General features: G+C 34.0%; 1 long non-coding RNA gene and 1 pseudogene across 1 annotated transcript; both read right to left on the bottom strand.

The window, feature by feature from the left end:
- Positions 1-23,374: 23,374 nt before the first annotated feature.
- Positions 23,375-23,590, bottom strand: LOC126004093 (protein cornichon homolog 4-like; annotated as a pseudogene).
- Positions 23,591-67,527: 43,937 nt separating this feature from the next.
- LOC126004110 (uncharacterized) lies at positions 67,528-284,100 on the bottom strand. Its single transcript, XR_007493840.1, has 2 exons — positions 284,048-284,100; positions 67,528-67,618 (listed from the first exon to the last, which is right to left on the bottom strand). It is a non-coding gene; the product is annotated as an uncharacterized LOC126004110 (long non-coding RNA).
- Between the last annotated feature and the right edge of the window lie 4,258 nt (positions 284,101-288,358).

Raw genomic sequence — 288,358 nt, 5'->3', positions numbered from 1 at the left:
GGGAATTCCCATCACCAAATTTGCCCTTCCTCCACCCCCGCTCCCATCCTGCATCCCATATCCCCCACCCTCACCCTCCGGGCTGCTAGAATAAGTGGTCCCCTCTGCGTCTAGCTTACTACTTAGTGATCATATTTCTGGTTGGTCCTGGTACCCTCCCTTATTTCCCCCTCTGTTTGAGAGGCAGAAATAGATAGTTCAAGTGATGTGGTTTTGTTTGAAGAAAAAAAAAAAGCAATAAAGTGGGGTAAAAATCAAATAAGCCAAAAATGGGTGTAGTTCTAGAGGCTCTCAACCTCAGTTTGAAAGAGGACAGGAAATAAGGAATTGAAATACTACAACAATACAAAAAGAAATATCAAATAAAATATCCAGTGAGCACTACAGCACTAAAGGCAAGCACCACTTAATAGTCTTGGTCCTGGAATAAAACCATGCCAGAGCGCAAAAAGAAAGAAAGATGAAATAACATAAAATAAGATTGGGGACATCAACTTCAATATCTTCACCAAAACACAGAAGTCAAAAAAGATAAAAATAAAAAATAAATGGGGGCCGGAGAGATAGCATGGAGGCAAGGCGTTTGCCTTGCATGCAGAAGGACGGTGGCTGGAATCCCGGCATCCCACATGATCCCTTCTGAGCCTGCCAGGAGCGATTTCTGAATGTATAGCCAGAAGTAACCCCCAAGCGCTGCCGGGTGTGACCCAAAAACTAAAAAATCCAAAATAAATAAATAAATAAATAAAAGTTGATAAATAGATAAAAACAACTATTTTGTGCCTGCCCCCCTGTTTTTTTTTCCTGCATAGGCATAGTAAAAATTGGGGGCATTAGAGAGGAAATTCCCTTGACCTACAGGGTCTCTCTATATGCCAGTAAGTTTTATGTGTACTTACTGATTAAGAGAATTTTATTTATTATGTTTTAAAATTATTTATTTAAGAAATATTAAGAAAAACACCATAGTTACAAAAATATTTGTAGTTGGTTTTAATTATTGAATGTACACTACTCTTCACCAATGCAACTTTCCCATCACCAATTCACTCATTTTTCTCTTCTCCACCTGCTGACTATCTCAGGACAGGTATTCTCACTATCATTGTCATGGTAGTTGTCAGAGTAGTTATTCCTCTAACTGTGCTCATTATCTTGGAAGTAAGCTTTCTATTATTATTATTATATTCATTATTATTTTAATTTTATTATTAGCCAATCTGGCCTTCATATATATTATATATTCATATATATTATATAATATATTATTAATATACTGTATTTTAGTTTTCTTATAGCCCACAAATGAGTGAAACTATTCTGTGTCTACTTCTCTCCCTCTGACTCATTTCACTCAGCATACTAGTCTCCATGTCTATTGATTTATAGGCAAATTTCATGACTTTATTTTTCCTAACAGCTGCATAATATTCAATGAGTAGATGTATCACAGTTTCTTTAGCTACTCATCTCTTTTTCAGGCATCTGGGTTGTTTCCTGATGCCGGCTATTGTAAATAGAGGTGCAAAGAACATAGAAGTGAAAAGGGCATTTTTGTATTGGCTTTTTGTGTTTCTAGGTTATAGACTAAGTAGTTTTATTACTGGATCATATGAAAGCTCAATTTCCAGTTGCTTTGAGGAATACCCATAATGTTTTCCAGAAAGGCTGGACTAGACAGCTTTCTCACAGCAGTGACTGTTAGTTTCTTTCTCATCACATCCATGCCAGCACTTGTTGTTCTTGTTCTTTGTAATGTCTGGTGTGACATGATAATTTATTGTTGTTTTGATTTACATCTCTCCAATGATTAGTGATGTGGAGCATTCATCATGTTCCTTTTGTCTATCTGTATTTTTCTTTATGTAAATGTTCATTTCTGCTTCCCATTTTTTGATGGGGTTAGATTTATTTTCTTTTTTGGAAGGGGGCCACACCTTGTAATGCTCAGGGGATACTCCTGGCTATTACCTCAGAAATTGCTCCTGGCTTGCGGTTCCATAGTGACAATAAGGATCAAATCCCGGTCATTCTGGGTCACCCACATGCAAGGCTAATGCCTTACTGCTGCATTATTGCCCCCCCCCCCGATGTATTTTTCCTATTAAGGTTTTTAGTACCTTATATATCTTAGATAGTAGGCCCTTATCAGATGGGTATGGAGTAGTTTCTCTCATTCTATGGGTGGCCTTTGTATCTTCATCAATATTTCCTTTGAAGTGCAGAAGCTTTTCAGTTTAATATTGTCCCATTTGTTTATCTCTGTTTTCACTTGCTTGGACAGTGATCATTTCTCCTTGAAAATGCCTTTAGTCTCAATGTCAAGAAGTGTTTTTTTTTTCTATGTTTTCTTCTATATAACTTATAGTTTAAGGTCTTATATAAAGGTCTTTAATCCATTTTGATTTGACATTTGTGCATTGTGTTACATAGAAGTCTTAGTTCAACTTTTTTCATGTGGCTGACAAATTTTCCCAACACTTAACTTGTTGAGATTTTACTTGCTCCATTTTGAGTTTATTGTCTCTTTATCAAAGATTAATTTAAAGTATGTCTAGGGGTCATTCTATGAATACTCAATGCTATTCTATTGAACTGAGGGTCTGTCTTTATTCCAATACCATGTTGTTTTAATGACTATTGCTTTGTAGTATAATTTAAAGTTTGGGAAAGAGATGCTTTCCTTCTTCTTTTTCCTAAGGTTTGCTTTAGCTATTCATGGGCATTTATTGTTCTAAATAAATTTCAGGAATGTTTAATTGACTTCTGTAAAGAATGCCATTCCTTTGAGGAATTGCATTTAATCTTTACAATGCTTTGAGATTGTTGCCATTTTAATTATATTATTCCTCCCAATTCATGAACAGCCTATATGTCTCCATTTCTTTTTCCCCCTTTTACTTCTTGAAGAATGGTTTTGTAATTTTATTTGTATAGATTCTTCACGTCTTTAGTTAAGTTGACTCCAAGGCATTTGGTTTTCTGTGGTTCTATTATAAACAGAATTTTTAAATATCTATTTCTTCTCTATTTTTATTTGTGTATAAGAAGACCATTGATGTTTGAATAATTATTTTGTAGCCTAATACTTTGCTATATGTATCTCTTGTTTCTATAAGCTTTTTGGTAGCGTCCTTAGGATTTCATATAGTATCATGTTATCAGCAAACCAAGCTTGACTCTTTCCTATATGGATGCCTTTTATAACTTTTTATTGGCTAATTGCTATGGCAAGTACTTTCGGTAATATGTTCAATACCCTATAGAGGTTAAATTACCCTATAGAGGGCAGCTTTGTCTTGTGCAAGATTTTAGAAGAAAAGCTTTTAGTTTGTCTACATTGAGTATAATATTTGGCACTGGTTTGTGGTAAACAGCCTTGAATATAATGAGAAAAGTTACTTACATTCCCATCTTATTAAGAGTTTTTAATCTGAATTGATATTAGGCTTTATTAAGTTCTTTCTCTGCATCTATTGAAAATACCATTTTTATTTTCCTTTATTTAATATTGTGAATTATGTTGATAGACTTGTGTATGTCAAACCATCCTTGCATCTCTGGAAAGAATCCTACTTGGACATGCTGTATGACCTTCTTGATGAGACTAAGGGATTTTCAATAATATTTCTTAAGGATATTTGCATCTGTGTTCATCAGGGTTTAACTACAGTTCTCTTTTTCATGACAGCTCTCTTCTTTTGGTGTCGGAATGATGTTAGCTTCGTAAAAACTATTTGGGTTTGTTTCTTTTTCTTAATTTTAGAAGAGCCTGAAAAAGATTGGCAATAGGCCCTCTTAAAAGTTTTGAAAGAATACATTAGTGAGTACATCTTGTCCTGGACTTTTATTTTGGGAAGACTTTTGATTATCATTTTAATTTACTCAATAGTGATATGTCTGTTTACATAAGACATACCACCTTGATTCAGCCTTAGGTAGTTAGAAGAGTCCAAGAATTTATCCATTTCTTTCAAGATAGAATTTTAAATGTGAAATCTAAATAGGTATTTGATTGCAAACACATTTTTAAATAATCCCTAAGTAATTCTCAAATGGGGATGGCTAAGTGTTATTGTTTGCAAGCTTGAGGAAACAGATTCAGAAGGCAATTAGTGTTTCAGAGATGGATTAGTAATGCATTACAACTTAGATAGGCACTATCTTCTACCCATTCTTTTTTTTTCTTTTTTATTCTACCCATTCTTTTACATCATTTTACAGTAACTCATGCTAGTAGATTACAAAAGACAAGGTATTCTTTACCAACTTTATTTATAATGGTCTCTCTAGTGATTTCTTTTTTGTTGCTGTTTTTTTTCTTTTGGCTACACCCAGGAATGCTAAGGGGTTACTCCTGGTTATGCACTCATAACCTGACTTGGGGGACCATATGGGACACTAGGGAATCGAACCATAGTCTGTCCTAGGCTAGTACAAGCAAGGCAGACACCTTACGGCTCGTGTCACTGCTCTGGTCCCTCTAGTAATTTCTTAAGAGTTACTTTTATACAAATAAAAACATGCATAGGTATATATATGTATATATACATATATATATACCTCTAATATAAATATAATACCTATATAAAATATAATACCTATATTAAAAATGTGGAAAGCAGATGATATGATTCAGATCAATGGAGAGTTTTAGGATGTACTTACACAGGGAACTTGATTTTACATATTAATTTGTGAATGGATAAAATAGCAAGTATACATAGTCTGAAATATGACAAAGATACAGTCTTATTTGGTACGTTTTTTTTTATCTTCTTTGGAGAATCAGTGTTTACAGTTAATTCACAACCCTTTCCTTGTATCTCAGGAACTAGTACTATTATCCAGCTTGAGTTGGACAGATATTAATGCACATATAATATGTTGGGTACTAGTAATGCTATTAATGAATTAACAAAGAAATTGACAGGGTTGAGAGAAAATTATGGCATTTGATACCACTTCTGTCTTCCTTACATTATACCCCACATTCGGTGGGGTGCTTACAGAGAAAAGCAAAAATTAAGTGAAACTAAAATAAATATTTGATCTTATCTCAGTTTCTGGTGATTCTTTAAACTAATTCTGATTGTACAACTTTGGCTTGTTGGTATGAGAAAAAAAAAACACTTCCTTTATAATCACGGTCCAATGGATGGCTTAACAAAACACAGTCTTAATAGTATTCTCAGATGCCAAACAGTACACTCATTGCATCCATTTTCCTGCCATTTGGCAATGATTATGGCATTAAAAAAGCATATATTATTTAAATGATTAAACAATATTAGCAATTTGATTTATTTTCTTAGAGAAACATTGCAACAAATTCTGTAATTGAATGAAAAGTTACTATATAACTACTTTTAAATAAAAATTCATTCATGAAGAGATGTTTCTGCTATAATTCAAATGCTTCATTTATAATGAAAATTACAAAAATGCATCTAAAGTTAGAATATATTAATTATAGTTAGTGAAATTTTTATAGTATCTATGTATCAAATATGTGAAGTTAAGTTTTGTAATTTAAGTAGTATACTCAAAGGTTGCACACTGTCACCTTGAAATTCATATTTGGGCCCTGAGATATAGCACAGTGGTGTTTGCCTTGCAAGCAGCTGATCCAGGACCATAGGTGGTTGGTTCGAATCCCGGTGTCCCATATGGTCCCCTGTGCCTGCCAGGAGCTATTTCTGAGCAGATAGCCAGGAGTAACCCCTGAGCAACGCTGGGTGTGCCCCCCCCAAAAAAAGAAATTCATATTTGGTTATATACAAAAGAATCAAATAAATATATTTTAAGGATTTGGAAAGCTAGCTCAATGGATTAGAGCATATGACTTACATTTAGAAGATGCACATTTAATACACAGGTTTTATATCTAGCACCTCCTGAAAATACTCTCTTAAGCATTTCTTTTTTTTTTTTTTTTTTTTTGGTTTTTGGGCCACACCGGTGACGCTCAGGGGTTATTCCTGGCTAAGCGCTCAGAAATCGCCCCTGCTTGGGGGTACCCTATGGGATGCCAGGGGGATCAAACCAGGGTCCTTCCTTGGCTAGCGCTTGCAAGGCAGACACCTTACCTCTAGCGCCACCTCACAGGCCCCTAAAGTTGTTTTTTTTTTGGTTTGGTTTTGTTTTGGTTTTTGGCTTTTGGGTCACACCCGGCAGCGCTCAGGGGATACTCCTGGCTCCATGCTCAGAAAATCGCCCCTGTTAGGCTTGGGGACCATATGGGATGCCGAGATTCGAACCACAGTCCTTCTGCATGAAAGGCAAACACCTTACCTCCATGCTATCTCTCCGGCCCCTCTCCTGAGCATTTCTAAGAATGAATCCTAGTAATCAGTTGGGATTAGTACTTGGGCACCATCAAATATGGTCCCCCTCAAACACACACAAAATACTTCATTCTTCTGTACTTTTAAATATTATTGTATAAACTCTATACCATAAAAAACAGTGGTGTTATATTTTAATTCATGTAGAACTGGGCATCAGACATAAGAGATAAGTATTCTACCACAGTCTAGATTCTAAGAACCACAAAAATAAATTTCACACAAAATCTATTTTAAGTTGGAACCAGGGAAACAATATAAAGATTAGGTATTTGTTTGCCTTGTATTCAACTACCTGTTCTGGATTCCAGGTAATGTGAAAAGTCCCTGTGCCCTTCCAGAAGTGTTCCTTGAGAACAGAGCACAGATTTATAAGCTCTGACCATTGCCATGTGTTACCCAAAAGTTCAAACCAAAATCAAACAGACTAACAAATAAAACTAGATATTTTATCAGAAAAATAAAAATATTCAGTAGAACTGAGTTCACTTTCTAAGATGATCCATCTGTAGCTAATATTGCTTTAAACATTCCTCAATTTTTGCTTCTGAAATTGATATGCTTGTTGTTTCATGTATTCCAGGTCTGGACAGACATTCAGTGCTACAAACTCTTTGCCAAATGAAATTTTTACTTAAATGTGTAATTGTTGATTTGGCTTACAAAAAATAAAATTGGAATAGTTTTATAGTATAATCTACAAGGTTGCACATTATCATTAAACAGTAGAAGCTGATTTAAATTTAACTTCAAATGACAGCATAAAAATCTAATTAACTGGCTAAATTACAAAGATAACATTGGCAAAAATAGTTCCCCTGGATTTTGTTGTTGTTGTTATTTTCTGCCTCTATTTTAAAAAGTGCTATATATTGCCTAGCTGTTTGCACAGGCATTTCTGCACAGCTCAAAATGTGAAGTTCTGTAACCAATCTCACCAGGGAAATAAGCCCATTGTGTGTGGAATTACATTTCCAAACTATGCATTAGCAAACTAATAGGGATCTCTGTACAGAAAATAGAATGTGTTTACTTAGTAAGCATGGTCATATGTTGCTGCTTTGCTGTTTTGTTTTGTTTTTATTTTTATTTTTAAGATAGTACTGTTTAAAAAACCCTTGGGATTAGGTGTAAGATCTTTAATTAAAACACTCAATATACAAGGTAAGTTTCACCTGGGAAATTACTTTCCTGCTGTTGAATCTGTACTTTGCCAAAATTAAAGTGTTTCAACAATAGAGCAAAGACCTACTTTAGATAGATGATAGATAGATATAGATAGATAGATGATAGATAGATAGATAGATAGATAGATAGATAGATAGATAGATAGATAGATAGATAGATAGATAGATAGATAGATAGATAGATAGATAGATAGGTAGATAGATAGGTAGAAAGATAGGAAGGAGGTAGATAGGTAGATTATACATAAATAAGTGTGTTGCTCAAAATTTTGATAAGTATTATTATTATTGTTTTATTATGAAAGCATAAATATATTATAAAGATGTATTAAAATACATTTAACGCGTTAAATTTTAACATTTTCAAGAATGCACTGCTTTTAGAGAATATATGTATATATACACATGATTAATAAGTAAGTATTGAATATAATATTATTTCATCAGGGGCCAGAGTGGTGGTGCAGCCATAGTTTGTTTTCCTAGCAGGCAGATGACCTAGGAAGGACCTCAGTTTGATTCCCCAGTGTCCTATCAGGTCCACCAAGCCAGGAGTGTTTTCTGAGTGCATAGACAGGAGTAACCCCAGAGCATCACCAGTGTGGCCCCCATAACAAATATATATTTATATATAATTTAATAAAAAATATTATCATATATTCAAGAAAAATAATTATAAAACCTTTTACATTAGGAAAAAGGTTATATGGACCAAAAATTAGTTTTCAATTCTCATCAAATTTATAGCCAAATATATATACAATTAACTCATATATTTGTCCTTTATTTCTATGTAATATATTTGACCAACTTAAATAATTCTATAGTATCATGAAAAACTCAAATGCAAACAGACTTGTTGGCTAAACAATTAGAATATTATTCTATTGTCATTACTACCAATATATATTGCCTTCTTTTAGTAAGACAAGGAAATACCTCTCCCACCACCCCTTTCCTCTCCTCTCTGCTCTACCCTCCCATCCCCTCCCCTTCTCTTCTCTCCCCTTTCTTCTCTTTTTCTTTTCTACCCTTTCCTCCGTTCCCCTCGCCTTTTTTTGCCTCTTTTTCGTTTCTCCCGCACCCTTTATTCTTATCCTCATCCTCTCTTTCTCATTCATATTTTTGGAACAGGAAGAGTTGGTTCTAACTTATGAAAATAGATGCTAATGAGATATTTTGGGATGGTTTGTATTAAAATTGAGATCGTTAAAACAATTATTTTAGCATTGTAACTATATAACACCATAGACTGGGTACAAGATCTTGACTTAATTACTGGCACTACCTGTTCTTCTGCATTACCTCATGAGGACAGATGTAGCTCTAGATTTTCTTAAAAGTAATCGGTAGATTTAGTCATACAGGGCACTACAGGCAGGGACCAGTCAATAATCTAACCTGGGGTCTAGCATTGAGTGTTTTAGCTCTGTGGCCCAGTAATGCAGAAAGAGTTTATGGTTCCTGAATTCTTAGGAAGCAAGCCCTCTCACCCACACACCAAAGTGAATCATAAAACTCAAAATCGTGGCCAGAGTGGTGGCACAAGCAGAAGAGCATTTGCTTTTCACTCACTAACCTAGGATGTACCGAGGTTCAATCTCCTGGAGTCCCATATGGTCCCCCAAACCAGGAGTGATTTCTGAGTGCATAGCCAGGAGTAAACCCTGAGTGTCACCGAGTGTGACCCCAACAACAACAACAACAACAACAACAAAAAACCTCAAGAAAATCTGAAAATCTAGCAAAGATATGAAATAGATGCTGTACTATTATCCTGAATAGAAATCAGGACTGTAAATATACCTTTATAAGTAGCGTATGACCTAATACTAGCTGAGCTAGTCTTAATAGATCAAACCAGCTTGAATATGAACTTGCAAGAAAATACAGAATAAAAGTAATTTACTCATAGATCCAATGAGCTTCTTTAGCGTCATTTAGGATTCTAAGAACCAGTGTAATAGGGTATGTCTTCTTTTACACACTAAATCGATTGGCTTTGCCTAAAGGGAAGTTTAAAGAGAAATTTTATGTGAAATAAATATGAAAATATGGTCAATATGCTCTAAAAAGTATTGAATTAAAATTCAAATTATTAAAGTTATAGTAATTTGAATTTGGATTAATGCTACATTATAAATTAAAAAATGCTTAATGTTAATAATCTAATTATTTAATTTTACCTGATTTAATCTGAAGCTACATGTGCTTCATGTATCATTCATTTATCTTGATTTCAGAATCATTGTGCTTGTAAATGTAATGAAGTCAGATTAGTTTTGATATTAGGTACTGAATTTTGATAAATTAATTGTTTTCTGTTCGGTGTATAGGTTGTGTCACACATAATACATATAAGCAAACTATAATTAGAATTCTCAAATCATAGAAACTATTATTGGCCTATTTAAAAACAAACACTTTGGGGGTGACTTTGAATATTTTATTAATTAACACAATTAACACAAAAATAATCAAGGCATTCATTCTGTATGTCTCATATAAAATGCATCATAATTATGATTCTTACTACTCAAATGAACAACACATGCATATATTTTAACGTCAACTTGCTATCAGTTTTTATGCTTTATTTATTTGCAAATCAAATCTATCTCTGACCATTTTAAAGTGCATTTAAATGGCAAGCAAAAATTAGATTATACAACTTTACTTAATCGCAGAACACAGAAAATACTTATGACCAAAACCTCAAAATACCAGAAGTCATAAAATTCCATAAAGGTTGATGCTTATAAAACAATTTGTTATTATTATAAGAATTTTAATTTGAAATTAGAAACATTATAAGTCTGTAATAAAAATTTACTTAAAATAGTCTACCAAAAATGAATGGTATTCTTGAGAGTACATAGTTTTTATCATAGTTCGTAGTTGAGTAATGCAAATTCTGTCTTGATTGTTTCTGTTACTCTTTTGGTTCCTCGTTCTCATTCTTTCTTTCTCTCTGATTATTTTTCTCACCTATCAATATGTTGTACTTTTCTAGTTTCAGTTTTCCTTCCTCTTTGTTTTTCAAATATCTTCTAGCTACAGTTCACATATAGTAATAGTTCAAAAAGATACAATGTAGAAAAATTTTATGATGTGTGTAAAATTGTATGAGTTAATGGTTTATATTGCTAATGATGGAAATTCTGCTCCTTATTAATTCGTTGTCAGAGGCATCTTTTTAAGTCCTGGCCCATACTGAATCTAGAATAGAGGGGCTGATGAGTTATTATGGAGGTTGATGTGTGATTTGCATGTGGCCTGTGTGTTAGTTCAATTTCTGTCAGAGCACATGGCACCTCAAACTCTGCCTAGAATGTACCTTGAGCCCAGGAGTGCTTCCAGAGCACTGCAGAGTATGACCCCCCTCCATTCTACAACACATTTTCTCTCTCTCTCTCTCTCTCTCTCTCTCTCTCTCTCTCTCTCTCTCTCTTTCTCTCTCTCTCTCTCTCTCTCTCTCTCTTTCTCTCTCTCTCTCTCTTTTTCTCACCTCTCTCTCACACACATGCACACCACAATAGGTTATATTATTCCTAGCTACATAGACTTAGTTGAGGCTGTAAAAATTAAAAGGGCAAATATCTGTAATTCCATGTAGTCACAGGACTGTCTTCAGTATTCATATGTCAGGTTTACTGACAAACTAAAAGTGAATCAGTCCTTTCAGCAAATATTTTTGTACTTCTCAAGAATTTTTTTACAAAATCAGTGTAAGTGATGAAAAAGTTATATTTAATAAAATTATGCAAATTTGCTTATACCATAGCAAAAAATCTAAAATTTCATTTTCTGAGGTCAGATGCATGGCATTGTTAGTCTATTTTCTTAGTAACTTTCTACTTTAATTTAATATTTTTGTTCATTATTATTTGAAAATTATTTATAACTTTATTTAAATATTTATAATTTACATATTTAAACAAGCTATGTCAAGATATTTTAGTATAAAGATATACACAAGAGTTATATAAACATAAAACATAAGGATAATATCAATTTTCTATTTCTATATCTAAGAAACATATCCATGTGACATTTTCCCTAAAAAATTAGTTTCAGAACCTTAAAACTCCAATATAAAATCAATATTAAATGCTTTGTTAGAGTTTCTTATTTGAGGAATCTATATCCAATACAACAAAATTAGAAGGCAGCTATGTATTCTATATTATATTAGTCATAATCAATACCTCCATGTTCCTAAAATACTAAAATCCTACTTTAATTGCTTACTTATTAGGAACAAAATCAATATTCTCAGAAATCAATGTTCTTTACAAAAACAGCCTCAAATGGATTAGAAAGAATGAAGGCCTTAAATATGAATGTGGGGGAAAATTACTATACTTTTAATATCAATGTTAGCACAGGAGTATGTAATGAAAAATCAATTATAACATAAAAATATCATAATAGGCATTCATGTAACCTCTCCTTAAATTAAATAAAAATAATATTAATGTGTATATTCCATATACCTAAGCTCAAAGTAAAAAATTTTTCTTTATATATTAGTAGTTTTCATAAGTATTGATAACATTAATGTAGGGACGGAGAAATAATATAGACATTAAGGGATGAGCCTTATACAACACATGTTTGATCCCAGAACCTCTTATATTTTTTTTTTATTTAAACACCTTGATTACATACATGATTGTGTTTGGGTTTCAGTCATAAAAGGAACACCACCCATCACCAGTGCAACATTCCCATCACCCAAGTCCCAAATATCCCTCCTCCCCACCCAACCCCCGCCTGTACTCTAAACAGGCTCTACATTTCCCTCATACATTCTCAATATTAGGACAGTTCAAAATGTAGTTATTTCTCTAACTAAACTCATCACTCTTTGTGGTAAGCTTCCTGAGGTGAGCTGGAACTTCCAGCTCTTTTCTCTTTTGTGTCTGAAATTTATTATTGCAAGAATGTTTTCATTTTTCTTAAAACCCATAGATGAGTGAGACCATTCTGCGTTTTTCTCTCTCTCTCTCTGACTTATTTCACTCAGCATAATAGATTCTGTGTACATCCATGTATAGGAAAATTTCATGACTTCATCCCTCCTGACAGCTGCATAATATTCCATTGTGTATATGTACCACAGTTTCTTTAGCCATTCGTCTGTTGAAGGGCATCTTGGTTGTTTCCAGAGTCTTGCTATGGTAAATAGTGCTGCAATGAATATAGGTGTAAGGAAGGGATTTTTGTATTGTATTTTTGTGTTCTTAGGGTATATTCCTAGGAGTGGTATAGCTGGATCATATGGGAGCTCGATTTCCAGTTTTTGGAGGAATCTCCATATTGCTTTCCATAAAGGTTGAACTAGACGGCATTCCCACCAGCAGTGGATAAGGGTTCCTTTCTCTCCACATCCCCGCCAGCACTGTTTGTTCTCATTCTTTGTGATGTGTGCCATTCTCTGTGGTGTGAGGTGGTATCTCATTGTTGTTTTGATTTGCATCTCCCTGATGATTAGTGATGTGGAGCATTTCTTCATGTGTCTTTTGGCCATTTGTATTTCTTCAAAGTGTCTGTTCATTTCTTCTCCCCATTTTTTGATGGGATTAGATGTTTTTTTCTTGTAAATTTCTGTCAGTGCCTTGTATATTTTGGAGATTAGCCCCTTGTCTGATGGGTATTGGGTGAATAGATTCTCCCACTCAGTGGGTGGCTCTTGTATCCTGGGCACTATTTCCTTTGAGGTGCAGAAGCTTCTCAACTTAATATATTCCCATCTGTTAATCTCTGTTTTTACTTGCTTGGAGAGTGCAGTTTCCTCCTTGAAGATGCCTGAAGTCTCAATGTCCTGGAGAGTTTTGCCTATGTGTTGTTCTATATATCTTATGGTTTGGGGTCGGATATCGAGGTCTTTAATCCATTTGGATTTTACCTTCGTACATGATGTTAGCTGGGGGTCTAAGTTCAATTTTTTGCAAGTGGCTAGCCAGTTGTGCCAACACCACTTGTTGAAGAGGCTTTCCTTGCTCCATTTAGGATTTCCTGCTCCTTTATCAAAAATTAGGTGATTGTATGTCTGGGGAACATTTTCTGAGTATTCAAGCCTATTCCACTGATCTGAGGGTCTGTCATTATTCCAATACCATGCTGTTTTGATAACTATTGCTTTGTAGTAAAGTTTAAAGTTGGGGAAAGTAATTCCTCCCATATTCTTTTTCCCAATGATTGCTTTAGCTATTCTAGGGTGTTTATTGTTCCAAACAAATTTCAAAAGTGCCTGATCTACCTCTTTGAAGAATGTCATAGGTATCTTTAGAGGGATAGCGTTGAATCTGTATAACGCCTTGGGGAGTATTGCCATTTTGATGATGTTAATCCTGCCAATCCATGAGCAGGGTATGTGTTTCCATTTCCGCGTGTCCTCTCTTATTTCTTGGAGCAGAGTTTTATAGTTTTCTTTGTATAGGTCTTTCACATTTTTAATCAAGTTGATTCCAAGATATTTGAGTTTGTGTGGCACTATTGTGAATGGGGTTGTTTTCTTAATGTCCATTTCTTCCTTATTACTATTGGTGTATAGAAAGGCCATTGATTTTTGTGTGTTAATTTTGTAGCCTGCCACCTTGCTATATGAGTCTATTGTTTCTAGAAGCTTTTTGGTAGAGTCTTTAGGGTTTTCTAAGTAGAGCATCATGTCATCTGCAAACAGTGAGAGCTTGACTTCTTCCTTTCCTATCTGGATTCCCTTGATATTTTTTTCTTGCCTAATCGCTATAGCAAGTACTTCCAGTGCTATGTTGAATAGGAGTGGTGAGAGAGGACAGCCTTGTCTTGTGCCAGAATTTAGAGGGAAGGCTTTTAGTTTTTCTCCATTTAGGATAATATTTGCCACTGGCTTGTGGTAGATGGCCTTAACTATATTGAGAAAGGTTCCTTCCATTCCCATCTTGCTGAGAGTTTTGATCAAGAATGGGTGTTGGACCTTGTCAAATGCTTTCTCTGCATCTATTGATATAATCATGTGGTTTTTATTTTTCGTGTTGTTGATGTTGTGTATTATGTTGATAGACTTACAGATGTTAAACCATCCTTGCATTCCTGGGATGAAACCTACTTGATCGTAGTGGATGATCTTCTTAATGAGGTATTGAATCCTATTTGCCAGGATTTTGTTGAGGATCTTTGCATCTGCATTCATCAGCGATATTGGTCTGTAATTTTCTTTTTTCGTAGCATCTCTGTCTGGTTTAGGTATCAAGGTGATGTTGGTTTCATAAAAGCTATTTGGGAGTGTTTCCACTTGTTCAATTTCATGAAAGAGTCTTGCCATGATTGGTAGTAGTTCCTCTTGGAAAGTTTGAAAGAATTCATTAGTGAATCCATCTGGGCCTGGGCTTTTGTTTTTGGGCAGACTTTTGATTACCATTTTTATTTCATCAATGGTGATGGGGGTGTTTAGATATGCTACATCCTCTTCTTTCAACCATGGAAGATTATAAGAGTCCAAGAATTTATCCATTTCTTCCAGGTTCTCATTTTTAGTGGCATAGAGTTTTTCAAAGTAGTTTCTGATTACCCTTGAATCTCTGTCATATCAGTAGTGATCTCTCCTTTTTCATTCCTAATACGAGTTATCAAGTTTCTCTCTCTCTCTCTCTTTCTTTGTTAGGTTTGCCAGTGGTCTATCAATCTTGTTTATTTTTTCGAAGAACCAACTTCTGCTTTCGTTGATCTTTCGGATTCTTTTTTGGGTTTCCACTTCGTTGATTTCTGCTCTCAGCTTTGTCATTTCCTTCTGTCTTCCTATTTTTGGGTCCTTTTGTTGAGTACTTTCTAGTTCTATTAGCTGTGTCATTAAGCTACTCAGGTAAGCTCCTTCTTCCTTCCTGATGTGGGCTTGCAAAGCTATAAATTTTCCTCTCAGTACTGCTTTTGCTGTGTCCCATAAGTTCTGATAGTTTGTGTCTTATTGTCATTTATTTCCAGGAACCTTTTTATTTCCTTCTTGATTTCATCTCGGACCCACTGGTTATTGAGTATGAGGCTGTTTAACTTCCAGGTGTTAAAGTGTTTCTTCTGAGTCCCTTTGGAATTCACAAATAATTTCAGAGCCTTGTGGTCAGCGAAGGTAGTCTGCAAAATTTCTATCCTCTTGATCTTATGGAGGTATGTTTTATGTGCCAGCATGTAGTCTATCCTGGAGAATGTCCCATGTACATTGGAGAAGAATGTGTATCCAGGTTTCTGGGGATGGAGTGTCCTATATATATCCACTAGGATTCTTTCTTCCATTTCTCTCCTCAGGTCTAGTATATTCTTGTTGAGTTTCAGTCCAGTGTTGACAAAGCAGTGTTGAGGTCCCCCACAATTATTGTGTTGTTATTGATATTGTTTTTCAGATTTGTCAACAGTTGTTTTAAATATTTTGCTGGCCCCTCATTTGGTGCATATATGTTTAGGAGAGTTATTTCTTCCTGCTCTACATACCCCTTGATTAATATAAAATGTCCATCTTTGTCCCTTACAACCTTCCTGAGTATAAAGTTTGCATTATCTGATATTAGGATGGCCACTCCAGCCTTTTTATGGGTGTTGTTTGCTTGGATAACTTTTCTCCAGCCTTTTATTTTGAGTCTATGTTTGTTCTGACTATTCAGGTGCGTTTCTTGTAGGCAGCAGAAGGTTGGATTGAGTTTTTTGATCCATTTAGCCACTCTGTGTCTCTTAACTGGTGCATTTAGTCCATTGACGTTGAGAGAAAGAATTGTCCTGGGATTTAATGCCATCTTTATATCGAAATTTGGTGTGTCTTTTGGTCAGTCTTGTCTTAGATTAGGTCTTTCAGTTTTTCTCTTAAGACTGGTTTTGAGTCTGTAAAGTTTCTGAGCTGTTTTTTGTCTGTGAAACCATGTATTCTTCCGTCAAACCGGAAAGTGAGTTTTGCTGGGTACAGTATTCTAGGTGAAGCATTCATTTCATTCAGTCTTGTCACAATATCCCACCACTGCTTTCTGGCATTTAGTGTTTCTGGTGACAGGTCTGCTGTAAATCTCAAGGATGCTTGCTTGAATGTAATTTCCCCTTTTGATCTTGCTGTTTTCAGAATTCTGTCTCTATCTGTGGGATTTGTCATTGTGACTAGGAGGTGTCTTGGGGTGGTTTTTCTTGGGACTCTTTTGGTTGGTACTCTTCGAGCATGCAGGATTTGATCACATATATTCTTTAGCTCTGGGAGTTTCTCTTTAATGATGTTCTTGACCTTTGATTCTTCCTGGAAATTTTCTTCCTGGGTCTCTGGGACTCCAATGATTCTTAAGTTGTTTCTGTTGATCTTATCATAGACCTCTATTTTCATCTGTTCCCATTCTTTGACTAATTTTTCCATTGTCTGTTCATTTGCTTTAAGTTTTTTTTTCAATCTCTCCTGTTGTATGGAATTGTTATGTATCTCATCTTCCACAGCACCAAGTCTATTCTCAGCTTCTGATACCCTGTCCCAGAGCTTATCCATTTTGTCATTCACTTCGTTTACTGATTTTTTCAGGCCTGTTAGTTGACATGTTATTTCAGTTTGGAGTTTTGTGATTTGTCTTCATATTTTCTTGATTCTTATTAGTGTTCTGTTCTATTCTATTCATGGTTTCTTTGAGTTCTTTGAGTATATTCCATATTGCTACTCTAAAGTCCTTATCTGAGAGATTGATTAGTTGGTTGGTCGTTAACTGGTCATCAGAATTGTCATCTTCATTCTCTATGTCTGATGCTGGCCTGCGTTGTTTCCCCATTGTCACACTTGTATTGTGGGTTTTTCTACGTGTTGTGGTGGTATTCATTGGTTATATGATGCAGGCAACACACTTCTCTGGCTCCGCCCTTTCTGGATGGGCCGACTTGCCTCCAAGGTAGGGGAGTCCTCCGTGGATGAAGCCTCACACAGGATCAAATCGTAGGCCCAAGCACGCAGCAGAGAAGACAGTCTGGAGAGAAATTCTTGCTTCTGTGATCCAGCACAGTTCTTAGTGTGGTTTTTTTCTTCTTGTGATGGTGTTCTTTTTTTAGAAAGAGCGCACGGCTGCGTAGCGAAGTGGAGCTAAGTGCCTTCTGGAGCCTCTTTTCAGCCCACTCTCAGGAGGTTCAGGCAACAGGATAGCAGAGAGACACACACAGGCATCACTCACAGTTTTTCACAGTTGGGCCCCACTGGTCAGGCGTAGTTTTCACTCGCTCGCTGGGCAGCTTCAGAATGCTGTATTTTTGGGGTTCACTTCCCAGGACTCTGAGGAGAGTCACTGGCTCGCTGGGTAGCTTCCGAATGTAGTTTTTTTGGGGTTCGCTTCCCAGGGCTCTGAGGAGAGCTTCCAGAGTTCAGGAAAGACAGAGAAGGGTAGGACAGGGCTCCCTTCCAGTGCTCAGTTTCTCAGCCAGAACCTCTTATATTAATTAAACTGAGTTCTACCAGAAGTTACCATTGAACACAGAGCCCAGTTCCATGTCCTGAGCACAAATGGGTGGGAACACAAAACAGAAAATAAAACCAACTATTATAGATAAGACCGTTAGTTGGAGACTATGTGAATAAGCATATTTGCACATGCAGAAGATTGGAAGAAAGAGTAATTAAATAAAACTGTGACATCTGTCCCAGTTTCTATTCAGGACAAAAACATTTTATTATGTCAGCATTAATGTAAACATTAGGATAGAGAGTTCTATTAAAATTAGCATATAATCCCTTATACAGCAAGTTGATTATCTTTATTGAAAGTAGTCTAATCTAATTTTATTACAAATGAAACAAAGTAATAATATAAGTAGCAGAAACCATAGAAATGTAAATATACATATAGATAAATACAAAATATGTATATTTTAAACCCAATGATTAATGAAACTCAACTTTGACATGTATACAATGCATATTTTCAATATTGATAACTATAGTTGTAATTACAGTAAAGAAATTGGAGCTCCAGAAATATAAATATAAATATAAATAACTACAGAGCATCTGTCTATATAACTCATTACAATTTTAACATATTTTTATATTTTATGCAATATCTACAATAGGTCAGTGACCACTACACAGTCGAATTTTTCTCATTCTTTCTTTATTGTGTTGTTTTTTGGGTTTTGAGTCACACCCGGCTACACTCAGGGGTTACTCTGGACTCTAAGCTCAGAAATCTATCCTGGCAGTCTCACAGTACCATATGGGATGCCGGGAATTGAACCTGAGTTTCTTTTTGGTCGGCTGTGTGCAAGGCAAATGCCCTACCACTGTGCTATTGCTCTGGCCAAACAGTAGAATCTTAATATATACATGATATATTAAGGACTATATAACATATATATTTAAAATATAGTTTCTAAAAAGCTTTTATCCTTGACTTTATAAAAGGAAGGTTGTTGTTAGAGCAATATAAAAACTTGGGGTTTATTTTCATATTTTTATTAGGTTTTTTTTCCCCTCTCTTCTCTTCAATTAACATTTATAACCTCAAAATGGACTCCTCTGGGTATTTTGTTTTTGTTTGTTGGAATTTTGACCCCCCACTATTTTTTCTTATGTTCAGCAGAACAATATAGCTTGAATCATCTTGTTCTGCCTCATAAATTGAAGGGAAAAATAATGGATGGTACCAAGACCAAACAGGCATATGAACATTGAGTACAAATTTAAAAAATAATCAGACTTAAATACCGAATCCACAGCTAACTACAACAGAATCAATACCCAATCTACAAAATGCTAGACACAGAGGGGACCACTTATTCTAGCAGCTCGGGGGACAAAGGAAAGGAGGAAGATATGGGATGCATGCTGGGAACAGGGACGGAGGGAGGACAACTCTGGTGGTGGAAATGTGCCTGTTTTAATGTCACTATGTACCTAAAATATTACTGTGAAAAATTTGTACTTCACTTTGGTCAAAATAAAAATTATTTAAAAAATAAATTACCAGGCCCGGAGAGATAGCACAGCGGCGTCTGCCTTGCAAGCAGCCGATCCAGGACCAAAGGTGGTTGGTTCGAATCCCGGTGTCCCATATGGTCCCCCGTGCCTGCCAGGAGCTATTTCTGAGCAGATAGCCAGGAGTCACCCCTGAGCACCGCCGGGTGTGGCCCAAAAACCAAAAAATAAATAAATAAATAAATATATAAATTACCAATAATAATAAGGAAGAAATAGACATTAAGAAAAAAAAAACCCAGGCCCGGAGAGATAGCACAGCGGCGTTTGCCTTGCAAGCAGCCAATCCAGGACCAAAGGTGGTTGGTTCGAATCCCGATGTCCCATATGGTCCCCCGTACCTAACAGGAGCTATTTCTGAGCAGACAGCCAGGAGTAACCCCTGAGCAACACTGGGTGTGGCCCAAAAACCAAAAAAAAAACAAAAACAAAAACAAAAATATTAACCCCATTCACAATAGTGCCACATAAACTCAAATATCTTGGAATCAACTTGACTAAAAATGTGAAGGACCTATACAAAGAAAACTATAAAACTCTGCTCCAAGAAATAAGAGAGGACACGCAGAAATGAAAACACACACCCTGCTCATGGATTGGCAGAATTAACATCATCAAAGTGGCAATACTCCCCAAAGCATTGTACAGATTTAACGCGATCCCTCTAAAGATACCCATGATATTCTTCAAAGAAGTGGATCAGGCACTTTTGAAATTCATTTGAAATAATAAACACCCTAGAATAGCTAAAGCAATCATTGGGAAAAACAATATGGGAGGAATTACTTTCCCCAACTTTAAACTTTACTACAAAGCAATAGTTATCAAAACAGCATGGTATTGGAATAAAGACAGGCCCTCAGATCAGTGGATTAGACTTGAATACTCAGAGAATGTTCCCCAGACATACAATCACCTAATTTTTTATAAAGGAACAGAAATCCTAAATGGAGCAAAGGAATCCTCTTCAACAAGTGGTGTTGGCACACTGGCTAGCCACTTGCAAAAAATTGAACTTAGACCCCCAGTTAACATCATGTACAAAGGTAAAATCTAAATGGATTAAAGACCTCGATATTAGACCTGAAACCATAAGATATATAACAACACGTAGGCAAAATACTCCAGGATATTGAGACTACAGGCATATTCAAGGAAGAAACTGCACTCTCCAAGCAAGTGAAAGCAGAGAATAACAGATGGGAATATATTAAACTGAGAAGCTTCTGCACCTCAAAGGAATTAGCGCCCAGGATACAAGAGCCCCACCGATGAGTGGGATAAACTATTCACCCAATACCCATCAGATAAGGGGTTAATCTCCAAAATATACAGGCACTGACAGAAGTTGACAAAATAAAAACATCTAATCCCATCCAAAAAATGGGGAGAAGAAATGGACAGACACTTTGACAAAGAAGAAATACAAATGGCCAAAAGACACATGAAAAAATGCTCCACATCACTAATCATCAGGGAGATGCAAATCAAAACAACTATGAGGTACTACCTCACACCACAGAGATTGGCACACATCACAAAGAATGAGAACAAACAGTGCTGGCGGGGATGTGGAGAGAAAGATACTTTTATCCACTGCTGGTGGGAATGTCGTCTAGTTCAACCATTATGGAAAGCGATATGGAGATTCCTCCAAAAACTGGAAATTGAGCTCCCATATTGTTGCAAGTCACCCCTTGAAGAGGTTGACTGATGGAGGGATGGAGAATGAGGTCTTTCCCCTCCAGCTCGGAGCTCGCATCTGCCAACACATCCAGCTGGCGGTTCTGAGGTGAAAAGGCGAGTAAACAGCTCGCAGACAGTCAGGCTTGTGAAATTTTCAGCTTTATTCAGTGGACAAGACTGAAGTCCAAAGCCTCAGCATCAGTTCCAGCCAAAAAGCCCCTCGCCTTCCACAGACCCTTGTTTTTATCCCCCAGAATCAGGTACCACCCAATGGTGGGATCAGATACCACCCAGTGGTAGAAGCAGAATCAGGTACCACCCTAGGGGGGGCAGAATGCCCCAGGGTATCAGGGTAGGGTCAGTAACATAATAATCCCATAAAATGTTTACATACACAACACCATATGATCCAGCTATACCACTCCTAGGAATATACCCTAGGAATACAAAAATACAATACAAAAATCCCTTCCTTACACCTATATTCATTGCAGCACTATTTACCATAAAAGACTCTGGAAACAACCAAGATGCCCTTCAACAGACGAATGGCTAAAGAAACTGTGGTACATATAAGCAATGGAATATTATGCAGCTGTAAGGAGAGATGAAGTCATAAAATTTTCCTATACATGGATGTACATGGAATCTATTATGCTGAGTGAAATAAGTCAGAGAGAGAGAGAGAAAACACAGAATGGTCTCAAATCATCTATGGGTTTTAAGAAAAATGAATGACATTCCTGCAATAATAATTTTCAGACACAAAGGAGAGAAGGGCTGGAAGTTACAGCTCACCTCATAAAGCTCACCACAAACAGGGATGAGTTTAGTTAGAGAAATAACTACATTTTGAACTATCCTAATAATGAGAATGTATGAGGGAAATAGAGAGCCTGTGTAGAGTACAGGCGGGGGTTGGGTGGGGGAGGAGGGAGATTTGGGACTTGGTGATGGGAATGTTGCACTAGTGATGAGTGATGTTCTTTACAAGACTGAAACTCAAGCACAATCATGAATGTAATCAAGGTGTTTAAATAAAAAAATAAAATGCCTATCAAAAAAAAGAATGATTAGAATGCTAGGAAATATTTGCAAATTATGTACGTAATAAATGGTTCATATTCTGAGCTTATTTTTAAAACAAGTTCATGTTAAAAAATAAATTAAGAAAAAATTTATGGAGGTTACTTGGTAAAATGAATAGCAAGGCCAAAAGTATCATTAAGTTGTTAGAGCATATATTGCATTTATATTTATATTTTCACAATTTTCAAATGTGTCATTTCTCAGTCAGGTAAATGTAATTGTGAAAGTCTTAGTTATTTTTTAATCACTACAAAGATCAACCTTGAGTTTGACATAAAATTTATGAAAGCTAACTATTTTGTCTTCAAGTTTAGGTATTAAGAGCAGAAAGTCAGAAAATAATGAAAAAGTCAGAAAGTATAAAGAAGAAGTCAAGGATTTCATACCAAATGCAAGCAAAATCATTACAGAAAGCATAAGCAAAACTTTTTAAAAAGCAGTATAAATACACTGAATTTGAATATCCCAAATTGGATTTTGCACCCACTTTTAAAGGAAAGGAGCCAAATGGAATTTTCAGTCAAAATTGGTTCCCATTTGCCACACATATATTTCCTCTGTGGCAAAATGAGTTCTGAAGTGTGGCTCTAGCTGGTTTTTGGATTAAGCAGCAGCCTGTTCACAAGTATATTTTAGTCATCTGCCCTTTACCCAGGACAAAAGTATATTAATGTAAAAGCCATCTATGTAGTATTTTATGTTTAAAAAACATTTATACTTGTCAAAACTCAGTATTATAAGGATGTCAGGTTAGGAATACATAAGCATCTAAAAATCATATTGGCAAGGGAAGATAGCTTCAGATAAAATGTTAGAATTCATTGATGTGGAAACATTTTCTTTAAAGATCTGGTAATGTTTCAAATGGTACCCATTTTACTCCCTTTAAAGAGTCATATATTTTATTCCTTATTTTATAAATGTTCCTTTTTAAATACTTTATATGGTAAAAAATACAGCAAAATAGGTTTTTGTTTGTTTGTTTGTTTAAAGAGGAAAAAATATACTTCTATGGTCATGGTTCTAATGGTGATGTTCTAACCATTCTGTCTTCTGGCTCCTCGAACTGTGCAGTGTAGTGTAGAATGATGTCAACCATGGCTTCTGCAGTTTCAGTCATTTATCAAAGCTAAAATCATACTATAAAGATACATGAAAAACATAGCAAGTGGAATACAAACTTGACAATGGCTTCTTTCATGTGTATCTTCAACTGCCCTGGATTGTGTTTCTGTTGGATCAAATACTCCTATATTACCACTTGGCACCATAATAAACCCATATATATTCCAAGTGGCAACAGGAATATTGAAAAGGAAAATGAACTAGTGCAAAATAAATGTTCTTCTAATACCATTTTCCTTTATTTATCTTAGAGGTATGACTTTTCTTATTATTTTATTTCTTAAACCTGAATGTTTTTCCTGGAACTTTGTTAGAATTGGATTGACTTGAGGGATAGTATATGAACATATTTTTCTATAATTACACCCTTGTACAACCAAAATAGCATGTGCAATTTTTAAAAATGTGTGTAACTATTAGATTATAAGATTTATTTATATTTTGACTTTTTGAATATTCATTATGTATATTACCTTATGTATCTACAATAAATAGTATATATCATTTTATTTTGTTAAATGCTACTTAAATATCTTATATGAATTTTAGATTACTGAATTATCTGTAACCAGTTTTAAGAATCTAGAAAATTTAAATTTTAAAAGATTGTTTGTCTTGATTTACAGGACTGTTTAGTTTGTTTGCTTATGGGGTCGCACCTGGTATGGTAAGGTCTTACTCTTGGCTTGTGATCAAGGATCACTCCTGCCAAAGTCAGGGAACATACTATTTTTCAGGAACTAAACTTGGATTAGTCTCATGCAAAGCAAGCACTCCACATGCAGTATGAACTGAATGAATTTTCCCCTAATAACTTTTTCCCCTACTATTCCATATCCAAGTTAACATGGAGATGTTGATCTTGTACCTACATGCATAGAACTTCATATAGTCTCAATAGTAAGCACTTGGTATTATTGTAGATTTTCTTAATTGCAACTCCATGTTCTTTGCAACTTTGCTTAGTCAACATATTTAAAACCCTGAAGTATCTGTTAAAAGAATAACTGTGAATAAAGATCATATGGGATGTGTAAAAAAAATAAAAAGATATATTCTTGGAACAGCTCCAAGAAATCGGAAAATAAACTATAAATGTATATTCCAAGTGTTGTGTATGTAAATATTTTATGGGATTATTATGTTACTGACCCTACCCTGATCGGTGATTGTGCCCTACCCTAGACCTGACATTCTGCTCCCACTCTAGGGTGGTACCTGATTCTGCTTCCACCATTGAGTGGTATCTGATCCCACCATTGGGTGGTACCTGATTCTGGGGGATAAAAACAAGGGTCTGTGGAAGGCGAGGGGCTTTTTGCTGGAACTAAGGCTGAGACTTTGAACTTCAGTCTTGTCCACCGAATAAAGCTAATATTTCCACAAGCCTGACTGTCTGCGAGCTATTTACCCGCCTTTTCACCTCAGAACCGTTGGTCGGAGTGGCAGACGCGTGCTCCGAGCTGGAGGGGAAAGACCTCATCTTCAATCCCTCCATTAGTCAACCTCTTCAGGGGCTGACTTGCAACACCAAGTTTATAAGTGAGAATGTTCTGATTGCTTTGGTCCAATTACGGATTAAACAATTGATCATGTTCTTGATTTTCTTCTTTCCTAGGCCTATTTTGAGGACCTTCTATTTGTCCCTATAGGTATCAGACTCTCAGTATAATATTTAATTAAAATTTTACATCATGCTGCCATTTTTAGAGAACAAAGCAGGATAAATCAGTGATACCCAGTAATAAATTGTTGTCAACACAATTTCTAAAAATATCTTATAAAACTGTTAGTCTACTAGTCTATAAAATTTTAATTTTCTTATTTTTATTTTCTTTTTAAATTTTATTTAATCACTATGAATTACAAAGATATTCATGGTTGAATTTAAAGCTTGCCTTGCCCTGGCAACAATCCCAACATCAGTATTCTTTTTCTTTCACCAATGTCTTTAGTTTCTCTCCTGCCCACAGCATGCTTCTATAACATGTATTTTTCCTTTGTTCTTCTTTTTTTTAGGGAATGTGTTCCTTAAAGTTTTCCATATTTTATAAATAAATTGTTGACTGTTTTTATATGTATTTATGTATGATTTGTATGCATTTATATCATGCATGTATATATGCATATATAACATATTGTAGAATTATTATACTATTGTATTAATAATGTAATAATATTGTATTAATAATGTATTATATATAACATATCAGAATATAATATTTATGAATTTGGAGAATATATAAAGAAAAATATATAACATGAAGATGAAATTTTTAAGTTCATATTTTTTTTGCAATGTTTCATTCAAGTATTCACAGGTAGAAGGATTCAAATATAAATTGAATTTATTGTTTTTGGGGTACATTTGAAAAGAATATTAAGGGGGCATTGATGTAGCACAGGGGTCATTTTTAATCCCCAGTATTTCTTACATCCAATGTTACTAGATTTTTCCCAAGTGAGCCTGAACACAGTGTGGAAGTTTCTGGTGGTACGCTGGACCACAAGACCCAAGCAGAAGCTCATCATCTGACTCTTGCTTTGGTCTATGTACCATCAGGGGTCAGAAGACCAAAGGACTACTTGGATTAAAAAAATCAAAGGTGTTAAAGAAGTTAGGATTTGAAAAGAATGATACAGAGAAAGTACAGGGTGTGCCTTTCTTGCATACAGGCCATTCAGTTTCAATCCCAAGCATTTCATAGGTTCACTAAGATGGTAAAATTTGATCCCTTGCCACAGAGCCAGCAGTGAGCCTTGCCATGTCTAGCCCCAAATTCAAAAAAACCAACAACAGATTTATAGCTATATTATTGATATGTCAAAGCTAGAAGATATTTTATAATTAGCAATTATATTTTTGAAAACTTTATCCCCATAAGAAATGATAATATAACCACAAAATATACTATCATTCAGAAATTATACAGACATATAAGGATATATATTCCAGCATTATTTCTCATAGCAAAAAAGACATTCGTTAAAAGAAGATAAGTTAAAACAATGCTTTTATTTCTGTGTAGATAATTTTAATGACGTGGTTATAAAACATTCTAGAGATAAATTACTTGCCTTTTAAAATATTTTATTATTTTATAATAAAAACTAGTTAATAAAATAAAAACCTGATAAAATATTGTACAATTAGAATCATTGTAAATTATTGTACAATTAGAATGCTAAAAAGGGCAATGTACAAAGTATCAAATTGCAAACATACCAGGTTTTCTGGAGCAAATAAGAATAAAAGCTAGGCATTCTTATCTTACATTTCTTGATTTTATTAATAAATTTATTGAAAACGGTGTCAATTGGGTAGTGATAAATTTCTGCATTACAAGCAAGAGAAATGTGTAGAATTAGAATCTGCAAATATTTAGACTGCTTGAAGGAATTCTCATTTTTGATATCTCTTTTTGTAAAACTAACTGATTGTATCTGTAATTTATGTAACAAGCAGTCTTTTGTTAACCTAAACCAAGGGTTTATGGTTTGTGTTATGAAAGTAGCGAATGTTTATTAGTGGATAATCAACACTGGTTGATCACTGGGATTAGCCCTGAATTGTTATATGTCTGAAATCCAACTATGAAGAATTTTTAAAATCACAATGGTTTCAATAAAATTTTTTAAATCTACTTTTTCTCAAGAACCCCATGACCTCCATTTTTCTCTGTCCTGTTTAAGTCTATAGTGAAAGCAGAAATTAAATGGCATAAAAATATGTTTTTAAAAAACAATAATATGAAACATTAATCTTTTTTCAGTAAAATGTTTTAATAGGTTAATTGAGTGTTCTTTAGAAAGGATTTTCATGGGAAATGAGTATTCCTTAAATCTTATCTAGAAATTTAATTTTACTTATTGTGTGATATTAAAATCTAAATATTGTGAGGCAAGTCTGATAGTACAGCAGGCACAGCACTTGCCTTGCACACAGTTACACCAGGTTTGATCCCTTGAAAGACATATGTTGCCCCCAAACCAATAGAAGTGATCCTGAGTGTACAGTCAGGAGTAAGCTCTAAGCACAGCTGGGTATAGTACCCTCCCAACATAACAAAAAATAAAACTTTGTCTAGAAATAATGGTAACTGAATAAATGTATAAAATAAATCTGCACATAGAAGAATGCAAATTATACTTAAAATATAGACTTACATTTAAACTCTGAAATAAATTTTAGCATATCCCTTTATCATTATTGAAAACTGAATGCAAAGCTTGGCAAGGAGGATATCTGAACTGTAATTGGAACCACTGAAACCCTAATTGGGCAAATAGGCTTTCTTATTGAGTAATGGCTCTTTCAGCATATATATATTGGTATCAAAAATTGTTATGTATTCCAATATTTAACTTACCAGAAGTAACAATTTCTTTAATAGGAAACAAGCAGTTTTTTTACCATAATAAAAATCTATTAAGAATTGTCATTTCCCCAAAATAATTAAGAGCTTGCTGTTTTGTTTAATTGGTATAAAAATTTTTATGAGACATTTTTCTTATTTTAGTACATTTTAATTCATGGTGTTTAAAATGAAAGAACAATTTCATATTGCTATTTACTGTTCTTTGCATACATTTTGTTACTTTTAAAAACCATCTTTTTTCCCTGATGTTTTGGATCATTACATTCATTCATGCATGCATTCTTTGGTCTGTTAACTTTGAAACTGTGCCATAGGAAATGGCAACTATAGCAACTTTTGAATATGAAGGATGCCTTGAAAATGTCATATTTCCATGTCTGAAATGATTCCAAATCATTGGAGTAAAGCCCACCTAACCAGAAGTAAATATTCAAGCAGATATTTACCATCTTAGCATCCCTATGTTACTTCCCCCTAGCTCTGATTAAATAATCAAAGTTGAAAGTCTTTGTTTAATCCTCAACACAAAGCCATTCATTAGCTATAGAGATTCATATAAACAGATTTTTCTCATTGACTTATATTCATTTATTTATATCTGAATATTACACTGGATCTTATACCAGAAATCTGTATGATTTTTAAGAAAACATATCAATGGAGGTAGGCTATTTCCAGACTTTTAGCATTTGTACTAGTCTATGCCACCCTACTCACTTTACTGATTGGAATAAAATGCTTTTCAGAAGGAAAATTCAGTTTAGAGAGGGTATATTCTTCTGTCCTAGTTTATTATTTTTAATTTTGGATTCTATGGTAATTTAAAAATTATATAATTCTAAGTCTATACTTTACACTCTGGATAGTTAATGGAGTATAAATCTGTTAAAAAATATATAAAACCGGATATGGTCGCAGATCAAAGATGCTGCTTAGCCCCTGAAAAACTCTTGGCACTATACCACACTATTTAACATTAATAAAAAATAAAATTGTTTTTAGTGTTTATTTTCACATGTAGACTTTCAAGTTGGTTATAAGACATTGGTGGGGGCTCAAAATCACTGTTATTTTTTTAATCATTATTACTCACGATATATTAGTCAAATCTTCAAAAAATACTACTGGTCCATATATATGGGCTTTATTAACATATTTTAGTGAAAATGGGAAATAATCTATAATTAAATATAACACATAAAATTGATAAAATTCATTGACTTCAAGAAAGTCTCAAGAGCTTAGCAATATGATAATAAAACACCGGAATATGCTTTTGGAATTTTATTGCATTAAACTGTGAATTTAAGGAATTGTGCTAGTTATATCTCTCACAGATGCTAATGAGTGACACCCTTCCTGTATTAGCAATATTATTCAGAAACAAGAAATTTAAATATGCTTGAACATGTTTTTTTTATCTGAAAAGAGCCCAGTTTTGGAAAATAGTTTGAATTTGTCTATCAATGACATAGTTGAATATATATACATTCCATTGTCTTTGTGAGGCACAGATCTGTTTGTTTTCCTTCTATAATTCAAATTCAGTGAAAGTAATCAGCTGCATAGTTAAGTGTATTATTGTGAGGTTCTTAAGATTTTTTGGTATATAGAGACTTAAACTGAGACTATGCAATTTATTCTATTAGTATGGACCTGGAAACCTGCTAATGCCATTTCCTGCTCAAGGACTCAACATTAAATGGCAGTCTCAATATATATGCTAGTGTAACTAAGGATTACTTAAGTAGTATGTTATTAACTGTTGCAATTTAAACATTGCAATATAAGATCTATTATTCTAAGTTTTTCTTAAAAAATAATATATCTACCTAAAGGAACTACGGGATAATACAGAGGGTAGGATGTTTGGCATCACTTGATTGACCCATGTTTGATTTTTGGTACTCCTTATGGTTCCAAGAGCACTGCTACGCATAAGCCAGAGTTCAGAATGAATAATAAGCCCTGAGTATAGCTGGTTGTAGACCCAAAATCAAAATAAAATAATACGTCTAGTTAATGCTCAGAATTTTTTTATTGAAGCTGAAGTATATGTCATCCTTTGCCTTTGCAAAAGGTAACTTTTATTAGGATATTCAATGATGTTTATATACAGGGTGAGTATATAATTAAGAAATTTTTCAGGAACAATTTGGTTTGTTTCACACTTCTAGATGATGGGAACTAAAAAAACAAATTTTGTTTGGCTACATTTCACCTGACAGGATATTCTACTAATTATTATATCCAATACTGTAACTTATTTTGTTAGTTGGAGGTACCATATTTTTATTATATATTATTGTGTTTGTTTGGCTTACTTCTTCTGGAGTTCTTTTATTTTTGGCTTTATTGTAAATAATCTAATATTTTGAAATATATTATACATAAAGCAATTTACAAATGTTTTCAAGGATGTAAGATGATAAATCTTTACATTTAATCAATAAAATTTATGATTATTCATTATGTGAAAGGCATTATAAGAAAACCAGGGTATCAGTCTGGAAAAACATTATAGAAAATAAGGCAAAAGTAAGCCATATGTAATTCGGCCTGTGGCCCCACCCCCTATCACAACTTTCAAAAGGAAAAAGGGGAATAAATCAATTCTACTGTCATTTAAGACCAATAAAATGAGAAGCACAATACAGTTATAGATCAAGAAAGGGTTTTGCTGGCAACAAACTGACAGATAGAAAGATGACTTACCTATGTCCTCAAAAAAGCATTCTTTACTTTATGGTCACAAGAATGGGTTTATAAAGAGAAAGAGAAGGGAAGTATGTTGTTCAGGAAAGATTTATAACAGCCCAGTGGACTCCAGCTGAAATAATAAAATACTCTGAATAGCTGGTTCCCTGAGGAATCCCCTCAATTTATCTATAAACCTGGAAAAGGATAAATTGTGGGTAAACTATACTTATCTTTAAGCTTTTTGGCAAGGATATTTGTCCTTATAAAGAACTGGCCTACTTAAAAAAAAAAAAGTAAAAAGTTTTCTTTGACCAAGAAGAACTAAATATAATGGTATTGTAAAACCTAAAATCTAGTTTTTCTTGATTTTCTAACAAGTTACTACTAATTTATTCCCACGTTTTAGAATGTTGGTTGAGTGGATTAACTCAATTTATTCTTTTCTTTTACATTTCACAAAGTTAAAGTAGGCAATGGATACCTGATTTTTTAATATCAAAACTGTTGGAGAAAAATCCTATTTCAACCTAAGATGGTTGCTCAATGAAGTTTATGGAGACTCTAATCTTCAGTTCCCCATTTTCTACTTGTCAGCAAGAAATCTCAGCTCCATTGCTAATCTGGTATATGCTTCTCTGAAAAATACAAAGAAATGTGCATAATACCTTTTTTTTTTCCTTTTTCCTTTTTTTGGTGGTGAAAGGATGTGCTATAGCCATAGATTCTATAGACTAATTTTACCAATAATGCTAAAGCTTTCATGCCAGGGATGAAACAAGTAAAAAGGATCCTCTTTTAGTCTTCTAATTTTTTATTGTGGGGTGTGGTGGGGAAGCTGCACCAGGTGATACTTATTGAATTTTCTCAGCATATTGCTCAGAAATATATAGCAGGAATAATTAGCAGTGTATGAGGTGCTAAGATCTGAAGAAACCTGGGACTTTTATATATTTAATGCTCACTAGGATTTTTATTTATATCCAAAGAAGCTTTACATACCTTTGTCCTCTCTGTTAGTTTAATTCTTTCAGTGTAAGTTCTTGACTTTGATTCATGTGTTTAAATTGTGCCCATGCTAATAGAAATAATACAAAATGATCTCCAGGTCATAAATACATAGCTCTAATTACATCTTAAAATATCCCTTCTTTCTTTCTTTTTCTTTTTTTGTAGAGCATACAAATATATTTATGTGTATAGAACATCCTCCCCTCTCTGGCTTTAATTTTTTTTTTTATTTAAACACCTTGATTACATACATGACTGTGTTTGGGTTTCAGTCATGTAAAGAACACCACCCATCACCAGTGCAACATTCCCATCACCAATGTCTCAAGTCTCCCTCCACCCCACCCGACCCCCGCCTGTACTCTAAACAGGCTCTCCATTTCCCTCATACATTTTCATTATTAGAACAGTTCAAAATGTAGTTATTTCTCTAACTAAACTCATCACTCTTTGTGGTGAGCTAATATGGCATGTTTCTGGTATTAAAATATTAGATAACAAATACACTGAATAGTCTTTCTGCAATAATGAAATGGACAGTAAAACAGATAAAAATAATAAAGGTATATGATGGTAAATTAGTAAAGGTATAAAATTTAAAAGGTAAGTTTAAACAGAGTGATATAATTAAAATAGTTCTATAAAAAGCAAAACAGAACTGTACTCAGGAAATAAAATCAAATATTCAAAATGGACTATAGTTTTAAATAACAATAATTGTTATACATTTACACTATTAATCATCATAAAAGATGAAATTGCACTTTCTAAATAACAAACATTAGTAAAGGCAAGGTATCACAAACAGCTTATGACATATAATAGTCTCAATCATTTATGGGTTTACAAAAATAAAAGACATATTGTAATAATACCCAGAGAGTAAGACTATTCTGTGCTTATCTCCCTCCCTCTGAGTTATTTCACTCAATATAATAGTCTCCAATACATCATGTATAAGCAAAGTCCATGACTTTATTTTTTCTAACAGCTACATAGTATTCCATTGTGTGTATGTACCACACTTTCTTTAGCCACTCATCTGTTGTTGGGCATCTGGGTTGTTTCCAGATTCTGGCTATTGTAAACAGTTCTGATATGAATAAAGGAGTGTGAAGGACATTATTGCACTGTCCTAGGTTATATCCCTAAAAGTGATTTTGCTGGATCATATGAGAACCCAATATCAGTTTTTTAAGGAATATCCATTTTGTTTTCCAAAAAGGCTGGACTAGATGTCATTCCCACCAGCAGCAAATGAGAGTTTCTTTCTTTTCACACCTATACCAGCAGTGGTTGTTCTTGATTTTTGTGATGGGTGCTAGTCTTTGTGGCATGAAATGATATCTCATTGTTATTGTAATTTGCATCTCCCTGATGATAAATTATGTAGAACATTTTTTCATGTGCATTTTCCACCTGTACTTCTTTGAGAAAATGTCTGTTCATTTCTTCTCTCCATTGTTTTGTTGGGTTTCTTGATAAAAATTCTCAACAAGATGTGAATGGGAGGATATTTTTCTCAATATAGTCAAGGCCGTTTATCACAAGCCAATAGCAAACATTATACTCAATGGAAAAAAACTGAAAGCATTTTCCTTAAGATGTGGCATAAGGTAAGGTTGCACCCTCTCCCCACTCTTATACAATATAATACTGAAAGTACTTGCAATAGCTATTAGGTAAGAGAAAGATATCAAGGACATATAGATAGGAATGGAAGAATTTAAGCTCTCACTGTTTGCAAATGATATGATTTGGAAATCCTAAAGACTATGCCAAAAAGCTCTGAGAAACAACATATTCATATAACAAAGTGTCAGGCTACAAAATAAATGCACCAAAATTTTATACACATATAATGATAGAGAAGAAACAGACGTTAAAAAACAGGAGCTGGAGCAATGCCACAGCGGTAGGATATTTGCTTTGCACACAGCTGACTCAGGACTAACCGCACTTTGATCCTCAGCATCCATTTGGTCCCCCAAGCCAGGAGCGATTTCTGAGTGCAAAGCCAGGAGTAACGCTGTGCGTCACTGGGTGTCCCCCCAAAAAAGGAAACAATCACATTCACAGTAATGCCAAAGAAATGCAAATGTCTTGTAGGCAACCTAACTAAAAAGTTCAGGGTCTACACAAATAAAACTATAAAACGTTGCTTCAAGAAATAAAAGAGGACACACAGAAAGGAAAATATATATCCTGCTTATGGATTAGGAGGATTAATGTAATTAAAATAGCAATAATCCTCAAATCATTATAAAGATTCAATGCAATCTCTCTAAGTATACCCGTGACATCTGAGAAGTGGATCAAGTACTCTTGAAATTGATCTGAAAACACATCCAAGAATAATAAACAACCCAGAGTAAAAAGAACATGGGAGGCACCACTTTCCCCAACTTTAAATTGTACTACAAAACAATCATTATGAAAACAGCATGTTATTGGAATAAAGACAAACCCTCAGATCAGTGGAATAGCCTTGAATATTCAGAGAATGACCCTCAGACATACAATAAATAAATTCTTGATAAAGTGACAAGAGAATCAAAATGGAGCAAGGAAAGCCTCTTCAATGAGTAGTATTGAGACAACTGGTCAGCCACATTAAAAAAAAATCCATGCCTGTATCTAATATCATGCACCATGATCAAATCCAAATGGATTAAAGACCTTGCTATCAGATCAGAAACTATATGGTATATATATATAAAAAATAGGCAAAACAGTCTATGTCATTGAAACTAAAGGCATCTTCAAGGAGGAAACACCACTGTCCAAAAGAGTGGAAGCATAAATAAACAAATGAAATTACATTAAACTAAGGTATAAAAGGTACTGACAGATTTAACATGATTTTATTATTTTTAAATGAAAAATTTAATTAGTCAACCAGGAATGTCAAATGTATTCATGTTTGATATTCAGGCATACAGTTTCAATATTTTCCACCAGCGCCTACAGCTCTTCATCAATAATGACCATTTCAATCACATATTTCTGTCTTTCTCTGTGGCAAGCATCTTTATTTTTTCTTCTTTAATATTTTAACATGACATTTCTGCTATATTGGAGCCCATTTCTGGAATTTTGCATATCAGAGATTTTTCTTTTTTCCTTCTTTTTTTTGTTTTTGTTTTTGTTTTCGGGTCACACCTGTCAGAACTGAGGGGTTACTCCAGGCTCTGTGCTCAGAAATATATGTTAAAGACAAAAACTCTTGACAATGAAACTTTCCTCTTTTTTAAGATATTAAAAGAGAGTTATTCATCTAAGTAGAACGTCCCATTTTATTGACATTATTTTTGAATTAAGATAGAAAATATCTCAAGTGGTGTTTCATAAAACAGGATATATTCCACTGCTGAATATTAATTTCAGTGTAATATATACACATGCTTTATGTTGTTTACAATGCACAGCTATTTAATAGTTGGTAGGACTGAGTTTAAATCAGAAGACAGAAAGAAAAAAAATATCTCTTATCAATACTTTATAGCTTAATAATTTAGCTCTTAAACAATCTGAATATATTTATTTTCAATAAAAGGTAAATTTATATTAATTAATCTCTCCCTTTCATTCTTTTAGAATTTAGAATTTTATGTTAGTAAAATATACAATAAAATGTATGAATAAAATAAAAACAATTGATATACAGAGCCATTTTTAGGAGTCCAAGTATTTTCTAGTTAAAAAATGCAAATGTATTTCAGAAAGAATTTCTTTTATATTGACATGATTTACAGTCATTTTCTAAAGTGGGGAAATACCACATAAAGTAATTATTTTTAATTTTTATTATACTTTGGTTTGGAAGCACCCTATCATGTCACATTTTCTCTCTTTCTTTCTGCCTATTTCAAATTAGATTCTTTATCTTAATGGAATATTTTTTATCTTGGGTTTTCAGTAGATGAACTTCTTTCTGTGTTTATAAGAACTGAACATTATCAAATTTATATGAGGTTTAGCCAGCTTTAGATCTTTGTGTTCTCTTAATATAAACTTGGAAAACATTTTAAAATGTTTGTACATTATTATCTAAATTACTTAGCATAAAAATAAAGAGTGACTAATTTTACTATTAAGACAATCTTACTATTAAGATTTTTATTAAGTATTTTATAGATCTTGTCATTTGGTTGATCTCATGTATTCCTGGATACTTATATTCAATAATTATTACAGAATATACCTAAAGTAATGGAAAAATCATTGAGAATTCATCAATTTTAAAAATGTGGGTTTACAGAATGTAGATAATTGAACAACCACAATAAGAATGACAGAAAAAAAACTTTACCACATTATTGATTCCATGTTTTCCTAATGTAGAATATTCTGACTGTATTAGCACTAACATCTATCTGACTTGATATTTTACTTTGGTGTTCTTAAAAAGTAAAATGCAATCACCCTGGAGAATTCTGTGGTTCTTATTTTTACCAAAGACAGTCAACTAGAATATCTCAAATCATGCTGAAGTAATACAATATTTTTGTGATGTTTGCCCTTAAACTTTAGAAAATTACTGCATTCTTTCAACATCTGTTCATTTTGAGGAAATGAGATTTGCGAAGTTACTGTCTATCCTCTGATGAAATACTTTCATGTTAATGTTAGTCTTGTAAATATTCAATATACCTACAATTTAAAAATGGTTTAAGTATAAATAAAGGAGATTTTCTTTTTTTGTTTTTTGTTTTTTTTCGGGCCACACCCATTTGATGCTCAGGGGTTACTCCTGGCTAAGTTCTCAGAAATTGCCCCTGGCTTGAGGGGACCATATGGGACGCCGGGGGATCGAACCACGGTCCTTCCTTGGCTAGCACTTGCAAGGCAGACACCTTACCTCTAGCGCCACCTTGCCAGCCCCAAATAAAGGAGATTTTAGTAGTCCTAAACTTCCATTCCTTTAAGCCTTTTTACTTGCACATAAAAAGCTTAAATCTCTTATCTTTTCTTCTTATAAAATATTTTAGTATTTCTTAACTTTTATTAACTTTATTAATTAAATTCTATTAATTATTCATTGTAAACACTATCAGCAATGCTTTGGGGCCACGATGCTATACTTGTTAGTGATGGGTGCTGGAGATTAAACATGACAATTGAAGGTATGTAATTTGTTTCTGGTCCTTAAAATTCCTTGCTTGGGTCTAATAGAATGATGGACTAAGAGAAGATACTGACTAGCACAAAGCATATAGTTTGGGATAACCTGGAGCTATAGATATTAAAAATAAAAATAATTAGTCCCAGGCTCAGTTATAAGTGTTGGTGCTGAGGAACTAATTCATTTCCAGAAACAAATGGACTACTCATAGTGAAACATGCAGTATTATAGACAATGTGTTTTTAAATATATCATCCAAATCTAGAATTTAAATTCTTTGTTGATATATAGACATGCATATTCCTACATCTCAAATCTTAACAATGTAAAAACCATTAAAAATCTATATGGGGCTGTTTTGCTTGTGTATAGATCACATAGTTTCAATACCTGGAATCCCATATGATGCCACATGTCCCCACATGTACACCAGGAATAACTAAGAATTATCTATCTAGAAATATCCCTGATAACAGCAGCAAGAGTAAGCCCTGAACACCTCAAATGTGACGAAAAAAATCTGTAGAGGAATTACATTTCACTTTAAAGAACATCTCAGAATCAGAAGTCAGAAGAAATGCTTTAACAAGGGCAAGAACCATGTTAAATAGGGAGCCACCTGATATCTGATGGAGTCTGTTCTCTACTGGAGAGCCTTTGTGTTTATCTTTTTTGATTTTAAAAAATGTTTATACTTAGGGGAGAGATAATACAGGGATTAAAGCTCTTCTCTCATAGGCAGGCAACCCTGTTTTACTCCCTGGAAGTGTGCATGGATCACTGCATAAGGTACACTATGAATGTTCTCTGACTCAGGAGTAATTCCTTAAAAATAAAATAATAAAAATAAATATAAGATATATACTAAATATATAATAAATATAAAACATAATAAAAATAAAATAAAACAATCCCTGAAAATAAATAAACTCAAGTAATCCTTGAAAAATCCACCCGTCAGACACACTCAACACACACACACACACACACACACACACACACACACACACACGTTTCTGTACCTTGCACCCATTGAACTTTATTTGATCCTTGTCATTATGTTTCCCAAGTACAACAAAGGGTGATTCTGAGCATAGAACCACTTGGAAGCATGTATTGACTACTACCAAGTATGGCTCAAAAGCCATTCCCCACAAAAATAAGTGCTTATTTGGAAATTATTCCAAAATTCACTGTACCTTCCTATTATTTCTAGATCAAGGTATTGTCTTGCAAAATATAATTCAGATATCACCTGAAGTTTGGCTCTCAAGATCTAGACACTTGTCTTAAATCTCATCTCCATGATTCCTTTATTTTCATGAAGGTAATCATGTCCTTCCCAAAAAAAGTCTCTCAAATTTTCAGATAGCTTATGAATCCAAACTTTATCAGCTTCTTTAAATCTATAATTATTGGGGCTGGAGCGATAGCACAGTGATAAGGCGTTTGCCTTTCACTCAGACAACACTGTACAAACCCTAGTTTGAATCCTGGCATCCCATATAGTCCCCAGAGCCTGCTGGAGTGACTTCTGAGCCAGAGCCAGGAGTAACCCCTGAGCACCACCAGGTGTGGCCAAAAGAACCTCTATAATTATTAAATATGGAATCAAAATAGAAATCAAGCCTCTGCCAATTAACAAAAGACAATAATAAAAGAAATGCAGCTAACTGCACACACTGCATTAGAAAAGAGGTCTGACAACACTTCTCAAATCAAAATAGGATGTCATAGGAACCTCAGATTTATAGTCTCTTGGTCAGAACAGAAGCAATAGTATCTTCAAAGTATCTTTATTGTTAAATAAGGTTTAACATTCAAGGAAAGAGGAGCTTGATACTATTTGCAGGGGTCTCCAATTCAATTTACCTGGGGGCCACAGGAGGCAAAGTCGGGGTGATCCTTGAGTGCAAAGTCAGTAGTAAGCCTTGAACATTGGGGGGTGTAACCCAAACAACTAAAGCAAAACAAAACAAAAAAAGATTCCTCTAGGGCAGGGCCACAAATTTTGTACGGAGGGCTGCAAACCACAGGCCGAGAGTTTGACACTCTAAATTTTAGAGCCATGTGATATGTTATCAGAAAATCAGTTTATTCCTTAGTTCATTACAATTTCTCCTATGCATATCTTATATACCTTCCTCTATTTTAAACCTACTGTGTACACATATATAGTTTCTTAGAGATAATGACTACTTTAAAGTACATATTTAAAATTATTTTCATATGGAGAGTTACTTGCCTAATCTCATTTTTATAATGTTCTAATTAACATTTATTTTAATAAAAATATTAACAATATCTAAACTGGAGTCTTAACTTGGTAAATATTTATTTTATTGCAACAGATTAGATATGAAAGTTTCATTATTCTCTTTAAAATTTGAGGAAAATACCACACAGAATATTAATAAATAAGTAACTAACAAATATATAAATGAATAAATTATGTGTGGCTTGCATATTTTAAGAAATTTTATATCTTATGGCATAAACTTTGATAAAATATATTAAAGCATAATAAAAATTTTAGCCGTTTATAGGCCGGAAAGATAGCATGGAGGTAAGGCGTTTGCCTTTTATGCAGGAGGTCATCAGTTAGAATACCGGCGTCCCATATGGTCCCCCGTGACTGCCAGGAGCAATTTCTGAGCCTGGAGCCAGGAATAACCCATGAGCACTGTCAGGTGTGACCCAAAAATCACACACACAAAACAAATTTAGCCGTTTTGGGGTCAGGTAGATAGCTTTGTGTGCCAAACATAGTTTGGTCTCTGGCACTATACATGACCCCTTGAATAGAGCAGAATGGTCAATTCCTAAACCCAAAGTACTGCCAGATGCGAGGAACATATTTATTATTTTAGCAAATATAATCTCAACTGGTAATGTTACTTTAAATGTTTAGGAGCACTAGATCTATAGAAGTTTGCTGAAAGATATGTATAATGAAACAATGGAAACAAAATAAGGTGGATATTTTTTCTACTGCTGAAAGCCAACTTCACTTTGTGATTGGTTTGTCCTGGCATTTTAATTTTGTAAACTTGAGATATTTTGGATTTTAAATTTTTATGGATTTGCATAGTCTTCCATGGTAACAGAACCATGTTACTCAGTCTAATATGTTAGACTCCGCTGTCAACATTTTCAAATTTAAAATTAGAATTTGGTTGTCCAGAGACTAAAAACAAATACATATATGTGTGTTTAATGAAATCTTGATTCAGAGTAAATGAGCAATGTATTGGGTAATGTATATGATATATATTATATTTTATATATTGTTGATATATATAAATAATTTGAGGGAATTGTTTATTCCCTCAAAAAATTAAGAATTGAGAATAAGCCTTCTCTTTCTACAACTCAATTTTTGTTACACACACACACACACACACACACACACACACACACACACACACACACACACACACACCGTATTTTCTGGCGTATAAGACGACCCCCTAATTTTGCAGTTAAAACATAGGTTTAGGCCTATATTTGCTGTATCAGACAGAACATTCCTGTGCTGCAACTGTATGTGCCACAGTGAGCCAATCACAACAAGCAAAGGTTCAAAGGTTATACTGTAATAGACGTCCTCTCTGACTCTGGCCAATCTGAGCAGGCTTTCTACAGTGTAAATTCGGGTCCAAAACATTGTCTAATTTGTATGCATACAAAGCCTGCTTGGATTGGCTGAGTTAGAGAGGCTGTCCGAGCAGCCTTGCAGTGATTGGCCCCTTATCATAGGCACCTTTTCTGGCAATTCCCTGGTGGTATCAAGTTAATCTCCCCCACTACATGAACCAAACAACACCCCATCCTCGGACCCTAGCACTGAACCACCAACAAGGTTAGCTGGGTTTTGCCAGATGTGGCCCCCAGATCTCCTGAGTACTGTTTGGGAGCCCCAAGAAAGAGATTTGGAAACTCTGCAGCCCCATTTTTTTTGTTTCCTTTAGCAGCATATTGAAACATTTCTTGGTATATACTTTGCGTATAAGATGACCCCCGATTTTTGGTTGACTTTTTTTTGTTTCAAAAGTCATCTTATACGCTGGAAAATACGGTAACATGGGTAATATAAATTCTTTAAGACAAAAACCAATATTTGAAATTTTCAACTGAAATCTGGGCTGTTGCCATATCTATATCTTAGAAATTTTAAAGTAAATGAGGCAATGATGAAGTTTTCATGCCAGAGACACATTTAAATACCAAAAGCATGTCATTACTGCCGACATCACATTTCTTCTAATTTTTTAGAGAGTATAAGAATTAAATATCCAAAAAAAAAATTGGGTTATTCTTTCTTTTCCTAGAGTTTCATATATTTGTACACATCTTATTTTGTTACTAATGTGCTATTTCTTTATTTTTCTATTTTATGTCTAATATATTTTCTATTATTTTTCCAAGGATAGTAGATAATATTATTTTTAGAAACAGACAATCTTTCTTTATTCTCTTCAACAAAGAACACGTTCTAGTTACATGTTTCTTTTTGTTTTTGTTTTTGTTTTTCAGCCACACCCATTTGATGCTCAGGGGTTACTCCTTTCTAAGCGCTCAGAAATTGCCCCTGGCTCGGGGGGACCATATGGGACGCCAGGGGATCGAACCACGGTCCTGATCCTTGGCTAGCGCTTGCAAGGCAGACACCTTACCTCTAGCGCCACCTTGTCTGCCCCTCTAGTTACATGTTTTCACAAGCTAAATTATGTCTCACCTTTACTGGATCAGTAAATGGTATTTTAAATTCTGCATATACACACAAACAAAAATAAAAGGAAAACACTTATAATGACTATTTGAGCAATCGTACAATTTTTATTTTGTTTGCTTTGGTTTGGCGAGCTACCCTCAGGGCTCACTCCTGGCCTCTGCTCAGGTATTATTTTTGGAGTACTACATAGCAGTAGTACACACCCAGTGACATTCAGGGGTTACTCCTGGCTATGCGCTCAGAAATTGCTCCTGGCTTGGGGACCATATGGGACACCGGACCGGGAATCGAAATGAGGTCTGTTTTGGATCAGCCACGTGAAAGACAAACACTCTACCGCTGCGTTATCACTCAGGCACCTATTTATTGATTAATTTTAATTTTTTAGTTGTTGTGTTTTTTGTCATTGCTTGATTAGGTCTTTCTATTTTCTTTCTTCTTTTAAATCTATATTTATAACTTCCAGTTGGGATCCTCCCAGTTTTTTTTTTTTATTTCATTTCTTTTTCCAAATGAACCACAGAACTTGAATCATTTTGTTCTTGTTCTGTCTCAAAAACTGAGGGGGGAAAATGTGGATGGTACCAGGAGCAAACATTCACATGAAAATTGAGTGAAAATAAAAATAATCATACCTAAACACCAAAGCCAAAGTCAATGACAACAAAATCAATATAAGCAAGCTACAACAAGCTATATCCAAGATGACCTATTACACTGGCAGTGTAGGGGGCAAGAGAAGTGGTATATGATGCATGCTGGGAACAGTGGTGTAGGGAAAACAATACTGGTGGTGTGAATGGCCCTATTTCATTGTCACTATGTATCTTAAATATAACTGGGAAAGACTTGTAATTCACATTGGTCACAATAAAAATTGTTAGGGAAATAAAAGAGAATAAATCACATAGTTGACATAGTTAATCATAAAACATTTATTTCCATATAAGTGAATGATGAATTGTTGAAAATAAAAGATATAAAAAGAAAAATATTTAAAAAGCACAATAGGAAGGACATTTGTGAAAATTATCTCCAATAAAGTATTTATACAATGACAGAAAGTTTAGTAATATTTTTTTAAATTTCTTTTAAAGCATCATTATTTACAAAATTGATCATAATACAGTTGTTTCAGATTTCCAACATTTCAATTCCAATTCCAGTTCTAACACAAAGTAGCCCACTCTACCAAAGTCTCCAATTTCCCCTTCAATCCCTAAGCCTGCCTCTAAAAGGCACAAAATAATTTACTTTCTTGCGCTTGTACAACACATAAATTTAATGTTGCAAGACACAAAATGATAAAATACTTCTCTTAAAGTAAATGAGACTGATAATGTATTCAATGCTATTTAAAATACTGTGAAATGGTCATTTGCTTATAGTATTGTAACATTTCAGGTTCATATGGTAGCTCCAATAGATGAGAAAAATTCACTGCTTTAACACTCAGGTTTTATTACCTTTCTACCATCAAAAGGTACCCTCTATAATGTAGCTGGAGAAGTATTTCAATGACTGAGTGCATATTTTACATGCAGGTTGCCTGGTCTCAGTCTCCAGGACTGCATAGTACCTAGAGAACACAGAACCAAAAAAAAGAAATCCAAGAGAAAATATAGTGGCTAAATTACTTAGTATTATGAAGCTACCATTGGTTCAGTAGTAGGTACTATGTATGGTACCTTCAGGACAGTCAGGAAAGGCCTTGAACACCGCACGTTATGGTTCAAAAATTTCTCACAAATAATAAAATAAAATAAAATTTTTGTTTCTATATTCTATACCCCACTTTAAGCTATTGACATTGATAATAGTCATAGATTTCAGAGTCTAGGACTTAATTGTTTTAATTTCTTCTCAATTTTATTATTTATATTAATAATACATGTTTAACCATCTGGCAATTGTCTATAATTCCTTGCTAACTTAACATGCTATAATTGTATCATATACTATTTTGTCTCAAGAGATATAATTTAACCTTCTTTAGATGTCAAAATTGTACTTCATTGATTATATACAAGTTTTTAAAAGTCATTTGCTAATGAACATTTCAGTTGATTTATGTTTGACTGACATGAGTAATGGTACTATAAACATATGGATGTGAATAACTTCTTTAATTTGTGCTTTTATAACTTTGTATAAAGTCCTTCAATGGTATTATTGAATAATACATCATTTCCATTTTTATATTTATAAGGACAATAAAATCTAAAAGATCGCCACACCATTCCCACAAAAAATTATACGAGGTTTCCATATTCTCCTCATCAATATTTGTTGGTTATAATCCCATTTATAGTCTTGATGCATATTTTTCTAATTAGAAATGGTGATGAAGAGTTTTCTCATGTGGCTGTGAGATATTGTAATCATTTTTTAGAGAAAGAAGTCTTTGCCCATTTTTAATTGTATTTCTTGCTTTTGTTATACCATAGTTTGAATTCCTTATATATTTTGGATAGTGAGCCCTTGACAGATGCTTGATGTGCAAACATATCTCTTCAATTGGCAGGTTCAAGTTTCTGTATTTTTTGTGTAGTTTTTTTTTCTGTATAAAAACTTTTAAATTTGATATAATCCACACGTTTAATCTTATTTTAATAAGCTTATTCTCATGTACTTTTTAACTAGCATGAAAATATTTGTAAATATTTATATTTTAGGATATATCACCTATGTTTTATACCAGATATTATATCTATTGATATATATATATAAAGTTTTTGTCCATTATCATTTTGACAAAATTTTTGTGTTTGGTGTTTAAATAATGACCTACATTTATTTAATGCATGTTTCTGCTCAGTTTTCCCTGTACAATTTGCTGAAGAGGCATCTCTTTAAATTGAATGGATGTGATTCTCTATTATTGATTAGAATTCTAAGTACACTTTGATTTATTTTTGAACATTTTACCTAGTACATTTGTCTTTTATTTTTTTCAAATCATACTATTTTAAAGAATATTACAAGTAACATCGATTAAAGTTATAGACTGTAGTACTTGCATTTTTATTTTTTTCACTCAGATTTTCTTTAGCTCATTTGGGTTTTTATAATTCTATACAAATTTTATTAATTTTTATTAATTAAGAGTGTCCAGGTAATTTAACAGGAATTAAACTGAATTTTTATTTAAATTTTTGATAATGATATTATTGACTTATATTATTTTATTATTTTTTTTATTATATTAAATTTTGATAGTGATATTATTGATTTATTTACAGTTATTAAATTATAAGTTAAAATAAAATTTGTTTTCAAGAGCAAAGGAAAAAGTGAAGGAAGCTATCATTTAGCTAAGAAAAATTATTATTTGTGGCAAAGAGAAAGTAGCAAAGGTAGTAGTGGTAGTGATTTTTTTTAAATTTGTGGACATGAGATGTATGTCCATTTTTTGGTATCGTCTATCATGGTGTCTATAGTTTTTAGTATATTTGTCTTTCATATCTTTTGTTAGATTTATACTCACAAATGTATCGTTTTCTTAAATTGCCTTTCTTATAACTCATATACAGAGCACATTAGAAAAAAGAACAGTGGATTTAAATTTTCTTGCCATGCTAAAAATATAATTTCCTATATTTATTAAGGTGGATTTTTAATATTTTGTATATCATATCATCTGAAAATAATTCTATTCTTACTTATTTTCCAATTTGGATTAATTTTATTTTATTATCAAATTTTTTCTGAAAAAAGTTTTGAAACCAATGTTGAAAATTCACGGTGAAAAGAAAAAACTAAAAATCCTAGAGGAAAAAATTCTTTCCCCTTCCAAATAATTATGTTATTGTGGATTTATAATTTATGACCTTTACTATGTTCAAGGATGTTCATTATAAGTGTATTTGATCATAAAATGATGCTTGGTTTTATAAAATGTTTCTATATTAAAATCTATAGTTTAAAATTTATTTTTGTTAATGTGATGCAATATATCAATTATAGAAGCCAAAATGATAGCCATACACACAGCCTACCCAAGTTTGATCTCTGGCAACCATATATATAGTCTGAACCTGTCAGGAGTACTTTCTGAAGACTGACTCAGGAGTAACCCCTGAGTACTGCCAGGTGTGGACGAGAAACCAAACCAAAAAAAAAATTTTTTTAATGTATTCCCATCTGTTGATCTCTGCTTCCACTTGTTTGGAAAGTGCAGTTTCCTCCTTGAAGATGCCTTTAGTCTCAATGTCATGGAGTGTTCTACCGACGTGTTGTTCTATATACCTTATGGTATCAGGTCTGATATCAAGGTCTTTAATCCATTTGGATTTTACCTTCATACATTATGTTAACTTAGGGGTCTATGTTCGCTTTTTTTGCTAACCAATTCTGCCAGCACCACTTGTTGAAGAGGTTTTCCCTGCTCCACTTGGGATTTCTTGCTCCTTTGTCAAAAATTAGGTGCTTGTATGTCTGGGGAACATACTCTGAGAACTCAAGCCTATTCCACTGATCTGAGGATCTGTCTTTATTCCAATACCAGGCTGTTTTGATAATTATTGCTTTGTAATATAGATTAAAGTTGGGGAAAGTAATGCCTCCCATATTCCTTTTCCCTATGTGTGCTTTAGCTATTCGAGGGTGTTTAGTGTTCCAGATGAACTTCATAAGTGTTTGATCCACTTCTTTGAAGAATGTCATGGATGTCTTTAGAGGGATCGCATTAAATCTGTATAATGCTTTGGGGAGTATTGTTATTTTAATGATGTTAATACTGCCAATCCATGAGATGGGTATGTGTTTCCATTTCCGTGTGTCCTCTCTTATTTCTTGGAGCAGGGCTTTATAGTTTTCTTTGAAAAATCAATTTATGTGTATAAATCATGCATCAATCCCTCAATTAATCAGACCCTTGATGGAAATTTTCTTGATACCATACTTACAAGCTTTTGTAGATAATTTTGCAACTATATATTTTTTAATCAAATATGGGTTCATAGTATTCTTTTGTGTGTGTATTTTCATTAGTAGGCTTTGAAGTGATAATTATCTTGAAGAATGTTTGAAAGTTTTCATTCTATTTAAATTTTTGGAAAGTTTGGGCTGGGGTAGCTCAGTGGTAGGGAGTTTGCCTTGCACACTGTTGACCAAAGACTGACTCAGGTGCGAAACTTAGCATCCCATGTGGTCCCCAAAATCAGAAGTGATTTCTGATCACTGAGCCAGGAGTAACTCCTGAGCACCACTGGGTGTGGCACAGAAAAAAAACCTAGTAATAATAATTATGAATAAACTCTTGGGAAGTATGAGTAGGAAAGGTACTATTTGTTGCAAGTATAATAAAATTCAAGTATCACATGATACTTGGCTTTTTGTCTTTGGGAAAATTTTAATTTTTATTTCCACTTACGTTCTTTGGTTTGTTCAATCTTTATTTTTGACATTAATTTCACTTTTTAATAATTACATTATTTAAGCACCGTGACCATTTTTAATGATTGAGTTTCAGTTATACAATGTATAGTATCCTTAACCAGTGCACATTTCCCACCACGAGTGTCTCCAGTTTCCTTCCCAACATCTACCATCCTGACCCCTGTCTGTCTTTGGGACAGGTACTTTACTTCTCCCTCTCTTTTCTTTTTGGACACTGTGGTTTGTACTATTATTAATGATGGTGTAGCATGAAATTCGAACTATAATTCTCCCAGTGGACTTTTCATTACCCTACCTACATTCACCACTCTTCGTGGCAAGCTTGGTCCTAATATTTATGTCTCTGGATATTATTACTCTACTATATTTTATTTTTCTTTTATCAACAAATAAGAATATTTATGTCTATTACTCTCCCTGTGATTCATATTACTTAACATAATCTCCTTATCCACTCATGAAAAAACAAATTTCATGACTTTATATTTGCTAGTAGTTGGACAGTATTTCATTCAGTAGACATACCAGTGTCTTTAATAACTCATATGTTTTCAGACACTTAAGTTGTTTTTATATTCTGCTATTGTAAATAGTGCTGTGACAAACATAGGAATGCAGAGAGCTTGTCTGCATGATAATTCTGAGGTCCTAGGGTATAACTTTAGGAGTGGTGTGGCAAGATCATTGGAAGTACAATTTCTAGTTATTTGAGGAATACCTATATTGTTTTCTAAAAAGTCTTGACCAGTTTACAGTCTCACAAGCAGTAAATGGAAGTCACTATCTCCCCACATTCAGGCCAGCATTATTTGTTCTTGTTCTTTGTTATGTCTGCCAGTCTCTGTGATGTGAGATGATATCCCCTTCTTGTTTTGATTTGCATCTTCCTGATGATTAATAATGTGGAATATTTTTCATGTGTTTTTTGAAATCTGTATTTCTTCTTTGAGGAAATGTCTGTTCATTTCTTCTCCCCATTTTTAAATGGGGCTATATATTTTTTTCTTGCTAAATTCTATCAGTGCTTTAAAAATCTTAGATATTAACCCATTATATGATGAAAATGGAGGGAATACTTTGTTCATTCAGTGAGTAGTTCTGTATCCTCCTCACCATTTCATTTGAGGTACATAATCTCAGATTAATGTAATCCAGTTTGTTTATCTGTGCTTCCACTTGCTTTACCAGTGGTGTTTTATCCTTGAAGATGCCTTTAGCTTCAATGTCATGGAACATTCAGCCTATGCTTGCAGCTATTTACCTTATGGCCTTAAGCTCTTTTATAAAGGTCTTTAATCTATTTTGATTTGACCTTTGTGCATGACGTTAAAAGCTTTCTATCCATTGTTTTCTCTATCTTGAAGGTTAATAATGATTTTTTTTATTTCACTGTTTATCACATTTAGCAATGCTCTGGGGATATTCCTGGCTAGCATTCAGGGGTAATTATTGGCGGTGCTCGGCACCATATGAGATACTGGAGTTTGAACCTGGATCAGCTTCATTCAAGGCAAAAGCCCTTCCAACTGAAATATCTCTCCAGCCCCTATTACTTGTAATTAAATTGGTTAAGGGTGCATATTAGGTGAATATCAGGATTTTTATATTGTGTTCAGAAATTACTTCTAGGAGGCAGAAGGACCATAGGGAATGCTGAGGTAAAACCTGGTTTGACCACCTGCAAGGCAGATGCCCTATCCACTGCACTAATACTTTTGCCCTACATTTTATACTGTTTAATTCTTTATTGAGACCATTATGAACTACATGTCCTTCTTAGTTGTATTTCAGGCATATAGAGATGGTGAATTAGGACCATTCTCACCACCACTATTGACCTACATCCACCAGACTTCCCAACATGCATCCCCTGGTCTACCAATATAACAGGTCCATTTTAAGTATAGATTGTTATAGTTTGGATTTCTTGATTCTATTGTTGTTGACTTTGACTTGACTATTTAGTTTTGTGCTTATTTATCTTCACCAATACATCTGAGACCACTTAGCCCTGCCCCCAATCCTCTTCTTATTTCTTTTCTCAATTTGTAAAAAGATGTAGAAATATGAAGTAAAACAAATTGATTCATGTCCCAAGATTCTATAAAAAAAAGACAGGAGCCCCTATCTCAAAGATATAATTTATGTTTTATAAAAGGGGGAATTAGTGTGGCTTATATTGTGTGTGTGTGTGTGTGTGTGTGTGTGTGTGTGTGTGTGTGTGTGTGTGTGTGTGTGTGTGTGTAGGCACAGCAAACGTTGGGTAAATTAGAAAGGAAATACTTTTGGTCTAAAATAAAAGGGTGTCTCTAGGCATGACACATACTATCATAAGACTGACTACAGGTTCTAGGCATACTAATTGTCCAACCCCATTGTTTTTCTCCATGGTCCCAGGAAAGTTCTACTCAGTCGTTGTTGTCAGTCAAACTTCAGTAATTAAAGATCTTGGTTCTTGTACATATCCTAGATCGAACACAGAGTGTCATAGAGTGTCTTCTGGTTTCATCTCACTGTGATATGGTAAGGTAGGGAAACTTGCTCCTAGAGCAAGTTGTTGCTATTTTCTCATCATCAGGTTGTCACATGAACCTACTCTGAAGCAAGTTGGTGCCAGTGTGGCATTAAAGCCTCTCCTGGGGGAAGTTTGATTCCTGGTATTGGTGTAGAAAACTGTGCTATATCCAAGGATGAGATCCAAAGTTCAAGATTGGATAGTAAATACCTTGCTAAACTGAAGCTTGTCAAGTCCCCATGACAGATGTTAAGGGTGAAAGGTGCCCCTGCACTGTAAAAATTTATGAGCTTTTATCCCTATTAGATAAGAACTCCTTTCTATGTGAGATTTTCTCATTTTAGTGTGTCTGTGAAAAAAGGAACAATGTTATATGATATTAAGACTACTTTTATGCTCCAAAATTATATCTGTCCTAAAAAAATTCTATATACATTAAAGAAGTGTATATATTTTACTTGAGGCTCATCTAAATTCTGTCTATATCAACTTCTCTTTCCATCAATTGTTTTATTTAATTAAATTTTTCTTGTTAATTATTTGCATGGATTATTTGTTGATTGATACAAATTTGTAAATTGTGTATTAATGTACTCTAAAGTAAATCAGTATATCATTGTAATTATATATTATATGTTAGTAGTTATTCTGTACATATGCTGTTTTATGAATTAGTATTGATGACTTATAAATTATTGATCAATTTACGCTTAGGTCAATATGTAATCTTCATCTTTGTCTCTTATTACTCATTGTAATACTCTCTTATTATTTCTTGTCTATTACTCCAACTTTTTGGTTGTTATTGAAAGTGAGTGTTGAAAAGGGAGAGCTCAGAGGGAGATCTGGGGAAGTTAATCATTCATTGCCTATTCCAGAAAAAAGCCAGATTCATATTTGTACTCACATTAAGGTTCAATGGTCTATGTTCATAAAGCAGTATTGTTCTGTTATCTGGTCCTCAAAGAAGGGTATCAGGGACCCAGAGTATCTTAATTTGAAGTACTAGGATTCAGAGTTGGGTTTTTTTTTAGTATTTGTTTTTGCTAAAGCTCAGACTCTACAAGCAACACTGTTTTTTTCACCTGAGTCTAAAAGTTTACTAATTTTATGGATTATTATTTCCCTACCTCAGCAGTGTTAGGTCTGCCAGCAGTAATGTTAGCTGGCACCTGCTGTGCTGTGGTGAGAACTGTGACTGATCAAACATCTCTGCCCCATGAACTTCAAGCTGTGATTACCCACCTTCAGAAATATGGATGTACATATCTCTCATTAAAACTAGCTTGGCAACATTTGTTCTGTAACATGTTGTTTATTTATGATTGTATTTTAGAAGGAAGCTTTGCTTGTCTGCTTCTAATCTGACATTTCTAACAATGTCATTTTCTTTTTTTTCTGTTATCTTTACTTTTTGGAGGGAGGGGCTTCTTATTTCTCAAAGTTTCTGACATTGCTTTTTTTTTTTTTTTTTTTTTTTTTGTTTTTTGGGCCACACCCGTTTGATGCTCAGGGGTTACTCCTGGCTATGCGCTCAGAAATCGCCCCTGGAGGGAGGGACTTCAGAGCATAAAAACCGGCTAAGCTTTGCAAAAGCCGGCTCCCTGTGTGTGACACCAGGCGGGGAAAATCCGCGAAAGTACACCGGCCCAGTGGGGCTCAACTGTGAAAGACTGTGAGTGTGACCTGTCTATGTCTGTCTACTGTCCTCTTGCGTGAAACTCTTGCGAGTGGGGCAAGGAGAGGCTCCAGAAACCTCGCTCGCCCAGACGCCATTTTCAGGGAGGGACTTCAGAGCATAAAAGTCGGCTAAGCTTTGCAAAAGCCGGCTCCCTGTGTGTGACACCAGGCGGGGAAAATCCGCGAAAGTACACCGGCCCAGTGGGGCTCAACTTGTGAAAGACTGTGAGTGTGACCTGTCTATGTCTGTCTACTGTCCTCTTGCGTGAAACTCTTGCGAGTGGGGCAAAAAGAGGCTCAGAGGAGCACTCTTTCTAAGGAAAGAACTCCATTGCAACAAGAAGGAAAAATCACACTAAGAACGGCGCTATATCACAGAAGCAAACATTTCTCTCTGGACTGTCTTCTCTGTTGCATGCTCGGGCCTAAGATTTGACCCAGTGTGAGGCCTCATCCACGGAGGATTCCCCTCCCTTAGAGGCAAGTCAGCCCATCCAGAAAGGGAGGAGCCAGAGGAGTGTGCTGCCTACATCATATAGACAATGAATACCACCACAACACGTAGAAAAACCCACAATACAAGTGTGACAATGGGGAAACAACGCAGGCCAGCATCAGACATAGAGAATGAAGATGACAATTCTGAGGACCAGATAATGACTGACCAACTAATCAACCTCTCAGATAAGGACTTTAGACTAGCAATATGGAAGATGCTCAAAAGACTCCAAGAAACCATGGATCGAGTTGAACAGAACACTAATAAGAACCAAGAAAATATGAAGGCAGAAATCACAAAACTCCAAACTGAAATAACATGTCAACTAACAGGACTGAAAAAGTCAGTAAACGAAGTGAATGACAAAATGGATAAGCTCTGGGACAGGGTATCAGAAGCTGAGAATAGACTTGGTGCTGTGGAAGATGAGATACATAACAATTCCATACAGCAGGAGAGATTGGACAAAAAACTTAAAGCAAATGAGAAGACAGTGGAAAAATTAGTCAAAGAATGGGAACAGACGAAAATAGAAGTCTATGATAAGATCAAAAGAAATAACTTAAGAATCATTGGAGTCCCAGAGACCCAGGAAGAAAATTTCCAGGAAGAATCAATGGTCAAGAACATCATTAAAGAGAAACTTCCAGAGCTAAAGAATATATGTGATCAAATCCTGCATGCCCGAAGAGTACCAACCAAAAGAGACCCCAGAAAAACCACCCCAAGACACATCCTAGTCACAATGACAAATCCCACAGATAGAGACAGAATTCTGAAAACAGCAAGATCAAAAGGGGAAATCACATTCAAGCAAGCTTCCCTGAGATTTACAGCAGACCTGTCACCAGAAACACTCAATGCCAGAAAGCAGTGGTGGGATATTGTGACAAGACTGAATGAAATGAATGCTTCACCCAGAATACTATACCCAGCAAAACTCACTTTCCGGTTTGATGGAAGAATACATGGTTTCACAGACAAAAAACAGCTCAGAAACTTCACAGACACAAAACCAGTCTTAAGAAAAAAACTGAAAGACCTAATCTAAGACAAGACTACCCAAAAGACACCAAATTTTGAAATAAAGATGGCGTTAAATCCCAGGACAATTCTTTCTCTCAACGTCAATGAACTAAATGCACCAGTTAAGAGACACAGAGTGGCTAAATGGATCAAAAAACTCAATCCAACCTTCTGCTGCCTACAAGAAACGCACCTGAATAGTCAGAACAAACATAGACTCAAAATAAAAGGCTGGAGAAAAATTATCCAAGCAAACAACACCCATAAAAAAGCTGGAGTGGCCATACTAATATCAGATAATGCAAACTTTATACTCAGGAAGGTTGTAAGGGACAAAGACGGACATTTTATATTAATCAAGGGGTACGTAGAGCAGGAAGAATTCACTCTCCTAAACATATATGCACCAAATGAGGGGCCAGCAAAATATTTAATACAACTGTTGACAAATCTGAAAAATAATATCAACAACAACACAATAATTGTGGGGGACCTTAACACGGCTTTGTCAACACTGGACAGGTCAACCAGACTGAAACCCAACAAGAATATACTAGACCTGAGGAGAGAAATGGAAGAAAGAGGCCTAGTGGATATATATAGGACACTCCATCCCCAGAAACCTGGATACACATTCTTCTCCAATGTACATGGGACATTCTCCAGGATAGACTACATGCTGGCACATAAAACATACCTCCATAAGATCAAGAGGATAGAAATTTTGCAGACTACCTTCGCTGACCACAAGGCTCTGAAATTATTTGTGAACTCCAAAGGGACTCAGAAGAAACACTTTAACACCTGGAAATTAAACAGCCTCATGCTCAATAACCAGTGGGTCCGAGATGAAATCAAGGAGGAAATAAAAAGGTTCCTGGAAACAAATGACAATCAAGACACAAACTCTCAGAACTTATGGGACACAGCAAAAGCAGTACTGAGAGGAAAATTTATAGCTTTGCAAGCACACATCAGGAAGAAAGAAGGAGCTTACCTGAGTAGCTTAATGACACAGCTAATAGAACTAGAAAATGCTCAACAAAAGGACCCAAGAATAGGAAGACAGAAGGAAATAACAAAGCTGAGAGCAGAAATCAACGAAGTGGAAACTCAAAAAACAATCCGAAAGATCAACGAAAGCAGAAGTTGGTTCTTTGAAAAAATAAACAAGATTGATAGACCACTGGCAAACCTAACAAAGAAAGAGACAGAGAGAAACTTGATAACTCGTACCAGGAATGAAAAAGGAGAGATCACTACTGATATGACAGAGATTCAAAGGGTAATCAGAAACTACTTTGAAAAACTCTACGCCACTAAAAATGAGAACCTGGAAGAAATGGATAAATTCTTGGACTCTTATAATCTTCCACGGTTGAAGGAAGAGGATGTAGCATATCTAAACACCCCCATCACCATTGATGAAATTAAAACAGTAATCAAATGTCTGCCGAAAAACAAAAGCCCAGGTCCAGATGGATTCACTAATGAATTCTATCAAACTTTCCAAGAGGAACTACTGCCAATCTTGGCAAGACTCTTTCATAAAATTGAACAAACAGAAACACTTCCAAATAGCTTTTATGAAGCCAACATCACCTTGATACCTAAACCAGACAGAGACGCTACCAAAAAAGAAAATTACAGACCAATATCACTGATGAATGCAGATGCAAAGATCCTCAACAAAATCCTGGCAAATAGGATTCAATGCCTCGTTAAGAAGATCATCCACTACGATCAAGTAGGTTTCGTCCCAGGAATGCAAGGCTGGTTTAACATCCATAAATCAATCAACATAATACACAACATCAATAACAAGAAAAATAAAAACCACATGATCATATCAATAGATGCAGAGAAAGCATTTGATAAGGTCCAACACCCATTCTTGATCAAAACTCTCAGCAAGATGGGAATGGAGGGAACCTTTCTCAATATAGTGAAGGCCATCTACCACAAGCCAATGGCAAATATTATCCTCAATGGAGAAAAACTGAAAGCCTTCCCTCTAAATTCTGGCACAAGACAAGGCTGTCCTCTCTCACCACTCCTATTCGACATAGCACTGGAAGTACTTGCTATAGCGATTAGGCAAGAAAGGATATCAAGGGAATCCAGATAGGAAATGAAGAAGTCAAGCTCTCACTGTTTGCAGATGACATGATGCTCTACTTAGAAAACCCTAAAGACTCTACCAAAAAGCTTCTAGAAACAATAGACTCATATAGCAAGGTGGCAGGCTACAAAATTAACACACAAAAATCAATGGCCTTTCTATATACCAATAGTAATAAGGATGAAATGGACATTAAGAAAACAACCCCATTCACAATAGTGCCACACAAACTGAAGAATCTTGGAATCAACTTGACTAAATATGTGAAGGACCTATACAAAGAAAACTATAAAACTCTGCTCCAAGAAATAAGAGAGGACACACGGAAATGGAAACGCATACCCTGCTCATGGATTGGCAGGATTAACATCATCAAAATGTCAATACTCCCCAAGGCATTATACAGATTTAATGCCATCCCTCTAAAGATACCCATGACATTCTTCAAAGAAGTGGATCAGACACTTTTGAAATTCATTTGGAACAATAAACACCCTCGAATAGCTAAAGCAATCATTGGGAAAAAGAATATGGGAGGAATTACTTTCCCCAACTTTAAACTGTACTACAAAGCAACAGTTATCAAAACAGCATGGTATTGGAATAAGGATAGGTCCTCAGATCAGTGGAATAGGCTTGAATACTCAGAAAATGTTCCCCAGAGATACAACCACCTAATTTTTGATAAAGGAGCAGGAAATCCTAAATGGAGCAGGGAAAGCCTCTTCAACAAGTGGTGTTGGCACAATTGGATAGCCACTTGCAAAAAATTAAACTTAGACCCCCAGCTAACATCATGTACAAAGGTAAAATCCAAATGGATTAAAGACCTCGATATCAGCCCCAAAACCATAAGATATATAGAACAGCACATAGGCAAAACACTCCAGGACATTACAGGCATCTTCAAGGAGGAAACTGCACTCTCCAAGCAAGTGAAAGCAGAGATTAACAGATGGGAATATATTAAGCTGAGAAGCTTCTGCACCTCAAAGGAAATAGTGCCCAGGATACAAGAGCCACCCACTGAGTGGGAGAAACTATTCACCCAATACCCATCAGATAAGGGGCTAATCTCCAAAATATACAAGGCACTGACAGAACTTTACAAGAAAAAAACATCTAACCCCATCAAAAAATGGGGAGAAGAAATGAACAGACACTTTGACAAAGAAGAAATACACATGGCCAAAAGACACATGAAAAAATGTTCCACATCACTAATCATCAGGGAGATGCAAATCAAAACAACGATGAGATACCACCTCACACCCCAGAGAATGGCACACATCACAAAGAATGAGAATAAACAGTGTTGGCGGGGATGTGGAGAGAAAGGAACTCTTATCCACTGCTGGTGGGAATGCTGTCTAGTTCAACCTTTATGGAAAGCGATATGGAGATTCCTCCAAAAACTGGAAATCGAGCTCCCATACGATCCAGCTATACCACTCCTAGGAATATACCCTAGGAACACAAAAATACAATACAAAAACCCCTTCCTTACACCTATATTCATTGCAGCTCTATTTACCATAGCAAGACTCTGGAAACAACCAAGATGCCCTTCAACAGACGAATGGCTAAAGAAACTGTGGTACATATACACAATGGAATATTATGCAGCTGTCAGGAGAGATGAAGTCATGAAATTTTCCTATACATGGATGTACATGGAATCTATTATGCTGAGTGAAATAAGTCAGAGAGAGAGAGAAAAACGCAGAATGGTCTCACTCATCTATGGGTTTTAAGAAAATTGAAAGACACCCTTGTAATAATAATTTTCAGACCCAAAAGAGAAAAGAGCTGGAAGTTCCAGCTCACCTCAGGAAGCTCACCACAAAGAGTGATGAGTTTAGTTAGGGAAATAACTACATTTTGAACTGTCCCAATAATGAGAATGTATGAGGAAAATGGAGAGCCTGTCTAGAGTACAGGCGGGGGTCGGGTGGGGCGAAGGGAGACTTGGGACATTGGTGATGGGAATGTTGCACTGGTGATGGGTGGTGTTCTTTACATGACTGAAACCCAAACACAATCATGTATGTAATTAAGGTGTTTAAATAAATTAAAAAAAAAATAAGGTTGAAAAAAAAAGAAAAAGAAATCGCCCCTGGCTTGGGGGGACCATATGGGACGCCGGGAGATCGAACCGCTGTTCGTCCTATGCTAGCGCTTGCAAGGCAGACACCTTACCTCTAGCGCCACCTTCCCGGCCCCTCTGACATTGCTTTTACATTTTAAACTTTAATACTATATAAAGTTTTCCATCATTATGAATCAGCAATATTTTTAAGCATAGTCTAAATTTAATCATTAATCCAAAACTCATGTATTATAATTATATAAATAGTAAATTACAGTAGCATTTAGGATTAAGCATATTTTGTGTACTTTCATGGCTATATATCTTTCAATAATCTTTCACATCAGAATTTCTAGAAAAAATGCTGCCATTAATTTTTTTCTGTAAATATTTTTAGTTATTAGATTTTTTTTTGATTTATTTAAACATCTGATTACATACATGATTGTGTTTGGGTTTCAGTCATGTAAAGAACACCACCCATCACCAGTGCAACATTCCCATCACCAATGTCCCAAGTCTCCCTCCTCCCCACCCAACCCCCGCCTGTACTCTAGACAGGCTCTCCATTTTCCTCATACATTCTCGTTATTAGGACAGTTCAAAATGTAGTTATTTCTCTAACTAAACTCATCACTCTTTATGGTGAGCTTCCTGAGGTGAGCTGGAACTTCCAGCTCTTTTCTCTTTTGTGTCTGAAAATTATTATTACAAGGGTGTCTTTCATTTTTCTTAAAACCCATAGATGAGTGAGACCATTCTGCGTTTTTCTCTCTCTCTCTCTCTGACTTATTTCACTCAGCATAATAGATTCCATGTACATCCATGTATAGGAAAATTTCATGACTTCATCTCTCCTGACAGCTGCATAATATTCCATTGTGTATATGTACCACAGTTTCTTTAGCCATTCGTCTGTTGAAGGGCATCTTGGTTGTTTCCAGAGTCTTGCTATGGTAAATAGTGCTACAATGAATATAGGTGTAAGGAAGGGGTTTTTGTATTGTATTTTTGTGTTCCTAGGGTATATTCCTAGGAGTGGTATAGCTGGATCGTATGGGAGCTCGATTTCCAGTTTTTGGAGGAATCTCCATATCGCTTTCCATAAAGGTTGAACTAGATGGCATTCCCACCAGCAGTGGATAAGAGTTCCTTTCTCTCCACATCCCCGCCAACACTGTTTATTCTCATTCTTTGTGATGTGTGCCATTCTCTGTGGTGTGAGGTGGTATCTCATCGTTGTTTTGATTTGCATCTCCCTGATGATTAGTATGTGGAGCATTTTTTCATGTGTCTTTTGGCCATGTGTATTTCTTCTTTGTCAAAGTGTCTGTTCATTTCTTCTCCCCATTTTTTGATGGGGTTAGATGTTTTTTTCTTGTAAAGTTCTGTCAGTGCCTTGTATATTTTGGAGATTAGCCCCTTGGGGCCACACCCAACAGCGCTCAGGAGTTACTCCTGAAAATTACTCAGAAAATGCTCATGGCAGGCTCAGGAAACCTTATGGGATGCCGGGGATCAAACTTGGGCCCATCCTCGTTAAGTCACGTGCAAAGAAAATGCCCACCACTGTGCTATCACTCCAGTCCCATGGTTATTACATGATAGTCATTCACATAAAGCAAAATTTTAAACTTTATGCTTTTTTGTGACAGGCTAGAAGTAACAATGTTATTGCAGAAAGATATTTTGCAATTGGATATGGTATGAAAACTGTGTACATCAAAATCAAGGAATAACACCACTGTAAATATGTTACTTAAACTATAATAATCCAAATTTAAAATAGAAGTTTATAGTCTGTGATCAGGCTATGTTAAATATTTTATTTTCAGTCTATACTCAGAGTTAATAACAGATAAAGAATCTTTATTAGAAGTTATTGGCCCAATTAAAAGTAAAAGCAGTTCCAGTAAGTAGTGAAAATTAAACATTAATAGCTTATAAAATGTTCAGAATGATTATTAAAATTAAACATTCATATTCCTTGAGATATGTTCAAAATTGAGCACTTACATAGAAAACTCATATTCAGATTATATTGTATACCATATGTGGTTTGCATAATTCCAAGAAAATATCAATTGCAACAATACTGCATTAATTTTCCAGTCCATGAGAGTAAGCTAAGACTGTACTTTCTTTAAATCCTATAAAATGACAACAGGGAAATATTTATCAGTGTAATTATAGTCTCTATCCAAATGGGTTGAGTTAAACAAAAGGAAGGTTATTATGGATGGGGCATTTTGATCAGGAAGTATTTTTAAAAGTTGTTGAGAAGTGAGACAATAGAGAGATGTTCTTACTCTACATCTGTCTTTGTAGAGGAAAGTTTTTATAAGTTGTCTAGCTTTAGATTATAGCTTTAGGGAAATGAATTCTAACATCTACATGAAGCTGGAAGTACTAGCACATAGAACTAGAACCTCAGATGAGACTGTACTTCCAAAGAGCTCTTTGTTGCAGAAGACTTTGAGACACTGAAAAATGGACATTGTTAAGACCCAGAAAAACTATTATATAATAGTAGTAATTACTTAAACTGCAAGAAAATATTTATAAATTAAACTATATCTAACAGAAAAAATAAATTATTTATCATATGGTCCCTCAAGCCAGTAGTGATTTCTGAGTACATAGCCTGGAGTAACCCCTGAGTGTCACCGAATATGCCTCCCCAAAATAAAACCAAAAAAGAATAATTTTTCAGTTTTTAGTAATGTTTTATTATATGCACTTAGACACCTAAATACATGATCATATATATGACAATCTGGGAAAATACTACTTAAATATTTATAGACAACAATCTATGCTCAATAATTGTGTAAATATTTTAATAATCTTATTAGGTGTCAAAGGTAACTAAATATTTTCAGTTAAGAAAATATCAACATAGATATCTCACCTTGTCATCTTTGGCAAGTATATTAAATCATTAATAAATAATAAACTTATATACATCAATATTCATTTTAGAGCTATTGATGATAGCCAAATTCTGTACACAAGTACCCAGAAACTCATAATTTGATAAAAAAAATTGTGAGATTTATACACATGAAAGGGGTTGTAGAAATAGTACATTGGATAAATCACTTATCTTGCATATGGCCTTGCATATGACCAGCAGATAGCCTTTATGTTTCATACCATATATGATTCCTGAGCCTCACAAAGAGTGGATATTAAATTCAGAGGCAGAAGTAAGCTCTGAGAACAGAGTAGTCCAACTCTAATCAGAAAAACACACACAAACAAAAGAAAATTCAATGCTACAAAAGTATAAGGATAAAAGAGGATAGATAGAACTTGGATAAAACTGGAGAGTATCATGCTAGGTAAAAAATAGAAGGGGGTATAAATATGGATGATATAATTCATATAGAATAGACTGATCAAAATAAGTAAATACTGCTATTCTAGTTACATAACTGATTTTATTTAGCTGAAAAATTGGGGGAAGAAGTGGAAGGAAGCTAAAAGTAGTAGTAGAGGGTGGTTGGCACTCTGATGAGGACTGAAATTCTGTAAAAGTTCTTAAAGTAACTTTGGGATAAGATTTTTGGCCAGGGATAGGTACCCTCATGTGGTATTGCTGACCACTATCGAAGCTCAATTTTGAGTTTACTGTTAACCTTCCATACTGTTTTCCATAGGGGTTGACCAAAGAACATTTCCACCAACAGTAGATGACAATTCCTTTGACCACATCCTCACCAACACAAATTTCTAGCAGTATTTTATATGTACCATCATCACCTAATTTGATATCTCATTGCCATCTTAATTTGGATTTCTTTAATAAAAGTGATATTGAACCTTTTTTTCATGTGTCTTTGTTCATTTGTTGATTTCTGATAATTGTCTATCTCCATTTTCTAATGAGTTTTTTAGGTTTTGCAGTTTTAACCTTTGTAATTTGTATATTCTAGATATAAAAACTTCATCTGATTCATTGAGTGTAACTATATTCTCCCACTCAGTCAGTAGTCTTTTAGTTTTAGCTTGTGTTTCTTTTGCTGTACAGAAACTTTGTAGTTTGATGCAGTCCCATTTTTTTTTTGGCCACACCCAGTGACATTCAGTGGTTACTTCTGGCTATGTGCTCAGAAATCTCTCCTGGCTTGAGGGACCATATGGGACGCCAGGGGATCAAACCACGGTCTGTCTTAGGCTAGTGCCGGCAAGACAGATGACTTACCGTTCCACATCACCACTCCGACCCCGATGTAATCCCATCTATTCTGTTTTAAATCTGTAATCTTTGCTACTAGCATCATATCATTGAAGACTCATTTGAGGTCTAGGTCTTGGTGTTTGCCTATATTTTCTTCAATGTACTTTGTGCATTCAGGTTGGATCTCAAGGTCTTTGACTTACTTTGAGTTGACTTTTGTGTAAAATATGAGATAGGGATCCAGCTTTAATTTCTTACACATGGTTATCTAATTTAACCAATGCCAGTTGTTGAAGAGGCTGTCTTTATTCCTTTTCATATTTTTGGCACCTTTGTCAAAAGTTAGTTGACCATATATTTGGGGTTTGTAACTGGATATTCTATTCTGACCCAGTGGTCTGAACATCTGTCTCAGTTCAACTACTATGCTGTTCTTATGATCGTTATGTATTTGTAGTACAGCTTAAGGTAATGTAATGCAATGTAATGTAATGTGATATGATGACTCCTAGTTTCCTATTTTTCAGTATGGTTTTGGCTGTCATGGATCTTTTCTGGTTTCAAGCAAATTTATAATTGACTTTTCTAAGGCCATGAAGAATTCTGTTAAATTTGGATAGAAATTTCATTTCAGTACAATATTTCAGGTTGGAATAAATAGATGTCCAATTATCAGATGAATGGATCATGAAGATGTGGTACATATAAACAATTAAATATTACATAGCTGTAAGAAATGATATAATCATGCAATTTGAAGCAACATGAATGGAATTAGAAGATATTATGTTAATTGAAGTTACATAGAAAGGTAAATAAAGGATGATATCACTTATAGTGGTATTTATAGTGAAATTATGAATAATGCAGTGGTTTAAATGTGAATTATTTAAAACACTCTTAACTCCAGAGTATAGTGAAGAAAAACAAATACATTGAGTGGAGGAAGAGAAAGACAAATTGAAATAATAGGGAACTTGTTTGCATTGGTGCGGTTAAGCCACAGAGTCAACAAACTTTAACAGTCAAACTTCTGTCATGATGGTATTCTGGTACTGGGTTGTATCAAAATTTTAGAAAATGTTTTAATGATAATCATTTTAATTTTGAAAATTATAAAAGATACAACAATTTTAGTATAAAATACCAGAACTTGTTACATATGTATGGTCCATGACTAGTCAAGACAATGTTTTTACAACTATGGAGTCTAAAATTCAATTTGGATTATATCCAATTTTATTTAAGCATCACTAGCAAAAAATATATATAGTTTTAAAGTAAGCCATGGTATGTAATGACTTTCCCTTCTCAACCACTGTGTAATTAAGTGATCTAAAAAGTGGATCTCTGGGCCCGGAGAGATAGCACAGTGGCGGCGTTTGCCTTGCAAGCAGCCGATTCAGGACCAAAGGTGGTTGGTTCGAATCCCGGTGTCCCATATGGTCCCCCGTGCCTGCCAGGAGCTATTTCTGAGCAGACAGCCAGAAGTAACCCCCCCCCAAAAAAAAAGTGGATCTGTACTATATATTAGGTAATTAATATTTTGAAATTATGATTAAAGCATATATAGACTCATAGCTCCCTCTGAAATTATTAAGTGTAGAAAAGATAACTAATTTTTATTGGCTTTTGAGCAATAAAATATATATTCTATAAGGTAGAACTACTCAAAGCTCTTTACATTACATGTAATTGATTTATTCTAGCTTAGATTGTTATGCATATAACCATGCCCAGTTATCTTATGCCTTCCAATTTTATTATTATAATATATTTCATCAAATGGTAAATTAATTCAGTTTAAATAATTTTGTTTTCAATAATGTAGTAATTAATTTGACATATCACAACCATTTACCACAAAATATTTATTTATTTGTCGAGTAAATTTAAGCAATTTTATGATTGACTTTATTTTAATCATTTCCAGATGTTTCTATATTTTTTGCTTGTTTTTTGGCAACACCTGACCATGCTCAGGAGTTACTCCCGGCTCTGCTCTCAGAAATTACTCCTGGCAGGGGCCAGAGTGATAGAGCAGTGGTAGGGCATTTGCCTTGCACACGGCTGACCCAGGACAGACCTCGGTTCAATCCCCGTGTCCCACATGTTTTCCCCTAGCAGGAGCAATTTGAGTGCATAGCCAGGAGTAAATCCTGAGTGTCACTGGGTGTGGCCAAAAACAAAAAACAAACAAACAAACAAATAAATAAAAGAAATTATTCCTAGCAGACTGGGGGAACCAAATGGTATTCAGGGGATTGAAACGGGGTTGGCCATGTGCAAAGCAAATGAACTACCCACTGCCTTATTGCTCGGGCCCATACTTCTAACATTTCTACCCATGAATAAGATTATTCAATAAGATTATTCATTAGTTCATGTTTTGTTGTTGTTATTGATGATGTTTCTTTTTATTATTTTGGCTCACACAGTGACATTGAAGAGCTACTTCTGTCTCTGTACACTGGGATCACGCCTGGCAGTGCTGAGACACATTTTGTGATTCCAGAAAGTATACTAGGTCAGCTGCATCATGGCCAATGCCCTATCTTCTTTGCTACTACGCTAGCACCATCATTTGTTCACATCTCTCTTAAGGTGCCCAAAAGCATATGCCTTTATATATTAAACTTAACATATGTGTATATTTATAGTCATAGCCTCCTATAGTATGCATGTACTATATATGATATACATACATATATATGCAATTAACTGCATATGTATATATGATTAACTGCACATTTTAACACCATGAAGTTTAAATTCACCCTATGTCAATTGACACCTTAATCTACATAGTTAGATGTATAATTTGCAGTGCACAATTCAGAATAACTATCTCATCTGGAAAATAATTCACATCAAGAAATGGGCACAACATAGTAGAGAAGGAAGAATGTTCAGTTTTATATGAGAGCTTAAAATGTAGAACATAATAACCAATTCATTTTTACTTTTAATTATCTAACAAATATTAAAAACTTTTAAACATTATTGGAGTTATTATATTGTTTATGAAAATATATGGCATAAAATATGTGTTCTTGTCTTTGTGGGCTTTACATTCTATTATTAGAGAAATTCTATTATTAGAGATAAATTGAAAAACAGATTACACAAATATTCATAATAGTGAAATCATAGGAAATAATTTGACAATAATGACCAAGAGACTATGAGTACACATATCTTGACATTTTAACTAAAGTAGATGTGGTGGGGAAGCTTTCTTGATTAAATTATTTAAAGATAAAATATGAATCAAATGAGTAAGTAATTATATAGGCTTGTGTAGGGATTATGTGAAAGAAAAAAATTAAATGTCATGCTGACTTGAGCTTGAGAAATAGAGAATGGAATATCATTAATTTCTTTTTTCTTAATATATAAGTCCTGCTTAGAAAATTTTAAAAAATATTTTAAAGGTTTAACTAAACTGCTTCAGAAATGTATTATTTTATTGTATTTTATTTATTATTTAGTTTTTTCTTTGGAGGTGGGCCACATCCGTTGATGTTAAGAGGTTACTCCTGGCTATGCACTCAGAAATTGCTTCTGGCTTGGGGGACCATATGGGACACGGAGGATCGAACCGAGGTCCATTCTGGATATAATATACCCTAGGACGTCCAAAAACACTGTGGAGAAAAGACATCTTGAACTCCTATGTTTATTGCAGCACTATTCACAATAACCAAAAACTTGGAAATAACCCAAGTGCTTGAGAACAGATGAGATGAGTTGATAAAGAAAATGTGGTATATCTAAAATGGCATACTGTGCAGCTCCTAGGAAACTTTGCTTATAGATGGATGGATATGGATATGGATGGATGGATGGATATTATGCTGTGTTTAATGAATCCAAAGAAAAGAATAGACACAGAATGATTACACTCAATACTATGGTAATAATGCCCAAAGACAAAGATATGAGTGCCAGGAGGATGGGCCATATTAGGAAAAATTGCCATTAAAAGGAGAGTAGTGCAGTTAGGCAGGGAAGTCTCATTATGACAATGATAGCTGAACATGATTCTGGAAATGAACTGGTGCTGAAAGGAGGTAAGGTGGTATGTATATTATTCCTTCAATAACAATACTAAAAAGGACTGTCTAAAAGTAAAAAAAGTAGAGTAGAGGAAAAATGTCTGCCATAGAAGCAGGGGGTGGTATGGATAGTGGGAAGGAAACTGGAGACATTGTGGCAGGAAATGTGCACTGCTGAAGAGATGGGTGTTTTGAATGAACTTCCATCATGAATGAATTTGTGACTGTTTATTTCACAGTGATTCATTTAAAATATTTTATTTCCCAAATAATAAAAGTAGAAGAATTTACTTTCTAGACATATGCCAAGAAAAATAGTTGTGTTTTTCTATCTACTCAGTAGGTATATCAAATGCAATAGTTAATTTGATATTCTTGATATTCATATAATTTTTTTACACATCTTTTAATTGGATCATTTAAGTCACTTAGAGTCTAATGTAATGGCTATGTCAAAAGGAGTTTTTGCTCTAATAGATTTATTTCTTTTTGTTTTAATAAATTTAAAGATTTGTCTTGATTTACCAAGATTTTATGCATACTGATAAAGCTGATCATTTCTCAAATGATTATTATTCATTATAATATTCACCCACATTCTCTTTTAATGTGAAAATTAGCTACTCTTTTCTTGCCTTGTCCTTGGGGGTAGAAGGGAGGGGTATCAAAGAAAGGAAGAAAAGTGCAGGGTTGTGTATTTGTATCATGTAGATGGTAATGAACTGAAGCCATGACATTTCCCAAGGAAAATTAAATATGCAAATCAAAGCAATGTTTGAATTAAGGCCTTTCCACATGTTTAATATGAGATCCTCTGTAGAAATTATTTTTTAATTACTGTTTCATAATAATCATTTTTCACAGTGCTCATTCATCCAGATGGCATCACTGCAAATGATTATTCAGAAGCTAGGTATTCCCAGAAAGTCTGTACTAAGTATTGATAAGGGTCACTAGAGTCCAACTGAAAGGGGCAACATAAAAGCTGTAAACAAATGTGCCCTGAGGGACAAACCTACCTACTTATATTAAAATAATCAAAGTTATTCTGACCTCAAACCCTCTATTGTGGTATACTTATTTTGATTTTTTTATCATTATATTGTTCTGAATGATTTCCTCAACTTATATTTACTCAAATTTATAATTTATATTATACTTCTTATTTTATGCTTTTCTACCTACTAATGACATCTTGTTGATTTGTTAAAAGGACACATAACAATTCTGCAAATCATCTCAGTGAAAGATGTTCTTGCAATAATTTTCAGAGACAAAAAGAGAGGAGGGCTGAAAATTCCAGCTCACTTCATGAACCTCACCACAAATAGTGATGAGTACAGTTAGATAAATACTTACACTGAGAACTATCATAACAATGAGAATGAGGGAAGTAGAAAGCCTGTCTAGAGTACAGGCGGGGGTATGGTGGGGAGGAGGGAGATTTGGGACATTGGGGATGGGAATGTTACACTGGGGGATGTTCTTTAAGTGACTGAAACCCAACCTTAATAATGTTTGTAATTAGGTGTTTAAATAAAGATATTAAAAAATCATCTCAGTGATTTGGAGTGGGTGATATTGACTTAAGTGCTGGAAGATACTACTACCTCTGTGTGGCCTTGAAAGAGATAAGAATAGATACCATTCATATTTCTGGTACTCTATTCAATATTGCTATAAATATTTTCTTCATTTATTAAAAATATACTATATATATCTGTCTGGGTATTTTGATTTAAAAGAAACATATAGCATTCAATAAGATGTATTGAATTATATTGGATAGAATTAAACAACAATAAATTTCTATTTAAACTAAGAACAGAAATAAGTTTCAATGACATAAAAACTTATCAAAACACATTTATTAGATATTAGGATAACCCTAAATAATAGGATCAAATATCCATAATTTTCTTTTTTAAGTAAAAGCAGAAATAAGTTTTAGAGACATAAAGAAATCATCAAATATATATTTCTTTGATATTAGATATTTCAAAATCTTGTCCATATTCTATCTTTATACAAATTTTAAAAGAATTATTTAATCATATTTTAATATTTCAAAATTAATATGAAAATATTTTTAAAATTCTTCCAAAATATATTATGCTGCTAAATTTTACTGAAATGTAAATGTAGTTTCTGTTTAAATATATGAATATATAACACCATGGCATAGGTGATGTCCCTTAAATATGCTGTCCTTGTTAAATCAGAAATATGAATGAATGAAAGCAAGTGCACTGAGTTCAGTGCTCTTCTAATTAATAGCAACATAAAGTAAAATATCTAGTAAGATAATTTATATATCATATTGTACATATAAATTATCTAATTAAATATTTTCTTCACCCAGTTACAGATATTCTTTTCCATGCTACACTATATAAAATTATTTATATTTCTAAGTTCCTTAACATTTCAGATCATTGAAAAAGATTTCATAAACAAGAAGAAAACAAATAAATACAATAGAGAAATATTAATCTGACTTCTTGGTTATTTAAAAAGTCTTTCAATTTAACACTTTTTTGGGGGGGGGTCACATCCAGCAGCGCTCAGGGTTTCCTCTCAGCTCTGTGCTCAGAAATCGCACCTGGCAGGCTCGGGGGACCTTATGGGTTGCCAGGATTCGAACCACTGTCCTTCTACATGCAAGGCAAATGCCTTATCTCCATGCTATCTCTCCGGCCCCTCAATTTAACACTTTTATTTTTCAAACTCAGCACAAAATAAAGTTAAAAGTAAACCAATTCAATTTGTTTGAAAAACCCTTCTCAGGAATGTCCATTATTTTGTGTGTTTTATTTCAATTGGCCATTAATGATGCTTCTATAGAATAATATGTGATTATTTCAAAGTTTATTTCCTAAGCAATAATTTGTTTTATGTTTTATTTATGTTTTAAAAACATTTTACACTCAGACATTCTTAAATTTCTTCTTTTTTTAGGCTCTACAGTGTCAGTGATTAAACTGGGATTTACAAAACTGTGTTTTGTGATTAAAATTCCACACTCCAACATGTTATACCACACGGAACCCATATACAATTTTAACAACTTTACATTATAGTCGTTTTTACTCTACCTTTTCCCCAAATTCCCTTCCTTTTTTTATAACTTAACTTTTAAAAATCTGAGTTACTTTATTTATGATTTGTTTATTTACTTGTTTATTTCTAACACACATATGATATGAATCATATAGTAATTATTAATTTTTATTTCACTTATTATAATTACATTGTCCCACCCAAATGTTGCAAAACATCTAACTTATGTAGCATATATAATATGTATCTCACATATGTAACATATAACATATCACACATGAATATATATGTATAACATGTAAATGTAGTGATGCATAATAAATTATATACCACATTAGATCTAACTTATGTAAAACAGTTGTGTAGTTATTCCTTTCTTTCATAAACCACTTCATTTTTCAATTACTTGTAACTGGACATGTCTGTTTTTTCACTCTTTGTTATTATGAATAGCCAGCTATAAATATATTAGTGTATATTTCTTGTGTTTTGTTTTCATATTAATTGAATCAATGCATAGGAATATTATAACTAACTTATATGTACTTCAGTTTTCTGTGTGTGTGTGTGTGTGTGGTTTTTTTGTATGTGTATCTTGGATGCAATTTGTGGTGATTTCAGCCAAGAGCAGTTTAGACCCTGTAATGATTGATATTATCAATACTACATAATGATATCCTGGGGCTGAGGCATGTATGTGAGGTCTTATTTTGCTAGGTCTCCAAAACCCTGTTTTTCAATTTTAAAGAATCTTCATTCAGTTTTCACATAGAATGAAAATTACATTTTCACATATTCCACTACACACTCACATGTATTTGTTAATTGTACTACTTATGCTGTGATATTCTACTGGTTTGAAATGCTTGTCATATGTATATTTGATTTTAATTCCTTAGTAATAAGTCCAGGCACATATAATTTCATGTACATGAGATCATCTATATATCTTCTTTGTAAAAATATTTATTTCAGTATTTTGGTCCAAATTTTTCCCATGTTAATTAAAGCACATGTTTGACAAATTTGTTTATATTTGAGGTTTGGACATATAATGACCCACACTCTATTTCCACCATCAGTCCAATTTTCCTACAACAATCATCGCAGATTTCCTCCCATAATCCAGTTTGAAATCTTGCCCAATTTTATTTTTGTTTATTTATTTGTGTGTATGTTTGTTTGTTTTATGGGCACTCCCCATAGTGCTCAGGGGTTACTCCTGGTTCTGTGCCCAGAGATTTATCCTGGCAGGCTCAGAGGACCATATGGGATCAAACTTGGGTTGGCGGTGTGCAAAGAAAATGCGCTATCTGCTATGTAATATCTCTGGCCTCTCCTGCATAATTTTTAACTTTTTTTGGTGAGGGTGGTGGGCAACTTGGCAGTGCTCAGGCATTATTCCTGCCTCTATGATCAGGAATCATTTTGGGAACCATATGGGATGAAATCAGGTCAGCATCTCCCAAGGCACGCACGCATTTTCCCCACTGTACTAACTCAAGGGCCCCCAATCTGTCATTTCCTTGAAAATGTTGGTTCAACAAACATGATTTTTGTTTGTTTGTTTTGGGATCACACCCGGTGATGCTCAAGGGTTACCCCTGGCTATGCACTCAGAAATCGCTCCTGGCTCGGGTGACCATATGGGAGGCCAGGGGATCAAAACACAATCCGTCCTAGGTCAGTCGTATGCAAGGCAAACAAAATGCCCTACCACTGCAGCACCACTCCGGCCCAACAAATATGTTTTTTTGTATTTTTTTTGTTTGTTTTTGTTTTTTTTACCATTTCACTATATTACCTTTCAATGATCTCTGAAAAGATTTTGAACATTGCATATATTTCATTCTGCAACTGGAATCAACAGCATTTACTTTCAGTCTCGTGACAATATTCTCTTACTGGTTCTCTAGTTAGAGAAAACATTTATATTTTTGATTATATACTAAACCTCTTTGTAAAGTACCAAGAATTGTGGATAGCATATAACTTCGGTGATATCATCACATATTCATACTTAGCATCCCAATGAAGTGCTTTTGACAAAATCAAAGTACTTCGACTGCTTCAGAATAGTTGGTCTGAATGTGGCTTGAACAAACATTCATTGCTTCGTTCTGCTTTTCTTTCAATTAATTTTTGTCTACTGTAAGGTTGTGACATCTAATTATATATGCCTTTTTTACAAAGTCAAATATTCATCATCATATTATTTTCATCTTGTAGGAGTTTATAAATGGTCTCTCAATGATATTGCTTTATTCAATGATGTTTTTATTTAAAGTCTAATAGATATCACTGAGTATGTCAGTTTAGAAACTGGGGTTCATAAACTGATGGTTCAAAGGGGCTCACAGATTTTAAAGCTAGTTTTGGTCTCTAAATTCTCATAAATGTCATGTGACTTTAATGATTATTCCATCATATAACTCTTTATCTTTACATATAGGCACATCGTAATAAAAGGTAAGTTGTCGCCCTGATATCAGAATTGTAAATTAAATGAAAGCATCTTCATACAAAGTATGCAATTCATCTGAGCATGTCTGAGAAATACTTTTTTAAGAACAAGCCTATGGGCTTGCTCATCAAATGTTTCTGAATATATTTGACAGTAACAGCAAGCATTTTTTCATTTTTACTGAATTGTAACTGAATACTGAAAGATAACATTTTAGATACCATATAGAAGAAAAAAATTTATAAGTTAAGTTGAAATACCTCAAAGAGTTTGTGCATGATGTGTGTTATTCTCATTGTTTTGTAAACATATACAAACACTTTATGAACCAAATATTTGGGGCCAGAGCAGTAGCATAGTGGTAGTGCATTTGCATTCCACGTGGCTGATCCAGGACAGATGTAGGTTCGATCCCTGGTATCCTATATGGTCCCTCAAACCAGGAGTGATTTCTGAGTGTAGAGCCAGGAGTAACCCCTGAGCACCAGAAGGTGTGACCCCCCCCACAAAAAGAACCAAATATTTGTTTTTGTACAAATATGGTAGATTGAATAGCAGATTTCTGTTACTGACTTTTTAAAGCAGTGTCTCAAATTGAAAAGCCAGTAAACTACTAACTGAATGAGTTTAAACACAAAAGGATTTATAAAATGAATAGGAAAGGTTGTCATTATAAAATATGGCTTTTAAAATTCACAAGAACAAAGTGCATTGTTTTTTATAAATCACCTCTTTTTTCACAGCTATTAAGAAAATGGAAATTACTTTAAGAAAGTAGGATACAAAAAGTCATGTGTTTCACAGTTCATTATTTTGTTTTCAAAAAACAATTCACTGCACTCCTGGGTATAGACCTAAGAGACTTAAAAATATTTGTCTACAAAAATTTTTGCATATTTTACTATAGAAATAAAAAAATTCAAGAATCTCAACTATTCACCAACTTATTAATGATTAAATGAAATTTATATAGCCTTAAAAGGAGCATAATTTGTAAATAACAAAAATGAAATTATAAAAATGATAATAGTGACGGATAAATCTCGAAAACATTATGCATAGTAGAAAGGATTCAGTCAAATACAAGCAAGCAAACACAAAAAACACATATTCCATCATATCACATGATGAATTTTATATCAAATGTGCAGAATAGATACATATATGTAGAAAATAAAATAGGATATGTCTAAAATTTATTTTGTTTCAGACTCTTGATTATTTATTTTGCAACACCCAGCAGTGTTCAGAGCTTATTTTTGACTTTCTGTTCAAGGGTGACTCCTAGCAGTCTCAGGAGACAAATATGTGTAGTAGGGAACTAGGGTCAGCTGTGGAAAAAAACAAGCACTTTATCATCTTTATTACATATCCAGCCCTTTTTGCCTAGATTTTAAGAGAAAAGAATGATAATAACTCAAGACTATAGGAAATCTTTTGAAGAAAATAATATTCTACAGTGCTATAGAAACAGATTAATTTTATAATTGTAAATACATAATTTAAATTAATTTTAGAATTTAAATAGGAATCATGCTAAATGAATTTTATTAATAATGCTATTATGTGCATAAAGAAAATATTGAATATTTATGCAAATGTATAAAATATACATATAGAATATGTATGCAAATATACATATAAAATAAAGCCAACAAATGTTATATCATAAACATTGGTTTTAATTAGTTTAATTTAGTGATCGCTTATGAATTATAAGCAAATGCTTAGATAAATGGTATAAAATTTAAAATCTTTGTGATATTCAATGCTCTTACAAATTCATATCTCATATATCACCAAAAAATTGAGTAATATTCATTTTTAATCTCAGTTAGTCTAAATCAGAAATAGGGCTGTTACATGGAACATATGTCTACATTTGGTTGGCTTTAGTAAAATTGAGGAGTCATATAACACAATTATGAGTAGTAGTAGATAAAACATGTAAGAGTCTTAATACTAGTACTGAGGGTGTCCTGAGTTTTATCCTGTGCTTGAGATGTACACAACCCCTAAGCACCTTGGGGTATGCCCAAGGTATACCTTTTTCTTTAATGTCTTTCTCTATAATGTCTCACTCATACTGATTTTTAATTTCTTAAATCATAACTGCTTAGGTAATTTTGATCCTGACACATTGTATTATGGTTTCTGAAATACTAAGTATTTATCATTTGTATATTTTTGAAAGATTTTTATTTAATAAGTCCAAAAATGTTTAGATAAATGCATATGTCTGATTTCTGATTACTCACGAATGCAGAATTATCCCCTAGTTGTTTGAAAAATTCTCCTGACAATAGTTTGATAGTATATAGAATATTATTAGTTACCTTAAAATAGAAAATTCTAGCAATTTTATGACTCACATAGGTTGCAGAAATAACTTTTGTAAACTAGAATACAGGTGGTTTGTTTTTGCTAAAATTAGACATTTCCTCTCCAAGCCATTCAAACTGCTCTTACTGTTTTCTCTTGTTTTCTCTTTATACACTAATATCTGCATCTGACTTCAGTTCTTTTCTCCAAGCATATTCTTGATATTATAATTTCACATTTATACTGAAATATTTTGTACAGTTAATAAAGTTAACTAGATTTCTTTTGAAATATATTCTGCATAAATTAAAGTGACATATTTAGGTCAAAATTGTCCTCATTCAGTATTCAAGGACACATGGTTCTTTTAGAACTACCAAGTATCCTTCATCATTCATTCTCTTCACAGCATTCTTTTTACACTCATGTTTTATATTCACATTTACAACCAGCACATCATATAAAGAGACATTTTGATAGTTTATATTAAATAATAAATATGCAGAATAAGATATTTTCAGATTTTGGTGTCCTTGCTTTGATTTCCTTTAGTATTCTATATTTGGGTTTATAGTTTTTTAGCAAATGTGTTTTTTTAAAGCAAATTTAACTAGAGAATTTATTCTCTGTGTCTGTACATGCGTATGTTAAAAAAAGAATGCTGATCTCAGATAGTGAAAAAAAGGTGCTCAGAGAAATTTTATTTATATTGTCAGTTTTATAATTAAAATATTTCTGTAATAATGCAATATTTTTATCAGTTACTTACATCAAGAGTAAAGTTAGTTGGCAAAATACACGTATTACTTACTATATTTATTGTATTCAGTGATGAAAATTTGGTATATAGGGAAGATTTTCATTGTTATATGTAATTTGATTTTACTTATAAATATAAATTGTAGTTAGAGTTGATTTTTCTCAATATTAATTAGCTAAATCTGATCGATTTTTCTGGTTATGCAAATCAAATCAAATATTAAAAGAGCTATTTATTGGCCAAAGTTTAGATCTAGACACTGCATATTTGATTAACTTTTTAACTGATTTTTGTATATAAAAATTTATGGGAACATTTTTATTAACTTCCTAATTCTCTATCTGTCTTTAAGTTGAAGCAACAGAGTTGAGTAACTATCATGGATTCCAAAACTATCATGGACTTCAAGCCTAAACATCGGCTATCTAGATCTAATTTAAAAAACTCTGTAGGGGCAGGAGTGGTGGCACAAACAGTAGAGTGTTTGCCTTGCATGCCTAGGATGGACCAAGGTTCAATCCTGGTGTCCCATATGGTCCCCCAAGCCAGGATTGATTTTTGAGCTCATGGCTAGTTGTAACCCCAGAGCATCACCAGGTGCCCCCCCCCCCCACAAAAAAAAAAAAACCCAAAACTCTTTGTAAATCCCTGGTTGACAAGTGTTTGGATTTTTTTTTTTTTTGGTTTTTGGGTCACACCCGGCAGTGCCCAGGGGTTATTCCTGGCTCCAGGCTCAGAAATGCTCCTGGCAGGCACGGGGGACCATATGGGGCACCAGGATTTGAACCGATGACCTCCTGCATGAAAGGCAAACGCCTTACCTCCATGCTATCTCTCCGGCCCCGAGTGTTTGGATTCTTGAGATAGTACAGGGTTTAAGTCACTTGCCTTAAACTTAGCAGACCCACATTCACATTAAATCACCAGTACCACATAACTTCCTTCAAACACCTCCATGTGTAATCTCTGAGTGTAGAGCCAGGAGTAACTGGAGAAGTTCAGAGTACACCTGGGTTTGTCTCCAAAATAAATTGCTCAGCTGAATAGTCCTAACTAACTTCTCTGGAATCTGGTATTATTACTAACATATATGATGTTTGGTACTTGTCAACTAGCATAGTTTGTTAAATAGGTCATTGTTTCCAAAGCACTAGATGGATTTTTATATGCATTGTAATAGAACTCCCAGAAGTAATGAATGAAGGTGGTCCCCAGTGAAGAAGGCATTTTCATTAGTCTGTTTATATCAGAAGTAATGTTTCATTTTTTAAAATCAGCACAAAGTAGGCCAAGACTTGCATGTACAGGATTCATAGACAATAGTATATTGCTGAGAGTCATGAAGAAATCCTGAAAACTAACCTTAACTGCCTATATATTTAAATTATTCACTTTAACTATAATAAATAAATCTATGGAAAGTGAGTGAATTACTCATTCTAATGTAGTTATCTTCTTATATACAGCTCTTTGCCCTACATCATCCAATCACCAGTAGCAATATATCTGTTTCTTTTACAGTTTTTTTTACTAACTTTTAATTTATCAGTAATCATTAAATATACAGATATTGGGGCCGGAGAGATAGCATGGAGGTAAGGCGTTTGCTTTTCATGCAGGAGGTCATCGGTTAGAATCCCGGCGCCCCATATGGTCCCCTGTGCCTGCCAGGAGCAATTTCTGAGCATGGAGCCAGGAAAAAACCCTGAGCACTGCCGGGTGTGACCCAAAAACCAAAAAAAAAAAAAATATATATATATATATATATATACAGATATTGCCTATTACAGCAGTTATCAACATGGACACGAACTTGAATTTCAGACTTCAGATTTTATTTTGTTTTCATTAATCTGTATTTGGTTTTGTAACTCAATTTTTGTGATCATATTTCTGCTTGATACATGAAAATTATAAAGTCAACTCCACAAACCTTTTAAAAATATTCTTGAGATAAACTGTTTTTCATTATTAGTATAGTCACAACCAGTGTAAATACTCAAAAATGTTACTTTAGTTTGAATATTCTGTGTTTTATTTAATTAGGCCTTTTAATTTCAAATATATTCTTTGTTCTTCATATCAGATATTGTTAATGTCCAGTGTCAAAAGATGAGACTACATAATCAAAATAGAGCCAAACTTCAGCTAATAAGCTTGATTGTTCAATCAGCCAACAAGCTAAAACTGGCTAGCCAAGGCTACCTCCCATAGGAGTGACACCCCAGAGTTCACAAGCCCAGGGCTCACATGCCTGGTTATATAGAACTAGAAGCTGGAAATGTTGAACTTTAAGTTGATTGGCAGTTGTCTTGGTGTTTCTGGGGTGTTTCAATATGTCTTTTTATGGTTATATATCTAGGAAGTTAACTTGTGATTTATAGAAGCCTCTGGTCTTAGTAACTATTTTTGGAATAGAAACTTAGCCCTTGTTAGTCTTAAATGAAATCTTAACATTGGTTCAACAAAATGGAGTCCATTCTGCTCAATGCTTCACACTATGTTATTTGTTCTTTAAAATTTATTTTTTAAGTAAATACAGTCTTAATAGTACTAAGAAAGGAGAGAGAGCGAGGATAAAAACAAGAAAGTAATGTGAGAGTAATGGCTTCTCCAAAGTTGGAAAGAACCTCCAGTTCACAATTCAGCATGGAAGTAGGAAAGTTCACAACTTAAAGGTTTCTGGTGACATGTTCCAATACATGTGCTGAGGCAAAAATTGTGCAAAGTCGGGCTGGAGAGATAGCATGGAGGTAGGGCATTTGCCTTGCATGCAGAAGGTCATTGGTTCTAATCCCAGCATCCCATATGGTCCCCACAGCCTGCCAGGAGCGATTTCTGAGCATGGAGCCGGGAGTAACCCCTGAGCGCTGCCATGTGTGACTCCCCCCCCCCAAAAAATTGTGCAAAATATATACTTTACTTTGGAAACTCAAAAATTATTTTCTTTGTTTATTCACTATGATTTAGCACACTTTTTCAAATAGCCCGTCTGAATCTTAAGAGCAGGCTTTGGAAGTTAAGTAATTTAATATGTGAATAATATGTGAACTTAGCTTAATAAGTAGTGTTGTTGACCTAAAATACCTTCACTATTTGATCCAGTAGTTTTTTATATGGCAAACAGTATTTGTGAGATTTATTTCTAAAGCTGCATATTTTACCTAAATGTATTCTAAAAACAGATGTTACAGCTTGCTTCTTTATCCTCAGTTGGCCAGTATATATCAAGATGCTATATCTACTTTGTTTTTATGTTTTCCACTTGGAGCGGGGGCTGGGTCACTTACTTACTTACTCAGGGGTTACTTCTGGCCTCTCTCTACAGGGCCACACTTTGTAATGCTCAGGAGTTATTCCTAGATCTGTGCTGTGGATTCACTCCAGGTAGGCTGGGGAACCAAATGAGATTCAAAAGATTGGACTCAGGTCAGCAGCATGCAAGACAAGTACCCCACACACTGTACTATTGCTCCAGCCTTTGTTTGGGGGTTTGGGACAAATCTGATGTTAGCTTACTACTGGTTCTATGGTTACTAATAAACCAGCTTACTACTGGTTCTATGCTCAGAGATCACTTGTAGTGTTCAGGGGCCTCATAAGGTGCTGGAAATTAAACCCAGATTCGTACCATTCAAGGCAAGTGGTCCCATTCAAGACAAGTACTCACAGTACTATTGTTCTGACCCTGCTATATTTACTTTGATACTTTAGAGACAGCTCGTGGTTACTCTGCATCATTATTGTCCTTATCAGATTTTTTTGTTTCTTTTTTTGTTTGTTTGGTTTTTGGGGGTCACTTCCAGCTGTTTTCAGGGGTTACTCATGGCTCTATGCTCAGAAATCACTCCTGGCAGTCTCAGGGGACCATATAGAATGCAGGAATTTGAGCCAATGTCCTTCTGCATTTAAGACAAACGCCCCACCTCCATGCTATCTCGTTGGCCTCCTTACCGTTTTGTTTGTTTGTTTGTTTGTTTGTTTGATTTTGGTTTTTGGTTCACACCTGGCAGCGCTCAGGGATTACTCCTGGCTCTATGCTCAGAAATCGCTCCTGGCAGGTTCAGGGGACCATATGGGATGCTGGGATTCGAACCATAATCCTTCTGCATGCAAGGCAAATGCCCTACCTCCATGCTATCACTCCAGCCCCCCTACCAGTTTTTAAAAGTGACTTATTTTAAAGGAGTAACATATTAAACCATGATCATAATATTATATAATAATTTAAATGTCAGATCTGATGTTCAAGTGTTTGAAAATATACCTTTTATTATTTCATGTAGGTATAAACTAAATAAATATAATGGAAATATTCATAATAGCTTGTTCTGAATCCAGAATATGACAAATATCTACACATAATATTCTTTTAATCTTTTTCTCATTGATTTACTAAATATTTATGTTGTTTTATTTTTAAAAAATATGCTATAATTTTGTTTCTCCAGATCTGAATCTATATCTTATTTCAAAGCCTTAATCTCAGTACACTACCAAGAAAATTAAAATTCAAGTGTTCTTGAAGTTAACAAGACTGGTCATTGAGATAATTGACATATTATCTCAAATAACAACTTTTTGTTCTTATTTTTGAACACATATGCACATGAGCTCAAGATTAATTTCCACATTTATTTTCTATGATTCTACATTCCAACTCATTTTTGCCATCTGAGCACTAATCTATGGAAATTGTTTTTATATTTATAACAAACACCATGACTTGCTTTTTCAAATGGTCATATGTGTGTTATAAATAATATAATCCCCTTGACTACCTAGGAATTAAAAAGAGCAGCCAGGAAATCACACTTATGATTTTAGACTATTGGAAACTGTAGTCAAGGGATAAACAAGGCTATTAGTACAGATTTGTAATCATGAGCAAGATAATTTCCTTAAAGGAAAAGCTCAAAAACATATACAATTTTTTGGTTATCTATCTTAATTGAATTTAAATACTCTTTCTTTGTTATGAAAAACTAAAGGGCTGTAAAATATTATGTTCTCAGGGCATTTTCACTTTCTTAATGACATTCATGAGCATTCTTAGCCTGATTCCAGACAATGACAGTTTTCAAAAGATCAAACCTTTTGTTGTGAGTAAGAGATCCAAGGGTTTAGACAAACAAAATAAAACCTGTATTTATCTTTTAAAAGCCTAGGATTTGATAGAAAATGCATTTTAGTTTGAGAGAAGAGCTTTTAGGCTTGTCAGATACCTTTAAAATAACCAAGTTGAAATTCATTGTTGACAAAACAAAATTGAACCATGTGTAGGAAAAATTTTTCACAAAATGCCTATGATACTTACTGTTCAGGACCCAAGATGGAACTGTGAGTTCTGAATTATGCAATCCTTTTTGACTAACCAAATTATTCAATTTTTATACTGGTTCACATTCTGTACCTTAATGCTCTCTGCCATGAAAACTCATAATTTTAAATTAATTTTATTGTCATTGTTTTATAGATTTTTTTTTTGCATTTGGGGCATACCCATTGATAATGGGGGCTATCCCAGTCTTAGTGTTTAGAAATTGTTTTGGCAGAAATCAGAGGACTATGTAGTGTCTGTTAATGGAACCAACAAGGTCAGCCACTTGCAAGGCTAACTCTTAAACCAGGGGTCTCAAACACAATTTACCTGGGGGCCGCAGGAGGCAAAGTCAGGGTGAGCCAGGGCCGCATAAGGTATTTCACACAAAAATGTCCTTAAACATCATTATTAACAGTTTTAATTATTTCTTCTGAACATGAATAGAACATTGAGTGAAGATCATGAACAGTTCTTCTGAACATGGCATATTTTGCCTATTCCTTGCTGCCAGAGACTTGACAGCGCTTCTTCTCACAAATCTGAACCACACTTGGCTTTAGAGAGGAAGCAGTTGAGACCCTCAGTATGGCTTGAAGATGATCATCTTTAAGTCTAGACCTGTACTTTGACTTATTGAAGTTCAATGTGAAGAATAACTTTTCACACAAATATGTGCTCCCAAAAAGGCACATGGTGTGCTTGAACATTCGGGAAAGCTCAGAGAAGCTGGGGGGCAATTCTCTCAAAAATTGTCCATGTATGTCTCTTTTCCACTAATCTCCCTGAACTTGGTTTTGAGATCAAAGTTGCATTGCAGGTCAATGAGTTCCATTTGAAGCACAGGAGGGGCATCTTGCACATCAAAGAAAAAGGGGTCCACAAAAAATTGGAAAGTGGCTCTGTGCTTTTTGAAGTCTGCAAATCTGTGATCAAATTTCTTCTCTAGCTTAAAAATAGCATCAACATATTTCTCACCACTGAATCCACAAGTTCCTTGCATGCTGGGAAATGGCAAAGGTTTGTCTGAGAGAGCTGGGATTTTTCATAACACAAGTTTTGTGGAGAATGCTCTCACCTTGTCATAGGCAGCACTGATAAGCTGCCCTGAGCCTTGTAGCATCTTGTTAAGTACATTCAGGTTATGTGTGATGTCAACAAGATAAGCTAAGTCCATGAGCCATTTGTGATCATTCAACTCTGAAACAGTATTCCCATCCTTCTCCATGAAGGCTTTCACTTCTTCTCTCAACTCAAAAAATCTTTTCAACACATTTTCCCTGCTGAGCCAATGTACCTCAGTAAAATAGAGCACATATCCATATTCTGACTCCATTTCCTCCTAAAAAAGCACAAAACCTCCTGTGCTTTAAGCCCCTGGATCTGATTTGGTTGATGCATTTTACAACAACAGACATTACATTGTCACACGGCAGGCATTTACTGCAAAGGGCCTGCTGATGGATAATGCAGTGAAGAGCAATGGCCTTCTCTACACCCTCCTCTTCAAGTTTTTTTGAACAAGTGCCATCAGTCCATTTTTCCTCCCTGTCATCGATGGCACTCCATCGGTTATTATTCCAACAAACCTCTCCCATGGCAAATCTGCATTCTCAAAGGCATCACACAGATGCTGAAATATCTCATTAGCGGTGGTCTGGCCTTGCATTGGAATTATTCTGAGCAGCTCCTCTGTCAATTCAAATTTGCAATCAACACCACGGAGCTGTGTAGTGTCTGTTATATCTGTGCCCTCATCAAGAGCAACTGAGTATGCATCAAAACATTTGGTTTTCTCACACAGTTGATGATAAATGTCACTTGACATGTCAGAAATGCGCTCTGCCACAGTGTTGGCAGAAAGGCTGATTTTGCTAAACTGACCTTTCTTTTCCAGACAGATAATACTTGCAGCCTGTAACATGCATTTTTCACAAACTCTCCTTCTGTGAATGGTTTCCCTGCCTTAGCAATCATCTCACTAACCATGTAACTAGCTTCTACTGATGTAACATTCTTTTTGGTTGCTTTCTTGAAGAAATCTTGTTGCCTCATTAGACATGCTTTAAGACAGGCAACCTGCTTGGCTCTCTCATTTCCTTGATATTTTGCACATTCCTCAGCATGTTTAGTTGAATAATGGTGTTTCAAGTTGTATTCCTTGTGCACTGCAACTTTCTCTGAGCAAATAAAACATGTGGGGATGCCCATGTGCTCAACAAAGAAATACTGCATCTCCCACTTTTCCTGAAATTGTCTGTGCTCGTCATCAATCTTTCTCTTCACTGCCAGCTTTGATGAAGTCATGATGAAGGTATAACAAAATATCATTTTGTAATAAACTTCTCTCCCTTAGGCTTCCGATAATGCAAGGGACAGCGGGCAGAAGCAGAGGAAATGATGTCTGTGCTAGGCGCAAAGTATTCACAATTATTCGCTTACCAAATTTTGCAATAAAAAATCACATTAGTAAGAAAAAAAATCGCAAAAAATCGCATTAAACATTTGCATACCCCGAACGAAATTGCTCAGGGTAAGTGAATGTTTAATGTGATTTTTTTCTTACTAATGCGATTTTTATTGTTATTATTCGGTAAGCAAATAAACGCGAATACTGGGATATTTGATGGCTGGCCGTGGGCCACAAAATGTTGTATTGAGGGCCTCAAACCGCCCTCAGGCCATGAGTTTGAGATTCTGTCTTAAATCCTTATAGTATTTCTCCAATCCCCACCATTTGCATTTTACATAGACTTTAATAAAAATATGAATCACCATGTATCACATGTTATAAAACTCAATGACCAGAAATGATGATAAACAGAATCTAAACAGATTATCAGAACCCAGGGCACCGAGTTGTGTTTCTAGACATATGTATATGAGAAATAACAGAAGTAGTAGATTTAAACTTCCTTTTTCAAGTAATTATTTTGCAAATTATGGCATCTTACGGAAGAATTATAGAAAAGAACTAAATTAATTTGTTAAAGTTAAAACCATCATTAAACTAAATTGTGAACTTTTGTCACATACCCTACTTGGTTTAAGTGGCTCAAAACTGAATAGGACTATTTCAAGATGTTGAAAGTATCCAAGGCTCCCACATGTAGCATCTGCAAAGTCCAGGGAGTCAAAAGTGAAGCATAGGTCTTTGAGGTCTTTGTGTAGGAACAAAGGTCTTATCTCTTTTTTGCCATAGGGCTTTTATAAACAGGAATCTAATAATTACCACACACTAGTAATTTATTGGTGAAAGGAAGTAAAAATGATATTGTACCATAACTACAGATAAGAAACATTATAAGAAAAGAAACATTTTAAGAAACATTATTTTCCACAATCAAAACAAATAAGCATACAATACCATTTTAAGTAGAATTATCTTATATCAATAGTTATTTACTTTATTTATACAGTAAATGTTACACACAAGTGAAGTATAAAACATAAAATGCCGTGTACTCAAATCAGTTACTTCTCTTAATCCTTCACCACAAATAATGTATACTAAGTAAAAAAGAAAGATATATTGAGCAATCAAAACATTATGAAATTCAAAACACAATTACTAATATATATATACTTTATACAAAATTTGTCTATTTTTAAAAATTATTAAGGTCCATGTACATATCGTAGTATATATACAGATGAATGCTTGTTGACTTGCCTCATCTTAGCATACAGACTATTTGCTTTTTTTCTGATTTTTTAAGCATTACCAAATGAAGTGTGAACAAAATTATAAATCCTGTATAGATAATTGCAGTTTTTAATATTTCAAAAATAGTTGGAGACATTTCAGCAAAACAGATTCTTATATTCCTCTTTGCTTTTATATTGCTATAGTTTACCTTCAAGCTTTCTCATACTTCAACCTGGTTAAATCAGGTAATTGCAACCTTCATGATATACTATGCTTGTATATACTGAATCCAAGTGCCAAAGCAGAAATATAATAAAATCTGAGTTCTAGATCATGAGTCTATTTGTATTAAACCTGTTATTCCTATTTTCTCCAAGTGCCAAAGCAGAAATATAATAAAATCTGAGTTCTAGATCATGAGTCTATTTGTATTAAACCTGTTATTCCTATTTTCTCCTTTCCCAGGTACAACCTGTTTATGCAGAAAAGGAATTGAAAGTGTTGCATTATATTCACATTTCCATTGCTCAGAATAAAACTGGTTAAGTCAGGTCTAATATTAAAGGGACTGAAAGCTGCCTTTTCTTTTATTGTTGTTGTTTGTTTTTTGTTTGCTGTTTTGGGTCCACACCATGAAGTGCTCAAGGGTTGCTCTGGGCTCTGAGCTCAGGATTTACTCCTGGCTGTCACATTGGGTGTTTGGGCTAGAACCTGGGTCAGCCACTTGAAAAGCAAATGCCCTACCTGTTGTATTATGACTTTGGCCCCTGAGTGCTGTCATTTATCTCTCTCTCTCTTTCTCTCTCATTTTGTCTTTCATTCTGTTTCTCACAAGCAGACTCTCTTTAGTTTTCTTTGTCTTTCATTTCTGTTTTCAGTATACCCCTGCTCTTCCACCTTTACATGTCTTTGCTTTAAAATCTATAAATCAACAAACACTTGCATGCATGTATGCAGTCTTTTCCTCTATTTTGCAATTCCTGTTCATTATTTTTATTTAAGAAGAATTTTTATTATGCCTTCACACTATTTTGCCTATAATATTTTACGTAGTTATCTCATCATGAGTTTTCAGAATCCTCAGGGAGGATTCAGATATTCCTGGCTTTAGTTACCTGCTCAGACACTGGGAAGTCAATGATGATAAAGATCTTGAATAATATTAAGTGATATAGGTGAAGTTCCTCTTAGAATTTTTCAGCAAAGAGTGTGGGATGAAGAAATTATTATAACACTATGGAAATCGCTTTGAACTAGGCAGTCATCCCAAACTGTACTACCAGTAACTCCCAGAAATATTTGTATCATTTCTCTTTCTCAGATTTCTGTGCTTGCCTAACCAATTTTATGTCATGCATGCTGTTTTCCTCCTGGCTATAAATTCCTCTCTATGTTGGTGATACTGACTCTTTGCTTTAGCAATTTTGCCCTGAAGGATATTCTGGCTTTCTGTAGCTTCCTGGGAACAACTTATCCAATACTAATTCTTATCCAAATGGAAGCTTAGCATTTATTTACTAAATTTGCTAAAATGAGCAAATTCACAATGTTCTTCTTCCTGTGTAATACGGATAAGTAATTAGAGATATTTCATCATTTTCCTTATATCTCAGTAAATTAATAAATTAAAATTGTTGGGCCTGAAGCAGTGTTACAGCAGATAGGGAGTTTGCAGTGCACATAGATAATCCATGTTCTTTCCCAGCAACACATATGTTTGCTGGGCCCACTAGTGGTGACCCCTGAGCATAAATCGAGAAATAATTCATAAGTACCACCATGTATAGTCCCAAAACAACAACAAAAAGAATTAAAAACTTACCAAAAAACAGTTAATGTTAACTCCATCAGTCAAATTTATTTTTTTCTTGATAATAGCCCAAGCACTGAGAAGTGATCATATACTTTCAATTTAATATTTGTTAGGCAATATACTATCCACTCTATTAACAAGAAAAACAGCATTTTTCTTGGTTCTTATTTTGAGATTTTATTCTGGAAGAGAAGTATACTTACAAAATTCACTTTAATATGGAAACAAGTTTATTATTTTATTAATATGCAAATGGATAATGGTATATGTGTTGTAGATTTATCAATATGTGGATATCAAAAGAAAAAAAGTGTTTGATGGAGTTAATATGCCCAAAAATTAAAGATGAGTCTTGGTTAAGTAAAGCAAACGTCTCGTAAGGAAGGTTTGGTTACAGATGGAAATTATCGGACAAGAAACTATATAGTGCAGTGATCCAATGTCAAAAAGCAAATTCATTTTCAAGGACAATACTGTGTTAGATTAGAGATATTAGTGAAAAGTGTAAAGTATTTGTCCTATATAGAGCCAATGATGTATCAGAAGTGTTTTTAGTGAGAAGGTTTAATCTAATAATCAGGTAAACTGTTTACTATCTAAAATTTTAGATGAATTTTCTTTACTACTGACACAAATGAAAGACAAAATCAGCCCAAGAGAAGTAATAGAAAATGATCACCAAAAATGTTATTTCAAGTTTTAAAACTTTGAGGTAAGCATATCCAGAAAGTAATTTGTACTGTCACTGGAGATTGAACATTCTTACTAAATGTTGAGGTTGTTATTTTCCTCTTTAGTTTTGAGTCATATTTACTACAAGGTCATGTTTATATAATACTTATATCTTCTAATATTTTAATAAATATTTTACTAAGCATGTCAAGGACATATTTATCTGTATATCTATATATATCTATATAAACAAACATAAAGAAAACAAATGAAAAGTGTCACGGTTCATATGTTCATATGATCACCAGGAATGACATTTGTTGATGCTTGTCAAAATTCCTGGGATAATAGTACTAACCAATGTAAAAATATATGAACTACACTTTACAAAAAATTCTATTTTTTAAGTTCTTTTGTGCTAGTCTCACCCCTGGGCAGAATAGCAAACTAAATCAATGTATGTTCAGAATAGCTCTGGCTCCCTTCTATTCTTACAACTGTCTTTCTTCATTCTATTTTTCTACATTTGACAGACAAATGATCTTATTCTTCAGAGATTTCTTTAGCCATTTAGTAATGAAAGGACAAAAAAGATAATTATTTATTCTGAATGCCAAAAGTAAAAATTCCTGAACATAGTCAGTAGCTAGGACTGAAAAAACATTTATGCTTTCTTCATTTCCTATCCAATTATTATTATCCAAGACCATTAGCCTTGCAGTGGTGAAAAATAGTCTTGGTTATTTGGCAAACTGAAATATTCACCCCTGAATAATAAAAAATTGGTCCAAATACTAAGCAAATGCATTTTATTATGTAGCTCATATTGTTTATTACCAAGGGAAAAATATAAAGCACTATTAAACATATTTTGGTATATTAAATTTTGACAGTTGTATCTTAATTTCAAATGACTGATTTATGTATATTTATTTATATTATATAAGTGATTCACCAATGTATACAATGGTATACATTTATAAATGACATATACTAGTAAATAATAAAGTAGACTGAAGAGGAAGAATATCTGTGAAACATATTCCTAATGGACAACATGATGATTAGTTAGAGCATTTTTTTCTTAATTTGCTGAGACTAGATGTTTTCTTTAACATTAAGCTCAAATGGAAACATTTTATGATCTTCAATATAATTATATTCCTATCACTATATAATTAGGGTTAATTTATCTTCTTTAAAGTTTTGTTTTATTTCCTTTGATATTTTTCTTTTAAACAGCTGAATTGCTGGCAAGGGTGATGTTCTTTTATATAGTTATGAAAATACTTTACTGACTGAACAAAGTTTTTCAAAGCAAAAAAAAATTTCCTGTGAAAATTATTGTGATTTATTTATTCATGTTTTGACCATCTTTTAAAACTTAGAGCTAATGCATAAGTAAATATATCAATATATGATTTATATGGTTCTCTGACTTGAAATGAGATGAATATAGGCCATTTTTTCTACTTTAGATTTTTGCCCATTCCTCTGTAACTTTGATGTTGTATATCCAGTAAGTGTTGTTGGTAGATTAAAAGATTTTATATCTGAGTATTAGTTTAAAAATAAGTTATTCCAGGGCCAGAGCAATAGCACAGCGGTAGGGCGTTTACCTTGCATGAGGTTATGCAAGATTCAATTCCTGGCACCCCATATGGTCCTCTGAGCCTGCCAGGAGTGATTTCTGAGCACTGAGTTAGGAGAAAGCCCTGAGCACCACCAGGTGTGGCCCAAAAACCATCTATAGGTCTTACATTTGACAGTTTAAATATTTTTAATTTTCATGAAGTCCCTAAAATAGATACATTTATAGCATTTCCATGAGGATATTTTTTATTTACAGAAACAAAATCATATATATAATCATATATATATATTTCTTGGTTGTGATTTGCTAAATAATATTTTGGGAATGCTTCAAAGTAACAAAACTTTATTAAAAATCAAATTTTGAACAATTTATAATAAAAAATTATAAAGTTTTTCTGGGATGCTTTATATAATAAGATGTGATATCAGTCCAAAAAATATAAACACTTTTAAGATTGCACTTAAAATTAATTTATGTCAAATTTAAATATGGCTACATAAATGAATTAAGGACAAGGTATACCCATTGAATTTATTTATCCCAAAACTGTGTATTGAATAAAACTTACTTTTTAATAATTTAAATGATCTCTGGTCTGAATCTTCAAATATTAACTCCATTTAAATACTATAAAGTAAATGTTCACTCTTACTATGCTAAAGTTATTTTTCAGTGCAACATACTAAGTACTTCCATTATAATAGAATATAGGTACATCAGAACTAGAAAACCTGATGATTAATTTTCACAATGATACTCTATTTAGAGAAATTTATGAAATATTTAGATATGGATATGAACATTTTTTACATTATATATCAATAAAATATGACAAGTTTCCTATGAATTGGCAAAAGCAAACCGGGCATTTCTGACCCTTTAGAAGGAAATATTTAGGTTTTTATTTTGCAATTATGGTATCTATTTTCACAGCTCACTATAAGCCTTGTCATCTATAGGTCTTATATTTGACACTTAAAATATTTTTAATTTTCATGGAGTCCCTAAAATAGATACACATACATTTATAGCATTTCCATGAGGATATTTTTTATTTACAGAAACAAAATCATAATATTTTATTTCTCAGGAAACAAGTGAAAATTAGGTTAGAAAAATTTGATGAAAATTTGAAAAGTAAACATTGGCATTAGAAGGATAATACAGCAAGTAAGGTGCTTGAAGGTGTTTTTCAGAAGACTGAAAACCTACCTGGTCTATCTCTAGTCCCTCAACATATATATTACCCCAACCCCACCATAAGTTACTTCATGGGTGTGGCCAAATACTAAAAATGAAAAAGTAAGAATTTGTTTCTAAAACATGGTCATATATTAGATTTCAGGTAAGTTTATTAGATTTAGATATGTGTCTATACCTACATTATAGTTAGCCAAATACCAAGCTTTCAAGAAACCATCTTTTTTTTTTCTGTCAGCTTGCTTTTGCCTAATGGTATCAAGACAACCATATAAGGAGTCCAATTTTGACTATTATGAGGACAAAATTGAAACTCTTTCTCATAGTTTTCTGCAGAACTTGAATCAAGAGAGAGCTAACATAACTTTCAGTTACAGAAAAAAAATCAAGTGCAATACTGAATTTTTTTTTCTATTGTTATGGAGAGCATGGTGAGCCCAACAGGAAAGGACTACTAAATTTACTTTTCACAAGAAGAGCAATCACTTGATCTTTACTTTAGTGTCTAATAGCTGTAAATTATTCTTTTGTTACACTCAGTGTAAGCATAGCCAGATAGATAAAAGCAGAGAGACTTTGAAATCAATCTTAATCATTTACATATGATGGTGAAGATATGAAATTGTAGGCTGAATTTGCTGACTCCACATTTATATGATCTGCAGAATACCTTAACTTGATAAAGAAGGAGCACAAAAACAACAGAGATATGGATCATAAAAACAGTTTTTTAGGCTACTACTACTAGTTTTTTTGTAAATTTTATACTGTTTATTAACTTTTCTTTCAAAAATATTATTCACTGGGTATTTTGACTGCTCATAGTGGCTAGAAATTCATTTGTCTCCTTCCTTCCTTCCTTCCTTCCTTCCTCCCTTCCTTCCTTCCTTCCTTCCTTCCTTTCTTCCTTCCTTCCCTTATTTAGTACCTTGATTTCTTCAATTCTATTTCTTGAAATCATGTAAACGTATTGCTTTTCTTTCATCCTGTCCCATTTCACCTTATCTTTTCCTTTCATATGCTAGCTGATTTAATTACACTACTATCTAAAATGTAATTCACTCTTGCCTTTTTTATCCCACCTCCTTGCAGTAAATTGAAATAAAAAGTACAAAAATATTTTATATATATACATATATGTATATATTTATAACACAGTTACATATATTATAAGTGGGTAGTTGTTTTATATTGTTTTATTTGAATAATAGTCAATAAACAGGTAATACAAATAATCTTAGGTAATTTACAGTTAACAATCTGTGACAATGGCATAAATATAAAAGCAACTATCTAGGAATCAGGCTAAATCCATAAATTGTCTCATAAAATGTTTGCAGAATATGGAAATAGGAATATAACTAATAAAAATTAAATACCACATACAATTTCAAAAGTTGTACACAACATATTTTGTACTCAAATTATTTGGGGATATTAACATTTAAAAATCTGGACAGAGGTTTTATTTTTCTTTTATATAGTTCTATGAATAGATTTTAATAGCTATTATATTAATTTAATTATTTATATGTATAAAACATGAAGTTCTTTTACTTTGATTTTCAAAACCATGGCTATTAATAATTTCTAATTAAGTTGTAGTTTTAACTTTAATGTCTAAGAAAATATTTACTTACAGGAATTTAAGGTGCCATTGATCCCCTATTTATATAAAATTCTTATTTATAAGTTTATACACACAATTAACAATAATGACTAATGATGCTAACTTTAATTTTTGGCAGTTTAATCCAATATTGAAAATGTTTAATTTTCTAGTAAACTTTAATTTTATTTATCACTTGCAAAGAGAAAACTTCCGCTTAGAACTCTGAGTCCCATAAAGATACATGCAGTTAATGAGTATCTATTTTGCTCACAGTACATCTACCAACATTAACTACCTAAAGATATAATTTTAATAAATAATTCCATTTTCTGCAGAGTACAAATATTTGAATAATAAGAATAGAAAGAATATTTCGTGATGATAGCAGTAGTAGAATTAGTAGTTGTGGTAGTAGTGATAGTAGTCATTGTTGTAGCAGTAGAATGAGAAGAAAAAAAGGGTAGAAAAGAAGAAAGCAATCATTTCTTAAAATCACACTTTGTGTTTGTATCTGGTATTGTTTATATTTTCAGATATCTTTTAGACAATACAGTGAATTAAAAATAATCTCCCACTGTTTAAAATAAACATGCTTATTTTATAGATAGAATTGAACAACCTAAAACTTACATACTTAATAATTCTGTGTCAAAAATGTAGTTTATTCTTCATAATAAATTTTGAACAATATAGTGTACAAACTAAATAGACTATTAGAAAGTTAAAAATAAGAGCTTATCAGGACCAGAGCAGTGGTACACCTGATAGGGAGCTTACCTTGAAGGCTGCCAACCCATATTGGACCCCATCAACCATACTCTGCCCATCAGGTGTATTTCCTGTTCTCAGAGCCAGGATAAACCCCAAAGTACTACAGGAAATGGCAAAAAATAAAATAAAAAGTAAGGTAAATAAAAAAGCACATGTAGAATATTTTTCATTGTGATTTATATTTATTTATTGGATATTCAGTGCCTGATATATAAACACACATATAACATAGATTATATACTCAATACTATATATATATATTACTATATCTAGTGATGCGCAGATAATTCCTGGTTCTGTGCTCAGTAATCACTCCTAGCTTTTGCTCAGGGACCCCACGTGGTATTATTGATCAAACCAGTGTAGGCTTTATGTAAGGCCAGCTCCTTATTCACTAAATGTTCTGGCATAATCCAGCTTTTAGACAAAAAGTGTTTTATTACTAAAAAGACTTATATAATCTATCAAGACTTTGGTTTTCAAAATCATACGATCTTCCATTATAATTCTTAAAGTCTTTAAGGAAATCCCTGATTTGGTGTTCTCTCTCTTTAGCACCTTAATTAACTTAATTTAATTATAATTTAATATAATTTAATTATAATTAACTTAATTTATTCAATCTCATGTACATAATCAATTCACTTATTCATTTCAATCCTCTCACCTTAAAAATTCACCATATTAGGGACTTGAGAGAGAGCGCACCTGTACAGCATTTGCCTTGCACACAGCTGATCCAAGATGGACGATGGTTCAAATCCCGGCAACCCATTTAGTTCCCCCTCACACACACAGCGGTGCCTGACAGGAATGATTGCTGAGCTCAGAGCCAGGAGTAACTCCTGAGCGTTGCCAGGTTTGACCCAAAATCTAAAAACTAAACAAACAAAAAATAGCACCAGATTAAATATCTTTCAAAGATGCACTATTGTTTAGTCTATTAATTTTTTTATATTAATACTGGTCAATTTAGACATATTTAATATGTTGTACTAACCATATGACCTTTATAATTCACTCCTTTCACAGTGTTTACTTTTCACTGAGAAAAAGGGACTAGGCTATATATTTATAATGCATGTTTCTAGGGTTATATGCCATATCATACATGTAATATATCATCAATTAATATTTGATTTAATATTAGTAATATCCTTCATACTCAATCACATAATAAAGTTGCTATTATACTTAGTAAACAGGTAAAAAGACATTTAGATATAAAATATTCATTGTTATTATAATAATATATCTGTACAGCTGAATACATCAATGACTGTCTAATGATATCCAACTATAACTATATTATTGATATACATAGAATTCTTATATTAATAATATATTCTAGAATAACATTTGTCACATATTATCTTGAAATTGATATTTCTCATTTGAAGTTTAATAGAATTGTATTTTATATTTTTTCGGGTATTTTCTCAACAAATAAAAAATAGCAAACCTTAATTTATGTCATAAATAAAGTAATATTTCTCTTTGGACACTCAGATGCCCAGATTACTGTCTAATATGTTTCATTAATAAATTGTTTCTTTTTTTAAATTAATAGTTCAGAAAAAGGTGGATAAAAGTTTTCCCAATAAATGGATAATCAAAACAAATTTTCTACTGATTTGTTAATATAAACTAAAGCAATTCTGCAATCTAAAATTTTATGCTGAGGGCTTAGATAATTTATTATATATGTAGCTAAAATGCAGAATGCTTATAAAATTTGAGCTTTGATTAAAAAATGAAAAGCTTTTTTTAGTCAGTATTCAATTATATGAGCAAAATAACAGTTTTGTTGCATTTTAAATATTGTTCCATAATAAATAATATAAATATTATTTATATGAATAACACAAAAATTAGAGTTTTAGTGCAATTTAAATATGTATGAAGTTTTTTTTTGTAGTTTAAATTTGGGGCAAATAGACACTATGGCCCTACCTGGCCATGCTTAGGAATTACTCCAATCTCAAGGATCACTCCTGATTTGCCCCTGAATATCAAAATCAGGATTGCCCAACATAGCTGCAAGTTAGCTGTACTAATTCTAAGGCTATCTGTTTCTTTCTCTTTTGTTGAAATTATTGCTATTTTTATTTAGAATTACAGACAGAATTTTGTATTGTTCAATATCAGAACACACTGTGCTACAAAAAAAATAGTAAATTTTCACTGGACTTGTATATTGATTTTGTTGTCTTTGTTTCTTTAAAGTTCATAGAGAGTTCTTCAACCATATTCTTATGCTAGCAATGTGTACCTTGTAAGGATAGGTTAAGAATATTGAATCTGGGGCCAGAGCAGTGGCACAAGTAGTAAGGTTTTTGCCTTGCATGTGTTAACCTAGGACGGACCACAATTTGATCCCCCAGCATGTCCCCTAAGCCAGGAGTGATTTCTGAGTGCATAGCCAGGAGTAAACCCTGAGGATCACAGGGTTGGCCCAAAAAACAAACAAACAAAAAAGAATATTGTATCTAATAGATTTAATAAACATCTGCCAGGTATAGTTCTTTGGCACAAATGATGTAGAAGAGCATCATTAACTATTTCTGGTTAGAGGGAATCTGAAGATTAAAAATATGGTTTGAAAAATACTAAAATTCATTGAAGGAATACTGAGGATAGGGGTTTAAAGTACCTAGGAATGTAAGAATAAATAGACTAAGATTTGTTAGTCAGTAGTTTACAGGGAAGACTTTTTGATCTAATGTTCAAAGTATAAATGGAGTTGATTAAATTATATTAAGTCTCTACTTGTAAGTAATGATTGATGAGCTTAATATGTCAGTCAGTCTCACTCAATGAACTTTACATATATCACCTCCTGTAATCTTCATCAAATGATGACACAACATGCATTTTATTCAAACTTAATGAGTAGCAAATTATAGAAATTAATAATATGTGACCAATATTATACGACATATAATGGAACATAAATGTAGATCTAAATTTATTTTCTTGGTTTTGGGGCACATGGTGGCCCTCATGGTTTATTTATAGTTCTGCACTCAGATATTACTCCTGTCAGGCTTGGGGAACTACATGGGATGCTGGGGATTGAACCTGGGTCAGCCACATGCAAGGCAAATGCCCTACACTCTGTGCTGTCACTCTGGTCTCTACATTTAGAATTTTAAGAACTGAATTGCTACAGGACTAGTAATAATGCAGGTAAATAAAAAGGCAGAAAATAGAGGCTGGGACCTGATTGTGAGGTTACTTATGCCAAATTATTTTTAAATGTATTATAATGACTATGTGTATATGTGTTAATAAACAAAATATGTGTATCTTGTTGGTAATGATCATGTGACCAATGGAGCAAAAGGACAGAATTTCAACAGCTGTATCTAACAGAAAAGCAAGTAGAATGTGATTGAAAATTTGTTAAGTAGATGGATTGCAATAGTATTGGTGGGGCAAATCAATGAGGACACTAATTAATACAGTGTATGCAACAAAGGATACAAGATGTGTCTGGTAAATTATTTAATATCAACTCTCCATAGCCAAAAGAACATTTTGTTATACTCAATTAATCAAATTAATAACATAAAGCAAGTAACACTTAAGATGAAAAGAAAACTGACTCAAAATCACTAGTCATGTAAGCTGTGGTCAAAAGATCATACAATGCAGAATGAATATGGGGATGCTATTCAATGTTCATAGTGAAAAAATATTACTCTTAAAGCAGAAGTTTTAGGAGGAGATAAGCACATTAAAATGCTCCTCTTTTAATAATCACCTCCTCACAGGTAAGTACACATGGATTTTTGACTGGTATCAAGAGAAAGTGTTCACAAAGAGTAAAGGAGATCTAGAGACTAAGTGAATACAGGGTGTGAAAAACAGAAATCAGTGTTTAAGGACAAAAAATTTGAACTTGAGTATTTTAGAAATTAAGATATTCAATTTCAATATCTCTGGTTCTGTCTCCTTCTTTATCTCTCTCTCCTACTCCTCCCAGTGAGGGATAGCATCTGTGCTCCCCTGAAAGGGAGACGAGAGAGAGAGAGAGAGAGAGAGAGAGAGAGAGAGAGAGAGAGAGAGAGAGAGAGAGAGAGAGAGAGAGAGAGAGAGAGAGACCCAGAGAAGGAGTAGAGAACTGTCCATTTGAAAAAGGCTTCGCATAGAAGCCATATGAGGAAATGTACATGGCGGTTAGGATGTAGAAATAAAGCTGGGTGACTCCTGGAACTTCATATGACTGCTTGGGGAATTTCTCTACCTTCACTCTGCCGCCTTCAAACCTGCCGGACTGTATGGGCTGCAGGAGCCGGCCCTGGTCCCAGCCAAGAAAGTCCTCACCATCCCTCGTCCAATGCACCTGAACTGCCTCATTATATTAAAATAGCACTCCCCACATGTTTCGAGGTTTAGAGCTACAATGTCGCCACCACATCATGCCACCTTCAAAGTGTCACTATCCAGTTCTACCACATTCTATTCAACACTTTTAACCCATTTTCTCATAGAGAAATGTTAACTTTAATCAGTTTTCTGATTTTATTCAGGGAAATAGCAATTTTTAAGATATATATTCTTCAGTTCATACGACTTGTGGTAAATTGTATTGAATTTGATATGTCAAAGTCACAGAATTGTAATATTTACTGGTAAATGATTAATTATGTGTATATGTGTTTATAGTTATTTTTGCTTATTTTGACATTTAATAGGCACAGAATATTCAAATTGTTTTTATTTTGATCTAAAATTATTTTCCAGTTTTAGTGGGAACATGGCATTATATATGAAAGTTAAAAAATAGAATAGGTTAAAAGCAATATCTCTGTTACTGAATAAAGCTTCAAAAACTAAAATGGAGGCATTAAGTAAAAAAAATCCTAAAATGGAGTAATTTTCTTCAACAATTCCAAATTAGGATCTATAAAAAGGCAATTTAAAAACAAATTATAGAACATTATTCTATTTTATCATTTTACTTTTAATACGTTAGTCAAGTTTACCAAATGTCATAAGTTTAAATTCAAAGTCTCTCTTCATATTTCTCTGTAGTTGTTTTAGCCTTACTTTTAGTATATACATGACAACTCTTTTTTTTTTTTTTTGTGGTTTTTGGGTCACACCCGGCAGTGCTCAGGGGTTACTCCTGGCTCCATGCTCAGAAATTGCTCCTGGCAGGCACGGGGGACCATATGGGACGCCGGGATTCGAACTGATGACCTTCTGCATGAAAGGCAAACGCCTTACCTCCATGCTATCTCTCCGGCCCCCATGACAACTCTTTTAACTAGACTTTAAGCAAGGTGATTGTATTAGTAAATGAAAAATATAGCGCTGGTTTAATTTACTATTTGGAGACTTCTTCCAATTTAGCTTCATAAATAATAAATTTTATTTCTTTATTGCTGTAAACTATATACATAATAAAATACCTGTACTAAATTGCAAAGTTTAACTTTTCCATATATATATTCATCTCCGAAACATGTATACATTAAGATAATGAATTTCTTTCCAACAAATTCTTGTTTCATTTCCTTTATCTCAACTGTGAGCTTATCGCAAATACTGACATGTTTATATAAATTGTATTGTGCAGCCTCTGATTTTGGAGAATATTTGATTAAAATCATGATCATTTTTAGCTGACTTAGATATATTGTTGTGTGTATAGTATGTTACTTTTTAGGGTTAAGTTATATTTTCATGGATGTAATATAATGTGTATATTTTTATATTTTCCCCATAACATTTAATTTTTCATTCTTTTTAATGTCATTATACTGCATTTTTAATCATTGAAATTGAAATTTAAAATGTTAGTATGTAGACACAATGTTAATTTTTATTAAGATATTTTATTAAGATATTAAAATATCAAGGGTCACTCCTGAGCACAAAGCCAGGAAAAGTCCATGAGCAATGCCCGGTGGGGCCCTATCCCTATTCCAAACTAACAATGTTTGATATGTAACACCCACTGCATTTATTTATTTTATTTTTAATTTTGTTCTATATGCAGTTAGGCTTAGGGCTTACTGTATTCAGGACATGCTAGTTCTTAGGGGACTGTATCAGGTTCCATGATCAAATCCAGCTCAACTGCATTTAGGAAAAAATATCTACTGTGTTATAGTTCTGGCTGACCTACATAATTTTAATATTTTTTGTAGGCTTTGAACAATGTTAATATTCAATTTTAGTGTGAGATATATATGCTCTATTATATGATATTCTAGAAATATGTATATTTTAACCAAATATTTTAGATAAAATATGACAGCTTATTACAAAATAGAACAATTAAATTCATTTGGGAAATGTAGTAGAGCTTAAAATGTGGTAATAGGTATTCAATGTACCCTAAATTTCTAAAGCTTCAATTGAGAGTCTACTCTGAGGAAACATAATAATATATATTATGTAGGATTTTTCACATTGGAATTCTGAGAGAAGCCAAGTAGACTACAAATATAATAGAGTATGTTGAGAAATGCAATTAGGAAAATAGTAGTAGTTGGGCCGGCGAGGTGGCGCTAAAGGTAAGGTGTCTGTCTTGCAAGCCCTAGCAAAGAAAGGACCGCGGTTCGATCCCCTGGCATCCCACATGGCCCCCCCAAGCCAGGGGCAATTTCTGAGCGCTTAGCCAGGAGCAACCCCTGACCATCAAACGGTGTGGCCAAACCCCCCCAAAATAAATAAATAAATAAATAAATAAATAAATAAATAAATAAATAAATAAGAAAATAGTAGTAGCCAGGTATGCAAAACAAGTCTATCTGTTGAATAAAACCTTGGGATAATTTATGTATGCAATAACATTAATTAATAAGTCAACAATATCATTAACTAATTATACCAATGACATATTAATTAGTATAGATAAATTAAAATTACTAAATTAAATAAATTGTTAATTAAAATAATTGTTTTTAATTTTTATCACTTGTTTTACTACTTTATATTTTAATATTGAACTCAAATATTAAATCTCTAATAGCTAGATAAAAAATAAATAAAAAATCTCTAATAGCTATGTTGATTATTTAATTGTGAATTCTTAGTGAAGCATAGTACTTATTTGTAATTTTATTAGTGAAAATTCACAATTTTACTTGTTAATAAATTTTCAATAATACAAAATAAATATAGTATATACTATTCTATATATATTTACATAGCAATATAAAATAAATAACATTTTAATTATAAAATCCATTTTATAATTTAAAAAGCATTCAAAGTTAAAATAACAGATACTTTTAGTAGTGAGTTAATTTATATCCATCCCAAAATATATTTTATTTTTTCTGATAACTAAATGGCATATCAATTTCATATTTTACTGTTAATAGAGAAAAATTAGTATTCATACCATTTTTCACTGAACTGTATCGTAATCTAAAAGAAAAATATGTTAATCACTGATTTTATTGAAATAACAGTTAAATACATTTAGAAATATTAACCAAAATATCTCCAAAGCTATTATCTAACAATAATTACAGATTTGGAGTTCAATGGTACTTTTCCAGTAAAAAAATGTCTTCTTTTAAAATGTATAAATGATCATATAAAATGAGCCAGAGAGAGAAAGATATAGAATAATCTCACTCATTGGCGAGGTATAAAAAAAAAGATAGCATGATAATAATATCCAGAGACAATAAAGATGAGGGTCATGAGAATCAGTTCATGGTAGCAAGTTTGGAACAACGAATGGTGAATGCAATTAGAGTATAGAAGGGTCCACTTCGAACATAATAATTGGAACTTATCACTCTGGCCAAGAATTGAGTGCTGAAAGTGATATACATGGTACCCCTTCATTAGTAATAGTGCATTTCAAAGTGTCAAAAAGAGAGTGAGAGACAGAGAGTGAGATACAGACAGAGAGAGAGGAGAGAGAGAAGAGAGAGAGAGAGAGAGAGAGAGAGAGAGAGAGAGAGTCACGTGTGCCAACTTTTTTACTTTGTCTAGGTACATTTTACACAAATGTCTGCAGCATCAAAATCAAACTCAGTATTTCCTAAAAATTTAAGATTAGCTATTCTACCTACAGATTCTGTCTAACTACAGAATCAGAAAGTCTGGTTTTGTGGCCTAGTTATATCTGTTTTAATAAATTGTGTGTCTTCTAGTGCATACGAACTAGTTCATATTAGAATTTGAGAATAAGTCTTCCACACTAAACACCAATATTCTTCACCACAGACTATAATGAACCCAATATCATAATAGCAATCAACCAAATCTTAAGACTCTAGGAAACCTTCATTCCTATAAAGAAATTATATAGCTGTCCTGTGTTGGTACTATTAAATAAATATTGTACTGATAAATCATATATTAATCAGTATTTACTTATTGACACAAAAAGGTGTTATCTCTCTAAATAATTTTATATTAAATAATACAAAGTTTTTAAATACATTGATGTTTAGATTTAATCACTTGAGTCAATATTAAAATAGTTTTTATAGTTTTGGTTTTAGTGTGTAGAAGATAAAATTTATTTATTATTTTATTTTAATTATTTTATTGTTTTATTATTTTATTTTATTTGTCATACCAGGCTGCACTCAGTAGTTCTTCTGGCTTTGGCTTAGTAATCCCTCTTGGCAGGCACGGGGTTTGGGGACAGATTTAGGGGGCCACAGAGGATGCCGGGAATCCAACCAGGGTCTGTCCTATGTTGTCCACGTGCAAGGCAAACAAAAGCCCTACCACTGTGCTGTTGCTCAGGCCCCAGAAGATTAAATTTAGATTGATTTATAAATTCAGTAATTTTACTCCTAAAATTAGAATGTATTTCTGTAAAGGACTTCATAGTTAGGCAAAATGGCACTATCAATGTCTTGAGAATTCAGGGGTAGATATGAAACAAATCCATTATCTCTATAGTTTGTAACAAATGTGATACATTTCATATACACACAACTCACATATCCACTTTGTGAATTCAAAGGCCTTAGGTACTTATAAACAAAACCTTATGATAGTTTTATGTATTAGTTTAAAAGTCTAATGTCATTCAGCCTAAAAATGAATTCTATTCTATAATAAAGAGGTATTAAAATGAGGTGGAGAGGATATAAGTGGTATAAAATAAAAGAAAGGGTGGGCAGAAAGCCTACCACCTTTGGAATATATTGAAAGAATCTTTTAGAAATTGAAATATAGGCCTAAAATTATAAAAGACATTTAGTGTAGTGTAGTAGAAATTTGAAATATTGAGAGTAATCCAAGGTAAATTTGTAGATAAAAATGAATATGAAGAAACTCTGAGATAGCTCCATGAGATACGTGTGTGCTTTGCATGCAGGGGACCTGAATCTTTAGCACCATCTGTTCTCTTGAGCATCAGCAGGAGTAAACCCTGAGTACAGAGCTGGGAGTATTTCTTTTGGCATTAATAAATATGCCCTAAGAGAAACAAAAACCCAGACAAAAAAATGTGTACATAAGACACCCAAATGTCATTGTTTTAACATTTATTTCTTTACATACTAATTAATTTAGGATTTTTAGCAATGCCTGATAGTACTTAGAGCTCATTTCTGGCTCTGCCTTCAATGATCACACTCAGCAGTGCTCAGGGTACCATACTGGATGCCAGGGATGGAAACCCCAATGACCGCATGCAAGGCAAGTGTCCTACCCATTGTAACTATTGACATGTTTGGATCCAAGGTAGATTTTTTTATAAAAAGAATTAAGAAATAAAGAAGTTTTGAAACAGATTGAATAGTTATAAATTATATTTACTCTGGTTTAAGTATCAAAAATGGATATACTTAATATGAAAGGAAAAAAGTGGACAACATATGAGAGGAACTAATTCTAACATCAGCTGGAATCATTGAGGTAACCTCAATATGTTAATAAATATTTTGGATCAAATTTAATTAAGGAGGGTAAGGGAGAGATAGTATAGCTGGCAGTGCATTTATTTTGCATGCCATTGACCATATTTCAGTTACTGGCGCATTCTATTGTCCTTTGAGAGTTCTGGCAAGAGAGGACTCTAATCTTAGAGCATGTATTAATGCCTGAGCACTGCTAAGTATGGTCTCAAAATAAAAACTAAAAAAAAAAAAGCTGACAAGTTTTTATTAACTTTTATATTTAACTAAGAAAAATGAGGGGTTATTTGGGTTTGTACTATGTTGACTTGGTAGAAAAACTTTACTTTCACATCAAGCACATTAAACATAATTGACATAAATAACACAGAGTAGTTGTTGAAACTTTTTATTTAAAAGTAAAAATTGATGGTAACAGAGGAATATTTTTTTTATTTTGATCATAGTGGTTTACATATTGTTGACAATAATATTTTAGGTACATATTTACAAAAAATCAGGGGGGATTTCCATCACCAATTTGTCCTTCCTACACCTCCGTTTTTGTCCTACCTCCCATATGCTCTTCCCTCACCCTTAGGGCTGCCAGAATATGTTGTTCCCTCTGTATCTAGCCTAACACTTAGTAGTCTTGCACCTGTTTGGTCCTGGTGCCCCCCTTATTTCCCCCTCTAACTGGTGGGCAGGAGTAGCTAGTTCAATTTACGTGGTTTTGTTTGAAGAAGGGAATAGTAGTAAACTGGAGTAAAGGTCTAATATGCAGAAAATAAGCGGAATTCTTCTAGAGGGTCTCCTCCTCAGAGAGACGAAGGAGAAAAAGGTGAAACACTCCACCAGTACAAAAAGAAGTGTCAAATATCCAGTGAGGACTCCAACAATAACGCTAAGCACCACAAAAAAAAAAAAAAAAAAACAAACAAACAAAAAAAACCGCCACGGTTGTAAATGGGGGCAACAGCTTCAATAACCACACCGAAGCAAAGAAGTCAACCAAAAATAGGTAGGTAAATATAATAATAATGATAATAAATGAAGATAAAAATAATATATATAAAGAGATAAATAATATTTTGTGTTTTGTTTCTTTCCCTCCTGCCTTGGCACAGTAAGTATTGGGGTCATTCCAAAAGGAATTCACTTGGCCTAAGAGATATGGGGTTTCTCCGCCCTTGGAGTATATTGTCACGGGATCAACTATAGCCTCTGTTCAGGATCCTTTACTCTCCTGGTGGTGTTTTTGTGTTGTTTGGAAGACTTCTGTTCCATCCTAGGTGATACATTCAGACCTCTGTATCTATCTATCTCAGTATCTGCATAGTTCCAGGGATGGGACATATGATGAAGTCAGTCTTTGTGGTTCTAGAAGTTTCGTTCCCTCAGTGTCATTTTAATCCATCTTCTGTGGTTGGTGGTCTTGGTCTTGGCACCTAGGATAATGCCTTTCCTTGTGTTTCCAGAAGCCCCATTCCGTTACAGTTGTCTCTGCCAAACCTTTGGAACTGGGGATCATGATTGTTGTGCAGGTCGTAGTTCAAACCCTAGACTAGGGCTTTTTTATTGGTCCCAAGATATATACAGTCTGGTCATGGTTCTAGTAGCCAGTCATCTGTAAATCGCGATCTTGGTTTTTGGACCTACCAACGGGTGACAAGATTTCTAATTTTGACTTATCGATGGCTGGAAAGGTAGGATAACCTGTTCTTAGGTCATGTTCCCATTTTCCTCGTTGTCAGGATATCAGAGGAATATTTGATAGCACTTTTTGGTGTCCATTAATAACATGCTTATAAAATTGACTCATTCCAGATAAGATTGTTGTAAGTAATGTATTCCTTTTTTCAAAAAAAAAACTATTTTTAGGTTTTTGGGCCATACCCGATGACACTCAGGGGTTACCTCTGGCTTTGCGCTCAGAAATTGCACCTGACTCAGGAGACAATATGGAATGTAAGGATTCAAGTGTGGAAAGCAAATGTCCTACCACTGTGCTATCTTTTCAGTCCCTCCATGACTATTTTTTTAACTCCCATTATATGCCAAGCACTAGTCTAAGTTTGACAGTACTAAAGTGTGGAAACTTTATATCTTACTTTCATGTTGCTTACACTTAGTTAAGAATCAGGGAAAGTTAAAAGAATACATATGTCATTACTTAGTTTTTTACATAACATTAAATAAATATCTTTAATCCTGATATTTAATTTTAGTCACCTATTTTTAGGATAAAATAATGATTCAAAATATTCTTTTCATTTATTTTCCATAATTTTTGTTAGATTTGCTATGAAACTAATTACCAGACTAGAATTTGAGCATCATATGAAAAATTATCTTAAGACTTCCTAATTTTATTTGATATTTGTGACAAAGATAGGATGTCTGTATACTGAACTCTCTAGATTATAGAGATAGCAAATTTTACTTTACAATAAAGTAATGAGAAAAATATCTGACTAATTCTAGGTAAACTATTGCTCATAACTTGGCTTCTAGAACAAAAATGTTCATATTTTATTTAATTTGATTTAAAAAGAAAGAAATAAGACTCAAAATGAAAAGAGACAAAAATCTCAAGCTGTTGGGCTTTGAAATTTTGGCAGTGATTTGCTTTCTCTGAAAAAAAGAAAAATGTCGGATGAAAATTCAAAATGTCCGCCTCTCTGGACCTTATCTGGCATCCACAAAGCTGTCTCCAAGGACATAAAGCAATGAAAGCTTTAGCTTACCTACAGGGAACTTATTTGAAATGTTGGCATGCAGGCAGAATTTTGGTGACCAATGTGTACATCTTACCACTCACTTCCATTCTTATCCCTCAATCACTATCATTTGTATGAAACCAACAGAATTATCAGCATTGATATGCAAATGTATGCACCAACTGTATCCACACTATTCATTTTCTGTGTGCTTTGCAAGCCAGATTTCTTAAAGGCTTCCAGCAATGTAATGTACAACACCTTCAGTGAATTAAAAACAGTCTAACAGTGGTCTATAATTTGATAAATTCCTGAGTAACATTTTATTTTGTTATTAAATACTACTGAAGACTTTTTAAAAAATGAATAAAATTATTCTGAGGAAGGATGGAATGGTTAAAATTTTTGTTTCCATTTATGTTCTTTCAGATCACATAAAACTATGTGATAGTTGACATTTGAGTTTTCAGATAGAATGGAAAAGGTTGGCCTGTTTCCGTGAGCAGAATTTCTTTTTTAGCATAGCAATTAAACTGTCTTTCTAATACAGACTACTCATTGCCTATCAACCCATTTTACTCTTCTGAGAGTAATGAAAATTGAAATGGGATACAGATGATGATAATGAAACTAAGGAGGGGAAGCAGAAGAAATTTACTCCTCTTCTTTTCTATTTCCTTCTCATTCTTAAGGTAATTACAAGACTCTGGAGATGTGAACATCTTTATTATCTATACAAGACGCCATCTGCTGGAAGCATACTTTGCAACCCTGCAGGGCCTAACTATGAGAGAATCCTATTAAGCTAAAGTGATGTTTTCTGTATTATTCCTTTACGGGAGTGCTAGACTCTTTCGGAGTTAGAAACATCAAGAAACATCATCAAACATCAAGAAAGAGATTTTCTTATTTTTATTTTTATTTACCTGATCATAGGAAAATATTTATTTTATCCATTCCTCTTTTTTTTTTTTTTGACTAACGCTATAGATCCAGAGCATATGTAGACAATCCATTTACCGCATTTGACAACAGATCTCCGATAGGTTTGAAAATCAGAACAAATGAAATAATCACTAACTGCAAATCAAAGTCCCATTACTGAAAAATTATTAAACAACCATTAAGCAATAGTTATTTGTACTATTTATTTGAGTAGTTTCTCTAAATGTTTCATAGAAGAGAGAAAAATATAGTCATATGTATGCATTTACACATTTACACACACATAACACACACAAAGAACGAATTTGACTCTCCGTAATTTATTATATAGTTTTGCAGAAATTATATCATTTTATGAAACATACAACCTGATAAAAATTTTATATGTAACAAGATATTTTAATTATTTATTTATTTATTTTTGATTTGGGGACCACACTCAGTGACACCCAAGGGTTACTCCTGGCTATGCGCTCAGAAATCGCTCCTGACTTGGGGACCATATAGGACTCCGGGGATCAAAATGAGGACCATATCTGGGTCAGCTGTGTGCAAGGAAAGTGTCCTACTGCTGTGCTACTGCTCTGGCCCCAACAATGTATTTTATTAATAAAAAAATTTTGTTTTGTTTTTGGCTCAAAATCGGTCGCACTCAGAGGATACTCCTGGTTTTGCATTCAGGAATAACTCCTGGAGGGTTTGGCGTGACTATATGGGATGCTGGGGATCAAACCCCATTTGTCTCATGAAAGACAAATTTTCTACTAGAGGTATTCTCTCTCTTTTTTTTTTAAATTAATCTCTCGTGAATCCCTTTTCTACTACCTTCTCATAATTTACATCCCACTTAAGGCTCCCTTTATTTACTTGTTTAATTTTACTTTCCTTTCTCGTATTCAGTATTTCAGTTTATCCCAAATCCCTCCCCGTTTCATCTCATATGCATTACTGCAAAAGTAGGTTAATTTCTGAATTTGTTGTTTCTTGAGTAGTGTACGAAATATTGCATACAAAAACCATTGTTTCACAAGTTTATTATGCAGTTTAAGTACTTGGTTCTCCGTCTCTCTCCAATGCCCAGTTTGTCTTGTTAACAGCGTATATGTCACATTTCCTGTCCCTGTTCAGTCTAAATTATGCTTTCTTAGTCTCTTCTACACTGTTTGCCCACTTTCAGTATATGATGACCTGGTATCTTCCCTATGCTATTTTCATTCCATGGCACTTATTCCAGCCTAAAATCTGTCAGAAACCTTTCTGTTCTGGATTTGTCACTGTGCTTCTGTTACCCAGCAGTTCCCTATACCTTCATGCTTTTTCAGTTCTCAGGTCATGGCCATGGCACATGACTGAGATACTTGCTCTCATGTGGTCTGGTCAACTACAAGTTGGGTCAAAGGAGGTGCCTATCCAGGAACTTTTTCTTTTTTTCATTTTGTTCTTGGGAGGGGATATCTCCCCACTCATCCTATTATCTATTTTGATAGGATACCTTTTAAGTATGCTATTAAATAGTCAATTAATTGATGCCACGTTCATTAACTCTCACAGAATTATAAAAAAATCATTTTTAAATCACAACCGTTTTATAACATCTAAGTTAAAGTCAGAGTTAACTATTTCTTTCTGTTTGTAATTCTTCCTGAAGGACCCTTAAACTTACTAAAAGTAATCTGAAGCTTTTCCATCTCAGGGAGCATTTCTATCTTTACAGGTAAAGTAGAGAAGTATCAATGTTTCCTCATAATCCTCTAAAAGAATTAAAGGACCCTAAGACAGGTGTTCTCTGATCACTTACAAAGACACTTTAGGACAGCCTAGAGTTATTAGCAGATATGCACAATAAACTTAAAATATTAAAATCATTCTAGGATAAAGGGTGCCTTTTACAAATAATTCAAATAAGTAACTGTTAGAAAATGGGTCTATTTCATTGTCATTTATTTCCAAGAAAGTTTTGTTTTTTCTCTTTTATTTCACCTCAGACCCACAGATTGTTCAGTAGTAGGCTGGGTAATTTCCAGGTGTTAAAGTTTTTCTTGTGTGTCCCTTTGTAGTTCACATCTAATTTCAGAGCCTGTGATCAGCAAAAGATAGACTACAGAATTTGTATTCTCTTTATTTTATGGAGGTTTATTTTATGTGCCAGCATGTAGACTATCCTGGAGAATGACCAATGTACATTAAAGAAGAATGTGTATCCAGGTTTCTGGGGATGAGAGCTATACACTCACATGTACACACACTTTTTTCTTTTAAGGGCTAGAACATTTTTGTTAAGTTTCAATATGGTTGACCTATCAAGTATTGACAGGGCCATGTTGAGATTTCCCACAATTATTGTGTCATTTTTAATATCCTCTTTCAAAATTTTTAATAATTGTATTAGATATTTTTGCTGGTCTCTCATTGGGTGCATATATATTAGGTAGTGTGATTTACTCCTGTTGCACTTATCCATTGATTGGTAGGAAGTGTCCATCTTTGTCCCTTACAAATTTTCTGAGTCTAAAGTTTGTGTCATCTGATAATAATATGGCACTGTAGCCTTTTTAAAGGTGTTTGCTTGGACGATTTTCTTCCAGCCTTTGATTTTGAGTCTATTTTTGTTCTGACTATTCAGGTGTGTTTCTTGTAGGCAGCAAAAAGTTGGGTTCATCGTTGTGATTCATTTTGCCACTCAGTGTCTCTAAACTGGTGCATTTAGTCCATTGACATTGAGGGAGATGATTGTCATGGGATTTAATGTCATCTTTTTGTATAAGTTTGGTTTGTCTGTTGGTCTGTCTTGTCTAAATTAGAACTTTCATCTTTTTTGTTTTGTTTTGTTTTTTTGTTTTTTTGGACCACACCTGTTTGATGCTCAGTGGCTACTCCTGGCTAAGCACTCAGAAATTACCCCTAGCTTGGGGGGACCACATGGGACACCAGGGGATCGAACCATGGTCCTTCCTTGGCTAGTGCTTGCAAGGCAGACACCTTACCTCTAGTGCCACCTGGCCGGCCCCTCTTTTCTTTTAAGACTGTTTTTGCAACGTAAAGTTTCTGAGCTCTGGCTTATCCATGAAGCTATATATCCTTCCTTCAAACATGAACGTGAGTAAAGCTGGGTGCAGTATTCTAAGGTGACACATATATTTTATTGTCTTGTCACAATATCCCACCACTGTCTTCTGGCCTTCAGGGTTTTTTTGTAATATGTCTGCTGTAAATATTAAGGATGCTCCTTTGAATGAAATTTCACTTTTTGATCTTGCTGCTTTCAGTATTTTATCTCTATCATTGGAATTCTTCATTGCGTCTAGAATCTGTCTTAGGATGCTTTTATTTGGTTCTCTTTTAGCTGGTATTCTTTGGGCATGCAGGATTTGGTTGCATGTAGTCTTTAGCTCTGAGAGTTTCTCTGTGATGATGTATTTGGCTGTTGATTCTTCTGGTGCATCTTCTTCCTGGTCCTCTTGTACTCCAATTATTCTTAAGTTGTTTCTATTGAGTTTATAAAAAAAAAAAAAACTTCTATTTTCATCTGTTCACATTCTTTTTTCTTTTTTTTTGTTTTTTGTTTTTTGTTTTTTGTTTTTTTTTTTTTTTTGGGACCACACCCGGTGACGCTCATGGGTTACTCCTGGCTATGCGCTCAGAAGTCACTCCTGGCTTGGGGGACCATATGGGATACCGGGGGATCGAACAGCGGTCAGTCCTAGGCTAGCGCAGGCAAGACAGGCACCTTGCTTCTAGCGCCACCGCGCCGACCCCTGTTCACATTCTTTGAGTACTTTTTCCATTATCTGATCATTTACTTTAAGATTCTTTTCCAATCTCTTCTACTCTATGGCATTTTTCTTATCTTCCAGCTCACTGATTCTGTTGGCAAAGCTTTCCATTGAGGTTTTCAGTTCAGCTAATGTGTTTTTCAGACCTATTATTTCTGTTTGAAGTTTTCTGATTTCTATCTTTCTAATCTGTTCAGCTTGATGTATGCTTTCTTTGATTTCTATGAGGATTCTCCATATTTTATTCTATACTCCTTATATGAGAGATTAATCAGGTGGTTGGTATTTTTTACATCATCAGTGCTATCACCTTCATTTTCTGTCCACGGTGTTTGCCTATGAGGTTTCCCCATTGTCACGCTTGTAGTGTAATTTTTTCCTACATGTTATGGAGTGTTCATTAGTTAGAAAGAGTACACAGCCACGAAGTGAAGTGAAGTGTGCTCTTTTGGAGCCTCTAGGAGATATAGGAGATCGTTTTCACTGGTTTTTTCTTGGCTTTCTGAGTGTTTCAGGAGACAGAAGAGGAGAAATAGGTGAAGACACCAGAGATCTTTTCAGTGCTGCTTGCTATGTACACAGCGGGGCCAGACACCTCCCGCCTTCACAGACAAAGGAAGAGTGAAGCTTTCTTCTTATTCCTTCTAACATGTCAGCCACTGAGAAATTCTATAAGAAGCAACGCCTCTATTAGTGTGTTCAGTAACTAATAGTAGTAATAAATATTTTGTAATCACAGTTTGAACTAACATACATGGCTGTATAACTTTTTTTAATTTGGAGATTTATTTGGAAAAATTATTTCTAGAGATAAATTTGGCACATATTTATGTAAATATTCTAAGATCATGTTATATATGCATATAATGAATATGTAAATTGATTATAGGTCATGCATTATTTCCATAAAGTATATATTTATGAATAATATATGGAATTTATTGCTAGGATATTTAACATTACATATATGTAATATTAATTCATGGAGATCTTAATTATTCACTTGAGATTTTATTTACTTTTATTTAAAAAATTAGTATAAAGTTCACTCTTTCCCTTTGTTGCTTATTGGAATTATCAGGGGTCACAGATATTTTGGTTTATTTTCACTGGAGCTTGCACCTTTGGTTACCATGATCACATACTTTGCAACATTTACCAGATATTTATTCTTCATTGATAGAACCCATATACAATGAAGATCACACACTTTTCTGTGGTGCTAGGGACTCAAACATAGTTACATCTTTTAGAGGAATCTGAGATCAAGCCACAAACCATGCAGGCAAAACAAATGTTCTACTTCTGAGTTTTCATCTGCCATTACCTTTGTTATTTTTAATGATCCTTTTTCAAAATAGAAAGAGTCTATTATAATGCAGATAAAAGTTCTGACTTAATAAATGTATGATGAATAGGTAAATGATAACAAATCTGTTTTTAGGAGTTGATATATATATATGAATATATACATATATGCATATATATGTATATATACATATATACATATATATGTATATAAATAATTATATAATTATATATATAATTCTTCATTCAGGGATCACCTCTGGAGAGCTTAGGTGACCATATCTGATGCCAGCAATCAAACTCTTACTCAATCAAACTCAGCTGCAAACAAGACAAATGCCCTACTGCTACATGCAAACAAGCACCCTGTCCAGCCCCAGATTTTTTTGTACTTCAAAAATTAATTTGTAACTAAACATATTAATTTAATGGTCAGAGATAAATATAGTTGTTAAAGGTCTATGGCAAGTTATAGACTATTAAAATGGAATGTTTACTAGAAACAATATCATGAAGATGTGAGAACCAACTTTGCAATTTTAATAGTGCTTTGCATATTCAACTTTAGTCTATATATACACATATAATTCAACATATACATTTTTTACAATTAATGGTAAAATTGACACTACCTAAAATATTGATTTTATTCTTGACATTTTACTGATTTAAAGTGATTCTAATAGGTTTGTATGATACTTGTATTTTGTCAGTATTCAAAAAATTTTATGTTCATTATAGATATCTTTTTTATTTTGTTAAAATAGAAAATATATGAGAAATATATTATATAATCTGTTCCATTTGTGCTGAACTTTATAAGATATTGTAGAAAATTTTATAGGATGCAGTATTTAGGTGTTGTGGGAAAATAAATTAGATCTTTAAAAGAACCATCCCACCCTTTTACTCCTGTGTACACATTCATAAACATACATCAATACATGTATTTTATCTCATACTGATGGTGTAATGTTGGGTAATTTTCGGTTGTAAAGTGGAAATAAGACTTATATCATGACCATGTAAATGATATATTCATATTAACACCTTGTGCTAATTGTATGAAATTTACTGCACGGTGAGGCTATTTTTAAGTTCAATTTTTATTTTATTTTTTTTTACAGATTGAGGATTGTGCTAAATCCAACAAGGCTCAGGAATTTTTGCTTTATCAGTGCTCAGTGTTAAAAAGTAGGTATTGCTCAGGAAACCATATGTTGTATTAGAGATTGAACCTGTCAGGTTCCAAGCAAGAAAATTCTTAAATAATTTGTCTGATAGATACAGTAATTTACTTAAAAGACAAGTGTTTGGGTTTTTTACTATACGATGTGTATTAAAGAGTATAATCTGTCTCTGAGCTTAAGTGTTACTCCTAGTGGTGCTAAGAGAACTTTGCATGATGCAAGGTCATTGAGATGCAAGGCAAATGCCTTATTAGCTAGACAATCCCTCCAGACCCTAGAAAGTATAATCTTAAGTAGAATGCTACATACCTTGGGCATGTACTGTTCTGCCTTCAGAAGCCTTCTTGCCATTTTAGGTTATAGGATAGTTTTTCAGATGCTAGATTTCTAGACATCCTTTTCTATTTTGTGTTCCCAATTTCTAGATGATTGCTAGACCATCACCTGGGATGACACTTAAAGAAAGATCTATATATTTGTCCCTTTTTCCTTTTTTTTCTCATTGTAATGTAAGCACATGCTTATGGAAAGGCTTATATATAGTCATAGAATGTAGTGCAAATCAGTTTTAATTACCTGACAAAAATGGCAGCAATATAAGTGATTTGACAATCATTCTTACCCATTTACTGAGTGCTTTTCAGTGCAAATATTGTAATCACTTTGTAGCTACTAATCTGTCTTCATTTGAGATTACAACTCAAAGGGATAAGGACAATGACTTCCCCATTCAAGCAGGGACCCCTGTATATATTATTTTTCCATAGAACCCAACATTAATATGGTAAAGCCTATATTGGAATGATGTTTGTGTTAGGATATCTGTAAAGTGCACACATAGTTTTTGTCATAATGCTTGTGATAAAAAGATTTTAGTAGTATTATCAATGTTCTTATTTTTTCTTTATTTTTAACTTACTTCTGAGTTATTCATTACCAAAATGCATAAAATTAAAATTACTGCTGTATTCCAATCTATCAGAATTCATTTTAATTTATCCAAACTTAAAACCATTGGTATTAACTCTTTAAAAAGAGATTATATTTAGAACTAGTTAGTACTTAAGTATCCATTTCACCATTTGAGACATTTATCTTTATTTAGTAAAAATATCTATAAGGATAGAATGGAATTATTTTAAACGCAGGTTTCACTGAATATATTAACATATTAGTGCTATTTTTCAATATCAATGTACAAAGAATCAAATTATGTCTCAGTGCAAACTCAAAGGTTGATTAATCTTCTCAGGTTTCAATCTTCTCATGTTTCAACCATTAACTGTTTCTAAAATATCAAACCTGTGATGCTCCTCCCTGCTCTAACAGAATCACAATATCATTAGTTATTAATTTTCTCTATTTGATGACAGTCTTAGAAGTGGTCTCTTATAGAGAACATTTTTATTTTTTGTGTTGTTATTTATTTTTATAAAGGAAATGTTAGTTTGTAAACTATACATATTTTAGGCATATAATTTCACATTTCTGCTACGTTTGTTACTACATCACAGTAATTACTTAAGTACCAATATTACTCCACCATAATTTATTAGAGGGTTTTTTTCTCCTCACTATACTTTTCCTCAGAGCTCTTCATCTCTAATCTTCATGCCTCCAGAGTCCTGAAAGTTTGTCTTTAATGGGTGTGATCCAGTCTTTTATTTTGCTACTCTAGATACCTTATAGGGGTGATACTCTCTCGTATTAGTTATTTTCTTTCTTACTTATTTTGCTTATTATAAACACGTTCCGTATTACTCATGGTGTCATAATGGTCATACTTTCATTGTGGAGAGAAGAAGTATTATACACATAAAAGAGTTTTCCTCACTCGTCTCTCATGGGGCAGTTTTGATTTTCTATATTGACTACTGTATATGAAAATAGGTACATACATAAACTTACGAGTGTTTTTGCGATCTTCAGAGAGATACCTAGGATTGGAATTGCTGGAAATACAGTAAATTTATTTTAAATATTATGAAACAGTCCATACTGTTTTTCATTGAGGCTTAGACAATTTTCATTTTCATCAGTACTATAAGAGTGTATTTTTCAGGGCCAGAGAGATAGCATGCAGGTAAGGCGTTTGAATTTCATGCAGAAGGTCAGTGGTTCGAATCCTGGTGTCCCATATGGTCCCTTGAGCCTGCCAGGAGAGATTTCTGAGCACAGAGCCAGGAATACCCCTGAGCGCTACAAGGTGTGAACAAAAAATCAAAAAAAAAAAAAAGAAAGAAAAAAAAGAGGGTATTTTTCAACACATATCATTGTAAGCTCTTTTTGCATCTAATCATTTGATAAATGGGTAGACTGATATTTCAGTGTAGTTTTAATTTGTATTTAATTGGTAGTGTAAGTGAGAAAAAACATTTTATATACCTTTACTATATCACTATGTCTTCTTTGGTGAAGTAACTAATTTTTACATATTTTATAGGTTATTGTTTTCTACTTTATTGAGTGTTTTGTTTACATATCTTGAACAGTAGGCTTTTATTGAATATAGTGAGAAAATATCATGTGTTCAGTTGAATATCTTTCATTTTAGTGATAATGTCTGTACTTATACATACTTTTTCAGTTTCAGATAGTCACAAATGTCACACAAATGAATTGGTTTTTAATTGACTTTGGTTTTGATTATCTTTGGAATTAAATCCCCAAACTGATCACAGAACACAACATTATGAAATTTTTAACCTAAGTTTTATTTCATATATTTTGGTCTATAAATGACATCATTTTGATTGTATTTAATTATGGTTTAAGATACCTTTTCAATTTTACCTTGCATATAGATAGCGGATTAGGGAGGCTGCATACATTAAGATTAAGAGAAATTAAAAATAAAATGGTCAGAAAACAAATCACAGAAGTTAGCACTTCACACCCTACTATGCTTTGTTAATGTACTTCAACTTTGCACTTATAAAAACTGTAAATATATATTTTTCTTCACAATAAAAATTTACCCTGACTTTGACATAAGATCTGTGCAATAACCAAGATTACTGAAGTGACAGGAAAAATTCTGAGAAAAATTGAGGAATAATTTTCCTTGGAATATGAAGAAAGACTTTGGGATCAGACAACTTAGTATAACCAGAGTTTGTAGTTGGTTCCATGACAAGATGCTTCATTCTGCTTTGTTGGCCACAGTTTTATTTTTCTTTCTGTTATCCCTAACTTTTACTGCACCTATGTAAAAAAAAAAAAAACTACCACCCCTTTTTATTTTTTAGATAAGGATTCTCACCTTTTTCATAGAACCTTGGGCATGAATTGCTTTGTTTTATCACATATTTCTGCATTTTTTTGATAAAATTAAGGAGAAAAATAATATAAAGGATGGGGCCAGGGCTCAAATGTTCTCAGGTAGATTGGTGGAGATTAAAAAACTGGACAGAACTAAATACTCAAGCTAAAGTCAACAACAATGGAATCAAGAGACCCAATCTCTAACAATCTATTATGCTGGCAGGATGGGGGCAAAATTGAATTGGGTTACATTCTGGGAACACTATAGTTAAGGTTGACATGGTGGTGGGATCAGCCCTGATTCATTGTATGTCTAAAACCCAACTATGAAGTGCTTTGTATATCACAATGGTTTCAAAAAAATAAAATAAAATAAAACAAAGGAAGTTTTAAAATATTCATTCATTATACATCATTTTTAACTCTATGGTTCAATTTATATGTTTTGAAAATTAAACTGTAATATTTGTGTAGCTAGTCATTATAGATTTATACTTCCAATTAGAGCTGCATTATTTATTCTAAAGGAAAACATAAAAATTATAACAGAAAACAGATAAATGGCTTCAGATATTAAAAATCACACATAAAGCATCATTGAAAGTATTTAATTATTTTATAAGTATTCGAGAATGTTCTATGAAAATCCAAAATACTGATGACTAAAAGAGTTTAAAAGTTTGTCTTTGTTGCCTATGTATCAATGGTAAATTTAAGAATTAATAATATTTGGTATTAATTCTCCATCAACCTTGATAATTTATATACCTATGTGTGCATTATATAAAATATTTGTATATTTGTTTTAACTCCTAATATAATTGTTGCACATTTTACAGTGTTTTAGAGTATTTGTTATAGTATAAGCATTTCAACAACAAAAATAGTCTTAACATTATTTTCCAATATTTTTATTGATATTATTTTTCCTAGAGAAAATTGAAAATAGCTTATTATAGCCTTAGCATTATGTGAAATTTTTTTCTATTTCTCTTTATTATGTTTCATAAGATATGACTTGACCTATAACATTCAAGTCAATTTAATTATATTAACAATTTCTAATAGGGTTTCACAGTAAGAAGTGTGCTAACCTATACAAAGTTATTGAAATGTCTAAGTACATATTTACTGTAATTGAAATGTGCGAGTAGATAAGCTTATTTTTGATTCATTATAGCTTTGCACAAGATTAATAATAACATGTTTCTGTACAAAAGGGTTAGATTACAAGTAAATTCCAATTTGCTTTTGCTCAAGTATTTGTTTTGTATTATTTGTTTTAATGGAATAAAGTGGGTTAAGTACAATAATAATTAAGACTTATACTATTAGAGCACCAGGTGGTTAGTATCAGCTTTGTTACAAGATATAAACCTCTGAATTACAAGGGAATGCAATGTTAGAAAACAAAAAAGGATAAAAATGAAGAAGTAATAAGGAGGCTCGGATTAAGAAGCTACATTAGGAAAATGCTTAAAGAAAAGAACAGAATGAAAATATAACAATTTAAAAATGTAATTGAATAACACATAATGAAAAAGAAGAAACAAAAGGTTTTCCATGTTATTTTGATCTTTGGTTTATTTTTGAAACACATCCAGCAGTTGAGCTATCTGTGTTTCTGAAACTTTTATTTCCCAGTAATCCTCTTTTCTCATGTGTTACACTGTCGTTGTCCTCCCCGCCGTGTTTATATGCAGGCTTTTACTTCATTTCTCTTGACTAAAACACAATCTTAATACTTCTGTTTTGATATATTTTGTTTTCCACTCCACCACCTTATCATCTTGATCAGACATTAAAATATATGTATATATTGTGTCACCTTTCTTTGTGATATGACTTTGATAGGTAGGAATCTAATATAACTTAATCCTTTATTTTTATTTCCTAAATTCTTAGAATATCATCTCAGTGTAGTTTACCAATATTCAGTATACTGTGAAATCCTTTTATAAACTAGATAGACATTTACCTTTGTTATTTTGAACTCACATGACTGCCTAAATGAATTTTTAAGCAAACAACTTATGATTTCATGTGCCTATGATTACTGTAAAAATAAGTATAAAAGTGATTTTTAAGGATAACTTTATATTGAATAAAAATATATGTTATATATTTTAAAATATGTTTAATGTTCATTAGTGGTATCTTACTACATTATTTTTGCTAGGTTCACTCTTGTTCTCCCTTTATATGTATAACATGTTTCTTTGTATATTTTTTGCTCACTGATTTTTCACTCTGGAAAACCCTATATTCGCTCGTGAACACATTTCTATTTTTTCTCTAAATTTTTCTAAATAAGTATCCTTCAAAAATTACCTTGCTTCATCCCTCCCACAAAAAAATCTAGAGGCTGGCTTTCTTAAAACTGAAAATCTAAAACAAATATGTAGCAGTTAGGAAACTTTGGCTAAAGAGATAGTACAGCCAGTAAGACACTTGCTTTGTAAACCGCTGGCACCAGTTATATCTCTTTCATCGAGTATGATCTCCCAAGTGTCTCTAAGTGTGACCTCTGATAACAGAGGCAGGAGTAAACCATGAGCACTAAACTCTACCCCGTTTCTGCCCAAAAAGAAAAAAGAAAAAGAAAATTCGGAACATTGATCAAAATATTTTTATTTGTTTTGGTTTAAAACAAAATGTTTTGTTATGAAAGAGAAATTTTATTATTGTTCTGTTTTACACATTAATGGTTATTTAATTTCCATTAAAATCCAAATACAAACAAGTGTTTTTCTATACTAAAGTTTATGTGTGATATAGAAATGTCTCATAACAGAAACTGTTGTCAGTGATTGCGACCAAAGACTTAAAATAAGGTTAGAGCTCTAAGAGATAATACAGGGGTTTAGTCCATACTTTTCATATGGCTCACTCCCTGTTTGACCCGTTACCGCATGATCTCCTGAGTACTTCTGGTTACTATCTTGGGTGCTGCAGCACTATAGGACCTGAGAAACAGCTTTTTTGTAAGCTCTGATGTTATATTACTTATTCAGCTGGCTGAGAACCATAGAAGAGCTCCCTAAATGTCTAGAAAACTACTTGGAACTCCCAGAAAAATAATTTTACAGAAATGTTTTCTTCTCTATTAAACTCTTAAAAATTTCAATTCTTGTAATAAAAGAAAAGGAGATCATTTTGAAAAATATGGTTTTTACATTGTGCTATTGGATAATTTACACTTCTGTAACCCTAAAATTTAACACATAATTTTTGTACACCAGTTTTCTCTCTACCATTAGTTACTAATTTAGTGGGTCAGAGAATAATGTTAACCTCTTTACTTATGTTTATTGTGTTTCTAAGCTTATTAATGATGAAACACGCTTAAAATTAAAGGAGCTGTAGCAGCTATAGTCCTGCTGCTAAATATTTATTTATAAAACCATTTATTTAATTCCAACATGACAGTGGAAAATAAGATAAAATAGCGTTGATGGACCTAATCATTGGTCTAATAATTTAGTTGCTACATATGCTTTAAAGAGACTAAAACAGTTTAAAGGATTATAGATGTATTTAATCATTCTCTAGAAAAACACATCTCTATACTATGAAGAATGGGACAAATCTCTTAACTCTAACATAAGGAATTTTATAAAATATGACCTAAAGTACTCATGAATATATATGTGAAACTATGAACTCAGAGACTTTAAAGATAATGGAGAAATAATAAATTTTGTGCTATTATTTATGTAGACAACCTTAACATTTTTGTTTTTAATATATTCATTTTGATAATAAAATGAAAGCCTGGCCCTTAAAAATATACCTGAGTTAAGGAAAGTACTATATCTATTTTTCATGGATTTGTACACATAATATTTCTACAATATGTGATATTGTACATATATATATCTATATTTCTTCTTTTAAAGCTATGCATGTACATTCAGGAGTCATGTATATAGTATAGTTACTTACATATCTAACTCAATTCACTGAGTACAACTAATAACTCAATTTACTGAGTACAGTATAGAAGTAATGGAAATAAAAAAATCAAAGAAAAGATATTCACAATAATATTCAAAATAAAATATTTATGTTGCTATATATGATATTTATTTTAGGGTCATATCTGGTGGTGCTTATGGGTTATTCATTGCTGTGAATTCAGGAGTCACATTGGTTAGCTTAAGGAGCCATACGGGATGTTGGGGATTGAATACAAACTGACTACATACAAGGCAAATTCCCTACTTCCTACACTATCAGGTCCTTTATTTTTAAAGCAATATGTTTAGAACTTTCATGTCTTACTATTAAATCTTGAAAGAAGAAATTTTTATAATATCTTATTTTTATAATATCTTACTTTGGTGAAATTTTTACTAGCTTTATTGTAAAGATCTAAAATTTCAAACTCAATTTAAATGAATTGAAATATTAATAGGAACAATTTGACTATATATTAAAAATAATCTTTAAATAGTTAAGTGTATAAAGTTCCCTGGATTAGTCATAAACAAGTCTTTTTTATTTAAATATAAATCAAGTTACATATATTAGAGGACCAGTTATCTTTAGCATATTTTTACATTTATTCATTTTATTTAAGTAAAACTTTCAGTATAAAATATAAGCAAGAATTATCAAAGTTGTAGGAGTTAGTTGTTAATATATAGACTATGTAAGGAATGTATCTTATATATCTATATACTTGAGGACATTATATCTATATACTTGAGGAATATTATGCAGCTGTCAGGAGAGATGAAGTCATGAAATTTTCCTATACATGGATGTACACGGAATCTATTTGCTGAGTGAAATAAGTCAGAGAGAGAGAGAAAAACGCAGAATGGTCTCACTCATCTATGGGTTTTAAGAAAAATGAAAGACACCCTTGTAATAATAATTTTCAGACACAAAAGAGAAAAGAGCTGGAAGTTCCAGCTCACCTCAGGAAGCTCACCACAAAGAGTGATGAGTTTAGTTAGGGAAATAACTACATTTTGAACTGTCCTAATAATGAGAATGTATGAGGAAAATGGAGAGCCTGTCTAGAGTACAGGCGGGGGTCGGGTGGGGAGGAGGGAGACTTGGGACATTGGTGATGGGAATGTTGCACTGGTGATGGGTGGTGTTCTTTACATGACTGAAATCCAAACACAATCATGTATGTAATTAAAGTGTTGAAATAAATTAAAAAAAAAAAAAAGAAAATATTTTCTATTTTTTTTTTTTACTTTACTTGGTGGGTTTGAACCATGTAGGTACAATGATTTACACATCAGAGTTACACATTAATAAGAAAAAATAGCAGTCTCTTACTGATATTTTACTCCACATTGCCCACCTATAAACACTTTTGTTTTTAATATGATTTAAGGGAAATATATTTGTTTACTTGATTATTTTCTATACTGCTTCCTTGGTGCTCAGACCTTCATTCTTGTAGGGTATGGAGAGTAGGTATGAAGTTTGGGAGTTTGAAGATTGAAGAGAGTAAACTTAAACTTTTGCTCAGGGTTTATTCCTGACTCTATGCTCAGGAAATCACCTGAGGCTCCAATGCCATGTTGGAGATTTTACCAGTGTTATGTGCATGCCAGGCAATGGTCTTAGTTCCTGTGCTTATTCCTCTAGCCCTCTACTTTCATTTATCTGAGTGCCTAGGAATGTCTAGGTGCATGCTTCTAATTTAAATAAATGAAATGCTCTTTATAAATATAAGATAAAATATAATATAAATAACAGCATATATACATATATAAACAATATATATGAATATAAAATATACATAATACATGGAAATATATGCAAGTATACAGGTAATACCTGTATACTCATATATACAGACATATATATACAGCTTAATGGAAACTATATATCAAATAATAAAAATTGCTATGGCATATGACACAAATATTTTGTATGTGTAATACTGTGTATAACATAAATTATAATAATATGTGTGTATTTTATAACCATATGAGATATATTATATGTTGCTTTCCATGATGTTCTAAAACAGGTTATATATCTTCTGCAGGTCCAATATATAACTCTGCATAACTTTGATTAGTATTATTTTGTGGGAAGAGAAGGACTCTCAAATAGTGCTCCAGATACCTGGGGGCCTCTGCTAAGGCTACTTGGTGTTGCTTGAGCATTTCCTACACTGTTGGTGATTACCTTGACCATTGTGGTAGTGCTAAGGGCCTTCTGGTTCATACCTACATGTACTTGGGGTCTGCAATGTTGCACCCAATGATATTCAGGGACTATGTAGAACATGAGTTGGGACTAAGTTCAGAGGCATCCAAAACAGGCACCCAAATGCCCGATCACCTCTTCTTTCCTAAAAATAATTTCAGAATAATTACCTGTTAACATATATAATTAAAAAATAACTTGATATTAATTTTATTCAAAATTCCATTTGTAGTGTTTATCTTTTAACTGCAAACTAAAGTAGAAAAGAATAAAGAGGGGTAGAGTGCTATCACAGCAGATAGGAGGTTTGCCTTTCATGTGGTTCATTGCGTTTAATCTCTGGTATCCTATATAATCCCTAGAGCAGGGGTCTCAAACTCACAGCCCGCGGGCTGTTTGAGGTCCTCCGTACAACATTTTGTGGCCCGCAGCTGGCCTTCAAATATCGCAGTACTTGCGATTATTCGCTTACCGAATAATTGCAATAAAATCGCATTAGTAAGAAAAGAATCGCATTAAACATTCGCATACCCTGAGCAGTTCCGTTCGGGGTATGCAAATATTTAATGCGTTTTTTGCGATTTTTTTTCTTACTAATGTGATTTTTTATTGCGACTATTCTGTAAGCGAATAATAGCGAATACTTTGCGCTTAGCGCAGACGTCATTTCCACTGCTCCTGTCCAGTGTCCCTTGCATTATCGGAGGCCTAAGGGAGAGAAGTTTATTACAGAATTAGATTTTGTTATACCATCATCATGACTTCATCAAAGCCTGCAGTGAAGAGAAAGATTGATGACGAGCCAGACAATTTCAGGAAAAGTGGGAGATGCAGTATTTCTTTGTTGAGCACAGGTGTATCCCCACATGTCTTATTTGCTCAGAGAAAGTTGCAGTGCACAAGGAATACAACTGAAACGCCATTATTCAACTACACATGCTGAGGAATATGCAAAATATTAAGGAAATGAGAGAGTCAAGCAGGTTGCCAGTCTTAAAGCATGTCTAATGAGGCAACAAGATTTCTTCAAGAAAGCAACCAAAGAGAATGTTACATCAGTAGAAGCTAGTTACATGGTTAGTGAGATGATTGCTAAGGCAGGGAAACCATTCACAAAAGAGAGTTTGTTTAAAAAAAATGCATGTTACAGGCTGCAAGTATTATCTGTTCGGAAAAGATAGGTCAGTTTAGCAAAATTAGCCTTTCTGTCAACATTATGGCAGAGTGCATTTCTGATATGTCAAGTGACATTTATCATCAACTGTGTGAGAAAGCCAAATGTTTTGATGCATACTCAGTTGCTCTTGATGAGGGCACAGATATAACAGACACTGCGCAGCTCACAATTTATGTCCGTGGTGTTGATTGCAATTATGAATTGACAGAGGAGGTGCTCACAATAATTCTAATGCACTGCTAATGAGATATTTCGGCATCTGTGTGCTGCCATTGGGAATGAAGGTTTGCCATGGAAGAGGTTTGTTGAAATAATAACCGATGGAGCGCCATCGATGACAGGAAGGAAAAATGGACTGGTGGCACTTGTTCAAAAAAAAAAAGAACTTGAAGAGGAGGGTGTAGAGAAGGCCATTGCTCTTCACTGCATTATCCATCAGCAGGCCCTTTGCAGTAAATGCCTGCCGTATGACAATGTGATGTCTGTTGTTGTGAAATGCATCAACCAAATCAGATCCAGGGGCTTAAAGCACAGGAAGTTCTGTACTTTTTTTTTAGAGGAAATGGAATCAGAATATGGAGATGTGCTCTATTTCACCGAGGTACATTGGCTCAGCAGGGGAAATGTCCTGAAAAGATTTTTTGAGTTGAGAGAAGCGAAAGCCTCCATGGAGAAGGATGGGAATGCTGTTTCTGAGTTGAGTGATCACAAATGGCTCATGGACTTAGCTTTTCTTGTTGACATCACACATAACCTGAATGTACTAAACAAGATGTTACAAAGTCCGGGGCAGCTTATCAGTGCTGCCTATGACAATGTGAGAGCAATCTCCACAAAACTTGTGTTATGGAAATCCCAGCTCTCTGAGACAAACCTTTGCCATTTCCCAGCATGCGAGGAACTTGTGAATGCAGGTATACTATTCAGTGGTGAGAAATATGTTGATGCTATGTTTAAGCTAGAGAAGGAATTTGATCACAGATTTGCAGACTTCACAAAGCACAGAGCCGGGCCCAGAGAGATAGCACAGTGGTGTTTGCCTTGTAAGCAGCCGATCCAGGACCTAAGGGTGGTTGCTTGAATCCCGGTGTCCCATATGCCCTCCCCCCCCACCCCCCACCCCCCACCCCCGGGCCTGCCAGGAGCTATTTCTGAGCAGACAGCCAGGAGTAACCCCTGAGCACCTCCGGGTGTGGCCCAAAAAACAAAAACAAAAAAAAAAAAGCACAGAGCCACTTTCCAAATTTTTGTGGACCCCTTTTCCTTTGATGTGCAAGATGCCCCTCCTGTGCTTCATGATCTTCACTCAATGTTCTATTCATGTTCAGAAGAAAAATTAAAACTGTTAATAATGACATTTGAGAACTTTATTTTTTTCAGTGAAATCCCTTATGCAGCCCTGGCTCACCCCGACTTTGCCTCCTGTGGCCCCCAGGTAAATTGAGTTTGAGACCCCTGCCCTAGAGTCTTCAGGGTCATGAAGTAAGCCCTGAGAAATTCTGGGTGTGCCTCCCTCCCTCTTAAAAAAGGCAGGATGAGAGAAAGAAAGATTAAGGGAAAAAAGATTTCTCAGGCCTGGAGAAAGAACAAATCATTTTTCTGCTTGTAAAAACTTGAATAAAATTTAATGGCATAATTTTAAGTGAAAATGTTAGAGTAAGGATAAAATGATAGATATTATATGATATCATATATATGGTGACCAACCAAGAGAAACTGAAATTAGAATGCTGGCTATGAACTCAGAGGGTTGAGGTATAAACAGAATTGGACAAAGGAGACAGCCTTACAGTTTTAAGATTATCTAGTTCTAGACACCCATGATTGGTGTACAGTGTGATAACTATAGTCATTTTTAATAATATGTTAATAGAAACTTAAATGTTGCTGTATATACTGTATTATAAAATTATATTAAGAAAAATAGTAATTCTATGATTGATAAGGGTACTAGCTATAGCTATGGCCATAATGTTTTGACAATATACAGAAATGTATAAAATTAACATGGTGTTGCACTTACTCATTTCCAATGTAAATATATATCTTTCTGAGCAATTATTTTTCAGCATTGCTGGAAGAAATAAAATGAACTCTACAGTCTCATGGTTTAAGTATTCTTTTATTTCTGCCATTTATTACTATTGTAAGTTTAGAAGGGTGGCAATATATTTTGCTTCAAGGTTCTAAAAATACAAAGGAGGCTAATTTCAGAAAATAGATTCTAGAGTTACAGTGAGAGATTCATTATTAATATGTAAGATTAATTTGTGTTTATTATGTAGTAACCATTCAATACATGTAAGAATGCTATCATTTTTTATTTTTACTTAGACTTAAAGAATGATATAACATTGTATTGCAATATGTTATTTAGCACATTTAAATGGAAAATATTTTGTTTAGATTTAAATGAATAATTTCAATGATACAGCATATTTTTCTTTAAATTAAGATGTGATTAAGATATATAGCCAATTATCTTTTCAAGATAATAGTGATAAATGTAGGCTATGTAAATTAAGATTCAATGAATATTCAGGATAAACAACCTCCTTATTCCATTTCTCTCTTCCTAATTTTGGATTATTAATGTAATATAAGATAGAAAGGTATTTTACAGTAAATAATAAGAAAAGTACTAAATTCAGTAATTTTTATGAACTTTGTGAATTATTGTATTCACTTGATCAGTGATTTTAAATTACATGCCTTTTAAAACATGCATACATTATTCAGCTTTAGGGATTTGTGTACATTTATTCAAAAAATGGGAAAGCAAAGTATTAAAAATCTGGAACAAGAACTTTCTTTTTTTTTTGGAACAAGAATTTTCTAATGAAAATGTCTTTAGACATATGGGGTAAATTAAAAATAATAGAATTTAAAAAATTAGGGATTGGCAGTAAGGTTTCTTGTCTTGCATGGAAATAAATTTATGTCATGTTGTAGATACCAACAAGTGTGAGAGCCAATAATTTGCATTTCTATTTGAATAATACATCAAATTACAATGTTATCTCTTCTGCTGTTAAATATTTTAGTGGCTCATATTTTTTCACTAATATACTTTAATATGTGTGATATCAGAATTAATATCTTATATATAAATAAACTAGATTTACTATTAACAGAAACTAAAAATATAAAGGTAAAATAAATTTTAAATGATCTGCCTGATATCTATTCATATATTTATTAGTTTTCACTCAAAACTGTTGGAAATCTTTCTATTTAAATTAAGAATATAAATATTTAATAATTATTATACAATTGTTAAACTTCATAATAAATATAAAGGCATGTTTTATAAGTCTATCTTATATAATTTATATTCATAAATGTTTCCTTTCTCTTAAGTATTCAATTCCTTTAGAAGTCATTCATAATTTTCAGTGAAAGGCCACTATTATTTTTATGAGATCCTAGTGGAGAACTGGAATGAAGGAATTTGTATTTATTCCATGTATTTTAATTTTAGTGCTTAAATTCAACACACAGTTTTATTGAAGCTAAAAATAAATATTACTAGAAGATTCAAGCTAATATTTTAAATAACTATATATATACTTATTTTATATATGTACCATTCTAAAGTGGAATTGAGTTTTAATGATTTTCTAAAAGCTAATTTTTCCAAGTAAAGCAAAAAAGAAAATATTAAGCTCTAAAGACAAAATATTAATTGTTTCATTTTAAAGTTGAGTGAATTAAATTTCCTTATTTAGAAAAAATAGTTCTGGCAAAATTTTATTTCCAATACAAAAAAATTGTAGGACTCCTAAAATGAAAATCCAATTTTACTTTAGCAAATTAAATAGTTGAGTATTTATGTAAATAATGTCTGCATATTTCTCTTATTCTGAAATTGAAAATGCTTACTTAGATAATTTTATCTATTTTTGGACTCTGTTTTCTTAAGATTTGTTGGAATATTTAATGACAGATATTTTTTCACTGCTGTGATTTTACAGAAAACATTAAGTTGTACTTTAAGTTCCATGTAATAATAGTGTCAAAATTCTTATGTATATTGTGGGAGTCTCCATCTTAAATTATTATATTTGTAGTAGTGCACATCTCACCTAATTTAGAACAGGAACAATGTTGAGAAAATGGGAAGATGAAACTAAATCATTAAAATCTGATCCTCATGACTTTAAGAAAAATGGTATGAGAAGATATAAGACTAAAAAAAGTAGGCCACTGTCAAGTATTGCCTTACTACTAGTAAAATTTTCATTTTAAATAATAAAAATTTAGCTGGTAAGCAAGAAATTATTAAATTATTTCTGGTATTCTCAGTCTAAGGAGTGAACAAGTATAATATGTAGATTAAATAGTTACAATTTTAATTTATTTTTTTATTTATATATTGAGTTATTATGACATTTATGGCTCATATTGTGGTTAGCTACATGCAAACCACAAGAATTTAGAGTTATAAACTGTTTAAGGATGTAAAGTTTTAGACAGAGTTCTCAAAGACCTTAGAATCATTTGCAGAATGTTAAGAAATTTCTTCCAAAGCTCTGTGAAATCACAGTGAAAGACAAATCCAATTTTGTGGGCATGTGATGGGAAAGATGGTAGGAAATAGATAAACTGGATAATATTTGTTAAGATTTCTGAATGAGTTTATATCTCGTAGAAACTAGCAGTAACTTAGCAGGGAGAAGTTGCAAGATATTATTCAGATTTGCCATTGTAATTTTTTGCCACATAATTTTTGCATTTTCATGTATATTTGAATAATTTCCATGCATACACAATCAACTATTACTATGCCAATCCCTATGTAGCAATGTGTACTTAGCACATAAGATATATTTCTTACCTAGGTCAGATACTATAATAGAGCTATCTAAGTACATACAAAGACTCATGTTTATTTTTTCCTAATTTTTTTATTTGTCAAACCTTTTTGATAAAAATGACTAGTGACATAAAGGAAGAACAAAGTAAGTAAAGCATAGTTTTACCAAATATTTATTAGGGGCAAGAGAGATAGAACAGCAAGTATTATGCATGCCTGCATATAGACAACCTGCATTCAATTCCCAGCACACATATGGTCCCCTGAGCCTTACCAGCAGTGAAATCTGAGAGCAGATTCAGAAGTAAACTCTGAGAACACCTGGGTGTGACACAAAATGAAAATAAAGAACAAATATTTATCAATTTACCAAGGACTGGTGAATTAGCTCAGTGTTAGTAAGCTTGCCTATGTGAGATTCTTGAGCTTGGTAACTCCTCTCCCCCTCAGCCGCCACAAAATATACAGAAAATAATCACAAATGGTCTTCAAAGCATTATATAGTAAGTAAATTAAATTTCTACTTAGCTGGATATTTTAAATTAGTTATTTAGGGCATGAAACCACTAGAATTTTTTATTTATATCAATAATTTTATAGGTCTATCTGTTTAAGATGAATTCCAGAACTGATTTTGTGAAACAGGTACTAAGAGTCTATTATAGAATTTATAGATGATTTTCTCTCAACTTATTCATCCTAACGGAGTTATTTCTAAAGAAATGCTCCTCTCATTCCTTTTAAAATTTAATTATATTTCTTTGCTGAAGTCAGAAGGGGGTAAACTCAATTAATGCCAGTGATTTCAGCATAAATACAAATTAGTTCCCAAATCAGAGGTTAGAAAAACATCTTCAAACACTCATGCCTAAGAACATTTCCATAAGAGCAGGCATTTGAATATCTACATACAAGAACTAGTAATAGAAAATATGTTACCAAACCAGAGCTATATTATTTGAAATAATTCTTCTTAATCTGTATTAACCATAGATCTTCATACCATATTAAAAGTTTTGTTTATTGGATAATTTAGTTGGGCAACATATATCAAGTTTTCTTATACCTTGTTCATTTATTTATATCTGAAAAATAAATGAAGATGCTTATTGAACCTTCCTTTACCCTTTTCTAATGTATTATTTGGAAACACCTTTGATTAAGTAGTTTAGATCCTGGTACAGATTTTAATTTAAGTTTTAATCTTTCATGTTTCCTGCCTGTTTGTTATTCAGCACAAGGTTAGTAAAAAGAATAAAAAGCCACATTGAATTTGTTTTGTTTTATAATAATGGTCTCTGTAGATAGTTAACTGTATAATTGCTGATATAGTCTTGTTTAATTCCAATGCTTTTTTTTAATTATATTTTGTTTGGATTTATAAAAAAGCAATTTTTTAAGAATATCTGACACTGGCAACTAATTTAAGCTATATAAAAACAATAAAAATCTTATATATGTCTATATTGTTTGATTTCTCATTTTTCTGGTTGCTTGCTTGGTTCAGGTATCAGTTACTTGTTTGAACTCATTAATTATTATTAAATACTTCATTCCTTTCTCCTTATTTTGTTACTCAGTTTACTAGGGCATGATGCATGCAGCATTTATTTATGGTGTTCACACAGATCTGCTTGTGATACACTGGGTAATCACCATTTTGTTATGGCTCTGAGGACCCCAAACATGATTGCTCCTGTATATGTTGAGCAATTTCAGTGATCAAATTCAACTTCTTCTTTGTAAAAAAAAAAAAGCTGTTCTACTAAGCTGAAACCTAACACTAACATTGCAAGTCTTTTTCAAAGTGTGCTTTTGAAAATACTTTGTCCAGAGGTATGCAAAATGTACTTTGCATCAAAACATTAGCTTTATATTTTTCTTCCTGTATATGAAAAAAATTATCCCATGCCCTGTTAGAAATACTTGAGAAATAGAACAACTAAGTAACAATTACCAGTGTTTTTTAACAAAAAAGAAACATTGGACACAAAATATACAAGGTTATATTGTTCTCCATGACTTATAATTGATATCTAATAAATCTTACATGAAGGTTTATTCTTGTAAATTGTTGGCTTTTTCTAATCCTGTAAACCATTTGTCCTGATAAAATAAAAAAGACTTTTAGAACTAAATAATTATATTGAAAGCTTTTAAGCTCCTTTATTTTTTTAGATATAGCACATTTTGTTGTCAACAATTCTCTTGAGTCTTCCACATGGAGAACTCCCAATGGAGCCTAACTCTCACTGGCCTAAACATATGACAGTTAATGATTCTATGTATGTATGTGGCTTGATTTCTTAAATTATTATTACTGTAATAATTAACTGATTGAAGTGATAGGAAGGCTCTGAATACTTGGTTTAACGTGGTGGCCATTTTTATGTTAGGCTCTTACTGAGCATCAACGTAGTTGAATTTGATGCTGGCTCTTGTGCTTCTTAGGAAGTGTTTTGTATCAGTCTTGTGACCAATTGTAAACTATTGTGATTATGTACAGTGTCCTATATGTTTGTAAAAAAAATAATGTTTCCTACACAAGGTTTTGTGTCTTAGGGGAGTGGCATAAGTTTCAGACAGATACAAACTTGCCTTAAGGTTTAGAGTATTAAATTGGGTTGAGTTTTTCATTTACATAGAATTTAGAAGCTAATCTTTGTGTGTGCAAGCTGAGTCTGTGTGTTCATGAATACATGCATGAGCATATGTATATGTTGTCCTAAAAGGAACATTAAAATACACTGCTGATATCAAATATGCCACCAGAGGAATATAACTAAAATCATCTCACTTAATTTCTTTTCCTGAAACCAATCCAATTTATTTTGAAATTTGTTACAAAGCAAAGAAAAAATCTGGTAGAAAACCAGTTTCAATAATGAAAACTATTTCAATTCTACTTGAGTACTTAATAGAGACATTCAACAAGATAGTTAAGTAAATGAGAAAAATGTCTACAGCATGTCATAATAATTATTCAGCCGATTGTATCATTGGACAATATAGGGAAATAATGTTAGAAAATATTTCTTATTTATAAATCAAGAAAATAATGATATAGAGAGTATTTTCATAATATATAGATATTTGTATAATATACTCAATTTGCACTTTTTTAGTTTGTTTCTGTGTTAAACCCGGTGACGTTCAGGGGTTACTCCTTGCTATGCGCTCAGAAATTGCTACTGGCTTGAGGGACCATATGGGACACTGAGGGCTAGAACCGAGGTCCTTCCTGGGTCAGCTACATGCAAGGCAAATGCCCTATGCTGTACTATAGCTCCTGTCCCTTGATTTACACTTTTTACTTAATGGGAGAATAAGAAAACTATTTCCATAGGTGAAATCTCAGAAAATCAGAAATTAAATAAGTAAAAATAACCGTTCATATCTCTAAAAAAAACTAGGTTGGGAAATTTTGGAAACATAAGGATTTAAGTTTAGGGTTTAAGGCACTTGCTTTGGATGTGGTCAGTCCTAGTTCAATCCCTATAATACGGTCTCTAAGAACCACAAGAACCGACTAAAAACAAACTCAGGAGTAATAGCAACTGAGCACTGATGTGTGTGACCTGGCCTTTTCCTGCGCCATTCCTATTCCCATCCCACTAAAAATGTCTTTCAAAGCAGGAGGAAAATCTGTTTTAAAAGTACTTTACGCAGGGGCCAGGAGTGGATTTGGTGTAGAGCATTTTCATTGGATATCTGAGGCCCTGAATTGAATTATATGTACCTTATATTCTAGCAATCATTTCTGGAAGCTATCCCCAATCACCAAATTGGGAGTAGTCCCTCAACAACATAGCCAGGTGAGACCCATATACGAAAAAAAAGGAAAACAAACAAACACACACACACACACACAGAGAGAAATCATGCTCAATTTCTAGGTATTTTCAGATCCAGAAATGAATTTGAGACATTGGTATTTCAATTACATATTAAAATATAATTTAAAGATACAGATTCAGTGTAACATATTTCTGAAATATTTAGAAACCTAAATGCTATTTCTAATGTTAGCATATATCATCGAAATCTTATTGATTTAGAAGCACTTTGATAGTGCCATCTAGTGAATTCAATAAAGAAAACCAAATAAAAAGAACTTCTGATTTTAAAAAGTGTAGTAGCATTTGTCTTGATAGATATAACTTAACTATCTATGATTCCAAAGGAGGACTATCACCTGAAATTTTATGCAACTTTAGTATGTCTTATTTTGTCGTTTGCCTTCAAATACATTTTAAAAAGTCAAACAACAATATAAAGGGTAACTATTATCAAGTGGTTGACGTACACTTTGTACAAAATTTTAGTAATAACTTCATTCCATTCCTGAGAGAGCTGTGAGATAAATAGCTCTGTCACACTCATCTGCTGGCATTCCTTAATATTCTCAGACATGTAATCACTCAAGCCATGAGAGAAAGGGAGAATAGGTTAAAAAAAATGTAGGCTTGTTGATTCTGCAGTTGAAGCTTTATAGCAGACAGACAAGTTCAACTGTGAAAGTGCTGTCTGCCTTTTGAAAAGATAAAGATTAGAAAATACTTTGAATTTAGGTTACAAATGGTGAACTGGATTATATTAAACATAAGTAAATGATTGCACAATATATACTCATCTTTCATATAACAATAATATCTATACAAATTCACTTGGCATCTCATATAAGACATTTGCTTATATCACTCTGCTCAACTACTACCAACAAAAAATGGAGATACCTGAAATAAATTTCTGTATATTTATATTTTTATGCTTTATTTTTCTAGGAAACTATTTCCATGCAAAAAATGAGTACATTTTAATATTTACATATTAATTTTGAAGACTATAGAATATAGTCAATCGACATATGGATTTTGGATTTGTCAAAAACCTTTTAAAATTTTCTCTAAGAATGGTACCAGTTAAACTTTTCATATAAATGACTAAATTGCACAGCAAAGGCCTTTTCATTAGTTACTCTCCTCTAAATCTTAGTTAGCCTTACATAGCAACAACTCCTTCTTAAGTTCTATCTCAAGATACAGCAGTACTTATCAAATTATGTCTTGCTGCTTTTGGCATTTGTCTCAGATATAATATATCTCTAGAAGATCTCTATGTGCTGAGATGGTGGAGAAATGAATCTGAGTTTAAGTGATATTTGCTTATGTTAAAGCATAATGATTCATCTATGATCCTTGACATAAAACATACAGGTCCAGGTCAAGTCTTAAAGATTAGCTGTATATGTAGAGTTTAGAAAAATCATCTTTGAGATACACATTTACTCTAAGTCATGCATGAAATTATTTTTTTTTTGGTTTTTCAGACCACACCCATTTGATGCTCAGGGGTTACTCCTAGCTAAGCATTGCCCCTGGCTTGGGGGGACCATATGGGACGCCGGGGGATTGAACCGAGGTCCTTCCTTGGCTAGTGCTTGCAAGGCAGACACCTTATCTCCAGCGCCACCTCACCGGCCCCAATGCATGAAATTTTTCATCATTAAAGTTTTATCCTCAGAAACATTTGCCCTTGAAAATGTCTTATTCTTTGTTTTAGGTACTTTGTTTTTTGCTTTGGAGCACTCTTCAGGCATTTAACCAAAGGTTTTTATTTCTGTTACTATGAACTTTTATTTCTTCCATAGACATTATAATACAAATAAAGGAATAAAAAAACTACTCACCCTGAGGCATCAGCTGTTTTCATTTTTCATTTTCACTGTTCTCTCTTTCTTTATTCTCTCAAATATAGATATAATTGTATTAATATAGTACTGTGTATTTCAAATAAATCATGTCATTAATTTTTTCATGTGTACCTTTCTGTCATTTTCCTATTTTATTTGGGAATGTAGGTCACATACAGAATAATTAAATTGTATAATATTAATTCTAAATTTGCAAATCTAAAAATCTATCACAGAAACATTTCTGATTCATAAAACAAAGTGATAGTGTTTAGATTAATTATACATACACAAATACATATATACATATATACTGGATAAAAGTATGTTAACATTTTGTGTCTCTAGATATTGTCTCATGATTATATGAGGCTCTCTATGGACACCCTCATAGAGGAAATGCAATACAAATATATTCTTCCTTTGTTTTTTTTCCCCCATTACTTAAGAGCTGACAGTTCCTGATATTGTCTTCTACCTTATTCATATAGGGTCAATAAAATACTACTTTAATGATTACTTAGAAATTATTGTCCTTTTTGAGTTTATTTGGGATGGAGTCTATGATTCTAGCATACCATCTTATTTTTCCATCTAACTTAATTTTGGTGGTGGTGGTGGTAGAGTTTTGAGCGACACACAGCAGTCCTCAGGAGTTACTCCTGGGTCTGTGCTCAAAAATTACTCCTGGCCACTTTGCTGCAAAGTCTATGATTGTATCATTTCTAACTGCTATGTAGTATTCCATTGTGTATAAATTCCACATCTTCATGATCCATTGTTGGACATTGAGGTTGGTTTCAAATCTTGACTATTATACTGAGTGCTGCGATAAATAGTTGGGTGCACACATACTTTGGGATGAATGTCCTTCCGACTTGGGGATAGATTCCCAGGAGAGCAATTGCTGGATCATATGGCAGCTCAATTCTGAGTTTACTGAGCACTCTCCACACTGTTGCAACAATGACTGAGCAGAACGTATCCTGGGATCAATAAAAAAGCCCTAGTCTAGGTTTTGGCCTACTATCTGTACAACAACCAAGATCTCTAATTCCAGCAGTCTGACTGGATTTCTGGAAACATAACAAAAGACTTTATCCCAGGTTCCATCCTAGGATCAACGCAATGATCGAAACTACCAACAGAAGACGGATTAAAACGACAGTGAAGGAGGGGCCGGAGAGATAGCATGGAGGTAAGGCATTTGCTTTTCATGCAGAAGAACGGTGGTTCGAATCCCGGCACCCCATATAGTTCCCCGAGCCTACCGGGAGCCATTTCTGAGCATAGAGCCAGGAGTAACCCCTGAGCGCTGCTGGGTGTGATCCCAAAACCAAAACAAAAACAAAAAAACGGAGACAGACTGAGCCAGGAAGAAGCAGCAGGTAGAGAGGAGACACAGGATTGAGGCAGAGGCTGCTTAGTTTAAAGGCTATGTGAGAGAGCATAAAAACCGGCTAACCTTTGCAAAAGCTGGCTCCCTGTGTGTGACACCAGGCGGGGAAAATCCACGAAAGTACACCGGCCCAGTGGGGCTCAGCTGTGAAAGACTGTGAGTGTGACCTGTCTATGTCTGTCTACTGTCCTCTTGCGTGAAACTCTTGCGAGTGGGGCAAAAAGAGCCTCCAGAAACCTCGCTCGCCCAGACGCCATTTTCAGGGAGGGACTTCAGAGCATAAAAACCGGCTAACCTTTGCAAAAGCTGGCTCCCTGTGTGTGACACCAGGCGGGGAAAATCCGCGAAAGTACACCGGCCCAGTGGGGCTCAGCTGTGAAAGACTGTGAGTGTGACCTGTCTATGTCTGTCTACTGTCCTCTTGCGTGAAACTCTTGCGAGTGGGGCAAAAAGAGCCTCCAGAAAACCTCGCTCGCCCAGACGCCATTTTCAGGGAGGGACTTCAGAGCATAAAAACCGGCTAACCTTTGCAAAAGCTGGCTCCCTGTGTGTGACACCAGGCGGGGAAAATCCGCGAAAGTACACCGGCCCAGTGGGGCTCAGCTGTGAAAGACTGTGAGTGTGACCTGTCTATGTCTGTCTACTGTCCTCTTGCGTGAAACTCTTGCGAGTGGGGCAAAAAGAGCCTCCAGAAACCTCGCTCGCCCAGACGCCATTTTCAGGGAGGGACTTCAGAGCATAAAAACCGGCTAACCTTTGCAAAAGCTGGCTCCCTGTGTGTGACACCAGGCGGGGAAAATCCGCGAAAGTACACCGGCCCAGTGGGGCTCAGCTGTGAAAGACTGTGAGTGTGACCTGTCTATGTCTGTCTACTGTCCTCTTGCGTGAAACTCTTGCGAGTGGGGCAAAAAGAGCCTCCAGAAACCTCGCTCGCCCAGACGCCATTTTCAGGGAGGGACTTCAGAGCATAAAAACCGGCTAACCTTTGCAAAAGCTGGCTCCCTGTGTGTGACACCAGGCGGGGAAAATCCGCGAAAGTACACCGGCCCAGTGGGGCTCAGCTGTGAAAGACTGTGAGTGTGACCTGTCTATGTCTGTCTACTGTCCTCTTGCGTGAAACTCTTGCGAGTGGGGCAAAAAGAGCCTCCAGAAACCTCGCTCGCCCAGACGCCATTTTCAGGGAGGGACTTCAGAGCATAAAAAACCGGCTAACCTTTGCAAAAGCTGGCTCCCTGTGTGTGACACCAGGCGGGGAAAATCCGCGAAAGTACACCGGCCCAGTGGGGCTCAGCTGTGAAAGACTGTGAGTGTGACCTGTCTATGTCTGTCTACTGTCCTCTTGCGTGAAACTCTTGCGAGTGGGGCAAAAAGAGCCTCCAGAAACCTCGCTCGCCCAGACGCCATTTTCAGGGAGGGACTTCAGAGCATAAAAACCGGCTAACCTTTGCAAAAGCTGGCTCCCTGTGTGTGACACCAGGCGGGGAAAATCCGCGAAAGTACACCGGCCCAGTGGGGCTCAGCTGTGAAAGACTGTGAGTGTGACCTGTCTATGTCTGTCTACTGTCCTCTTGCGTGAAACTCTTGCGAGTGGGGCAAAAAGAGCCTCCAGAAACCTCGCTCGCCAGACACCATTTTCAGGGAGGGACTTCAGAGCATAAAAACCGGCTAACCTTTGCAAAAGCTGGCTCCCTGTGTGTGACACCAGGCGGGGAAAATCCGCGAAAGTACACCGGCCCAGTGGGGCTCAGCTGTGAAAGACTGTGAGTGTGACCTGTCTATGTCTGTCTACTGTCCTCTTGCGTGAAACTCTTGCGAGTGGGGCAAAAAGAGCCTCCAGAAACCTCGCTCGCCCAGACGCCATTTTCAGGGAGGGACTTCAGAGCATAAAAACCGGCTAACCTTTGCAAAAGCTGGCTCCCTGTGTGTGACACCAGGCGGGGAAAATCCGCGAAAGTACACCGGCCCAGTGGGGCTCAGCTGTGAAAGACTGTGAGTGTGACCTGTCTATGTCTGTCTACTGTCCTCTTGCGTGAAACTCTTGCGAGTGGGGCAAAAAGAGCCTCCAGAAACCTCGCTCGCCCAGACGCCATTTTCAGGGAGGGACTTCAGAGCATAAAAACCGGCTAACCTTTGCAAAAGCTGGCTCCCTGTGTGTGACACCAGGCGGGGAAAATCCGCGAAAGTACACCGGCCCAGTGGGGCTCAGCTGTGAAAGACTGTGAGTGTGACCTGTCTATGTCTGTCTACTGTCCTCTTGCGTGAAACTCTTGCGAGTGGGGCAAAAAGAGCCTCCAGAAACCTCGCTCGCCCAGACACCATTTTCAGGGAGGGACTTCAGAGCATAAAAACCGGCTAACCTTTGCAAAAGCTGGCTCCCTGTGTGTGACACCAGGCGGGGAAAATCCGCGAAAGTACACCGGCCCAGTGGGGCTCAGCTGTGAAAGACTGTGAGTGTGACCTGTCTATGTCTGTCTACTGTCCTCTTGCGTGAAACTCTTGCGAGTGGGGCAAAAAGAGCCTCCAGAAACCTCGCTCGCCCAGACGCCATTTTCAGGGAGGGACTTCAGAGCATAAAAACCGGCTAACCTTTGCAAAAGCTGGCTCCCTGTGTGTGACACCAGGCGGGGAAAATCCGCGAAAGTACACCGGCCCAGTGGGGCTCAGCTGTGAAAGACTGTGAGTGTGACCTGTCTATGTCTGTCTACTGTCCTCTTGCGTGAAACTCTTGCGAGTGGGGCAAAAAGAGCCTCCAGAAACCTCGCTCGCCCAGACGCCATTTTCAGGGAGGGACTTCAGAGCATAAAAACCGGCTAACCTTTGCAAAAGCTGGCTCCCTGTGAGTGACACCAGGCGGGGAAAATCCGCGAAAGTACACCGGCCCAGTGGGGCTCAGCTGTGAAAGACTGTGAGTGTGACCTGTCTATGTCTGTCTACTGTCCTCTTGCGTGAAACTCTTGCGAGTGGGGCAAAAAGAGCCTCCAGAAACCTCGCTCGCCCAGACGCCATTTTCAGGGAGGGACTTCAGAGCATAAAAACCGGCTAACCTTTGCAAAAGCTGGCTCCCTGTGTGTGACACCAGGCGGGGAAAATCCGCGAAAGTACACCGGCCCAGTGGGGCTCAGCTGTGAAAGACTGTGAGTGTGACCTGTCTATGTCTGTCTACTGTCCTCTTGCGTGAAACTCTTGCGAGTGGGGCAAAAAGAGCCTCCAGAAACCTCGCTCGCCCAGACACCATTTTCAGGGAGGGACTTCAGAGCATAAAAACCGGCTAACCTTTGCAAAAGCTGGCTCCCTGTGTGTGACACCAGGCGGGGAAAATCCGCGAAAGTACACCGGCCCAGTGGGGCTCAGCTGTGAAAGACTGTGAGTGTGACCTGTCTATGTCTGTCTACTGTCCTCTTGCGTGAAACTCTTGCGAGTGGGGCAAAAAGAGCCTCCAGAAACCTCGCTCGCCCAGACGCCATTTTCAGGGAGGGACTTCAGAGGATAAAAACCGGCTAACCTTTGCAAAAGCTGGCTCCCTGTGTGTGACACCAGGCGGGGAAAATCCGCGAAAGTACACCGGCCCAGTGGGGCTCAGCTGTGAAAGACTGTGAGTGTGACCTGTCTATGTCTGTCTACTGTCCTCTTGCGTGAAACTCTTGCGAGTGGGGCAAAAAGAGCCTCCAGAAACCTCGCTCGCCCAGACGCCATTTTCAGGGAGGGACTTCAGAGCATAAAAACCGGCTAACCTTTGCAAAAGCTGGCTCCCTGTGTGTGACACCAGGCGGGGAAAATCCGCGAAAGTACACCGGCCCAGTGGGGCTCAGCTGTGAAAGACTGTGAGTGTGACCTGTCTATGTCTGTCTACTGTCCTCTTGCGTGAAACTCTTGCGAGTGGGGCAAAAAGAGCCTCCAGAAACCTCGCTCGCCCAGACGCCATTTTCAGGGAGGGACTTCAGAGCATAAAAACCGGCTAACCTTTGCAAAAGCTGGCTCCCTGTGTGTGACACCAGGCGGGGAAAATCCGCGAAAGTACACCGGCCCAGTGGGGCTCAGCTGTGAAAGACTGTGAGTGTGACCTGTCTATGTCTGTCTACTGTCCTCTTGCGTGAAACTCTTGCGAGTGGGGCAAAAAGAGCCTCCAGAAACCTCGCTCGCCCAGACGCCATTTTCAGGGAGGGACTTCAGAGCATAAAAACCGGCTAACCTTTGCAAAAGCTGGCTCCCTGTGTGTGACACCAGGCGGGGAAAATCCGCGAAAGTACACCGGCCCAGTGGGGCTCAGCTGTGAAAGACTGTGAGTGTGACCTGTCTATGTCTGTCTACTGTCCTCTTGCGTGAAACTCTTGCGAGTGGGGCAAAAAGAGCCTCCAGAAACCTCGCTCGCCCAGACGCCATTTTCAGGGAGGGACTTCAGAGCATAAAAACCGGCTAACCTTTGCAAAAGCTGGCTCCCTGTGTGTGACACCAGGCGGGGAAAATCCGCGAAAGTACACCGGCCCAGTGGGGCTCAGCTGTGAAAGACTGTGAGTGTGACCTGTCTATGTCTGTCTACTGTCCTCTTGCGTGAAACTCTTGCGAGTGGGGCAAAAAGAGCCTCCAGAAACCTCGCTCGCCCAGACGCCATTTTCAGGGAGGGACTTCAGAGCATAAAAACCGGCTAACCTTTGCAAAAGCTGGCTCCCTGTGTGTGACACCAGGCGGGGAAAATCCGCGAAAGTACACCGGCCCAGTGGGGCTCAGCTGTGAAAGACTGTGAGTGTGACCTGTCTATGTCTGTCTACTGTCCTCTTGCGTGAAACTCTTGCGAGTGGGGCAAAAAGAGCCTCCAGAAACCTCGCTCGCCCAGACACCATTTTCAGGGAGGGACTTCAGAGCATAAAAACCGGCTAACCTTTGCAAAAGCTGGCTCCCTGTGTGTGACACCAGGCGGGGGAAAATCCGCGAAAGTACACCGGCCCAGTGGGGCTCAGCTGTGAAAGACTGTGAGTGTGACCTGTCTATGTCTGTCTACTGTCCTCTTGCGTGAAACTCTTGCGAGTGGGGCAAAAAGAGCCTCCAGAAACCTCGCTCGCCCAGACGCCATTTTCAGGGAGGGACTTCAGAGCATAAAAACCGGCTAACCTTTGCAAAAGCTGGCTCCCTGTGTGTGACACCAGGCGGGGAAAATCCGCGAAAGTACACCGGCCCAGTGGGGCTCAGCTGTGAAAGACTGTGAGTGTGACCTGTCTATGTCTGTCTACTGTCCTCTTGCGTGAAACTCTTGCGAGTGGGGCAAAAAGAGCCTCCAGAAACCTCGCTCGCCCAGACGCCATTTTCAGAGAGGGACTTCAGAGCATAAAAACCGGCTAACCTTTGCAAAAGCTGGCTCCCTGTGAGTGACACCAGGCGGGGAAAATCCGCGAAAGTACACCGGCCCAGTGGGGCTCAGCTGTGAAAGACTGTGAGTGTGACCTGTCTATGTCTGTCTACTGTCCTCTTGCGTGAAACTCTTGCGAGTGGGGCAAAAAGAGCCTCCAGAAACCTCGCTCGCCCAGACGCCATTTTCAGGGAGGGACTTCAGAGCATAAAAACCGGCTAACCTTTGCAAAAGCTGGCTCCCTGTGTGTGACACCAGGCGGGGAAAATCCGCGAAAGTACACCGGCCCAGTGGGGCTCAGCTGTGAAAGACTGTGAGTGTGACCTGTCTATGTCTGTCTACTGTCCTCTTGCGTGAAACTCTTGCGAGTGGGGCAAAAAGAGCCTCCAGAAACCTCGCTCGCCCAGACACCATTTTCAGGGAGGGACTTCAGAGCATAAAAACCGGCTAACCTTTGCAAAAGCTGGCTCCCTGTGTGTGACACCAGGCGGGGAAAATCCGCGAAAGTACACCGGCCCAGTGGGGCTCAGCTGTGAAAGACTGTGAGTGTGACCTGTCTATGTCTGTCTACTGTCCTCTTGCGTGAAACTCTTGCGAGTGGGGCAAAAAGAGCCTCCAGAAACCTCGCTCGCCCAGACGCCATTTTCAGGGAGGGACTTCAGAGGATAAAAACCGGCTAACCTTTGCAAAAGCTGGCTCCCTGTGTGTGACACCAGGCGGGGAAAATCCGCGAAAGTACACCGGCCCAGTGGGGCTCAGCTGTGAAAGACTGTGAGTGTGACCTGTCTATGTCTGTCTACTGTCCTCTTGCGTGAAACTCTTGCGAGTGGGGCAAAAAGAGCCTCCAGAAACCTCGCTCGCCCAGACGCCATTTTCAGGGAGGGACTTCAGAGCATAAAAACCGGCTAACCTTTGCAAAAGCTGGCTCCCTGTGTGTGACACCAGGCGGGGAAAATCCGCGAAAGTACACCGGCCCAGTGGGGCTCAGCTGTGAAAGACTGTGAGTGTGACCTGTCTATGTCTGTCTACTGTCCTCTTGCGTGAAACTCTTGCGAGTGGGGCAAAAAGAGCCTCCAGAAACCTCGCTCGCCCAGACGCCATTTTCAGGGAGGGACTTCAGAGCATAAAAACCGGCTAACCTTTGCAAAAGCTGGCTCCCTGTGTGTGACACCAGGCGGGGAAAATCCGCGAAAGTACACCGGCCCAGTGGGGCTCAGCTGTGAAAGACTGTGAGTGTGACCTGTCTATGTCTGTCTACTGTCCTCTTGCGTGAAACTCTTGCGAGTGGGGCAAAAAGAGCCTCCAGAAACCTCGCTCGCCCAGACGCCATTTTCAGGGAGGGACTTCAGAGCATAAAAACCGGCTAACCTTTGCAAAAGCTGGCTCCCTGTGTGTGACACCAGGCGGGGAAAATCCGCGAAAGTACACCGGCCCAGTGGGGCTCAGCTGTGAAAGACTGTGAGTGTGACCTGTCTATGTCTGTCTACTGTCCTCTTGCGTGAAACTCTTGCGAGTGGGGCAAAAAGAGCCTCCAGAAACCTCGCTCGCCCAGACGCCATTTTCAGGGAGGGACTTCAGAGCATAAAAACCGGCTAACCTTTGCAAAAGCTGGCTCCCTGTGTGTGACACCAGGTGGGGAAAATCCACGAAAGTACACCGGCCCAGTGGGGCTCAGCTGTGAAAGACTGTGAGTGTGAACTGTCTATGTCTGTCTACTGTCCTCTTGCGTGAAACTCTTGCGAGTGGGGCAAAAAGAGCCTCCAGAAACCTCGCTCGCCCAGACGCCATTTTCAGGGAGGGACTTCAGAGCATAAAAACCGGCTAACCTTTGCAAAAGCTGGCTCCCTGTGTGTGACACCAGGCGGGGAAAATCCGCGAAAGTACACCGGCCCAGTGGGGCTCAGCTGTGAAAGACTGTGAGTGTGACCTGTCTATGTCTGTCTACTGTCCTCTTGCGTGAAACTCTTGCGAGTGGGGCAAAAAGAGCCTCCAGAAACCTCGCTCGCCCAGACACCATTTTCAGGGAGGGACTTCAGAGCATAAAAACCGGCTAACCTTTGCAAAAGCTGGCTCCCTGTGTGTGACACCAGGTGGGGAAAATCCGCGAAAGTACACCGGCCCAGTGGGGCTCAGCTGTGAAAGACTGTGAGTGTGACCTGTCTATGTCTGTCTACTGTCCTCTTGCGTGAAACTCTTGCGAGTGGGGCAAAAAGAGCCTCCAGAAACCTCGCTCGCCCAGACACCATTTTCAGGGAGGGACTTCAGAGCATAAAAACCGGCTAACCTTTGCAAAAGCTGGCTCCCTGTGTGTGACACCAGGTGGGGAAAATCCGCGAAAGTACACCGGCCCAGTGGGGCTCAGCTGTGAAAGACTGTGAGTGTGACCTGTCTATGTCTGTCTACTGTCCTCTTGCGTGAAACTCTTGCGAGTGGGGCAAAAAGAGCCTCCAGAAACCTCGCTCGCCCAGACGCCATTTTCAGGGAGGGACTTCAGAGGATAAAAACCGGCTAACCTTTGCAAAAGCTGGCTCCCTGTGTGTGACACCAGGCGGGGAAAATCCGCGAAAGTACACCGGCCCAGTGGGGCTCAGCTGTGAAAGACTGTGAGTGTGACCTGTCTATGTCTGTCTACTGTCCTCTTGCGTGAAACTCTTGCGAGTGGGGCAAAAAGAGCCTCCAGAAACCTCGCTCGCCCAGACGCCATTTTCAGGGAGGGACTTCAGAGGATAAAAACCGGCTAACCTTTGCAAAAGCTGGCTCCCTGTGTGTGACACCAGGCGGGGAAAATCCGCGAAAGTACACCGGCCCAGTGGGGCTCAGCTGTGAAAGACTGTGAGTGTGACCTGTCTATGTCTGTCTACTGTCCTCTTGCGTGAAACTCTTGCGAGTGGGGCAAAAAGAGGCTCAGAGGAGCACGGCCGCTCCGCTTCGCTACGCGGCCGTGCACTCTTTCTAAGGAAAGAACTCCATTGCAACAAGAAGGAAAAATCACACTAAGAACGGCGCTATATCACAGAAGCAAACATTTCTCTCTGGACTGTCTTCTCTGTTGCATGCTCGGGCCTAAGATTTGACCCAGTGTGAGGCCTCATCCACGGAGGACTCCCCTCCCTTAGAGGCAAGTCAGCCCATCCAGAAAGGGAGGAGCCAGAGGAGTGTGCTGCCTACATCATATAGACAATGAATACCACCACAACACGTAGAAAAACCCACAATACAAGTGTGACAATGGGGAAACAACGCAGGCCAGCATCAGACATAGAGAATGAAGATGACAATTCTGAGGACCAGATAATGACTGAACAACTAATCAACCTCTCAGATAAGGACTTTAGACTAGCAATATGGAAGGTGCTCAACAGACTCCAAGAAACCATGGATCAAGTTGAACAGAACACTAATAAGAACCAAGAAAATATGAAGGCAGAAATGACAAAACTCCAAACTGAAATAACATGTCAACTAACAGGACTGAAAAAGTCAGTAAACGAAGTGAATGACAAAATGGATAAGCTCTGGGACAGGGTATCAGAAGCTGAGAATAGACTTGGTGCTGTGGAAGATGAGATACATAACAATTCCATACAGCAGGAGAGATTGGACAAAAAACTTAAAGCAAATGAGCAGACAATGGAAAAATTAGTCAAAGAATGGGAACAGACGAAAATAGAAGTCTATGATAAGATCAACAGAAACAACTTAAGAATCATTGGAGTCCCAGAGACCCAGGAAGAAAATTTCCAGGAAGAATCAATGGTCAAGAACATCATTAAAGAGAAACTTCCAGAGCTAAAGAATATATGTGATCAAATCCTGCATGCCCGAAGAGTACCAACCAAAAGAGACCCCAGAAAAACCACCCCAAGACACATCCTAGTCACAATGACAAATCCCACAGATAGAGACAGAATTCTGAAAACAGCAAGATCAGAAGGGGAAATCATGTTCAAGCAAGCTTCCCTGAGATTTACAGCAGACCTGTCACCAGAAAAGCTCAATGCCAGAAAGCAGTGGTGGGATATTGTGACAAGACTGAATGAAATGAATGCTTCACCCAGAATACTATACCCAGCAAAACTCACTTTCCGGTTTGATGGAAGAATACACAGACAATACACAGACAAAAAACAGCTCAGAAACTTCACAGACACAAAACCAGTCTTAAGAGAAAAACTGAAAGACCTAATCTAAGACAAGACTACCCAAAAGACACACCAAATTTTGAAATAAAGATGGCGTTAAATCCCAGGACAATTCTTTCTATCAACGTCAATGGACTAAATGCACCAGTTAAGAGACACAGAGTGGCTAAATGGATCAAAAAACTCAATCCAACCTTCTCCTGCCTACAAGAAACGCACCTGAATAGTCAGAACAAACATAGACTCAAAATAAAAGGCTGGAGAAAAGTTATCCAAGAAAACAACACCCATAAAAAAGCTGGAGTGGCCATACTAATATCAGATAATGCAAACTTTATACTCAGGAAGGTTGTAAGGGACAAAGACGGACATTTTATATTAATCAAGGGGTACGTAGAGCAGGAAGAATTCACTCTCCTAAACATATATGCACCGAATGAGGGGCCAGCAAAATATTTAATACAACTGTTGACAAATCTGAAAATAATATCAACAACAACACAATAATTGTGGGGGACCTTAACACGGCTTTGTCAACACTGGACAGGTCAACCAGACTGAAACCCAACAAGAATATACTAGACCTGAGGAGAGAAATGGAAGAAAGAGGCCTAGTGGATATATAGGACACTCCATCCCCAGAAACCTGGATACACATTCTTCTCCAATGTACATGGGACATTCTCCAGGATAGACTACATGCTGGCACATAAAACATACCTCCATAAGATCAAGAGGATAGAAATTTTGCAGACTACCTTCGCTGACCACAAGGCTCTGAAATTATTTGTGAACTCCAAAGGGACTCAGAAGAAACACTTTAACACCTGGAAGTTAAACAGCCTCATGCTCAATAACCAGTGGGTCCGAGATGAAATCAAGGAGGAAATCAAAAGGTTCCTGAAACAAATGACAATAAAGACACAAACTCTCAGAACTTATGGGACACAGCAAAAGCAGTACTGAGAGAAAAATTTATAGCTTTGCAAGCACACATCAGGAAGGAAGAAGGAGCTTACCTGAGTAGCTTAATGACACAGCTAATAGAACTAGAAAATGCTCAACAAAAGGACCCAAGAATAGGAAGACAGAAGGAAATAACAAAGCTGAGAGCAGAAATCAACGAAGTGGAAACTCAAAAAACAATCCGAAAGATCAACGAAAGCAGAAGTTGGTTCTTTGAAAAAATAAACAAGATTGATAGACCACTGGCAAACCTAACAAAGAAAGAGAGAGAGAGAAACTTGATAACTCGTATCAGGAATGAAAAAGGAGAGATCACTACTGATATGACAGAGATTCAAAGGGTAATCAGAAACTACTTTGAAAAACTCTACGCCACTAAAAATGAGAACCTGGAAGAAATGGATAAATTCTTGGACTCTTATAATCTTCCACGGTTGAAGGAAGAGGATGTAGCATATCTAAACACCCCCATCACCATTGATGAAATTAAAACAGTAATCAAATGTCTGCCGAAAAACAAAAGCCCAGGTCCAGATGGATTCACTAATGAATTCTATCAAACTTTCCAAGAGGAACTACTGCCAATCTTGGCAAGACTCTTTCATGAAATTGAACAAACAGAAACACTTCCAAATAGCTTTTATGAAGCCAACATCACCTTGATACCTAAACCAGACAGAGACGCTACCAAAAAGAAAATTACAGACCAATATCACTGATGAATGCAGATGCAAAGATCCTCAACAAAATCCTGGCAAATAGGATTCAATGCCTCGTTAAGAAGATCATCCACTACGATCAAGTAGGTTTCATCCCAGGAATGCAAGGCTGGTTTAACATCCGTAAATCTATCAACATAATACACAACATCAATAACAAGAAAAATAAAAACCACACGATCATATCAATAGATGCAGAGAAAGCATTTGATAAGGTCCAACACCCATTCTTGATCAAAACTCTCAGCAAGATGGGAATGGAGGGAACCTTTCTCAATATAGTGAAGGCCATCTACCACAAGCCAGTGGCAAATATTATCCTCAATGGAGAAAAACTGAAAGCCTTCCCTCTAAATTCTGGCACAAGACAAGGCTGTCCTCTCTCACCACTCCTATTCAACATAGCACTGGAAGTACTTGCTATAGCGATTAGGCAAGAAAAGGATATCAAGGGAATCCAGATAGGAAAGGAAGAAGTCAAGCTCTCACTGTTTGCAGATGACATGATACTCTACTTAGAAAACCCTAAAGACTCTATCAAAAAGCTTCTAGAAACAATAGACTCATATAGCAAGGTGGCAGGCTACAAAATTAACACACAAAAATCAATGGCCTTTCTATATACCAATAGTAATAAGGATGAAATGGACATTAAGAAAACAACCCCATTCACAATAGTACCACACAAACTCAAATATCTTGGAATCAACTTGACTAAATATGTGAAGGTCCTATACAAAGAAAACTATAAAACTCTGCTCCAAGAAATAAGAGAGGACACACGGAAATGGAAACACATACCCTGCTCATGGATTGGCAGGATTAACATCATCAAAATGGCAATACTCCCCAAGGCATTATACAGATTTAATGCCATCCCTCTAAAGATACCCATGACATTCTTCAAAGAAGTGGATCAGACACTTTTGAAATTCATTTGGAACAATAAACACCCTCGAATAGCTAAAGCAATCATTGGGAAAAAGAATATGGGAGGAATTACTTTTCCCAACTTTAAACTGTACTACAAAGCAACAGTTATCAAAACAGCATGGTATTGGAATAAGGATAGGTCCTCAGATCAGTGGAATAGGCTTGAATACTCAGAAAATGTTCCCCAGAGATACAACCATCTAATTTTTGATAAAGGAGCAGGAAATCCTAAATGGAGCAGGGAAAGCCTCTTCAACAAGTGGTGTTGGCACAATTGGATAGCCACTTGCAAAAAATTAAACTTAGACCCCCAGCTAACATCATGTACAAAGGTAAAATCCAAATGGATTAAAGACCTCGATATCAGCCCCAAAACCATAAGATATATAGAACAGCACATAGGCAAAACACTCCAGGACATTACAGGCATCTTCAAGGAGGAAACTGCACTCTCCAAGCAAGTGAAAGCAGAGATTAACAGATGGGAATATATTAAGCTGAGAAGCTTCTGCACCTCAAAGGAAATAGTGCCCAGGATACAAGAGCCACCCACTGAGTGGGAGAAACTATTCACCCAATACCCATCAGATAAGGGGCTAATCTCCAAAATATACAAGGCACTGACAGAACTTTACAAGAAAAAAACATCTAACCCCATCAAAAAATGGGGAGAAGAAATGAACAGACACTTTGACAAAGAAGAAATACGCATGGCCAAAAGACACATGAAAAAATGTTCCACATCACTAATCATCAGGGAGATGCAAATCAAAACAACGATGAGATACCACCTCACACCACAGAGAATGGCACACATCACAAAGAATGAGAATAAACAGTGTTGGCGGGGATGTGGAGAGAAAGGAACTCTTATCCACTGCTGGTGGGAATGCTGTCTAGTTCAACCTTTATGGAAAGCGATATGGAGATTCCTCCAAAAACTGGAAATCGAGCTCCCATAGGATCCAGCTATACCACTCCTAGGAATATACCCTAGGAACACAAAAATACAATACAAAAACCCCTTCCTTACACCTATATTCATTGCAGCTCTATTTACCATAGCAAGACTCTGGAAACAACCAAGATGCCCTTCAACAGACGAATGGCTAAAGAAACTGTGGTACATATACACAATGGAATATTATGCAGCTGTCAGGAGAGATGAAGTCATGAAATTTTCCTATACATGGATGTACATGGAATCTATTATGCTGAGTGAAATAAGTCAGAGAGAGAGAGAAAAACGCAGAATGGTCTCACTCATCTATGGGTTTTAAGAAAATTGAAAGACACCCTTGTAATAATAATTTTCAGACCCAAAAGAGAAAAGAGCTGGAAGTTCCAGCTCACCTCAGGAAGCTCACCACAAAGAGTGATGAGTTTAGTTAGAGAAATAACTACATTTTGAACTGTCCTAATATTGAGAATGTATGAGGGAAATGTAGAGCCTGTTTAGGGTACAGGCGGGGGTTGGGTGGGGAGGAGGGAGATTTGGGACTTGGGTGATGGGAATGTTGCACTGGTGATGGGTGGTGTTCCTTTTATGACTGAAACCCAAACACAATCATGTATGTAATCAAGGTGTTTAAATAAAAAAAATTATGCATTAAAAAAAAAAGGCTATGTGAGGAATATGCATAGGAATAGGGCCTTGAAATACAAGGCAGTTAGGGCCTTGTAATAAAAACTGGATTTCTCCTGAAAAAAAAAAAAAAAAAAACGACAGTGAAGGAACAGAACTTTTAGAACCACAAAGAAAGGCTTCATAAAGAGCTCCATTCCTTGACCTGTGCAGATACCAAGATCTCTAGATACAGAGGTCTTACTGTATCACCCATGAAGGAGCAAAGTCTTCCATATACCACTAAAGCACGTAAGGGAGAGTAAATGAACATGCAAGGAGTCTGTAGTTATTCCCATGACTACAGGGTAGAGAAACCCTGTATCTCTTAGGCTAAGGGAATTCCCTTTCTAATGTCCCCAATATTTACTGTGCCTATACAGGAAAAAAAAACCCACAAAATAATTTTATTTACTTATTCATCTTTTTTTTTTCTTTTTTGTGCTCTGTTATGTTTTTCTTTCAGGACCGTGGTTATTATGCGTGTTGTCTTTATTGCTGTAGTGCTCACTGGAATTTTTGTTTGATATTTCCTTTTGTATTGTTGTGGTATTTCACTTCCTTTTTCCCTTTTCTTCTCTCAAATTGAGGTTGAGAGCCTCTAGAAGAACTCCGCCAATTTTCAGCTTATTTGATTTTTTACCCCATTTTATAGCTTTTCTTTTTTTTGCAAACAGAACTACATAACTTGAACCACCTAGTTCCACCTCTCAAATAGAGGGGAAAATAATGGAGGGTACCAAGACCAAACAGTTGTATGATCACTAAGTTGTAAGTTAGACACAGAGGGGGGGTAAGGGTGGGGGATAGGGGATGCAAACTGGAATGGGGGTAGAGGGAGGACAACTTTGGTGATGGGAATTCCCCTAATTCAATGTTAATATGTACCTAAAATATTACTGTGAAAGATATGTAAATTATGCATAAGTATGTATTTATTTTGACTTTGGTCAAAATAAAAACTATTATTAAAAATGCTCCTGGAAATCTCAGAGGACAATATGGGATTCCAAAGATGAAACCTCGTCAGCTATATGCAAGGCAAATGCCTTATCTGCTGTGCAACTGCTCTGTACCTGAACTCAAACATTTATGAGCTCTCCACCTTACTTTCACACTTTCAGAAAGCAAACCAAAAAACTATATAGATTGATTTCAATGATAGGTATATCTCGTAGAGGTCAACTGATGAATTCCCAAATATCTAAGTGCTAACTAGTTTTCAATATATTATTTTTTGACTGAAACAAAGGTCATCCTGATAGTTTACTTACATTTTAGTCATATAAATATTTGAAATTGGGGCTGGAGCAATAACACAGCGGTAGGGCTTTGCCTTGCATGCGGCTGATCTAGGACAGACCTCAGTTTAGATCTCGCGGCTTCCCATATGGTTCCCTGAGCCAGGTGCGATTTCTGAGCACATAGCCAGGAGCAACCCCTGAGTGTCAATGGGTGTGGCCAAAAAACCCAAAGAAATAAAAATAAATATATATTTGATGTCCTTATTTAAGTTTAGTTCACATTTTACCATGCCTAAGAATGAACTAATTAATAGACTACTACTGGGCCACGAACTCAGCCCTTTCCACCCACCCCCATAATTTATAAAAATTTTAACATAAAGTTTTATTTTTATAATGCTTTGTATATGCAGATGGCATATATGAAAGTATGATAGATTGAGAATATGAATAATATATTGATTTTTTGTTACTAATTGCTCCTTTACAAGAAAATTGTACTTGTCCTGATTTAAAAAAATGCATACTTGGGGCTGAATAGGTGGCACAAACGGTAAGGCATCTGTTTTGCATGCACTAGCCTAGGATGGACGTGGTTAGATCCCACAGCATCCCCTCTGCTACCTCAGAGAAGGAACGATTTCTGAGTGCATAGCCAGGAGAGACCCCTGAGCGTCATCAGGTGTGCCCCCCCAAAATAGTGCATACTCTTTCAACATTTGTGACATTTATTGTTCTTTCATTTGAAAGAAATACACATATTCATTATTCTTCTATTCTCAATACTACCAATGTGAAATTAATTTTTTCATTTAGTTCTTTGTGACATTTCTACTTTTTAAAGATGTCTTAATCTTTAAAGACTTGTATGTTATCAAGTCCCCTTTAAATGGTTAAAATTTAAAAGGGTGTGAAATTAAGCTCTGTATACTTTTACAAAATAAGTACAAATTAAATCATGTATTATACAAATATAATGAGAAATGTTATACGAGCTTTAAGGAATCTGAGACTAAGGATCAACTGTCAATCAATGTTATTGAATCCAGTTTTATGTGAAAGTACTGGGTCAGAGAAAAGCAAGATTAAATTGATTATACTACCCTAATGGTGAATTATCAGATCATCTAACTGAAAAAATTCTATTAATATTATTCTTATCAGAAATATAAATTAAGAATGGAAAGACTTCGTTTTCAAAGTGTTTCAAAAAATAAAATGTTTTATTCCGAAATTTAGTGTTATAGAGTTTAAAGCTATATGTTTATCTGTAAATTTGGGTATTTATAGGTTTGGTTTTCTGTCTGTTCTCAATGCTGCTGTTATACTCGCTGTTATATTTGTATAAGTGAACTTCATATTTAGGCTGTCTATCTTTTGTCATATATATGCAACAGAACTTCATATTTTAGTCATGCACTTTCTGGTCGAAGAAAAATATCCTGAACTAGAGCATCCATAACACTTTTAAACATGAAAGTCAGTTCATTTCTTAGAAAAACAAGTTAAAATGAAAAACAAGTAGTATTCAAAGTTTTGAAAATTGAAAATTTAGTTCTCCATATTGTTTTGTTTTGACACCTTTCTAGTGCAGAAAGTGTCTATTCTATAATAAATAAAGGGTTTGCTAGAATAAAAGCTGTCTACATTCTTCACAGCTGGTACAATGTGCCATGTGCCTTGTCATCATCTGCCCACACTAAATTAATAAGCATCTGTTTCATTTTATGTTTATTTAAATAGTGGCTTTGCATGTTTGATTTTCTACCTATTTTAGTTAATAATGGAACAATTTCTCTTTTCAAAGAAGCTTATTTGACAAAATTCAGGGAACAGTTGTTAAATCAATATAGGGAAACCCACAAAGCCAAAGGACTTTGAAATTAAAATATATAACTGAAACAGTGGATACAACAGAAGTTATTGTGTCTTGGGGCTGGGGCAATGGCACAGGGAGTAGAATGTTCGCCGTGCACACAGCTGACCCAGGTCCTATCCTTGGTATCCCTTATGGCTCTGTGAGTCCTTCAGGAGTGATTTCTGGGCATAGAGGCAGAAGTAACCTCTTGAATACTGCTTACTGTAGTTCCAAAACAAAACAAACACACACAAGAAACAAAAACACCAAAATTAGTGTGTTGCCTTTAACTTCACAATTTCTAAATCCATTTAAGTGGTTTTAGTTTTGGTATTATATTACCTGGTATATATCAAAAGTAGTACTTGTGATAAATTACAAGCTAGTATAGTTGTTTCTGAGAGAAAACTAGTAACAAAATCCCAATGAAATAGATTTTGTGGGTGTTTCTCCTGGGGCAGCTTGGAGCTATAGTTGAGTTACTGATTGACAACATTTGATTCTCTAGTTAAGTTATGATTATGCCAGTCCAATATGAATAATTTTAATAATGCAAAACTTCTCCAAGGAAATAATTCCAAAAATGTGTAGATTGATGTGCTATTTGTTGTAACAACATTGGTAATTCATTTCTCATTTTTAAAGTTTTTATTTTTTCATTCGTACAAAGAACATCTCATTTTATAAACTATTGGGTTAGTCATAGCTATGCGCTCAGAAATCACTCCTGGCTTGGGGTGACCATATGGGATGCCTGAGGATCAAACTGCTGTCCATCCTAGGCTAGTGCTTGAAAGACAGATGCCTTACCTCTAGCACCACTGCTCTGACCCCAAAACGTGATGTAAAACTATTCCAAAGGTATATTCTGTATTGTGTTTAAGTAAATTAATATTATTAATATAACATTATTATTTGTTTGCAAATAAAATTCTACTGTGATTTTTGAATTGAAAACATAAAATTTTTATAACATTTTATATTATTAAAATGTAGTTTATATTTGTGGGTGTCTTGGGTTTTTATCTATATTTTTCTAGATTCAATTTTACCCTATATTTGATCTCCATTTGCCTATTTTTCTATCTCTATTTTTTGTTCATAATTTGTATTTCAACTAATCTGTATACAAATAGAGTCTCTTCTGTGTTCAACACATGAATCCACTAAACGACCAACTATATTATATTCTATGCTTATGCATATGAAACTTCAACCTGTGCATCTATCACTGACATGCAAAATTAGTTTCTTTATATATCACCCAGCAATATGGGGGAATTCCTGGTGTGTATTGCATGAAAAATGAGGACTATTGACTAGTCGCCTATAGCCACTTTATTCAGATTATTTCTGCATTTTTAATCTTCCTTATTGTCTCGTCTACATTACTAGGTACAGGTGATTATTAATGAGGATAGCTTATCACTAGATCAATCAAAGTATGGGGAAACAAATCTAAAACAATGAAAGAAAACAAAAAGATGTCTGCCTACTGCAAGGAGGTTGAATCCAGATATTAGCATAAGAAAACCAAGGGTGTTTGCCTGTTTTAAGTAGATTGGGGGAAAAATAATAGATAGCCTAAAGAGATGAAAGTTAGATACTTGCATAAGAAAACCAAGGTTGTTTGTCTTCAACTTAGTCTTATTGTAATTATTATGGTAATTGTAATTATTATGATCCATATGGGCATGTGTGCCAGACACCACTTCAAGTAGACATTTTTTTCCCTTATTTTCTGGAGTGTTCTGGATGAACATAGTAAGAGTGCTGGACTTAGCTCATGCATGGACTCCAACAATTTCTTATCTTTGTTTGGTTAATTGTTATATAATTTGTCATGGGCCTGAGCAAGAAATTTGAATTCTTCTTATCCCCTTAAGTTCCTTAGCTGATCCATATAACAGTTTTCCAAATTGTATTAACTTTAACTTCAAAAGTATATTGTCTTGATTATTTTCTTCTCCTCCAGTTCCTGTTCTTTAACGGATGGTTCTCTAAAGGGTCTAAGATGGGAGGACTATATTTCAGAGCTTCACATGATTACCCTTTGCAGACAGTAAAAGACTGAATCTTTGGCATGAATGTGAAGTGAACACTATAAATTAGTCTGAAATTCAGTAACATTTCTTAAGACTTTTTCTAGTGGGTTTCTATTAAACTTGAAAATCTCAGAGAAACCGAATGACTTTCATTTCACCCAAATAATTGACTATACTTTATTCTTATTTACATGCATGTTTCTGCTTACAGGAGGAGAACTCTTCTTTGTATAATTGGACACTTCTACTTTCTCTTTAAGAACAAGTATAATTATATATAATTTGAAATGCTTTTCATGAATTTGGTGTTCTTGGTCAATAATACATTTATTTTTTACAATATTTTGTTGTTGTTTTTGGACCACACCCAGTGACGCTCAGGGGTTATTCCTGGCTCTGCTCTCAGAAATCACTCCTGATGATAATCCTTATTTTTATAAAAACTATTACTTAAAATGTAAGTACATTTGTGGGAATACATATTTATTATTATTTCCCTTCTAAATAAGAAGCTCCAAATGAATAAGTAAAAACTTTTTTTTTTATAAACTATATATCTTTTTTCATGTTATTTTAAGAATTTCGTTTAAAACTAGTTATATGTTCGCCGGAGCGGTGGCGTAAGTTGTAGGGCATTTGCCTTGCAAACGGTGACCTAGGATTGAACACAATTCAATCTCCCAGCATCCCACATGGTGCCCCAAGCTAGGAGCGATTTCTGAGCTCACAGCCAGGAATACCCCCTGAGCTTCACCAGGTGTGGCCCCCAAAACAAAAACAAAACAAAAATAAAACTAGTTATATGTAGTTTTGTTTGGGATTTCCCTAGGTGAATGGGCCTGAGCGAGGGTACCATGACTTTCTATGACTAAAACCCAACTACAAATATGTTTGTAACCATGGTGCTTAATAACAATATTATTAGAAAAAAATAAAAAAAAGTACTAGAAGGAAAACAAAAAACAGTTATAAGAGAGAAAAGCATGTTTTCACAGTGCTTCCAGCCTAGTAGACTGAAAGCCCTGTCTGTCTTTATGTTACAATATTTATTGTTGATAGCCAATCAACATGGGAAATAAGGCAGAAGTGCTAATGCTAATCAACCCAAAGTGCATTTTTACATCTCAAAAAGAGTTATGTATAGAAGAGAAAGCTATTGCAAAGTCTCTCTAGATTGTCTGTCTATAGAGAAGGGGGCAGGATAAAAAAAAGTGAATACAGTACCACCCCACCATCGGAGCATTCCCTGAGGGTTCCTATATTTCCCTTTTTTTTTTTCCCCCTCGTTTTTGGGTATGTGACCTGTTTCAGTTATCCCATCAATCCACCCACAAATATACAGACATTATAATGTAGCACCACTTCCCCCGGCAAAGGCACACTAAGTAAAGGGGAAATCTTACATTAAAAAAATAATAATAACTAACAAGTTTAAGAAAAATCATTTAAGTTCACTTTAAAAGTTTTTAAACAATTGGCGATTGTTAATTATAAATTTTTTTTGAATGCTGAAGTCTTACAGAAGTCAGGAGGCATTCCCGTGGCATTCAAAAATAACCATTTTACCTCCTGCCAAGCTGTTTTCTTACAGACTTCCTGCAGCTTCCCGCAGTCCTGTCCTCATTCACTTCAAAACAGCCTGTCACCCCTCCTGCTAGCCCACCATTCCTGCCGGACCTGTTTCTGACTGACTCTGCCTAAGGGGAATGCGGGATGATACTCTGCCTGGCAGCCCTTCTATAAACCTTCAGCATGCCCACTGCTACCAACAACCCTGCTGACCTCCACTGGGGAGCTGAGACTCATCAAGGCATACCTTTGACACAGGTCATGGGCATGGGACCTTGCTTACTCGGACCATATATGCGCCCCCCCCCTGTCCAACTATCAAACATTTGCAATCAAACCATTGTGGTTAATAACACTTCCATCTTCCAGTTTCCATCTTGGTCCAGTTTCCACCTCGAACCTCATCCTGCAGATGGTCAACGCCTCCACCATCACTGACCCTGCCTATCTGCTATTCATCTCAACCGCCCTTCTGCTTTGGCGACCCCCTGCCTGTCTCTGACCCCTTCGCTCTGCAATCCAGCCCCAAGCCTCACTTCGGCATCACCTTGGAACAGGTGGTGGAAATTGAACTTTGCCTTTTGGTACCCAATATGATTCCCCCTTAAATTGTAATCAAATTCTTGTCGTTGATTTCTCCTTTCAGTTCATGATTGCCCCCAATTTAACGTTTTTTGCCTGTTTCACTAGTTTATCTCCCCCATTGTTTTACATTTGTTTCTTTAGTCCTAGTACCACTGTGTTTTGGTTGTTTTAATGCCTAAATTGACTGTTAGATCAAAAATTGCCTTATTACCTCTTAAATATAATCTTGTGTCTCTCCCCTGCTGCAGTACAAAAATCAAACACTGCCATCACCCTAGCTTTATTAAAAGGCCTAGGTGTTATTGGTGTAAGCACAAATATTTATTCATTGGTTCATACTCTAGAATCTGCTAATGCCTTATAACTGTTGCTAAAAATGTTTACAAACTTAAAGAAGTTTACACTACTGTTGATTTCCTAGCAAAGAGTGCAGAATAACCGCCGTGGTTCAAAATTAACATTTTTTTTGAGGGAGGGGGGAATTTGTGTCATCCTTAGAGTAAAATGTTGCTTTTTAAAATAAATTTGGCTTAGCTAGAGATAGCATTCAACACATAGAGGATAATTTAGTAAATAGACAAAAAGATATAGAGCAGAGTGAGAGCTGGTACAAAAATTGGTTTTCTACCACTCCATGGATAACAACAGTGCTCCCAGCCTTTTTGGGGCCCTTCATTGGCTTTATGTTGCTAGTTTCCTTTGGTCCTTGGGCTTTTCGCAAACTCACCACCTTCGTAAAGAATCAAGTGGATGAAGCAACCAGAAAGGACTCAAAGGTTCTGTACCAACAACTATGCACCTCAGAAGACCAGCTGACACCTGACATCTCCTCTCCTGCCAACTCTCCGCCACTTAAGTTTGAAGTTATCGAGGAGCTGGTGCATAGACCTCAATCTGTGTGCTCGCGCCTTGCCAAGCTTTGGAAACGACTGAATCAAGGGCAGCAGATGCGGTGACTGGAAGCCCCACACCTCTTCACCCAGTGTGGCCAGTCCACCGAGGCACGTCTGTCCCTTCCATATTGTATACTAAACAGGGGGAGATGTGGGAGATCGAGCACCCCACATATCAAAGGAACTCTGAATGAATTTTCCACCGCCTGCCTGATTCAAGCCACAAAAGTTTGCATAGCCCCGAACCAACAAAAAACTCTGCAAATAAATTTAGCTCAGCACAAAGAATCTGGCTTAACCAGATGCCTTAACCTTTCCATGGAACCTGTTTTTGTAACTGCTCTCAAGCATGTAGTTATAGATATGTTTTTGTAAAGTTTAAATTATGATCCTTATTGCTTGCACAAAAGATAGATCTAAATGGAAAATAGGCTAAACAAATAATTGTATTTGCGTAAATATCAATTAGCTATTTGTTTAAGAATTTACTTCCCCTCCCCCCAGCCTGCCAGGTTCCTCTTTATCCTTCCCGCCATCAAAATGTGTTTATGCTCCCATTGGTTAAAATTGTTGTACTTGTAAAAAAAAAAAATTAAATTGCATGCAAGAGATGCACAAGAATTAGGATTGTTTGCTATATGTTTTAACCTTCTTTTCTAGAAGTAGTGATACAAACTGATGATTTCTTCAGGAGCAGGAGATCCTAAATAGTGTTGAAGGACCTGAGCTTTGGGTTGTGCAGAACAGAGCTGATGGTTCAGGGCTTGGGCAGTTCAGTGCTGCTTGAACTCATCGTTCTGAGGTCAATACATTGGTGCTCAAGGACTATGAGGGACAGAACAATATGCTTAGGGTCACTGGAATAATTGCTGGTGGTGTGAGTGGGACAATGTGGTATTAGGAATTAAACTATATCCTTTTAATAAATGTTATTAGCTTGAGGGCCACACCCAAAAGCATTCAGCACTTATTGGCTCCAGTTTTAGGTGTCACTACTGTTGAGTGTTGGGGAACCATCTGGGATGCTGGATATCAAACCTGGATTGGCTGTGTTCTAGGCATGTGCTCTATTCTCTGTAATATCTTCCCATTTTTCTATTTTTGAGTGATGGAAAATAAGAACAAAAGAAGAATGAAGTTTTGTGACCCATGAGAATTATATTAAAATAGAAATTTATTAACTAAAAAAAAAAAAAAAGAGTCCTTAGATCACCTTTTTTTGCCTCTCTACTCAAGACTATAAATTCTCTAGCTAAACTGATTTATTTCTTGGATATCTCCTTACATGTTACAGTTTCAAATTAGATAATGTGATAAGCATAATTTGTGCAAATGATTGAGTTTTGTGCAAATGGTTGAGCTTTGTTTCAGTATTTAAAATAAAGCGAAGGATTCCATATTAAATCTTAATATTACTTTATACTACTAAAATTTAAATTCTTATTACATACTTTATCTTACTATATAGATAAATACATGATAGATGATAGAAAGATGATAAATGATAAAAAGGTTAGATAGATAGCAGTGGTAAATGATAGATGATAGATACATAGATAAATAGATGATAGATAGATAGATAGATAGATAGATAGATAGATAGATAGATAGATAGATAGATAGATAGATGATAGATAGGGAGATAGATATTTTTCACATTTTGCAGTATTCAGGACTTACTCCTCATATTCTGCTCAGGATCACTCCTAGTGGTGCTTGGTAGAACATATGGGATGACAGGTCAAAACTGGGTTGCTCACATGAAAGGTATACATACTCTACTATCAGTCTACCCCACATATACTTTATAATTTTAAAGAAAAATAGGACTATTTTAAAAAATAAAGCTTTTAAGAAAATGAATAGGCTTTTGAAAATGATTGAATATAAAATGTGCAATATTTGGGGCTGGAGCAATAACACAATGCATAGGGCATTTGCCTTGTACACATAGACCAGGTTTGATCTCCAGCTTGCCCTATGGTCTCTAGATCCTGCCATGAGTAATTTATGATTACAGAGCCAGGAGTAACTTCAGAGCATACCTGGTGTGGTCCCCAAAAATAAAAAAAGTGTCATCATTGATAAAATCTGTGGCCATATAGAGAATATAATATACATGCATTTTTAATAAATATGCACATATCATACATTTTATAAAATAAGTAAAGTTTCCTGAAAATAAGTTAAAATTTTAATAGCATATAAAATATACGAAAATATACTGTTGTAACGTGTGGTATATCACCAATAATAAATCCCTAATTATTGGTTAAGTCTCCTGGATAAAACTAAGTTTTTTTACATTGTAACAGGGCAGAAAACATGTGCCTGAGAAAGAATAGAAAAAATAAATTCAGAACAAGAAATACTTTTTTTGCATATGAAGGGTTTATTTTAAATGTTTTAAGGATAGGATAGAGTTACATCATAATTATAAAAATTACTTACAGAATTAACAGGTTTATAGATTATATTTCTAAATGCAGAGAACTCTCTACACATTGCATAAAATAAAATTAAAATAAAAAATGAATTCTAGCTTGAATGATGAGGTCGTTTACCTAAGTTTAAATGCAAACACAAAAATTCAAACTGCACTAAGATGGAAAATACAAAGAGTGCAGCATATCCAAGGAACCACAGGTATTCTGACAATAATTATTTTTCTGTTATAATAATTGTTCCTATTTGTCTTTGGAGAACTTTCTTTCCTTTTTAAAACAATCAGCTAAAGAATGTTTTCAGGCACTACAATTTGTGACAATCAAAACCGTCTTCAAATGCATCTACAGTGTTCAGAGATTCAGGCCCAATGCACTTTGGGGTTAGGCCCAAAAAATGAGACTAGAAATGAAATCTGGTCTAGAACTATGCATTGTTCACAAATGCACAGTCCCTTCGAATGTTGCATGATATACACAACAAGAAATAATTATGACTTTGTACTTTAAAGGGTTTGAATATTGGCTATGTGAAATATTCTAGCTTCTGTTCTTAACATACCTGTAACAATCTGTTGTGCTTACTAAAAAACTGATCTTAATATTTCTGTCAATTTAAAAAGTAGCTCAATTAGGAGCCAGGGGAGGTTAATTGAACATGTCACAGTGACCAGTTGATACACTCAATTTGTGCTGCTTTGGTAGCCCTAAACTTACAATAGTCCTCCTTATGTGTTTGTCTCGTTTACTACATATTACTTCCTCCTGATGGAGAACACTGGTTATGATTTGAATAACTTTAGTTTGGTAAATTGATATTTTGAAACATTCCAAAAATAATATATATCTAAATAGTAATTATTAAAAGTCATCGTCAATATATCACAGATTCTCATTTTAGTAATGGTTTTGGAGGCACGATCTTAATTTATAACTTTTACAATGATGAGAATAATTTATTTGATATCTATAGTATTATTTATAATTTTATAAACATTTTAAAATTTAAAAAGTAATTTTTGATAAAATTAAGAGGAATTAATGTTAACTTTGCTGAACATACTCTATGTTCTTCATATGTTGCAGAATTTCTTGCAACCACTTTACCTCCAATAAGACAGTTTAGAATCATATCTTTTTGTCATCTGTTTTAGTTTCTCATAAATTATGCTATTGTTATAATAAAGCAAACCTTCATTTGGTTGGAAACTACAAAACATATTAAAAACATAAACTTATAAATCAGAACAAATGATATGGTATCTGATTTATTGTATCAAAACTACTATATCGGGGCCGGGCGGTGGCGCTGGAGGTAAGGTGCCTGCCTTGCCTGCGCTAGCCTAGGACGGACCACGGTTCGATCCCCCGGCATCCCATATGGTCCCCCAAGAAGCCAGGAGCAACTTCTGAGCGCATAGCCAGGAGTAACCCCTGAGCATCACAGGGTGTGGCCCAAAAACCAAAAAAAAAAAAAAAAAAAAAACTACTATATTGATTTATCAGCTATTCAACAAAAATTTACAAGTTTTCAACTATATAATAGACTAAAACTACAGCACTTGAAAAATATCTGTGAAAGAAAAATAGAATTATTTTATCAATAGAATAATGAGTATTACTGAACAAGTAGATGGCCTTTATTATGGGTTTTGTTTTATTGTTTGTAGAAGAGCGCCAAAGACATTGTGGGGGCAAAGTCATACCTGCACTGCTTAGACTGACTCACATGTTCTAGCACCCAAAGATGTGTTTGCTTGGGCCCTGAAGTACTTATGCCTTCAGTCTATACTCTGCAATGATAGTGCATGTGGTGGGGAGTGGGCAAGGGGTGATCAAATTCATTCTAACCCCCTGTATTGTCTCCCTGGTTCCTTGTTGCTATTTTTCAGTGTCATTAATAGTTTGGTATGATCACGAAACTAAATTAACCAAGTTTGTGAGTTGACTAGGTAGAATATATACAAACACAATTAGTAAAAAAAAAAAAATAACTCATTTTCCTATGAAGGTTAAAAAAAAAATTCCATGTTACTGCTTTATATTTTAGGAAAATAGACTCTGTTCAAAAAAGCTGGAAAAGTGTATTCAAATGTATTCAAATTCTGAAAACTGAAAATAAGGGTGCCCTACAGTTGCAAACAGGAGAGATCTAAAAGTTGACAAATTAGAAATCTGCTTCCCTAATATAACTACTATTTTTTCATGTCTATTTAATTGGGGTACGGGGGAGGAAGATAATATATTTCGGTATACAGCTTTGCCATCAAGTCCTACACACATTTGAGGAAGGGATAGAAATGATATGATTACCTCCAACATAGCTCTTGCAAATTTGTTTTCTCCTCTCTTTGCTACTTATGGCTTATAGAGTGTGATCTAATAATTTAAGATGGCCTCATCTATTTTAATTACATGTTATTACAAGGCTAGACTGAAACATTTATAATAGATGTTTCTGTGTTATCAGAAAATACTAAAAAGCAAGTTTATTTTTTTATTTTTTATTTGAGATGCGTATGCACACTAAAGATAATTGTCTGCTAGTGAATCTGCTGCCAGTTGGAAAAATGCATTTCTTAAAATAGTGGAATCAGTTATTTGAATCATGTATCTTAGAGCTTACATAGTCATTTTCTATAAACAAATGGCTGTCAATAAAAGTTATACTCAATTCTTAGTGCTATAAAAATCACTGATGAAGTGTATTAAAATATAAATGCTTAAATCTTTCCATTGAAAATTCTGTTTTAGAATGTGAATTTTGCCTTTATAGAAACCTTCATCTGTGCCCTGATATGCACTCAGGAATTCAAACCATAGAATACAGTTGATAAATCTGGCCGTTGTTATGTTAGGTTTCTTGTGAATGATTATCAGGAAAATTAAACCATTGTTAAATGTTTTCATTGTGTTATTTGAGATTACAAGTAATTCCTTTGTGCTGGTCACCAATCATTTTTTTTTTTTTTCGTAAATCTCATAGGTTTCTGCATCAGTAGGCATTCAATATGAGATTGAAAATAGATAGGATCTCAGTTTCTCAGAAACTCACAAGTGTTTTATTCAAACATACTCTAATACTTGCTGTCGGTTTTTTTTTTTTTTTTGGTGGGGACACACTTGCTGCTTCTCCAGATTTACTCCTCACTGAGCACTCAGAAATCAATCTTGGCAGCCTTTGGAGATCATATGGGATGCCGGGGATCAAACCTAGTCATCCTTTTGCAGATCAAATGCCTTTCTCAATGTTCTATCACTCTGGCCTCCCAAAAATTATTTTTAAGCAACTTACAAAAGTCATTTATTCAGGCTGGAGAATAAGTACAGTTGGTGAGGCACTTTCCTTTCACTCATATGACCAAGTTTCAATCCCCAGCATCTATAAAATCTGCTAAGCACTTCCAAAAGTGATCCCTGAGCACAGAGTCAGGTATAAGTTCTAAGCAGAGCTGGATTTAGTTGAAGATTAAAAAAAAGTCACTAAGGGTCAGCGAGGTGGCGCTAGAGGTAAGGTGTCTGCCTTGCAAGCGCTAGCCAAGGAAGGACTGTGGTTTGATCCCCCAGTGTCCCATATGGTCCCCCCAAGCCAGGGGTGATTTCTGAGTGCTTTGTCAGGAGTAACCCCTGAGCATCAAATGGGTGTGGCCCCCAAAAACAAACAAACAAAAAAGTCATTAACTATATTATATTATATACACACTAATTTAAAAAATATGTGCGATTTAAAACAATTAAGTCATAGAATCTAAACAAAAACTGCTAAATCATCCAATTTAATTAAACATTATTTTCACAGACATCTTTTACTTGAATATCTGAAAAAGCAAAGAATATATTATAATTTGTATAATTCAACATCCACTTAAAGCTACAATTAGTTTAATAACACATGTGATAAACTAGTCAGCAGCCTCTGCTTGAGCAGTCTGAAACGTCTGCTCAAATGGAGCTCTCCACTTAACATAAAAGTTAAGGGCTCTGTATATAGATTGGAAAATACTTTCTTTTTATAATCAAGCAAAATTTTTTGTAGTATTATTTATTGAAATTCTAGTCATTCTCAAATAAAACATAAATTTACTTGTAATGAAACAATTTAAGGTCACAAAGGTTTTGTTTTGTTGTTTTTTTGTTTGCTTATTTTGGGTTTTGTTTAGGGGTCACACCTGGTGGCTCTCAGGGGTTTCACGTGACTATGCCCTCAGAAATCACTCCTAGCAAGCTTGGGGGAACTAATATGCCTGGGATTCAACCCAGGTTGTCCTTGTGCAAGGCAAATGCTCTACCCTACTTGCTATGTTCAGGCCCTACAAAGTATTTTTCTTTGTCCCTTTTGTATCCTTTTGTATCCTTTTAAAATTTGAAAACATATCTACTGCAGTTATTTTCTTGATGTATCTCATTTGTTTGCTTATAATTTAATAAGGTTTTATTGAAGACAGAAATTGAAAATAAATCAAGACTGATCTGCACTTAGAAAATTTAAAGAGCATTTTTATATCCTGGCAATATAAAATCCCCAAATTTACTTAAAACTATGTTTTTTTACTACTAGTAGCTAGTAATATTTGGTAAATGCATATTTAATATATTTTATGCTTATATTATAATTGACCTATTACCCTAAAATGTTCTACTATGACAAATCAATTGTTTTCTCTGTAACTATAATTATGTGTTAACAATTTTTAATGTTGAATGGCTAGAGTTTAGGTAGCCACACCCTATTTATAACACTTATATTTTTCTTTTAAGATGGCTGTTATTATAAATATAACAGTGAATAATAAACTGCATATTTTAGAATATGTTCTTAAAAATCTACCACTGAACTTTCTGGAGAATAGTTTTCATAGGTCTGTAAATTTAATGCTCATTTTAACTTAAAATTATACACTTTAAAATGTAACCTTAATAAACATATATAAGAGGGGCTGTCTATAGCACAGCATTAGGGCATCTGCCTTGCACACAGCCAATCCAGGATGGATGGAGGTTCAAATCGGCATCCCATATGGTCCCCTGAGCCTGCCAGGAGCGATTTCTAAGTTCAGAGCCAGGAGGAATCCCTGAGCTCTGATGGATGTATCCCAAAATTCAAAAAAAAAAAAAGTATATGAGTTTGTAGTGCTTTTTTCATACCACTATACTATTTCCCATATTATTACATAAACATCATAACATGAACTAATTGGGGTAAGTCGATCAATTGTAACTCTAAGACTGTGATTATTGTTAAATGATCATTTTTACTCACTTGTGAAAAGATATTCTAGCATTGCCTTTGAGAATTGAGACACAAAAAGAATTTATGCCTTTTTTTTTCTAAATTTTTTTATTTAAGCACAATGGTTACAAACATGTTCGTAATTGGGTTTTTAAGTTCTGCTTCATGCAACCTCTGCAGAGATACTGGCTCCTCTGTAGCAAACTACAAAGCAACAGAGAAGTACTTTAGTTTTGGATAAAATTTTCACTTTTGATCCTTATAAAAGCTAAATTTCCAGGGGAATCTTGAGTAATTTTTTTTCTTTCTAAAAAGAGGACAGATGGGATGCTACTCAACTGGAATTGATTTTAAGTGCTTTCAGATAGTAAAACCCTCAGAAAAAATATTCTATTTAGATCTTATATATCACTAAGAAAAAACATAGAATTTGATTATTCAGGGCCGAGAGTTAGCACAGCAGTAGGGCATTTGCTTTGTACGCTACTGACCCAGGACGGACATAGGTTCAAATACCATAACCCATGTGGTCCCCCAGACTTGCCAGAAGCGATTTCTGAGCCTAGAGCCAGGAGCATCCCTGAGAGCCACCGGGTGTGGCCCAAAAACCAAAAACCAAAAAAAAAAAAAAAAAAAATAGAGAGAGAATTTGATTATTCATTATACTTTATAAACATTGTAATTTGTGCTCATTTCCAGAAAGTTCCCTGAGAGTATACCCAGTTTATTTCATATTTTATTCCTAGATGATATATATCTTGTTTTTGTTTACCAATAATTATAAAGTAGATATAAAATAGCATTAATGGTAGATATTTTCTTGTTTTAAAATATTTTTAAATATCATTACATATTATCTAGAGATTTATAATTAGCATTAATTTGTACTTGACATATTTTTCTCATGGCTAAATTGTACTGACAAATTGAATAAATAATATTGTCATTGTTCTACTCTGCTGTTTGCTAATCTCTCTATCTCCATATCCACCTGTTTTCTTCTCAATTCCATTTACAATAATCACTTTGGTTAAATATACTTGTACGTATGCATTTTTATTTTCCTGATAACTACTGTTAATCAGCATAATTTGTGATGATACCACTAGATAGAAATGATAGTTTTATTAGCTTCTATTTCTTTAGAGACCTGACTGCTTAACCTGAGAGTATGCAGCAGCTAATTATTAACATTTTCAGATAAAGCCTTTTATTTTTCAGATTACACAGCTATCCTATACATTATGTAATCTTAGCAATTTATTTACTTAAAAATCATAAAAGGCAATAAGATACAAAACGGTGACTATAGAAAGTGCCCAGAGATATTTCTAAATGTCTACTGAATAGTAAAACTACCCCCTCTTAAGAACATTTATTTATTTATTATGGTTTTGGGGCCAGACCCAGTAGTGCTCAGGAGTTACTCCTGGCTATGCACTCAGAAATCACTTCTAGCAGGTGCTTTGGGGCATATGGGATGCCAGGCTCAAACTTGGATCCGTACCAGATCATCCACGTACAAAACAAATGTTGTACCATTGTCCTATCACTCCGGTCCCAGAACCATTTAATTCTGCACTAGAACAGACAGTACAGTAGGTAAGGCATTTTACTTACAATCACCTGACTCTAGTTTGATCCTTGACACCATATATAGTGTCATGCCATTTGGAATAATCCCTGAATGCAGCTGAGTGTGATTCAAATGGATAAAGAAAAAGAAAACAATTTATCTAAATGTTTAGTTTCAATCTATCCATCGATGGAAACAGACATTATACTTGTAGGTTAATAAACATGTTTCCATTCATTTTGCTAAATAACTAAATTTCAAAGAAGTAATATGCTATAGTAATATAGCAAGTAATATGCTAGATTAATGTCTTTAAATCAACTTAAATATTAATGTCAATATATTATAATTTATTTTATAGATATATTGTATATTGATACATATGTGTACTAATAATGAGTCTTGCCTTATTGAAAGTCACCTTTAAATCATGTCAATATTAGTAGTATATTATAAAGCCTGCAGTTTTATTTTAAAAAGTAGGCTACAGATATATCTATTGCTGTGCAAAGAAAACTGATATTCTTATATTAAATTATTTCTGAATGCATTAAAAATTGGAATAAATTAGGTCAGAGAGTGTATAGGAAGTAAGTCCTCTGTCTAGCTTCTTCCTAACTTACTTCAAAGCTTCAGCATCACATATGATCCCCCAACCAGCTCTAGAAGTGGTCCCTAAACTAGAAACACAGGAATGAACATAGAATTGAGCACAATTCTGAATACATAGACTCAGCTCAACTGAGTGTTGTGTGTGTGCGTGTGAAGCTGCCTGACACTTTAGTGGACTCTCACTCTTTCTATTTCCTGCATTCTGTCAATAATAACAGTAGTGTTTGGTGCTTAGAAGACATAATCAAGGCAATAGTTTTCATTGAAATTTTTGTTGATGTGGCCCCCTTCAAACCTTATATTATTTTGTTATACCCACAAACACATCTATTTTTGGTTTTGGTTTTGTTTTGGGACAATACCTGGAGGCGGTCAGTGGTTATTTCTGGCTCTGCCGTGAGAAATCGCTCCTGCCAGGTTCGGGAGACCATAGGGGATGTTGGAGATCGAAACCCAGTTACATCCCGTGTCGCCTGCATGCACTACAAACACCCTATGCTGTGCTATCACTCCGGCCTCCACAAACGCATTTTACCATTTGGGCCACCAATTTTGTCCCTGGTTGCTCCATTTACATGTTTGTTACATGTGAATCTTAATTGAAATGTCCTGGAGTCAACAGGCTCCTTGTTAGGAAATACGAATAGACCAATATGAGATGTATCAGTGCATATTGTAAGATCTTCTAAAAATCATCATTTTTGCTGAAGGAGAGAATAGTTAAATATTGAAGTATACTATGCATCATAGACATAATCACTTACTGGATTAGTTATAAGGAGCAGTAGAACTCTTTACGGCCAGAATAAACGTACAGCAAGAAGGTTTCTTTTATCTTGCTCATCACTGACTTATTTTCAATAGCCACAACATCATATATACTCCCATGACCCTGCCAGGAGTTATTTGTGACTGCAAAGCCAGAAGAAACCCTTGAGCACTGTTGGATGTACCACAAATAAACAAAGATAGAATTATAGAGATTATACACTGTTTTTAACAAATGCAGAAGACAGATATAAGATACAACCATAAAGGAACCAACTTAACTAGAGCACTATGCATGTTTATTTCTCCTATTCTTTATAAGTTCCAGTACAACTCCTAAACTATGGAAAATGGAATAAAATAGGATATGAAAGAGTGAAGGAAAAAAAAAGTAGAAAAAAAAGGCTAGGGAAAAATGATAAACTTGTATAAATATTTCAGTATAATTACTTTATTTTATTCTGTGAAGTGGGCCTAGGACCTAGCTCAAAGGGCTGGAGCAATTTTGCCTGGTGGAGCTTGGGGGTTCTTCAAAGCACCCTCTATTTCATAAGGAGTCTATAAACAACCCCCATTCAACAAAATGGTATTAGGCCTTGAGCAAAGTGAGGAAACTAGATCGTTTAGCTACATTTGAATGAAAAGAATTAGTGACATAAGCTACTTTAATAGTTATCTATATATTGCCAAATTGTATGCAATGATAAAAATACATAAGTGTAAGATTGCACATTGCATTTACAAAGATAGCACCTAGAGTGTTATGTTAAGGAGGCAAATTTTCATAAAATAAAAATAAAACATCATTGGGTATGAATTCATGTAATTTACCACAGCTATTTTAACCTCAATCTTTCTAGTTTGGAGAACTTGAAATGTATATATCTAGAATGAAACATAGACATTAAGTAAACCTCTCCACTTGTTAATATGCTTCCAAAAGTTTTGATTAACCACCCTCAGTAAAAATAAAATGTCATTTTATCCTTTGAATGTTTCTTCTGTCCTTAACTTTAACAGTCCTTTAATGGATCCTGCTTCTCATTTTTTCCAATTATACCCATAATGCTAATGCCTTTAGGCATCAAATGTCCTGTGAATCTTTTTTGACCCACCTTTTCAGGCAATCATTACAACATTCAGCTTCTATTACTGTACTCAATTTGTTAGAGCTGATCGGAGTTGGCCATCAGTTGTAAGGTGTTACTTTATCTTCCTTTCAGGCACTATCCTTCATGCCTGGCCAGTTATTTCTTTTGTTCACAGCATATAATCTTATACATTTCTATGTTTAAATTATCATACTACATCTATTAGTTCACTCAACTCTATAAAAATACATTTCTAACATATACTCTACCTTTGATTATTTTTAACTATTTCAATCTGCATAAAGTTAATATTCAAATACTTTAATTTTTTTTTTTTTTGGTTTTGGGGCCACATCCGGCGGTGCTCAGGGGTTACTCCTGGCTGTCTGCTCAGAAATAGCTCCTGGCAGGCATGGGGGACCATATGGGACACCGGGATTCGAACCAACCACCTTTGGTCCTGGATCGGCTGCTTGCAAGGCAAACGCCGCTGTACTATCTCTCCGGGCCCTCAAATACTTAAATTTTTATACAATCTTCTATGTCAATATAAATGAGTGATTATTTTCACATGTTATTAAAAGCAAATTATTTTTAAATGAATAGAAAAGCAAATTATTTTTATTCAACTGAGTAATAAAACATGAAAAAGTAAAATAAAAATGTTTAAAAGAATGATCTTAGAGTGGGGAAATAAATCATCACAATATTAAAATTTGAAACCATGGCATAACTTATGTATCTCAGGGGTTTAAAGTGATATTGGAATTATACTCTAAGATGTGTCAATTCACTTGGTGTGCTATAGTTTTGTTTATATTTATCTTCATTCTCTTTTCTTATTACAATTCTGTCTTCTTTCTCTTCTGTTTCTTTAAAGACTTATTCCTACCATGCATTTTAAGTTACAGATTAAAATCTCTTTTACACAAATTTCAGGTGCCAGAGAGATAACACAGTGGTAGGGCATTTGCCTTGAATGCGGCTGACCAGATTTGATTCCCTGCAACCCATGTGGTCTACAGCCGGCCAGGGGTGATTTTAGTGCAGAGCCAGGAGTAACCCCTGAGTGCTGCTGTGTGTGGGCCAGAAACCAAACAATCAATCAATCAATCAATCAATAAATAAATAAAGTTAAAAATATTTCCACAAATTTCATATTTCATCTTAGTATTCAAAATACACTACTCTATGAAAGTTCAAGATTCTATTCATACTGAAATTTCTCACAAAGCAATATATTGGTGAAAAGTATTCATAGATTCTTGTGCCAGTTAAAATGATGTCATAAAGGAGTACAACAGACATTTCCGAAGTGCAGTTTTTTTCTTTGTACAACCAAACCATGGTGCATACTTATTTATTACACAGAAAAATAACCTGTCAAAAGTAGCACATATACTTTTCTATAGAAAATTATATAATAAAACGCTGGAGATAGAATTTCTGCTCCTGGAATTAGTCAAGCAAAGATTTTAATTTCTTGTGGGAGAAAGGGATGGAATTCTATTATAAGAGAATAATCTCAAGTTTCTGTCCTGTCAGAATTCATTCATGATCTCAAATTACATGCCTGCTATTCTATCTTAAAATGGTTTAATTACTAACTCCAGTTTCTCAGTGATAAGATTTGTAATTAAGCAAAAGAGTTTTAGCCAAAGTGACAAAAAGTCCTCTTAAGAGAGTTTGCTAAAATAAAATGGTAAACTGAAAACAAAATTGGTGTTGTTACGTGTAAAGGATTGGTGGTAATCCTTTGACCTCATAGTTGGTTTTAAAGCAATATATTATAACTTCTATTTCTGTGACTTTCTGTCTGAAGTTTTCCTTTTTTAATATATTTAAAAAATGGTGAGCCGTGTTCTGAGTTGTTTAGGCCTTACTCCTGGCTCTTCACTCAGGGATCACTTTTGGTGGGGCTCAAGAGCATAAGGGCTGCTAAGGATTAAACTTGGGTCTAGCAAGTGCCCTGCCTTTTGTACTATCTCTGCAACCCTTCTATTGCAATATGTTCAATATTTCATTGAGTTGGTTAAATATTTTTAAATTCAGTTTTTGGGCCACACACCGTGATGCTTGTGGGTTACTGTTGGCATTGTACTCGGGGCATTTTTGGCCGTGCTCTAGAGACCTTATCGATGTCATGTATCGAACCCAGGTTGGCATCAAGAGCAGCAAACATCCTACTCGCTGTGCTATCGTTCCAGTCCCAAGGGTTAGGATTTTTTAATTTCACTTCTTATACATACTACTTTAAATGTGTAATCCACAGAGCTAGTGGTATGAAATGTTTAATTGCAAAATTGAAAATTTATGATTGCCAAAATAGTGTTGCATTTACTGCTATTCACACCATAGTCCCAGACTATTTAACTTGAGAGTACTTTAAATATAGTCAATAATTTAAATTTAATATATTATCATTTTTACTTTTAAAACTCACATGTAATCTGACTAATCAATACTTAACTAAGTTGTTTGGTAATATTATATTTTTATTTTAATAAAAATAAATGTCTAATTGTATTGGCATGATTATTAACATTAATTTATAGAGTAATATTAATCTTTTCAGTGATTTTTATGAATATTTAGTTAGAAAAATTTCTATGACCAAGAAATTATTTTATCTCCCCACTCTTAATTCTCTGCTGATTTTTTCCAATTCCTCCTCCCATAGTTCTTGGCTATTTCTAATGTTATTTATATCACACTTGTTTGCCTTTTAACAATATTATCCAAATGAAGGCGTATGATAAGTAGGTAGCATTTGCATGTGGTTACTTTTATTTAACATAAATAACACTCTTGAGATTCATCCTATTTGTTGTATTTCTTTTTTCAGATGAGGCAGATTCCATTAATATTTTCTTCCTTTCTTTGCAGGTTTTTTTGCACAGCTAAATCTTAAGTGTTTATTATTTCTGACCTATTATTACAAATTATCTGTATTTATTTTTAGCACAGGTATTTAACAGATGATTACATGATTAGATGGTAGAGGAGTAAATTATACTTTATAGTAAAATTGACCCTGGAACAAGTGTTTGTATCAAAATGATTATGCTTTGAAAAACTGCTATTGTATGACCTGTATACTTTATATGTCTATGCCTCCCTCACCTTTGTCAAGAATAGTAATTCTCTCTATTTTGGAAACTGTTGGTATTTTTGCTCTTCATCCTTTGTCCTCTTCCTTATTTTAAAATAACTTTGCCCAGTCCCCATACCAATTTTAGTTAGATGATCTTCCAGAATATAAATTCTATTTTCAGATTCTTTGATTTTTGCATTATTCCACGAGACTATTTTTGATAAATGATAATATGAACAGTGCCATCTACCCTTTTTAAGAGCTTGAATTTGGTAGCTATAATTTCTTGAACAATGATCTTAATCCTCTCTTAAAAGACAAAAATACATTTTAATTTTGGTATAGATTCTCAATATTTTTATCTCTCACTACACAACTTGTGAAGTAACATAATTTCATTAGAATTGTGACAGTAGAGATAAATGACCCACTAATTTTTTAGAAGATTAATTAAAATATTGTCAGGCCTTAATTAAAAAGCCTATGTTACTAATAAGTAGTATATCTATAAAATTATTAAACTATAAAAATGTTTTAATCTTCATTATAATATCCAAACATTTTTGAAAATTTAGTCAATACAATCTATTTTTTAGCATTTTTGTTATGGCTAAATGAAATTGAGACTTATTCAGATATTAATAGGTTAAACCAGAGTAATTCAGCTCAAATAAAATATAAATAGCATAATCTTAGCAAGGGATTGAACATCCTTTGTTCAAACATAATCAGTGTTTCTAACTTTTCAAGGACACCGTTGACTTATACAAATATAAACATTACAATAAATATCAATATCCATAATTATATTAATTTTAATGGGAAGTAATCTAAATGAGGATAACAAATTAAGAAACACAGTGGGGAGAGATAACAATAACAAAAATGAGTAGTGCATTGAAGTTGTATTAAAAGTAGAAATTAATAAAAGCATGGAAATAAGATTTTAACTTGTCTGCTTTTCTACGTTTTAGTATAATAATAATTCATTGATCACGAACTGCTCTAGGCATTTGATTAAGCATGTCATTGTACAACATTTTGAAAATGTTCTTTTTAGCTTGTGTAGTCTTCAAGGGCTTGAGCCTTATCCGGTGGTACTCAAGGACTATGGTTCTATGCTCTCTTAGAGTTCTGGAGAACAGATGAAGCTCCGAAGGTTCAAAGCAGGATAAACAGGATGGAAGGCACATGCTCCAAACAGTGAGCTCATTCTCCAGCAACTATTTGTTCAATTCTCACTTATAAATTTTGCCACCTCTTCTTACTTAGTGCCCACATCTATAGGTTTCCTTTCATTTAATAAAATAATATTTTGTAGTTTGTTTGCGAGCCATACCTGGTAATGTTTAGGCCTTCCTCCTGTAGGCAGGAGATCACTCCTGATGGTACGTGAGGGACTTTAGAGGGTATCAGAAATCTAACCTAGGTCAGCGACTAGTGAAGTAATTACCCTATCCACTGTAATACAACCCTAGCCTTACATTTTGCTAATTTTTTAAGATATCCTGATATAACCAAAAAGTCAGACTCCTTGCTATAAAAAGGAATAGTAATAACATTTTTGTATGTTTTTGGAACACATTCAGTGATATTTATGGGTTGCTCCTGGCTCTACTCTCAGGACTTACACTTAGTAGTGCTTCAGGGACAATAAGAGAAACTAAGGATGAACTTCGGCTGTTAATGAACAAGGAAAGTACCTTACCTGCTGTTTTATCATTGTGACTCAAGGACTATATATATATATATATATATATATATATATATGTATATATATACACATATATATGTATATACGTATATATATACACATATATATGTATATATGTATATATATACATGATAATCCTATGAAAACTAGTCTTATGTATTCATAACTTGCTGACGTTTAGATTTTTCTCTCCCTTTTCTCCAAGATAAAATTTTAAACAATAGTAAGTAAAATTTTCTACCCAAAAGTATCATATAAATTACTGAAAAATATATTAGTCTTCAAATAATAAAAATCATTAAAGACTAAAAGTGTTAGTAAAATAGGGAATGGACACTGAAGAATATCTTGAAAATAACCACAGTTATCTTTGAAATAAAAAGCTATCTTTGGGGCTAAATTGGTGGTGCAAAGTGGTAAGGTATTTACCTTGCCGATGCTAGTCTAGGACGGACCACAGTTCTATCCCCTGGCGTCCCATATGGTCCCCCAAGCTAGGAGCAATTTCTGAGAACATGGTCAGGAGTAACCCTTGAGTGTCATCGGGTGTGGCCGAATCCCCCCACCAAAAAAAAAGCTATCTTTGGGCCAGACCATTAATACAATGAATAGGGCACTTGCCTTGTTTGCACAAGACCATCCAAAGTTCAATCCTTGTCATCTCAAAAACTCTACCAAATCTTCTAGAGTGATCCCCAAAGGCAGAGCCCAAGAGTAAGCTCTGAATAGCACCTGGTATGGCTCCAAACAAGACAAAATTAAAACTCAAAAGTCCACCTATTCTATCCTTTAATAATAGGAATTTATATTTATATATAAAAAGAGGTAAGTAATACTAGAATGATTTTAATGATGAACTTGGAATTGAATTCCATGGAGCTCTTGAGAAATAAGATAGATATGTCTCTGTTTAGGAAGGTTTAAGCCCTTATCCTTTCTGGAATCATGTGTGTAGACTTACAGATCCCTATAGTACCATTTTGTTCTTGTGATTCTGAAATCCTCATTAGCATTGCTTTTCAGGCTAAGATTATTTCTGTCTACTGGGATCCATAGAAAGTGGTTATCTTTCTACAGCAGAGCCATTTCTTCCCAAGCATGTGTTTCATGATCTGATAGGAAGGTTATGATTTTGAGTCTGGTATAACACTTTCAGTGTATTGGTTTGCCTTATGTAATTCTCTTGCTTGTAGCACACATCGTTTAAATTTTGCTGAAAACATTGTGCAAATCAGTATTGCTTTCTTCCTTTCCTTATGTGATGACCTGGGTGTACAGTTATATATCACTATATGGGAGGAAGGTAATTATTTCAGTAAAACCTTGTTTTTATATCTTGACCTTGTAAAGTTGATAAAGTGTATTTATGTAAGAATAATTACAGGCAGCCACAAAATCAGTGTTTTCTAAATAAGACATTATTTTTTAATATCATTTCAGATAAATTCCTGACATTAAAAAACAACAAGCTTTTTTTTCAAATTAAGTTATTATAAATTTCTTTTGATACTTCGCACAAAGTAATTTTTTAGCAAAAATAAAACTAAATTATCAGTAAAATGTATGTTATATATTTACCTAGTTAATGGTCTAATTCACTTTTTCCATACTATTTCTTTTTACACAAAAAATAATGTATGTTATCTCAATAAAGTGTTTGATTAACTAAACCCCACTAATGAAAGCCTAGATTCTAAATTATTACATTTTACTTATTTTGTTGTTTTTTATTTTTCTACATTTTTGCCAATTAAAGGATAATAATTGAATAGTATTATCACTATCATATAAAACAGATGAACATCTGCATGATATGTTCTGTTGGATTTATACTTCTAAGATGCCATTGACTCACTTGCTAACTTTCTACATACTTTGATAAATTTGAAAGTACTATAAGGGTAGTACTATAGTACCATGGAAGGTAGCACTGAATGAGTGATTCAGAATCAATTTGATGATTTATTATGTTGAGCAATTTTGACATTAAATATTTTGGACAAGCATAGTGTTTATGGAAATGTCGAGGTTGTGTTTGAAATTATTATCTATGTTTACATTGACAAATTTTAGAATATGTGACAGAGATCTAAAGAGGAGAAAAGTTTCATTATTTTCTGTGTTTTGTTATTATTTTAGACAGTTATCTTTGTGGTTTTGTGGGGGAGTCACAGATGGTACTGATCAGGGCGTATACCTTGGCACCACTCTCAGGGCCCACACCTAGTCCTATTTCTTAGAGAACTATATGCAGTGCCAGGATTCAAATTAGGGTTGTTTCCACAGATAAATACTACACAAACAGCTTTAGCCTTTTTACTTTTTTTTCCACCTTTCTGGTCTTCTAACTATTACATATATTTATTTGTTTGTTAGTTTGGTTTGGTTTTTTGGGCCACACCCAGTGATGCTTAGGGGTTACTCAGAAATCGCTCCTGGCTTCGGGATCATTTGAGATTCAGTCTATCAAACCTTGGTAGGTCTGTCTTAGGTCAGCCACGTGCAAGGCAAACGCCCTACCACTGCGCCATAGCTTCAATTCCTGATCTTCAAATTTTTAAAAAATTTTTTAAATAATATCTCTATTTAAGTACCATAAAATTAAAATATATTTGTATTTGGGTTTTAGTTAAAAAATGAACACCCCCATTGCAAGGTTGTACCTTTAAAACTTTTGAAGATGCTTTCACTTCTATAGAAATTTCAAAATCTCTACTATTATATTTATAGTGATAGTTATTAGTACTTAAAATGACTGTATTGTACATAAAAATCTTAAATTTGTAATACAGAATATATTTTTATTAAGATGATAGATTTTGTATTAATATAACAAAATATAAAATAACAACCATTGGGTATAATTAAAGTTTAATTTAACTCTGGGATTTTTCATTTGGATAAGTTCCTCAAATAATAAAACATCTCTCATTTTCCAAACAAATTTAATTATAAAAAATGTCATATAAATCTTCAACACAATATTATTTATAACATAATTTATAAATGTTCTTAAAGTTGGCAGCACAGTTGAAAAACTGTTTTTGACCTGTTGAAGGTTGTTAAATGTTTCTCCAAAATAGGTCTTTACTTAACTTACTTTTATCAAATAAATATTGGACTCTCCTAGTGATGTTGTTTATTCCTCTTTCCAAATAAAAAAAAGTGAGTTTTTGCTTAGTAGACCAAGATTTACTGTATGACAGCTCAATGCCACAATGCAGGCTACAAGCAAACATCAAGCACTCTGCTTCACTGCAATAGTATCCTTACTCTGTCTCTAGACTTGTAATTCTTGCTCTGTGCTTTCTGTACTCTGGGTGATTTTCTAAAATAGTGGCATAAATATAACATTTTTCAATACTTTATGTTTCTTACATGTATATTTTAGTCCTATATATTCAGAATTAAACTTTATCATCATATCTAATGCACTTCCAATTCTGGCTTTCTCTTTATTAACCTACCTCCATTTTATGATTATCCTCACAGCAAACAATCCCTTAGTCTCTTACACCCTTATTTGATACCAGGTCATGGTTTATTCCTGGCTGTTTCTTTCATTCAGAAACCTACTGCTTACATTATATGAATTAGGTTTTGTGCTATTTTGATTTATATTGTTTTGTTTAACTTAATGCCTACTCGTTCCTGAAGTAGGAGTAGATTGCCTTTTTATTTGGCCTTACATATTTCTGCTTTAAATTCTAGCACTCACCAGATTCATTGATTTCTTTCTTATTACCTTATCTCAGTGAAGTAATAATTAGTACTCTGTTTCTGCATCTTCATTCACTGAATAATTATATCCTTCAAAATTGAATTACATATATTAATATGCATGTTTTCCTAAATAAGTTATATTTACTCTCAAAACTGTGACTCAAAGATTTACTCATGAAACATATAATTTGAAAAGTAAAAAATAAAGTATAGCTAAGACAATTAACAAGTTAAATATTAATAATGTTAAAGGAGGGGCTAAAGCGTTGGCACAGCAGTAGGGCATTTGCCTTGCACGTAACTGATCAAAGACGGTCCGTGGTTCAATTCCCTGGCATCCCATATGTTCCCCAAGCCAGGCGTGATTTCTGAGCGCATAGCTGGAAATAACCCCTGAATGTCAAGGATGTGCCCCTCCCCCCAAAGAAAAAAAAAAGTTCAAAGAATTTAATTATGCTTTTTTGGGGGGATAGGCATGTTAACTACAAAGAATTGGCACATCCTCAGGCATATGAAGGATTTACATTCAGATTACTGTGCTTCACAGAATTTTCCCAACCCACTCTAAACAAGCACTTTTAGAAGATGCACTACAGTTTTTTTAATCAAGAAATATATATAAAAATGACAGCCTATTAATAAATCTTGATCATAAATCTAAGCAAGCTGAAGTTAAATTCAGATAAATAAACTCAAAATAAACATCAAATAATAGTTACTTGTGAAAGTTAAATTAAGTTATTCAGAAACAAAATTTTAAAATATTTTAGGGACCAAACTTATTAATATAAAGATGACAAGAGGTATAGACAAAATGACAAAACGTCACTAGAAAAAGTAAGAATTTTGTGTGTAAAGCAGTCCAGCAAAACTCCCTCGAGTGTCTGCTTCCTTTACCTTGTTTCAATGTCCTTCCATCCTAGTCTCCCTACTCTGCTGTAGTAATCTTCTTTCTGAATAGTTCTAATTTTCTTTTTTATTAATATCTTTATTTTAACACCCAGATTACAAATATGATTATTGTTGTGCTTCAGTCATGTAAAGAATACCCCCCTTTCACCAGTGCAAAATTCCCATCACCACTGTCCCAAATCTCCCTCCTCCCCACTTCACTCCTGCCTGTACTCTAGACAGGCTTTCTACTTCCCTCATTTATTCAATTTGTTATGATAGTTCTCAATGTAGTTATCTCTCTATATGCACTCAACACTCTTTATGGTGAGCTTCATCTCGTGAGCTGGACATTGCAGTCCTCCTCTCATTTATCTCTGAGAATTATAGCAAAAATGGCTTTTATTTTGCTTAAAACCCATAAATAAATGAGACTATTCTGCCTCTATCTCTTTCCCTCTAGCTTATTTTACTCAGCATAATAAATTCCATATACATCCATGTATAGGAAAATTTTATGACTTCATCTCTGCTGACAGCTGCATAATATCCCATTGAGTATATATACCACAGTGTTTTTAGTCATTCATCTTGGTTGTTTCCAAAGCTGGCTATTGTAAATAGCGCTTCAATGAATATAGGTGTGAGGAAGGGATTTTTGTTCTATATTTTTGTGTTTCTAAGATATATTTCTAGGAGTGGTATAACTGGGTTGTAATGGAGATCAATTTCCAGTTTTTAAAGGAATCTCCATATTGCTTTCCATAAAGGTTGGACTAGATGGCATTCCCATGAATAAGAGTTCCTTTCTTTCCACATCCCCACCAGCACTGCTTGTTCATATTCTTTGTGATGTGTGCAATCTCTGTGGTGTGAGATGGTGCATCTCCCTGATGATTAGTAGTGTGGAGCATTTTTTTGTGCCTTTGGCCATTTTTATTTATTCTTTGACATCTCCCCATTCTTTGATGGGATTAGATGCTTTTTTCTTATAAAGTTTCATCAGTGCCATTGTATATTTTGGATATTGGCCCCTTATTTGATGGATATTGGGTGAATAGTTTCTCCCACTCAGTGAGTGGCACTTGCATCCTGGGCACCATTTCCTTTGAGGTGCAGAAGCTTCTCAGATTAATATATTCCCATCTGTTTATCTCTGCTTCCACTTATTTGGAGAGTTCTGTTTCCTCCTTAAAGATGCCTTTAGTCTCAATGTAATGGAGATTTTTACCTATGTGTTGTTCTATACACTTTCTGGTTTCAGGTCTGATATCAAGGCCTTTAATCCATTTGGATTTGACATTCATACATGGTGTTAGCTGGGTGGTCTAAGTTCACTTTTTTGCAAGTGGCTAAACAGTTGTGCCAACATCACTTGTAGAAGAGGCTTTCTTTGTTCCAATTAGGATTTCTTGCTCCTTTATTAAAAATTAGGTGATTGTATGTCTAGGGAACATTCTCTGAGTATTCAAGCCTATTCAATTGATCTGAGGGTCTGTCTTTATTCCAATACTTTGGAGAGTATTGCCATTTTAATTATGTTAATCCTGCCAATCCATGAGCAGGGTATGTGTTTCCAATTTTGTGTGTCCTTTCTTATTTCTTGGAGTAGGGTTTTATACTTTTCTTTGTATAGGTCCTTCCAGTCTTCAGTCAATTTAAATCCAAGATATTTTAATTTGTGTGGCACTAATGTGAATAGGGTTGTTTCCTTACTGTCCATTTCTTCCCCATTATTATTTGTATATAAAAAGTCCATTGACTTCTGTGTTAATGCTGTAGCCTGCCACATTGCTATATGCATCTATTGTTACTAGAAGATTTTTTGGTAGAGTCTTTAGGGTTTTCTAAGTAGAGTATCATGTCATCTGCAAACAGTGAGAGCTTAACTTCTTCCTTTCCTATCTTGATATCTTTTTCTTGCCTAATTGTATAGCAAGTATTTCCTGTACTCTGTTGAGTAAGAGTGGTTAGAGTGGACAGCCTTGTATTGTACCAGAATTTAGAGGGAAGGCTTTTAGTTTTTCTCCATTGAGGATAATATTCGCCGTTGGCTTGTGGTAGATGGCCTTAACTATATTGAGAAAGGTTCCTTTCATTCCCATCTTGCTGAGAGTTTTTATCAAGAATGAGTGTTGGACCTGATCAAGTGCTTTCTCTGCCTCTATTGATATGATCATGTGGTTTTTATTTTTCTTGTTGTTGATGGTGTGTATTATGTTGATATATATATGGATGTTAAACCATCCTTGCATTCCTGGAATAAAACTTACTTGATTATAGTGTATTATCTTCATGAGGCATTGGATCCTATTTCCAGAATTTTGTTGAGGATCTTTGCATCTTTGTTCATCAGGGGTATATTGTCTGTAATTTTCTTTTTGGGCAGCATCTCTGTCTGATTTTGGTATCAAGTTGATGTTGGCTTCATCTAATTTTCTGCTGCCTTTGTTTATATGTTATTTAGTTACTTTAATTTTTATATCCTAGATATAACATAGATCATCCCACATAAGTCGATTTCCTTATGATTAACATCTACATAGCATATAGTTATATAATACATAATTATATGCATATTTAATACATATGTATGTAGCATTCTGTATATGCACCACCCAATTGCCTGTTCTTGGACACTTGACCAGTTTTCATATTTTAGCTATTAGGAATATTACCACACTGGACATATGAGTGCAAATGTCTTCCTGAGTAAAGTTTTCAGTCCTTCAAATACATGCCAAAATGTAGAATTGCTGAGTAAAATGGAAACTGTTTTTGAGAGAGGACTATTTGTTTTCCAAAAAATCTGAACCAGTTAAAATTCCCAACAGCTGTGATTGAGGAATCCCTTTCTTCACATCTAAACTAGAATGATTATTTTAGTAATTTGTGATGTGCACAGTTTCACTGGTCTGAAGATATAACTCATTGTTTTTATTTCACTTTATCTGATGAAAAGTGATGCAAAACACTTTTTATATACCTCGTGACCATTTTTTGTACTGTTTGTGGACATTTCTGTTCATTGCTTACCCAAATTTTTGGTGGCATTTAGCATTTTTTCCTTGTAAATTTCCACCATTATTGTATTATATATCTTATTATTAGCCAAATTTTTGTGGCATTTAGTTTTTTTTCCTTGTAAAGGAAGATTATACAGAGATATGTTAGTGCCAAACACAATTTATTTTCATAAATTGGCTAATTTTAAAAGAAGAATATAATTATTCAACTATATTCCATGAAAATAATTTCAGTAATGCTTCAAAGGACAAATAGGGGAGATGAGGGGGACCAATTGGTGAATAATACAGCCCTAAGTTCTTCTAAAAACATGTATTCATTTTTTTTCTTCTGGCAGAAGTTTCTTAAATAAAGATAAATCCTTCTAAAGCAAAAGCAATCTGCTGTCCAGGTTTTCATTCTCATTACCTAAAGAGGAACATCTTCAATATCGGAGAAAGTGTAACAATCACTTTCATTGTATATTTGGAATGAAATTTGATTATAGCATCCATGAAGGATAGGGGCTTCACTGTCAGTTAAATCTAGAAGAATTTGATTGTTAAAGCTTCAAATTCAAAGTTCTGTTTGTTAAGACTGTACAGATACCTAAGGATGATATTTGAAATTTTTGTTGGAATAAAAATGTATTCTAAAGACATTTTTTTTTTGTTTTTCCACACCCATTTGATGCTCAGGGGTTACTCCTGGCTAAGTGCTCAGAAATTGCCCCTGGCTTGGGGACCATATGGGACACTGGGGGATTGAACCTCGGTCCTTCCTTGGCTAGCGCTTGCAAGGCAGACACCTTACCTCTAGCGCCACCTTGCTGGCCCCATTCTAAAGACATTTTGACAATGCTCAGAGAATTAAGTAATGTCATATTATATCTTTAATAAACTACTTAAACTTAAATTGTGCAATAGTATCACATTAAAAGCAGATGATAAAGTTAATACTATTTAATTAATTATGCATATATATACTACTTCATACTTTTTGCTGTTCTGGATACTCTAAGAAAAGTTGTGAAAATCATAACATTTTAGCCATCAAAGAGATAAATAATATAGATAATATAATAAATAATTGTGAATTACTAACAAGATAAAGTTACTATAAAAAGAATTTGATAAAATATTAATGTATTCTTTGTCTCTTAGTGTGGATTGGGGCTATGAAGTCTGCATTGTTCTTCTGAATATTACTATTAGAGATCCTAAAATATAGCAAGAATTTAGTGGGTTTTATAATTATAGAATTATTTAACACAAATGCTAGTAGCTTAAAGCATTTTTTAAAATTAGTTTTTTTCTACAGATATAAAAAAAACCCTAAAATGCAATTGTTTATTAACTAGTGACAATTACTGAATACTGCCACAAAGGAAAATGATTTATATACTTGAGATTGCTATTTTGAGTACTTTAATGTTCCATACTTCAATGATTCTTGATACTGCATTTTCATAGCTCTTAATGATTTTATTTTTTTTCTACGAGTTATTTATGAACCAAAAACTTATCTTGGCAATCCTAGTCATCTTAAAAACCACACTGGAAATGGTACAGTGTTAATTTTGTTTAGGTGAGGATTTGTACAAAATGATAAATGTATTGTGATATAGTAACCTCATCCGTTCATTTATCATATTGTTAAATTAAATTGCAAGTTGCATTAATGTGATAAAATGCTTTCTGCTTACTTTTCCTTTTAGCCAGTTAAGAATTGACATCAAATGAGAAAATTGGACCCGCATAAACAAGACTGCAAGATGTTAAATCTATAGGGTTATAAATTATAAGAGGATTGATCATATCTCTTTGAAACCCCACAATATGCAATTAATCCTAATATTACTTTGCTTGCATGTAGGTCAACTATGGCAGAATGATTGTCAATCGGAATTTAGTTGTTTGAAACTTCTCTGATAGCCTGAATTGAATTAGAAAGTTAGTTAAGATTTGGGATCCTAATCTCACACACTTATCACTGACAAAAGTTATTCTTTCCTCCAGTACTTCCAGCTCATAAATAAATATACGATTTGTATTTTGCTATACAAGTAAAATATAATAATTTTTTTTTACAAATAGGGCCATTTGTTTGGGCAAGTTGTATTTAAATATTGACAAAAGTGTCCTGTAGAAATTCCTCTGAAAATGTTCTCACTTTGTGTAAAGCTGTTTGTAAAACACATTTTCTCTACACAGGGAACAGATATAGCAGGTTTATTGTCTAGTCTTGCTTTATGTTCTGATAGAATGTTCTGATGGTTCACAGGGACCAGGTTAGGTCATAACCCACATGTGTAGATTCTAGGAAAAGCTAAAACTGAGAAAGAAAACTCCCAATTCTGTAAGTGAATTCTTCTTGAAATATTAATTTAATCTTCAATTATGGCATGAAAAGATAGTTAATGCTGTGTTTAAATAAAATGAACCTGATTTCTAACAAGTGTTTTAAATGGGTGAGTGTGTATAACTTTGAGCAAAACTAAAAATAGCCCTAAGGGTATTTAAAACTAAAATAACAACTCTTACATACTCTATGTGAGGATGAACTGACATATTGAATAATTGCCTAGATACAGATTACTAGAGAGTAGACCAAGATGTAATGCCTGTTTTCTTTTTCTCTGTTTCAAGATTCACAATGAATAAATTCATTTATTTTAGAACATAGGTCTGCCATTTCACTGAAAGACTACATATTAGGTTAGACTAAAAATGCTATGAAAATTAGTACACCAGTGTTCACGTATTGCTTTCCTCTTTTTGCTTAAAGTTTACTTAACACTTCAAAGTCATCTTGTATATTTTTTGTAAAGAATAATAATTCATAATTTATAAACAGGGGACAGAGAGACACTACAGGAATTAAGGTATTTCACTAGTTTAAGCCCCAACATCTCTGTGGGATTCCCAAGCAACTCCAGGAGTGATCTCTGAGCTCAGAGTCAGGAGTATGCTTTGAGCAACACCAAATGGTACCCAAGAATGCTCCCTCCAAGAGTTTATAAATTGAATCTGTAGAAAAAGGTTTTACATTTCAGTATATACTGAATATTAACAAGGGCAGACAAATAAAAATAAAAATATCTGTTCAAGCTGTAAGAGCTTTTAACTGTGAATACTAGTAATATGTTACTCAAAAATTATCACTTTATTCCTTAAGAAGACTTATAAATAGTACATAAGAATAGGTACTTCTGAGAAAAATGGAAATGAGAAAATAATCCAAAAAATTAAGAGAAAAAGCAAAACAAATAGACTTCTCTTAAATAGGATATAATATGATATTTCATGAGATATTGTTAAGAACACATTATACTAATCATTTATGAAATTCAAGGTTTTTTAAATGTTATAATTTATTTTATATTTGTATATAAACCTAGAATAATTGGATTACATAAATATATATGCATGTATAATTCTATAAATTGATTCTTTCATTTTAGTAACGTTTTTTGTTTGTTTTTTAATTTTTATTTTGATCATAGTGGCTTACATATCTTTCAAATTAGTATTTTAGGTACATATGAACATTGAATCAGAGGAATACCCACCACCAAATTTGTCCTCCCCCCTTCCCTGTTCCCTTTCTGCAACCCATATCCCCCACCATCACCCACAGGGCTGCTGGAGTAGGTGGTACCCTCTTTGACTAGCTTACTATCAGTGATCATACATCTGTTTGGTCCTGGTGCCCTCCCTTGTTTCGCCCTCTATTTGAGAGGCTAAGCTAGATAAATCAAGTTATGTGATTTTGTTTGAGGGAAAGAAAAGCAATAGAATGGGGTAAAGATTAAGCGATAAAAGTAATGCTGAAAATGGGTGGTGTCCTTCTAGTGGCTATCAGCCTCAGTTTGAGAGAGGACATGAAAAGGGTAATTGAAACACCATAACAATACAAAAATAAATGTCAAATTAAATATCAGTGAGCCCTACAGCAATAAAGAGAAGCACCACACAATAGTCTTGGTTCTGTGAAATTCAAGTTTTTTTTTTTTTACTCTTTTATTTAAACCATTGTGACTTACAAAGTTGGATTTTAGACATACGTTTCAGGACCAAATCCCCCCTACCAGCATCTACCTCTCTCCATCAGTATATCCAGAGTCCATCCCCATGAAAACAACTCCCTCCCCAGTCTGATATCAATACAGGCACCCTTTTAAGTTTGATTGTTAAAATTTTGGTCTCATGATTTCAGTATTACTGACTCTGACTTGAATACTTAGTACTGTTCTTAATTAACACTATCTATGCAGCTGAGACCTCTTAGCTCTTGTCTCTAATCATTTAATATATGTCTTTTTTTTCTTTCCTATTCAATGCTTTTTACTTTTCCTGACTATATTCTGGGATCTAAGATGTTCTTGACAAGCCCATTTAGAGCATTAAATTTTTTTCAAATAGTTATTCTAAATACCAATATAAATTCTACCATTTTGTATTTATCCTTTCTCCGGCTTACTTCATTTAACTTAATACCTTCCATTTCTCATTTTGGTATCTCTCCCTTCACTACTGCTTTCCTTCTCAATTAACCTTTGGGATCTAAGGAGATCTAGACAAACAACCTTTAAACCACTGAATTCCTGCATATGCTATTTTGTGATATTACTGTAATTATCTTTAGATGGTATAGTTAATTTAGCTTCATACCTCCAGTTTCATTCATGTTGCAGTGAATTGCAACATGGATTGCAGTAATGATTGCATCATTCTCTATAGCCATGTACTATTTAATTTTATATATACACCACATTATTTTATTGGATCCACTCATTTGTACTTGGAAATCTAGGTTGATTCCAACTTTTAGCTCTTGTATTGATTGCTGCAATAACATTTCCTCTCCCTTTGTTGATGGTCCTTGTAGAGTTTTTTGGTCTGGGTTCTTAATCGTTGTGAAATATGTGCATATCTTGGATATCAACTCTTTATTTGATGTGCTGAGTCAGATATTTTATACTATTCAGTTAACTGTCTTAGTTTTATCATGTGTTTCTTTTGCCATGCAGAGACATTTTAATTTGATGAAGTCCTACTTTTTTTTAATTTTTATTTTCTAGCTTTTGCTTTTGCTTTATCTCATTGAAGACTTTTTTTTATAAATATGGGTCTTGAAGCATTCTGCCATCTATTTGCAATATTTTTTTCATTGAAACTTAGTCTCTAGAAGAGACCTTCTGTTTGTTAAATTGTTTTTGTTGTTTTGTGTCCCATACCATGCAGTGCTCAATATTTATTCCTTGCTCTGCACTCAGGAATCGTTTCTTGTACTGTAAGGGTAACATGTGGGATGCTGGAGTTAGAATCCTAGTCAGCACCATCTAAGGAATTTACTCTACCCGTTATATTATCATTTCAGCTCATCTTAAACATTTAAGTAATGTTTTCTTTATTGTTATTATTATTATTATGGGCCAAACTCAGTGATTCTCAAGATTCCTCCTAATTTTGCTATCAGAAATTACTCCTGTCAGGCTTCAGAGAATCATATTTGGTGCTGGGGATCAATTCCAGGTTTACAGCATGCAAGAAAAGAACACTCTTTCTGTACAATCTCTTCTACTTCCAATTTTGTGAGCTATTATCAGTCAAATTCTAGGATTATTACACAAGTTTATATGTCATTTGTAATTAATTAGTCATCAGTGCAACCATAACACAAACTTAATATTTTATTCCTTTCTATTATGATTATTTTGTTTTACCAAATTGAAGATGACAAAGATAATACAGCAGGTAAGTTGCTTACCTTGCAGACAGTTGATCCCCAGGTTAGATTTCTGACAATACCATATTTTCTGGCATATAAAATGACTTTTGAAACAAAAACAGTCAACCAAAAATCGGGGGTCGTCTTATACACCGAGTATATCCCCAAAAAAACGTTTGATATGCCGCTAAACGAAAATTGTCTGGATATTGCTACTAAACGAATTTTCCAACTCGGTCCTGCACCAATCACTCACTGCAAGTCTGCTCGGACCGCCTCTCCAACTCAGCCAATCCAAGCAGGCTTTTTATGCATACAAATTAGACAATGTTCTGGACCCGAATCTACACTTAAAAAGCTTGCTCAGATTGGCCAGAGTCAGAGAGGAAGTCTAAAATTAGGGGGTTGTCTAATACTCCTGGTTGTCTTATACTACCGGTCATCTTATACACAGGAAAATACGGTACATGTATTTTCCTTACCCATCAAGAACAATAACTTAGTGTAGAACTAATAGTAAGCCATAAGCACAACCTGTTGTCTCCCCCAAAGTGAGTTTTAGTGTGTATTTATTGCTCATTTTTAACTCAGTTTCTCACTTATTTTTTATATGACCACTGGAGAGATCTTTAAAAAAAAATCCAGGTTTCATATGTCATTTTGTCTTCTAAATTTCTCTGAAAATTAATACTTTTTTCCAAGAATAAAATTTTATTTTAGAAATATTATGCCAGGGGCTGGCGTGGCGGCACTAGAGGCTAGAACCAGTGCTAAGTGGTTTGATCTCCCAGTGTCCCATATGGTCCCCCAAGCCCGGCGCCATACTCCTGAGCATTACCGGGTGTGGCCCCCCCAAAAAAACAAAACAAAACAAAACAAAAGAAATATGCCACTACTAAAGAACTACGATTTTTATTAATTTTCCTATTTCTTTGTCCTTACCACTTGTGACAATTTGGATATTTTTATACTTCCTCAATTGTCATTATTTCTGATTATTTCTTTAGAATTTATGATTATATTCTTTTTCTTGAATAATCTTTCATCATTTACTTCCCTGGAAATGCATTACTCATCTGTCAAATCTAGTTTAAGGACAGGAAGCATTTCATGATCAAACCAAATATATTGACTTTGATGATATTGGTGATAAGACAATGTAAAAAATTTTTCTATTTCTAATTTTTATTCTTTTTTAGAATTAAATGTGTGTGAATGTGGTGGTAGTTCAATCTTATTATATATTAAACGCTTAATATGTTTGCCATACATGTCTGTTATATAATAAATGAATATTTTATAGGGAAGTTTATATAATTACTAATGGGTCCTGACAATTAAAACAACACTAAGTTGGGGCCGGGAAGGTGGCCCTAGAGGTAAGGTGTCTGCCTTGCAAGCGCTAGCATAGGACGGACCGCGGTTTGATCCCCGGAGTCCCATATGGTCCCCCCAAGCCAGGGGCAATTTCTGAGTGCATAGCCAGGAGTAACCCCTGAGTGTCAAATGGGTGTGGCCCAAAAACAAAAAAAAATAACAAAAAAAAACAACACTAAGTTAAGATAAAATTTTAAAATATATTTTTAAAAAAGAAGATCTGCAAATAATTTTCGATTTTAACAGCTAAATATTAAATATTAACAATGTAATTGAAATGTTTTCAATTTACCCACTTATATCTAACAAATATTTTAAAATTGAACAGAGCATTAAAATATTAACATATTATCTAATAAAATAGTTTAATAACCTAAATCATATCCAATCTACTGTCCTATCAGCACGATGTACTTGCCAGATTATTTGTGTGTATTAGAATGTGCTTCAGCTTCTAATACTAAGCTTTTCCCAATTGAGTAGTTTTTTTGCTTTTCCCTTCTACTTTCAAATAAATATTTTATTTAAGTAAAATTTATGTCATGAAAAAAGAAAGAATAAACTAGGTCTAAAAATATTTTTATAAAAACTGGAAGTTATATATTTGTTTCAACAAACATAGTTCTATAAATATTTCTAGCTTTCTATCCATAATTTATTTCTTCTTCCTAATATTACTATGCTTATGACTTACTCAACTAGAAGATATCTTTTGTAGACATAATAATATGTTTAATAAATGGTTGTTGAATTCTCTAGACTACACCTAAAAACCATTTATTTCCTAAGCCCCTGTCACCACATGGAGATAATTATTTATATGATTTATGTTCTTGTGAAGAATTTGTTGTTCAAGATAACCTTTTCCCTATCACTTTTATTATGTTACCATCAGATTTGGAGTTTTTTTCTCTTTCTTCATGTTTTCTTCAGCATGTAAACAGGTCTGATAATTCATTTTTTTACTTTTAGTTCAAATGTTACTTTTATTTTTCACTTTTTTTTAAATCTTTTTATGAGTGAACTGTTAGTGTCATTTGGGTTTTTAAAAAGAAATTGTCCTACGCTTTTCTGTTCTTAAAAATGTTTATAGGAAAGCAAAGCACTCATAAAAAATCACTTTACTTGGTGCTGTAAAGGTATTACATAAAAAGCTCTTCGTATGCAGTAAGAGATAGTCTAGAGTCTCAGGGTCCTCAAACTTTTTAAACAGGGGGCCAGTTCACTGTCCCTCAGACCATTGGAGGGTCTGACTATAGTAAAAACAAAACTGATGAACGAATTCTTATGCACACTGCATATATCTTATTTTGCAAAGAAGAAACAAAACACATACAAATACAATATGTGGCCCATGGCCATAGTTTGAGGACCACTGAGTGAAGGGGATGGCATACAGCCTACCTGTTTTAATTATGGTCCCCTTGTCACAGAGCCAGGAGTAATCCCTCTGTAATACTGAGTGTAGATCAAAATCCCACTCAAAAAATTTAATCTTCTGAGCAAATGTATGTAAATTAAAATATTTTATTCACATTCAATATTCATAGATTTATTTAAAGAATTTTCACTATTCTTGGTGATAAATATTTTAAATTATATAACAATTTATACTCCTCAAAGGAAAAATGTTACATTTTATGGCCATTTTCCATCTAATAAAAGATAATATCCTTAGAAATCATCTTTTTAATACACTGAATGTTAAAGGAATAACTTTAACAATAGCAAGTTCTCTCTGCAGTTTAGTTTTATTTATATTTTTGCCCAGATTTACAGTTAAAAGAAAAAGACTGCAGTGATATTTAATAAACCTTCTTTTTATAATTTACATTATTCAGGGTAATTTTTTTTCATTATTTTACCTTTTTCTTTGCAAATAAAATGTGTCAATTTGTTTAGTATATCATTATTTATGTCAATCACTTTATTTTTATTATTTAATATTTTTCTTTATAGGGTCATGTCTAGATAGTACTGGGTTTAGGATTGAGGCACATCCAGCAATTCTGAGCTGGACTGTGCAGGTCTGGTAGCCACCATGTATTTGTGAGCCACATGTACTGCATTGCTCAGAGATAGGTTAACCCCGGTAGATTTGAGGGGAAGAATGTCAAGATGAAGTATGGGACTGAATGTGTCCTCCCCTATGTGAGGCATGTGCTTTACAATTGCTTTATCTCCCTTTAACTACTATGCCTATCACTTTATAGGAAATAATATTACTCTTCGCCCTATTCTTCATTTTGATGTATTACTTTTTTTGCAGATATTAGTTTTTTCAGAGTGACCATCGTTTCTCGACTGGTTATTTTTATTTTACTGTTCCATGATTCAGTAAAAAGCAGTCATCTGAGCCTATTACCAAAGACCAAAAGATATGTGTCAGGAAAACAAACTTAAATCATAATGTTACTAAATATTTTTTACCACTTAAAATGTTATGAACTCATTTAGAAAGTGAAACTCAACTCAAAATTCAAATTTAATCAATAAAATTATATGACATACATAATGCGTATCTTAGTCTGGCATTCATTTTTTAGTGGATTTGTTACCTGGACATAAGAACCTGTATGGCTATCTACATACTAAAAGACAAGAGACAAAATATTGTGCCTTCTGTATTAAATCCTAAACATAGATATAGATAAGACTATAATATCTATGTGTAATATAGATAAAACTTTCTTAAAAAGTACTACAATGATAGATTTTATATCCATTGTTCTTGTCATAAAACAACATTTCAATTAATTTAATTTTTTGGTTTTTTTTTTTTTTTTGCCACATCTGATGATGCTCAAGGGTTACTCCTGGCTATGCGCTCAGAAATCACTCCTGGCTTTGGAGACCATGTGGGATGCCAGGAGATCAAAGCGCAATCTGTCCTAGGCTAGCGTGGGCAAGGCAGATAGATGCCTTACTGTTTGTGCCACCACTTCGGCCCCAGGAGTATTTTAATTTTTTTATGCATACACATGTACCTGGCATTTTTGCTAATGTGAGGAAAGACATTTTCAGAACATTGAGAACATCAACACTATTATAATAACAAATTCAAACTTGGCAATCTTAAATTTAACAGTAACAGTGTGGCTGTTCAGATGAGACCTTGAGGCCCAGGGCATATTATTATTTGTAATTATCCTGAGACTCTGCTTTCATCTAGTGCTTGGTGAATGCTGAACAAGAGTCAAAAATTGGCCCAAAGGATGAGGAGAAACAGCTGTGATGCACAAAGGCATCCATGTGATTTTAATATTTACACTTATCTTTATATATAAAATATTTTTCTGTGATATTAAAATATTTTGGTGTGAAGAAAATATGACATGTAAAGAAACATCGTCATTTCTCATTTTGGAATTTTAAAGGAGAAAAATTCCAACATAAATAAGTCTTTTTTTTATTTAAGAATTAACATAAGAAATATGTCTCCATTAAAAATTGGCAACTTATTTATTTTGGTATATTAATAGGTTTAGTATTACTAATGCTGTTAAAATTTAATAAGTTATAACTACACTAACAACTATCATTGCTTAATCAACTATCAACTTAATGAGTGAGAGAAGTAGAATGCCTGTATCAAATACAGGCAGAGGTGGTAGAGGGCACTGGTGGTGGGAATGTTGCATTGGTTAAAGGGGAGTGTTCTGTTTATGACTAAAACCCAACTACAATTAAGCTTGTAATCATGGTGCTTAAATAAAGATTTTATAAAATATTTAATAACTTAGTGGAATATCTAACTCAAAATTGCTAGCTCTTAATCCTAGGCATGTCAGTGAACATTCTTTAGTTGAGTTCTCTGGATTTTATTTTTTAGTCTTTTGTCTACTTCTTATATTATAAATTTATTTACTTATAATATGTTAGTCAATATGGCTTGGTCACAGAAAAATATTGAAATACTGCCCTTATTGTGTATGGACTATAGAGGGAGTTATACTCGATAAAATAAATCAGAATTACTTGGGAAACTTGATTAGGTAACATAATTCATTGGTGGATATAGGACCAGAAAAAAGGAATCAAACAAATTACTAGATATAGGCAATAAAATTATGGTTCCAGAGTGGCTAACAGATGGATGGAAGGTTATAGGAGTCCAAGAAATTTTCACTCCTAGGTTCACTTTTTTTGTTGCACACAGATTCTCAGTGTAATCTTTGATTATCCTATGAGTTTCTATAGAGTTTGTTGTGACCTCCCTTTAATTTCTGATTCAGTTTATTAGGTTTCACTCTTTCTTTATGAGCTTTTTTAATAGTTTATCAATTTTGTTTATTTTTAAAATAACCAACTTTTGCCTTCATTGAACTTTTGGATTGCTTTTTTGCATTTCCAGTTCAATGATTTCTGCTCTTGGTTTTATTATTTCCTTCCACTTGAATGCTTTTGACTCATTTTGTCATTTTCCAGTGTGTTTAGCTGTGCCATTAAGTTTTTTTGTAGACCTTTCTGACTTCCTGATTGAATGCTTGCTGAGCTCACTAATTCAATCCTCAGCAGCTGTTGCCCTGGTGGTGAGACCTTCTAATAAGTTTTGTTTTGCTCTTCAAATTTTTCAGTTGTGATATTTCCATTTGTATTCTCTCATTTTAGCTCTCCTGTCCTCTTGAGTTGAATTGGCAGTGCCTTTCATGGTTTCTTTGAGCTCATTTAACATCCTAAACTTTTCACTCTGAACTCCAAGTTAGTGATTTTATAGGTCATTAGTACTGATTGAGTCTGCTTATCATGGTTCCTGTTATACTTTCAAATTGCTTCTTTCTTAATGTCACTGACACTCTTCTCCACTTCCAGGAAAATACATGTGGGTGAGAGTTTATCTTTATGTTACATTAGCAGCTGCCGATTTAGGGAGCTTCTATCTGCCCTGTGCACGCGAGGAGAAATTCATTCCTTCATGTTTCTCTGCACTATGACCATCTTGTATTCTCAGGCTCAAACTTGGTTGTATTCTGACAATTTTTCTCAAACCCACTGATAAGTGACCATACTTACATTATGGATTTATTATTTTTAATGAATAATACTTTTTATTAACACTTGTAAGTGTTGTGACTATTAGTCATTCCTTTAAGATTATTCCTTCATGAAGTTATTAATTTGGGTTGAAAATAGACCTTTTACATAGTTTGATTTTGCCTTTTTGAGAATTTTATACTAACATTTTATATGGTACATTTTCTTTTGTTCTGATTATTTCCTGGAGCTAAATCAAAAAGAGTTAACAGTGGCTTAGGCCAAAAAGCCACAATGGAGAAAAAATTTTTTCAAGATTTTCTCTGCTTTGCATATTTTAAAACTATTTTAGTAGTTACAATGCTTTAAAAGGGTTTTAAAACCAAACAGCCATACTCAGGTGTTTTTCCTGGCTCTAGACTCAAGAATCATTCATGTATGACTTTGTGCTCAAGAGACTATGTAAAATTCGGGATGTGAATCCAGATCACCCCTTAAATGCTGCACTCTCTTTGATCCTGCATTGAAAAAGCTTTTATCCAGTTTATAGATGAGATCTTTGTAAGATATATAGACCTTACTCATCAACTACTATGCATGTGTTCCTATTCTATTTTTATATAGCAACATTTTGATATAATCGATGAGAAAGAGACTAGTAAGTGGTTTACAATTAGTAACTGTTATCCACCTGCTCTTTATGAAGGTTTCTTATTATTTTAAACCAGACTTATTCTCAATATTTTTATGCAATTTACTTTCTAAAACTTACCATGATTTTACCTCCTTCCACTCTGTAAGAAATTGCAAGCCTTAGAAACCGGAGTGATAGCACAGTGGTAGGGGGTTTTCTTTACATGTGGATGAACCCAGAGAAACCTGAGTTCGATCCCTGGCCAGAAGTTATTTCTGATCACAGAGCCATAAGTAGCTCTGAGCAGTGCTGGGTGTGGTCCAAAACAAAGGCAAGAACAAAACAGATAATAGCAAACCCTAAGGTAAAGTAATGCCACAATTTGGCCTATAGTTAGTTGCTTTATTCTACTCCCATTCTACATTTCCTTAAGTCTTGAAAAGTAAGTTCTTTTACTTTAAATGTTTAGAGCAGTTGGAAATAAGTATAAATATATAAATATAAAAATATATAAATGTTCAAGAACTAAAAAGTAAGATTTAAACTTATGTAGTTTTTTCCATTGAATTGCTGAATGACAGATCTATCTTCTTTTGGCCAAAAACTTCAAATTAGAAAATGAAAGATTAAAACATTTTTCTTTCTTTCTTTCTTTTTTTAATATGGGAAGGTATACTGCTGCTTTGGTATTGCCAGAGAAAGAGAAGCACAAAAGATGCTGTTCTTATGATATTTTGTTAGATCTCTATAAAAATTTTAAAAGGCAAATGTTAGAAATAAGAACTCATGCAGAGGCAAAGTATCATAAAGGACATGGCTGACTCCAGGCATACAGCAACTGCAAAAAGTATCATTTCTTTGCAGATAATGGTGCAGGTCATTACACAGATGTGTAGTGTATTGGCAGTGATAATGTATGGTGAATTTCAAAACGAAGAATATGGCAATAAGTGATCTTGTAAGAATTAGTAAATCATCTTCATAAGTGAGCATATAACTCCATGTACAGTGAATGACTAAATACAATATCATTGTAAAGCAGATTTTATAATGTAAAATTTTAATTTATTTTAACACACAAATACCATCAGGCTACATACTGAACCTTCCTTGTCTGAGCATTGAAACTTCATGCCTGGGGCTGGAGAGATAGCATGGAGGTAAGGCATTTGCCTTTGATGAAGAAGGATGGTGGTTTGTATCCCGGCATCCAATATGGTCCCCTGAGCCTGCCAGGAGCGATTTCTGAGCATAGAGCCAAGAGTAACCCTTGAGCACAGCCAGGTGTGATCCAAAAGCAAAAAAAATAAATAAGTAAATAAAGGAAAAATAAACTTTATGCCTATACTACTTGCCCAAATATTATAGGGAGGAACTCATGTTCCTTGTTCATGTTGATACCAGAGTAAACCCTATTATATATTTTATTAGATACTTTTAAAGAAGAATTTAAAATTTCTTCTTTATCCCATTTTCACAATAACATATATTCATTTCTAGGATAAAAGTCATAGTGATAACATTAGCTCATATTGATGCTTTTCTACAATATGTCCTCAGCGGGCTCCTCCAGGGTTATAACTGGGGCACATTTTCATCTCCATCACTTATATAACAGTAATTCTTACATCTACTCTGGGACAAGGTGAGTTTGAATTTTATCTTTCCCTGAAGCAAATCTAATAGCCTCAGAAATCACAGAGGTAGCCTGAGGATAAGGACTTAATGGACAATGTCATTAACCAATCTTCCTAAAACTTAGTACAATTGCTTCTAAGATAAATACAAATCTTTTGTAAAATTAAAATTCATAAAGGATATTTCAATCTCTAAGCCTAATAGATAATAATAATAGTAATATTAATAAAAATCTTTGTTGCAATCTACATTGAAAAAACTGTACCAACATATTCTAAGAAAACACAAACAAATAATTCATGTGTTTTTTTGTTTGAGCACAAAAATTTATGACTTTCAGCACATAAAAAAACTCCATCTAGTGTTATAAAATCTGTTTGAATAATTCTTCTACCTTATATGAATAGTAACAAAAATTTAAAATTAATATTTTATCCAATTATGTAAAAATAATTACCATAATTTTTCAAAATTACTAATGGCATAAATACAGATAATTGCTGTCATGTTGAACAACACTGTAATTCTCACACACATATATTCTCACACACATATATAGATTATTCTTTATAATTGAAATATTTATATTTCATTTATAATTGAAATATTCTTTTTTCTTTTTTTTCTGAATTATAAAAATTTTTATTGAATTTAGATAGAGAACAAAACAAACCAATATACTGTAAAAAGATGTTTAACTTTAACAAGAGTTTAAAATAATGAAGATTTTTCTGCTTATCTCTGTTATTAAAGATGCTTTATTTTTTTTCATAAATTTTTTACTTAAACACCTTGATTACATACATGATTGTGTTTGTGTTTCAGTCATGTAAAGAACACCACCCCTCACCAGTGCAATATTCCCATCACCTAATGTCCCAAGTCTCCCTCCTCCCCACCCGACCCCCACCTGCACTCTAAACAGGCTCTCCATTTCCCTCATACATTTTAAATTTTAGGACAGTTCAAAATGTAGTTATTTCTCTTACTAAACTCATCACTCTTTGTGGTGAGCTTCCTGAGGTGAGCTGGAACTTCCAGCTCTTTTCTCTTTTGTGTCTGAAAATTATTATTGCAAGAATGTTTTCATTTTTCTTAAAACCCATAGATGAGTGAGACCATTCTGCGTTTTTCTCTCTCTCTCTGACTTATTTCACTCAGCATAATAGATTCCATGTACATCCATGTATAGGAAAATTTCATGACTTCATCTCTCCTGACAGCTGCATAATATTCCATTGTGTATATGTACCACAGTTTCTTTAGCCATTCGTCTGTTGAAGGGCATCTTGGTTGTTTCCAGAGTCTTGCTATGGTAAATAGTGCTGCAATGAATATAGGTGTAAGGAAGGGGTTTTTGTATTGTATTTTTGTGTTCTTAGGGTATATTCCTAGGAGTGGTATAGCTGGATCGTATGGGAGCTCGATTTCCAGTTTTTGGAGGAATCTCCATATCGCTTTTCATAAAGGTTGAACTAGACGGCATTCCCACCAGCAGTGGATAAGAGTTCCTTTCTCTCCACATCCCCGCCAACACTGTTTGTTCTCATTCTTTGTGATGTGTGCCATTCTCTGTGGTGTGAGGTGGTATCTCATCGTTGTTTTGATTTGCATCTCCCTGATGATTAGTGATGTGGAGCATTTTTTCATGTGTCTTTTGGCCATTTGTATTTCTTCTTTGTCAAAGTGTCTGTCTATTTCTTCTCCACATTTTTTGATGGGATTAGATGTTTTTTTCTTGTAAAGTTCTGTCAGTGCCTTGTATATTTTGGAGATTAGCCCCTTATCTGATGGGTATTGGGTGAATAGTTTCTCCCACTCAGTGGGTGGCTCTTGTATCCTGGGCACTATTTCCTTTGAGGTGCAAAAGCTTCTCAGCTTAATATATTCCCATCTGTTAATCTCTGCTTTCACTTGCTTGGAGAGTGCAGTTTCCTCCTTGAAAATTGCCTGTAATGTCCTGGAGTGTTTTGCCTATGTGTTGTTCTATATATCTTATGGTTTTGGGTCTGATATTGAGGTCTTTAATCCATATGGATTTTACCTTCGTACATGATGTTTCTTAGGTTTTACTGTTTAACAAAGATTTCAATAACATGTAATAAGTATATACATTTTTATAGCTTAAGTTCAAATATCCTGAGTCCTCAACAATAAATGTTGAAACAGAGTGTGTTCTTAATTTCTAAATCAATATGTTCCTTTTTTGGTTTGTTATTTGTGAAACACCTTGTTGTATCCAGGACATACTCCTGGTTCTGTGCTTAGAAATTATTCATGCAGTGATCAGGGATCACACATGGTGCCAGTGATGAACTTGAGTTAGCTGTAAGGAAGGAACTACTATATCTCTGACATAATCAGTTTACTGTTTTTAACCAGTTTTTAGACCATGCTAGTTGGGTTAAAAAAATCTAGGATTCCAGAGACATAATATAACAGACAAAGTGTTTGATTTGCACACAACTGGCCTGGGTTCAATCTCTGGCACAACCAGGAGTGCACTGTACATGCTCAACTGTGTTCCCCCAAAGTATACTGTGCAATATATTGTCATGTCTCAGAAATAATGTTTTATTACTCTTGTTACTGAAAAATGTGTCTCCAAAGGACTGTATCTAAAAAGTTTTTCTCCTACTATATAAACCCAATTTATAATCAGGTTGATCCAACTCCATAAACCAAACTAAGTCTTCTGTTTAGTATAAAAAAACATTTATTTTTAGAACTTAACACCTGTAAAATGCAAGTAAGTGAATGTTGCATTTAAATTTATAGAACCTGTTAATTTCATTGCTTTAAAACACTTCTAAAATGAAATAATTTGTCTTAGCCACTCATTTAATTTGTGTTTTAAAGTGTAGGCATTAATATTATATTTTTATAGAGTACATGGTTATTTTATTACACTGAGCATAAACCATTTTACCAATAAGGTATAAAAGAAAATAGCATTATATGATAAAAATGAAACTACTGACAGTCTTTTTTAGAACCAGGAAATATATGGAGAAAGCATTTTATCATGCGGGAATGTCTATTGCTTTGCAATCTCTATTTATTTCAGGTAAAAAAAAATTAGTATACTGAATTTAAAAAAGAAAAGTGTATTTTTTTTCTTTTTTTCCATTTGCTGGTAAAGATGAGCAATTTTGTTTATTCCCAGGTGGCTTAAATTTGATTTGAACTCACAGCAGAGTTTAAGCTGATGAATAGTTTTTCATTGAACATGAATAAATTGAGAAATTTAGATTAGTCAGCCACTTTTTCTTCATAATTTAAATTCCAGAGGAACAGCATTTAGCAAAAATAGAACACAAAGGACTGTGCAGTTGATGAATTGCACCTGATAACTTGCTGAATTAATAAAACTATTAATGAACTAGAAGTCAAAACTCCTTTTCAGAATTAACATGAAAATAATTGTTTTAAGTAAACAAAAACGAATCAGTGGCATAAAAAAAGAGAGAATTTCTTATTCAATTAAAATGAAGACAATATGATGTCAGGGAAAGAAGCAAGCTTTCAAATATATTTGTTCTCATGGTTTATATGTTTTTTTGCTTTTTTTTCTAAATGTACTAACCGTTAAATATATAAAATAATTGAACTGTAGAACTCACTATAAAATGCAAGCATCACATGCCCTTTGTAAAGCTCATTTTTAAAGTTATCAGGTTTATACAAATATATACATATATATATATTTATATTTAAATCGGTATGATTACTTGGGATATTTTTAGATAGTATATTAAATATTGCTATATAGCAAACTATTGTTTTAATCATACCAAAATATATAGAAAATATATAGTACTATAATGAACATCTTCAATTTGTTTAACATATTTATTTTTGTACTAGGGCTTGGTTGTTGTACCATTAAATTTGACCATGACTCATAATTAATTTTAAAGCACTAAATATTTGAGCATATTAATGCTTTACTATTTTTGGCAATTCAACAAAAATTTCTCCAATCATATTTTTATTTAGTAATAGGAAATGTTATAAAATTAAAATGCTGGGCTGGAGCAGTGGCTTGGAGTGGTAAGGCATTTCCTTGCCAGCACTAGCCCCCCAAAAATAAAAATAATCAAATCAAATAAAAATAAAAATATAAAATGAAAATGCTTATTTATGGGGCCGGAGAGATAGCATGGAGGTAAGGCGTTTGCCTTTCATGCAGAAGGTCATCGGTTCAAATCCCGGCGTCCCATATGGTCCCCCGTGCCTGCCAGGAGCAATTTCTGAGCATGGAGCCAGGAGTAACCCCTGAGCACTGCCGGGTGTGACCCAAAAACCAAAAAAAAAAAAAAAAAAAAAAAAAAGAAAATGCTTATTTATTTGAAGAGTAAATTATATATATATAATATGGGTTTTTTTTTTGGGGGGGCACACCCAGTGACACTCAAGGTTTACTCCTGGCTATGCTCTCAAAATTGCTCCTGGCTTAGGAGACCATAATGGACACCTGGTGATTGAACTGAGGTTCGTCTTAGCCTTGTGCCACCATTCCAGCCCCAATAATTAATATTTTTATGTTTGACTGTTCACTACTAATTTTACCTTGTTTGATTTTTATTTAAAAATAATTCTTATAAGTATTTGAGGATTAGTTAGTTGTGGATTAATGCAAAAATTAGCATAGAAAGTCTTTAGTTCTCTTTTAGTAAAACAGAAAAGCAGATTTTAATATAAAAAGATTAACTCAATGTTACTTTCAAACAAATATAAGAACTAATAGTCTGGTCATAAGGTGATAATATTTTGAACAGCAAGTTCATAAAGATTCTAGTTTAAGACTATGTGTTTCTCCATTGAGATTCCTGAACTAGTTTCTATTTCTGGACCTACCCAATCCTGAGAATTCTTATAGATCTGTGATATTTGCAGTGGCTTTTGGATGCACATGATTTAGACTGCAAATATAAAAGGACCTAGCTTCTTCTTTAAATGCCTTTAGTTACAACCAGTTTAACCTGAAGTACAGAAATAGCAGTTCCAATTTGTAATTTTTTTTTTTTATTTTGGGGTCACACCCAGCAGCGCGCAGTGGTTATTCCTAGCTCAGTGCTCAGAAATCGCCCCTGGCAGGCACAGGGGAGCATATGGGATGCCGGAATTCCACCGTCCTTCTGCATGAAAGGCAAAACGCCTTACCTCCTTGCTAAGAAATCGCCCCTGGCAGGCACAGGGGAGCATATGGGATGCCGGAATTCGAACCACCGTCCTTCTGCATGAAAGGCAAAACGCCTTACCTCCTTGCTATCTCTCCGGCCTCAAGAGATTAGTAATTCTTATGTATATTATTATGTCTTTAAATCGGGATTTAAATCGGGATTAATCTAGAGTCAGATTAATGGCAAACTCATCAAGGGTAGTTATGCACAAATGTATATGTATATAACATTTTATACATCTACTGCAATCTTGAAATACAAATAATATGACTTTATCTGTGACTCAACTAGTAATTTTGTAAGGACTATATATACAATATTGGTAAGGGTAACAAATAAAATTTTCCATTGTAATTTATGAAAATAGTTTAGATAACCTCAAATGCATAATATTAATTCAGTGATATGTTGTGATCTGAGACTATACACAAATAGATGCTTCATTGTAGACAGTTATCAATTTAGTTCAGTTTTTTTTTTTTTTTTTTAGTTAAGAACAATCTCATTGGCAGGAAATGAAATGTAAGGTGGTGCAAAATTGGTTTTAGGGAAACAAAACAATCTGGAAAATTCATGGCTTTAAGCAATGAGTAAATTCAGTTGAGAAACTATGAAAGTACTTGGTCAAGCTGATTATTTGGTTCAATAAATTGGCAGTCATTTTCCTTTTTAAAGTGTTCAATTTCATGGATTTATTGAAACCATTTAAGTTAACAGAGTGCTAAAATGGATTTGTAGATGTTGTAGAAATGAAAATGAAAAGATGTGATTATAACTGTCCTCTGTTCTGTGTTTTATAAGCCCTCAAGTTTCTTAAATAATAGCTCAGTCATTTTTATGCACTAAAACCCAGATATCAGATGATCATTGCTTTTAAGTTGTATTTCTCACTTGATAACATAAACAATGATAACAATTGATAAACAATGATAACATTGTTTTATTCGTGCTTTAAGCCAAGCCATCTTTTTGAATTGTGTCTGTGTTAAAAATAGGTCATTTCCATATAAGTTACAGCTTACATTTACTTTAAGCTAACAATATGGAAGAATTTGAAAAAAAGTATTATGTAAATCAAAATTTCAGTTACAAATTTATAATATTCTATAACTATTGAAAAATCGATATTTTCTATCATAAAGTTGAACATACAATGACATATATTTTGACATTATCTCAGATCAAAATTATAATCACCAAACATACATGAGTTTAGATTATATGATTGGTTTTCAGAATATTTTCCAAGATTATATTGTGTTTTGAGATCTTAGACTTAACTCTAGTCAAATAGTCTGATATTTGCACATCATTTGGACTATACTGAGTTGATTTGTAATCTTGTCTTTTCATACACATGAAAAATAAACTTTATGCCTTGAATTTGGAAATGGAAAATAAAATGAAAAATATGTCTCAGTGTATTAATATAACAGCAACTTTAATGGAATTATGACTTTTAAATATATTTATTCTAGTCAGTACATAAATTTGAGTTATGTAGTGAAGTGAATATATTCATGTAAGAGTAGATTTAAATGCAAGTATTTTTTAATTTTATTAAAAAGACTGTCTCTGAAAAAAATAAAAAACAAAACAAAAAAAGAATGTCTCTGATTTATATTTTTCTCAAATAAAAAAACAGTATTTTAAGTAATTTTTAAATTATGTATTAAGTAACTTTAGGGTTTATGAAGAAGGTAGCTGTAGTAAAAACTAATCTGTTTGTCAGGGGCCGGTGAGGTGGCACTAGAGGTAAGGTGTCTGCCTTGCAAGTGCTAGCCAAGGAAGGACCGCAGTTCGATCCTTCGGCATCCCTTATGGTCCCCCAAAGCCAGGGGCGATTTCTGAGAGCTTAGCCAGGAGTAACCCCTGAGCATCAAACGGTGTGGTCCAAAAATCCAAAAATAAAATAAATAAAAAAATAAAAAAACTAATCTAAGTCTCAGAATTTAAAAATATTGCTTTAAATAGAACAAGGAATTTATTTAATTTAGGTTTTTAATCATTACTACAGGGAATAAAGCATAAAACTTTACATATAGTATTATTGGAAGTAATTCACTATGAAAAGAGCTATATCTGAAAGGTAAAATAAAGGGCAAGACTGACAATAGGAAAGAAACAAAAGATGAGTAGATTGATATCTTCTTAAAAATTAGCTATGGAAAAGTTCATAGAATAGCACAGCTAAGAATGACAGATATGGAGTGAAAAGGAATCAAAATAGGGCTTTTAGCAAACGAAAAATGGGAACAAGAGAACTAATGTGTTGAAAGTTGAACGAGAAAAATGCTAGTACTTAGAAATATATGCAGGAATCCTTCTAATATCCTAACAGCGGAATGGTCTCTTCAGTCTTATCAATCAGATTTATGAGACACACTGGAGAACTGCCAAAACATCCACAAACTAAGAGCAGCATGAAGGCAACTTAATAAGCAGCAAAATAGAATATATTTTTCAAGTGACTAAATCTTTGTTTGGCTAGCCAAGAGAAAAAAGCTATTTGATTCATGCTTAATGAGAGGTAGTAGTGAATATCTGTTATATAATATACTCATTAAAAATAAAGGATATTACAAATATTTATATTATATATTTACTTGCATTACTTTAAAATCATAAATCATAAAATTAATTAACAATATAACATTTATTTTATTGATTAAATTATTTAAATTTGTTTTTTTTTGGGGGATTTTACATAAAGTAATTGTTTCTAAATTTGGTATATAATTATAGTTCCAATGTATAACTTAATAATTCTATTAGAATTATGGATCATGTAAAAGAAAATAAATCATGTAAAATTAAGAACTAGGTATTTTATTGAGGATAACACTTGTTCTCTTCTTCTTCCCCCTCTAATTTTAGATGTCTTTAATATTTTATTTAAAATATTACAGGACATAACTAAGTGCTTACTTAAACATTTACATAATATTTTGAAAAATGATGTGAATTTCTATTTTTGTTTACTGCATTATATTTTTAGATTTTATACTTTATACTTTATTTTGTAGCAAAAATTTGTATTTTTTGTAGGAGTTAATTGATACATAATTTTTGGGATGATGGAGAAATAAAAGATTAAATGAATAAATAAAAAAGGATAATGTTAATAAAATACATAAGTTCAAGTTAGATTTATGAAGAAAAGATTAGTGAAAAGAATAAAATGCCTATATCAATAATTATGTTCATTATTACAATTCCTACATACATTAAATTTTATTTAGAGGGGCTGGAGTGATGGCGCAAGTCGTAAGGTGTCTGCCTTGCACGTGCTAGCCTAGGATGGACGAGAGTTCAATCCCCCGGTGTCCCATATGTTCCCCCAAGCCAGGAAGATTTATGAGTGCATAGCCAGGAGTAATCCCTGAGCATCACTGGGTGTGGCCAAACCCCCCCTCCCAACAAAAAGAAAAAGCTTATTTGGAGTAACAGGAATATTTAAGCCGATACATTTCACAACTTTGCTGAATTGTACAAGGTTCTTTATGTTTAAAACTCCTTGAGAATTCACTAAAGAAAAAATTGCTAATCTAAATAGAGCTACAGCTATATATATAAAACCTTGTCTGAATTGCTTTACTTTTTTGACCAAGCTTTAAGGAAATAAATAATAAGTTATTTATTAACTCTTCCAAATCATTCCATGATAGATTTACTAAATATATACAGATATAAAATATGAGAAACTATTACCCAATATTCCTAAATTTGGATAGGTGTGATTTTTTAAATTTTGTTGACAATATAATATTGCAAATAGACTGTAGTGTTGAGGTACAAAATTACTGTACTCCATCGTCACAAAATGGAAATGCCATCCACTATTGTCTAATGAATCCATTGTTTTATCTTCATTTAACTTCAACTTCCTTACACTGAATTTATGTGTTATAGTCTAAAAAAAATTTTTTTTCAATCTATACTAAATTCAATATTATTGTATAATGGTTATATTTTATAATCAAATAAAGTGAATTTTAAGAATAAAATCTGATATTACATTACAACAATCATTTAAAATATTATTCTACTGAATTAAAAATATAACTGATCTTTGCAACTGTTGAAAATATAAAAAGTTGTATATCTAGACCTTATTTTTTAAAAGACAACTTTTGTATTACACTAGGAAATTAGCTTCCTACAACTAATAAGTATTCATTCCTAAAACTCTTTAACTAGTCTCATACTTAAGTAAAAAGGCATATTTTCCAATACTTATTTATCATTTCAATTAAGGTTGTATCAGTGCATTAGGAAAATATTTTTAAAATATTGTGATTCAGGCAATAACCAGTAGAGCACTCTCCTTGCATGTAGCCATCTCATATTTGATTCATGGCACCCATTTGATTCCCAGAGCAACACAAAAAATGTTCCCTGAACATATAACCAGGAGTATATAAATAGCATATAAAAATATAAACTCTGTGCCCTGAGTACCACTGGGTGTGTCACAAAAACAAGCAGATAAAAAAATTGAATATATGAAAAACACATAAACCTTTATTTTCAGATGATATGTTTTACTGCATAATGTTTGATTTTTTCTTTATGTTAGTAATATTTTTGAGGGCCAGGAAGGTGGCGCTAGAGGTAAGCTGTCTGCACGCTAGTGTAGGATGGAACCGCAGTTCCATCCCCTGACATCCCATATGGTCCCCCCAAGCCAGGGGCGATTTCTGAGTGCATATCCAGGAATAACCCCTGAGCGTCAAACGGGTGTGGCCCAAAAACCAAAAAAAATTTTTTTGAAACAAATATGTATAAAGGATAAAATGAAATACCAAAATGTGTAAAATTCTCACATCAAGGGGCCGGCAGTGGCGCTAGAGGTAAGGTGCCTGCCTTTCCTGCGCTATCCTTGAACGGACCGCGGTTCGATCCCCCGGTGTCCCATATGGTCCCCCAAGCCAGGAGCAACTTCTGAGCACATAGGAGAAACCCCTGAGCGTTACCGGGTGTGGCCCAAAAACCAAAAAAAAAAAAATTCTCACATCAAAATATTCTATTTTTATTTTTGCAAACTGATAGTGAAACATGAATTCAAAATATTTAAATAAAGAATATAAATGTGATATTATTTCTTCCTAAAATGAGATATTATTTCTTACTAAAATTATCTTTATATGAAGCATAATACATGCAATATAAAAATTAAATGATTTTGGTTCTTAATCAAAAGGAGCTAATAATCAAATTAATCATAACAAATATGAAATTAAATATGTTGATATATTTACACAAATACATTTGTCAAGAATCATAATACATTTGTCAAGAAATAATTATATTTTTCTAAGAAAAAAGAACAAACTTGGATGAATTGCATTACTTGTTTTCAAGTCATTATAAAGTATTAAAACTCATACTGGTTTTTGAAAAAAAACAAGTATATAAAATAATTGGGAAGAATGTGCCAAAATTAAAAAAAACATGTCAGTATATCAATTAACTTGGAAAAAGTGAGAAATCTATTTCAAGGAGAAAACATTTTTTAATAAATGCTGCCAACTCATTGAACATCTATAATACAAATATGAAAAAGTCCACAATCTATATTTCATAAAAGATTAAGAATTACTTAGAATGGAATGTATAACTAAGTGTACAACCTAAAATTATAATAGGTTTAAAAGGAAAATAGGAGAGAATTTAATCTTTATTGGGACTGTTAATTGTAAAAGATACCACCAAATATATGGTCTATATAATGTAAAAATTGATTGTGTGGGCTTCATGTAAATAAGAAATATTTGCTTTTTAAAGGATGCTTTTAAAAAATTAAAAGGTACATAGGAGAAAATATTTTAACTAATATAAAATAAATATAAATATATCAGGTAAATATGTTTTCAGAACTTATGACAAATTCCAACTTAATAAAAATGGTGATCAAATTAAAACTCAAAGCCCGGGGGTAGAAATACAGCCCAAAAACCAGAGTAAATGCCGCATTTACATGAGATTCCAAGTTCAATCACTTGCACACCAAATGCTGTGGGTATTGGTTCTGATGGCACCCTGGAATGTGGGAGCCAGGATGAAGACCAGAAACAGACTAGATGTTGGGCACTGTCGTTGATCTCAGCTTCATGTATGATCCCTCAGGAACCACCAGGAGTAAACACTGTGCACAGACAGGTATGGCCCACAACAACATCTCTCTCTCTCTCTCTCTCTCTCTCTCTCTCTCTCTCTCTCTCTGTCTCTCTCTCACACACACACACACACACACACACACACACACACACACGAGATTAAGTTGAAAAGATATTATAATTTGTTATTTGACTATCCCAAATTAAAATTGTAAGATAATTATCTTTCACTTACATTTTAAAATTATTAACTAAACACACAAACTCACACACTATTGCCACCTTAATCACCAAATACTATAGAAGTTCTCATACTCTATTAATAGATATGGAGAATTTTTATATTCTCTTTGGATAATAGTTTGGCAGTTTATTGATCATAAAAATAAATATAAATACTTATTTTTATTTGGTTGACAAAAAAACATTAGCAAATACTTATGTGCAATTATTTATAGCAATGTTAGTATACTTATTCAAAATTGGAAACAACTCACAGATATTCATACAGTGATGATGTATGAGAAAAATCTCATATGATATTCATATAGTCATATAATGACTGAATATGTATAACAGGGGTCTCAAACTCAATTTACCTGGGGGCCGCAGGAGGCAAAGTCAGGGTGAGGCAAGGCCGCATAAGGGATTTCGCTTACCAAATATTCTCAATAAAAAATTGCATTAGTAAGAAAAATAATTGCAAAAAATCGCATTAAACATTTGCATCCCCCGAACAGAACTGCTCGGGGTATGCGAATGTTTAATGCGATTTTTTTCTTACTAATGCGATTTTTATTGCAATTATTCGGTAAGCGAATAATCGTGAATAATGCGATATTTGAAGGCTGGCTGCGGGCCACAAAATGTTGTATGGAGGGCCGCAAACGGCCTGCGGGCTGCAGTTTGAGACCCCTGACGTATATTCAGTCAATATTGATTAAAAGCATATGCATGAATAAACAATTAAAAGGTTTGGATATATATTGCAGCAAAGATGAACTTCAAATGCATTTGCCTATTGAAAGGTGGCGTTTTGTCTTTCTCATAGTATTGTAAGAATTAGGAAAGAGGTAAAACCATAGTGACATGAAATAGATTTTAGTTATCCTTTGGAGTGAGAAAATGGTCTGACAATAAAGAGCTTCTGGGGCATATTTTCAAAGTATTAGAATTTTCAGCTTGAATATGAAAGTTGTTACACTATTGTTGTTATTGTTACTATTTGTTGTTTTATTGTTATTTTCTTTCTTTAGTTTTCGATTGCTCCCATTTGTGTTCAGAGATTACTCTTGACTGCAGTCGAAGACCACTCAGAGGATAATATATAATGACAGGGCTTAACCAACAGGGGTCAGCTAAGAACCTTGCCTCCCTACAAGGCTTAACTGTTTTTTTTTTTAAGCTCACAATACTTTACACTAAATATAGAGAAAATATTAAAGAAGAGAGAAATAAAGTTAACTAAAGAGGATTCTATAAATACTACATTTATTTTATACCCTCAGCTTACTATCGATAATATTGTATAGGTGAATGAGTGACATCACAATTATACTTTTTAATAATTTTGTTTGGTTTTGATTTGGTTTTGGACCACACCCAGTGGCTTTGAGGGGTTACTCCTGGCTATGCACTCAGAAATCGGCCCTGGCTTTGGGAAACCATATGGGATTACATGCAAAGCAAACACCTACTGCTGTTGGATAGCTCCTGCCCCAAGATTACACTGTTTTGATTTTTGGGTCACACCCAGCAGCGCTCAGGGGTTAATCCTGGCTCTATGCTCAGAAATGGCTCCCTGCAGGCTACAGGAACCATATGGGATGCCAGGATTCGAACCACTGTCCTCTGCATGCAAGGCAAACACCTTACCTCTAGGCTATCTCTCTAGTCCCAAGATTACACTTCTAAGCCTATTATTCCATTTGTGCTAAAGCTAATTTAAAATTAGTTAATTAAAATTAAATTTTATTTATATCTAAAAATTGAGTGATAATGTATGTGTTTTAGAAGTTAAAATATTGGGGCCTGTGAGGTGGCGCTAGAGGTAAGGTGTCTGCCTTGCAAGCGCTAGCCAAGGAAGGACTGCAGTTGGATCCCCCGGCGTCCCATATGGTCCCCCCAAGCCAGGGGCAATTTCTGAGCGCTTAGCCAGGAGTAACCCCTGAGCACCAAATGGGTGTGGCCCCCAAAACAAAACAAAACAAAAACAACACAACAACAAAAAAAAGAAATTAAAATATTACTTGATGGGGCCAGAGCAAATAGCAGAGCAGTAAGATATTTGCCTTGCACACAACTGACCCAGGACAGACATTGGTTCTATCCCTGGCGTCCCATATGGTCCTCAAGCCAGGGGCGATTTCTAAGCACATAGCCAGGAGTAACCCGTGAGTGTCACCGGCTGTGTATGACCCAAAAAACAAAAAAAAAATATTACTTTCTGTTAATATTTTTCAAAATATGATATAAATATTAATATTTCTCACCATAATATAAATTTGGAAGTTATATATGTTTGTAGGGGACTTAAAAACAGAAAAGTAAATATTGATCAAATATCTTTTTACTTTTGTCAGTTACCTTGGTAAGAGAGGGTAGTTTCTTATTACCCATTTTTTCTACTAATGTATCTTATAGTTTTAATATTAATTTTACTAAATTATGAGTAGTACAACTTAAGATGCGTGGTTTTATTTGGAAGATAATGAAAAAAATCATGATTATACCATAAACGTATGAATCACGTGTCAAGCTTGTTCTGAAGAGAATTCTTTGTGAGCGTATTAGCTATAAGAGAAAGAGATTTATATTGGGAATGCTGACAGACTCTTCCCACTGCCATAAAGAAGCTTCCTTAGTGGATTCATTAATATTAAGGAAGTGAAGTTCATGTGTTTTTACAAATCAAATTCTTCCTCTAGAGCGGAGACAGGTCAACGTATTGAAGAAGGCTTGTGCTCTCCACTAGAAACAAAATAGATGATGCTGACATCTCCACTGGTTTAATGAGAGCTGAGCAGCAGAGTGCTGCTGGATGGAGTGCTTTGTCAAAGTGGACTGTGGTCTATTTTTAGACAATGTGGGTAGCCTTTTATATTCATCCTACCTAATAGGGAAAATGCAGCAAGTTCCAGAGTAGTGAAATAGAAAGAGCAGGAATGAAAGCACTCAAATTTGAAAGGAACCTAAGTCTACCTAAGTATACCACCAATTCTTTTTATTTCTTAATTTTTTTTAAATATGACTTTAAAATTGAGGTTGCCATTTTCTAAGTTTTTAAAAGCAACTTCAGTACTGCCACACAATAATATTGCCTGTTTTAATAGTCACTTGCCTTGTTCTCCCCCCAACTTGATTTCCAAAGAGCTTGTAAGGAATGGATTTAAATTTTACATATACATAAAATATTACATATATATAATTAAATATGTTTTTGAAGAGATTTTGATTGGTAAATATTATACTAAAACAAGATTAAGTTCTAATTTGAATTTAAAAGTAGGAAGAACTGAAGTATGATCATCAGTATTGCTAGATTGGACTTGATTTAAGGTTTAATATAGTTTTATTCTATAATTTGTGTGCTGCTTTTGAGTTTTCATTGAACAATTTTTATTAACTATTTTGGAAAGATATCTAGGTTAGAAAATTAGCATGCTTAAGAACACACATTAGAGTGACTACAATGAAATCCAGTTTTCAATTAATATAAAACTTTTCACAAGTGTTTTGACTTACTTTGCCTTGGATTCAAAATTGGGAAAAATGGCAAGAGAATTTAAAAATAGAACTTGCCATATCATAAAACATTAAATAGGGGCTACTCAGATATATAGGAAGAAAAGGGCTTGTCTTGTATTGAACCAACCCCAAATTAATCATTGGCATCTCTAGAAGTAGCCCTTAAACAAGAGCCAGGACTAATAAGATAGGTTTGTAGTAAATGACTTTAAAAATTATATAATTAAATATTTTTACACAAAAATCAATATCACATTTAGGTACATATAATCTGTCATTAAAGTTCAATTAAGTAACTTGATTTTCAATAAGATTTTTGAAATATGGAATTCAATTGTGAAACTTAAATGTAATGATAATAAAGATTATAAAAATGAAACAAATACTGATTCAAAATTTACTTATAGACTATTAAAACAAGTTAATTTATATTATTTTATGCATTTTATTTATTCAACTGCTATTATGTGAGGTCACATCCAATAGTACTGGATCTCTGAAGCCAAACCTACACAGTGGTGATTGAGGGTTAACAGAGCTACATTGTACTGAATCCAGGTCCTCAAAGATTCAAAAACCGTAGTTTACTTCAATCCACATCAGTAAACAAATGCATTTTATTTCATTTTAACCATTTTCATGTAGGTACATAAATTTAAAAAGTGCTACTTTTGCACTTTCTTGCATATATAATTTTGTTTGTTTTGGGGGTCGTACCTGGTGGTGCGTAGGGGTTACTCCTGGTCTGCATTCAGAAAAATGCTTCTGGCAGGCTTAAGGGACTATGTGGGATGCCAGGAATCAAACCCTGTTCCATCCCTGTTTGACGACATGTAAGGAAAATGCCCTACCCCTGTTTTATCATATCTTTGACCTACCACTATATATATGCATCACCCATCATCAAAGCTCACTTCCCTTCAACAGTGTCCTTATTTTCCGTCAACTCTTCCTATTGAAACCAGTCATAAAGACAAAATTCCATTTCTGTACTATTTGTTTTTTCATTACTATGTTTCTTTCTCATTTGACATATGATTTTTTTTTTGTTGAGGTGGTAACACCTGCTCATATATAAATAGTGCCAAATTCCTGAAATTTTACAAAATTGTAAATCAAAAAATTGATAGTATAACATATTTTAATAACTATATCTTACAGATATGTATGAATGTAAATTATGAATAATTCTGTGCCAAGACATTTTAAAATATACATGTTTTATATAACCTATCATACTTGATTTCTGTCATTTTTGGTTGTAATTTTCTCATTTCACTCTCATGTTTTTATGTGTTTTTCTGACTACTTGGGCCATCTTTTATTTGAACTCGACAAAAATTGCTGTGTGCTATTGAAGTCATTCTCTGAAGATTTAAAGAGCCTATAAGTGCTGATTTATCTGTCCATGTTATTATTTTGTTCTCATTGAACTTGGTGGAATTTTACCCATATTTTCTTTCGGGTTTACTATGTCCCTGCTGTGTTGAGGATGATTTTTTGTAGTTAACAATCCTGGGAGTTTCTGAAGGAATATATTTGGAATTGATCTTTTTCATTGCTGCTCATGCCCACCTAGTGACACAAAGCATAACTGTGAGCACTGTGATATTTAATCTATAGAGTTGCTATGTAACCAAATACATGGTCATATGGTTCAGGAGATGTGGAGCTGGACCTATTGATAAGGTAGAGATGAAGATTAGAGATGGAGGCCTCCAGGACCCAACTGGATATGAAATTATATCTACAATTCCCCCAAGCCCCTGAGATTCATCTCACATTGGACATGGGGTAGCAAATAGTTTTAGGAAATATTAAAATGGGTCCCTTAAAATTTCCATACTAATGAATTTAATTTGAACTCAGTGTTCTATATGAAAGATCATATATTTTTCTAATGTTTAATATATTATATTTACTAAGCATAGGATGAAAAGAAAAATTTCTCTATGTATTTTGTGATAAAATAAATAGTTTTCTTTTTAAATTGTTATGTTTAATTCACCTTTGGTATTTCTGATACCACATAAGACTTAATTACATCCTGAATTCTATGTTACACAAAATCATTTTTAGCTAGAGACGAGGTGAATTGCAATTTTCCAACAAATTTATTTCTTTACTTTATTTAGTTTCTATCAACTTTAAATGCAATTTAAGCCCTATTCTGTATCAATTAAATGTGTATCAATTCTTTGGTGTTCTACTCCTCTCTAATCAATACCTTCCTGTACCTGTTTTTTTTAGTTTAGCAATGTTACTCACACTTAGCTGAAATGAGGGTTATTATTGTTGACCTAGATGCATCAAAATTATGTGAACTCTTCAGTGAGCTGCTCTAGTTTTCTCATTTCATGGCAACTGGTACATTTAGAGTAGAGTTTGAGCAAAAACGTATGTGTGTGCAACCAAAATGATTTTTTAAAAATGAAAATCACAAATTATATTACCTAATAGTCTGAATAATATATTTTTGCTATTCTCTATTGGTTTAGCAGAGCAATATGGAAGATATGACTATCACAGTTAAACTCTTTTTTTGTTGTTTGTTTGTTTGTTTTTGGCCACACCCAGTGATTCTCAGGGGTTACTCCTGGTTATGCGCTCAGAAATCGCTCCTGGCTTGGGGGCCCATATGGGATGCCAGGGGATCAAATCGCTGTCTATCCTAGGCTACCACGGGCAAGGCAGATGCCTTACTGCTCCACGCCACTACTCCAGCTCCACAGTTAACTCTTAATTTAAGGTAAAATCAATTGATATACAATATGTACTCAATCTATTTATATCTCAGAGATAGAGCAAGTCCTAATACCAATTTCCTGCCACAAAGTGGGATTTTATGTACCTTATTTCTTAATCATCTACCACAATTCTCATCCTCACAGATACATTTTCTCTCTAAATCAACCAATAAATTTTATATCAATTATATTAATCAATTATTTTTATATCATAGTAGAACATTCTTTGCAAAATATTAATTGCTTCGATTTCTACTTAAAAATGACAAACTATGGGGCCAGAGAAGTGGCACAAGCAGTAGGGTGTTTGCCTTGCTACTCCCTAACCTAGGATGAACCTCGGTTCAATCCCCTGCATCCCAAATGGTCCCCCAGCTGGGAGCAATTTCTGAGTGCATAGCCATTAGTAACCCCTGAGCATCATAGGGTGTGGTACAAAAAACAAAAAGCAAAAATAAAAAAAAAGAATAGAAAGTGACATACTAAAAAATCTTGTTACATAGGTTGAGGATTTTGATACTTAGCAATAAGTATAATTTCTTCACATTATTTGTACATTTGATTGTTCTCATCCTACTGTATTCTAAAATGCCATAACTATATATTTATATATTTTAACTTTTTTATTTTGTTATTTTGGGACACACTCGGGGGCGCTCAGGGTTCACTCCTGGCTCTGTGCATGGGAAATGCACTCAGAAATGGCAGACTCAGGGGTTAGAGCTATGGCACAAGTGGTAAAGCTTCTGCCTTGCATACACTAGCCTAGGGCGGACGTGGTTCAATCTCTGGCATCCCATATGGTCCCCCAAGCCAGGTGAAATTTCTGAGTATATAGCCAGGAGTAAACCCTGAGCTTCACCAGGTGTGACCCTCAAACAAAAACAAAAACAAAAAAAAAATGGTAGACTCGGGGAATCATATGGGATGACAGTTATCGAACCTGGGTTGTCCCAGGCTGCCCATATACAAGACAGATGCCCTATTGTTGTTCTATTATTCTGGCCTCATATTTTATTCAAGAGTCTGTTAAGCAAAGCTAATATAAAATTACTGTATTTTCTGGTGTATATGATGACTTTTTAACTCGTGAAAAACTTCTTAAATGTCCGGGTAGTCATATCCGCTGGTATATGTCATACTGAAGCTTACTCCAGCTTCAGGGACGAGTAATCCGCCCCCATCTTACCACCGCATCCCAACAGCCGCCAGGCGTCATCACTGATACTCTGCTTGTCCTGATTTATCTTTCAGGACATACAGAGGAGCTGAGTTACTCTGCTCCATCCCATCCAGCACTGGGTGTCATCAATAGTATGTGGCTTTCAGGTGTTCAGTCCTCTCTGTTCAGCTTTTAAGGGACACAGAGAAAGTGCTTTGTCTCCTCTAACTGTCCTATTAATCACTGCACCTCAGCCAGCTGCTTATGAAGGAGCCCCCTCTTCCTGCTCTCAATGTAGATCACAATTAAAAAATCACAGGAAGTGACCAGAGTGGTGGCATTAGAGGTAAGGCTGCCTTGTAAGTGCTAGCCTAGAATAGACTATGGTTTGATCCCCCACATCCCATATGGTCCCCTAAGTCAGGGGCGATTTTTGAGCACATAGCCATAAATAACACCTGAGCATCACCAGGTGTGCCCCCAAAACAAAACAAAACAAAACAAAAAATCACAGTCATTCACTACAAATGACAAATGTAAAATGATTGTTGGCACGGCAATAGTATGATTGTTGGCACTTAACAGTATATGGTCTTGAACATTCAAGTCAGTTGTCCTTGGCTTCCAGAAATATCCTTGACCTCACAAAGTATTTTAAAATAATACAAATAAATTAACAGTACAATTATTTTATTAAAATTATTCTAAATATAAAATGATAAGAAAATGTGTAGTTTGTAAGACACAATTCTAGTGTAGAGTAAAATATTTCCTCCCTAACAAAAATTTTTAAATAGAACATGTGACTTTTAAATATATTAAATATTTTAGTGTACTTTCATTTTCATAGTATAGTTACTAAATTTCAATAGGATCTATGTAAATATTTCAAAATATATTAATGAAACAATAATATACATCCTTCTGGTAGGATCTTTCCAATATATTGCTGCATTCTTCTTAGCTAGTGCACATATAAACTACCCCTTGTATTGAGTTATATAGTATATGCCCAATTACCATATACTCGAGTATAAGCCAAGTTTTTCTGACACAAAATTTGTGCTGAATTCCTGAACTCGGCTTATACTTGGGTCATACAGGTTATTTGATTTGGTTCCCGTGCATCAGTCCTTCTGCTATCTGCTGGAGGTAGTGATGTTTCAGCTCAGTCCACAAGTCGAGACAGAAGTGAAGAAGTAGGGGCTGAACTGGACTGTATGCCACTAAGCTATTTAACCCACAATATTCTGCACTTTTTATTAAACCGACAGCAGTGATGATGTCTGTGAACTGAACTCAGTGATGTTGACCATGTCTATGTTGATACCCTAAAATCAGATATATGTGAAGCATTGTTTGGACATATAGATGAGGAGGAAGAATCCAGTTTTGAAGGATTTTAACCTTTGTGGTTTAGATTGATCACCTGTTAAGCTATGGTTTTCTGCACTTTATTTAAAGTTGTAAAGTTACTGTAGATAGTTTACAGTTTTTCTTTTTTCTATTTTTTCTGTTTTTTGGGGTCAAACCTGACAGCTTTTAGGGGTTACTCCTGGCTCTACACTCAGAAATCGCTCCTGGTAGGCTCGGGGGAGCATATGGGGTGCCAGGATTCGAACCACTGTGCTTCTGCATGCCAGGCAAATGTCCCACCTCCATGCTATCTCTTCAGCCCCTACAGGTATATTTTTAGCAATAAATATTGAAACTATTTAACCTACTGATTTCTCAATTATTGTAATTGTTTTGGGTAAATGTTTTTATTTTTGAAATTTATCATTGGCTGCTGCATCTTCCACCTTGGCTTATACTGGAGTCACTAAGTTTTCCCTAGCTTTTAGGGTAGAATTAGGGGAATTGGCTTATATTCAGGTCAGCTTATATTTGTATATATATGGAATGACATGAACCAGTTCTGAGAAACATTAGTAGTATACTCTTCTGTACATAGTTAAAATCTTTTAGTATACAATGGCAATCTAAGTATTTTGGTGCCAGGCACGACTTTTGACTACGAAAATTTTTTTAAAATGTCTGAAACATTGATACCAAAATGATAGTGCAGCTGGAAGGTCAATTACCTTTTTGATAGCTGACCCAGGTTTGAATCCTAGATCTCCATATTTTCCCCTGAGCTCTTCTTAGAGTAATCAATGATCACAGATCCAGGAGAAAGCTTAAGTACAGCTGGGAGTGACCCCAAAACAAAACTAAGCTAAAATTCTGAAACATAAAATGATGTGTGTGTAACTGCACATAAACAGTATACTGAACTTATGGCCTCATCTATGCCAGGTATATGCTCTGTAACAAAACATTTTCTCAATCTAATCCATAGTATCTTTTAAAAATAAAAATATGATATACTATTTGTTGAGATACATGAAAAGATATATTGTGCTAAAGAGTTAAATGCTCTATTATGAAAAAAAAGTCTTCATATAGGAACTGGAATTCTTTCTATTGTACAGAGGAAAATGTATACATAGTTATTTCAGACTATCTAACTCCTAAGGGTCAGAACTCAAAAAATGAGTCTAATTATTTTTTACCTCAGAGCTTAGACTCTTCAAACATTATTAGAGATTAACACCCAAAGACCTGAAAACACAGCAATCTTTTTTTCTTAGACACTAAATTAATTCCTTATCTTGCTTTCCCTTAAATAACACAGCAAGTCTTCGACCTCCTCTGCTGTCTGTCTCTACTAACAATTTTTCTTGTTCTTATTATGTGCTGTGTGACTTTAACATCACCCTTTTCTTTCTTTTTCTTATATTCAAAGGCTAGCTTATAGAGCTTTAAGGGATCTATTTTTTCCTTTATTTTTTGAATGTTCTGTGCTCTTAGCCTCCACTTTTCTAAGACGCACTGACCTATTTAATGCAGGTCTTTATAAAGGTTATAAAGGAAGATCTGGGAGAGTTCTCTCCAAGTTCCTACTCCTCTGTGTCCCTTAAGTCTAACTTGTGTTCAAAATGATGCTACAACTCTTCTGTTTTCTTTTTTTTTCTTTAAACATTGTCTTCAGAGTAAAAATTCTTGTTCAGAAATTACATTGACTTCTACTTGTGTATTCCTATAAATTTAATTATTAATAAATATTTATATTAACATTCACTGAATATTGTCTTCAGTTTTGGAACTGGTTAAAAATACAGAAAACATCTTTGCAGACAAATGTGCATTTCTTCAAGTCTTTGAATACCTTGTATTGTTCACTATATTTGGAAATATATGGTAGACATATAAATGACTTCAGAAAACTCAATTACTATATATAGTAATATATACAATATATTATATAGTAATATATATTAGTTATATTAGTATATATTAGTATATTTTAGTATATATATTAGTTATATACTATATATATATATATATATATATATATATATATTGGTTTTTGGGCCATACCGGTGATACTCAGGTATTATTCCTGGCTATGCACTCAGTAATCTCTCCTGGCTTGGGGACCATATGGGACTCAGGGGGCTCAAACCACGGTCTCTTCTGGGTCAGGTATGCAAGGCAAACGCCCTACCGCTGTGCCACGGCTCCAGCCCCTACAAAATGTATTATTAGTGAACTATAAACAACGCACACGGCCTTTTTTTATTAAAAGATAATAAATATAATCTCTGTTAATATAGAAAATTTGATAGAGAAATGAATTTGACTAAAAATGGGCACAAATTTGTTGATAGAAACAAATGCATTATTTGATGTGAAAGAAAAACTCATTTAAAAAGTTTTAACAAAAAGTAGTTTTAACCATTATGCTAAGAGAACCAAATATTTAAATGGCTACAAGAAATTGACTTGATTAGAATATAATTTGTATGGTTTAGTACAGGAGAACAGACAGTAAAAATATATATGCGTACATCAGTTAGCATAAGGCCTTTAGGTGAAAGTTTAATAAATATTAAAATATGTATGAGAGAATAATTAACTATTAAATCTGAGGTGTACGATTATCTTGTAAAATGTAAATCAAAACATGCTTTGAACTGTACCGATTAAAATGTCAACATTATATTTTAGTGAACAGGGCAAAAAATCATGCTGTTTGAAATGGGATTGTTTTATAAACAATGATTTCTGCCTCCCTCTTTGTATATTTTTCTGTCCATGTCTGTCTACAAATTTCCTTTAATTATAATAAACATATTAGACATTCACTATTTCAGAATGACCCCATCTTAATTGTTTCTATATACAGTCACACCCTTTCTAAATAATGTCACATTGTCAAGTATTGGATATTAAACTGCAACATAAGAATTATGAGGGTGTGCGATTCAGTTCATAACAAAGCTCAGTACACAAACATTTTTGGCTCAAGCTAAATATAAAGAAGTTGTTGTTGTTAGAGAAATGGTACAATAATTGCCAATATAAATTTGATTACCAGCACCTCATATAATCTCCCAAACTCTACTAGGAGTAATACTTGTGTGCAGAGCCACGAGTAAGTCTTGGCATTGCTGACAGTGGCTAAACCTCCCATACCAAAAAAGAAAAATCAATAAATATAAAGACATTGTAGAAAAAAAAATTAGACTGAATACCAGAAACAAAAGGGAAAAATCTGGAGTTTAAAGAAATCATAATTTGTCCTAAAGATGTCTAGTGTTATAGTTTTTACAAACTTATTTGAGCCAATGTATGCTGTCTCCAAAAGATTGTTGAAAGCATATATAATATAATAAATAATATAATATAATATATATAAGATAATATAATAAATATAATATAATATAATATAATATAATATAAATATAAAATCAGAACATCTTTTGTTGTTGTAAGATATGAGTTCTATATATCTTCACATAGCATTTCCCACTGATCTTTGAGACAGTCTCAGGAACTTCTAGGAACCCCTGGAGCAGATATTGAAAGAATTTACTTCAAAAAATTAATCTGGAAAAGCAGGTTACCTAAACAAAACTAAGATATCAAATCATAGTATTGCATCCGAATAGGATTTTTAAAACAAAGGCAGATGGGGTAGCCTTGGCGAGAAAGAGAAAGTTAATAACTTTATGGAAATATATTGTAAAGTTTGGACAACATTTTGTAAATGATATAATGCTAGAGCAAAGATGGAATAATAACAATATAATTAATGTTGAAAATAATTATAAGGTATTCTATATACATTCCTCTTAAACGGTTACCTATTTAAATTTAAGTTTATTAAATTAATACACTGGGATGAGAATATAAAACTGAGATGGAAATCTTGATTTTAAAAACTGTTCCTTTTGAGTTTTTGAGGATCTCCTAAGCAAAGCCCAGGAAGTCTGTAAATACTACACTAGCCAAGAAGTAGATGGCCAACTCTCGAATTCAGTGATGACCACAGTTGCTCAAATCCATTGTTACTGAGTACTTTAGGACAATACTCAGTGGTGCTGTAGGTGTGGGTAGAATTGTGGTGCAATGGATCAAACGCAGGGCCTTGTGCAGGCAAAAGCACGTTTTCGATCTTTTTTTTAATTTAATTATGACAACAAAGATGCAAAGAAAGAGGACAGGGTAAAGTTACAGTGGAAGCACAATCACCCATAAACAGAATTCTCGGTAGTCCCATCGATGATATCCCAGCCTTGAACTTTCAGCCAAAGAACATTATGAAAAACAAAACTGAACCCATGTACAATACAATTACTTTGTCCATCAAATCCCGTTGTAGTACATACTATTTCTTAGCAGCACACAATATAATCTAAAGACATTAGACTTATGTAACTCCTTAAACATTGAGGGCAAAGTACATTTATTTAGTTCCATGCACATGCTTACTAGTTTAAGTTAACCTCAAAAGTTTTAGTGGGTTGTTGTTTTTCTTAAGGATTGGAGTCAAGGGAACATAGTAAAAAATGGAGTTAGAGTGGCATTTGTTTGCATAGGCCCACCAAAATATAAGAGACATAGAAAGAAAAATTATGGTCTAAATACAAGGAAACCCTACCCCTGAAGTTTCCTGGCACAGGACTGACTCTAGGCTCCAGGCAAACTAGTTTGTCCAATCCAAGTCATCGTCTGTAGTGGCAATACACCTCCATTCCTCACATAGTCTCTGTTGTTGGTATCATGCTTTTGTATTAAAGATCCTGGAGTCTGCATATCCCATATTGCAGTCAGGATGGTGCAGAGCATCCTCTCGTTTCACCTCACACTTAAGGGGCACTAGAGAGAACCATGTCCTGTAGAGCAGGTCATTGTTGTTGTCAAGTCTTCTCAGTGTAAAAGGAAGTCTCTTTTTAGGAGGTCAATGTCAGACCCTTGGTAGTGTCTTTCCTGGTAGAGGACTGCTTCCAGCTGTTGCTATAAAAGACCTTGGATGTTTCGTAGGTAGCTTGCCTGGTTCTGGCGTGAATGGAGGGTGCCCATTCTTCTGAGGCCTGTGCCAGGTCATTATGTCAATGTTCAGGGTGTAAGGTACATTGTACTGAGATTTATTAGATAAGAACTTATCTGTATGTATAGTGTTTTCCCATTTTAATGTGTCTATGCAAACAAGGATCAATGATCAATGCCATGAAGTGTTATTGGCCCATCTGGAGGCAATAGAAACAAGACCAGCAATTTCCATGACATAGTTCAATCATAGGCATTAAACTGAGGGACAGTTCCACCAACAATCCTTACTGAACAGCTTACAAAGAAGAGACAAGATGAAAAGTGGATAGAAACATCATGGTACAAGAATATATAGAGAGTTACAGCTGTTAAAGAAAATACACATAAAATATTCAAAAGATATATGTGTTCAATATGTGTTCAATTTATGTCCTTCTAAATAGTTCTGGGATTGTTAGATCCACTGTATGTCTTTGGTCTGAGATTAGAACTGTGTGTTACTGAAGTTAAGAAGGGTAAATCTGGGGTACTGATGGTGGGAGGAGTATTGAAAATCCTGCTCCAGGAAGGGAGGAAGGCCCTCCCAGGCCCCAAGGACAGGATTTCAAGCCCCACCCTAGGCCAATATCCGGAGCCGGCCTGGGAGTGGGGAAAACCCAGGGTGCCCCATCAGGTCCTCCCAAGAACCCACCTGGAGATCCGGAGGAAAGGGGGAGAGGGGGTTCGGGTGACCCAGGTCCGGCCCCGCTACCCTAGGCCGGGCCAAGAGGCCCCTGGCACGTACGGAGGTCTGCCAGGAGCCAGCCCGCGCCAGCTGAAAATCCTCGTTTTCAATCTTTTATTGCTTTTGAAACATCAATTTTTTAACTTTTTTGTACTCAAAAATTTGGATACTAAATTTTATTAAAACCAATTATTGAATTACATTTTTATCACCATGAAGTTTGTGTTTTTAAAAGAAAAGTTTAACTCACTATTTTAATTTTAGATATTAGCAAGCCATCCTATAAATATTTTGGGAGCCATTATAGCCATGAGAATTCTAGTTAGGACAGAATTATGCATTGTCAATAATTCAGACATAACTTGTATCAAAGGTCACACTACTATCAGAGATTCAGTGCTATGTTTGTATTTGTTGGGCACAGAACATAGTTTTATGTAATATAAATAATTGCAGCAACACTTTAAAACTAAACAGGTGGGTTGGTGAAGGAAAGGATTAATCAGATTGATTCTTCTGGAGAAATCAGCTTGCACTCTTCAGTGTTTCCCAGAATGCTCACTCTTAAGGTACTGTCATCCACAAGGAAAACAAAAGGACACACACAACATTTCTGCCAAAATAAATTTGATATGTGGATTGTGCAATATTCAATGTGAAATATTTGCCTACTCTCAACTCCCTAACTTCCAGAATCACAGAAACAAAATTGATACTGACCACTGACCACATTACGTATACATTCTAGTCAGGCTGATATAGGAAAACTTTTTAGTAATAATGATGTAAAGAACAGGACAAAATATACATTTTCATGTGTCAGTGATGACTTCAGCTTTTGCTTTGACATTCTTTCTTTCCATAAAGTATGTTTTTTTGTAGACTCTTGTGAGAGTCTTTTATTTCTTCAGACAGTATTTTACTTTTTAAGACCAGAAAGTTCTATTGACATTTAAGGTTATTTTCATGGATTGCTTCTCCCTTGCATTGTACTCCTAAGGTATTCTTGCTACTTTGTAGAATTGGAAATAAATTCCAGAAAATCTATGTATTCTGAAAAGTTGTTTTCTAAATAGCCAGGTATACTGGGTAAATATTTGCTGTGATCAGATTTCTCAAAACCACAGTCTTATTATCACAAGTTTGCCAATAACAACAATAGCAAAAAAGTACTACAATTTCCAATTGTGTTAAATAAGTAAAATTTTTATAACAAACAAAATTTGCAATAAGATATTTGTGAAAATTCTAAGGAAATGTGTTTATATATACTATATATAAATATGTATACTATATTTTATATATTATAGTAGAAATGTAATATAAGCCATGGAGAGATAGACAGAGGAGATGGCTTGCTTTACAGATGACTGACCCAGATTCAACCCCCAAAACCCATATGATTTACAAATCCCTCCAGGAGTAATCCTTGATTTCAGAGCCAAGAGTGATCCATCCTTATATCTATCCCCAAATATCTAATATCTAAATTAAATTAAATCTGAATATCTAATATCTAAATCTAATTCTAAATATCTAAGACCTTTAGACTGTGTGTCTAAAGAACAAAAATACAAAATTTTTAGATCTCTATAAAATTTTGAATATCTGTACACTTCTTTTTTTTTTTGTTTTGTTTTGTTTTTTGTTTTGTTTTTTTTGGGCCACACCCGGTGACGCTCAGGGGTTACTCCTGGCTATGCGCTCAGAAGTCGCTCCTGGCTTGGGGGACCATATGGGACGCCGGGGGATCGAACCGCGGTCCGTCTCCTAGGCTAGCGCAGGTAAGGCAGGCACCTTACCTCGAGCGCCACCGCCCGGCCCCTAATATCTGTACACTTCTAACTCAGAGTATATATTAATGAGTTAATTAAACATGAGCTGAATAAGCTATATGTACAATGTACTCTTCTCTTGCATTTAGCTAAACAGTGTATTTATCAGATGCAGTACTTTGTGCCACGATTATTGACATATTAAGAAATATGTAATATTAAATAATATTTCACTAATGCATTGTACAATTCATATATAAATCGCAATTTCACCTAAATTGTTATATTTTATATTAAATTTTATATTAAAATATGTTCATTGTGTGTTGAATGATATAACAAATTATGACTGGATTCTGTGATGTTATTAATTTATTTGGTTTAATAGAGTCCACCTACTTAAGATATACTTGTATGTCCCTGTATTTATAGTAAGTACAGGATAAGAGCACTTACCTTGTGTAGGGCCCTCCCCTGTTCTACCTTAAGCTCAATAAGGAATAATCCCTGAGCATCATAGGATTTGCTTCTCCCTCAGGAAAAAAAAAGAAAAATGCATGTGTTACAAAATCCAAACAAGAAAATGAGACAGGAGTTGATTTTGTGGATGTGCTTATAATTACTTTGTAATGTTTAGATAGATGTTGAACTGTATTAATATTTAACATGTGTATTGATTGTACTATATATATCAAAATTATTTTTAAAATGTATATAATAAAGCTTTAACTACATGTTCAGAGTTTTGCTGAAAAATATTTGCTGTGCAAAATGTTTGAAGTCTACTGATTGACCATACTTGAAAAACATATACCTTTAACATAAATTTATAATGTTTTACAAATAAAATTACTAATTTTTTATGTAATCCCGTGTTTAGTTTTTATTTTGTACCCTTAGCCATTGGCATTTTACCACTGAAGACTCTTTTGAGAACTCAGTCTTGAGAACTTCTGCCTGTTTTCCTCAATGTGCTTTATAAAGATTCAGGTCTAATCTTCGGGCATTTTTATATTTCTCTTTCTTTTATATGCTACTTCATATATTTGGTTACAGCATAATAAAAACTATGAGTTAGAATTTGAGGGAATTGTGTTTTAATTCAAAATTATGGTACATTCATTAGATAATATTCAGGATACTAGATGTATAATATTAAATACAATATATAGATATTAAAGATGGGTCATTACCAGTTTCAAAATCCATGTGGTTAATAGCAGAAGAAAATATTATCAGGAATAGAGACTAGCTTTATTCATGCTGTAAACTGTAGACTTGGAGTTTGGGCAGTTAGGAGACACTGTAGAGGTTAATGAAAAATTCAGTGTGGACCAATGGGGTGTCAGCAGTTCTAATGTGAGTCTGTGTGTGCAACTTCCAGGGCTTTAACTGTGCAGAGGACTTGCTCCAAACCCCTCTCTAGGGTCCTAGAACTCTCATCTGAGAGGTTCATATAACCATGAGTTTTTGCTGAGAGTTTTGCCTCTCTTTCAAGTCTTTGAATTCTCTATGGTATTGGCCAGTTTGGAAGACATGGTCTTTGACTCTGGATTGTGAGTTTGGCTGCTGTGACTTCTGGATATAACAATTTTTATAATACGATCTTTTTATAACCAGGGTCTTTGACCAAGTTTTATTCCTAAGTAATCTTTTCCTGCCAAATGAGGGTCATTATTTTCTCAAAAGAATACATGGGTTTTAGTAAATTTGATCTGTATTTTAAGTTCTGTTGGGACATATATATACATATATATATATATACATTTATATATGTATATATATTGTCCTTATTTGACATACATTTTCATTCTGTGTTTGCACTGCACATTCAAGCTTAAATAGAACCACTCCTATGTTGTCTGACAAGTTGTTTTAATGAATGTGCTCCTTATATCAATGGTATCATTTAAATCCATATATACATAGCTTTCTGCTATGACTTTGTCATATAGAAGCAATGACCTAAATAATTATGTTGTTTTCAGTTAGCCCATAAAATCCTGTCATGCTCTAACAACATGGAAGATAGTACAAAATCCAACAATTTAAATATTTCTGAGGAAAAATACACTCATTGTTCCAACATAAAGAGATGTTAAGACACTCATCTTCATTCCTGTCCTCCAAAGTAAAAGTCTCTTTTTTTGATCTGCCCATTGTACTCTGATTTTATTAAACTTTAGATAAGTTGTTTTTTTCCTCTTTGCAAGTTTCTTTGATAGTGGTCATTTAATAGGATGTCACATGAGTGACAGATGGAGATCACAGAGAGTAATTGGAAAGAAGCTTGGAGAATTCAATCAAGATTTGCTTTTAAGACAATCCTTCACTATGTGTTTTTCTCTCAATAGGAAAGACAAAAAAAGTAAAAGGCCAACTTTTGATTTCTACGATCATAGAGATTTTTCAGTGCAATACAGAATTTGTAAATTTACAGTTCTGGAAAATTTGAATGCCTTTTTCACCTCACAAATTTACAAATCCTAGCTAACCACTCATGAATCATACAGTTTCCAGAAATAAATATGAAGTCCAGAAAGAAATACTTCTATAGCTAGAGTTTATTATCTACTCTTTCTCAGTATTCCTGAGTTGCCTTTCTTGTTGTATTTAATGTTTAGCTTTTTTATTATGCTTTTACATAGACAAAGTGTTTTACTTCTGGGATTCAGGCAACATGCAGGCAACCATGTCAGCAATTGTCTAACTTAAGCAAACATATTTGTTAAGGAGAGCTGCTTAAAGCAGCCCTGCCAGATTGATACTTGCCAGTGTTCCTTGTAAACTGCTGCTTTTAGATTGCCTTCAGCAAATCAAATCCTTCCCATTAAGTTCTACTTGCCAACTACTCTGCTGTCCCTGTGGGTGGCTAACTTCCAGGATATGTGTGGAGAGGTGATGGGAGAATGTCAGTGTGATTTAGGCATGAAAGTGGCCAGTAGGGCCCAAGGATATTTCTCTGACTCCTTCTTATATTAAAAATACCTAACTTTCCGTGCAATCTGATTTTCTAGCTCCACACTGTAGCTATGTTATAGGTGCAGAAAATGTTAATGATGATTTCAGAACTTCATTTTATTTAATCCAGGTTGTTTCAATCAAATAAATTATGATTTAACTAATATTCTAATATTCTATATATGGACTTATTCCATTTTAACATGTCACCTACTGAAAGTACTTTTAACCTTAGCCAAATTTAAATGAATGATAATAGTATCATCACTGCCAGAAACTTAAACATATTTTCTAGGGCCTGAAATGTATATATAAATCATGTTCATGAAAAACTATATAAGATTGTTGGTGCAAATTTGATCATAGGAAGTGGATTACATCACATATTTATTTTTTTATCCTAATATTTTGCTCTCAATTCCAGGGTATTTTTGATCTCTTCTTAGACTAATTGTGAAGATAAGACTCTGATCTCCTTTTTTCTATCATGCACAATTATTTAATACCCTTGTCTCAGGATCTTTTATTTAAGCAAGCTTTTGTAATAAAAAACAATTGAGTTATCATCCAAAGCAAACCTCCATCTACATATTGAAATATTTTATTAAATTATTTATGTACTATTCAAATACTTTAATATACATATTTTATAAAGCCACACATATGTTCATGTTCTATTTTTATTTTTATATATAAAATCTTTATTTTGGCACCATGATTATAAGCATAATTATAGTTGGGTTTCAGTCATAAACAGAACAATCCCCTTTTCCAGTGCAATAGCTCTAACTCACAATCTCTTCTGGAAGGCTGGGAAGGGTAGTTCATATCAAGGGTAGATCATATTGAATACTGAATAAGACTGAATTTTCAAATAATAGATTGCTTTTGAAATAAATATATGTGCAAAATGAAGTAGTTTTTGGCCATGAATCACAATAAGACATCAAGAATTCATAATATTCTTAATTATATCTCTGATGTTACAAAGTAGAAATTTTAAACAAGAGTCTAAATTTTCCTATGTCTTTTCTTGTGATTTTTAGTATTACTGCTCAACTGGGATGTTCTATTCAACCATATCATTTTAAAAATTATTACTAAGGGAACATGATTTATAAAATATTTTGTCTATGCTTTGGGTATACAAAGTTTATCTTCAATAGCACCAAAATTCTAGAAGACTTCTACAATCCCCTTTACACCTGGCCATACCCTCCCTCAATACTCCTTTCATTTGGTCACCTCAGTTGTTTGTTTTCATTAAATATTGCCCATTGCCTTTCTTTATTTTGTTATATTCCACATATGTGAGACTATTTTTGACCACACCAATTACTTATTTAATAATATATGCCTGCTTTAACTTTAGTTTAAGCAAAATGTAATTAGGAAGGCAATCTGCTTCCAAATTAGAATATAAGCCAAAGCCAACTCTAAATGATCTTGGAATCATTCTGAATATAGAATTACCCACATCACACATCTTTCAAATTACTCAGCTAAGATAGTTTAAAATATTCCACTATAAATGTGCCATAATTAATGATACTCAGTAGGTGATGGCTTATATTCCACTGACAACCAAAACCCTTATGTATAATATTTAAGCTAGTCATTTAATAGCACTAATAAAATTATAAACATTAAACATATATTTAACTCCTTAGTATAATCTATTTCATAAAAACTAATATAGAGCCAAATTTACTCAATAAAAATATTAATACAACTTATCAAATGCAAAAAAATGATCTAAATTTTAACTGCAAAAGCTATGTCTTTCTTTTTTTATTCTATATGAATCTTTATTTTAATATTAGGAGCTATTACTTTGAAGGAGACAAACAAATATTAAGTAGCAGAGATTACAAGTTAATATTTTGGGTCTAGAAATATTCTTCATAATAAATGTGTCAAAAAAAATTCTCCACTTAATATATATTCCTTGGTTTACTAAATTGATATTTTTAAAAAAGTTCTTTAATTCACTATGGTTTATTTCTTTCTTTTTTTTTTTTTTTGGAATTTGGACTACACCTGGCTGTGCTCAGAGGTTATTACTGACTCTGAACTCATAAATCGCTCCTGGCAAACTCAGGAGACCATATGAGATGCTGGGAATTGAACCGAGGTTTATCTGGTTTAATAATATAAATATAAATAAATAACACTATTATATATAACATGACGTAATATAAATATTAATAGATTATTAATATTGATATAAATAATATAATACTAGCATTTTATTTTATTTATTTTATTTTTTGGTTTTAGTTTTTGGGTCACACCTAGCAGTGCTCAGGGGTTACTCCTGGCTCTTTGCTCAGAAATCACCCCTGGCAGGCACAGGGGACCATATGGAATACCGGGATTCGAACACCATCCTTCTGCATGAAAGGCAAACACCTTACCTACCTCCATGCTATCTCTCCAGCCCCATAACATTTTATTTTTAACATTTAACATTTTATATAGAATTATAACATAATACTAGCATTTGACATAATAAAATATAGGCTTTTTAAAACATATGCATGACTTTTAGTAATGATTCATCTAAACTAAAATAGCATTATTATTTCTGTAGATGCTTCTATCTTTGTGTTATGTCTAGAAGGAAATTTGTATGAGTGACTACAATTAAATATAACAAGCAATCAATAAGTATGTTTATGTTATAAACGTGAAGTATAAAATGGTCATCAGTGAATATTTTAGGTATTCAAAAATTTCAATTTTCTACTTTTTTAAGCTATTTACAAATTTCTCTGTAGTAGCTATACTTCTAGGTGCACTTGCTATCCTTTTAAACATTAATCATATCAAGCTTTTATTTTTTATCTATTATTTCCTCCGTATATAATTTGCACAATAATAAACATCAGTGCCTAAGGAAAAAATTATGACAGACTTTAAAATTGTACCAATAACAATATATTCAATAGAAAACTATTTTCTAAGCATATCCTCCCAAGTATTCCCATTTTAATATCTATATGAATTTCTTATTGTCTTGGAATTATTGTACATTTCTGTACATTTTAGGCAATGAATAGCAATATAGTTTGTTTTTTTTTAGAAATAGAAAACTTGGGTCCGAGATGAAATCAAGGAGGAAATCAAAAGGAAACAAATGACAATCAAGACACAAACTATCAGAACTTATGGGACACAGCAAAAGCAGTACTGAGAGGAAAATTTATAGCTTTGTAAGCACACATCAGGAAGGAAGAAGGAGCTTACCTGAGTAGCCTAATGACACAGCTAATAGAACTAGAAAATGCTCAACAAAAGGACCCAAAAATAGGAAGACAGAAGGAAATAACAAAGCTGAGAGCAGAAATCAATGAAGTGGAAACCCAAAAAACAATCCGAAAGATCAACGAAAGCAGAAGTTGGTTCTTTGAAAAAATAAACAAGATTGATAGACCACTGGCAAACCTAACAAAGAAAGAGAGAGAGAAACTTGATAACTCGTATCAGGAATGAAAAAGGAGAGATCACTACTGATATGAGAGAGATTCAAAGGGTAATCAGAAACTACTTTGAGAAACTCTACACCACTAAAAATGAGAACCTGGAAGAAATGGATAAATTCTTGGACTCTTATAATCTTCCACGGTTGAAGGAAGAGGATGTAGCATATCTAAACACCCCCATCACCATTGATGAAATTAGAATGGTAATCAAAGGTCTGCCGAAAAACAAAAGCCCAGGCCCAGATGGATTCACTAATGAATTCTTTCCAACTTTCCAAGAGGAACTACTACCAATCCTGGCAAGACTCTTTCATGAAATTGAACAAACGGAAACACTTCCAAATAGCTTTTATGAAGCCAACATCACCTTGATACCTAAACCAGACAGAGATGCTACAAAAAAAGAAAATTACAGACCAATATCACTGATGAATGCAGATGCAAAGATCCTCAACAAAATCCTGGCAAATAGGATTCAATGCCTCATTAAGAAGATCATCCACTATGATCAAGTAGGTTTCATCCCAGGAATGCAAGGCTGGTTTAACATCCGTAAATCTATCAACATCATACACAACATCAATAACAAGAAAAATAAAAACCACACGATCATATCAATAGATGCAGAGAAAGCATTTGATAAGGTCCAACACCCATTCTTGATCAAAACTCTCAGCAAGATGGGAATGGAAGGAACCTTTCTCAATCTAGTTGAAGCCATCTACCACAAGCCAACGGCAAATATTATCCTCAACGGAGAAAAACTAAAAGCCTTCCCTCTAAATTCTGGTACAAGACAAGGCTGTCCTCTCTCACCACTCCTATTCAACATAGCACTGGAAGTACTTTCTATAGCGATTAGGCAAGAAAAAGATATCAAGGGAATCCAGATAGGAAAGGAAGAAGTCAAGCTCTCACTGTTTGCAGATGACATGATACTCTACTTAGAAAACCCTAAAGACTCTACCAAAAAGCTTCTAGAAACAATAGACTCATATAGCAAGGTGGCAGGCTACAAAATTAACACACAAAAATCAATGGCCTTTCTATACACCAACAGTAATAAGGAAGAAATGGACATTAAGAAAACAACCCCATTCACAATAGTGCCACACAAACTCAAATATCTTGGAATCAACTTGACTAAAAATGTGAAGGACCTATACAGAGAAAACTATAAAACTCTGCTCCAAGAAATAAGAGAGGATACGCGGAAATGGAAATGCATACCCTGCTCGTGGATTGGCAGGATTAACATCATCAAAATGGCAATACTCCCCAAGGCATTATACAGATTTAATGTCATCCCTCTAAAGATACCCATGACATTCTTCAAAGAAGTGGATCAGACACTTTTGAAATGCATTTGGAACGATAAACACCCTCGAATAGCCAAAGCAATCATTGGGAAAAAGAATATGGGAGGAATTACTTTCCCCAACTTTAAACTGTACTACAAAGCAATAGTTATCAAAACAGCATGGTATTGGAATAAGGACAGGCCCTCCGATCAGTGGAATAGGCTTGAATACTCAGAAAATGTTCCCCGGACATACAATCACCTAATTTTTGATAAAGGAGCAAGAAATCCTAAATGGAGCAAAGAAAGCCTCTTCAACAAGTGGTGTTGGCACAATTGGATAGCTGCTTGCAAAAAATTGAACTTAGACCCCCAGCTATCATCATGTACGAAGGTAAAATTCAAATGGATTAAAGACCTCAATATCAGACCCAAAACCATAAGATATATAGAACAGCACATAGGCAAGACACTCCAGGACATTACAGGCATCTTCAAGGAGGAAACTGCACTCTCCAAGCAAGTGAAAGCAGAGATTAACAGATGGGAATATATTAAGCTGAGAAGCTTCTGCACCTCAAAGGAAATAGTGCCCAGGATACAAGAGCCACCCACTGAGTGGGAGAAACTATTCACCCAATACCCATCAGATAAGGGGCTAATCTCCAAAATATACAAGGCACTGACAGAATTTTACAAGAAAAAAACATCTAATCCCATCAAAAAATGGGGAGAAGAAATGAACAGACACTTTGACAAAAAAGAAATACAAATGGCCAAAAGACACATGAAAAAGTGCTCCACATCAAAAATCATCAGGGAGATGCAAATCAAAACAACGATGAGATACCACCTCACACCACAGAGAATGGCACACATCACAAAGAATGAGAATAAACAGTGTTGGCGGGGATGTGGAGAGAAAGGAACTCTTATGCACTGCTGGTGGGAATGCCGTCTAGTTCAACCTTTATGGAAAGTGATATGGAGATTCCTCCAAAAACTGGAAATCGAGCTCCCATATGATCCAGCTATACCACTCCTAGGAATATACCCTAAGAACATAAAAATACAGTACAAAAACCCCTTCCTTACACCCATATTCATTGCAGCACTATTTACCATAGCAAGACTCTGGAAACAACCAAGATGCCCTTTAACAGATGAATGGCTAAAGAAACTGTGGTACATATACACAATGGAATATTATGCAGCTGTCAGGAGAGATGAAGTCATGAAATTTTCCTATACATGGATGTACACGGAATCTATTATGCTGAGTGAAATAAGTCAGAGAGAGAGAGAAAAACGCAGAATGGTCTCACTCATCTATGGGTTTTAAGAAAAATGAAAGACATTCTTGCAATAATAATTTTCAGACACAAAAGAGAAAAGAGCTGGAAGTTCCAGCTCACCTCAGGAAGCTCACCACAAAGAGTGATGAGTTTAGTTAGAGAAATAACTACATTCTGAACTTTCCTAATAATGAGAATGTATGAGGGAAATGGAGAGCCTGTTTAGAGTACAGGCAGGGGTTAGGTGGGGAGGAGGGAGACTTGGGACATTGGTGGTGGGAATGTTGCACTGGTGATGGGTGGCGTTCTTTACATGACTGAAACCCAAACACAATCATGTATGTAATCAAGGTGTTTAAATAAAAAAAATAAAAATAAAAAAATAAAATAAAATAAAATATAAATATCAAAAAAAAAAAAAGAAATATAATGAGAAGTTAGTTGTCTGCAACTGGAGTAGTGCCCACACCATGCTGACATTGTGATGCAGGGTTTTCAGTCTTTAAAGCTGTGAGAAATAAATAACTCTTGCCTGTAAAAAAAAAAAAAGAAATAGAAAACTGATTTTTTTCCTAACAAATCACAGTTGATTAAGTTCTCTTATTTTGGAATATCTCTAATTATACCTTTTTGTAAAGTTTTTTATTAACATGTAATGTTTCCACATTGAATTTTTATAATCAGCTTCAATATCTTACTGGTACCTTTACTAATTCATTAGTAATATAGAATATTTGATTTTTCCTAAATTACCCTTGATTCTGAATTATAGAAATAAAAAGGACAGGGAAATAAAGAAATCAGGGGTGGAGTTTTAGGATAAAAAGAGTTGGGCAGAAGAAAATAGTGGCAGAATTCTTCAGCATATCAGTGATATAGAGGTGTGTTGTAAACTTATATATATATATATATACACACACATTTTATATATCACAATACCTTAATAAAATATTGAAATTGTCATTTAAAAATATTTGCTAACTATTAAATTACTTAAATTATCTATATAAATCACTCTTAAATCACTTGAAAATTATTAATATGTAATATTTCTTCTAAAACATACCTTATTACAGGGGTCCTCAAATTTTTTAAACAGGGGGCCAATTCACTGTCCCTCAGACCATTGGAGGGTCTTACTCTAGTAAAAACAAAACTTATAAATGAATTCTTATGCACACTGCATATATCTTATTTTGCAATGAAGAAACAAAACAAATACAAATACAATATGTGGCCCACGGGCCATAGTTTGAGGACCACTGCCTTATTACAGGGTAAATAAATGCATTTAACATTTCTACATCAGAATATACAGAACTATTTTTTCTCTTTATTTTTTGTGCCATATCCGATGATGGTTAGAAAGTAATTTTGGCTTTGCACTCAAAAATTACTCCTGGCAGTGCTCAAGGGACCACATGTTTGCCAAGAATTGAACCTGGGTTGATTGCATGCAAAGCAAGCCCCTTATCTGCTAGACTATATCCCTAGCCTCAGTTCTAAAATTTTTTAATAAATTAACCTAAAAAAATAAGCATACAACCTTTTGGATGATGCTGTCATTAAAAAAAAAAGACATAATTGGGGGCAGAGTAATATCACAGCAGGTAGGTATTTTGCCTTGTATATGACTAATCTGGTTTGATCTCTGGCAGCCCTTGATCCTGCCAGAAACAATGAGCACAGAGCCAGAAGTAACCCCTGGGTGCTGCTTTGTTTGTTTTGAATTCCAAAAACAAAACTAACAAAAATGACTTAGAGCAGTTCAATTCAGTGTGCCAAAGGCAGAATCTATTAATGTAGCTAAAATAATAAATTTTGAACCTAGTTCTTTGGTCATCAACAGCTCACTTATATATTATCTTCAATATTTACATTTCTGGATCTTTGTTGAGATTGACTTTAGTTCTAGCAGATGTCATTATATCAGTACCAATTAAGTACTTTAGTTGACAATAGTCATTACTCTTAGGGAAATTCAGCCTGATCTGGTGAATTTTACTGCTTAAAATTTATCATACTTAGCAAAGTTTTCTTATAGAGACATTTTATCTTGCTAACCTCTACTTTAATTTCCTCTTTTGGTTGTACAGTTTTGCTTAAATTTTTTATATTACTATTTACTACATAATAGTTTGAAGTATTTTAATACAAATGGTATTGTGTTCTATATTTTTCAGGTTAAATAGTCCCTCTTTTTTAATTTGTTTTTAATAAGGCATATTTCCCCATAGTCTTTACCTAAAAAAGAAAATAAATGTCCCCAGTTGACAAAAACAATTTTATAGGCAAAAATTTCAGGGTATTTTATTACACTTTGTAGTTAGTCGTATATTCTAAATGGTTTTGTCTAATTCCTAAACTTTGATATCTATATAGTTGACATTCTAAAAAAAGTTAATATGGAGCCTCAATATAAAATCATTCTGGATTTAGAGCTCTCTCTAAATCAAGTGGCTGATGTCATTATAAGAGAAAGTAGATAACATTTTATTACATGGGAAAGAACTTTCTGAAGATAGCAGCATATTAGAGTTGCATTGCGCTAAAAATAAGAGATATTGGGAGCTATCAAATACTAGTAGAGCAAGAAAGTATTTCTCTAGAGCTTTTGAAGAAAATGTAATTGTGCTGGTAACTGTATTTGAAACTTCTTGTCTTCAGAAATCTGTGAAAGGGCTGGAGAGACAATATATCGGTTAGGATTCTTGCATTGAATTTAGTTTATCTTCCCTGGAACTGCTAACATCCTCCAAGCACTGCCAGGGGTGACTTTGAGTGCAGAAATAAAAATAAACCATTAACATTGCCAAGTATGGCCCCCAAATCAACCAACCAACCAAGGAAACAAAAAAACCTATGGTTAAATATGTTCCTTTGAATTACAGATTGGTGGTAATTTTTCCCATTCATTAATTTTCAGAAACTTTTTTGGTTCAGTAAAACAAAAAGATTTCATAGCTGACAGTATCAACTTTCAAACATTGTGGTTCTACATTTTCCTTTTGTGAAATATATATTTCCTAGAACTTGGGGAGGAAGTTCAGACAAAGGCATAAAGCATCTACCTTGCAAATGTGAGGCCAAGGGTATGTTTTATATTTGTTTTGTTCTTGGGCCAGTCCCAGTGTGCTCAGAGCTTATTATTGACTTTGCTAAGGAATCATTCCTGGAGGATTTGGGCAACTATATAGAGAGCTAAGAATCAAGCCTGGGTATAGTGTATTCATATAGAGTACAACCTTTTGTTTTCTTTCTCCATTCCAAACCTGTGGTTTGGTCCTGGATGCTACCAAATTGCAATGAGTGCTATTACCTCAAGGACTTTGTTTTGTCTCATATTTCTGCATTTTTCTATAAAATTAAGAAAAAATAAAAAAGAAAGGATGGGGTCCAGGAGCCAAGTAGTTTCAGGTAGATTGATAGAGGAAAAATGACAGAATTAAATAACCAAGCCAAGGTCAACAATAGAATCAAGAGACCTAAACTTTAACAATTTAAATTTAAATGGGCCTATTATACTGGTAGGCCAGGGTGTGCCAGGGTGGTGGTATAAGATGCACTTTGTGAACATTGGTGGAGGGAGGTCAACACTGGTGGTGGGAGTAGCCCTGATTCACAGTATATCTAAAATTCAACTATGAAGGCCTTTGTAGATCACAATGGTTTCAATAAAATAAATTAAAAAATGACTATAACCCCTGGCTACACAATGAACTGTGGCTTCTAATACAAAGTTGGATATGTATAAGCAACACAGCTGAAGTGTACAATTCCCAGTGAGCAATAAATCTAAGATGTATGAGTCCTGCAACTAGGAGAGCTCCATCAAAAATGCACAACTAGAGAAGATCTTCAAACCAAACTATACTGTGATACCAAGTGAGCCCTATAGCATAAAATACCCATGTATAGCCTGAGTTTAGAAATTTAAATGAATGCAACACATATAATGTGTATCTGCATTGCAAATAAAATAAATAAAAGTGTGTCCTTACCTGTGACTGAGTACTCTGATTGAGGGTGCAAGCATCAAAACTAGAAGTATACCTTCCACTCCAAGTCCAATGCCAAAGCTGTTTGTGTGAAATGAGATTATTCTGAGCTAGTGGATTCTTGAGAATTATAAAGTAATTGTATAAAAATTTAGAAGGTTACAAAATTTATTTAATGCACAGTTTAAATAGATGTGTTTGGGTTCCTATCCAATGTGCAAGCTTCTCTTTTACCCATATACAATGACACTTGTCTTATCTCACAATGTTCAGTACTGTATATTGCTTCCTAAATCCTGTCTCTCACCATCTGCTTATATCCAGAGTATGATGACCTGGTCTTGTCCCTTTGCTATACTCCATTGAATACTTTCCTAATTTCTAAGATGGCTACTAGGTCTATTAAATTCCACCCATGAAAAAGGCATTCAATCTAAACAGATAATGTTATCGAGGGGGTGAGAAATAATCAAAATAAAAGGAAGTTTCTAGCCAGATGTGCTCTTCATAGTGTCACCTATATGCACAGATAGGTTGCAGGATCAGGTAATTATTGAGTACCCAGAAAGATAGCAGAATACAGATAGTACATAGATGTCCAGGCTGTGACAATGTGCTGGACACAGGTGTCTCATCCACATATGCATGAAAGTGACTAGAGACTAAGAAACCACTGTGGTCTGTTTGAGTGAAGCCTGATGAATACTGTGGCTGTGGCCAGAGATTGAAGCAATCTAATATGGTACATCTGAGTGAGAATCAGCAATAGACACAGAGTAAAAGGATTCCACTCATACATGTATGGCTGTGACTAGAGACTAAGAAAAATTAAGACATTAGAACTACAGTCTGACCCTGTTAATTCACTTGAAGCTCCACCCTTTTTCTCCCACTATATCATCTTGGCCTCTACAATTGAGCATATATCATCTCTATCCTTGAAACACTATCAAAAAAGATTGAAAATGGACGAGTAATGATTCTCTACAGTTGTTTAAGCATCTTGTCCTGTTTTACAACTTTGCTAAATGTGTTAATTCACAAGAATTAATTGGGCATAACTCAACTTCCTCTATTTTGAAATTGAGAACAAAACTAGAAATATAGAAATACACAACAAAACAATACAATACTAACACTGTTCCAATGGAGTTCATATTTTTGGGAGTATATAAAAAAGTTATTCACAAACCATTTAGAATAATCTAAAAGTTAGGAATCATGATTTGAGGAATGTGATTTAAAATAAACCAGAATATATTTGAATGAGATAAAATTTGAAAAAAGTAAATTCAAAGAAAAATGAGCACATCATGATTATTTCTGATAAATTGTTATAGATACAGAGATATCCAGAGCAAAGAATCAGAGTCAGAGATATGCTTAATTTATAAAGGAGCAGAAAGATGATAGCTGAGCTATTAGTAGTGGACCTAAAGATATAAAAAGAGTCTATTAAGTGTGAAATAGTTTTTATTGGAGGTTTTTAAAAGAGTAGTATTAACTAATTTGTGCCATTAATTTCTTTTTGTCAAGTGAATAAACTTTCCAGAAAAATATTTTTAATCTCAAAATTAAATTATGAAATGCAAAGTGAAGTATAAAACAAACTTGTATTAGAACAGAATGATATTCATTAACATTTAAAATATTTTTTTCAAAATAAACTCAATTTTGAAAGATACAGATGCAAATATATGCCACAAATGATACACAAATGTATTCAGATCTATGCTTTCTTTTGGTGACTAAAACATAGACAGTGCTTATAACATGATTATTACCTGTGATTATAATCAATGTGAATAGATGGTCTTTTGCAGTCTATCTAGATAAAAATCCATTGGTTTCTACACACATTGTGCAGTAATGAATGTGTAGTCAATGTAGCCAATTAGTAATAAAAGTAAAATTTACCTCATTCTGGCATTTTTCAACTTAAAAAAGACATTATGATAATATGATTCAATATCATTTGAATTTCAATATATAACTTTAAATCTTGTTCAAATGCAGAGAAAGAAAAATCAGCATTAATTGTTTCAATTTATTGTGGTCTATTTTATAAAATCTACTAAAACTTCAGTATATTGTATAAAACCCACTAAACTTCAGAATATAAATATGTAGATATTATTGCTTGCTTAACCAAAATATGAATATGTATAATTTGTTTATTGCTGACTACAATTTTTCCTATTTTAGGTTTCATAATGAATATTTCAAAAAGAACCTATTTTTCAAACTTAGGTGATAAGTACTAAATATGGCTAGAAGAGATAGCACAGTGATGTTTGCCTTGCAAGCAGCTGATCTAGGACCATTAGGTGGTTATTTCGAATTCCAGTGTCCCATATGGTCCCTGTGCCTGCCAGGAGCTATTTCTGAGCAGATAGCCAGGAGTAACCCCTGAGCACAGCCAGGTGTGGCCCAAAAAACAAAAAAAAAAAAAAAAAAAAAAAAAACAGAAGAAGAAGTCCATAGAAAAAAATAACTTTTTTGGAGTCATATATTTTATTTCTCTATTGAATGTACATACTTATTATTTTTCTTTCCCCTCACCCATATTTATTCTCTTATGTGTAAAAATAATCTTGATAGAAAAAACTAAATTTTAATATTCTCAGTAATATTACCTTGCTATGATTTACTTTTTATGATATTCTGGCAAGTTTACACTACTTTTTATTTTTTTGATAGCAGACTCGGGGTCACATCTCATAACAGATACTCAAATTTTATGTCTTCATGTAGATCAATGATTGAATGCGTCATTGCGTCAATGATTGAAGTGAACATAAGTCCAGATCTGAAAAATTAAGCTTTGAAATAACATTCAAAGGTTTGCCAAATCATGATGAAAATAAGGAATTTATTTTGATATTTTAAAATAGAAATAATAATCCAAGATCATTTACTCACTTGATTATTCACGTGATTTAATTATACAGACTTCTTTCTAATAATTTACATTTTCCAAATATGCCAGCCAGCTTTACCCTATAATTCATTTTATAACCATATAAAATACAATAAATATCTATAACAGTGAAGCATAATCACAAATCTATTACTTTATGAAATTAAGCATAAAATAAAATTCACTTGGTTGTAATGTTCATTATTTCCTTGTTTATGTATGCCGAATGCTAATTTTCAAAAATTCTTGGTACACCAAAATAAATAATGTGCAGATATTCTTTTTCTTCCACATAATTTTACTGCTTCTGTGATAGGCATCGACCTAAACTTTGTCCTTGCTACTGGCTGTGAAAGCATTTGAAGATTTTTTTTTAAGTTCAATAAGATATGGTCAGGAACGAATCTGAATACTATCTCCCTTTTAAAAATAATAAATTTTAAGCAGATTTAAGTTGATAATAATGGCAGATGACTATAATTTAAAAAAAAATAACCCATAATAAAATTCTGGCTTTCCATCTTTCTATTGATATTCCAAGTAGAACTTACGATTTAAAATTGGAAGTGTAGTGTATGATGAATCAGCTTAACATTTAGGATGTGCATTATTAAAAGGTGTTGTTAAAATGTCATATTGTAGAAGCTATATTAGCATTGTTTTAAAGGTTAACTATACTATATATGTCTTTACAATTTCAAGGAATCTGTAAATTTTAGATAGATATGCATAAGCGTGTATTTAATGACATCAAGCATACATATGAGAGACAGGGAGTAAAAAGAAAATGAGAAAAGAAGATGGGAAGTACTATCATTTTATAATAGACATTGGTTCTATGTAGTTTCTAAGTGGGTATACTGAATGTAGTGATTTTGTAAATTGCCTTTATAGCCTAAGAATCAATAAAATATAAGAAATCTTTTTTGCTACTCCTGCCAGAAGTGGTTCTTTGCTGGATCCAGAGCCTATTTCCTTTGACCCCTTGAATAGAGTGGCTCAGATGTGCTTTACTTTCATGTCTTATCTCATTTTATTCTAACAACTCTATAAAGCAACATATTATTTTCTCCAGGTTATGGGTGATAAAACCAAGGATTGAATGGTTTCTATAATGGCACACTACTGTTCTTTCCACCTTTACAGTGCTTTGATTTCCTCAGCATTTTCAGTATTTGTCAATGGAAAGTAGAATTAAGAACTTTCTGTACCAGTGAGCACTGCAGCAATAAAAATATGCACCACATAGTTGCCATGGTCGTGAGATAGGAAATATGACAAGGCACAAAAAGGAAGAAGAGAAAAGAAGAAAGAAAAAGTAAATATATAAATAAAAAAATGGACAACTACTTCAATATCCACCCCAAAACAAAGAAATCGACAAAAACTAGATAAAAAAAAAAAGAATTATTTAGTGTTTTTTGTCCCCCCCGCCCTGCATAGGCACAGTAAATATTGGGGTCATCCAAAACGGGAATCCCCTTGGCCTAAGAGATACAGAGTTTCTCTACCCTTGGAATATATTGTCATAGAATTATATTAAAAAAGAACTTTCTGTACCAGAATCAAATCACTTGGAATTATTTTTAAATAAAAATCAAGTAAATAATTTAAATAAATTTAAATAAAATTTAATTTGTTAATACTTTTAAATATTCAAAGATATATTTTAGATATATAATATATACTTTGGATACTTCTCTCATATACAAACCAAAATGTAAACATTGTCAGGTACATGTGTATTTTGTAAAAGAAATTTAGAAATTATTTTTTATTATTAAAAGCCCATGAGTTTAGATAAATTGCTGGCACTATGTAGGTGAATATTGCCTAAAATGTAATAAGTGAATAGTATTGGCATGACCCAGTATATTGTTACAAGTAATTTGGGATAAATGCATGTCCCACAGTTGGGATTTAACACAATTTTTCTGTATATTACTGTGAGGAGTACCACTTTAGATACATATCCATTAATTTATTGAGTATTTCCCAAAGTTCATCAATAATAATAACTTGATAGGGAATTTGTCAACCATAACTGTACAAACTTGTTCCTAAAAATAGATTCTCCAGTTTATGGAATGACTTGGAATTTTCATGTTTACAAATCACTTCATATAATCATTATAACTAGGTATAGTTTGAAAATTATATTCCCATTATCTATAATACAAAGCCTCTAGTATATATCCTTGATTATTGATGTTTAAAGTTGGTATTTGAGTTACTGATTAGTAGTTCATGCCAATTATATATATATTTATGGAGACATATAATTAGTTCATGGATGTAGGTGCCAGAAGACCTGGTTGTGGAAGTGACAAATTAACTTTATTTCTCAGTCCTTCAGTTCTCTTATTTATAACCTGTGGGCAATAATGATATATACTCCAACAAAAATACCTTTATAATTGAATCTTTGTGATTGTCCCTGTACCTTCTCCAAAAATTGCAGAGGATCTATGCCATCTCTCTTCTTAGGAGAAAGTTCTGTCTTAAATTTTATATATCTGCAATGTAACTCAATTTTTCATTCTCCTGCCCTTCCAAATAGGCAAAAAATATTTTCTTAAAATATCGAATATGAAAGTTCTCCTTAGGGACAGAACCTCAGTATAAGCTGAAGTTATTCCAATCCTTTTTTCATTGATATCCTTGGAATGAGACTAATTTTAGCAAAAATAAATAAAATGCTGAAATATGCAGAAGTGAAAAATAACTGATAAATTTTATACAAAATTTCATGTAATTTATTCATTTAACTCTTATATTGACCATAAATTGTCATTTAAAGATATATTAACTAGTAGAAGTGCTATGTATTTTGATAAAATCCCACAGCAAAGAAATAGAGAATTCTACTCTTGATTCTAATCCAGAAATATTGTTCTATAGAACTATGTTTTGCATCTTAGAGTCTTTTATTGCTTACATATCAAAAAATAATTTTATTATGTATAGAATAAAGTGCACAACTAGCTAAACTATTTTAGAAAACTTTGATAAATTAAATATACTGAGTTAGGGACTGGAGTGATAGCACAGTGGTAAGGCATTTACCTTGCACACAGGTAATTACACACACACACACACACACACACATTTTTGATCCCTGGCATTTCATATGGTACCCCAAGCCTTATAATACCCAGAAGAGACTTCTGAGCACAGATCTAGAAGTAATTCCTGAGTGCAGCCACGCAGGTGTGGCCAAAAATGCCCAAAATAAATAAATAATTATTCAAAAAATAAATATACTAGGATGAAAACTAATTCTTTATAATTCTTATAGTAGATTAGGCTTTCATTTCTAAAATAATTGACATTTATTGTTATAAATTGTATTCTAAAGATAAAGGAATTGAAACCCAGTAATTTTAAATAAGTAACCGAAGGAAAAACACTGAGAGATGAATTTGGCATTAGAAGACTCTGAAATCACTAAAAATATGATGGTTAGTAATTATAGTATTTAACAATTATTTTAAAAATGGAGAAATTATAGGGGCATCAATCTTCACTTTTCTTTGGACAAAAGTTAAAATGAAGATTAAAAGAACTTTTCAGTGTGTCACAAAAAGACTCTTTAAAACTCCAAATGACTTTTGGCAAGGACAGATTCAACTTTCCAGTATTTAGTCAGGATGAATCTGCACTTTTGGCAAACATCTCTATACCTTCTTCCAGCTTTTCAAATAAATCATGTAGTTTAGGGACAGGAGCTTTGGTGCAGCTGTAGGGCTTTTGCCTTGCACTCTGCTGACCTAGGACAGACTGTTGTTCAATCCCCTGGTGTCCCATATGGTCTCTAGGAGTAACCCCTGAGCATCACCGGATGTGGCCCCCAAACAAAACAAAACAAAACAACAACAACAACAACATGCAGCTTAGAAGGTAGCTAGATCTATGACCAGACTATGATCAGTACACATTAGTAAGGGATTTTAAGAGAAAACTTGCACATTTGGTCATCTTGACAATCCAGGAAACTGTAAGTAAAGAAATAATAATGTTATTTCGGTTCTTCCTAGTACATGGATCATCTTCTGACTCATGTGAATTTTGAAGCTTAGGTTTTTACATTTTAATTTTAGTTTTTCTACTCTCGTATGTACTTTTATATTTGGATTTTATAAAATTATCTGAGAAATATACTTCCTCCACTATGTGGGTAGCTTTAATATATGTATCCAAGATTTTATCAAGGTTGTAAAAGAATCATGTATTTGTTCTACTTTCATTCTGAATTTAAATTCCTAGAAAACAAAGTCTGGGCCAGGCGATAGGATAATGTGTAGGGCAATCGCCTTGCATGCGGCCAACATGGGTTTGATACTCAGCACCCCATGTAATCACTGACACCTCCTGGAGTGATTTTTGAATGCAGAGCCAGGAGTAGCCTCTGAGTGCTGCGGAGAGTGACCTAAGAAAACATAAACCAATCAAACAAACAAAACAAACAGTGGTCTTGATTTACTCGTTTGTTTAAAAATATCCTCACTGCCAATTATAGAACTAAACTCTAAATGATAAATTTGGATTAAATAGACACATAATTGATTAAATATTAAAATTACATTGAGCAAATTAAACTTATAATATCCATCCCTAATGAGTTTCATAAACTCAGGCATAAAATCTAAAACAATTAGGGTTATTTGCTAAGAACAGCTATGCCAACCTGGGAACAAGCCATAAACTGTATTTTTTCCTGGTTTTTCTACTTTTGTCTGCATCAAACAAGTTAAACTCAGCCATTAAAATACTTCAGAAAAGTAAAACATGGACATGAAAATCTAGTATCTTTTTCCCCATATATATTACGAATCTTATTCATCTTACTTGTAATTTAAAAGCTTTGTAGTTATTAATACCTGAATATCAAAAGTATATAATAGAAAGCATATTTGGTGCTGAAGTAAAAGTTTATAGAGAAAACAGTGTATCGAACCATTGTATACCAGTGATTAATGTGTATATGAACTTTCTGAACCTATTTGTGGGCCACATTTGGTGATCCTCAGAGCTTATTCCTGTACCTGATGATTCTTGAGAGGTCTTATGTCCTTCAGAATTCTAATGCTTCCATTTCATGAATGAATAAATTAGCTCAGGGTGCTAAATGACTACCTCAACTTCATACAACTAGAAAATGGCAGAGACAAAGATTTACTCATAGATCATTTTATTATAAATACTAGTATCAACTATTCTTGACAATGGATTAAATTCTTTATTACAACTAATTTAAAATGATATATAGAAAACCCACAATTACTACTCATTCAACTGCTAAATTATATTTAAGAAAGGAGTAATCATAATATAAAACTTCAAAGGAATCACTGAAGTGAATAATAATGCCAAAGCTCCTACTGGTATGTGAAACCAAATTTTAAGTACATAAATTATAATCACCATTTTTATTTGAATAGATTCTTTTTAGTAAAAATGTCATGGGACTAATTGTCTAATTTAAACCTAACTAAATACTTAAAATACTGATTTTTATAGATTATTTAAAGTTTATACAATAAGTCAAGCTATGGCTGTTTGGAATCAAAGACAGTGAATAACACCAGTATCCAGGAATTTATCAACTTTTACACTTAGACACTGAATTAAAACTTCATATATTAAATGTAAAATAGCACTTCAGTTTATGATGCTATGTTAAAAAGCTTTATTTGTTTTTTGCTTGTCTGGGGGAGGGTCACACCTGGTAGTGTTCAGGGGTTACTCCTGGCTCTGCACTCAGAAATCGTTCATGGCAGGCTCGGGGGACCATATGAAATGTCAAAACAGAACCACTAACTGTCCTGTTTTGTCCTGGTGCAAAGCAAATGCCCTACCGCTGTGCTACTGCTCCAACTCATTAAAAAGTTTTAACTGTTACGTAGATTACCTAAAAATATCCTGAGTTAAAAAAATCAGCAATTTGAAAAGCATAAAATCATTTTTATAGTTAAACTCAATATATAAAAAAAATATTTCTGGTATTTTATATTATATCTCAAAAGTACCCAGGAATTTTTTAAGATTTATTTGATCACCATTATTTACAAAACTGTTATTAGTATGTCTTAATTTAAAAAATAAAGTAATTATTTGTTTTATTTTTTTCTCTTATTCATTTTTGTTTTTATTCATTTTTAAAGTTATTTTGAAATAGTTGAAAGTGTTACTACTACATCCCAATCACTAGGATGCCATTGTAATCTATTACTATACCAAGTTAAGACGCTTCTATTAAACACATCAAACCTCATGAAAACCCAAGTTTGATCATTCACTACTTTCTAGTGATGTGTTCATTATCTAATCCCTAACTCTGTTACTTTATATACTGTAAATATCAATCAGTATTTGTTCTCCATTTGTCCACCATTGTCCACATCCTCTAGCTTCGGTTATATTATATCAAAATGCAAAATTTTATGTTTCCTTATAGCTTAGTAATATGCTATTTTGCATATATACCACACCTACTTTCCATTCATCCATTGTTGTTATTTAAGTTGTTTCCAGTTCTTGTTTATTGTAATAAGTACTCCAATAAGCAAATGTGTACATTCATTGTTTGGAGCTACTATTTTTTGGGCCTTGATAACTAAGTGTATAAAAAGAAAGAACTGGTTAGGTTGTATAGCAGTTCTAGTTTTAGATTTTTAGTTTTGTTTTTTTTTCTTTGGTTTTTGGGTCACACCCGGTTGACGCTCAGGGGTTACTCCTGGCTATGTGCTCAGAAATCGCCCCTGGCTTGGGGGGGACCATATGGGACTCCGGGGGATCGAACCGCGGTCCTTCCTTGGCTAGCGCTTGCAAGGCAGATACCTTACCTCCAGCGCCACCTACCCGGCCCCTAGTTTTAGATTTTTAATAATTTTTCATGAATATAGATTATATTTACATTGATAGAATCCTTAAAGATCCCTTTATTTCTCTACATTTTATTCAGCACTTGTTATTTATGTCCTTTGTGATATGGATGAGAAGTAAAACTGCTTTTTCATTTTGTTTTCAATTTTCTAGTAATTAAATTCATTAAGAGTCAGTTTAGATCTCCATATATTTTGGAAGCATGCATTATAATCTCAGAGCTTCCTATTCACTCTTTCCAAGTCTAAAGAAAACATACATGATACTGAGGATTGTACCTCGGTCAATTGCTTAATTATAAGTACCTTACCTGTTTTACTCTCTTGCTTCTTATTCCCATTTTTCAAATGGGCTTTTTATTATTTTCCTATTATGTGAGCTCATATATATCTTGGACATCCAAATCTGTTCTCCAGTCTGCTGGTTATCATTTTTTGTTTTAGCAATAGTTTATTTTGCAACATAGAAAAACTTTAAAATAACTCCAAGTGTTGTTTTATTTTTTTTATCTTATATTTACCTTGACAGTAGAGTTGAAACACTGAAAATCCCTTGTCACAAAGATTTTTCTTGATGTTTTTATCTTGATACATTTCATAGATTTGGTTCTAACACTTATTTGGGTTAATGTTTGTGCACAGTGTGAGATTTTGAAGAATGTGTTTGGATTATAGATAGATTGCATTAAATTTATATATTTGAGTATGATGGTAATTTTAATAAAATAATTTTTCATACTTCTGAACATGGAATATTATTTGATGTTTAATATAATATAATATAATATAATATAATATAATATAATATAATATAATATAATATAATATAATATAATATAATATAATATAATATAATATAATATAATATAATATAATATAATATAATATAATATAATATAATATAATATACTGACAGCACAAATAGTGTGTACATTATTTTTCATCTTTTTTGCTAACTTTATTTCTAGGAATTAGATTACTACTGTAATTTCAAATGTGATTTTTTTCTATTTATTTCTATTTTAATACATTTCCTGCTTGTAGAAATAAATGCAACAAATTTTTACTTTGATTGCTATTATAATATAAAAGTTTAATATTTCTAAAAAATTTGGTGCATTATTTCAGAAGATATGTAAGAATATGTACATACATGTGTATCTTCATCTAGCCACTACAAATAATGGTAATTTATACTTTTTTCTAAATTTTTTTTATTTAAGCACAATGATAACAAACATGTTTGTAGTGGGTTTCAGTTATCAAAAAGAACACTCCTCTTCACGAGTGCAACAGTCCCACCACCAATGACCTTCATCTTCTTACATAGTCACTGTGACTTGAACTTCCAAATAATAGTGGTAAAAGTAGACAGACATTTTTGTCTTAAACCAGATTTTAAACAATTACTTTTGATACAACTAAGTATGTTGTTTGTTGTGGCTTTGTTTTATATTACCTTTACTAAGTAGAAATAAGTTTCTTCTATCCCCACTGAGTTGAGAAATTTTATCTACAGTACATTATATATTCTAAATATTTTACTTTGTTTATAAATATGATATTATAATTTTAATGTTCTCTTTATTATGTATAAAATTGGTTGCTTGGTAAATACTGAATCATAGTAGCACCCCTGGATTAAATTTCTCTTGGTCATGAGATTTCTTGTTTTCTTTATAATATCTTTACTTAAGCATTATGATTACAAACATGTTTGTAGTTGGGGTTTTAGTCATAAAAAGTACATTCAGTTCACCAATGCAACCTTCGCGCCACCAATACCACCCATCTTTGTTTCTTATAAAATATGATTCAATTTAACTTACTAAAATTTTGTTGAGAATTCTTGCACTTACGTTTAACAGGGACATTGATCTTTAATTGATGCATTAGCTTTAGGTAATGGGTAATGTTTTCTTTTATAAAACTATTTGTAAATATTACTTCTTCTTAAATATTTTGAAGATCATTATTTTGAAGATAACTCACAATAACCTATCTAGACCTGGTATTTTATTTTTGGGAAAACTTTGGATTATGTCTTTATTATTTTGCTTTTTTATTAGCTTTTTTATACATGCTACTTCTACCTAGTCCAATCTTGGAAAATTTTATGATTTAATTAATTAAATTATTTTGCTTGGGGGCCACACCTAGTGATGCTCAGTGCTTTGCTCTAGCGAGTTGCACCTAGTAGTACTTGGGAAACTATATGTGATGCAAGAAATCAATCACGGGTCAGATATATACAAGGCAATCACTTTCCGTCCCCCTGTAATATCACTTTAGCTCTAAAAATCGTATAATTTTAAAGCTTGGTTCATCCATCTTAGATACCCTAATGATAACGAAGTTGAATAGATTAATGTCCTACTATGTCTTGAGTTTCTATTGTATTGTATTGTATTTCTATTGTATATGTTTCCATTTCGATTTTTGAACCTAGTTATGGTTCACTCTTTTTCTTTATGAATCTTTATATGATAATCAATCTTGTATATTCTTTCAAAGAAAAAATTTGCTTTTAGTGCTCTTTTCAGCTTTAATTCTGAGCTCTATTTTTATTTCTATTATACTAGTTCTATTTACTTTAAAAAAGATTTGGGGTTTCATCCATTGTTCTTTTGCTAATTTCTTGAAATGTGAGATTAGATTTCATTTTTCTCATTTCCTTACATAACCCTGTATGTACTTTCCTCACATTACTCCTCTTACTGTGTTTCATGTGGCCTCATAGCTTGTCTTCATTTTTCTAAGTTTCCAGTAATTTATTTAACTTTCAGTGTTGATTTTCTCATTAACTCAACAGTGTAGAATGTTACATCACTGACATGTAAAGATTTCTTAGACTTTTCTACATGGTTAATTTCTATTTTCATAGCATTCTTTCCTGAGTAGGTCCTAGATTTGACTTGTTTCTTCTTAACTTGAATGACATTTGTTTTAAACCCCAGATGTAGTTTAGGCTAGACTATATTCATGTACACTAAAAATGTATGTGTATTTGACTTCGGGGTATAGAGCAAACTTAAATGTCTAATAAGCCCAACTCTCCTAACTCCAGTTAAGTTTGCTTTTTTTTTCTTTTCTTTTAAATCTAACTGATCTGTATGTTGGTTAAATGTGGTATTAAACTTTCCTAGTACCATTGTATTTCTGTTAGAGTTTCTCTAATTTAGAACCAATAGCAGCTGCATTATAATTAATGTATATTATTATTTGATACTCATGTCATTTAGTGTTATGACCTTCTGGCATAGTTTTTTAATCACTATATAATTGTGATATCACTGCTACTATTTTTTCTTTTTGCTCTAACAAAAATTAGGAATTAATTTACTCAGTTTCTTACTAATACCAGAAGGAGTTTCTTTGTCTTTGCAATGAGGTTTACTACCCACTAGTTCCTTTAACTGTTGATTATCCTAAAAGCTCTTTACCATTCTTTGAAATATGATGTTAACCTAGCTGGATTAAACACTTTTATTTTGAAGTCAATGTAATTCAACATTTCTTTTATTTTGGACCACACTTGACTATGCTTAACCTGTCTCTTTGCTCAGGAATCATTCATGGCAGGGTATCAGGAATGATATGGTATACTAGTTATTGAGTCCAGGTCAACTCCATACAAGGCAAATAACTAACTGGTTGTATATCATTCTGGTCCTCAATATTTTGTTTATGCCAGATTAATCCATTTTTGCCTATTTTTAACAAATTATCTATGATTATTTGTGTTTCTCTAATTCTGAATGTTTATTGTTGCATTTAAAATTCTATATTATCTTCAGCTCTTGACATTTTAATTGTGATGTATTAATATTTATTTGTTGGATTTATTTATTTTATAATTGTATAGCTCCTCAGATATGAGCATGTGTCTCCTACCTCATATTGGAAACATAATGGATTCTTACTTTTTCAGCACGGTGTTCTTACTATTTTCTCTGCCATTCCTACAATACTGTAATAACCTTTTCTGTTTTCTTAATTTTCTTTCAATTCTTTTTTGAGGGGCACAGTATCTCTGATAAGGGCTTCTATTTAGTGACTTTGTGCACAAGGATGACTCCTTCACTCTTGGCAGATCTAATAGGCTACAAGGGATGCTGAGGAAAGATAGAAGAGCTGCATGCAAAGTAACTGCTGGACTATATCTAGTTTTGTTTCTTATCTAATTTTAATAGTTTTCCTCTATCAAACTCTTTGCTCACTAATTTTATCTTTAACTTACTTTATTCTATTATTCAGCCTTCTTGTTTTATTGTTCAATTACTTCATTTTTAGCAAAATAATTTATGTTTTTATTTTTCTTGTATATTTCTCATACTTTTGTTTGTAAATATTTCTTTTATTTCCTTATTTTAGTGAGAACAATTAGGATAATTTTTGAAAAAATCAAAAAAAAAAAAAAAAAAAAAAAGAAAAAATCACCAGGGAGTTTAGAAATCTCTGATGTGATTCATACGCTTTATGCTCTTTAAATTTTTTATCATTGCAAGTGTATTTCTCCATTTCTTTATTAGACATACTCTTAAGGGATAGATAGAGGTCAACATTTTTACTTAGATAAATCTTGGTTGTGATTAGATATTAATGATCAAAGATCCCAGAGGGTAGCTATGGTTCTCAGTTATGTGAACCTAGACAACCCTAAAAATGTCTGAATAAGAGTTCTCTATAGCAGCTTTATCACACAGCCTATCAGATCTGGACAGTGAGTCATCTTCACATTTATTATTCCCTTACAGTGGTGGTGATGTTGCTATCCAGATGGTCTCAGTAGCAACTAGAGGTAAGAATCATAGGTTTTTCCAATAGCAGTAGCTGTAGCATTGAGCAGACCTGTTTAGCTACTGGTCGATTTAGATTTCTGGTACCCGACAGTAACTACACTGCCATCAAGCATGGCTTATAGAGTTGTATTTGTAATATTGTGATTTTTTTCATTAAGTACTGTGATACTAAGTTTGAGCAGATGACTGAAATTAAAAGTTAAAATCCTAGGTACTCAGGTGTAAATTTATCACATTAGAATAGTGTTGGATGATGACCAGATGTAGGCAGTCACAAATGCCACTGTATTAAGATCAAAAAGACCTGTAAGGTGCCTTATAAATTATGCTTATAGTCTTATAGCCTCCAATTTAAGTCTCTTCCTTGCTGGACCTCTAGTTTTGTAAATAAAGGCTTAAAGGACTTGGATATTTGGAGATCAGAATACCCGCTCTGCACTGAATTACAAAGACTAAAATGACATATATTGGCAGCTATAGCATAAACCTGAAACTTAGACTATCTTTAGTAATTGTCATTAGTGCTGTACATTAAAGAAGCTTTAGATGTTTTCTTTGCTTCCTTTTATAAACTAAATAGTTTTTATTGAAGGAAATTTAAAGAGTCATAGGATATGAAGAGAATGAGAAAGAAAAAGTTAAATATTCAAGAGAGTATGTGATCTTCTTCAAGGTGGAAAAGGCAGAGAATGACTTTTGGGAAAAGGTTTTATGTGATTTATTCAAATTTTATTATCCTGGAGTTCTCTGTATATATAAAATTTGATCAGAGTGTTATCACAGCTAAAGAGTCTTACTTTTGATAGCTTTCATATCCTTGTCAATACAATTAGAATAACCTATACCTTCTCCTTTCCTGAAAAAGTCTACCATTCTCTTGGTAATGCATCAGTTTCTCCATTTCCATTTCCAAAGAGTCGTGATTTGCTTTTGCTTCTCAGTGGTGTCTGCTCCTCCTTGTTTTGGGCTACTTCAGCACTAGGTAATTACTTCTTAGTTTTATTATTGTTCAAAAGCTTATTACAAGCCCTGGAAAATACCCCTAAAGATTTCAGGGGTACATGGTCTATTTTATGCAATTTCCTCATGCTGACAAAAAGCACAAACCCTATATGAAAAAGAAATTCTCATGGTAACTTAGAATTATTTGGGGGCTAGAGCAGTGGCGCAAGCCATAAGACATCTGCCTGGTGCGCACCAGCTTAGAATGGACTGTGGTTCAATACCACGGAGTCCCATATGGTCTCCAAGCCAGGAGCGATCTCTAAGCACATAGGCAGGAGTAACCCCTGAGTGTCACCGAGTGTGGCCCCAAAACCAAAACCAAAACAAAAACAAAAAAAAGAATTAATTGGAACAGGCAATCATTACTGTTTTTTAGAATTATCAGTGAATAAATAAAGAATATAGACAAAACAGATAGACAAATTTTGAAAACATTAGGTTCTGATTAAAGAAAGCTTTCCTTGGTCCTAAAACATAAAATGTTTAAGTAAATAAATAATAGTCATAGCATAAGTTTTTTTCCTTTGGTTTTTATTCAATAGGAAGTTAATAGTTGCTCAGTAAAAGGTTTTTCAAAATCTATGCTACACTTCTTATTAAGAAAATTTAAACTGTAAAGACAAACGAAATAATACCCCATACCTCTTACCATAAATGTAGCAAATATCTCACCATTATCTTAGAGGAAAGAACATTTTCTTCTACCTTCATTTGATCATTATTGTTGTTGTTGTGGTTGTTATTGTGTTACAAGTCTCTAGTCTGCATTAGGAAAGTACATAAAAATATACTAGTATTTTGACAGCTTGGGGCTGCTTGGACTTGTATTTTAATCTTGCCACAATCATTTTTGAAAACAGTTTCGAAGCAAGGATGAAATAAATGATTTACCATGTAGTTCATTTTCTAGCTTCTATTTTTTCCCAATGAGTTTCAGAAATTGTGATCTAAAGGCTTGGTTTTGTCAACCACTAAAAATTTTACATCAAAAATATAATCAACACTCTCGTTTTTCAACCCTTTATCAAATATCAATAGCACCATTGGGCATTCCTACTTAAACATGACTTGTATGAAAAAATTGATCATATTAATGGGTAGTAACTCACTAAATGGATTGAACAAAAAAGATTGAACAAAAGTAGATTATTTGTATTTGTTCTGTAAATGTTTTGAAACTTGGTCAAATACTTCTTTAAGAAATTTTATTTATATCAGTACCACAAAGATATGTATTTATTTTAATCGGATATGATTATTACATTGTACATGTGATTCTATGTTGTAACTATAAACAAATTGTATAAGAAATGATAATTTGAGGCCAGTGAGGTGGCGCTAGAGGTAAGGTGTCTGCCTTGCAAGCGCTAGCTGAGGTAGGATCGCGGTTCAATCCCCCAGGATCCCATATGGTCCCCCCAAGCCAGGGGTGATTTCGGAGCGCTTAGCCAGGAGTAACCCTTGAGCATCAAACAGGTGTGGCCCGAAAAACCAAAAAAAAAAATGATGATTTGTCTTTTTATGATTAGCCCGTTAATTGCATAGCAATGGTAACCTGGTATCCTTATTTGCTGTAAAAGAAGTTTAACTTTCTCACCAGTCCTCTATCTCCACCCCAATGAGAATATATTAATCATTTTCTATAAGTTACTTCCCAGTTATTTACATTGCTAGAAGATATTTCAGAGGCAAGAAATAAAAATATCAAAATAAAGAAGGTTCATATGGAAAATCATATTTTGTGTTTCTAATTTCATGAGCAATCAGTTTTGTGGATTCCCAAAGAAAAAATAGCCATGAGATTCAGATAGTTCACAACAGTTAAGGTGTTTTCTTTGCATGCTGCCAACTTAGGTTTGATGCAAGAAATCGAGCTCTGCCATAAATGATCTCTGAGCACAAAGTTAAGAGTAAGACCTGAGCACAATCTGGTGTGGTCTCAGAATATATGAAAAAGAATATAGTATTATATTTATATTTTTTATTTATTTTTATATTACTATTAGGTGGCTGGTGGCTGCTCAGAACAGAGACACAGAAAGGAGAGTATAAAGATGTTAGATTCAGTCAGGCATCTGGTGTAAGAGCCCTGTTTGCTTGTTTTGTTCTGGTCCCTGCCCTCCAAGACAAATTGGGGTCATTTTCCTAATCTCATTCTGGGCACTGTGTAGGTCTGGTCTCTTTTAATTTCCTAGATTCAGACAGGAACGGTGTGATTGCACTACTCTGGTTCACACTCATTAGGTTCAGCTCTATTAAAGCCTATACTAGATTCAGATCTCATCTTCAAAGCATGAAAATTAAAATTCCATATTTGTAAAATAATATTGTAGATACAAAGTTTTTTAAACTGGCTAATCTCTCATTGGGTAAAACTTAAGTTTATTTCTGGTTTATGATACATATTCATATAAGTTTATTTATTTATTTATTTATTTTTGGTTTTGTTTGGGCCACACCCGTTTGACGCTCAGGGGTTACTCCTGGCTATGTGCTCAGAAATCGCCCCTGGCTTGGGGGGACCATATGGGACGCCGGGGGATCGAACCGCGGTCCTTCCTTGGCTAGCGCTTGCAAGGCAGGCACCTTACCTCCAGCGCCACCTACCCGGCCCCATATAAGTTTATTTTTACTTCAAAAACTAGACATCAAATTCCCTCAATATACTTTTTTTCTTTAAACATGTTATTAAACTTATTTTCACAGAACTCACATACTTCACATATCCTCATTCAATTGGAACATAAATGTATCATCCTGTTGCTAAAGAGTTTGGACAGTGGATAGGGCATTTGCCTTGTACACTATCTAGATACTTGTAATATCTATTATTATTGAAATTTATTTTCTGCACAGGGTGAATCGATATTTAAAAATATTTATATAATGCTTATAAACTATAAGCACATTTCTTTTTGTTTGTTTTTTGGGTCACACCCAGCAGTGCTCAGAAGTTATTCCTGGCTCCACGCTCAGAAATCGCTCATAGCAGGCACAGGGGACAATATGGGATGCCGGAATTCGAGCCACTGTCCTTCTGCATGAGGGGCAAACGCCTTACCTCCATGCTATCTCTCATTTTTAGCTCATCTAAATTATTGCACACACTAAGTAAAAACTTGTTAATTAGTCTCATGAAAGGATGCATTGATCCTTAGATTTGTACTAAGTAAGAATCAGCATCAAAAGGAATGTAAATATCCACTTGGGACAAAAAATGATTTACTAGGAACTCAGCATGGAAAAATATTTGTAGAAGTATGGTGAAGCATTAGAACTCCCCCCCTTGTGTGTTTCAGAAACCTGTGTAAGACCTAAAAAGAAACAAAAACAAACAAGCAAAAAACACTGCCATATAACGATAATGGGCTTTAAGAGGATTATCTAATGTAATTCCCTTTCTCTAATGAGGAACATGGATAGTTTCAATTTTGCTCCAGACATTTGAATCAAAATTCTACTGCAAGTTTTTCTTAGGTAAGCCAGAGTGCATTGGTGGGTTTTGTATATTTATTTATTTATTTATTTTTTTACTTTTCTTACAATAATGCTTAAAACATTTACATGTATTAGAATATGTAGCTTAAAACTAAGGATGATATTCCAATATCACAATCTTGACTTATATATGTATGTTTTATACCATGGATTTAATAGAGTATGATAATTCTTATTCTAATTACCTGGTTGAACCAATGATGAGGTATATAATTTTTATGAAGAAGTAATTTTAGTTCTTATATTAAAAGACAGGTATAAACAGTTCTCAAAAGCAGTTTTTCTTCCAAGTCCTTATTCCGTTTTGAACATTTATCTCTCTCTTCTGTTTCAACTAGTAATTAACATATTTTGATTTTCTCTGTCTTATTTGTTTTTCTATCTCTTCCCTCACACATCTCTTTATTCCAAAAAAATTATTTTGCTTCACAAGAAAAATGAAATAATTATGTCATTGAAAATATCAGCAGGGGTCGGAGAGATAGCATGGAGGTAAGGTGTTTGCCTTTCATACAGAAGGATAGTGGTTCAAATCCCGGCATCCCATATGGTCCCCGAGGCTGCCAGGGGCGATTTCTGAGCATGGAGCAAGGAGTAACCCCTGAGCGCTGTCAGGTGTGACCCAAAATCCAAAAATATAAGCAAATATTTGTTCTAGGTAAATAAAATATTACACAAAACACTTTATGCCTGCTAATTTCTTCATCCTTATTTATAGAAGATCCATTCCAAATTTTAGCATTTTTTAATCTCTTTATGGTAGCATTTACATTATTGAATTCTAGTTTGTGGTTTAATTCTTTTCTAGAGATCAGGCCATTTGTTATTCTTCATGACAACTGATATATAGTGAATGTCTTGAAAAATGATTATTGAAGAAATGAAAAATAAATGTATCATTCTTGTTATAAAAGATGTAAAGTGGACAACATTTATGATCTACTCTACTCTACTTTTTTTTGTTTTTGGTATTTTTGTTTTGTTTGCTTTTGTTTTTTTACCCAGCGGAGTTCAAGACTTAAACTCCAGGCTTAGGGATTACTCCTAAAAGGCTCCAAGGACTATAATGGATGCTGGGAATTCAACTAGGTCAGCCAGTACAAGGCAAGTGCCTTATTTAAGTGTTATTTCTCCAACCTTGTTATATTTTTGATACATTTAGTATAGTTTTGTAATAAAATGTATTTATACAAAAAGTTTTTCTTTAAATTTGTTGTTCTGAAGATATACTAAAATGATAAGGCATGTATGTTGGAGGTGGCTGACCCTGGTGTCATCCCCAGCACTATATAGAACTGCAACGAAAACTAAGTGTGATCCTTTAACACAGGGCCAATATGAAACCTGAACCCCAACGAATATGGCCAAGTTCTCAATATAAATTTTATTTTGGAACTCATATTGAGTAAAACTGTGTGCATATGCTAAAGTGAATTTGCAAACATAATTAGATATTAATTATGCCACATACAACTCTCATGAAAATATATAAAAGAGTATTTGAAAGCTTCTAATAAAATTTTACATAATTCTGAGTATTACTAATATTTAATATGATGTTATTTGAATAATTCATTAATATTAAAAGAGTGCATGTCAAAGAATGATAACTATTGTGACCTATTTGAATACATGGGACAATAAGCATGATAATATTATTATCTTTAGAAACTTTTTATTAATAATAATCATTGTGTTTATTTTTATATTAATATATTTCTAGCAATAATTCGAAGCTTTCTGTATCTGATTTTTGTTTACAATTGCTTTTTGTTTTCTACTCACGAGGAATGTTTCATCAAATTCAATACCTCAGGCAGCAAAATATATTGAAGGATTTATGGCAAATTTTAGATGAAATAGCTTTATCCAGGGTTCATTTCAGAAAATAATGAAAATTGTAAAAATGAAAAGTATTTTAGAATGCATGACAGAAAACTTGTCATGTAATTAGGCTGAAGGTAATATCGATATAAAATTACTGCAAAATAATTATCATGCACTTTATTTATTAAATGGAATGAATGAAAGTTCAATAAATATGCGATTGCTCAATATTGGAACATAAATGATAAAGATGTTTTCCTTTTAAAATATCTATGTATGTATACCAAGTGATGTGACTTTTCTTATTGGAGGCTGTCTGTACTTTACATACATTTCTTAAAAGCTGTCTCTTATAGTATATATGACTATTTCCAGAATGAATTTGCAATTATACACAATTGAAATACATAGTTAATACACTGCCATGGTGGCTAGGATATATGATTTTATATAACTCTTTATGAGGGCAATCGAGGTCCCTTTTTCCATTGCACAATAAGTTTTCCAGTGGGAAATTGGCTTTTATTTTCATATTTTTTATTTATATTTTAAAATTGACCAGACAGAAATTCATAATAGGAGGTATAAAAAACTTGTTAGATGGACCAGAATGATAGCACAGCAGGTATTGCATTTTATTGTATTTGCCTTGCACACAATCAAACATGGTTTCATCCCCAGCATCTCATATGTTCCTCCGAACCTGCTAGAAATTATTTCTGAGTGCATAACTAGGCCTAACCCCAGATTTCTGCAGGGTGTGAGCCAGAAACAAACAAATAATAAATAAAAACCAAGTTACAATAAAAATGGCTATATGATCTGAAATGGAAGCAAGGAAGAGATAGCAAAAAAATGGTCCTTCTGCAGCTAAAGTCCTGGGTTCACCTCTTAATATTAACTTGACTTCCATTAATCAGTGATACCCTAATGGTTGTTCAGAATAAGTTTCATTCAAGAGAATCTAAGAGATAATATGCCCCCATTTCATCTGACAGTCAAGGCATGATGGGATGTTGCTGCAGCAGCCATAGGAAAGAGATGTTGTGCAATTAATTTTACTACCTATAATGCTTGTTTGCATTTTGACTAAGTACCGAAGAATTTTTATGTAGGATATTTTACATCTCTTTTCCTTATTTCATTCTAATCCAGAGGAAAAATAGTTTTTATTTTGGCAACAATTACTCTGCTTCTTTATGTTATTCTCATTTAGGATTCTCCCCATGTTACAGACTCATGAAAGTAAGTAAGTAGCTGTAATATGGCTCAACAGAAAGTTTTCCACCATATGTTCTGTCGCATTAATCTGTATATATTCTTAGTTTTAAAATCCTGATTTACATAGGTCTTAATCAATCCTCATAATATCAAAATATATATAATATCAAAAGGAAGCATGGGGTTGGAAGAAGTATTAGTGGTGTTATTGGTGAAAGCTAAATACTGGGATATTGTTGGAAGGACAGTGACATAGTGGTGGGTTTGAGGTTGGGACATTATATGCCTGAAACCATTGTTATCAATAACAATTAAATTCATGCATCTAAAATAAAATGATAAAACAATAAAAAGAGTACTGGTTCTAATTTTCAAAGATAGTTTCACACTGCATCTTCTTTTTCTGATTCCCTTGATATGCATTGAGAGTGGCTGTGAGCTGATATTCTTATCAAATCTTATTCTTAAATGTTCAGTCTATCAAAACTCTTTTCTTATCACTTATTCCAATCTAAGGAAAATAACAGAACTCTGAATCCAAAAGCTTAACTTTAAAGTTAAAAGGTCTATGCTGAAATTCCACTTCTTCAGAGCCATCTAAACTTAGGATAGATAAATTTAAACTTATTGTATCTTTAACTCCTTAAATATGAATTGAGAATTTGATGATGCCAAGACAGTAAGTGATTATGCTATCAAATAAGAAGAAAACTGAAAAGTAGTGTATGCTATACAGTATTCAGTTTCTCAATTTGTTATTTCTTAAAAATTGTGTTCTATCTCATTTTTAAACAAATATATTTTCCTAGTGTAAATTAAATAAAAACTAAGTAACACTTTAGGAATGCAATTGATGGAAAGCTAATAAATCTCAAGAGAGGAATTTTGTACATATGCATTTCTATTTATAACATGCATTTTGAAAAATGTAACTTTAAATATATTTCTAATATTTTAAATATCACACATATTTACATGTTGGAGAAATCATTAGACTTTTTAATTTTAATGTGCATTAAAATAAATTATAAAACTTTGTATGCCCTATAGTAATTTATCCATAAATATTTCTTTCTTATAAGTTTATATGTAGAGGATACTTTCAAATTGAGTTTTGTGCTTAATTTTGAACCTACCAATATTTTGTTCAGCATTTAGAAATTATTTAAGTTAACCTCTTTAAGGCATTATATGACTATTTTAAATCTTAATAATTTAGAGTTGGGACAATAAAATTTTATATTTTAGTTTTCTATTACTAAAATATGGAATCTCACGACTAAACAAAGAGTATAGGCAGAACAGTTGTCTTACATTTGTCCCATGCAGGTTCAATCTCTGGCTTTTTATATGGTCCCCTGAACCAAGAATGATCCATAAATACAAATTCCAGATTAAGCTTGAGTACCATTGAATATGTCCCCCAAAATAAATAACAAATAAATGAAAGAGTGAAGCCTCAACAAAGTAAGATAGATAAAGAAATCTAAATATTCTAGTTCAGTACATCTTGCTTGCCCTTGATTATTGCTATCTCATTTGCCTAGGACAGTGGTCAGCAACCTGCAGCTCGCGAGCCACATGCGGCTCTTTACACTTTTAATTTGGCTCTTTTGTGTGCCGGGCAACCACTCCAGGAGTCAGAACTCTGCTCCTAGCCCCTGTCAGTGCGCGTCCTGTGTGCAGCCCCCCATCCCCGCCAGCTCCAAGATGATACCCAGGATCAACCCTAAACAAAGGTGTTCCCCCAATGTCATCCTTTCTTAAACCTCTTCTTTGATATGTAAAAATGCACTGAATATGTACATTTGTCTCTCTCTCTTGACCTGAAGCCTCCTGGTATTGGGAATTGGTTTTAATAAAGAAAGAGGTGTTCTAGCTTTTTGGGCTCGATGCAGAGGGTGCAAGGTAAAAGGCCATGGACCCCATGATCATCCTTTCCTGGCTAGCTTGGTTTATTAATTCTTTCCTGCTACCCTGCTTCTTCAGACCAAGTTGGGTGGGATTTATAAATACAGTGCCTGGAGTAATCTTAAAACACATATTTTATTTTGCACAAGAGTGGGCATGGAAGACCATGAAGGGATTCTCAACTCAGAGTTTCTTTCCCATGGATTCTCATGTTCAGAGTACTCATGATTAAAGTTGTAAGCTAATGCCCCTAAATGCTGTTTTTCATATTGATTATGACTTTCTGCATAATGTAAGTGCCAATCAGAATTTTTTTGCAAGAAGGAAACATTGTAATATCTCCTTTTCAGACACAGCTATCCCAGAATCAGATTCTTTTTTGAACACATCCATCTTATGTTTCACTGTAAAAACTACTTGTGAAACTCCCCTGCAGAGAAGTATTAAATTCATAGAGAAAATAAACAATGTCTGCACACAATACACAAGCCTAGCTACCCATTCCTTATCCAACTGGGGCTGTACAAAGTCAGAGTTCTGCTCTCACAGAAACTGCACTACTTCTTCCCTCTCGCCAACAAGGCGAGAGAGCACCCTTCTCCTGAACAGCCACTTCACTTCTTCATGGAGAAGATGCTAGTAGTGGGCATCCATACTCTCACCCAGGGTGGTAAATAGCCTAAATTTGATCACAATTGTGAATTTCACAAATTATCTTTACTGTGTCATCCATCACAGAGTTTAGTTCAGCAGGGAGTTTTTTTGAGTTCAGTTTATCATACAATGAGTGGATACAATGTACGGGTGTGCAACTTCTGTTTTTTGTGACTACATGAAAACACTGAGCCATGCATGGTGCATCATCTGTACATACATCAACACATCAGAATATTATTCTGAGTGAAATGAGTTAGAAGGAGAGGTGTAGACACAGAATAATCATTTGTGGCTTATAAGAATAATAAATGGCAATATGGTAATAATATCTAGAGAAAATAGGGATGAGGAACAGGAGGACTAGTCCATGATAGGAAGCTTGCCATAAAAAGTGGTGAGTTCGGTTAGAATAGAGAAAGTGTACATTATGGCATTGACAGTTGGAACTTATCACTCTGGACAAGAACTGGATGCTGAAAATGGATAAGTGACAAGCATAGTACCCTTTAATTAACAATATTGCACACCACGGTGTCATAAAGAAAATTTTGCAAACCTCAGTGTCATAAAGGAAAAGACAGATAGAGAGAGAAAAAAACAAAATGCCTACCCCTGATAGGCAGAGGGGGGTGAAGGGGAAGGAAACAAGGGACATTGGTGGTGGAGAAAGTGCACTGGTGAAGGGTGGTGTACATTCTATGACTGAAACACAAGTATGAATAATTTTGTAACAAATATGCTTAAATAAAAATTATTTTAACGTATTTCAGGCACTCTATCATAATTCCTTTATGATATATCATATGCCTTTAACAAAGTGCCGTTTTTGTTTTTGTGTGTATTTAGTTTGGTTTCTTGAAGCACACACTGAAGTGTCAATAGATTTTTTTTCTTTCTCTGGAACACTGTCTTAAGTCAATACATTTTCAGAGCTAGAGAGAGAGTACGGAGGTGAGGCACTTTCTGTTTGTGAAGAGAAACTATGTCTAATACCTTGAAGTGCTTAATAACTCCAAAACTGATGTGATTACTTGTGAAAACAGGAATAATTCCTGAGAATAACTGGTTATGTCAAATCTCTATCCCCTCCAAAAATTATATGCATGCAAAATTGACACTTATTATTGATCAAATGTCATATTTTATTTTGCATTTTTATTTTTATCTTCTTTTCAACTTCGCAATCTATTATGTTGGGTTTTATGGATAAAACATGCCAACACCACACCCTCCACTAAAGCGTCAGCTTCTCTTCACAAATTTTCCAGTGCACCCAACTTCTATCCTTTCATTCCCCTTTTCAGTTGTATGTTCACTACTAGAAAGCAGTTCTCAGATTCTGTTATCTTTATGTATTTGTTGTTTCCTTTTTATGTCTCTTTCTATAACACACATGAGGGAGATTAAAATATTGTTTTATTGTCCACATAGTCTTGCATATAGGCAGGGCATTACAGCGAGTTTTATTTAACTTTTTGTATTGAAATGCTGTGAATGATCATGAGTAATGAGTAAGAAAGTATGATTGCTTTAATGTCAGAAGGTTGATCTACTTTTTCTGGTGTGGCATTATATCAATAGCGAAAGCCATAGCTGATATGTATTGACAGAGTCTAAAGTAAAATATATTACAATTATAAATTTCTGACAAATATTCAGATATTAATAAAAAGTTTTGAAAGTATCTATTATGTTCCATCTATGGCATGTTGAATAGGTTTACCTTATAGTTTACTGTTTCTCCGACTGAATACTGCAAAAAAGAAACATATTGAAGTAAATCCATTAGAGTGAAAGCAATATACTAATCTTTAAAACATTATGAGATTTCATACATGCTTTTGTTTAGAACTAGCAAACAGAGATTTGTTCATAGTTTTCTATTATCTTAAATTACTGTGCTATAATTTAGGGCTTGCAAAACTCTCCTCTGAAGTTTATTATTATAATGCATGCTAAGTGAGAGTATAGGACACTCTAAAGTTGTGACAAGTATTTATATGATAATGGAAAAATCTGTATTGATAATATTCTTGAATTTGAAGACCATGATTACAAATACATAAAAAAGGCACTTAGTGTAAGAGTTAAATAAGGTTGAAAGCTTTTTACTGTTGGTTGTCGAAACATTTTTTCAAAATTCTGAGCCCTTAAAAATTAGCTTACTGTCATCACAACAATCTTTTGCCATGAAAGCCATTATTTTCATTTCTTATAGAAATTTCTATTGAGAAGTCAAGATATGAAGCTTCTTGTTTCATACAAATCAAGCATGATTAATCATATGGTGTATCTCTATACAACAGGAGTTAGTAATGTCAGAAATGCTAAGTGAAATGAGAATTTCTCCAGATAATTTGCTCTAACCCAGTTCCAAAGATATACTGAATGTTGTTACATTATTTCTCTGATTTGATTTTTATTGTGAACTCTTTGATGGATACTTTTAAGACATAAGTGATTGTTTCAGAAAGAGAAATTGTGAAATTGGTTTTTAGTGCCTCATCTTGAACTGGTTTTAAGAATTGGAAAAAAAAAGTCCTATTTAATTTATGATGATTAACTTTTCTTATTCTTACATAATGGTTTTACATGAGAGAAACTTTACATTAAAACTAAGATTTTACATTAAAACTAACTAAAATAATAATATTGTTATATAAAATAATCATGATAAATGACCCCTGAGCATCACTGGGTGTGGCCCAAAAGCCAAGAAACCAAACCAAAACAAAAAAATGTTTGGGATGGAGAGATAGCATGGAGATAAAGGCATTTGCCTTGCATGCTGAAGGATGGTGGTTCGAATCCCGGCATCCCATATGGTCCCCTGAGACTGCCAGAAGTGATTTTGAGCATAGAGCCAGGAGTAACCCCTGAGTGCTCCCCAGTGTGACACAAAAAGCAAAATAATAATAATTATTATTATTATTATGATACATGAGAAGAAAAATATGAAATATAAAATCCAGTTAACTTATAGTCCTGTAAGCTTTAAAAAAAGTCTTTAATATATATGTTTATAGTTTCTATAGAACATAGTTTGAAAAGTAGACAATTCTTTTTTCTAAATCACTTGATTAAACAAGTACTTGACAGTATTTTTGTCAGAATATTGCTCAAAATATCTTCATAAACTGAGGGTTGTTTTGTTTATAATTAATATATCTACCTACAGCTATTTTCACTTACATGCTATATATAAGTTCATTAATTTACCATTCACTAATATAAATGGGTAATAAATTATATACTTATATTTCACTACAACCTTTAGGTTTTATATTTGTTTTATGTGACACACACCAGTTTTTATGTAAATGAGGACCTTAGGCAGAAGGTAATTTTAAGTTCTATCATAACATATTAATGTTACTACATTGTAAAGTCACATATTAGTACATAATAGATGATGTGTTACTTTTGTCAAAAAGTTTGACTCTATTGTTAGGAATTAAATGTAGGCCATATATATTATCTTATTACATGTCTAAGGTTATGTATGATCAAACAAATAATACACTACAATATAGCTTTTAAAACAAGATCATTAGTAACAATGACATTTTTCATATGACTACTACCATCTGTATATCTTCTTCAAACAAGTGTCTTTTTAAGTTTTATTCATCTGTGGTTATCCAGTTTTCTCATTACCTTTATGAGTTTTGTAATTTATCTAACTTCGTTGTCTGAGTACTTATCTTTGGCTCTCATGACTTTTAAGCAATCTCTTTATTTCAGTATCAGGAGGTTTGGTTATTATCATTATCAAAGAACTGTTATTCTAAACATTGAGATAATCTAACATCAGTGAAAATAGCATATATCAAAAATAAAATCATGAAAACAAACAGTGTTTGTACAATATGGTAAAAAATATTCATACTGCTGAGCCAGTATGAAAATGTGAAGATAAATATCGGAGCAACATTTAAAAAGAAGTCTTAATGGAGATTTCTAAAAAAAATGTACAATTAGAGCTCCCATATTGTCTACGTGATTCCATTTCATAACATTTACCCCCCAAAACTTAAAAACATTAAATTGAAGAGATATATGCATACCTATTTCAATGCAATTCTAATAACCAGAAAAAGAAAAACCCGAATGTCTAATCACAAATGGATAACAAAAATGTGGCATATACACATATCAACTGCTCATATATATATATATATATATATATATATATATATATATATATATATATAAAGGCAAAATCATCATGTTTGCTGTAAAAAGATATAACTGTAGTTATTAAGTAAAGTAAGTTAGTGGTAATAAGACAAACACTGAATAATTTCATTAATCTGTGTTATATGTAAACACAAGCAAAGGGATACATGGTTTAAAACTATAACAAATCCTTGATCTTAGACTTCAATACTCAGAATAACAAGAAGGGGAAAAGTGGAGTAGATTAAGTAGTGTATAATAGGTTTTATAGGGACATTGTGAGAGGGTCTTTGCACTTCATTGACGATGAAGGTGAAGTAACTTTGTACATCAAAACCATGAGCATTAATACTATTGCAATCATGTTACCTAAAGCATAATATTAAGAACATGAAATTCATTTGAGTGATCTTTTATATTAATCATTTCCAGTGGGCAGAATATGGTGAACTTTCCTATCTACAGAGTTTTATGCTTAAAGAAGTCAGTCGGAAAGAAAAGAGACAGATACAAAATAATCTCTCTCATATATGCAATATGAAGGAACATATGGAATGACAGTGCATGACCTAAGGTAGCAGAAAATGAGGACTGTATAACAGAACTAAACTCTTTCCACTATGAACTTATTAAGACAATGGTAAAGGGAAACATGCTGTAGTGGAGGGCATGGTGCTAGAATATTATATGCATAAAGCCCTATTATTAATGATATTTTAAATAATGGTCTTCCAAACTGTTTTCAGTGATGGTTCCTGATGACCAACGTTTTGGAAAGCTGTTCTTTAACAATGCTGCTGACTTTGAATGACTGAATCTATTCCTATTTATCTAAAAAAATGAGAGACAAGTATCTTCTTTTATGAAAGAAGTAGAGATTAATAATAAATGTCTTAATAATGGATGACAAAGCTTTCTAATCATCCTTAGAAAGTCAAACAAATCAATTTTTCTAAAAATAAACTCATTGTTTTAGTAACATAGTTGACATATGATTGATAATTCCAAACCACATTTATTTTGAATAAAGTTCAAATAATTTGGGTTATAAATTTATAATACAAATAAAATCAAATAAATATTTTAATTTTATCATTTAAGAATAATCTTCTTTGGATGTTTTACTTCACATCTACTACTTGTAACTATTTGATCCTATTTTAAACAATTGCCAAATCAATTTCCAATTCTAAATACTGCAGAACTGAATTAGTCAACAGAGGACTACATATTAAATATTTAGCAATTAAAAATTAAACTCTTTTGAAAGAAACCCTTTGAAAATAATGTTCCTTCTATTTTTACTACAGATATATTTATTTTTATTTATTTTTTTTAAATCTTTTTATTGAGATTTCTAAAACTGTTGAATAAGAGTGGAGGCAGTGGACATCCTTACATAGTGCACGATTTTACTAAAAATGCTTTTAGTTTTACACCATTAAGGATAATGTTGGCTGTGGACTTTTTATAGTTAGCTGTAACTATCTTGAGGAAGGTTCCTTCCAACCCTATTTTGATGAGTGTTTTCATCATGAATGGGTGTTGGATTTTGTCAAATGCCTTCTTTGCATTGCTTGATATGATCATGCAGTTTTTATGTTTCTTTTTGTTGATGTGGTGTATGATGCTGATTGATTTGAGTATGCTGAACCATCCTTGCAATCCTAGGATAAAACCCAATTGGCCATGATGTATAATCTTTTTGATGTGTTGTTGAATTTGGTTTGCTAAATATTGTTAAGGATTTTTGCATCTATGTTCATTAATGAGATTGGTCTGTAGTCTTCTTTCTTGGTGGTATCTTTGTCAGCTTTGAGAATGAGCAGGAGATTAGCTTCTTAAAAGTAATTAGGGAGAATTCCTGTCTTTTTGTTATTTTGAAAGAGTTTGAGGATAATGGTTGTAATTTTTCTCTGAATGTTTGATAGAATTTACCTGTAAAATCATATGGTCCTGGACCTTATTCTTGGGGAGTTTCTTTTTTTTTTTTTTTTTTTTGTGGTTTTTGGGTCACACCCGGCAGTGCTCAGGGGTTATTCCTGGCTCCAGGCTCAGAAATTGCTCCTGGCAGGCACGGGAGGACCATATATGGGACGCCGGGATTCGAACCGATGACCTCCTGCATGAGAGGCAAACGCCTTACCTCCATGCTATCTCTCCGGCCCCCTTGGGGAGTTTCTTAATTACTGTTTCAACTTCTTTAGATGTGATTGACCTGTTTAAGCCTTCTATTTCCTCCTTATTAAGACTACGGAGATTACGTTTTTCCAAGAATCTGTCCATCTCTTCTGGGTTCTCTAACTTAACTGAGTACAGTTGTACATACTAAGCCCTTATGATATCTTGGATTTCTTGAGGTTCTGTTGCAATTTTTCCTCTTTCATTTGTGATCCTATTTGGATGTTTCCCCATTTTTTTTTTCATTATGAATCTTGCAAGCAGTTTGTCTGTTTATTCTTTTGAGATACCAATTCCTGGTCTTATTGATTCTTTGTATTGTTTTCTTTGTATATATGTTGTTTATTTTTGCTCTGGTTTTTATTGCTTTTTTTCTTCTACCTGCATTTAGGTTCCTTTGCTGTTGGATTTACAGATTTTTTTTCTTTATTTGGTTTCTGGGTCACACCAGGAGGTGCTCAGGGTTTACTCTGGGCTCTGTGCTCAGAAATTGTTCCTGACAGGTTCAGGGGTCATATGGCCATGTGGAATGGAGGGAATCAAAACAGAGTCCATCAGGGTTGGCCACTTGCAAAGACAAATTCACTACTGTTGTGCTATCTCTTTGGCCTGAAATTTCCATATTCTTATGGAATATGGGGGGTAGTTTGGGTCACACTCAGCAGCATTCAGGGTTACTTCTAGCTCTATGCCCAGAAATCATCCCCAGCAGGATCGGAGACCATATGGGATGCCAGGATTTGATCCACCGTCCTTCTGCATGCAAGGCAAACGCCTAACCTCCATGCTATCTCTCTGGTCCCGAATTTCCATATTCTTAAAATGTTCCCCTCTTGATTTTGTCATTTCCTCTTTCCTAACGGCCCATATTGCTATGAGTTTTCCCTTAATTACTGCTTTTGCTGTGTTCTATAGATTTTGGCAGTTTGTTTCCTCATTGTCATTCATACCAAGGAAACTTTTATATCTTCCTTGTTTTCCTCTCTAATCCAGTTATTGTTGAACAGCAAGTGGTTTGGTCTCCAGGTGTTAGATTTTCTCCAAGTCAATCTTGATCTCTGTTACATTGTGGTCTGATAGGGTGGTTGGTATAATTCTTATATGTGTGATATTTCAAAATTTAGATTTCTGTCCTAAGATGTGGTTTATCCTAGAAATAGTCCTATCTGCACTTGAGAAAAATGTGTATTTCGTTTTCTGAGGATGTAGGGCCCTGTATAAGCCCATTAGTCCTAGTTCTTCTATGTTCTCATTTAGGGCTTTTAAGTTCTTTGCTAGTTTTCTGCCTAGGTATCTGTCTAGTGTCGATAGTATTGTGTTGAAATCTCCCACTACTATCACATTTCTATCCATATGTTTCTAAAGGTTTGCGAGCAAAAGACTTACATATTTTGCTGGTTTTACATTTGGTGCATAAATGTTGATCAGAGTTATTACTTCTTGGTCTAATGTTCCCCTGATCAATAAGTAGTGTCCATCTTTGTCTCTGAGTACTTTTTTGAGGTTCAATGCAATTTGGTTTGATATGAGTAGGGTTCTCCTAGATTTTTGCTGTAGTTTTTCAGTGGCATGTATAATTAATTTCCATCCATTTACTTTCAGCCTATGTCTATTCTGAGCTTTTAAGTGTGTTTTCTGAAGGCAGCAGATATCTGGGTTTTATTTCCTAATCCACCCCTCTACTCTGTGCCTTTTTAAGGGAAAGTCTAGTCCATTGAAATTTAAGAAAATTATTGACAGGATGGTTGGTTGTGCAGTTATATTGTATATGGTTGTTGTTGTTACAACTGGAAATTTGGTTTGTGTAATTGATCTCTGAGTAGTTTGTTTAGTCTCAGATTAGTTAGTGCAAATAATGTGAGTTCTTTTTTGGTTTGAGAATATTTTTAACCCTCGCTCCCATGTAAATGAGTTTTTCTTGATAGTTGACTTTAGATTGGAAGTTTTTTTTTTATTTAGCAGTTTAAATATGTTGTTCCACTGTATTCTTGGTTAATTTTGTTTTTGCTTGATTTTTTTGGTTTATTTTTGGTCACACCCTGTGATGCTCAGGGCTTACTCCTGGCTATGCACTAAAAAATCGCTACTGGCTTGGGGATCATATGGGATGCTAGGGATCAAACCCCTGTATTTTTGCCTGAATTGTTTCAAATGGTTTGAGTCTTATGTTCCTTTCTTTGTAGTTGAGCTTTGTTTTCCTCTCATTGCTTGAAGAATTCATCTCTCTCTTTGCTTTTTGCGCCCTGGATTAAAATATGTCTTTTTTTTTTTTTTTTTGGTTTTTGGGTCTCACCCGGCAGTGCTCAGGAGTTACTCCTGGCTCCATGCTCAGAAGTCGCTCCTGGCGAGCACGGGGGACCATATGGGACGCCGGGATTCGAACCGATGACCTTTTGCATGAGAGGCAAACGCCTTACCTCCATGCTATCTCTCCGGCCCTAAAATATGTCTTGGTGATGATCTGCTATGGTCTATTTTGTTTGGTAGTTTTTGTGCCTCTTGGAGTTGTACAGCCGTCTCTTTCCAGATAATTGCACAATTCTCTGCTATTATTTTTCTCACTACTTGTTCTTCCCCTTCTGGTACTCTCATTAGTTGTGCTATTTCTGTTGTCTTTGTTTTAAGTATCTTACAATTTCTTCCAGTGTTTTGTCTCTCATTTCTTTATTGACTTGTTTCTGTTGTATTTTGTCTTCAGGTTGATACATGTGATTCTCTATGTGTGTAATTCTTTTGTTATGGCTTGATAGCATGTTTTTTATTTCCCATAGTTCCATTTGTATATAAATTCTCTCATCTTCTAATAGAATTCTTCTTTGAATTGGTTGAATTTTTTATCTACATATTTCTTAATTTTTTGGTTAGTGATTCCTTGAATTCCATTGCTAAGACATTATATGCTGCTTTTAGGTCCTCATCTATAAGGTTTGTGTGATTTGGAGGACTCAGAAATATGCTAGGATTTTTCTGCATATCCCCAGCTACTGATATCTTTCTTAGTTTTCCCATTGATTTTTGCATTGTATAGGTTCGAATGCCAGAGTTTCAGGATTTTTTTAAGTGGTCTATTTAATTTTATAAGAGATGCTCAGATGTATATCTTTTTTGGAGGATTATTTAATCTAGTTAAGCGAGGTTGCCCAAGTAGGAAAGAAGTGTTATACAAGTGTTTGATGGACTGTTTTTCTGGTTTGAGGGATATATATTTCTGTGTGGGCTTGGAGCTTATGTGATGGTGGCTGGGAGATTTAGAGGTGGAAGCGTGGATCCCTGCACACCTAACTATGGTCCGTGAGGATAGGGTTGAGGTGGGGTGGGGCTGTACTCACCGGCCTTTCATCTGAGCTGGCTTGAGGCTTTTGGATGAGAGTGTTTTACTTCTGCTTTTGGGACATTGCAGTCTTACAAGTTTTCAAAAATAATTTAAATTATCATTAAGTGAAACTGAAATATTATTATTCAGACTCATAATTTCCTTAATGCAGCTTATAAATTCTAAACTCCAGATTAATATATGCTATTATTTTTTGGCTTTTCGGCCACACCTGACAGTGTGAGGATATGAGCTCAGAAACTTCTCCTGGCAGGCTTGGTGATTAAATGCAGATCTATCCTGGGTTGACCACATGCAAGGCAAACAGCTCTGGCACCACTTGTTAACTTTTATGGTCATAAATTTTTACCATAATAAATGTTACCATAAATTTTTACCATAATATCTTATGTTAATTAAAACAGGACTATTATTTTATATAAGGCAAACTCTATCTTTTACAAAAGATAAAACAGAAGACTCGGTGCCTGAAATGGATGTGGTAGACCCAGATTTGATCCTGGTATATCTTATAGTATTTTTATATATTTTATTTAAACTCCTTGATTACATACATGACTGTGTTTGGGTTTCAGTCATGTAAAGAACACCACCCATAACCAGTGCAACATTCCCATCACCAATGTCCCAAATCCCCCTCAAATCCACCCAACACCCACCTGTAATCTAGACAGGCTTTCTATTTTCCTCATACAGTCTTATTATTAGTATAGCTCAAAACGTAGTTATTTCTCTAACTAAACTCTTCCCTGTTTGTGGTGAGCTTCATGAGGTGAGCTGTAACTTCCAGCTCTTTTCTCTTTTGTGTCTTAAAGTTATTATTGCAAGAATGTCTTTCAGTTTTCTTAAAACCCATAGATGAGTGAGACCATTCTGTGTCTTTCTCTCTCTCTCTGTGACTTATTTCACTCAGCATAATAGATTCCATGTACATCCATATATAGGAAAATTTTATGACTTCATCTCTCCTGACAGCTGCATAATGTTGCACTGTGTATATGTACCACAGTTTCTTTAGTCATTCATCTGTTGAAGGGTATATTGGCTGTTTCCAGAGTCTTGCTATGATAAATAGTGCTGCAATGAATATAGGTGTAAGAAAGGAGTTTTTGTATTGTATTTTTGTGTTCCTAGGGTATATTCCTAGGAGTGGTATAGCTGGATCATATGGGAGCTGTTTCCAGTTTTTTGGAGGAATCTCCATATCGCTTTCCATAAAGGTTGAACTAGACGGCATTACCACCAGCAGTGGATAAGAGTTCCTTTCTCTCCACATCCCTGTCAACACTGTTTGTTCTCATACTTTATGTGTGCCAATCTCTGTGGTGTGAGGTGGTATCTCATAGTTGTTTTGATTTGCATCTCCCTGATGATTAGTGATGTGGAGCATTTTTTCATGTGTCTTTTGGCCATTTGTATTTCTTCTTTGTCAAAGTGTCTGTCCATTTCTTCTCCACAGTTTTTGATGGGATTAGATGTTTTTTTCTTGTAAAGTTCTGTCAGTGCCTTGTATATTTTGGAGATTAGACCCTTCTCTGATGGGTATTAGGTGAATAGTTTCTCCCACTCAGTGGGTGGCTCTTGTAACCTGGGCTATTTCCTTTGAAGTGCAGAAGCTGCTCAGCATAATATATTTTCATCTGTTAATCTCTGCTTTTACTTACTTGGAGAGTGCAGTTTTCTCCTTGAAGATGCCTGAAGTCTTAATGCCCTGGAGTGATTTGCCTATGTGTTGTTCTATATATCTTATGGTTTCAGGTCTGATATCGAGGTCTTTAATCCATTTGAATTTTACCTTCATACATGATGTTAACTGGGGGTCTAAGTTCAATTTTGTGCAAGTGGCTAGCCAATTGTGCCAACACCACTTGTTGAAGAAACTTTCTTTGCTCCATTTAGGATTTCTTGCTTTTTTTATAAAAATTAGGTTATTGTGTGTCTGGGGAACATTCTCTGAGTATTCAAGCCTATTCCATTGATCTGAGGTCCTGTCTTTATTCCAATACCCAGTTGTTTTGATAAAAAATACTTTGTAGTAAAGTTTAAAGTTGGGGAAAGTAATTCCACCCATATTCTTTTTCCCAATGATTGCTTTAGTTATTCTAGGGTGTTTATTGTTCCAAATGAATTTCAAAAGTGCCTGATCTACTTTGAAGAATGTCACGGGTATCTTTAGAGGGATCACATTGAATCTGTACAATGCTTTGGGGAGTATTTCTATTTTGATTATGTTAATCCTGCCAATCTATGAGCAGGGTATGTATTTCCATTTCTGCATGTCCTCTCTTATTTCTTGGAGCAGAGTTTTATAGTTTTCTTTGTATAGGTCCTTTACATTTTGAGTCATGTTGATTCCAAGATATTTGAGTTTGTGTGTTACTACTGTGAGTGGGGTTGTTTGTTTAATGTCCATTTCTTCCTTATTACTATTGATGTATAGAAAGGTCATTGATTTTTGTGTTAATTTTGTAGCCTGCCACCTTGCTATATGAGTCTATTGTTTCTAGAAGCTTTTTGGTAGAGTATTTAGGTTTTTTAAGTAGAGTATCATCTCATCTGCAATCAGCAAGAGCTTTACTTCTTCCTTTCCTATCTGGATGCCCTTGATATCTTTTTCTTGCTTAATCGCTATAGCGAGTACTTCCAGTGCTATGTTGAATAGGAGTGGTGAGAGAGGACAGCCTTGTTTTGTGCCAGAATTTAGAGGGAAGGCTTTTAGATTTTCTCCATTGAGGATGATATTTGCCACTGGCTTGTGGTATATGGCTTTAACTGTATTGAGAAAGGTTCCTTTCTTTCCCATCTTGCTGAGAGTTTTGATCAAGAATGGGTGTTGGACCTTATCAGATGCTTTCTCTGCATCTATTGATATGATCATGTGTTTTTATTTTTCTTGTTGTTGATGTTGTGTATTATCTTGATAGATTTATGGATGTTAAACCATCCTTGCATTCCTGGGATGTAACCTACTTCATCTTAGTGGATGATATTCTTAATGAGACATTGAATCCTATTTACCAGAATTTTGTTGAGGATCTGTGCATCTGCATTCATCAGTGATATTGGTCTGTAATTTTCTTTTTTCGTAGGATCTCTGTCTGGTTTAGGTATCAAGGTGATGTTGGCTTCATAAAAGCTATTTGGAAGTGTTCCCATTTTTTGATTTCATGAAAGAGTTTTGCCAGGATTGGTAGTAGTTCCTCTTGGAAAATTTGAAAGAATTAATTAGTGAATTCATCTGGGCCTGGGCTTTTGTTTTGGGGCAGACATTTGATTACCATTTTAATTTCATCAATAGTGATGGGGGTTTTAGATATTCTACATCCTCTTCATTCAACTGTTGAAGATTATATGATTCCAAGAATTTATCCATTTCTTCCAGGTTCTCATTTTTAGTGGCATAGAGTTTCTCAAAGTACTTTCTGATTACCCTTTGAATCTCTGCCATATCAGTAGTGATCTCTCCTTTTTCATTCTAATATGAGTTATCAAGTTTCTCTCTCTGTCTTTCTTTGTTAGTTTTGCCAGCAGTCTATCAATCTTGTTTATTTTTTCGAAGAACCAACTTCTGCTTTCTTTGATCTTTCGGATTTGGGGGGGTTCCCCTTCATTGAGTTCTGCTCTCAGCTTTGTTATTTCCTTCTGTCTCCCTATTTTTGGGTCCTTCTGTTGAGCATTTTCTAATTCTATGAGCTGCATCATTAAGCTATTCAGGTTAGCCCTTCTTCCTTCTTGATGTGTGCTTGCAAAGCTATAAATTTTTCTCTCAGTACTGCTTTTGCTGTGTCCCATAAGTTCTGATAGTTTGTGTCTTTATTATCATTGGTTTCCAGGAAAGTTTCGATTTCATCTTAGACCCCTGGTTATTTACTATGAGGCTATTTAACTTCCAGGTGTTAAAGTTTTTCTTCAGTGTCCCTTTGGAATTCACTTACAATTTCAGAGCTTTGTGCTCAGCAAAGGTAGCCTGCAAAATTTCTATCCTCTTGATATTATGGAGGTATGTTTTATGTGCCAGCATGTAGTCTGTCCTGGAGAATGTCCCATACACATTGGAGAAAAATGTAATGTGTATCCAGGTTTCTGTGGGTGGAGTGTTCTATATATATACTAGGCCCTTTCTTCCATTTCTCTCAGGTCTTGTTGGGTTTCAGTCTGATTGACCTATCCAATATTGACAAAGCCATCTTGACACCCCCCACAATTATTGTATTGTTTTTGACATTATTTTTCATATTTGTCAACAATTGTATTAAATATTTTGTTGGCCCCTCATTCGGTGCATATATGTTTAGGAGAGTGATTTCTTCCTGCTGTACATACCCCTTATTAATATAAAATATACATCTTTGTTCCTTACAACTTTCCTTAGTATAAGGTTTGCATCATCTGATATTAGTATGGACACTCTAGCTTTTTATGGGTGCTGTTTGCTTGGATAATTTTCCTCCAGCCTTTTATTTTGAGTCTATGTTTGTTCTGACTATTCAGGTAAGTTTCTTGTAGGCAGCAGAAGGTTGGATTGAGTTTTTTGATCCATTTATCCTCTCTGTGTCTCTTAACTAGTACTTTTAGTCCATTGACACTGAGAGAAAGAATTGTCCTTGGATTTAATGCCATCTTTATATCAAAATTTGGTGTGTCTTTTGGTCAGTCTTGTCTTAAATTAGGTCTTTCAGTTTTTCTCTTAGGACTGGTTTTGAGTCTATAAATTTTCTGAGCTGTTTTTTGTCTGTGAAACCATGTATTCTTCCATCAAACCTGAAAGTGAGTTTTGCTGGGTACAGTATTCTAGGCAAAGCATTTATTTCATTGAGTTTTGTCACTATGTCCCACCACTGCTTTCTGGCTTTGAGTGTTTCTGGTGACAGGTCTGCTGTAAATCTCAAGGATGTTCCCTTGAATGTAATTTCCCTTTTGATCTTGCTGCTTTCAGAATTCTCTCTCTATTTGTGGGATTCGTCATTGTGATTAGGATGTGACTTGGGGTATTTTTTCTGGTGTCTCTTTTGGTTGGTACTCTTCGGACATGAAGGATTTGATCGCATATATTCTTTAGCCCTGGTAGTTTCTTTTTAATGATGTTCTTGACAGTTGATTCTTCCTGGAAGGTTTCTACCTGGGTCTCTGGGACTCCAATGATTCTTACGTTGTTTCTGTTGAGCTTATCATAGACTTCTATTTTCTTCTGTTCACATTCTTTGACTAATTTTTCCATTGTCTGTTCATTTGCTTTAAGTTTTTTCCCAATCACTCCCAATTTATTCTCAGTTTCTATTACCCTGTTGGAGAGCTTATCCATTTTGTCATTCAATTTGTTTACTGAGTTTTTCAGGCCTGTTATTTGACCTGTTTTTTCAGTTTGGTTTTTTGTGATTTCTGTCTTCATATTTTCTTGGTTCTTATTAGTGTTCTGTTTAATTCGATCCATGGGTTTTTTTTTTTATTTCTTTGAGCATCTTCCATATTTCTTTTCTAAACTCCTTATCTGAGAGGTTGATTAATTGGTTGGCCATTTTCAGGTCATCAGAATTGTCATCTTTATTTTCTATGTCTGATGCTGGCCTGTGTTGTTTCCCCATTGTCACACTTGTATTGTGGGTTTTTCTATGTGTTGTGGTGATATTCATTGCCTAAAGGATGTGCACAGCCATGCTCCTCTGGCTCTGCCCTTTCTGGGTGGGTCGACTTGCCTCTATGGAAGGGAAACCCTTCATGGATGAAGCCTCACACAGGATCAAATCTTAGGCCCAAGCACGCAGCAGAGAAGACAGTCCAGGGAGAAATGCTGGGCTTCAGTGATCCAGCACAGTTCTTAGTGTGATTTTTTCCTTCTTGTTGCAGTGGCATTCTTTCATTAGAAAGAGCGCATGGCTGCGTAGCTCTTCTGGAGCCTCTGAGAGAGCTAATTTTCTGGTTCCTTTTCAGCCCACTCCCAAGAGGTTTAAGAGACAGGACAGGAGACAAACACACACAGGCAGCACTCACAGTTTCTCACAGTCGGGACCCACTGGGCAGGCATAGATTTTCCTAGCCTGACGTCACAGAGGACCTGCCTTCTGCAAAGTACTGTTTATAGCTGGTTTTCACGTTTGGAAGCATTTCCTTGGTGTTTCGGCCCATGAATGAGACTCTGGGAGAGTGAATTTTCTGGACCCTTTTCGTCCCACTCCCAAAAGGTTCAGGAGACAGGACAGGAGACAAACACACACAGGCAGCACTCACAGTTTCTCACAGTTGGGCTCCACTGGGAAGGTGTAGATTTTTCCAGCCTGACGTCACAAACAGGGGACCTGCCTTCTGTGAAGTACTGCTTATAGCCGGTTTTCATTTGGGAGCAGTTCCTTGGCATTCCAGCCCATGAATGAGCCTCTGGGAGAGCAAATTTTCTGGGCCCTTTTTGGCCCACTCCCAGGAGGTTCCGGAGACAGGACAGGAGACCCCTCATAGCAGGGGTCTCAAACTCAATTTACCTGTGGACCGCAGGAGGCAAAGTCGGGGTGATCCTTGAGTGCAAAGTTAGTAGTAAGCCTTGAACTTTGGGGGATGTGACCCAAACAACAAAAACAAAACAAAACAAAAAAAGATTCCTCTAGGGCAGGGCCACAAAATGTTGTATGAAGGGCCACAAACGGCACACGAGTTTGAGACCCCTGCCTTATAGTATTTAAATTATTGCCAGGAATCATTCTGGTTCAGAGCCAAGAGTAAACCCTGACCATTTCTGGGAGTGGTCCAGAATCCAAAAACAACAACAATAAAATCCTCAGCCAAGCATGATTATAATATTATTATATAATAGTAATGACTAAGACCAAATTTCTATTAATTAATATATTTCCTATAAGTTCATTTTCTTGCCATCTTAACATATACATACATGTTTGGAGCCAGAGTGATAGCACAACAATAGGGTATTTTCTTTGCATATGGCCCACCTGGAATTGACCCAGGTGTAATCCCTGGCATTCCATAATGTCCTCCAAGCCTGCCAGGAATGATTTCTGATGGCAGAGTGAGGAATAAACCCTTAGCTCCACTGGGCGTGGCCCCAAAACCAAAACAACAACAACAAAATATAGGTATATACTTGTTACTAAAATTAATATTGAAAAATATGTTAACTGATTTTTAGATTTGAAAGAAGTTTTATAAAACAACCCTAAAATGTTGAATATATATAAACATGTTTAATTTTTTCTACTTGACTGCATGTTTTTGTAAATACACAAACATTACTACTTCAGATAGACTTTGATGCCTATAACTTGTACAAAATTTTATATTCTACAAGAAGCAATTATAATAATTAAAATATATTACAGTCCCTAACATGTAAAATATTTAATTATTTTATCATTTAATAAATTTTAGTATTATAAATCTGCTTTCTAAAAATTTTTGTAATTTGTATCAACTAGTTAGTAGATGATATATTCTGATTCATATGCATAAACTTTATTTTTTTTGTTTTATTTTGCTTGTATTCCTTTTTATATGGGCCATATCCAATTGTGCTTGGTTGTTAATCCAAGATTTGTGTTCAGGAAAAACTCTTATTGGTTCTTAGGAAATTAAATGCAATGACAAGAATAGACCTGAATCAGTCCTATGCAAGGATTAAAAACTTTACCTTTTGTGCTATCACACTGGCCCTCACACACATAGTTTAACATTTGGATTACTCATAACTCACGAATATTTAGGTATTTCTGAAACAATTATATTTAAAGATAGATAACATAAAGATCTAATAAGATGAAGCCTAATCAAAATAGTATTATGAGAGTAGGCAGGCAGGGATTAGTACACAATCAGCAGTACTTAACAGCTAATTTTGGTGAGAGACATGAGGAGGAGTAGGTCATACATGCTGGGAATGGAACCTGGTCATCCAGCATGAAAAGCATTTGTTCCAATTCTTTGAACTATTTCTCTAGTCCAAAAAAGATATAAAATTTTATATATAAAATATATATATTTAAAAAGATATAAATTTAAAAAGATATAAAAAGATATAAATTTTACAATGTGAAAACATTTATTAATTTTAAAATTATTTAATTAAGAAAAACTGCCCCATTTTAGTCACAAGGATCGTTTTTAAACTATCCTTGAAATCATAAAATACAATTGAAAAGTTCTTTTCCAGTATTATATTTGTTGTCCTTCATTCTCTGCATGTGTTGGCATACCCTCTCATGTGAAAAGAGATCAAAATAATGGGTTATTTCATCAATCATTTTTAATCTGAAATATTTCCTCAACATCATTCAGATTGCATTTTATTTCTGAAGTAGAAGGTCAGTACTAACATTGTCAAAAGGATGATTTTTCTGCCCTTGAGGTATAAGACTTTCCTGTTTTTTTGTTTTGTTTTATCCACCGTTTAGTTCACACTCTAGTACTTTAAGAAATTATGCATTTATTTTTCTTCAAAGTTTGAAAATCATTAAAGACATTTAGATTCGTTTATCTAATGTTTAGTTATATGTCTGTGAAATAGAGATTGAGACACTTTCCTGAATATTATTTTCTTCTATTTCATTGGCTGTAGCTATTTCTTTAAAAAAAAAACATGATCTCTTTATCTTTCTAGGAATATAGTACGGAAAAATAAACCATGGATAATCAGAAGTCAGAAAAAGTGATTCTAGTTTTAAATAGTCACACTGCTATCAAATTACAAACTTAGGTGTTTAACACATTAAAATTAATCAACATTGATATTGGATAAATTAATTAGTAAGTAGGGGCTGGAGAGATAGCATGGAGGTAAGGCATTTGCCTTTCATGCACGAGGTCATCAGTTCGAATCCCAGCATCCCATATGGTCCCCCGTGCCTGCCAGGGGCAATTTCTGAGCATGAAGCCAGGAGTAACCCCTGAGCACTGCCGGGTGTGACCCAAAAACTACAAAAAAAAAAAAAAAAAAAATTAATTAGTAAGTAATACAGCAAAGAATATATCAAATCCTTGTGTTGTTTACAATGTCATTAGAGATGATCACAATAGTAAGTAATTTATATGAATTATAATTTTGAATACAATCATCACCACAGAAAAATATAAAGGGAAAAATATCATTTTTCTGAATACATCTCAGAAAATATTTATAATTTCTATTTGACTGGTGAAAGTAAAGATGCCTATTGAACATTACTAAACTCATTCATTAAATATGGGTGAATAAAATATTAATTATTTCTAAAATAACCTGGATTCTAAAAATATTCATTATAAATATTAAATAACAAAGCAATCTATTACAACTTTTTAATTTTAATTATTTTTGTTTTTAAGCTATATCGGGAAATACTGTAGAGTTACTCCTAGATTGTTACATATGATGGGATCATATGAATGGACCCATTCATTGTGTAGAGAGGAAGTAACTATATATATATACACTATATAACTATATATATATATATATATATATACACATAGTAAACCATTAGACCAACACTTCGGGGGGTGGAAAAATCAAACCTAGGTCTTCTTCTTGCAAAGCACATGCTCAACTTCTCTTTAAGTGATGGGTGGTGTTCTTTACATGACTGAAACCCAAACACAATCATGTATGTAGTAAAGTTGTTTAAATAAAAAAAAGTGAAAAAAAAAGATTCATATGAGTAGGATTTTAGGAATATTGAGGTGCAATATTGGGGTGCAATTTTATGACTTTTTAATATATATTATACAAATGTAAGACAGTCTATTTATTTAAATTATGGAACCTCAGCATTTGAATCAAATTCATTTTTTACCATCTTATACACTGTACTTTTCTAAACCTTGGTTTTGCTTACCCTATATAAAATAATCACATTTGGGAACCACTATTTAAAAACAACATTTTAATATTGTATTAGTGAAATTGCCTTCTTACTATTTAATGTAAACATGGTTCAATATTATATATTCTTTAAATTTTATGTAATGTGGAAACTAAAATCTATGTTATTTATTTATTTTTAAAAATAATTTGTTAATTTAAGCACCATGGTTATAAAAATGTTCATTTTGGGGGGCTGGAGCAGAAGCGCAGTGGTAAAGCACTTGCCTTGCACGTGGCTGACTCAGGACCCTAGGTTTTACTTAATAAAGTACTACTTGAATAAGTAAAAATATACAAGGATGATGACTATATGTCATAATTTGATAATTTCTTGTCAATTCTAAAATATATTCACCCTAGTATTAATAAAATAATTATCAATTATAATTTAAATGTATTTCACTTTATCTCGGGAAAATTTATATTTTAAAGGAAGTCTACTTTTTTGTCTAAAATTTATATTTACATAAATATTATATTGAAATATCAAGTTTATATACTTTTCCATTAAGTGGTACACTTTAGATGAAGATTCCAGGATATTGCTTATTTCCCTTCACAGCAAAATGCTTGTTTGTTTCTCCAGTAGTGCCAAGTGCTTATCTCATAATAATTGTTGCAATGCTAAGCAGTCATTTTCTACTAGTACATTCAGTTATAAAATATTGAATCACCCATTTCTACCTACAAAGCAAGATGAGCACTTAATTTCCTCTGGGTGTTCTGTGAAGGAATATTTTGGAGAGTTCTCATGGCCTTCCAGATGATCCATTATTATAATATTAGTCTTTTAATTTTACTAGATTTCTTCCTAGTCCCTTACCTACCTAAGAATTTTTTGCCCAGGTTTTAGAGGAGGCCCTAGCTGTATTGATATAATGAAGAAACTATACTCTAAAGGATCAGTGATTGAGAATAAAATTTCCTTACATCCTCAGTAGATGTGTAAAAAAAAATGTTAGCATAATTAGAGAATCTAGTAATAATACTTGTAGGTATTGCTTTTATGTGAATTTAAAATTTGAGTCATAAAATGCATTCATTCTTAATGCTATCTTTGAGTCACAAGAAAGATAAACTTTTCCACCTGGGAGAGAAATAAATATGACATAATGTTTATATATATGTGTGTGTGTATAAAGTTTTTAAGACTGACTTTTTCTAACTTTTTATTTTGTATCTGACATATTTTAATTTCTAAAAAACATTACAAACATTTTTGAGAAAATAAAAATGTTGGTTTTATTTTTTGGTCAGTTTGTACTTTACTTTAAAATATTTATTTTCCAGTACATGGATGTACATAGAATCTATTATGCTGAGTGAAATTAGTCAGAGGGAAATGGAGAGACAGAGAATAGTCTCACTCATCTATGGATTTAAAAAAATTAAAGACATTTAATAATTCCCAGAGTTGAGGGCTAAAAGGACCGGCTCAAGATATGAATCTCACCACAAAGAGTGGTGAATGCAGTTTGAGAAATAACTATGCTGAGAACTATCATAACAATGTCAGTGAGTGAGGGATGTAGAAAGCCTGTCTTGAATACAGTTGGGGATTGGGAGAGGGAAGATACGGAAGCATTGGTGATAGGAAAATTGCACAGGTGAAGGGGTGGTGTTCTTGTTATGACTGAATTCCAATTATAATTATGTTTGTAATCATGGTGTTTAAATAAAGGAATTATTTAATAAAAATAAATAAAAATTAAGTTTTAAAATCATATTATGTAACTAGTAAAAAATTATTCTGCTGAAATACATTTTTTTCTAAAATCAAAAAATACTCTCCCATAACTGGTATATACTTTTATATACATTATCTATTTAATCTCTCAATAATAACCATGCAGTTTATTTTATGAGCTTATTTTACATGGATAATTCCATATATAATTAATTACATTTCTATAAGTAGTTTCAGTATTAACATGTAGACATATTCAAAGGAATATTTTCAATAGTTGCAAATATAGAAATATGTTTATATTTTGTCTCATTTATCCTAAATAATATATAATAAATATTAGAGTAGGATGTCATTTGAAAGGCTACAGTTACTTGTTAAACATGAGAAGTGTCCTTTGATAAATTTAGCATCAATCATCACAATCAATAATAAGCTCTTTATTTACCTAAAACTATAACATTGTTTCACTCAGCTTTGTTCCTAGTAAGGGAAATATATTTAAAGTCGAGCATATATCTGATTGGTCTAAAATGAGTTCAATATTCTATACATCCAACTCTTAGAGACGAAATAGTTTCAACTGCCACATAAATAAATAAGCTCCAATATAAGTAGTTTCTTGGTGTGACCACCAAAGTAACTAAAATGTTAGCTGGTTTATTCTACTGATACATTCAAATATGATGAATCCATTTCCCAGATGGCGTAGTATGTTAGTAGAAAATTCTTTCAATATACTTATGCAAAGCTTTCACTTGTATATCTAATAGATCAAAAGAAGTTAACTATCTTTTATATACAAATTATATATCTAAGAATTTTAGCATTAGGCTAGCAACTTGTAATTATTTAAAAAAAATCACAATTTCTCAGGGGCCAGAGCATTAGTGCTGCATCTATAGTGCTTGCTTTATATACAACTGATGTGGCATCTCCTACAGTCGCACAGCACCAAAATGGGTGATCCCTGAGCCTGGACAAATGAATCAGCCTGAGCACTGCCAGTTGTGCTTCCACCTAAAAAATTAGAAATTCTTAGTGCTTATTAAATATCATCCATGTATTAAAATTCTTATTTTACTGTGGAGTCATGTTTGGGGTGAAGGGGCTTGCTAAGGTCATAACTGAGTGTGCTCAGGACATAACCCCTGGTGGACTCAGAGGACTATAAGATGATAAGACACAGAACTGGGGTTATAGGTATCAATTGAGATATATGATGTGTATATATTTACATACTTTGTTTTTTGTTTGTTTGCTTGCTTTTTGGGCCACACCCGGTGACACTCAGGGGTTACTCCTTGCTATGTGCTCAGAAATCACTCCTGGCTCAGGGGCACTATCATATGGGACACGGGAGATCGAACCCAGGTTCGTCGTGGGTCAGCCGCGTGTGAGGGAAAACTTCCTATTGCTGCACTTACAGCTCCGGGCCAAATTTATATAGTTTTTAATTCTAATAACTAGACAACTAATATTCATTATAAACAGGATTAAAGAGAAAAACATGATCTATGGACTATTTTTAAACTCAATTTACATTAGATTTCCTGAAGCTACAATTTTCATAAAAGTTAGTTCATATATTTTAATGTATATTTAGAAAACGATCAAAAGCTTTTAATTAAGTATTAACTATTATTAATTCTAGGTCATTAATTATTACTGGACCTTTAATAATTAATGACCTATAATAACATTTGACCAATGTTTTTCCAAAGCTTAGGGAACAGTGTTACACCTATTCTGTCCTATTTGGGATATATTGTTGAATAAAAAGATTGTATGTGTATGCACATATTTGTATGTGTATGGCTGTAGAATAGTGTTATGCACATCGATGCCATTTTTTGTCATCAGGATCTCCTAAGTTTTCACTTTGTAACTGCTTACTGGATTTACTTTAAGACAAGTATTTCCGGGGCCGGAGAGATAGCATGGAGGTAAGGCGTTTGCCTTTCATGCAGAAGGTCATCGGTTCGAATCCCAGCGTCCCATATGGTCCCCCGTGCCTGCCAGGAGCAATTTCTGAGCACGGAGCCAGGAATAACCCCTGAGCACTGCCGGGTGTGACCCAAAAACCACACACACACAAAAAAGACAAGTATTTCCTGGCAATTTATTTTGGGTCATATTGTGCTTTATGACATTGTGTTGTATGAGTCTTTCATTTCTCAATAAGAGAAGATTGGAAACCCAACAGATATACTGAATTTCAAAGGAGAACTTGATCTTATATTCAATAATTTGTGATAAAATTCTTAGGCATACTGATATAATATATATTTTCATCATACATAAGTATATTTTTGCAAAAAAAATTCATGGTGAACAGGTTCACTTTGAAGTGAATATTATTTTAAAATTGTATCACTCATGTCAATAAATTGGAAACAAGATAAATTGATTATTTAATGACTTCAAATATTGACTACCTGTTTTCAAAATTATGTATATTTCATTTTAAATTGTATGAATAAAATACATATTGGACTGTCTTAATATATTTCATGGTATCTTATAGACTAATGGATACAGTAAGATATGTATTACATTTTAATCTTTTATAACAGATATTAACAGTCACATAATACTCAACAAAACTTCCCCCACATGCAAATGACACATTACTTATTTCAAAAGATGTTGATAACGATTTCTCCATTAGCATTTTCAAGAATGATTTTGGTTTACATTTATTTCTATGTACCTTTATGCTATTGTTCTGTGAAAACTAGACTCATGGTTTCCTATGTCTATTAATTATTTTATGAGTTACATTTACTATGTTCTAAATAAATATATCAAACTAAAATATTATCAGCAAATTATATACACTAAATTGTGTAGGCTTGTGAATATATAAAATGTTTTTATGACAACAGTCATATCTACTAAATTCCATGAATATGTTCACAACACAAGGGACATTTTATTAGTATAAAAAGGTATAACAAAGTATGAATGTGATCCACAAGATAGGATATACCTTTTATCTAGAAATGTAGAGATAAAGCTTTCTGACTCCTAAGTAAATGCTCAAGTATAATGTGTGTCTATCAATATAAGTAAATTAAAAGCAATGTCTAAAATTAGAGAGTACTGCAATATCTATTAAGACAAAATAATACTTATAACTGCTTACTGAAATAAAAATTTAATACAAATATTATCATAGACATATTTTTCTCTAATAGCATATATTCCAGGTGCAACTTGATTTCACTTATTTCATTGAAAGTATGGTTAGAAAATTTCAAGTCCAAGACCTTTTTATCTAAAAAGGTGTTATATAGCATAAAGATGTATGAAAATAAAAAGGTGATATATATAAATAAGACAAAAAACCTACAAAAACTTTATATAATTCTGATTTACAAGAATTTTTTATTTACTACATATTAGGTCATTTAGTACTTATAAACCAAAGGAATAATATGCTACTATTCTTTATTTTAAAAATGTAGAACAGAGGCTTAGAAAGTATTAGTGATTCATACTAAATCATGAATAGCCATTTAAAGATTATAGAAGACCTTGATAGCCATTCACAACATGCAGACCACTACTGCTCTGCAGCTTGGAAGTGTTCCAGGGAACAGGAGTTAAGTGTATTCTAGATAAGCTTTTTTTTCTATTGATGATGGATTTTTATCATAGTTTAAATTCTTTAGACATAGTTGAGCTTTTCAGACAACTGTATTCATCATATGTATGATGAAGAATTAATTTTTGGTCATTGTATATTCGACAAATTTTTTTGTTGCCAATTTTTTTTTACATCCTATGATGCTCCAAATGAGATACAGGTCCATGGTATAATAAAAGCTAGATTCTATGGGAGGTAAAATAGTATAGCCTTACATAGTTCTGCACATAATGGCTTATTAATGGCATTTTTCCACTATTAAACAATATTTGCTAACTTTTAAATTCTGATTCATATTCTTAGAGTTTAATATAGCAAACTGTGGAAACATTTATAATGAGTAATTTAGCTTTTTACAGTTTTTGTGCTTAGAGAAACATCTGATTCAGATATATAATCTATACTTCATTCTATAAAAATATGTATTATTTAATAATGTCAAACACCTGAAGCTAAAATATCAAAGTCTATACAACAAATCAGTGTACCATACTAAGAGCAATTAAGAAACCTATCATTGTGGTGTTCATACAAATATAAAATGACATAGGCTAAGTCTTAGCAAGTTATGAGATGAAGATTTTCATTTCTTAATTAAAGGATATAAAATGAGAAATCAATCATATTTTAATAATATCTGCAGTGATTAGAGGCCAGCAAAATACTAAAAATAAGTGTTAAAAGACTTGAAGAAAAACATTATTAACAACAAAATAGCAGGGGCCGGGCGGTGGCGCTGGAGGTAAGGTGCCTGCCTTGCCTGCGCTAGCCTAGGACGGACCGCGGTTCGATCCCCCGGCGTCCCATATGGTCCCCCAAGAAGCCAAGAGCAACTTCTGAGCGCATAGCCAGGAGTAACCCCTGAGTGTCACAGGGTGTGGCCCAAAAAACCCCCCCCAAAAAAAATAGCAGTTGGAGTCGTCAACATTGCCCTATTTTTTTTTTGTTTCTTTTTCGGCCACACCCATTTGATGCTCAGGAGTTACTCTTGGCTAAGCACTCAGAAATTGCCCCTGGCTTGGAGGGACCATATGGAACACTGGAGGGATCGAACCACAGTCCTTCCTTGGCTAGCGCTTGCAAGACACCTTACCTCTAGCTCCACCTCACCGGCCCCTGCACTATTTATTGATAAATCAATCAGATTTAGTAAAGACATATTGATTTTAATAAAAATAAAACCTAGATCACATAAGACCAAAAACATACCTCCATGCAATCAAGAGGATAGAAATTGTATCAACTATCTTCTTAGACCATGATATATAGGTAAAGCAATTTGCAAATGCCTATGGTAAATATTCAATCAAGACAACAGTAAAAGTAAATTAAAAATAAAAAGAGAAATATAATTTTAATGCCTGGAAATTAAACATTTCAATCAAACAAAGGTTCAAAGAGGAAATCATGATTACTTGACATTAATGAGAATGAGAACACAAATTATCACAATTATCAGAATTTTTTAACACAGCAAACTCAGTATTAAGAGAAAAAAATTATAGCTTTGCAAAATCTCATTGTGAAGAAAGAATGGGTCTACATAATTTAACAGAACAGCCTAAGAAATTGGAAAATTACCAACAAGATGAGCTGAAGCAGGAAGAATGAAGGAAATAACACTTACAGTAGAAATTAATAAATTGGACATCCAAAGAACAATCCAAAAAGTTAATGGAAGCAAGAGTTGATTCTTTGAAAAAATAAACAAGATTCATAAACCATTAGCATGACATATGCTATGGATAAATTCTTGGATCCCTATAATCTCCCAAATTTGAACAAAGATTATATGGTATACTTTAACAGACCTATTACTATTGAGAAAATTAAAATGGTAATCAAAAGGTTTCTCCCCCCCCCAAAAAAAAAAAACAATACCCTTGTGGATTTACTAATGAATTATAATAAACCTTTAAAGAGATCCTATTGCCAATGATTTCCAGACAATTCTAGGAAATTGAAGAATCAGAAACACTCCTAAACAGTTTGCATGAAAGTAACCTCACTCTGATATCAATAGTAGATAGTGATACCACAATAAAAAAGATAATTACAAGCTGATATCCTTGATGAACAAAGATGAAAAGGTAATCAAATACTAGCAAACAGAATCTAAAAAAAAACATCAAACAATTCATACATGATAACCCAGTAGGATTTGTCTCCAATACGGAAGGATTGTTTAACATACACAAGTAAATCAATATACTATACTGCATATATTAATAAAAAGTAAAATATATATGGTAATATCAATAGATGGAGAAGCATTTTCTAAGATCCAGAGCCTATTAATGATAAAATCTTTCAATAAGATGGGAATTGATGAATTTTTTTCAATATAGGCAAAGCATTTGCAAAAGCCTATGGTAAATATTCAATGGAGAAAACAGTAAAACCCTTACCTCTAAGATCTATCAGAAGACAAGGTTGAATACTCCCACCATTTCTATTTTCAATATAGCATAGAAAACTTGCCATAGCTATTAGGCAAGAAAAATATGTTAATTGTATCCAGAGAGGAAAGGAAAAAATAAAGCTCTCAATGTTTGCAGATGATATATTTTTTATTTATAAAATCCTAAAGACTATGATAAATACTTCTATTAACAATAGCTTTGAATAGTAATTCAGGAGTCTAAAAAAGTCACTGGATAAAAATTATGAATTTTCTATATAAATTAAAGAGAAGAAATATTAAAATAACTTATTAACAATTGTATCTCATAAAAGGAAATACCTTTTAAGCAACTATAATTACAGAGGTAAAAAATCAATACAAGAAAACTACAAAATTCTGCTTCAAGAAATAAAAGCGTATTCAATGCAATGTAAACACATGCATTGTTTTTTATTAGAAGGATTAACTAAAATATCAATACTTCCCAAAACATTGCACATGTAATCCAATCTCTATAATGATACACAGGATTTTTCAGGGAAATAGATGGAACAATCCTGAAATTAATATAAAATAATAAACATTCATGAATAGTTAAGCAATCCTTAGGAAAAGAAGATAAAAGACATCACTTTCCCCACATTCAAACCGCATTATAAAACAGTAGTTATTAAAACTCATGGTAATGAAATAAAACAGACACCTATTAAATGTTAAAGATTGAATTCCCTATAATCTTTATCATTGATAAAAAGGACATCAATTATGAATTGAGCAACTAGAACTTTTTCAACAAGTGGTGTTGAAAAATTGGTCAACTACAAAAAAGAACTTTGACCTCTCTTTAATGTCCTACAAAAATGTAAAATCCAAATTATCAAAGACTTTCATATCTGACCTGAAACCACTGAAATATACAAACAGGGAAACATAAGCATAACACTCTATGATATTGAAGCTAGGATCAATATCATAATAATTTATCATAAAAACTGAGAACTTCTGTTCCTCAAAAGAAATGGAATTAGAGGCTGGAGCAGTGGCACAAGTGGTAGGGCATTTGCCTTGCACATGCTGACCTGGGATGGACTGCAGTTTGATCCCCTGGCATCCCATTTGGTCCCCCAAGCCAGGACCTATTTATGAGCGCATAGCCAGAAGTAAACTCTGAGCATCACGGGTCCCCCAAAAATAAACAAAACAAAACAAAAAATGAAATTAGAATACAAAGACTCCTCATAAAATAGGATGAACTATTCATCCAAATCCCATCTAACATACATATAAGGAACAGTTAGAGATAATTGAGAGAATATCATCTAACCTCAATTAAATGAGAAGAAATAGACAGTGATTTTTCCTCAAAGAATAAATACAAATTGTTAAAAAGGCCTATGAAGAAATCCTCCAGTATACTAGTCATCATAATGTGCAAATCTATACAACAGTAAGATAACAACTTATAGCATAGAGAATGACCCATATTAAAAACAAAAATGTCAACCAGTGTTGGTATGAATGTGGAGGAAAAAGGATCTGTCATTTACTGCTGGTAGGAATGCTTACTGGCCTAGCATTTTGGGGGAAATAATATGGAAATTCCTCAAAAACTAGAAATTGGCAGACCTCCGTATGTGCCAGGGGCCACTTGGCCTGGCCTAGGGTAGGGGGGCCCGGACCTGGGTCACCCGACCCCCCTCGCCCCCTTTCCTCCAGATCTCCAGGTGGGTTTCTGGGAGGACCTGATGGGGCACCCTGGGTTTTCCCCACTCCCAGGTCAGCTGCGGAGATTGGCCTAGGGTGGGGCTTGAGCTCCTGAGATTGGCTTGGGGGGTGGTGTTTGATTTGTGGGGTGGCAGATAGCTGGTCAGTTATACTCAGGCTGTCACTGGCAATTTCATACTAGTCTACATGATGCAAACCGCGCAGGGGGCTAGCGCCCCCGCGCGAACGTATACTCCTCCCAACCATCAGTACCCCCTATTTACCCTTCTTAACTTCAATAATACACAGTTCTAATCTCAGACCAAAGACATACAGTGGATCTAACAAACCCAGAACTATTTAGAAGGACATAAATTGAACACATATATCTTTTGAATATTTTATGTATATTTTCTTTAACGGCTGTAACTCTCTCTATATTCTTCTACCATGATGTTTCTATCCACTTTTCATCTTGTCTTTTCTTTGTAAGCTGTTCAATAAGGATTGTTGGTGGAACTGTCCCTCAGTTTAATGCCTATGATTGAACTATGTTATGGAAATTGCTGGTCTTGTTCCTATTGCCTCCAGATGCACCAATAACGCTTCATCGCATTGATCCTTCTTTGCATAGACACATTAAAATAGGAAAACACTATACCTACAGATAAGTTCTTATCTAATAAATCTCAGTACAATGTACCTTACACCCTGAACATTGATATAATGACCTGGCACAGGCCTCAGAAGAATGGGCATCCTCCATTCACGCCAGAACCAGGCAAGCTATCTACAAAACATCCAAGGTCTTTTATAGCAACAGCTGGAAGCAGTCCTCTACCAGGAAAGACACTACCAAGGGTCTGACATCGACCTCCTAAAAAGAGACTTCCGTTTACAC

Source organism: Suncus etruscus, chromosome 1, assembly GCF_024139225.1.
Source record: "Suncus etruscus isolate mSunEtr1 chromosome 1, mSunEtr1.pri.cur, whole genome shotgun sequence".
Lineage (NCBI taxonomy): Eukaryota > Metazoa > Chordata > Mammalia > Eulipotyphla > Soricidae > Suncus > Suncus etruscus.
This window is presented reverse-complemented; position numbering and strand designations above follow the sequence as displayed.